The sequence below is a fragment of the Pelodiscus sinensis genome, chromosome 7, assembly GCF_049634645.1.
Source record: "Pelodiscus sinensis isolate JC-2024 chromosome 7, ASM4963464v1, whole genome shotgun sequence".
Classification (NCBI taxonomy): domain Eukaryota; kingdom Metazoa; phylum Chordata; order Testudines; family Trionychidae; genus Pelodiscus; species Pelodiscus sinensis.
In genome coordinates this window covers 19394693-19683050 of record NC_134717.1, presented here as the reverse complement: position 1 = coordinate 19683050, position 288358 = coordinate 19394693, and the positions used below count along the sequence as shown (strand labels likewise).

Sequence of the window (288358 nt, the reverse complement as noted above, 5' to 3'; positions counted from 1 at the left end):
TTTAAAGTATTAACATTTTAGTTTTTTATGTCACTTTACTGATGATATCAACTGATGCACCAAACACTTTCCATTTCTCTCCTATTAGATCAAATGTTAAGGTCTTATGTGTCAGAACTACAAAAGATTCTTCTCCTAACTCAGAAGCCGCATTTCCCAACCAATCCCACTGGACAAAAGTCTCATTCCAGTGTCCCCCAGTCTAACTCACAAACCCCACCTTTTTGTTCTAAGTCCTTCTCAGAATTCCCTCAGATAAGATTCTTTCTTGTAAGATAGGATCAGGACAAACTGCAATTGCCAGCCCTTCTTACACCCGGATATGCTTCCAACCCCTCCCTATAATCACAGACCAGAATACTGGTTTGGAGACCCCCATCCAAAATCTTCCCTTGATTTTCCACTCACATCAAGTTTGTGGCTGTGACTCCCCATGCAAGGCCAGTCTTAGGATATATGGTGCCCTAGGTGGTATAATTAAGCTGGTGCCCCTATGGCCAACATGCTCTTAGCCACACAGACATAAGCTTACAGTACTGGAAAACTTGCCACATTAAATAGCTCAGATCTGATAATAGTGTTATATTGCTAACAGCACATTTATGCTTAAAGCTCATCAATGACAACAACAGTTTACTGCTTTCATGCTTGGTTCATCCCTCTACTGCAGCTGGACCAGGAAGCCAGGGGATAGGTGGAAAATATACATCTTGGGTACAGAGTGACAAAAGCACCAGAAAACCCTCAGGTCAGGTCACTCCACTTGGCACTGCTGCCAGCACTACAGTGAAGTGAGGCCTCTGAGGGGTGGGGGACATACAGGGTTGTGGCTGTTCTTCCCGTTCTGTGCAATGAATGCGGAACAGGGGGACAAGTGGGGAGGCAGTAACGGATGCCACGGAAATAGGAAGACACTGAAAGGGGAAAATTGTGGAGGCAGGGATGGCACTGAGTGGGACTGATGGGAATGGGGGGAAGGGGATGCAGGAGAAGGAGCAGTGGGACTGGGGGAGGGAGGCTAAGCTAAGTTGTAAAGTACCATGCATCCACTTTGCTGACGGACTAAGAGGACATCTGTCATCCACCATAGAAGAGCAGTTTGGCAGGCAAAAGGATGTTATTCCCCTCATCATGGGGAGCCCATGGCCACTGCGTTAAGGGAATCAGCTGAGACTGAGCCCAGGTGGGCATGTGTGATAAGCCAGCAGGGGTGGATGTCACATGATCACTCTCTTTCCCCCCTCCACCCTACTCCTTCCCAGTCTAATACAGACCTATCCTGCATTCAGCTCCCCAGCTTTCTCTTACCTACTGTGCCTGTGTGCCTGCAGGGGGTGTGTGATGGCTCTAATGTTGTGGGGCTCTATGCAGCTGCACACTTTGCGTATTGGTAGGGATGGATACAGATAGACTCATACTATGGTTTGGGGACAATCCAAGTCTATCAGGCCAGATACCATCTGTCAGTCGTAGCCACACACAGGCTAGTGTTCTTCATAAAATGCACTTTCAAGTTCTCCTCCTCAACTATCATCTCCAGGGAACCTTTAATATATTTCTTCACCAGCAACGAGACTAATGTTCAGGGCCACCTTTCTTATTCCTCCAGGACTGTGGAACAGAATATAGAAATTTCACCATCTACTTGAACAGCTATTCAGAGTGCTGCTTTTGATAGGAAATGTCTTCTCAAAGATTCTGTTCCAGTCTAGGATGCCTTATTTCTCCTCAGAGGTTAAAATTCTTGGCCAAATCTTAGTTCACACTCATATAGGCTATCTGTTTCAGGCACAAAGCAACTCCCCATAGACTCCTACGGCAGTCCTGTCAGAGACTGCCAAATATACCTCAATATTATAATATCAAGTTGGCTCTAACTTCCAAACTGGCCAGTATATTTAGCTTTGTGATTGACCAGAAATAGCAAACTGTTTTATGAGCTGCTCCAGCAACTGCTCAAGGGCCTCTTGTTGCACTCTCATAAATTGTTGCTACTGTTCTTGCTTAGCCAACTGTGTCACTGCTTCTGTTCTTGATTACTCTTGTTGAACTAGATATTTTAGAATCTCCTCCCCATTTTCTTTTACTTAACAAAGGTTTAAGCTAAATTGTGTTGACTGTGCCTGCTGTGGCAGACCAAACCAAATGCCCACACCTGTGGAGTTCCTTTCCAAAGCAAACAAAACACTTCCCCTATGAGGGCTTTCTTGCCCTCAGTCTTTGTGAAAGTCTTGCTCTCGGTTTTGCCTACCCTCTCTCCAGATAGGTCAGCCTCAAAGACTTTTCAAATAAAAGATCAGCATCTGCAAAATGAAAAACAAACAAAAAAAGGGTACTTACCCCCCTCTTCTTGAAGAGGCTTCTTAGCTTCTCAGCTCCTTCCATATCCCTTCCTCCTGTGAAAGACACAACCCCTTTCCTAAAAAGTCTTGACAGTACCCTGGAATGTAGTCCTAAGGGTCTTGGGAACTGAATTACCCAACTTTCCCTCCTTCATTCAGAGAGAGAGAAAGAGGCTGGCTGGAAGCTCATTTGACTCCTGGTTGTTCCAAAAAATTGAAAAATATTTTTGGTTCAACGGATTTGAAAGATGTGAAAAGATTTCATCAATATGTTTGACCCAAACTGGAAGGTTTTATCATTTTTAGAGAGCTAGATTCACAAAACAGCTAGAGGACAAGGTAGTTACCACACTTGCGTGGGCAATTTGTAAATTGCTATGGCAATTCAGAGTCATTCATAATGACAACAAATAGGCATTGGCCCAAAGTAATGGCATCAGAGCTGTTCTACAGCATGGTGGATTAGACAGTTACCTGGTGTGTAGGAGTGCCAAGTTCAAATCACCTGGTCTAATGAATATCTATTTATACAAAATGGAACAGTTTTAAGAGAAAAGATTGAAAGTCATTGACCTGTGACTATCTTATGGTGCAGTGACTGTGCTACTCTCTAGTCCTGTAGGGGAATCAAGTTCACATCTTTTCTTTGTATCCGGCAGAGGAAGGAATTTAACTATGGTCTACCACCACCCAAGTGAGGTCACTAGTGTTCACACTTCACTTTCTGTCAGTACACTTCCTGTCACTTCCTGTCACACTTCACTTCCTGTCGGCCCAAACCTGGGGAAGCTAATGATCCAACCAGTGGACCAAATTTGATGATGATGAAATTCGTCATGTGCCATCTGAGGCCAGTTGTGCATATGCTAAAAGGCTATGTTTACACAGAAGGGCTATGTCTACACTGGCCCCTTCTTCGGAAGGGGCATGCTAATTTTGAACTTGGGAATAGGGAAATCCGCGGGGGATTTAAATATCCCCCGCAGGATTTAAATAAACATGGCCGCCGCTTTTTTTCCGGCTTGGGGAAAAGCCGGAAAAAAGCGTCTAGACTGGCGCGATCCTCCGGAATAAAGCCCTTTTCCGGAGGATCTCTTATTCCTACTCTATTCAAAGTAGGAATAAGAGATCCTCCAGAAAAGGGCTTTATTCCGGAGGATCGGGCCAGTCTAGATGCTTTTTTCTGGCTTTTCCCCAAGCCGGAAAAAAAGCGGCGGCCATGTTTATTTAAATCCCGCGGGGGATATTTAAATCCCCCGCGGATTTCCCTATTCCCAAGTTCAAAATTAGCATGCCCCTTCCGAAGAAGGGGCCAGTGTAGACGTAGCATAGGGTTATTTTGGAATAACATCAGTTATTCCAAAATAATGTCAATTATTCCATAGATACACAACAAACTCGTTAGTTTGAAATAAATTCGAAATAACAGGTTTCTTGCTCTGACTTATGAAAACCTCATTTTATGAGGAGTACAGGAAATCAGAGGAAGAGTGCTCTATTTTGAAATAATTGCTGTGTAACCAGCACCAAAAGTGAAATACGCTATTTCGACTTAAGCTATGCAATTTGTGTAGCTCAAGTTGTGTAGCTTATTTTGAGTTTAGTTCTGCTGTGTAGAGGTGCCCAATGTTAGCTAAAAGTTACAAGGAGGTCTCCTCTTCTATTTTCTGAATAGTAGCAAAGCCCTGGAAAAGAAAAACAAAAGTGGAGAAGGAAAAAGTATTTGACAAATTTGTAAACAGTTCTGGACCCACTAAAACTGCATTATACTGTGAATAAGCTATTTTTTCAAAAAAAAATTCACTCAGCTCTACTTTTCATAATCACAAATTAATCTTATTAACACTGTTAAGGATTTTAATATATCTTACTTGTAACCTGACTGTATTTCTTTAAATTGTAAAACAGAGTTACCACAAAAGAAAATCTTTGATCTATGAAGTAAAATAAATCAATTTTAAAAGTTGACACTTGTGAGTGACTAACTACAATCCTTAATGGCCTACAACAGCTATACCAAATTTAGCAGCTGCAAGGTTGCATTATTGACTATAATTCTTTCATCTTATAATGGTAGCATTGAACTAGGAAATCAGTAGACCATATTATGCTGACTATCTAGCTCATCTTTCTCATGACAAGCCTACAGACAATATCTGTAAAACAAAGAATCTTTTATAGTACAATGTAAATTGTCATTAATAGCTCATGGAACTAATGAAAGACTTAGAGAGAGTCCATGTTTTCTCACATATAAAATAAACCCAGTAAATAATTCTTTTGGTAGGGTACGGAATTCTGTTCTCTTTAGAGGGAAGACCAAGTGTTATTAAATACATACCAAGCAGTTAATCTACATACAACGGATGGACTAATACAATCTGACAATTGATGAGATTGCAGAAAATGAACAATTTGAAAACAGATACATAATACAAGTACCTAAATCTGTGACTCCAGTCACCACTTATATTGTAAAACAAAGGTTCATACAAAAGTTTCTGCTCTTGCCAACTTTTCATTACTATATTATCCTTGGTCAAGAAATAGTGTCTGTTATAAAACAACTTGTTGGTTTCTTATATTCTGTAAATTATAATTATACTAAATTTACTAAACTATATTTCTGACAAAGTCTGTGTACCTTATTTTATTCATCTATTATACTCCTGACCAACGTGCAAGAATAAAAGAAAATGTTACATTTGTATTGCTATTCATAACCATTCTAGACGCTGATCTTTTTACCCCTCACTATTCTGTATTCAAATACAACCCGTTCATGTGAGTTTCAGATTTCTTTATTGCTGCTAATGTCTGATCATTCACAATACAAAAATCATATTTGTTTTATCTGATCAACATGTGAGTGATTCATTCTCAGCTGAGCTGGAAGAGAAGCCATTAGTGGACTCTTTAGATTTTATTGTATGTATTTATTAGAAGATTTACCTAGCATTGCATGTGTCCTTAACTCAAATAGTTTTGCTTTTCTTCATTTAAATAATTGTTCTGGGGTGGAGATGGGGAGTTCAGTATGCAGGCTGCCTCAGAGAGAGAGAGGATAACCCCAGCTTTCTCTCCCCAGAGCTGCTTGGGACTAGGTCAGAAGCATCTGTCCATGGTTGCTGCAGCTGAAGCAGGCACAGATGGGGGAGCGGTGAATTTCCCTCAACTGGGGGACAGACACATAAACAGACACCCAAATAAATAAGCTTTCTGAATGTTATAGTAAAGCTCTCCCTTTCTCGACCCCTATTCCCTACTGACCAAAGAGGGTTATAAATGTCCTCATCCCTATCTCTGACCTCTTGCTGCCCGACTGTGGTCATTCTGTAGTATAATTGTACCCCTGCCAGACCTCTCCCTTTCCATTTTATAAGAAACAACTGAATTCCAGGCACATCCCATTGTCCTGGCACAACCAAACCCTTACTTTGCTTTAAGTTACGATAAGAGGAAGCTACATACCAAACTTGGTGGTCCTAGCTATTACCATTTAGGAGTTCTTGGACAAATGGACTCACGGTTGGACAGACAGACTGACCCACATTTCTAAAATATATAGTAAGATTTATATATTTATTTTTAAGCACTGGCTGAATGCAATATTATTCTGATGTTGGCCCCTCAGACCATTACTAAGGACTGCTTTGGCACAATGTGATGATGTGAAATAGAAATGTATTAAAATATTTTCAGATCTTGCTCCTATTAGGCACCTTAGTGTACTTCTTCTTGGTGAGGCTGGTTTGCACATGGTTTCTCCCAGTGAGAACAGGAGCCATGGGCTATGAGCATATTGATTTTCATAATGGTGTATGTACTTTATGTGGAAACACTAGTAAAACTATTTTAAAACTTTTAAAATAGATCTCTTCAAAAAACAACTTTAGAACTTTCTTCTTTCAGTTTCTTCATCCTCTCTTCTTTCTAATTTCATTTGCCAGTTCCTTTTTTAACATTCCTTTTCTGAACTGGAGGCAGATGGCCTGTCCATATGACCCTCTGAACTGAAATGGTTTAGAATTGGACTCTGTCCAGCACTAGCTTGCATGGCCTTCAGCTTTTGTTTCAAGCTGCATATTGCTTCCAGGACCCTTGTCTATAAGACTTCTATTGACATCTACATTTAAAGAAGCAGGGACTGATTATTTGTTAGCTTGTGGGATTTTTTAGACATTTTTACCCATGCAGAATATAAAATGCTACTACTTCATAATGACAGATTTTACAGACATAAGGGCTGTGCCTAGACTGGCAAGTTTTTCCACAAAAGCAGCTGCTTTTGCGGAAAAACTTGCCAGTTGTCTACACTGGCCGCTTGAATTTCCACAAGAACATTGATGATCTCATGTAAGATTGTCAGTGTTCTTGCAGAAATGCAATGCTGCTCCCGTTTGGGCAAAAGCCCTTTTCTGGAAATGCTTTTGTGCAAAGGGGCCAGTGTAGACAGCTGAAAACTGTTTTGTGCAAAAAATCCCCGATTGCGAAAATGGTGATCGGGGATTTCTTGCGCAAAACCGCGTGTAGATTGGCACGGACGCTTTTCCACAAAAAGTGCTTTTGCGGAATAGCATCTGTGCCAATCTAGATGCTCTTTTCCGCAAATGCTTTTAATGGAAAAACTTTTCCGTTAAAAGCATTTGCGGAAAATCTTGCCAGTCTAGACGTAGCCAAGGAGTGTAGCAAATAAAAACCAGCCCACAGTGTTTTATTTCAACTTAGAACTTTTAGACCTGTGAAGGAACTTCATTTTGAGTCAATGAAAGCATCTCCAAAATATTTTACAAAATTGAAGTGGTCATGCTAAAACTTTTATAGATACTCAGGCAATTAAAGTCTCTCTTACAGTATGTGTTATAGAGTTATCATATATGCTATGAGACTAGCCCATTAAGGGTACCCAGCACAAGTATTCATATAATATCAAAGTACATAAAATAAACAGGTACAAATACAGAATTAAATGTATATGACCCCATTAATATACAAAAGTACTCAAGGATCAAACCAATGCAATAGTTGAAAAGATCTGTTTTCAGCTGAAGTAAAAATATATGTAAATATAAGAGACACATACATACCTCATAATGAAATGCATGCTACCTGGGAAGGAGAATTGTGGAAAGAGATCTAGGGGGGCATAACAGACCACAAGCTAAATATGAGTCAACAGTGCAACACTGTTGCAAAAAAAGCAGACATCATTCTGGGATGCATTAGCAAGAGTGTTGTAAGCAAGACTCAAGAAATAATTCTTCCGCTCTTCTTCACTCTGATTAGGCCTCAGCTAGAATATTGTGTCCAATTCTGTCACATTCAGGAAAGATGCGGGCAAATTGGAGAAAGTCTAGAAAAGAGCAACAAAAATGATTAAAGGTCTAGAAAATATGACCACTTGAGGGAAGACTGAAAGAACTGAGTTTATTTAGTTTGGAAAAGAGAAGACTGAGGATGTGTCCAGACTCAAGGGTTTTTTTCGAAAAAAGTAGCCTTTTTTAAAAAAAAACTTCACCTGCGTCTAGACTACAGCCGAGTTCTTTCGAAATTAAATCGAAAGAACGTGGCTTTTCTTTCGACAGCGGAAAACCTCATTTCACGAGGAAGAACACCTTTTTTCGAAAGTGCTCTTTCGAAAAAAGGCATCCTTGAATGCAAACAGGGCTTTTTCGAAAGAGAGCATCCAGACTGCCTGGGTGCTTTCTTTCGAAAAAGCGGCTTGCTTTTTCGAAAGTACTGCTTGCCGTCAAGACGCTCTTTTTCAAAAGAGGCCTTTTCGAAAGTATCTTTTGAAAAAACCTCTTTCGAAAGAGGCTTGCAGTCTAGACGTAGCCTGAGTGGGAACATGATAACAGTTTTCAAGTATCTAAAAGGCTATTACAAGGAGGACAGCAAAAAAATTATTCTCCTTAATCTCTGAGTATAATATAAGAAGCAATGGTTTTAAACAGCAGCAAAGCAGTTTTAGGTTGGACATTAGGAAAAACTTCCTAACTGTGAGGGTGTGTGTCTAGACTACAGGGTTTCGTCAACAAAAATGGCCTTTTGTCGACAAAACTATACCTGCAGCATCTACACTACTGCCGCATTCTGTTGACAGTAAGTCGACAGAACATGGCAGTTTTGTCGACAGCAGTAAACCTCATTTTACAAGGCATAACGCCTTTTTTGATAGTGCTCTTTCGAAAAAAGGCGCTATTGCATGCAAACTGTGCTTTTTCGAAAGAGAGCATCTACACTCTCTTTCAAAAAAGCAGCTTCCTTTTTTGATAGAACTGGTTATAGTCTAGATGCTCTTTTTCGACAAAGACGTGCAATCTAGACGTAGCCTGGGTGGCTAAGCACGGAAATAAATTAACTAGGGAGGTTGTGAAATCTCTATCACTGGAGATTTTTAAGAGTGGGCTAGAAAAACACCTGTCAGGGATGGTCTAGATAGTTTTTCTCAAAGTGGACCATGGGCCTGGGCCACATTGCTTCCCGCAGCTCCCCGTGGCTGGAAATTGCAAACTGGAGCCAAAGTGGGCCCTCAGTCCACTTTGAGAAACACTCGTCTAGATGGTTCTTAGTCCTGCCATGAATGCAAGAGACTGGTCTTGGTGTCCTCTAGAGGTCCCTTCCAGTTCCATGATTCTATGGAGAGGGGATCATTTCAAATCTAAGTAATAAAAGAACTGTGTAAGCTCTCCAGAGATTAAAAAAGGGGAGCTAACAGAGATAAGCAGAACCAAGCAGAGGGGTACTACTGCCCCTTATCAAGGAGGTGGATAAGCTATCTGGCCCATAAAAGGATTCCTCACTGGAAATAAGGAAAGCAAATTGCATGCTTGGTCACACCTGAAAAGGAGACAGGATGCTAAGGAAGGGCAGCAGATCAGAAGTTCAAAAATCCCCTCAGAATTTCATAGCTAAAAGATAGGGGGTAGAGTAAGGACTTTGTGTAGGAAAGGCCATGTTGAGACCTCCCCACTATTATGAGCCTCATAGTGGTCATAGAGGTAAATTAATGTTTACACAGGGAAGGACTTGTGTCAATCAAACTAGCTTTTTTATGCCTATACTGTCATTCTACTCTGTTATTCTACTCTGAGGTCTCCCTCCCTGCTTTCTCTTTCACTACATATGATAGTCAGTTAACAAAGAGTAACTGGAACTATCTTCTGAGTTTCCTATAATCCTGGTGAAAAGGCGATAGTAAACCAAATTAACTAGTAATATCAGTGCAAACTTTAACCCTTGATCCACACTGGGATGAAACGTAAACATCTGGCAAAGTTCTCTTCCTTCTTTCCCTTCCCTCATTTCTTGTCCTGGACCTTATACGTAGAGTTCTGTAGTTCAGAGATCCATTCAAAAGGAGGCAGGGTGTGAAAGACTTGGCATGGAACCACTGGGAATATACATTATTTCTTCTACTTCCCTCCTAAGGCTTTTTATTTGAGTCTACACCATGGGCATTCTGGAATCAGCTTCACTCACATAAGACTTTCACAGCATTGCTCCTGTTCGCTCCCACAGACACCAAAGGGACTGCTTGTTCATGTAAGCAAGGCAAGCTGGATTTGGCCTTTAGCACCCTGCCTTTAGCATCTCTATGCGTCTCTTCCAGTTCTATGGTTCTATGATTCTATGAGAGTTACCATGAGTTTGAGTAAGAAGTCCTCCAGCTCGACAGTATTTCAAAATAAAAGCTTGTATATGAACTGTTATTTCGGAATAATGATAGTTATTCTGAAATAACACTGCTGTGTAGACACACTCCCTGAGACCTGCATAAACACAAGGAGCCATGTTCTGCTATCTGTTATACCACTATAAATCATTGACTTCTGATAACTCTGGACATATATTGGTGTTACTGAGGTTGTAACATAGCACAAGCTATATTGCCCCAGTAGACTATTCCAGAACACAAACTTCTAAAATAAACAAATACTTACAAGGTCTTTGAATCAATGTGAGTCATTATGGGTTTTTACTTCCACTGCAGAAAATTTGTACTTAAATAATGAATGATATTGTGACAGCAATTCACACAAAAGTACAAAACTCCAAAGAGCTAATTCTTCTTCTTTAATTCAGATGGATGATGTGCCTTTTTTCCTTAAATGTGTGAATTAACAGTAGGGTATCAGTCAGCTTTAATGTTTAGTTTCCTCACTTTTGTCAGTTTGTGTTAAGTTTCATCCTATTTCAATATATGTATTTCTGAATTTAGTGTATCACAGCACTTAACTGGGTTTGATGAGTCCTAAAGATGTATGTTACAGGGAAGGTGTAAGCTCAGCAGGAATCAGTAAAGACTTTGTCATTTTAAGATATCTTCTTCATTTCTGTAGCCAAACCTCGTTGGTAATTTGTTACATCCCCTGCTGGTAAAATACATCTTGTAAACTTGCATGCTCCCATGGTGAATGAAAGCTTAATTGACTCGCAGTATGCCAGCTAAAGGAGGAACAAGATGAAGGCTTTGTCTCTTATGATGAAAAAGGAACACCTTAACTTGGCATGCCAGACAAAGCTGTACAGATTAACTGAAAATGAGAGTGCAAGAAACAAGGCATCCTCCATGGTGCAATAACAGTTGTTCCAAAACTATCCCACAAAGAAATGTCATCTGATGTCATGCCACCTATGAACTGAATCAGAGAAAAGAGGAAGAATGCTTGTGTACAATAAGTTCCTTAACTCTCCAGCAAAACAAAGAAAACATGAATAGGAGAAAAAAGACAAAGTATAAATTGGGTAGCTGAAGCATAACAAGGATTTATATGAGGGATCCATTTTAGATGATAAAATTCACCTTTTCTAAGTAACTAACTGATGAAGAAATCCTTCCCTTATAATTTATGTCTATGAATAAGTGTATGCTGAAGAGGAACTCTGTGCAGACATGCCAATTCCCATGAATTGATGGCAAAAGATGAGATTTCTGGGTAAAATTAAGCCTCATCTTGCAACAGAACTTCAAATGTCAGGATTTAGTTGAGGGGAAAAAACCTTGACATTTGAGAGTTCCAAAAAGTGAGGCTTAGTATACATGGAAAGTCTGTCAGCCTCAATACATGGAATATCCCTGATGTTAAAACCCCATTTAACTGTGTGCTAAATCAGTCTGATATCTAATTTGTATTACTATTGCATGCAGAAACAACATGAAAATAACATTACTGGGGTTGTAAAGTCAAGCACTTGAAAGTTAGAAAATGCCAGATTTGAGGATGCCTTTCCAACCTTAATTCTGCCCCACTTGTGCAGTTGTCCTGTGCACTACATGAGACTGATGTCTCTTGGGGAAAGGTGCATGATCACATAATTTAAGACTATTATAATGCATATGCACAAGCATAGAATTAAGATTTCAAAGGCAACTATAGATCTGGCATTTCCTAACTTTTGAGTGTTTGGCTTCACAACCTAAATAACATTTCTTCATCTTAGTTTTATATTAGTGTAATTTTAATGGGATTATTTTTTCTTCTTTTTTAAAAAAATAAAATGATAAAAAATAAGTTTATTTGTGCACAGCTTCAACAAATCACCACTCCTCCAGCATGAGCAGCACTTGAACCTTCAACACTGCAACACAGACTCTATCATTTGAGCCATAGGACTGTCTATACTAAGAGACAGCATGAGATTGGTGCTTATTCCAGAAGGAGGGGAGATGACAGGGAGTAGGAGAGAATAAGTCATTAGGATCACATGCTTGGTCTGGATAGAGGTCATGAGAAGCCTGGTTTGTCTCCCTCCTCCTTACCCTGAGAACATGTTTCTTGTCCCACATCATGCTTCCCCACTCCTGAGTTACCTGTTGTCTATTTTATAACATCTCTACACAGTATTCTTAATGTGGCTTTACAAAAGCTGTAAAAGGTATGCATACATTACCCCCCTAGTTCGAACTAGGGGGGTAGTGTAGACATACCCTAAGAGAAGAATTATTATTTCCTTTATATAAATCCCCCTATAGCCTATTTTATTTCTTTCAACATCATATTATGAGATTACCCTTACTTTGGCATCCATTATCATTTCAAAACCTTCTCAGCATGATTGCTATCAATTACAACAATCTTAGTTTTTATATATTTTTTCTCTAAAATAAATGAATATTTTTCTAATCTCTCTAAATCATTATGGAATGTCTTTCTCTCCACCATTGTTTATTTATTCCCTCCAATGAGGTATTGCTTGCAAATTTGATTGATGACCAATATTCAATATTCAGATAATTTATGAAGTTGAGAAATAGTAGTGATCCCATTACTGAAGCCATGGTGTTTTGATATTTCTATACTATCTGATGCTTTCCCTAGATTCTCAGTTGCTGGTCTCTCAGCCAATTTTGTACCCACACTGGAGTATTTTATTCTAATAATACTATCACAAGGTTTAAGAGCTGGTTTACACATGGTTTTTGTACCAACAGTACAAAACTATGTAGACTAGCCAGTAGCTTTGGATACATGGCTACATGCTATGTTACAATCAGAATACTAAATTAGAAAGATCATTGTTATGACTTCGTGTTTATTCCTAAGTCCCTTATTCAGTAAGGCATCCATATTCAGGTAGGTATTTAAATATATGCTTAAAGTATACATATTCCCTACTGAAATCAATGAAGATAAGCACATAGTTAAGTGTCTTCTTGAATATGAAGGGACTTAAACACATGCTTAAATGCCTTCTTGAATTGGAGACTAAATTATTCAAATCCAAATACATGACAGCCACTACTAAAATACAGATAATACATACTAAGTTCTATATGCCTGCCAATCCTTCCTCATATGAATAACCCCATATATGCAATAGCACTACTAAAGTGAATGAAGATCACTCACATAAATAGGGCTTTCAGGACTAGACTTGTCAAACTGTATTTGTAACAAAGAAAACTATGAGACTCATCTGGCATGGTCTGCTCTTTATTGAACTAGGCTGCATATTGGTCATTAAATTGTCTTTTAAGATTTTACAGATCGATTCCTTTATTATTTGCTCAAGTGTTTTACCTGGTACTAAGCTTTGACTAACTGATCACTAATTTCTTTGTTCTCCCTTTTTATTTTTCTTTCATGTTCATAAAAAGGCTTTAAATGTATTGATTACCATTATTGCAGGCATCCCACTTTTAATTAGCAAACTATTCTTAGCACCCCACTTAATGCTGGGTCAGCACATCTATTATAAAGCCTGCTTTTTCAAAGGTTTTTATTTGCCCATTAAAATTGAACGAGGTTGAATATTTTATTTACTTATCGATCTTACCTCATAGGTAAGTTTGATTTACTTACTTTAATTTTTTTTCTTTGAACATATAAAAATTGTAGGGACACAGAGGAGATAGAGATTTATATTTTATTTAAAGTATTTCTCAACTTCAGAGTTTAAAATGTATACAAATTAAAAGCTAAAGGGGCTAAGCACCCTCATCTCATACTGAGTAAAAGGGAGCAAAGGTCATTTAATACCCTCCAGGTGCCACTCAATACCTCAAGCTTTAAATGTGTAAGTGTAATGAACACCTGCATTGGTCATCAGCTGGGTATGAACCTAGGATCAACACTGTTGCAACACTGTTGCAACACCAGCCTGTACCACCTGAGCCAAAAGAGTGATTCTATAAGCTCAGTGGCTCTCACATACTATTGGAGATACACCAAGGTCTTCCAAGGGGTAATCAAATAATATAGATATTTGCTTACTGTTTACAATGAGCTACATAAAAAAAGCACTAGTGAAGTAAATACAAACTAAAATGTGTACTTGTTTATACAATGTGGATCTCTGTTGTCCAGCACCCTTAGGTCCTGACCAGTCTTGAATGAGGAATTTTGCAAGACCAGTGGAGGTCACTTCTGGTCCCCCTGCCACCAGCCACCAGCCTTTCTACCAGCTCTGTCCTGCTGCTTGCCCCACCAGGGCCCTGCCAGGATCCCAGCCCTGCCAGCATCCTACTGGCATGCTGGCTTTTGGACCTGTCAGCCCTGCCACAGCAGCACAGGGCTCTTGCCTCCAGCCCTTCACTGGGACTCTCTGATAGATGAATATCTGTGATTCTGCCAGACTACAGATGTTACTGGACCAGAGAATCCTGGTTTAGAGAGGTTTAACCTGTACTGCTCTATATACTATGCACTGAAATGTAAGTAAAATATTTATATTCCATTTGAGTTTTTTTATAATTATATGATAAAAATGAGAAAGTAAACAATTTTTAAGCAAGTGTCCCATGACACTATGTACATTGGACAAACTTCTCAGACACTTCGCCAAAGAATCAATGCACATAAAACAGACATCAGGCTCTCTCACGGAGAGAAAGCTGTTGCTTGCCATTTCAGCCAGCCTGACCATTCTTTCAATGACCTTAAAACATGCATATTGCTTCAGGAGATTTTAACTCCAGACTTCAAAGAGAAGCTTCAGAATTGTCATTCATGCTTAAATTTGATACTTTATGTATGGTTCTCAACAAAGATGCTCACCCATTACAAAGATAGCTTCCCCAATTATCACCCCTAATGTCATTACCTCACAGACACTAACCTTCCCCCCTCATCTCCACTCTGTTCTAAAATTTGATTTGTCAATTTTATATGTGTTCACTTTTTTTTATTGTATCACTTTGGTATATATGGTCGTGCCAATGTTCTTCCACAAATTGATCTGAGGAAGTGGGTCTGGCCCACGAAAGCTCATGACCTAATAAACCATCTTGTTAGTCTTTAAAGTGCTACATAGTTCTGTCTTTTGTTTTACCATGACACTTTTGTATTTGTATGTCTGATTTTGCAAGCAAGTAGTTTTTAAGTGAGGTGAAATATGGGGATTTGAAAGACAAATCAGACTCCTGAAAGGGATACAATAATCTGGAAATGTTGAGAGCCACTTCATTACCTGATAGCAATAGTAGACTGTTATTCTCTATTTGGACTGGCCACTAGAAGGAAACAGCACACACTGGCTGAATTTTTGCTAGCTAAGAAAGAACTGTGTTCTTAACTCAAGTAAGCTAACTGAAAGGAAAATCCTAGGGAATATAAGGCATGAGTTAGTACACTGAACTAAGGACAGACTACTCTTTCGTTTGACCCACTAACACTTGTGACAATTACAAACTTATCTTCACCAGGATTTTATCTAAAGTAAACTAATTTGAGTTAAGCATACACTGTTTTATTCCAATGCAGAGAAAGCCATGTTGTAACTGAGTTACATAAACACTTGAGATTTAAATCAGTAAACAAATGAGTCCAATCCAGTACCCATTAAAATCAATGGCAAAACTCCCACAAATTTCAAATAATGAGGCTCACGTGTCCCATTTTTATCTCCTACAGAACCTCATGCAAGTTGTTGGAAGCCCAGGTGTGAGACATTCAAACCTAGGAACCTACAGGAAGAGTCCTACAGCAGTTCTTAGCTATCATTCTGGAGTATAGGATGAGAGGTCAGGTGATCCCCAGGTACTTATGTCCCCAAACAATACAGAGATTTAAAGACCAACCTCAAAATCTTTAATTTTCCTTGGATGAAGCTTAGAGTATAATATCATTGTTTTTGTTTCTCTTTGAAGTTTCTAGTAAACTACCTATGAACCATTTGAATGTTTAATTGCCTTATGCTAATGAAGAAAACTAGTTACCAGTTAAATAGAGATTTATTTCAAAGCAATTCTTCATCTAAGGAATGCCTGCTCTGATTGCCTGCTGCCAAGAGGTTTAACAGTTGAGCTTTAACTATGTGTTTACACAGCAGTGCTTAAGTGGAATTAGGCTACACAACTTCAGCTACGTCAATTGTGTACCTTAAGTCAAAATAGCTTAATCTGGCTTTTGGCGCTGTCTACACACTCTTCCTTTGACTTCCCTTACTCCTTGGGCTCGTCTACACTGGCCCCTTTTCCGAAAGGGGCATGTTAATTTCACAGGTCGTAATAGGGAAATCCGTGGGGGATTTAAATATCCCCCGCGGCATTTAAATAAAAATGTCCGCCGCTTTTTTCCGGCTTTTAAAAAAGCTGGAAAAGAGCGTCTACACTGGCCCCGATCCTCTGGAAAAAAGCCCTTTTCCGGAGGATCTCTTATTCCTACTTCAAAAAAAAGTGGCGGACATTTTTATTTAAATGCCACGGGGGATATTTAAATCCCCCGCGGATTTCCCTATTACGACCTGTGAAATTAACATGCCCCTTTCGGAAAAGGGGCCAGTGTAGACGTAGCCCTTGTGAAATGAGGGTTACTATGAGTTGTAGTAAGAAGTCCTCTAGATCAACATTATTTTGAAATAAAGGCTTGTAGTATAGATGCACCCTGTTATTTCGGAATAATGTCCGTTATTCCAAAATAACGCTGCTATGTAGACATACCCTAAGAACTTTGGGACCCAGTTTTTATTTCAGTAGAACCTCGGTGTTATGAACACTAGAGCTGTCAACCATATATCTCATGTTGAACTAGAAGTATGCAGTCAGGGAGAAGCAGAGCTAAAAAAAAAAGAGCAAATACACTAAAATACCGTTAAACATAAACTACTAAAATATAATGGGAAAGTTAAAAGCATGTTTTAAATTTAAGGATTAAGTTCTCCAGGATTTAAGGATTAAATTAGACCCTAGATTTTTCCTTGCAAAGTCTCATGGAAGAATCAACAAACTCCACACATGGATTGCCTGTTGCTGATTCAAAAAGGACTGTTCCAAATCAGCAGCCTCACCATCTTTACTATGAAACTGACCTAAGAATTTCATTCATATCTGTATGTATAATGATCTTTAACCACAGTAACTCTTTTCCTTTCTAATAAATCTTAGATATAGTTAATAAGAATTGGCTCTGAGCATTTATTTGAGTAAGATCTGAAATATTCATTCATCTGGTAAATAATGTATCCAATCTCTTGGGATTGGTAGAACTTTATATATGGTGAATAAGATTCTAAATAACCCTCACTATATCGACTTGGTGGTCTGGGTGAGAGCCAAGCGCTAGATTGCTTGAATGATAACCAGTAAGGTATTATAGAACCTGTTCTATTACTGGCATGGTAAAACTAAATATAAAACTAAATCATCATCTTCCCTATTCTTTGCAGTTTACCCTGACTGAGAATTCTTAGTATAGACCCACCAGTGACCACAATCTCAGCAATGCAAAGTCTCAACATCTCCTTTAATTACAGTTTATAATAATGAATATGAGGGGTGAGAAGATGGCTGCTGAGCAGGAGCAGCTCGAGGAGAGCTGCCAGCAACTGGCGCCCTAGGCGGAATGCACGATTGGCGCCCCCGCCTCCATAGCCCTCAATGGTGTGACGTCATCATTGGGCACTGCATTAAATGTGGTGCCTTGGGCAAATGCTGAGGTTGCCTACATCCACGGGCCACCCCTGCTGCTGAGCCCCACATATAAGGGCCTTTGCCCAGAACTGTTCTCAGGAACTTCTTGGAGAAGAAAGAGTGAACCTATTCAACCACCACTCCATTTGTTATTATTTCTTTTGTTCCTCATTTGGCCCCAAGACAACAGTTCTTCCCTCTACCTTTTGTAGTGACCCTTGACATGTTTGGTGTTAGCTACGCACCTACTTTATTCCTTCTTTTTATTTGCTCTATGAAAATTAGAGGACAGAATGGGGAGAAGGCTGGGTTGGAGGATACATTTGATGATTATTCAAAAGAGTTTGATCCATGACTTGATAAAGAGTGAGAATGAAAGCTACACTGGCTTAGGGACAAATAAAAGTCCTGTTCGATTGTGCTTATATATTATTTGCTAGAGGAATGAAGTTGCTGTTGACTGGATTCACTAGCATTAAAAATCTGCGAGGCAGACATGATTAGGGATTATATCTAGCCCTGAGGCCATTCTGTGGGCAACCCAAGATTGGATTATCTAGGCCATCCCCCAGCCAGGGCAACACTGCTCGTGCAGTTTATGGATTTTATTACCTTAGAGGAAAGATTGTTTCTTATTGCAGTTATTTTAAATTAGATCAGAAATTTAACACACCCATAGCGGCTTTCAGAGTGGTTCATTCTGGTTTGTTAGAAGGCTGGTGGAGGGGGAGAAGCATGGCACGTCTTTGATCCTGCTTCAGTGCTCTGTGGTTCATCACTTTGCATCCCAGCAACTCCTGTGCTTCCACTTGCATTTGGTGCCATCTTTTAGTGGCTTCTGTGCTGCATGCTTTGCCTCCTCAGTCTGCAGGAATGGATCTCCAGCTGTTGAAAAAAATGCTGATAGGTCTCACTAACATGTCATGAATGGCTGCATTCTGAAGCTGCAAAGTGAGATTGAGGAGCCCATGCATCGTACGTATGACAGGAAATTTCTTGTGGCGTTCATGGAGGTGATGAGCACATTGGAATGTCACTTTTGGGCTTGGAAAACAAGCACTAAGTGGAGGGGTCACATTGTTATGTAAGCTTGGGATGATAAGCAGTGGCAGCAGAACTTTCAGATGAGGAAAACCACTTCCATGGGACTGTGTGATGAGCTCGCTCTGCCCTGCAGTGCAAGGACATGAGAAAGAGTGCTACCTTAAGGTAAAGTGTATGGTGATTGCACTACCTCAGACAGCTTCCGCTTGGCTGCAAATCAATTTGGAGTGGGAAAGTCAAACCTGGGACTCATGTTGATGGAAGTGTGCAGGGCCTTCAATCACATTATTCTCTGAAAGACTGCATGCCTGAAATTGTGGTTGGCTTTGCACAGACTGTGATAGCCAGCACACATATTCCAATTCTGGTACTAAACTACCTACCCACCAAGTATATTAACCACAAGGAGCATTTCCCCCGGTTCTAGAGGTGGATGTGGATCATTGTGGGTGTTTCATGGACATTAAAGCAGGCTGGTCTGGAAAGGCGCATAACACATGCATCTTTAGTTCAGCAAGCGGCAAATGTGGACTGTCTTCCCAGACAGGTGGATCACTGTGGTGAAAGTGAAAATGCCCATTGTGATCCTGGAAGGCCCTGCCTACCCCAAAATGCCATGGATCATGAAGCCATGCACTGGGAGACTTGATAGTAGCAAGGGAGTGGTTCAATAACAGACTGAGCAGGTGCAGAATGATTGTGATATGTACTTTTGAAGGCCAGCTGGTGACGTTTGTATGGGAAGCTGGATCTGGCTGATCCCGTTTTTTACAGCTGTGTGATGTACCCTCCATAATATTTGTGAAGGGATGGATGAACGCTTCCCTCAGAGCTGGATCACTGAGGCACAGTGCCATGAGGCCGAATATGAACATCCTGAGAACAGGGCTATTAGATGGACACAGTGCAGGGCCATAAGGCTCAAGAGTGCCCTGAGGCAGGAATCTGATGCTGAAAAGCAGCAGTATTTGTTGCCATGCACAGGAGTTCAGAGGCTGCATTGCTAGAGGATTACTCTGACTGGTCTATGTAACCATGGGTAGTGGGTATAAGAGGCAGGGGAAAGCATTACCTTCCCAAACTGCCAGGCATGACCCCACCCACACTTTACCCCTGGCTTCATCATGACTCCCGGGCTGCCCCTGGGCTTCTGCCACAGAGAGTCTAGGACCATATACTGCGTGCCCTCGCCATACTCCGGGGTTGGGGAGACTGGGACTGTGCACTGCCCCTCCTCCCAGTGCTCCAGGGCCAGTAAGGCTGGGACCATGCACCCCTTACCCTCCCCATGCTCTGGTGTCAGGGAAGCTGGGACCACGTGCCTTAACCCTTCCAATTACTCTGTGCTTGGGAGGCTGGGACTGTCTTGCCCATGCTTTGGGGTTGGGGAGGCACATGTGGACAGCTGGAGACCTGCCCTGTGGTGAGAGGGAAGGAGAGAGCTAGAGCCCTGCCCCTGAGGGAGGTCTTGGCTCCTGCAGGGGATGGGACCTTGGGTGAAAGAGGTGGGGCTGAGAAGTTGCCTCCTCCAGCCCTAGGTTTACTCACTGACCATGCATGTGATGCATTTAGTGCAAAAGTGACCATTGCTTTGCTGCAGTTTGCATGCTTGCTTACATGTCACGGAATAAAGACTGATTTGAAACACAAGAATGTAATTTATTAAAGACAACAAACAGCACACACATGAAGCATGACACACCAGCACTTGGTGGGAGGGAACAAGGGGGAGGAGAAGGCAGGAGGTAAGGCAGACCCTGAGAGTTTCATAGATTTGGATATTTCCAGGTTTCATATGCACAGGGCCAGCTTTAGGAAGTGCGGGGCCCAATTTGAACAGTTTCAACAGGGCCCTGGCAGCCAGGAATTTTTGTGAACAAAACACAAAAACAAAAAAACCCCACCGCACACAAAAAAAGAGTCACAGCCCCTTTAAATCCCCAGCTACGGGCAGAGTCATGTCCCGCCTTCCCGCCCCCCCACCCAGCTCTGCCAGGCATGCAAGTGCTGCCATTTTGTCTGGGCTTTGCACAAGTCATGCAAAGGAAGGGAAGAACTCCTCCCCCATAAAGGCCAATGAGACTAAATGTCTGAGCTAATAAACGACTGCGCCCCACGCTATACAAAGCTACTGTATAAGTTTTTGTTGTATTGAGTCAATGGTTTTTTTAAGCAGATAACCTGTGCTGAAAGTTGTAGCAACTAAGCATAGCTTGTAAATGTCCTTTTGAGTTTTCGTGTAAGGCCAATCTTGTATGAATATTAGACCAGTTATTAAAACTGATAAACAAGATGCTAATGAACTTGTCACATTATAGCAAAAAATCTTACAGTAATAACAAAAGATCTTGTCAGCTGGCACGGAGTATATCACCCATGGACGAGCTACAATCCTTTTGCAGTGAAACTTTGAAAAGTGTTTCCTAATCTTATTTTTAGGGAAATCTTCTACAATAACAACTTTAGGCGGCCCTTGTTTTACTAAATACTCCCTGATATGCTGGCTAATGTATTCCGGCCAAGTTGCAGGATCATCAGATATTTCTATCTGGTCAGCAGAGTTGAAGTTGCCTTTCTGCTCTGGATCTAAAACACTCGCATCTTTATTATCAGAAAATCATTCTTGACCCTCAGTACCTTCAGCATCAGTTAAAACCCTTTTTGTAGTCTTCTCTTCACCTTGAATGTCTTGAGTGTCTTCTTCAGACTGATTTCGCTCTTCAAATTCTTCGTCACTGCTGTTGTTCTCTGTGTCGTATGTCCTACTGGAGAATTTTCAACCATATCTGCATCTTCACTGAGCTCTTCTGGCTCAACAGTAGAATCAGGTCTGCTAAAATACTTGTTTAAAACACTTTTTTGATTCTGTCTTTCAACTGCCTTTGCCTTGTATATGATTCTTTTCTTACTCCCACTTGGGTACTTTCTACCAATGTCTCTTGATCTCTTACCCATATTGATAGAAGTCAACACATTCTAAAAGAATATTAATTATAGATTTTCACTTCATATTAGGAAAATAATTTATGTTTTGATAGCTGTACAACTGATTTTCTTCAATAATGTTTATTTTATTAAAATTTATAAAATATTTCCTTATTTTTATATTAGATGAAATTAAGACAATAGGCCTAATTAGTTTTAAGATTTATATTTGCAACAGTAATGAACTTAAGTCTTAAAGCAGCAAGTGAATAGCATAGTTAATTTATGATACCTCCATGTGCGCGCCTGCCCCGGGGCCAAACCCCCGCGTGTGCCTGCCCCGGGGCCAACCCGCATGTGCGCCTGCACAGGGGCCAAATCCCCCTCCCACGGCGCAGCCAAACCCCCACGCGCACCTGCCCCAGGGCCAAACACCCTTGCGTCCTGCCCCGGGGCCAAAACCCCCTCCCATGGCACAGCCAAACCACCGCACATGCCTGCCCCAGGGCAAAACTCCCCTCCTGCAGCCAAACCCCCATGTGTGCCTGCCCCGGGGCCAAACCCCGGGGCCAACCCCTCCCCACAGTGCAGCCAAATCCCTGCGCTCGACTCCAGGGGGGAAGCTGTTCTAGATTTGATCTTAACAAATAGGGAGGAACTGGTTGAGAATTTGAAAGTGGAAGGCAGCTTGGGTGAAAGTGATCATGAAATCATCGAGTTCACAATTCTAAGGAAGAGTAGAAGGGAGAACAGCAAAATAGAGACAATGGATTTCAGGAAGGCAGATTTTGTTAAGCTCAGAGAACTGATAGGTAAGGTCCCATGGGAATCAAGACTGAGGGGAAAAACAGCTGAGGAGAGTTGGCAGTTTTTCAAAGGGACATTGTTAAGGGCCCAAAAATAAGCTATTCTGCTGCATTGGAAAGATAGAAAATATGGAAAAAGACCGCCTTGGCTTAACCACAAGATCTTTCATGATCTAAAAATAAAAAGGAGTCCTATAAAAAATGGAAAGTAGGACAAATTACAAAGGATGAATATAGGCAAACAACACAGGAATGCGGGGGCAACATTAGAAAGGAAAAGGCACAAAATGAGCTCAAACTAACTACGGGAACCAAGAGAAACAAGAAGACTTTTTATAAATACTTTAGAAGCAAGAGGAAGACCAAGGACAGGGTAGGCCCACTGGTCAGTGAGGAGGAAGAAACAGTAACAGGAAACTTGGAAATGGCAGAGATGCTTAATGACTTCTTTGTTTCGGTCTTCACCAAGAAGTCTGAAGGAATGACTAACATAGGGAATGCTAGTGGGAAGGGGGTAGGTTTAGAAGATAAATTTAAAAAAGAACAAGTTAAAAATCACCTTGAAAAGTTAGATGCCTGCAAGTCACCAGGACCTGATGAACTGCATCCTAGAATACTCAAGGAGCTGATAGAGGAAGTATCTGAACCTCTAACTATCATCTTTGGAAAATCATGGGAGACAGGAGAGATTCCAGAAGCCTGGAAAAGGGCAAAGATAGTGACCATTTATAAAAAGGGAAATAAGAACATCCTAGGAAACTACAGACCAGTTAGTTTAACTTCTGTGCCAGGGAAAATAATAGAGCAAGTAATTAAAGAAATCATCTGTAAACACTTGGAAGGTGACAAGGTGATAGGGAACAGCCAGCCCGGGCTCTGCGCGTCCCTCACAGCAAGAGGGGTTGGGACTTGGCGTGGACAATTGCTCCCTATTGGCCAATGCGTTCTTATCCTATTGGCTAGCTCTCTCATGAGGTCACTAGTGGGCTGGGCTCTATTTTGGTATCCAGGAAACAATTTCACCATTCACACTAATACAGGTGTTCATGTGTAGTGTATCAATGTGTTATTAAATAATAACTGAATAAAATAATATTAAATAAATAATTAAAAACAACATCCATGTTTTGATTGTTTTTTATTTGGACCTCAAGTGTGTAGTCGGCCCCCGAACTGCTGTTTGATAGTTAATGAGGCCCTTGGGCAGAAAAGTTTGGAGACCCCTGAACTAGGCAAATACAACTTAGATGGGGTTTCAATAAGGTGGGTACATAATTGACTGGATAATGATACTCAGAGAGTAGTTATTAATGGTTCACAATCCTGCTGGAAAGGTATAACTAGTGGGGTTCCGCAGGGGTCTGTTTTGGGACCAGCTCTGTTCAATATCTTCATCAACGATTTAGATATTGGCATAGAAAGTACGCTTATTAAGTTTGCAGATGATACCAACCTGGGAGGGGTTGTGAATGCTCTGGAGGATAGGAACATAATTCAAAATGATCTGGACAAATTGGAAAAATGGTCTGAGATAAATGAGATGAAGTTTAATAAAGACAAATGTAAAGTGTTCTGCTTAGGAAGGAACAATCAGTTTCACATCTACAGAATGGAAAGCGACTGTCTAGGAAGGAGTACGGCAGAAAGGGATCTAGGGGTTATAGTGGACCACAAGTTGAATATGAGTCAGCAGCATGATTCTGTTGCAAAGAAAGCAAACATGATTCTGGGATCCATTAACAGATATCTAAAAGGGTGTCATAAGGAGGAAGGAGAAAACTTGTCCATCTTGGCCTCTGAGGCTAGAACAAGAAGCAATGGGCTTAAACTGCAGCAAGGGAGGTTTAGGTTGGACATTAGGAAAAAGTTCATAACTGTCAGGGTAGTCAAACACTGGAATAAATTGCCCAGGGAGGTTGTGGAATCCCCATCTCTGGAGATATTTAAGAGTAGGCTAGATAAATGTCTATCAGAGATGGTCTAGACAGTCTTTGGCCCTGTCATGAGGGCAGGGGACTGGACTCGATGACATCTCAAGGTCCCTTCCAGTCCTAGTATTCTATGATTCTATGACTCACCCCTCCTGTGGCGCAGGAAAGCTGCCGTGCTCCTCCTCCGGGGCCGATACCCCCTCCAGCAGCGTTCCGGGCACACCACAGAGCTGTGCGAGGGGAGCAGCCAGCACACTTTTGGAACCCCCGCAAGTGGGTGCGAAGCTTCAGGCAGGACTTCTGTCCACCCCGCGGAAAGCCGGCACTACGCTGGAGGTAGGTAGTGGGGTTTCTCAGGGGTGGGGGGAAAAATAGCAGTTTTGGGACACTGGCGGCAGTGAGGGCTGGTCACGCAGCTGGTGCATCTGAAGTGCTTGCAGTGCGTGGAGAGTATCTGCTTGGCACTCCATAATGTATAGAGGACACACCATGTACTCCTTCCTCTCCCTGTCCCTTCAATTCTACTTCCAATTCTTTCTTTTCAGCAGCCTGATTCATGTCACCCAAAAACTTGGCCTCTTTGAGGCTGTTTCCTTGCCTGCGTAGCCTCTCAGTAGGTGAGATCAATGCTGACTGCCAAGGTTAAGTCGGTGAAGGAAAACAGCAATCCCATTGTTAACACTAGATGCAGCACTGCCCCAGCCCTATTTAAGCACAAGCACTGTTCATACTGACTAGCTGCTCTTGGGTGAGCGCACATAAGATACAAGCCCCCCACAATGGTGAGTTAGCCACTGAAACAGGGGAGTTCATTAGTGCAGAGGGGCCAGGGAATTCAGTGGTGCAGAGCCACACTGTATTCTGGGCAAGTGTGATCTTAGGGAGAACACTCTAGGGAGCCCTATAGTTAATAATGGCCACTCCATTTCCACAGGCTGTGTTTATCCTGGAAGACATTTGCTGTTTAGGGTGAGCAGGGAAGCAAAGGAGAGTCTTTTAGTCAACTGTGGGTCCCATCTGGGCCCATATATGGCATGTCTTTGTGCAATGCTGCCCCCCCCCCCCCCCACTGACAGCACAGTGGTGAGCGAATGTTACCCTTAATGGGACATGGAACACAGAAAGCCTTGCCAGAAATTTTACGCAGCCAAATGGCTCAGCAGCTGTAAGACACTTTCAATGAGATCTGTGAGGCAGATTACCATGAAGTGAGAGATTGCACCAACTGCCTGTTCTGCATCTGAGTAGACCTGTGTTGGTAGCAGCAAAACACAGACCCAAGCCTGCTTTCTGCAACTTTCCCACTCCTGGGAACTTTTGAGTGCTTCCAGAAATAAAACCCACTTAGCGGGCGCATCCTCCATAGCCTCCAACTGCTGTGACCGGTTTGCCTCCTTGGCGAGATGGGGAGTGTGGGGGACAAAACAGGTCCTGATTGCATGCATCTGTGGATGCTGAGTTGTCTTTTGGGTCTGGGTTCCCCTCCTGCTCAGCCCACTCATCCTCCTCCTGGCTTGATCCACTGTGGGATGGCGCTTGATGCCCTGAAGTATTCACAGGGTTCTTTGGAGTGGATGTGGAGTCACACCCAAGAATGTCATCCAGCTCTTTGTAGAACTGGCAGATCAAGGCTGCCACACTGGAGCAGTGGTTTGCTTCCTGTGTCTTGTGGCAGGCATTTCACAACTCCTTCACTTTGACCCTGCACTGCCGTGCATCCTGGTCATGGCCCCCTTTGGTCATGCATTTTGAGATCTGCCTGTACGTATCATAATTCCTACAGCTTCCTCTCCCCGAGTGCTGATTGGGTCCAGCACCTCAGCATGGCTCCAAGCAGGGGACCTCCTGGGGCATGGCACTGGCATGGTCAGCTGGAAAGATGTGCTGAGAACTCACCATGTGTTACCGAGCAAACAAGAAGGGAACTTTTAAATTTCCAAAGCAATGTGAAGGGCAGGTCTGATGTTTGGTCATGTGACAGCAGGCAGTAGAGTTCAAATGGATGACCAGAGGCAAGAACAGGAATTGTGGGAAGGGCACCAGAGGCCAGTGAGAATGCAATACACCACTAAGGTCTCCACACTGGCATTCAAGTGCTGTATCCAGAGCATAGTACACTCAGTACTTCTCATCAAGATGGTTTATCAAGGCCAAGTCTACACTGGCAAGTTACTGTACTGTAAATCAACTGCCAGAATTAGAACTCCCGAGGTATCCACACTGGCAAGGCATGTAGTGCACACTAACTCTACAGTTGCTGTGTTCTACGTTGGCCACCTCAAAAAGAAGTGTAAAGATTGTCATGCTCTCGATACAGTGCTGGGGGGGCCAGTGTGGACACTTCTATTGTTTGCTACATTCTGACTGGCTTGTGGAAATGGCCCATAATCCCTAAAGTCCTCTCTCTGCTCTGTTTTAAACTTGCCTGACTGCCCTGCAAGCATGCTCATATTCCCTATCAGAGTTCCCTTTCAGACAGACTGCATGTGGTACGGATTTGCTCTGGGACACAGAGCAAACTATTCTGGTAGAATACTCATGTTGTTGAGCACAGAGGCGGATGTTTGTGTTTGTGAAAGAGAGAAAGAGAGATTGCTATGCAAAGAGGTGAGGAGCAAGGCAAGGGATGAAATGAGGGGGGTTCGCCCCTTTCCCTGCCTCAGGACAGGTTGTTTCCTGACGCTGTCTAAACTTACAAAACAGCATGCTGACATTTCCCAAAACAGTCTCTCCCCTTCCCCTATACACACACTCCCTGTCACACTCTCCCGGTTCCTCTGGACTTCTGTTGAACAGCAGCTGTTAATGTAGTAGGATGACCATGGAGCAATGGGATTGGGAAACCTGCATCATGTGATGCTGACTGCCCCATGTGGCATTGCAAATCCTTCCCAAAGCACCCTGCAGCCGGTTGCACAGTGGGATAGCTATCCCAATGCACTGCTCTTGGTGGCATTGCAAAAAGTGCTACTGAGTGATGAACCAGAGGTTCAAAAGATTGTCTAGGGGTGGCTTTTTGTAGCAAGGGACTGGGGCTGTGAAGGAGGAAAGCCCGAGACTTAAATGTACTTAACCAATTACAAACTTTATTGACTACAATCTGATTATATTAAATTACTGTCTTTGATTTGTTTAAGAAAACGTAGCATGCAAATAAAACATACATTAAAGAATATTAGTTTGTCTATTCACTTAACAACCCCTCAATTCTTCTCCTACTTCTTATTTAGACCTAGGTGTGGTACCATTATGCAATATGGTTAATACAATACAACTAACTATTGTTAATCTGATAAATAATATATTAAGCAATACTTACAAACCCAGTGATAATTACGATACACAGACAAAAAACAACGCGTAGCATGCTCCGGATTAGTACACCTTTTCGTGATTCGGTGGGTGGGAGGCGGCCTTGGGTGATCAACCCCTCAGCCAGGCTGGATGATATGTGCCTTCTATTTTGATACGGAACTTCTCTGAGCTTAGGGTTTAGGGTGCTTTATACTATAATTTTGACATCCGGTACCATATTAGGATTATTTGATATCTGGTACCATATTAGGGTTCCTTTCTCGTGACATGACGTCTGCCTCGGGGCATTGTGGTCAGTGCCTGATGCAGACATGACTGGCACACGTGAAAGCTAGCTATGTTTTTGCTTCCCTGCTCCAGGTGCTTGTTAACTGCTGTATATGACAGCTTATTTCTCATATTCCTATCTTGTCCTGTTTTTTAGTGTTTGTTAACTTAGTGTATGGGACAGCTTGTGTCCCTGCTCTTATCTTTTTGGCCCCGGTGCTTGCGAAGTTAAGTTCTGTTTACTGAGGCTTGAATGCCTCTGGCCCAAGTGCTTGCCAAATTAAGTTCCATTTACTGAGAACTGTGCTGAGCACCCGAGGGACTTCAAGCTCTGTCTCTGGATCCGACTCAGTGGCTTGTGTTTTTCTTGTGAGGGGCTTTTGTGTGGCAGTGTGGGCAATACGCGCAAGGCCGTGGTCAAAAGGACCTTCTACACGACATTGAGGACGTATTCCACCATCAGAAGGAGCACAGTGTGGACACAGAAAAGCTGTTTCCCTGTATCACTCTGCAAGTGGCACTGTATCTGCCAGCACTTTACAACTGCCAGTGTGGACACCTCCGAAGTTACAGCACTGGGAGCTGATTTATTGTGCAATAACTTACCAGTAAAGACTTGGTGTTTGTTCTTAACTAACAGCACTGTGAATTCGGTAGGATGGAATACAAATAAGAATACTTACCCATTACTGTGCATAGTGCTTTTCATATTCAAAGTGCTTTACAAACGTTTACTCTTAGTTAATCTGGGAAAAGTATGATTTAAGGGCAGCTTTGGATAGTTTGTGTGACAAAGTTAATGTAGTTTAAATTGGATCTGTTTGTATTTAATAGGATAGAACTACAGTACTTTAGTTTAAACACTATTGTTCCATTAAAAGCCAATTATAGAGATTCAGCTTTCCTTAAATTTATAGCATACAGCTTTTCATTTTAGAAAGATCCATCTAAATACTGCATCCAAATTCAGTCTTTATAATTCTGACTAATTGCATAACATTCTTTTCAGCCTACTGCATAATGTAGCCTTCAAATTTGGAAATAAAATCTTTGCAGTGAGCTTGCATACGATATCTGTATGTTGGCAGTACTGCCTTTGTACAGCAGATAGCGCCCAAGATGTTTCCATTTATTAGAGGAAAGAGACTGTATTTATTGCCACTCTGCTAGATTACAGTATTGGACAAATGAGTCCTATCTATCTCAACAGAGAATAAGATGCTGTCTAGATGTCACTACTTTGATAGAAATGGGCACTCTCTCATTGTTAATTAATACATTAGTTGACTTAATAATTGTTTAACTTATGCATGGACAAATATAATTTCCTTTCATTGAAATTAGCATACTTAGTACCCAAATAATTATGTTTGTAGAAGGCATCATTTATTTTTAACCCAGAATGTAGAAATGACATTTAGACTCAAAATCTGATAGGTAAGTGTGACCCCCATGAGCCATTTAAATGATTATTCTCTATTTAAAAAAAAAATTGCAGCACTACACAGATCTAAAATAAACATACAACTGGGGGACTTTCAAAATGTTGCTATGTTTAAATATTATATACAATATTAATAAATATTCAATTAGCTGAATATGTGCCAATTGAATTTTAATGGTCTCAGTGAGCATGTGTGTTTGCTCGGGATATTTTTGTATATTCTGATTGTGATGAAAATGAACTTATTTTAGAATTTGACCCGTAGAATTTTGTTTTTGTTATGGATCAAGTGTAATTTTTCAGATCCAAATGATTACCTAAGATCTGAAGCTATATCCCATGCACAGAATATGATTCCATATATGACACATACAGAAGAGGACCCTGGAAGGAAAATGAATGGATACAACTAAATTATTGCAATCATCTTGTAAAATCATGCCAGTTTTCCTGGACAATAAAGGGATTTTTTCAACCTATTTTTAACGAGTGGTGCTTTTAGAAGTTTAAAATATAAGGGCAGTCAGAATGAAATTGGAACATCAAGTTAGTAATGAGATGAGACATGGCAAGACAAAATTAAAGGGAAACTAATCTGCAAATGACAGGCAGGATTTTGAAAAATGAAACTACTGTTGTTATCCCAATTTCAGCCTGGCAGTAGAGATGTTGCATATCACATCATATGCAAATTACAGATTAGAAAAATGTGGCCCTGCCAAGCTTGGTACAGTAGCATCAATTAAAAATAAAAGCACTACCACTTCGCTTCCACACAAAGCAGTAGGTGTGTGTGTTCAATGCAGCTATCTGTTTTATATGCACATTGCAACTTCAGCTGAAAAATGTGTCTCATGAACACACATTTTCAAAACATTACTTCTCCTTTTTCAGCGTTTAACTAATCATCTGGCACTTGGGAGGGGGCACAGACTGAAAAGTATCAAACTTCTTGCCATTTTCTCAGAAATTGGCCCAGGTGTTTTGGTGCTGGGGTTTTGTGTATGTTTTGTAGCCACTAAAAGAAAAACCATTTAATTCTGGTTTCTTTTTCCTTAGACTCACCCCTCCTTTCCTGTTCTTTTTTTCAAACATGTGGATCAACTGAGTTGCCATGTCAGTATCTCATTACCTGTGTGCCAGATTCTACTCGCTTCTGTAACTTGAGCGGTAACACTCTTTCTCTGGAATGTGAAAACAATCTGCCCTGAGCTAAGAACTTTCTCTCCCGTTGTAGATTCTCTTCTAGCTCAGAGGGGTGAGTTAACGAATCCTGCTTTTGTGCTCTGATCCACTGGAGAAAGTTGCAAGGCTCTCCAGAGTTATGGTGGTGGGGATGGAGCCGAGCTGTGATGGAAGAATTGGTGCAACCACTTGCATTCAGGCTCCCCCCTCCGATGGAGCAATGGCCCTTGCTAAGGTATGTAGCATGGGAAAGTGCCGTGTATAAAGGCTATTCAGTCCTCCTGGCAACATTCTCCGCTCACACTGGAGGAGAGTGAAATCCCGTTGGAGTGATCTCTAAAGACCTAGTTCTAACTGCCTAACCCTTGACAAAAAGGGACCTTTTCAAGTCCTGCAGCTGGGTAGCCCGGCTTGTGCACGGTGTCATTCTCCTGCAGAGCAACGCAGCAAGCAGAAGGCGCCGCTTTCCCATGCGCGCCCGGCTCCCCAGCACTGCATCCGAGTTGCCAACAGAGATTTACAACTTGGAAAAGAGGCCGGCGCGGGATGTCCTAAAAGTCAGGACAAAATGCGCAAGGTCAGTCAACCCCTGCTCCCTTCCCTTTCGGAGGGAAAAGCGGGGAGAATCGCGGGGGGCAATGCGGGGGGGGGGGGGTTAAATAACTGCTCGTGTGTAATACTTGGCGCTCGCCACCTCCGTCCCTGTTTTAAAACGTCCCCGGGCTGAGTCCCAGTGAGCAGCGGGGCGAAGGGGTGTTTCTGGCTGAACTCGCTTTGCTCGGGCGGTCCCGATCCTGCGGCGGAGCCGAGTGGGCCAGGCGCGGCTGGGGAGGGGGGGGGGAGCAGTAAATACCAGCCCCTCCCGCAATGACCCCGTCCCTCCAGCGCAGGAGGGTTGGAGGCTGTTGGGGGGCAGGGGCAGCGCTGCCTGCCCCCCGGACACCTCCCCCTCCCCCGGCCCGCGGGACCCACTGCTCCCCGGGCACGCCCCGGCCCCCGCACTGCACTTACCTCCCCTCCCCTCGCGCACCCCGGCGGCTCCTCCCTGCCGCCCCCTGGCAGCTCCTCCCCGCCTGCCTCGCGCCGCGGGGCTGCTGCTGCTGCCGCCCCCGGGGGGAGGGGGTGGCTCGGGGAGGGTGGGGCGCCCCCCTCGGAGCTCCCGCGCGCAGGGGCTCGCTCGGGGCCAGTCCTCCAGCGGCGCGGCCGGCGCAGGTGTCCCCGCTGCCTGGGAAGCGGAGCGCTGAGGATGTGCCGGGGCGTTGATGCTTCCCCATCTGTGCTTTGCTTAAGGTGAGCGCAGTGGTATGTCCCTGTACTCAGTCCTGCCCCCCAAAGTGGAGATGTGCAAGATCCAAGTAAGGAGACTCATCTCCTAGACGCCAAGCCAGGATGAGGTACCTGCAGCCCCTGCCGCTGATGGTGGTACAGAGCTTCCTTCAGCTTGTGAGTCTGCTTTTTCTTTACTCTTTATGCTAGAAGGGACTGCAGAGCCGAGGAGCTTCGGAAAGGGGTTGACATCGCTGTGCGTGTCAAAGCAGGCAGCATTCCTTTGCAGGTTGCGAAGTAGGCTAGAAAGACCTGAACCCAGACCTTTGCAGAGGGCTTTTTCATTATCTGGCAGGAGTTAGCTTTTTGTAACCAGTCTGAGGTAGCCAAGTAAATGGAGCACATGCCCCTTGATCAAACATTTGTAGTAGATGCTGATGGTGCTACACGGTAGTGCCTTTTTGCTGGGAGCATGGCATTTAACACCCTCTTTTCTAGCTGCTTGTTTCCTGCAACTTTAAGAGCAGCTATGTAAGAGTTCTTCACACTGGATGGGTATATTCTTTCCTATTCAACCCCTGTCTTGTTACTTGGGAAAGGTAATCAATGTGGTCTCCCCGCCTACTGTTTTTTGGAGATAAAAAAGGGAAATAGACTTTAATGTAATAAAAGCACACACAACTTGCACTAAAGCAATTGACTGTTAGTCCCATAAATTAAGATTCTCTTTTAAAAGTGCCAGAGTTGTCTTTGTATTTTTTGTAATTCTATTCAGTAAGTTGAGCTGAGATTTCAAATTTCTGAGGCCTGTATTTTAAATAATACTCTAAAAATAGAAGCCTGTGGGGCATAGGTGACTGGGGACATGTTGAATATACTGAGCTACATGATGCTTCAAAGTACCACAATTCCACTTCTTAGCTTTTACTTCAGATTCACAGTTAGAATTGCTCACTACCAATTTAATCAAGTATTTTATGGAAGTAGATGAAAAACGCTGCATTGAAATTATTTGTCCTGATTTTCTGTTTTCCTCCCAGAATATTAAACAGTTATTGTAGAGTTTATAATTCTTTGTTGGACTACTCACAAGGATTTCTGTCCATTTCGATTAGATACAGGAAGATGTGCCAGTGTCATAATGTGTAATTGTAAGAATTGGAGTGAGTAAAGTAGTATGTCTAGGCAATATAAATTTAAAAAGCTGAAGCTACAAAGTATAATTAAAATTAGATACTTCATTTGAAATAGATGTGTAAATAGTATGATCTGTACCACACCCCTTCTAAAGATAAAATAAAAGTCTTTTTATTGGTATTTAAGTGAAAAATAAACTCAATTTAAGGGGGGAAAAACCCTTAAAATTAGTTTGCCAGACTTCCTCTGAAAGCAAAGGAATCACTATTGTAATTTTATTTCAAAATGCTTGTTTTCAGGATCATGCTAATTATGCGAGTAGTTATTTCTGATTTATGCTGCAAAAGTTCTGTCTCTCTTCCTAGCTGTCTTGTATCTGAAAGTTTGTCACCATAGTCAATAGGGAATGTGTAATAAACCTTGAAGGGATTAAACACCCTCCTTAAGAACTGGATTCTAATATTACAGCATGAGTTGATTGATTAGTTTTTGAGGAAGCTTATGTCAAATTCTAATCCGTTTTTGGATTGTGCTTGTCTTGTAATGTTTTTTGCTTCAGCACTTTATCATGGCAATGAAGTACGGAGCTGCAGTCTTGCGATAAGGCACACATTTCTTTCACACTGTATCCTTTTGGACAATAAAAGACTGTTTACATTCTTACAGCACAGTTTCTAACTAACCAACACACAGGGGTTAGGGATGTGAATGGAAAGCAGTAAATGGATTACAAAGTTGCTGAGGAGGAGAGAACTAAATTGAAATACTTTCTTTTTCTTTTTTTATTACCAGATATCAAAGGGACTGATTAAAACTTGTCCCAACAGGCATCAGTTGTGTTCCACTTTTTTTATGGATGATGATGTAAACTTACTTGCTGTGGACTTAAACTGTTTAGTGTGAATGCTAGTCATTTCGAAGAGTCAAAATATACTTTCTTTCATGCTACAAAGAGGCACTTTCAGTCAACACCTGTTCTCAGATGATACTGGCTGCATAATTTGCTGGGGGAGTTATTCCCCCCCCCCCTTTTTTTTAGTATTTACATCACAAATGAGTAAAGCTTTGGAGGTACTTAGTCCTGCAATACTCATCATAAATTTAATAAAAAATAATTTGAAGCAAAGCAAGAATGTCTTCAATTTTAGAGGTAGCTTAGAGGTATCTAGTAATGCTAATATTTAAAAAAAAAACATGTTTATACTTTTGTTGTATACTGGATTATATCAGGATATTTATTTAGCCTTTGCCTTCTGTTAACTACAATTAAGCAGAGAGAATACTAAACTGAATTTTTGAACACTTGGTATATAGGTTTTTCAAATGAATAATGGCTTCTCAAAATCTAACTAGTAGAATTTTAGCAAGATGGTATTAATGATATTTAAACAACAGTTCCTGTCTTATCTTTATAAACCATCAACGATCAACAAAGAAAATCTTAATATACTTCCACGGATTCCACATTTCAAGAAATGAAGAGAAAATTAAAATTTTTAGTCTTGATAGACCAAAATGCTTGTAACCCAGCAAACTTTGTATAATCAGCAAGTCTTTGCCTCAACATTTCTTACAGGATTTGGGACGATGATTTTTTAGGTTACATTTCTACTTAAGTATGTATTCTTCATATTTAATGGGAAAAGATGCTAAAGCGCAAGAAGTTCATACATCAGTGAAGGTGTAATAGTCTTAAAGCAATTTAAATAAAAGAAAAATACTGATTTTGAACACAAACTAGATGTACTTTTCAAATATAAATGGAAGTCTGTATACACATACACACCTTTTTACACTACTTTATATATTCAAGTACATTAAACAATGAGAATGCATATTAGATTACAAAGGTGTGTTAACTCACTTCTTTAGGAGTATCTTCAATTTACATCAGAATGATAATTTGCTGTGCATAGTAAATATCCAACGAGGCTGTTATTAGCCAAATGGCAACAAAACCAAATAAAAAGCTGCTACAGTCTTATGACCAATAATTACAGTTGCTTTATCCTTAGTAATAATATTAAGATGTTCAATTGTCACTTAATTACTTGGTGCTGCATTAGTAATTATATTTATGAAAAATGGAATCACACCAATTATAGAAGTAGAAAAGAACGCAAGGGTCATCTACTACAGGTTTATTTTTTAAAGTACACTTGTCAGTGTTTTGTCAGATTTGAAGAGATAGGGCTTTCTCTGCTTTCCTTGGGAGTTTTCCCCCATTCTAATAAATCTTACACATTTGGCAAGTTTTCCTGATATTTAGCTTGCTTTTTTGGTAGCTTCATTATATGTCCCCCATTTATATTTTTCTGATTAAAAATGTATTTCACAACAGCATTTTAAAATTATTTACATAGATCCCTAGTTTAAAATGTGTGGAACTATTTAATTTTTCACCTTCTTCTAAAATGTGTGGAACTATTTAATTTTTCACCTTCTTCTTAACTAATATTAATTAATGGCCATATATTGCATTTGAAACATGTAAGTAAGTCTGATTTTCCTTTATCTCTTTAAGAACATGGCATGTCAATGTTTTACATTTGTAGACAAACTAGTACACTTACCTGGCTTTGCACTGATTCTTAAGGAGCAACTCAGAGCAGGGATCTGTGAGTGTGCGGGAGTCAGGGTTGCTCTGGGCAGGGGATTGTAGGTTGGTAAGTCGGGGGGAGGCTGCTTGCTCTTCCACTTCCTGTCCCCATCAGGGGGAGAGAGCAAAGTTCACAGTTCGTCTGCCCCCTGCGCTCCTCTGCCAAAACAAGGAATGCAGCAAACCGTATACTTTCCTGTCACTCCCTGACAAAGGAGAACAGCCAACAGTGTCCCCATACAAATCAGGGAGTCAGGCGCTTCAGTACCCCCACACCCTCCCTGTAGGGCACCTGGGGGTTGGAGTCTTGGGGCTGGGGCAGTTTTGGATGAGGGGGAGACACCCCCAGCCAGCCCCTTTCACCTGCCTGGTGATTTTGACTTTTTTCTGTATGGTTTTATGGGAAGCAATTCCATTCCAGGTACATCCCATTTTCCTGGCACTACCAACCTGTTATGTTGCTTTAAATTATGATAAGAGGAAGCTGTATACCAAATGTGGTGGCCTTAGCTCTTATTGTTTAGGAAGAGTTCTTGAACAGACAGACACTCTCAAATAGAGAGTAGATGCTAGTGCAGTGCATTTTAATAGTTCTGTAACATGGTAGTTTACCTGAAAATTTTACTTCCTGAAGTTTTGTAGCATGAGATATGAAATGAACATATGCCACACTTTCTATTGCTGGTAGTTCAAGTTAATGTCAGCATTCTCATTTCTAACATTGCCATAAACATTCTCACTTGGCAAAGTTGTCAAACATGGTGTTCATCTGCAAGCTAATTGTTTTGTAAATACTTTTTAAAAACACATGAGTTATATTCAAGTTGTTTGAGTGAGCAAACAGTGGAGAAGTTTGTTTGCTTTTACAATGGTTCTCTTAGTAAAACTGGTTAGTGTAGCTTTGATTTAAGGAAATTTAGTAAAAAAATTAGTCCCTCTGTGTATTTTTTAAAGTAGCGACCTTTATTAAAAAATTAGATTTGGCAAACAACAATCCAAAATTCTCAGACACAATCTTTGTTAAAATAGAAGTAAGTCATTAATAAGAAAGAACAGCCTTAAGGGGGAAAGAACCTTACTGTAACTCTGTAATATTAGAAGACACACAAACATCTTAATAATTAGTACTGTATATTCAAAGTTTGCAATTAATAGATGTGTGTGTTGGAAAGTATGAAATGCAGTGTTACGGTCTCCTTAAACCTTATTATGCCTCCTTATCCTTGCTAACCTGCAGCCATTCTATGCAAAGGGTTATTGCGCCTGCAATAATTACAGCTGGTTGACATGGCAAACCCATGGATATTTTGCCATTTCAGACAGAAAACCAAGACTTTCCTTGCCTTAAATTCTATGGATGAAATCCAGTTCTTATTGAATTTAGTAGGAGATGAATTGTTGACTTTAATAGGGCCAAGATTTCACCTTGTTTGTTTTGGTGTTTCGCTTGACGTTGCAGAAACCCCCATCTATCATGGCTTAATGCAGTAGAGTATAGGTAGTTTAAGTAGGATGGAAAGAGAATGAAGTTTAAAATAAACCAATTGTGGGTAGTAGGATTAACAACACTGTGAAATTTCCATGGCATGGCATGAAGGATGTATATTAAGGAGGTGAAATGTGAATTCTATTTCAGTCGGTATTAATGAAATATAATACTGATTATAACTTGCACTTAAGTTGCCTTCCACAATAGGATCTAAACATGATTTTAAAACATGGGTTGATCTAGCCCTGTGAGGTAGGTAAATATTAGTTGTGTTTTACATATAGGAAAACTGAGATACAAAGAAGTTGAGGATCTTGTTTTTTAAAAATCACACAGTAAGACCATGTAGAAACTAACAGCTGGGTCTCTGGATGGTGATGCTCATGCCGCCTGCACTAAATCACAACCCATTTTTCATCTTCCCCAGCAAGATGGGAATCTCAGTTTCCCCATTTGTAGAATGGGGATGATAAAGTTTGCTTCACATTCCCAGCTGAAATACACAATATGTGCAATAGTTTTTTCTTAATACTAGTTACCTAATTTAACAGACGGAAAAATGAAAATAGAGGATAATAGAGACAAGGTCCCATTTTCAGAAGCGACTAGGCGTATATCTGCAATGCAGTGAGAGACCTGTGGCTGGCTCGGGCTTGCAGGACTCGGGCTGCAGGTCTATCAAATTGCAGCATAGAAGTTTGGGCTTGGCCTGGAGCCTGAATGTCTACACTAATTTATAGCTTCTCAGCCTGAATCACCTGACCTGGGCCAGTTGTAGCTGTGCTGCAAGTCTCTTAGGGTATGTCTACACTACAAAGTTAATTCGAACTAACAGCCGTTAGTTCGAATTAACTTGGATAGATGCTACACATGCAAACCGCTGGTTTGAATTTAATTCGAACTAGCGGAGCGTTTAATTCGAACTAGGTAAACCTCATTCTACGAGGACTAACGCCTAGTTCGAATTAAGGGCTGTGTAGCCACTTAATTCGAACTAGTGGGAGGCTAGCCCTCCCCAGCTTTCCCTGGTGGCCACTCTGGGCACCACCAAGGAAACTTGTCTGCCCCCCTCCCAGCCCCGGAGCCCTTAAAGGGGCACCGTCTGGCTACGGTGCCCTTGCCAGGTGCAAGCCTGCCAGCACCCAGCCAGCAGACCCTGCACCTGGCACGGCACGAACCAGCCACCCGCTGCCACCCAGCCCTCCGCCTCTTCCTGGGACCAGGCTGGCGGCTCCCGGGAGCCTGCCCAGGTCCGCAAGAGGCAGGCACCCACCTGGTCTAGTGCGGAGATCGTGGACCTCATCCACGACCTCCGCACTAGGCACAGGAAAGTGGCCGTCTAGGGCAGGAGAGCTGCCAGCCTGGCCACCCAGGAGCAGGTCTGCATGAAAATCAGGGTGGCCAATGAGACCCCTGACCCTGAGCCCTGAGCTTAGAATGGCCGTACTGGGTCAGACCAAAGGTCCATGTAGCCCAGTAGCCTGTCTGCCGACAGCGGCCAACACTAGGGACCCTGGAGGGGATGGACCGAAGACAATGACCAAGCCATTTGTCTTGTGCCATCCATCTCCAGCCTTCCACAAACAGAGGCCAGGGACACCATTTCTACCCCCCTGACTAATACCACTCCATGGACCCAACCTTCATGACTTTATCTAACTTCTCTTTAAACTCTGTTCTAGTTCTAGCCTTCACAGCCTCCTGCAGCAAGGAGTTCCACAGGTTGACTATTTGCTTTGTGAAGAAGAACTTTCTGTTATTAGTTTGAAGCCTGCTACCCATTCATTTCATTTGGTGTCCTCTAGTCCTTCTATTATGGGAACTAATGAAGAACTTTTCTTTATGCACCCTCTCCACACCACTCGTGTTTTTATAGACCTCTATCATATCCCCCCTCAGTCTCCTCTTTTCTAAGCTGAAAAGTCCCAGTCTCTTTAGCCTCTCTTCATATGGGACCTGTTCCAAACCCCTGATCATTTTAGTTGCCCTCCCCTCTCCCACTTCCCCTCTCCCACCCTCTCTCTTCCCCTCTCCCACCTCCTTTTCCCAGTCTCCCCGAGTTTTGTTCAATAAAGAGAGTTTCTATTTTTGAACACACGTGTCCTTTATTTTGTACATCAGGAAGGGGGGGCTAGGGAGGAGTAAGTGGTAGGAGGTGAGGGAGGAATGGGATACGAGCCCCCAATGGGGAGGACTGGGGTGGCTCTGCGGGCTCCTCGGGGTGGAAGCTCTCCTGCAGCCTCCCGATTGACCCCCCCCGGATGGTAGCCTGCGGCAAGTGCAGCTGGGCTGATGACCAAGTGCTGTGATGTGCCGAGTGTGAGCACTCAGGGCACTCCAAGCCAGGACTGTTTTGCAAGCAGGGTACCCCTGAGAACTGTCTATCCGGGGTGGGGGTCGGGTCCCTTTAAGCACAGCCCTCGGCTAGCCTGAGATAGCAGCTCCACGCTCTAAGTCCTACCCTGATGCCCTGCCAGCACTGCTTCCGGCCAGCCTTAACCTCAGTTCAGAGTCCACTCAATGTGGACATGCTAATTCAAATTAGCAAAATGCTAATTCGAACTAGTTTTTAGGTCTAGATGCACTAGTTCGAATTAGCTTAGTTCGAGTTAACTAATTCGAATTAAGTTAGTTCGAATTAGTGCTGTAGTGTAGACATACCCTTATTGCTGTGTAGATGTACCCTTAGGCACATAGATGCCTACGTTTTGTTGAAAAAAATCAATGAAGTCTAAGATGTAAGGCCAGCTTTTTAAATGTAGTTTGATTCCCTCCAGGTGCAGACAGGTAGCCAGGGAGAATTTCAAAAGTACCTTATAGGTGCCTAACTATGGAGTTGTTTAAAGCTCTATCTGCACCTCTCTGTATCTTCAGGCACCAAATACCTTTGAAAATCTGACCTAAGCAGGTAGTTATAACTGATTTTCTCCTAAGTCACTTAAGTGCTCTTGAAAATTTTAGTCTAAATTTTTGGCAAGAGTTTGGGAGCAGTAGATGTTGTGGTCTGGTGGTTTGGATGTGGGCCTAGAACTCATGAGATTCAGGCATTATTTCTGGTAACCTTTATTCATTCATCACAATCTCTTTGGACGTAATGGGAAATTGGTGCCTACAGATTTTGAAAGTGTCTAAACAGCTATATATACTGAACATCAAGCCATAAAAGTGCCAAATAAATCAATACATCTACTAGTTGAATAACAGACTTTTAAAAAAGTTATCATTATTTTTATTAATACTGTACTACGTGCTGACAAGATAAACTTTTATGGCTCCAGTTCAGCTACCATACATATTTTAAATAACTCCTCATGTGTATGCATTTACAATATAGATCTTAATGTCTCAAGAATTACGTGGATACAGTGAGTCATTCAACTACATTTTACATTTCCTTAACTTTATTTTCATAAACAATTTTTTTTTTAAAGTAATAAATATGTATTTAAATAATAGATGGGACTATTAAAGTCTATTGTACCGATTCATTATTGGGTACTTGGGAGAAGCATTGCCCTTTTCTTTTTTGCCAAACCAAGTGGCATGATTTTAAGTAATAGTAAAACAAAAGCACTTTTACAGCACAGATATGGGGCTGTTTTTTTCAGTTTCAAAGGATTTTTACATATCTGTTTATTTCTCTCTCTCAAATTGCCACGTTGCCAAATTCTGCTACAAGGCTAAAGTGCTCACCTGAGACTTTCTAGCGGACTAACAATTGGAGACTGAAAAAAGAGGGGAAGTTATCGTTTTAACATGGCCAACATCAGTCAACCCAAGGTTTGACTCCAAAATGTCACATTTTCTTTCAACTCTTCTTCTGAGTTCAAAGCTAAAATGACCTATTTATACTTTAGAATATTTCCAAAAATTCCTAAATTTTGTCCTTAAGTTGTCTTGACATTTAATTTATACATTTTTTACTTCCAATCAAGTCTAGTAGCTTAAATTACTATAAAGCCTCTATAGAAAGTTTATAGAATCATGCATCTTAAAGAAAAAAAACCTGTTAGGTTACGTAACCTAAGCTATACCTCTGCCAGCACAGAATTGCTCCCTATCGTATTTTCTCTCATGCTGTCTTGTCTAGTTTTAAATAACTCATGCAATATCACTTCCACCTCTTTCATTAGAAAATTATCCACAATTTAGTACATTATACCATTTTCGTAATATTTAGTCTACCTTCTCCTAACTTCATCTCATTACTTTGTGCTATCCTGGATCACACAAACAATGTGTCTCACTCTTTATTCAAAGAATTATTGTCATGAGTGTTGTAATAGCACCCAAAATACACTGGCTGTGTCTAGACTCACCAGTTTTTCCGGAAAATCAGCTGCTTTTCCAGAAAAACTTGCCAGCTGTCTACACTGGCCGCTTGAATTTCCGCAAAAGCACTGACTTCCTACTGTAAGAAATCAGTGCTTCTTGTGGAAATACTATTCTGCTCCCGTTCAGGCAAAAGTCCCTTTTGCGCAAAGCTTTTGCGCAAAAGGGCCAGTGTAGACAGCTCAGATTTATTTTCCGCAAAAAAGCCCCGATCGCGAAAATGGTGATCGGGGCTTTTCTTCCGAAAAGCGCGTCTAGATTGGCATGGACGCTTTTCCGCAAAAAGTGCTTTTGCGGAAAAGCGTCTGTGCCAATCTAGACGCTCTGTTCCGAAAATGCTTTTAACAGAAAACTTTTCCATTAAAAGCATTTTCGGAAAATCATGCCAGTCTAGATGCAGCCACTAGGTTCTATGCAGATATAACTCTTCTTCCAAGTAGAGTTGGCAGCAACAAGAGCCAGGATCATTACCTAGGAGTTTCTCTACACAGTGAAAAACAGACCCTGCTCAAGCCCCACCCTTGACAGGTCCTGGGTACTCTTAAAGGCAATAGTTCCCCACTCCCGAACATGGAGTCTGTGCATAAGAAAAGAAAACTTTGAACAGAGAATGGAAACCAAGTATTAATTTGTGAAAACATGGCCACGATTCAAAAGCTTATACCTACAAGCAAACACCCAACTCATAGCACAGATGGAATAATTGCCTCTAAGGTGCACATGTGAGTGGTTGCTCATGAGGGAAGGAAGGGCTCACCTAATTAGTGGAGCCGTGCAGTTGTTACTCCACCAATTAGGTGCCTGGATTCTGGAGAAGATGCAGGTGTAAGGTGAAGTGGTGGCATTCAGGGAAATAGGAGCTAGATGGTAGGGATGTAAAATTCCGTTCAATTGGTGAACTGGTTAAACATGTTAAACATGGGGAGCAGTCTCTTCCTGCAGCCAGGAGGCCAGGCTGGGCCCAACATGAACAGGGACTGCTCCAGCCTGCCAGTTGGAGCAGTCCCTGCCTGCAGTGGCCCTGCAGGGCTGGAGTAGCTCCTAACCATGGTGAGCAGAGAGCTGCTCCAGCCCTTACTGGTTAACCACAGCCAGTAAGCCTCAGCCTTTAAGGTTACTGGTTAACCATTCACATCCCTGCTAGGTGGTGGTGCTGTGGAGTGAGATGAGAGTGGGGGGAACTTTGGACATGCTGGGCTGCAGTGGCTGGAAAGAGACACGACACTGCCCAGCTCTAGGGCTGCAGTTGCCAGGGAGAAACTGCCCTCCTTTCTAGCCCAAGTCTGGTGGCTACTATGGTTGAGGAGACACTTCCCTCTCCTTCCCAGATCTTTGCTATCTAATATAGTTCTATCTTTTCAGAGTACTCTCATTGACTCATAAGTAGCAAGCAACACTAGGTTTGGTGGGGTTACTAGGTATTCTGTCGGATATAGACCATATTTACAAGCTGTTTGAAGCAGAGATCTGTCTGCAAAAGGTGCACAACAGAGTGAGCTCTAACACAATGGCAATCTTCTTTGCCTCAGTGTCCCATCTTGAAGTGCAAAAATCCAACCAATGAATGTGCCTTTGATACACCACTCCCTCCCCCCCCCCCACTGCACTCCATAAGCAGTTGGTTGTCAGCAAAGACCAGAGCTCAGAGGTGCGCTCTCAGGCTCATCTTCCACCCCTGAAGCAGGCAGGTTTGGGGAGGCTTAGATAATGTTTTTGTTGTTGCTGAGCCATCTCTGCAACTGTTCACACACCATGCCAAAGGCTTAGCTCTTAAGCCTGCTGTCAGTGATTCAGCTCAGATAATAACTGAACAGAATCATTGGACTCTCAGCTGCGTCTAATCAGCTCTGTCATTAAACATTGGGAAGGGAAGGGTCAGATGGTGTCTAGGAATGTTTAAGCAGAGTTCAACAACTGTCTCTGCTTCCTGTTGCCTTAACTGAAAGTTGGCATCCCTACCTCTGCAAGTGAGATTTCATTTAGTCTGACACCCCCTCTGAGTCAGAACATACCAAGTACAGTCTTGCGGTCCTTTACTCATATAATAAGGATAATATTTCTGTACTCCCATATTAAATGCAAAAATTAATTGTAACCCACGCCAGCCATAACTGATCACTGAACAATCTAGGTAGAGTAGGTATGATGGAAATACTGCTCCTGAAGTCTTTTTTCCTCCACGGTTCATCAATAGATACCAGAGGAGGGCTCATTCAGACCTTGCTTACAAAGATATAGTCATGTCCTGACAAGCTTGCCATCAAAGGCTCTGATCCTGCAACGAGTTCTGAGTGGGTAAATATTCTATACCTATATACAGTCAATTGCAATAAACACAGAACTTTGTGGAGGATTTGGGGCCTAAAAGATTTAAAAATCCAAAACAAATGAAGGGAGGGGGAGAGAACATTATGAAGTGTTGTTACTCATAGAATCATAGTTAAAAATGAATTGGAGTCTTGCACTTAAAGCAGCATTTGGGAAAGCTGATGATAGACTGTTTTGGTTTGTTTATCTAAAGCAGGGCTATTCAACATGCGGCCTGCCGGCCACATGCAGCCTGCAGCCCGTTTGAGGCCTGTGGTGCAGTTTGGGTTTATGCAGGGCTCAATGCACGGCCTGCAGGTGAGATCCTTTGAACATGGCCTCCACTGGGAACACGTTCCACAGCAGCGAGTCAATATAATAGACTTCTATTGATATGTTTCTTAGGGTATGTCTACACTGCCACCCTAGTTCGAACTAGGGTGGCTAATGTAGGCATTCGAAGTTGCAAATGAAGCTCGGGATTTAAATATCCCGGGCTTCATTTGCATCTTGCCAGATGCCGCCTTTTTTAAATCCCCGTTAGTGCGGACTCCGTGCCTGTGGCTACACGCGGCACGGAGTAGGTAGTCCGAATTAGGCTCTCTAATTCGAACTACCAGTACACCACGTGGTAGTGTAGACATACCCTTAGTAGTTAAATTTGTGGACTGTCATTGCTCATTAAAAGTGCTGTCATATGGATGGAAATCAGGTAAATATTGCATTTTATGAATATCAGCAGAACTGATTTAAGTGGGGCGTGTGTGTTGTGTAGTCTTGCCTTTATCTTTGGATTCATGCCCATCAGTGTGAAAGACTCTATTTGCAATACATATGCAACCACACTTAAGTTGCAGCCCTCGGCATGTACTGTGAATATCATTGTGGCCCCCAAGGCTTCCAAAGCCCTGATCTAAAGGCTCCATAGCCAGAGAGCCTCATGCTTCCTTGCAGCTCCCCTTGGCCGGAAATGGTGAACCAGAGCCAGTAGGAGCCACAAAGCTCGTGGCTACAAAGCCTTAAATAAACCAATCAGAGTTGCCCTTGAGCAGATTTCTCAGAGTGGGCCACACGCCCACTCACTTAATGCAGGGGGTTAAAGTACTTTTATGTACAAAGATATCTCCCATAAATCCTCCCCAGCATTACAGCATTCTTGAGCACAGAATACACGTTGAGGCCTTTTTTGACCCAAAGGGTTTTAACAACCAATCATTCATTGAAGCTATAGTGGCACAAGAAGGTGGGGACTTTTTTTTCTCTAAAATCAGTTTTATTTAATCTGGGATAACACACACAAAACTGATTTATTTACATAGGTATATCACCAGAGGACAGGGTTCATGTTTCTTGGGATGCCTTAAACTCTGCATTTCCCTGCCTAGCAGATGGGTTCTGTTTAAATTTAACATTGAATTTAAATTACCCAGTGTTTTTAGGGGTTTTTGGGAGAGGATGACAACATCTCATATACATTTCCCATAAACTATTGGGAAGTTCTGTCAAATTGATCTCCATTTTAACATAGTTTTTGTTTGGAAATATAAACAAAGTGGTCCAGATAAAGGCTAGTCATTTGTTCATTTCTGTTTGTATTTTTATAATTAGTTATGTTATAAACCTTTAGTTGGAGGGAGGAATTGGGTGCACTTTGGGTTGAAGTAAAGACGAAGAATGTTGGGAAAGGATTGTGGGAATAAGAGGGAAATGAAAAGGGAGATAAGAATGGGAAAGGAAGGAGGACAAATAAGAAATGAGAAGCTGGGAGAAAGTGGGGCTGCGCAGCTGTGGGACAGGAGGGGGGCAAGACGAAGGTGGAACCAGTAGCTAGTAGCAGTACAGCAAACAACACATGCCAGATTTCTGAGCTAAGTGGATGATGGTGTCAGGAATGGAGATGACTGAGTAAGTGTGGTGTTTCTCTCCCCCCCCCCCCCCCCCCCCCATTTCTGTTTAAACAGCAAAAAAAAAAAGCCTTTTTTGTTGTTGTTGTTTGAGCAATCCAGCATGGAAAATTTACATTTTTTCTTGCCTAACAACAATGAAAAGAAAAAACACAAAACCTGTGTTTTGGATTGGCCTGAAATGTTTTGAATTAAATGTTTTCTTTAGTTTTGGGTTAGTTTTTACTTTGAAATCTAGCTACATTTCTTAAAACATTTTGAAACAAAATGGGAAGTTTCATTTTGAAAATGTCAAAACAAAATGTTTGACTTTTCAAATGCTTTCTCTCTGTATTTTATTTTGTCTGAAACTATTCAGTGAAATGGATGGGAACTGGTAAATAGTTTAGTCAATCCAAAACTGCATTTTTCAGTGAATGAACTGAAAAATTTCATCTGGTGCTCAACGTGACGGTCTGAAGATTCCTCTCAGTTGCTGCTGCTGCCCCCAGTGTAGATGGTAGGTTACTGAACAGCCTGGTGTCCCAGACAGATGCCTCTTTCAGTCTGGTGAAAAAAAAAAGGAGGGCTTGGTGACTTAAAAGCCATGTCTTACTGTCAGTACCCTTAGCTGTACAGCTGGTGCTTGCTGTAGGCTTCAAGCCCCAAGATTGAGATGACCTGTTCTGGATGCTGCTTTTTCTCCTTTGTGGAAGGGTTGAGAGGAGACCAGTAGGCTTGATGCTTCAGGCAGGCCCCTCTAGTTCTGATGCAGGGAAGACAGCAGGCCTAGAAAGCCCTTATTTTCTGTGCTTTGGACTGTCTGGCTACTTCAAGGAAAAAATCCCCTAAAATCTAGGGCTGTGTCTATTCCGTTTTTCTGGAAAAGGAGCGTCTACATTGGCAGGCTGCTTTTCCAGAAAAGCCCTTTTTCCAGAAAAGCGTCTGTGGCCAATGTAGACGCGCTTTTAAAGAAAAGAGCCCAGATCGTCATTTTCGTGATCGGGGCTTTTTTCCGGGAAAGACTACTGGGCTGTCTACACTGGCCCTTTTCCGGAACAGTGTTCTGGAATAAGGACTTATGCCCGAGCGGGAGCAGCGTAGCTTTTCCGGAATAGCGGCTGATTTTGTACAGTAGAGCGTTGTTGCTTTTCCAGAAATTCAAGGGCCAGTGTAGACAGCTTGCAGCTTATTCCAGAAAAGCGGCTGATTTTCCGGAATAAGTGGCCCAGTGTAGACACAGCCTAGGGGTTTACATAGTCTGCTCCCTGCAACCTGCTCCTGATAGCTGCTGCTGTTCTCCATATGGAGAAAGGAGAGGTCAGTCCACTGGTTGCAGTCCTTCTGGGTCCTGAGAGCCCAGACTGGTTCCCTGGGTCCTTTGCTATGATTGCTACTAGAGTGTAGTGAGTTATAGTCCTGCTTTGTCAGAATTTAGCAACGTAAGCAAAACTGGGCCCGCTTGAACCCAGGAAATCATTTTGCCAATCCATTAGAGGACCACCACCTGTGTCTGCAGTGATAGACACTTTGCTATTATAAAGAGACAGATGTCCATGAAAATAATACATCAAATAGACATTTTTAGTTCAAGTAGTTTTTAGTTCAAGTAGTTTTGGCCACCGCTACACCTCTGGGAGACTTCGAGAGCAAAGGGAAGCCACAGAAAAAAGAAAACACAGCTGATTTAATGTTCTGCTTCACCTCTACAAGGCCAGAGTGATGGTTCTGAGTATTCCATACAGCCATGCTGCTCCTCCCACTGACCAGTCCATTCTGTATCCGCTCTTGCAATGTAGACCCTGGATTTGTGACATGCTATGTGTAGGTGGGTGGAGCCTAAATGCCATGGAGGTGGCTGATTTCCCCACTACATCTGGATCTGTAGTGTGGGGAAGTTACCAAGGCCAGTAAATGCTGTGCCATCCCCTCTACACACATGTCCATTAACTCAATATGCTAAGCTCATGCAATCTTGATTCTGCTATGTAGTGATATCGTAAAGAGAATGCTATGAAAAAAACAGATCTTTAAATATACATTTAATTTTATCTGGGACCACAGATACTAAAATGTCATCATTACACAGTTGTATATAGCATCATGGCAGGGCAGAATTAAGGTTGTTTGAGTGTTTTAAATGTGCATTTCCATACCTCAGACAGATTTTTTTACGTGTAACCTAACTGAATATTCTGGCTTTCTATTGGTTGGTTTGGGGATAATTACAACAGTTTTGTAATTATCTTACTTTAAATTTCTGATCTTAATTTTCCCCTCCCCCTTACAATGCCCTTAGTTTAAGAAAATTGTTAAAAAATACACTAAAGCTCAAAGACAGTAGTGCTGTGTGATATTTCTGAGTTGAAGTTATCACATAGCAACCTTAAAAACCAAAAATGTTTAAGAGCTGATAGTCCAGAACATCAGAGCAGCTCAAAGTGGCTGAAATGTACTAAAGAATGTGGCCACTAGTTTGCAATTTACTTACTAGATTAAAGGGCTATGCTATGGAGACTGGCACAATAGAAATAGGATCAGTACAAAAAGCCCAGTTCATTTATTTCGGTGCTTCTAAACTTTAAAATCATCCTGCCATAGTTTCCCCAGCAATGCTCCTACAGTGCACAGTAGAACCAATGTAGCAGAGCCAGAGAGAGCATTTCAGCATGTGGTCAAACACACTTAGGTTATAGCGAGAGGCTTTTTGTCTGTGGATTCTAGGTACACTTGTATATTGCTTTCATTTGCCGAGTTTGTTAATCAGCAATAGGCAAAAAAAAAAAAAAAAAAACCAAACACACACACACACACACACACACACCACACTAGCTTTGTCTTCTACACAGAAGATTTTTTTTTTGTAAGAAAACACTGTGTGTCTGTCCCTTAGAGGCAAAAGTCCCATTGGAACTAAATGTGGAGGTTTGGGTTGGCTTTTGTTGTTTTTATTTTGGGGTTTTGTTAATCACTCAGCCAAGCATTACAATAACTGTGGATACCACAGAGACTGCACTATTTGTATATACACGCTATTTTTTTTCTTCTGATACCCTCTTCCTGTCAAGGTCTCCTTGCTATAGCAATGAGCTCTGGTGTGTAAAATTCACATCAAGATTGAGCAATACAGCAAGCTGTGATTCCACTGCAGTGCACACATTAGCATTTGGGGGACAGAGAAAGCTGGTTTTTCCTCCTCTAAAAATCCAGCTTTAGTTACAGCAAAAGTGGTAAAACTACTGCTAACAGATTTTTCCACTAACAGTGAAATCCATTTTCATGTAATTCTTACCCAATCTTTGTTTTTTCCCCTAGATCAACTTTGAGAACTGAATGCACAGTTGAAAGTGCACAAGTCAAAAATCAGCCAATACTACTCATACATTTTGATGTGTAAATATTTTAGCTTTCAAAAGCAAAATCTATGTCCCCCATTAAGACAGGAAAGCAAAGTCACCTATGTACATCAATCTCCCAGTCCATTCTATTTAAAATAAAACATTTTAGAAATAAAAGCCAGTAAATATATGGGGAAAAGAAAAAATGGCATGTTTCATATTCAAATCCATATTATGACACTAGTTTCTGAAATCCTTTCTACAGATTTTCCATTATCTGTGTTTGAGAGCCTGAAACTGCCTGGATTAGGGAATTTTAACCTGGTATCTTATTTAGGGATACTCTGCTGTATTGGAAGGGGAGGACTCTGTTACTATATAGTTGCTTATTTCATTCAAGACTCATTTTATTGTTTTAATCATCACCAGGGCTCGACAAATAATGCAATTTACTCCCCCATGGCAAGTAGATTGCAACCCAGAAGAGTCAGGTTCGGGCAATCTGCACATGACCAGAACGATCAGCGCATGTGCAGATCGCCGGACAGTGCGGCTGGCGAGCGGGGCTCGCCGCAGTTTGGCGAGCCCTGATCATCACAATGTTCTACATTGTTAAACCATCAGAAAAAGAAAGATTGATAGAATTCTCGTTCATGATTGTGAGTTACATCTTACTGTTAAATTCAGTTTTTAATAGCATTTTCCTCCAATTCTAAATGAGCGTAATAGTTTAATTTCTTGGTAGAGTGAAAAATGATTAATGTGGCAAAAGCTATAGTTGTAATAGTCACTATCTTAGTTTGATGGATTAGGTTGCTCTGTCCAGTTCAGACTCGCTACTAGATTTTTAATCGGTGTTATTAAGCTGATAATTTAGAAGACGCGTTTAAAGGTATGTGAATTTTAATGATATAGACCCCAAGATACAAACCAAAACCCACTCTAACAGGATGATCTCAAACTTTCCTCTGATGCACCCAATGAAAATTAAAAAGAGTACAAGACATGGAGATAGGTCCACAACACAAACCTAGATTCAGAGAAGAACATCACCATTGTGTTGTGTGGTTATATTGAAGATTTTGGTTTATTTAATTAGAGAGAGGAGGGCCACATGCAAATGTTTAAATCTGGACCCAGACTTACCCAAGAAGTGGAATAGTCAGATCTGGGGGTTTGGTCAATGGTACCGCCACATCAACATAATATTCACTGGAAAGGGAATAGAGGAACCTCTAATCATAGCACAAACAAAATACACACATAAATGGGCAACATACCAAACAATTTACTGTTGATCTATTCAGTGATTAGTTCTTTCAGTTAAGGAATAACATCCTTCTACCACAGGTGCACATTCGAGAATTAAATACTAAGCCCAACTTTAGGTTGTATCTTTTATGCCTTGAGCCATGAAAGCATGACTGTTTTCATGATGAGCAAAGAATGTCACCCACACCTTATTGTGGCATAGAAGATGGTCTGACCAGAACGATCTCGTCTGGCTCCTGCTGCTGTTAGTGATTTGGTACCCTGGACAACTGGGTATAAAGTGGTGGCCACATTGATTTATGTTGAGGACTTTTATCCCTGAATCTTGGGCAGTGTGGATGCTGACACAGTTCAGGACCTGGGCTAAGAGATTTGTCATGTGCAGGACTTGTCTCTGAAGTGCGTGGCATGTTCACTTAGGACTGATTTGAGAGAGAGTAAGTCACTTAGCACCTAAAGAAATCGATCCCTGGAACTCAGACTGGCTTTGTAGATTTCTTTGTTGAAATGGTTTGGCTGCAGCATGCATGTATGATTAAAATTGTTCTTCTAAATGAGGGCTCTGGGGCTGCTGGCAGGCAGGGAAGCTTGCCTGAGAGTGCTGCTTGCCGGGAACTGCTTAGGTAAGCACTTCCTGGCCAGAACCTGCCTCTGGCACCTCAACTCACTACTAGACCCTGCACCCCCTCTTACATCCCTTACCCAGGCCAGAATCCTATCCTGTACCCATACCACCTCCTGGACTCTGCACCTCAATCCCCTACCCTGATCACAATCTCTTCCTTCACCCAAACTCCCTCTCAGAACCTACACTCTCTCCTGCACCCTAGTTCCTTACTCTGAGGTCTCTTCTGCACCCAAACTCTGTCCCACACCGCCTCCATAGAAAAGCATGGCCTTGATCATTTACCAAAAATTTAGAGGGCCCCCCCACATCCAAAATTGCCCATCCTGCTCTAAGTTAACTTTGTCTCAAATAGCCCAGTTCACCATACAAGGAACTGGAAGGCACACCACACCAGATACAGGATTGTTTCATAGGGCATGTGTACACAGCAGAGCTAAAGCCAAAATAAGCTATGCAATTTGAGCTACGACAATTGCATAGCTTAAGTCAAAATAGTTTATTTTGGCTTTTGGTGCAGTCTACACAGCAGGAAGTCAAAGAAAGAGTACTCTTCCTCCAATTTCCCTTATTCCTCATAAAATGAGGGTTACAGGAGTCAGAGTAGGAAGTCCTCCACCTCCACATTATTTTGAAATAATGGCTTGCTGTGTAGACTCAGACTACGTTATTTCAGAATAACAGCAGTTATTCCGAAATAACACTGCTGTGTGGATGTATCCATAGTTACCTCTAGGACATTGCTTTGCAAATTTTGAATGTACATTATATCAGAGACAGGTGAAAAGTCAATTCTGAAAAAGCAGTGAGAAAAGTCTACTTAAAAATAGATTTTATGTAGGCATTTCTTTTGCTTGCCCACACGTGTTCAGTTACCAACCCTTTGGTACATGCCTCTACAGTAAGATGTTGCAGCCAAAAACAAAGCAGCCACAGACCAGAGTATTAAGTTTAGTCTGAGGCCAAGCTTACCCTAAAAATTCAGTTGACCCAGCTATCATGTAATTAAGCAGACCTAACCTGTGTTAGCCAGTGCTTAGCCAAAGGAAGAATTGTCTGTTAACCTACCAACTCTCAAGGAGATGAATTAACTACAGTGACTGGAGAACCCCTCCAATCTCTGCAGTGAGTAGCTACACTGAAGTGCAACAGCAGGGCTGCAGCTATGTAGCTGTAGCAGTTTAATTGTAGACATAGCCTTACAGTATACTATTCTTAAATAGAGGCTTGCATATTGCTGGGATGCTATTCCACAGCTGAATATATCTAATTGTTAGTATGTTTTCTTTAATATTATGTCTAAAATTTCCCTTTCTTAGTTTCTTCCCATTACACTTAGCTTTCTCCATTTATATCACTCTTAAGACTGTTCTGCTTTAGTCTGGGGTTAATACACTGAATTCTTAGCCTGATTGTTGAAGACTTACTCCTCAAAGAGCTGGGACATGAACACCTGGAATCATGTCACACTTTCTACCTTCCTACTGATACCTGTAGTGAATACACACATTTTCAGCATGACTTACTCTTTCATTTGCTCTCCGTTGTTTTCACAGAACATCGTGATTCAAAGATATCCAAAATTCTGGCCAAATATAGTGTGATACATTGTGCCATTATAAAAGACCTCCACTGAACAGTTGGGATTGTCAGAGTATTTGACACATTGGCAAGTGAAGAGAATAGAGCCAGGTCTACACTTAAAGCTTTTGCTGGTTTGAGTCACGGACTCAGGAAGAAAGCAGTGGGAGACACTATCTTCCGTCAATACAGCCCACAATTCTGATTGCACAGAGGGCAGCTGCCAGGAGGACTTCTGCTGTCTGGATGCCATGGCTTATTGTGGGGAGAGCACTGTGTGGGAGTCACAGCTCAGTATGTCCCAACTCTTCCTACCCTACATGCAGTCCCCTGGCCGTGCAGAGAGCACAAGGTGAGGTACTGGGCAACTCTCTCCCACCCTCTAGCACATGGGTTCCCAAACTGAGGGGCATGAAGAAAGTCCGGGGGAGGGGGGGACACGAGGTGACCCAGCCCCAAGTTTTTCTGCTTTTTTTTTTGCTTGCTCAACAAGTTTTGCTGCTGTTTGGGGTGGGGGGGGGCATGCATGAGGGTTTCTCAATCAAAAAGAGGACATGATGCCAAAAAATTTGGGAACCACTGCTCTAGCACCTTACCTTCGGTGTGGCTCCTGTTCCCAGGCAGGTTTGCAGCACTTTAGCTCCAGCAGGCAGCACTCAGATTGTTTGAGCACCAGCTGCAGGTGAGTTTGCACAGCTACAGGTAAGGTAGGCAGGGCCCAGCAAGTCCTGGAATGGCCAGAGCCCCATATAACTGCCTGCAGGTGGTGCCCTTCTTTCAAAAATGCTGTGAGTAAGAGACATACTGATGCCAATATCTGAATCTCATTAACATTAAAGTCAATAGGATGGGATTGGTTCCAGCAACATGTTGCAATTAAACAGACATTGTTAATTTCTGGGTCTGTTAAGTGCAATCTACTATATAAGCTCTGTCTCCCCTGGGGGCAGGGAAGAGGGTTTGCTGATATAAACTATCACCATTATCAGGTATAATGTTAGTTTTGTTTCACCACAAAAGCAGTGGTAACTTAAAGGGTAGCATTCAGCACATCATTTCTTCATTCCTCTGAATGTAACTAGGGCTCAGCTTGTTACAAAAGGTATGCTTACATTCAGAGGAATGAAGAAATGATGTGCTGAATGCTACCCTTTAAGTTACCACTGCTTTTGTGGTGAAACAAAACTAACATTATACCTGATAATGGTGATAGTCGATATCTTCCACTTGCTTCACCATGCCCTGTGGCCAAGTGTCTTGGCTGTCCTAGTCTCATGCACCTTCACCATTCTAATCTGTCCCTTGCTTTCTTTAGGTACAGGCAGTCCCCGGGATACGTACAAGATAGGGACTGTAGGTTTGTTCTTAAGTTGAATCTGTTTGTAAGTCAGAACTGGCGTCAGCCGCTGCTGAAACTGATCAGTTTCAACCGCGGCTGAATCTGGATGCCAGTTCTGACTTACATACAGATTCAACTTAAGAAACCCAGGCGTCCCCAAGTCAGCTGCTGCTGAAACTGATCAGCGGCTGATTCCAGGAAGCCTGGGACAGAGCAACTCTGCCTCGGGCTTCCTGTAGTCAGCCGCTGGTCAGTTTCAGCAGCGTCTGACTTGGGGACGCCTGGGGCAGAGCAGCTGGGGTGCTGCTGGGTTGCTCCAGTAGCGTGGCTCCTCGGCGCTACTGGAGCAACCCAGCAGCACCCCAGCTGCTCTGCCCCAGGCGTCCTGATTCAGCCGCTGCTGAAACTGACCAGCAGCGGCTGAATCAGGACGCCTGGGGCAGAGCAGCTGGGGTGCTGCCGGGTTGGTCCGGAGCGGCGCTGCGGGACCAACCCGGCAGCCCCCAGCTGCTCTACCCCAGGGGTAGGCAAGAAAAGTCTGGTCTGCTGGGGGAGCACTAGCTGCACCCCTCCCCCCCCAGCAGACCAGGGAGACGGAGAGCAAAGCCGTGGAGCACACCCGCAGCGGGACAGCCCAAGCGCGCCTGGGCTGTCCCACTGCGGGCATGCTCCAAGGCTTTGCTCCCCGTCTCCCTGCAGACCGGGAGAAGCGTTTCTCGCCCCGGAGGACATGGGTGGCGACCCGCCGCCCGTGAGCTCCGGGGCGAGAAAAGCCCCGTTCGTAAGTGCGGCGTAAGTCAGGGACTGCCTGTATGTTTTCTCTATGCTCCCTATTAGTCTTAATTCACCCGTAAGTAGTGCTTCTGCCCAACAAGGCACTGTGCCACTGTTGTCTCTTATTTGTCTTCTTCAATCATGAGTCCTTCAGGGCAAAGCTGTCTTCTGCACCTGGCTCTGAGTAGGGTTGAGCACACAATCAGTGCTCGGAAGTGATTAAATACCATAATAAATTAAAATTACCTATCTAAAAAACCAATAGCAGCATGGGTTATTTACAGAAACCCTAGAACAGCTTCACTCACCACTTTGCTCACATCTTCAGCCATTTCTTTATTAAGAAGTATCGCTTCAGCTTGTGGGAGCTGCATTTCATTGGAAATAATGATGCCTCCGATCACTGGCAATCCCAAGGGATGTAAAAATCAATTAAAAGTCCTTTGAAGGATATTGGCTAGATATTACTCCAGATATCCGAGTGCTTCTCAAACTGTGGGTAGGGACCCCATTTCAGTGGGGTCACTGGGACTGGCATTAGACTATTTAGAACCTGAGACTGAAGCCGGAGCCTCAGCTCTTCTGGCAAGGGCCAAATACAAAGTCCCACTGCCCAGGGCTGGGGCCAAAGTCAGAGCCCCACTCCAGGGCTGAAACCAAAGCCTAAAGGCGTCAGTCCAAGGTGGTGGGGGCTCAAGTTATAAGCCCCCCATTTGTGGCTGATGCCCTTGGGATTTGGCCCTCTGCCTGGGATATTGGGGCCTGGATAGGCTCAGACTTCAGTCCCTCCCCTCTGGGGTCATGCAATTATTTTGGGTGTCAGAAGGGTGTCACAGGGCAATGAAGTTTGAGAACCGCAGAGAAATTCCATTAGTGAAGGAAATAAAGTCTGTAAAATAATCCTACTAGCTGCTGCTTCAACTAGCTGCCTTACAAATCATCACCCTTAAAAAAAAAGGCAAAGTTCCTATACCAAGCTAGGATGAAACTGTTCTTCTGGTGTTGCTGGTAGTAACTACAAATTAGAATAATAAATATGTATGAGAGAGTCATTGGTTTGGTTAGAAACATCAAATTTTATACCTGCCTGGGATATATGGATATGCACTTCAGTCTATGGGAGTGCAAATCCTTTCAAAGAAGAAAAAGCATAAAGATAAAATTACTAACCCTGGAGGAGAAAGTACAGTAGAACCAGGTAATGTGCACTTTAAGTACATGCTTTATAAAACTGACTGTTCCATCCTCTTTCCTAACAAAGATTTAATAGAAGATTCTGTAATGAGATCTAGGACTAAATTAGTTTTATAAAACATCTTTCAGTATATGACAGTTCATTTACTAACATACCACAAATTGTTACAATTAAAAACTAATCTACAATTGACGTAAATGATTAAAGTACGTTTAAGAATGCAACAATTTTTCTCCCCTTCCCCCTTTCTTTGCTCACTTTCTCACTATAACTCCAGTTCTGCAGCACCTAGAAGTGCGGATGCTTACGTCCATTCAGGGAAGTGCTACAGCCCTTGAAACCCACATAGGGCTGTGCAGACTGCACTAGTCAATCCCAGCACAGGATCACAGTCTAATTCAGGTTTCACAATGGGTGTCTCTCCATTTCCAACATGACAATGAAATTCTATAATATTTCTTCAAAAGCCACATTCTTCATGGCAAAGTATTCTTCCTTTTCCATGGGTCTTTCTATAGCTTTGAGTGTTTGCAGAGCTCCAAATATAGGCATTATGAGGTTTGCATGACAATCAGTCTTACAGAGAGGATTGATGAGGTTGTCTGGCCTGCAATGTGAAGGAGCTCAAACTAGATGATCATGATGGTTCCTTCTGACCTTAAAGTCTATGAGAAGGGCAAACTGGGGCACGGAAAGGTTCATTGAAAACTCAGGTGCTGCAGTAAGGCCCAGATCCTCAGAGATAGGTAGGTGCCTAATTCCCATAGCAATCATGAAAGCTAGGTGGCTAAATAGCTTTGTGAATTGGGGCTTAAGTCAGTAATGGAATCCATGACACTAGAGGCTTCAAATGAGTTGCACTTTCTTTTACAAGGACCAGATTCATACCAATGTTTTTATTACTTGTATCAGCAAGCTAGATGTTTGCCTCAGTATGTAACCTCAGTATTTGCCACAATGGCATGATTTATGATGGGTTAGGGAGGCAGTAGCCCCTCGCCCGAGTTTCAATCCCCTGGATTTCATACTTGAGGTCTACTTAAAGCCACATGTCTTACTGCAGAGGCAGTTCTTAAATGCAACCAAGTTTGAACTGCTTGCAGCTTTGTCTTTGGGGCAGGGAGTTTGTTATAAAAAGAGAAAGGCAAGATGATTAAGAATAACAAAAGGCTGGGCATTCCAGTAATTGAAGGATTGTTAGATCATCATGAAAACATTGCCAAGTACTCCACTTAAGAGAGAAAGAAGGAATGGTGTTGTGCTGCAGGGATCTGCATTTGGATTATGGTGTTAAAATTACAAAAGTTCTTGAAAAAAAGGCAAATGGGGACAACAAAGCTGACTGCAAAAAGGGACTTCACAAACTTGGGTGACTGGGCAACACAAAGGCAGATTGCATTCAATGTTGATAAATGCAAAGTAATGCACATGGAAAAAGATAATCCTAACTATAAATACGTGTCACAGAGTGGGGTGCCTCTTAGGCCCCATCTGCGTTACCTCACCAAGTAATCTGGACTCTGTCTATAGCATCTATCAGCAGGGCTGTTTGGCTCAGTGGCATAGTCCATGATGCCCCCAGTCAGCAGGGCCCAGCAGCCAAGTCTATAGTATCCCCAGTGAGTGGGGCAGTAAGGCATAGTGGTCAAGTCTAGAGTAACCTCCAGTCAGCAGGCAGTAAGGCCCAGCGGCCAAGTCTAGTATTGCAATTGATGCACACTCCCTTTTGGGGGTTAATGGGGGTGTGATAAGGGGAACCAGGCCCTCCCTCTCCACTGGGCCATAGCCCCAGGGCCCTGTCAGTGGTGGGCATGTCCCACCTCTAGTTCAGCAGGGAATCCGCTGCCAGATTCTTCCCCACCTGTGCCCTCTGGGCTAGTCACTCTCCCTCACGTCCACTTGCTTCAGTAGAAGCTGCTGTGATTGCTGCTCCTGTGCTCAGGCAGAAACTCCTTCCCCTCCCATGGTCAGCTCTAAGTGAGCTGCTCCCCTGGCTTTTATAGTAGGCCTGCAGTTTGAGCATGCCCAGCAGGGCCATGGAGGAGGTGCCCTCTCAGCCAAGCAGGCCTGGTTAACCCCTCCCAGGCCCGTGCAGGGTTGGTATACCCTGTCACAATATAAAATAACTGTTACCACACAATAAAGAGATCTTGAATCATTGTGGATATTTCCCTGAAAATATCTGTTCAATGTGCTATGGCAGTCTAAAAACTAAGAAGTTAACAGAATATTGGGAATCATTAGGAAAGGAATAGATAAAACAAAATACCACATTGCCTTTACATAAAATCATTGTATGCCCACATCTTGAATACTGTGTGCAGATCTGGTAAACCCAACTAAAAAAAGATATATTGAATTTGGAAAAGGTACAGAAAGAGCAACAGAAATTATTAGGGGTAAGGAACAGGTTCCATATAATGAGAGATTAACAAGACTGGAACTTTTCATCTTGGAAAAGAAATGACTAAAGGGTGGGGGATATGTTAGATGTCTAGAAAATCATGAATGATATGGAAAAATAGAATAAGGAAATGTTATTTCTTCCTTCACTAACATAACACCAGAAGCTGACCCAATTAAATGTATGGGCCGCAAATTTAAAACAAACAAAATAGATTACTTTTCGCAATCAACTTGTGGAACTCTTTGCCAGGAGATGGTGGAAAAGGCCCAAACTATAACAGGGCTCCAATAACAACAACATAAGTTCAAGGAGGATAGGTCCATCAATGGCTACTAGTCAGAACAGGCAGGGGTGGTGTCCCTAGCTTCTGTTTGCCAGAAGCTGGGAATGGGCTACAGGGGATGGATCATGATGATTGCTATTCTGTTTATTCCTTTTGAAGCACCTGGCACTGGTCACTGTCAGAAGACAGGATACTGAGCTAGAAGGACCTTTGATCTGACCCAGTATGGCCATTCTGATGTTCTTATATAGAACTGAAGTGTATCTGTCCCCTCGCTGTAACCTACTAGACCCCACTCTCCTTCCAGAGCTGAGATGGGGTCTCTCTCTCCACAGAGTTAGTAACAACATAAGTATATACATTAACATTTTAAGGCTAACCAGTGTCCCTTATGTGACTTGCCACAAGATGTCAGAACATGTTAGTGTTAGAGCTGAATGGTCCCAATTTTTAATTATCTTTCTTTTATATAGGAATTGGATACAGTGCTCCTGTCAGCTAGCTGCTAAGTTGTCTGCCCAAAAAATAGTTTTCCAGTGCCTTAGTAGCCCCTGGATAGAGATGATACGTGCGGGGAGGGCAGATGAGGTTGGTTTCCCCTTCCCAATTTGGTGCTTGGCTTGTCCTGAGCACGTTTAGTAATACTGCTGAAGCCTCTGTCCTCAGTCTGCCTCCCCTTGCTCTACCCTCCCCACCTCCCCCATCATGGCATGTATAAGTCAGCCTCCCCTATTGAAATCTGAAATGGCACCCCTGATTTGCCAAGCTAATTGTAAAGCCAAAATTAACCTAGCCTGCTGCATAATGAAAAGTCAGTATCTGAGATCTTGCTCTAAATGAGTTCAAAGTGCACATTGATCCACAAAAAGTGGATCTGTAATAAGGTCTGGAGCCTTTGCTGATGCACTCTAAAAAGAGACGCTAATCTATCTCTCAGTGTTAGGTCTTAAGTTTGGTCATCTAATGTTGATGCAGAACAGTCCCAAATAGTGCTGGTGTATTTATACACTCTGCTTGGTGCCGTGAGTCAGAAGGATTGGTTATGTAGCTGGAGCACAAAGGACATTATTCCCTAAGTGGTACTTCTGGAAGTAAGGCATGTGGTGTGGTTTGCAATACAGTGCTGGCCCTATAAGTATTGTTTCACTCTCACTTCTCTCCAACTCAGCATGTACATGTCACCAGTCACCTTTCCAGTGGGATACCAACCTGTAAGATCATCTCAGAAATTTCACAAAGTAGCATGAATATGAGTTTGTTACAAAAATGAACTAAAATATTAAAACAAAAAACAATTTTACTTATAGTCTTTATCTACAATGATTCTAGATATAGTGATGTAAACTTACTGAGTGCTTAGACCAACTATAGGAAAAATGTTTTGAAATTCTGACTATTCGGACAATGGACAGATTCATCTCAACAGTTGAAAATTGATCAAGTGTTATAATGTTTGGAGATTTGAAAGAAAACTGTGAGTAGCTATGTTTTCCTACTTAGCTTGACCCACAGTTCATTAATGTTTTTAGAAAGAGGACATCTTTCCCAAAAGATCTGGAGTTTGGATACCTGTGAGATTATGTGCATTTAAAAACAGAATGTTCTAGCAAAATGTACTGCCCTCATCTGTCCAAACTTAAACCACAAATACTTTCTAGTGGCTACTGTACCAAAAGATGCCCCTCGATCATAGTTCAGAATAAATATATAAAGTGAACATTATAAAATCAAGTAAGGCCTTATTCACCCTGCCTGTAGCGATACAAGAAGAAATTTCTTCTTCTTTCTTTGACTCCAGTACTTCTTCTCTCTTTCTGTCTCCTCCAACTTAGTCCCTGATGGTCTGAATCCCTGAAGGATGAAGGATATTAGTGTTTACTGCCAATTTCTGTAAAAAAACCACTTGCCTACCCATCCATGCTGTTTAACAGAGTGCAGAGCTGATTGTCTGAGGAAGGTTTTTAATTCCATCCCTCTCAGCCCTTGTGTAGTGCCTTTCCTATAGATCCAAGCCCCAGTAGTACTGCATTAGGATTTGCTAGCCCAAATCTTTATGCCACAGTTTATGAGCGGATCTTGATTAAATACCAAGCCCATTTCTGTTACAGTTGAAGTGTATTGCAATGAAACAAATGCCTGAATCCGCAAAGGTTTCTTGTTCTAAGTTTTAAAACACTTCTTATTCAACTCCACTGTGACATATACTTATATAAGGACTATGCAAGCTAGATAAGATCTTTATTATGATGTATTACTTCTTATAGTATCATAAAACTGGAATTACCTAACTTCAAATTCTTAATTACCTAGGACAAGTGGACTGACAGTAATTGGAAAGCTTCATATGGCTGTACAAAGTCCAGAAAATATGTATTTCTCAGCTGTGCCTGCAAACTTAATTTAAAAAAAAAATAGTAATTTTTTACATTAGGGATCAAACAACTTATTTTTCCTAATCTCAAACATCCTGAAAGTTTGACAATAGCTTTAATAATGTTGAATTTTTATTCTGGTTCAGATAGTTTAGAAAAAACAGGGAAACAATGGAATTATGGAGTAAAAGATGAGCAGAGTGTGGCAAAGTAAAAACTTAATAGAGAAACACTGGAAAAAGGAGAAAAATAGTGCAGTGAAATTCTAATGAGTACTCAGTGTGTACCAAATAATATATAGACTTTGTCCCCTTTAGTTATCTTATCCTTTGATATCAAGGAATGATTCAGATCCTGAAATACATATCACAAAATTTCTTCATGTAAAAACCAGGCTTGTTTTAATTTAAATCATGCACACGCAATCTTACCAAAAAAAGCTGCAAATTGCAATTTTGCAAACCTCAAAACAATGAGACTTGCAAAACTGGCTTTCTTCATGGTTCACTTACCACTTTTATAAAACTCTTCATCAACACTTATCTTTTATTGTACAATCTTTACTATGGTAGATAAAAGATAAAAGCCGGGATCAAAAAAGGTAAAACAACCCTACTAGATTGCTGTTTGTGTGTTATATTTTCCACATTACAGACCTCAACTTTAAATCTCCTCCTGTACCCTGTAGGACCTGAGCCTGAACTGCAGAACTGTTGTGCTAAAGCAGAGGCGGAGAACCTTTTTTGGGTTGAGGGCCACTGACCCACAGAAAAATCACTTGGGGGCCGGGAGGGCTGGACTGCCAGCACAGGCTCCCCAATGCGGAGAGAGGCCCTAAGCGTCGGGGACCAGATCCAGGCAACTCAGGGGCCATATCCGGAACTAGGTGGAGATTTCATCCCAGCTTCTAAATGCCAATGCTTATTCAGCCAGAGAAGTCACAGCCCTCTAGGGTTGTGTACAACTCCTTGATAGCTCAAATGAACCTAGGTCAAGCACCATGCACCAGTATGTAGCACTAACCTCTTTCTAGCATTAGGTCTTTCGTGAAATACATTTGTTTTCATGTCTTGCATGTTGTGCCTTTATACTCGGTGTGGTTAATTAGACGTTATTTTACCTCTATTCATATTTGTTTCAATTTTTAATCACAGATTTAAAAAAGATTCTGGCAAAGCCCCTGAATCAAATTCAGTTTTTCATGGCACTATTTATAGGGGGAGGGATAGCTTGGTGATTTGAGCATCTGCTTGCTAACTCTGGGGTTGTGAGCGCAATCCTTGAGGGGGCCATTTAGGGATCTGAGGCAAATCTGTCAGGGATGGTACTTGGTCTTACCAAGAGGGCAGCGGACTGTACTTGGTGATCTCTCAAGATCCCTTCCAGCTCCATAGGTATATCTCCATAGATTATTATTAATTTGGTTTAGGGTATGTCTACACTACAAAGAAGATCCAAGTTGCCGCTGTCGATCTTCCAGGGTTTGAATTAGCATGTCTAATGAAGACACACTAGTTTGAACTGAGAATGGCAGTCCAGTCTGGTAGTCCTGCTTCCACAAGGAATAAGGGAAGTCAAAGGGAGAGTGTTCTCTGTTTGACTTCCTACAGTGTGGACAGCACCAAAAGTTGAGTTAAGGTATTTGGACTTCAGCTACGCAGTTAACGAAGCTGAAATTGCATATCTTAATTCAATCTTAGCCCATAATGTAGACAAACCCTTAATGTGTCGTAGGGAGCAGAATGGGAGGCACATTTCAGCTCTTCTGCAACTTTTTCCTCCAGTGGCTTCATTCCTATATATGAGAAAGACAGAAAGTTACTTGACATTGAGATAAGAATTAATATTTTAGGTGATAAAAGATACTACACATGGGTGGGTTGCTTCTTGAAATCAATGAAATAAATTAGGCTCCCTGCTTAGGAGCATCTGGCACCCTTATAACCTAGTTCATGTAATTATAACTCTGTTTCTTAAAAGAATTATGTAACAATATGGTTGATTTATTCTGATGTGATTGACTTAGCAACTTAATTGGACTATGCTACATACCAGAGCAAAAATGTAATTTAATTAACTGATTCATTTGAGGATGACTGGAAGTACTACATATTATGCTTCATTTGTTTAAAGGTGTGCAATGGTTTGATCCTGCAAGGTGCTGAGCTTCCTTGACTTACAGAGAAGTGTACCCAGCATCTCACAAAGGGTGCTTAACACTATGCAGAACCAAGCTCTTGGGTTCTGATCCAAAGATCACTGAAGCTAATGAGACTCTCTTCATTGACTTCAAAGTGCATTGAACCAATCCCCAAACCAACGAAGGGTCAAAAGAAAATAGATACGTCATGGATTCTTGCAATAATGGGACAAAACATAGGGAATACTTAGACAGAAACCAAGAAAAATATTTAGGTGTTTCTCTTCTGAACTAGCAATGGTGCTCCATAATATTTCCCTCTTTCAAATATGCCTTCCCTCCCAACATGCCAGAAAAGTAGCATGTTTCATCCACAATCTAATTTGGGACAGCACTGATTTAAATGAAAGTTAGGAACCTAAATCTAAGTCCAGGCCTACGTTAAAGGGGAAGGTCAATTCAAGATATAGAACTCCAGCTACATAATTGATGTAGCTGGAGTCAACATACCTTGATTCAAGTTTTCCTGCCTTCTTCACAGTGGGTGGCTGATGGGAGCATACACTCCTGATGACTTCTTTTACTCTTCACAGAAGTAGAAGTACCAGCCACCAAAAGGGGCACCCTCTGAGTTTGATTTAGCAAATCTTATCTAGACCTAAATTGAACTCTGGAAGATAATTGCAGCAGCATTGATCTGCTGAGTGAAGATGTGGCCTAAGTATCTGTGCCTTAGTTCCTGTTGGAGAGGCACATACTGGTTCACTCTTCATTACCCTTGAACATTTACTTTCTGACTAAAAAGATGTGTAAACTCCCTCATGCCTGATCATAGTTGCTGTATTTGGCAGTGGCTTGTATGACCTTTTTGGGTCTTTTCACTTTATAGGCCAACTCAAAAGTCCTTTTATGATACAGGCAAGAGACTGTAAACTGCTGGCCATATTCTTATACCTGCATAAACAGCATAACTAATTTAATTGAAGTTGGTTTTGTACTCTGAATACATACCACTTTAAAAGAGATCAGAATCTGGCAGCTATTTCCCAAACTTTGCTGAATTACACTGGTGGTACCATCTCCACTTCTCTAATTAAATCAAAGGGAAAAACTAAATTAAAGTCACTTTCGGATCCAACTTAAATCACAAATACAAAAATAAGTCTGAAACTCCAAATTTATTATACCTAGTTATTGCAGCACATCTGGTATGAGAGATAATGTCCTGTTTTGCAGCATCAGTGACAAGGCAGAGAAAGGGAAATGAAGAACAGAGTTTCAAGTCTCAGTGTTATATTACTTTACTGCTGGGAGCAAACTCAGTCCCCATTTATCACTTTGTAGGTTTTGTGGTTTGATTTTCCTTTTTATAAGAATTATATAATAATATACAGGAGATAAAATAAGAGTGGCTGCGTAATAAATATTTTACAACTGTCAGTCTCAGCTGTGCTTCACAAACTCCTGGTATGTGTCCTCAGTGTCTGATCATAGAATCATGCAATACTAGAGCTGAAAGGAACCTTGAGAAATCATCAAGTCCAGGTCCCAGCTCTTGTGGCAGGATCAAGCACTGTTTACATCATTCCTGATAGATGTTTATTTAATCTTGGGGTACGTCTACACTGTTTCGAGATACTTCCGGTACCCCAAAATAACTATTCCGCATCTTTGAAACAAGCCCATTATTTCAAAATATAATGGGCTCACTATTCTGATGTCCCTGTAAACCTCGTTCCACAAGGATTAATGGACATTTTGGAATATCAGTTTATTTCAAAATTAACTCGAAATAAGCTTCGCAATTTGCATAACACAAAATATGTAGCTTATTTTGAGCTAAGGGTGCAGTGTAGATGCATCCTTGCTTTTAAATATCTCCAGTGATGGAGATTCCACAACCTTCCTAGGCAACTTATTCCAGTGTTTAAACACCCTGATAGAAAGGAAGTTGCTGCAATTTAAGACCTTGCTGCAGTTTAAGCCCTTTGCTTCTTGTCCTATCATCAGAAGCCAAGGAGAACAATTTTTCTCCTTGCTCCTTGTGATACCCTTTTAGATACTTGAAAACCACTATCATGTCCCCTCTCAGTCTTCTCCTTTCCAAACTAAACAAGCCCAATTCTTTCAGTTTTCCCTCATGTTCTCTAGACCTTTAATCATTCTTGTTGCTCTTCTCTGGAAATTCTCCAATTTCTCCACATCATCCTTGAAATGTGGTGCCCAGAACTGCCTCCAATACTCCAACTGAGGCCTAATCAGCACAGAGTAGAGCAGAAGAATGAATTCTCATGTCTTGCTCACAACACTCCTGTTAATGCATCCCAGAATCAAGTTTGATTTTTTTTGCAAAAGTGTCACACTCTTGACTCATATTTAGCGTGTGGTCCACTATGACCCCTAGGTCCCAGGCTTCATTTGCATAAATTCATTTGAATTTCCCGGGCTTCATTTGCATAAAGCCGGCCGGTGCCATTTTTAAATGCCGGCTAGTTCGGACCCCGTGCCGCGGACTAGCTAGTTCGGATTAAGCTTCCTAATCTGAACTAGCTGTACACCTCGTTCCACAGAACAGTGCACGGAGCAGCAGGGACATGGCCATGGCAGCAGTGAGTCCTTAGTGGGCAAGATGGCGGCCAGGTCTGCTTCTGTGCTTGTGGTGCTCTCAGGCTTCCTGACCCAGTCATGGCTTCCCACTGCTCCATTGGCTGCTTTGTTCCTCCAGCCTGGGAGAGGGGGGAGAAGGGGAGCATGCGCACTGAGTCATTTGTGGCTCCAGCTTCTTCCCCGATCGCACAGGGGAGGCTCGGGGCTTTCTCCACCACCACCACGCCGCAGGAAGCCAGCGCTGGCTCCAATCTTGCAAGGGGCACGAGGCTGGATCACCAGCACAGGCTCTCATTTTGCAAGCCATATTTAGCTCCTAAGTGAGCCATAGGTTGCCAGCCCCTGCTCTATAAGCTCCTTAGAGCTTCAGTCCTAACCCGGGGCTCATTCTTCAATCAATCCAGTAGGACTAATCACATTATCCTGGTCCAAATAGTCTCTCATCTTGTTCTAGTCTCTCTCAAATTATCTCTCCTCTTTAAGCAGGCCTGCCCCAGTGTGGGTCTATGGCCTCTAGGCTCCTTCCCTGGAAACTCTTCACCTCTCTGGGCCTTTTTGGCCACAACTCTTCAGTGGGGCCACTGTCCCCATTCTGTCTTCATTCTAGGGTGCATCAAATCCAGGCCACTTTCCCAGTGGCTGGAGGGGAGGATCTAGGGCCATCCCTTAGTCTGGATCCCAGTCCAGCCATCCTCCATGTCCTTTTAAATAAACTGTTTTGCTGCTATAATTCCTTGGACCACTTTCCTGTGGTTCCAGCACATGCTTCCTTACCTCAGGGCTTTGTCCTGGTGGAGTCCCAGCAGGCAGTCCAGAGGACCATCCACTCTTTTGCAGCTCTCCTGATGGGCCCTGATTAGCTGCTTTTCATACAGCTATGCTAGACAGCATGGAGGATATGTATGCTTCTTTCTGGGGCAGGGCCACACAGCCTCCAGCAGTGGTCTCTGGACCTAGTATACCTCATCATACTTATCAGTTCTCCCCATGCCCACCAAATCTCTCATATGTCCTTCCTCCAAAGTAACGCCTTTCTCATTCATTCACAAGCCAGGGTTTGTTTGGGTTTTTGTTGGTTTCAAACAAACATAAACCCAAAGATATTTCATGCCACTTCCTATCTGTATTGGTGCTGAGTCTCTTGTTATAAATTCAGTCCACTCCATTGCATGTGATGCTTGTGTGATCACACCAGAAGTGTAGATAATCCCATCTGAAGAACAGTGCAGAACCTGAGGATCAAGATACAGAGCTAGACCTCCGGAAGAGCATAACAAAATTCCTATCCAGAAGTGATCCAAACATTTTATGTCAATACATATTTTCACCTATGAGCCTGAGCAGTGTGTGTATCCAAAGGAGGAAGCAGAATGTGGTAGAATGTTGAAGGCCAAGATTATAAAAGGGTTCAAAAAAGAACTAGGTAAATTCATGGAGTATAGGTCCATCAATGGAGATTAGTCAGGCTGGGCAGGGATGACTGGTGTCCTTAACCTCTTTGGCAGAAGCTGTGTGGGTGGCAGGTGATGGATCACTTTATCTGTTCTGTTAATTCCCTCTGGGGCACCTGGCATTGGTCACTGTTAGAAGACAGAACACTGGGCTTGATGTTTGTCTGACTTAGGATGCGTCTAGACTACATGGCTCCGTCGACGAAGTAGTTTACTTGGCATAGTCAATGAAGTGGGGATTTAAATAATCCCCGCTTCATTAAAATAAAAATGGCCGTTGCGCTGTGCTGACAATCAGCTGATCCGGCGCAGCGCGACAGTCTAGACGTGGCACAGTCAACAAGGGAAGCCTTTGTCGACTGCTCCAGTATGCCTCGTCCTTCATGGGTTTAAGGGAAAACATGCATGAACAGACTGCACTCCTAAAACTTCTGAGATAACAAGGAAAATAAAAAGAATCAACTTTTTAATAATTATGTTTAGACCTGATTTAATATGTTTAAACTCAAAATGTTTGAATCGTTATAATAAAATATTAATTTTAAGAGAGACATTTTTTTGATACTACGATATATTGGGTATTTATATAACAGTGTTTCAAGTTCAACAATATCATATGGAAGCAATTCAATGGTTCTGAATTGAAATGTTCAGAATTTTTATTGTGCTGGAAATTTCTAAAATTTATGTTGTCCTTCTGATTTGGAGTGAAAACACATTTTGAAATATAGGACTCGCCTATGGAATAGAAATGTCATTGTCTGATCTGCTCTAATAGAAAGACTTTCATCTCTTATGTAGGGTGCCAAGGAGGTCATCTCCACTGCTCATCAGAGAGGGGAAGAAAATCAGGGCTAGGCATTTGGCCAGTGGCCTCATAAGGGTATTTGGCGGGAGGGGGGGGAGTGGGGGAGGGAGGACAAAGGAATAGGACTTAATCAAGGCCAACCCCAGACCAAATGGTGCCCCTAGTGAGGGACATCTTCGGTGCCTTCCCCTCCATGTGTTACACTTTTGAATACCTTATTTTTATTACATTTGTTTCCCATTTCACAATTTTGATGCATAATCTGCATCAAATATTTTATCCCTGTCATGTAATGTTACCTGCACAAATTTCTCTATCCCTTCCACACTGTAGGGACACACACCTTTACCCAGTTCCTAGGGCTCAAGGTGCAACCCTGTGAATTTACACACACCCTTTACCCAATTCCTAGGGCTCAGGGTGTAACAATCCGCGGGTTGGCAGGATCTTTAGACACTGAAAGAGTCTCATACAATAATGTCCTTATCCTCTAATTATTGGCAATTCCCAAACAAGCAGAATGCACATGCTAAGCACACAGTGTCATGCTCACCAATCCTGATAAAGGCAGGCAGACTTCCCCTGTTGGCCAGGAAATATCAGTCTCTCTGGTCTTAGCCTGTGTCTCAGAGGTGAGTTCTTCTTTTCCAGGTCTTCCCCCCTCCTCCTGGTCCTCTTCAGCCTTTTCTTCCTTCTGTTACTTCTGATCTTCTTTCTCTTCTCCTCCTTATATAATGAAACCTGAGTCTTGCTTAGCTATACCTTAACCAATTATTTTAGTATAATTTTACTAACCAATCATACCTCACCACCTTAATTGATTTACACCTAGCAACATTAATTATACAGCAGACAGGAACAATTACAAACCAGAGAGAGATCACACAGTCAAACAATAGGAAAGTGTAGTGAAAATGATCATAGGATAAGGATTCCACAATATTCTCTATTGATAAGCAGTTTCTTGCCAGACAGAATGGTGTTACTTAAGTTTTCTTTACCCATCTTGAGATCTGGTGACAGTGGGGGAGCTATCAGGACAAAGTCCCCTCCTCACAGCCTGGTGTGACACTTATTAATACAATTTAGATGGAACTGTGAGTATGTGACTCCAGGCCTTACAGTAATGGCTTCTACTCTTCAGTCTGGCTAGAGAAGGTGACTTTGGTTCAGGCCTAGCATAAGCCTTCCAACATGGCTACAGAAAAGCCATATTGTTACAGTAAGACAATAAATATGCATGCTTGGATCTGTACATCTATTTGTTCATACCATGTAGGAAACTAAAAAATTGTTTCCTCTAGGCTCATAGAAATTTTAATTGTAAGATTAACTGAAATATACTAACATCAAGACATTGAACTGTGCACTGACATTGGATGATCTGGTATTAAATATTGGTACTGAAGGTGACAGCCTTAGAATGTTAACCCTAGTTTAGAAGGTTACTTTTCTCATCTTTGCCCTTGCAAAATGAAGCCTGGTATCAGGGGTATCCAAAGACTGGCTAATGATATTTTCAAGCAATAAAATAACAATTGATGTCAGTCTCTCATCAGCCATCATTGATAAGAGATACATTTTAATGAACCTGAGCTTCCAAAAGCTGCACTCCCCTCTTGCAGCTGAAACTAACAACACGAGCAGACTCCTCAAAGCTATCCACATATTAGGACACGTCCTTCAGCTCTACATCATGACTAAATTCGAGAACTTGGAGTGGAAAGTGCTTCCTGTGCTGTGTAACCTGACAGATGTTGTCTAATTCAACATAGAGGTCTCTATCATTGATGTTCGAATATTTCCCATGTAAAAACTTAAAACGCAACAAATAGACTAGTAGCACTTTAAAGACTAACAAAATATGTAGATAGTATCATGAGCTTTTGTGGGCGCAACCCGCTTTCCCATGTGTCAGCATCCAGTGAAGTTCCATACAATTGTTCAGTATTTTCCCATCTGCCCGCTAAAAACAGAATATATCTCCTTTGCAGTGCTCTGAAGAGAGATACTGAATCTAAAGATGACACTGCATCTGACACAATCAGGCTGAGAGATTGACAACCATGAGGCATGAAGGAAGCTCTTGGATTCAGCACAAAGATTCTTTCCTGGATACCAACCACTGTTTCTTTCCCTCATGTTCAAACCATCATTGTAGCCTTGGCTATAGCAGTTCTGAAACTTTATTTTATTTCCATTCAAAGTGTTTGTGAACAATTCCATTGGGCCTTGGCCAGTAGAGTTGCCCACAGACTGGAAACAGATAAAATCTTACTTTGCTTGGATTCAGCCATCCTCGGTGCAGGAAAACTTACTGTAACTGACATCTTTTCTCTAATGTGACTAATGTTGGGAGTGCAGTCCATTATTATGATAGAGTGCTTTGCTTTCCCAACTTGCATCAATGTGGGATCAGGCTCTTTCCTTGCCATAGGGTCAATCAATTCATTTTGAATTTTTTGCTGCAGTCATGGCCATAACTTCTTTATGAACTACTTGATGTATTTCCCAAGGAGCTCTACCAAATCAAGGGAAGTGCTATTATGTTCAGTGAACAACTTATCCCACAAGCCCCAGAAAGCCAGAGTATTCTTTGCAATGAAGAGGGTAATTGAGATAAGACTTTCATATTCATTTCTCCAATGCTGGATTTTTACATTAACAATGCACTGGTTTTCTGTGTCCGTGCATTTATTCAGTTTGGCTATGTCTAGACTGCAAGCCTCTTTCGAAAGAGGCTCTTTCGAAAGATACTTTCGAAAGAGCCTCTTTCGAAAGAGAGCGTCTAGACTGCACGTTGAACTTTCGAAAAAGCGGCTTGCTTTTTCGAAAGAAAGCATCCAGTGAGTCTGGATGCTCTCTTTCGAAGAAGCCCTATTTACATTGAAGAACGCCTTCTTTCGAAAGCTCCTCTTTCGAAAGAAGGCGTTCTTCCTCGTGAAATGAGGTTTACCGCCATCGAAAGAAAAGCCGTGTTCTTTCAATTTAATTTCGAAAGAACGCGGCTTGAGTCTGGACGCAGGTGAGGTTTTTTCGAAAAAAGGCTACTTTTTTCGAAAAAACCCCTGAGTCTGGACACAGCCATTGAGCCTGGACTCATCCTCCATCCATTTGGAATAGACCATGACTTTTCATGTTGCTTCAGAACATCTGTGAAGTTATGCCAGTAATTGTGAGTTCAAGCAAGATTTTAGCATTTTTGTCAACTATTTTGCAACAAAAACAGAACACTGAGTAGCTTGTTCAGTTTTTCAGCATTCTTAAGCACTCTTTCACAGTGCTACTTTGAGAAGTGTCACTTCTGTTCATATCCTCAATTTCTGTCCAACCGATTCAAAATTGCACAACCAATGTCAGAATTTAGGACCACCAGCCATAAAGTACATTCTGATTTATCTATTTGTGGTGTGCAGGTTTTGTCACTGCTGTTTCTTGTCATCATGTGAGGCTTATCATTTCTTTATCATTTCTTTCCTTTTTATGTAAACCAGATTTTTCTTCATCCTTTATGTTGCCAGGAAAACTTGATGATTCTCCATGACTTTTCTCACATTTCCATTCCTTATCTTCAGGTGAATCTAATTCCTTAGTAATGGGAGTTCCATTATGTATGCTTCACTCTTCAGTTTCTTCTGCACTGGAATAATTGCTACTGCCTAAAACCATCTTGTTCTGTTTCAGATATTTTCCCATCAAATTTGCCATTTGTTGCAAATTAGATTGCAGTAGATTGTAGCTCCTGAAAGCTTCTTTGGGGCATCTTTTATTTTCTTCAGGGGAAAACAGACAGTATTAGGGACAGCAAAAATCAATGTTCCGCAATCTTTAAAAGTCATCAAATATTACGTGTTAAGCATGGCAAAAGAAGCTTATATGCTTACATTGTTGCATTGATAGCCATGTGATAGACATCTTGGGGAATCATTAAATATATGTCCTTTATTAGTCACTGCTTACATTCTTCAAGTCTTAAAACACAAGTACACTTTCCCAATTACATAATGAAACAGGGTTCACACTATCACAGCATGGCTCTCACTTCACTTTGTTCTTATATATCACTGACAGACTGGCGATGCCCTGCCTCATATTCCTGTGAGGTGATAGTTGACAACATTCTAGGAGGTTCAAAGAAAATGTACTTCTCAGAAAATATCGAAGGTTCTATGAAATTCTATAAACATCTAGAACATTCTAGGAGGTTTGTGAAAAATGAATCCACATACAGAATACCTGAAACATTGTACTTCCAACTATTTTTCCCTTTTGTCTCTAAACAATAAAAACAGCAACTTGGGTGCCCTCCCAAGCCTAGCACCACAGCAATAGCCTGCACTGCCTGCTCCCACTACAGTATTCCTCATGTCCAATGATTGTAGTAATGACCCTGCAGCACATGTGGCTTAGACCCTACTTTTGAATGGGAACTGAAGATTCTTTCTCCCCTAGCTCCTTGTAGGAACTATTTTACTTTGGTTTGGCTTATGGGCTCAGGAAAAGAAAGCACTTTCTCCACACATTGGCCTAGTGGTAGTGACTGGCATGTTCTGTAGGTGGGCCATTAAACAGTGAAATATAATCATGCCTGCAGAGATAGATTCCTCCAAAGTGGTTCAATCTGTTTTTAAATACACAAAACTAATTACTGAATAAGTACAGTGGCTACATCTCAGATTAGCAAACTCCATGTCTGAAACATGCAGTATGTGCAAGAGAGCTCTACACAATGTTTGATAGAAAAAAAAATCCAAAAGATTATATGAACCTCCCATCACTAGAGACATCGAACTCCTTTTGTCCTCAGAAAGCTGAACTAGAATCTGTGTTAAAGGAGAATTTAGATCATAGAATTCTAGGGCTGGAAGAGACCTCAGGAGTCATTGAGTCCAGTCCCCTGCACAAAGCAGGACCAACCCCAACTAAATCATCCTAGCCAGGGCTTTGTCAAGCCAGGATTTAAAAACCTCTAAGGATGGAGGTTCCACCCCCTCCCTAAGTAACCCATTCCAGTGCTTCACCACCCTCCTAGTAAAATAGTTTTTCCTAATATTCAACATAGACCTCCCCCACTGTAATTTGAGACCTTTGCTCGTTGTTCTGACATCCATCACTACTGAGAACAACCTCTCTCCATCTTCTTTGGAACCTCCCTTCAGGAAGTTGAAGGCTGCTATCAAATTCCCCCTCACTCTTCTCTTTTGCAGACTAAATAAGCCCAAATCCCTCAGCCTCTCTTTGTAGGTCATGTGCTCCAGCCCCCTAATCATTTTGGTTTCCCTCCGCTGGACCCTCTTCAATGCATCCACATCCTTTCTATAGTATGTGGGGCCCAGAACTAGACACAATACTCCAAATGTGGCCTCACCAGAGCTGAATGAAGGGGAATAATAACTTGTCTAGAACTGTTGGAAATGCTCCTCTCAATGCACTCTAATATGCCATTAGCCTTCTTTGGCTACCAGGGAACAGTTGACTCATATCCATCTTTTCATCCACTGTAATCCCCAGGTCCTTTTCAGCTGAACTACTACTTAGCCAGTTGGTCCCCAGCCTGTAACAATGCTTGGCATTCTTCTGCCCCAAGTGCAGGACTCTGCACTTGTCCTTGTTGAAACTCATCAGATTTCTTTTGGTCCAATTGTCTAATGTGTTTAGGTCACTCTGGACCCTATCCCTGCCCTCCAATGCATCTACCTCTCCCCCAGCTTAGTGTCATCCACAAACTTGCTAAAGGTGCAATCCATCCTCTTATCCAGGTCATTAATAAAGATGTTGAATAAAAACAGCCCTAGAACCGATCCTTGGGGCACGCCACTTGATACCGACCACCAACCAAATACTTCAGACAAGCATCTAAACTTTTGGGATGAAAACCTGACCCCAGTGAAGTCAATGGCAAAACTCCCATTCACTTCACTGGAACCAGGATTTTATTATTTATGCCTGGGGTTGGCAAACTTTTCAAACCAAAGAACCAAACTACATCAAAATTCAGAACAAAGAGCTGTATAAGAATGCCCATTTTCATGACTGAAAATATTCAACTTAATATTATTGACATAATGATTAATAATAATAATAATAATTTGTAGTGCCCTAGCAGAGGGACAGCGTGCATTTTTTCCTTTTTTAGCCTTTTCTTTACTACAAAATCCCTAAAGCCTGCTTCCTATATTCTTGGCTGTGTCTAGACTAAATGGCTCCATCAACGGAGCCATGTAGATTAGGGTTGAAGGCAAAGGGAAATGAAGCAGCGATTTAAATAATCGCAGCTTCATTTAAATTTAAATGGCTGCCACGCTGAGCCGACAAACAGCTGATCAGCTGTTTGTCGGCTCAGCACGCTAGTCTGGACGCTCCGCGGTCGACATCAAATCCCTTTGTCGACCACCCCGTTATTCCTCGTGGGATGAGGTTTACCGGGGCGGTCGACAAAGGGCTTTGATGTCAACCGCGGAGTGTCCAGATTAGAGCACTGAGCTGACAAACAGCTGATAAGTGAAGCTGATCAGTGAAGCACTCAGCGCGGCAGCCATTTAAATTTAAATGAAGTGGTGATTATTTAAATCGCCGCTTCATTTCCCTTTGCCCAATAAACAAATCTATATGGCTCCGTCGACGGTGCCATGTAGTGTAGACATACCCCCTGTGTCCAGGATTATGCAATTTCCTACTTTAACATGAATTTTAGTTCCCTCTGGCTATGTCTACTCTGCCCCCGTTTTGTGCAAAAGATATGCAAATGAGATGAAGCTGAGTAATATCGCTGTGCCTCATTTGCATAATTAATTAGGCTCTGTTTTTGCACAAGAGGCTTTTGCGCAAAATCCCCCTCTTGTGCAAGAGCAGTTCTTCCTGAAAAAAATGTGGAAGAACGACTCTGTGCAAAAGCCTCTTGCGCAAAAACGGAGCCTCATTGATTATGCAAATGATGTGCGGCAATATTCCACGCTTCACCTCATTTGCATATTTTTTGCACAGAACGGGGGCAGTGTAGACATAGGCTGTGAGTTTAAAGCAACATGAGGGAGGGTCTCTTTTCTGATGGTTGTTTCACAAACTATAAACATTGTTAATGTGTTTTTTCCACAATTTGAATGTGTTGTGCTGAATTTAGAAATAATCCAGTAAAAGCTTGTCAATAGATACAGAAATGAGTCCCAGGAAGAGATCAAATCAGTATCTGGGGAGTTAACAGTAATTCACACTAAAAATAGGAAGGAATGATAATAAACCCACTGGAGTCCCTTTTCTAGTTTGAGGCAGTTTAAGCAGAGCAACTAGATTTGAAATTATCGTCATGTAGTACAGTGCTGACAGTTTGTCTTTGAATCCACTTGCAAGTTGTAAGTTATTCAAAGTGATTGCAATTTAAGTTTGGAGTTCACCACTTTGAAAATGACTTACTTTGTAGTTTGGCAATTAGCTCTGTCTGGTAGTGGCCCTAAGCAAAAATTATCACCAATTTATGAACTTGCCTAAATTAAAGATTGGGTTTATGCACTAGTTTTCAGTGGGAGTAAGTGTTTGTAACGTTTGGGGTTCTTTTTTAAATCCAAAATCGGAGTTGTGTTTAAATTGATAAGTGGATCCAAAGATGTTTCTTTTAATTTTAGGAAACTATTCTAATTTGAAAATGCCTTAACTAGTTTATCCCTAACCCACCTTTCCAGGGCTACTGGATATAAGACTACAACATTTCAGGTTAAAGGGAAGGAAGGATGCTCCCTCCCCTTTCAGTGGTGATATGGGAGTGGGTTAACAAATTAAAGGGGACTGAAATTGGGTTTCTAAGAGGCTCTGTACTTAAGTATGTAAGGCAGTGGTCCCCAACCTTTCGGGGCTGCCAGGCGACGGGGGCAGAACTGCACATGTGCTGTACGCCCAGGGCTGGCACCACATGAGTTGTGCACCTGCGACCAGCACTGGGTATGTGCCATGTGCCCAGGGGTAGGGCTGCCCATGGGCCATGCGCCCGGGGCCGGCACCATGCATGCGTTGCATGCCAGGGGCGGGGCCAGCCCAGATCATTTGGCGGGCGCACATAAATGCCCTGGCGGGTGCTGCTATGGCACTCACAGGCACCACGTTGGGGACCACAGCTGTAAGGGTATATCTACACAGCAAAGTTATTTTGAAATAACTTTGCTAGCGTCTTCACAGCCAAACTGCTATTTCGAAATTAATTTGAAATAGCATAGCTCTTATTTCAAATTTGGTAAACCTCTTTCCACGAGGAATAAGAGCAAATTCAAAATAACACTTATTTCGTAATAAGGGGGCCTCCAGCCTTCCCAAGGTGCTCTGGTGGCCTCTCCAGCCTCAACCAAGAACATTCTACTCCCTTCCCCCATCCCCAGAGCCCTTAAAGGGGTAGACTCTGGCCACAGTGCCTGTGCCAGCTCCAAGCCTTCCAGCCCAGAGCCAACAGTCACTGCCCCTGACCCAGTGGCCCCAAAACATGAGCCAACAAACCACTGGCAGCCAGCCCTCCACCGCTCCCCAGGAGCAGTCTGCCAGCTACCAGGAGCCTGCCAGGGCCTGGAGAAAGTGGGTGTCTTCCTGGTCCAGGGCAGAGATCATGGACCTTATTGAGGTTTGGAGGGGATGCCCCCAATGTCTATGATCTCCACACTACACAGAGGAACATGGCCGTCTCTGGCAGGATAGTTGCCAGACTGGCCACCAAAGGTCACATGTGAACCCAGGAGCAGGTTTGCATAAAAATCAAGTTGGTCCGGCAAAACCCCCAACCCTGGGCCCTGAGCTTCCCCTCCCCCTTCCTCCCCTTGTTTCCCCCTTCCAGCTCCCTCCTCCCAGGTGTCCCCCTCCCCTCTCCCAAACTTTTTCTTTCCCTCTCCCCCCTCCTTTCCTCAGTCTCACCAGAGTTTCATTCCCCCTCCCTCCCGGTTTGTTAAATAAAGAGAGTTTGTGTTCATTAAAATACGTGTATTTTATTTGACATCAAATGGGGGCTAGGAAGGGGTAAGTGGAAGGACATGAGGGAGGAATGAGGTAAAGCCCCCAGTGGGGCAGACCAGGGAGGATCTTAGTGCTTCTCAGGGTGGAAGCTCTCCCACAGGGCCTCCCAGATACTGACAGCCCCCTGATAGACCTCCCGGATGGCAGGCTGCAAAAAGTGCAGCCAGGCTTGCAGCAACGCATCCAAGAAAAGAACCAGTCTGCCCTTGGGGCTGTCTGGCTCCATGTTGCAGAGTGCTGTGGTGTCCCTAGTGAGAGCACCCAGAGCAAGCAGAGACAAAATACTTGCTGTTCCTCATCGAGGTACATGAGCAAGCAGGGAAACCTGAGAACTGGGTGTCCCGGGGGGATCCCTTTAAGCACAGGCCTCAGATAGCCTCAGGGAGCAGCCACACAAAGTAACTCCTGACCTGATGCCCTGCTGGACCTGGTTCTGGCCGGCCTTAAATGTGATTCAGTGTCCACTCATTGTGGACGCACTATTTCAAAATAGCAAAATGCTATTTCGAAATGCATTTTGTGTGTAGCCGCATTATTTTGAAATAACTATTTCGAAATAAGATATTTAGAAATAACACTAATGTAGACATACCCTAAGAGAGCTTCTCTCTCACAGGGTCACTGCTACTCTCCATAACTCAGATGAGAAAGATCAGCACATTGAGCAGTGCACAGTAGGTGCCAATGTGACTGGCTGCTCCTAGTCACAGGGTAATAGAGTGTTGCCTTTAAAAATTAATAATACGACAGCCTCTCAATGAGTTACTTTTCTCTTTAAAAAAAAGAGGAATTTTTGCATATATGTAGGCGGCCAGTAAGACAGCAAGAAGTGTCCCAGCATGCTACTTTATGCTAGATGGCTTGAACAGAAAATGATTTAAATTTAATTTTGAAAACTGTTAATCTTTCATGCATAACATGAGAAAAATAGTACTGTCCAATCTACACTGGGGCTACGTCCAGACTGCAAGCTTCTTTCGGAAGAAGCTTTTCCAGAAGAGATCTTCCACAAAAACTTCTTCCAAAAGAGAGCGTTCACTCTGCCAAAGCGCATTGAAAAGTAATCTGCTTTATCAAAAGATAGTGTCCACATTGAATGGATGCTATCTCACATTTAAGCTGTGATTGCTATGGACGGAGTGGCCACAAGGGCACTTGTGCTTTTTCCTCTTTCCTCTTCTTTCGAAAGAACTCCCTCCTCCCCATCCACACATGCCTTTTTCCGAAAGAGTTCTTTTGGGAAAAAGCTTCTTCCTCATAGAAAGAGGTTTACCAATGTGGGAAAATTCCCTCCGTTCTTTCTTTTTTTTCCGAAAAAACTCTGTAGTGTAGACATAGCCTGGAACAGATGAGAAAGGAGGGAAACAGAACTGTGATTCTATGTGCCTAAGGCAAAAAGAAGTGTGTATGACCATACAAATGTAGGGCTGAAAGGGACCTTGAGCTGTCAAGTCCAGCCGCCTTTGCTGACATAGGATCACAAACTTAAACCACCCCTGACAAATGTTTGTTCAACCTGTTCATAAGAATAGGGATTCCACAACCTTTCTTTGAAGCCTACTCCAGAAGTTAATTCTTCATATAGTTATAAAGCTTTTCCTAATGTCTAATCTAAATCGCACTTGCTGCAGAGTGAGCCTATTACTTCTTGTATTACCTTCATTGGACAAGGAGAACTGTCGATCACTGTCCTTTATAACAGCCCTCAACCTATCTGAAGGTTGTTATCAAGTACACTCTCAGTCTTCTGTTCTCAAAATTAAATGTGCACTTTTTCATCCTTTCCTGTGAGGTCAGGTTTTCTAAACGTTCATCATTTTAGTTGCTCTACTCTGGACACTTTCCAGTATACTCATGTCGTTCCCAAAGTGTGGTACCCAGAATTAGACATGTGACTCCAGCAGATGCCTCATGAGTGCCAAGTAGAGCAGGATAGTTGCCTCCCTGGTCTTACATAACACACTCCTGTTATTACCAGGGATGTTAAAAGGCATTTATTAAGGTAAACATAACCACTGAAAATTTCAGAGGCAGCGGAGAGGGGAGTTACTCTGATACTCAGGCAGCCCAGGTGTCTCCCCAGAAGCACCAGCTCTCCCCGTCCTCCATGCTACTACCTCTGTATCTGGGGCAGCAGCATGGGGGGGGGGGGGAAACAGGTGACTCCATGGGAGCTGGTACGCATGGGGAACCATCTTAAAAGCTGTCTTCCCACATATACCGCCTATCCCCCCATGTTGCTGCCTTAGATACGGAGGCAGCAGTGCAGGGGGAGGAGTCTGTGCTTGACCATAGGAGTTAACTGATTAGCACAGGCTCACTGGTTAACCGTGTACATGGGTACACATTCACCTCTCTAGTTAATACACCCCAGAATACACAGCTGCATCACATAGTTAAATTGATTTCAATCTGTGATCTACTTTCCCATTTTGTAGTTGAGTTGTGCACTTCATTTTTCCTTCCTAAGTATAATACTTTGTATTTGGGTTTATTGAGTTTCATCTTGTTTTGTTGTTCATCTAATTTTGTCAAAGTCATTGTGAATTTTCAGTCTTGCCTCCAAAAGATTTGCAATCCCTCTCAGCTTGGTGTCCTCAACAAATTTTATAAGCATTCAGAGAGTTGGCACTAAAGGTTGAAAAACGGGAGTAATTCAGTATTGAGTAGTCCTAGTTAACTGATCCTCAGTTGGTGTAAATTGACTTGGTCCCAGCTGCTTGGGTGACCAGTGTGGCTCCTGGATTAAATGCAGAAGATGCTAATGACAGGTCAGATCAAGATAAGCATTATGTGCTAGGTTCTGTAGTGTTCCTGGCATATCATTGCCACTTATTCCATTACCTTAAGTTAATGAACAAGAGTGATACACTGTTCTGCCATGGACACCATAGGGCTCAGCATATTCCACCTGGATTCGTTTTTCAAGCTGGATTCTAGAAATGGGAGATGAAGACACTTAGTACCTCATAGGATCAGCTCCCCAAACATTGTGTTTGATGGCTTTGAAGGTGTATCCTGTAAACATCTGCATTTTTATTTCATGAGCGTACATAATACTTATCCCCATGCTCAACAATAAAGATTATCATCTACCTAGCAAGATGCATTAATGCAACTTGAAACAAAGTGCTTTGAAGTCTATATTTCATGTCTCTCTTCTCACCATCCTGATTGGCCACTGAAGGCAAGAGAGTCTGAGATCACATGGTGCTTCATAGGAATGGGCTCTTGATTATTTTTCTCACTTCAGTAATGTGTTATAAGGCTCAGCCATCAATGAAGCAGCAAAAAAAAAGTGTATGGCTTAGTTAAATAATGGTGTTTGAAGCCTATTAAAATAACTGCTTGTCTTAAAATAGAATTAATTAAAATGTACAAGAAAAATACAATTCATTTACATTTTATACATCATCCCACTGTGGACTTTTCAAAACACATTCCCAAGAAGTAATATTTTGGGCAGTGTGGTGTTCTCAATACTGACATTAAAAGCAAGGATGAATATTAAACTCTTTCAAATTTTGGCTCTGGAACTATTGTTAGATATTTCATAATCTATAACTCTGGTCATTGCTGTTTTGGAAGGTAATTGCATCAGAGATCTAACTTTTGACAGTATCCAAAGTGTCTGGAAATAGTTTGCTCCAGCACCTTTGTCTTTTAAAAACCATTTGGGGCTTGTTATTTTAATCCTTGTGCAGACTGATTTATCACTTCAAACATCTGTCAGCTGTGCTTTGTCTTGAAACTGATAGTGATAGTGCTGCTGATTTTTCAACAGCAGCTGTTAGAGGTTCATTAGTTAGACTCTCAAAGGGTACAGATAACTGTAATATTTTTCTTTGTTAATGATCTCTTACGTGTTATAATAATACAAATTCTGGAATCCACTCAAAATGTGCAGCATTTCTTTGTATTTCTAGCTTGCTAAAACTCTTAGGGCTTTTTATATTATTACAATTTTTATTTTAACTACTTCATGGGAGAAAAGAGGTGTTGTGTTGCAGCGTTAAATACGCATTCAAAGCAATATTTGCTATTATGTATTTATAGGCGAAGTGGGCCAAACCAGGGGCCAAACATTCTGATCCAAACAGGTTCCAAGTTCTAGGGGGTTAAGTTTGGAGCTATGTATATTCAAGGCCCATTTCTAGTTAAAATTTTGTAAGCCATAGAGAGTATAGGTGACTTCACTAATATCAGGAGATTTATTTCTAGTAGGTGCTACTGATTTCCTTGAAAGTATCCCATGCACCCACCCTATAAACTATTCTTAATTATTAGCTTTGCTGTTATTCTGAAAATATATTCCCTAAATCTCTTCCAAGGTTGCTTCTATTTAAGTGCTATAGTAACTCGGGCAAGAAGCTCCTGGGGACTGGAACATCTGTGAACTCTTCTGAAGTTCGGAGCATATCAGCACTACTGCTGGTGCAACCAGCAATGCTAACCAACAGATAATTACAGCTTGAAATTAGTATTTTAATGAACTGATCTTAGCAAATGTAAAGTGAAATCTCCCAGGCATTAAAGAAAGCAGCAAGAGAGAAAATTATTAACTATAAAGTTCAACAGACGGATGGCCAGCAGGTGATAGTTTGGCAAAGAGTATGAAGTGTTCCCATTTGCAATCCCTACTTTTAGGGCCTAGATCTATGAGGTGCTGAGCAGCTTCTGCCAGTGGCATTGTGACTTCAGTGTGGGATAAAGGCAACTCAGCATCTTGCAGGATTAAAAAGGGGAGTTGAAACATTTTCTAATTCAGCTAAATGCATTTAAGAAGCTGGTTTAGATCCCAAGCTTCTTCTGAAGCCATCAGTTCTGCCATCTGAACCACATGGGCAGATATGCAGAAGTCCCATGCAGAACAGGTTGCAGGATCATGACATATATATGTAACTGAGGCAGATGTTGACTCAGTAACAATATCTGAAAATCAGTTCGGCTATGTCTACACTCGTGGCTTCTTGCGCAAGTAATATGCAAATGAGGCTAAGCGTGGAATATCGCTGAGCCTCATTTGCATACCTAATGAGCCACCATTTTTTTCAGAAGAGGCTCTTGCGCAAGAAGGAGCGTCTATACTGCCCCTTCTTGTTCAAGAAAAACCCTCTTGCACAACGCTGTTCTTCCTGAAAAGTAATAGGTGTAATGGCGTTGCGCAAGAGGGTTTTTCTTGCAGAAGAAGAGGCAGTGTAGATGCTCCTTCTTGCGCAAGAGCCTCTTCTGAAAAAAATGGTGCCTCATTAGGTACGCAAATGAGGCTCAACGATATTCCACGCTTAGCCTCATTTGCATATTACTTGCGCAAGAAGCCGTGAGTGTAGACATAGCCTGCCTGTTTACATGTCTTCCAAAGTTCCAGGCCTGGGGTTTTTCTTTGCATTAGCTGATGACACAACTAAAACCAAACTGTGGTAATTTGAGTCTTTGGAGAAGGAAATTTAAGACAGGAAGGTTATAGCACTTCATTATTTCCCTTTTAAAATGTATTTATGAGTAATCTTAAGCCTACATGGTTCAGGAATCCTAAAACAGGAGTTTCGTCAGGAAAGGCCCAAGTTATAGGGAGAAAATGTAAAGAGCACAGCTTTGGAACATATGTGAACATTCAAACTTCTGGGCACATACCAGCAGCCTGTTTCTAACAATTGAATCTCAACAGGAAACACTTGCTGGAACCAGGGCTGAATTGAGGCAAACCTGTACCATGGGCAGATGCTCCCTTCCTTCCACAAGAGGCAAGAGGAGTGGTGTGAAGTCTTCTTTTGACCTTGGAAGTAAGAGTAGAGGCTCCCAGCTCTTCCCTGAGCAGCCAGGGTACAATGATTGGCTGGCAAACTGAAGATTTCTCTTCTTACCACACAGTTCTCTGTTTGTATGGCCCTCCACAGTAATGGGCCCTGGAGATAGCACCCCATTGGCTTGTTTGGTGCAGTTGATAAGAGGCCAGAAGGGATTATGGTGATAATATAGTCAGACCTTCTTTATATCACAGGCCAAAACACATCCCTAACATAACTCCAAGAGCAGATCTTTTAGTAAATATCCAGTCTTAATTTGAAAATGGGCAGTGAGAGAATCCACCATGACTCTTAGTAAGTTTTCCTCATGGTTAATTATTTTCAAAATTTACACTTTATTTCCATCTGGATTTTTCTAGATTTAATTTTCAGCAATTGCATCATGTCATACCTTTCTCTCCTGCACAGAAGTGCCCATTTTTTAAACATTTGTTCCCCATGTAGGTACTTACAGAGGATAATCACATCACTCAAACCTCTCTTTAAATTTTAGAAATTTAAGAAAATGTTAAACTAAAGAAGTTGACTCTTTCTAGAACTATTGTTCCGGGCTCTCTGAAGGATCAGATGAATATTGCTGCATCTGTTACAGTCATATATTTTTAAGCTTTTCTTTGTAGTTAAGAGGGCTGGAAACTCACTTAAAAAGCAACCTGGGGCCCAAGATCTCAGCCTTTCCCTGGCCTTTGGGCAGGTTACTCCAGGACTACCTAATAGAGGATTTCTCTCTTTGAAGTAGCTGGTACTGGACTTTGCTGCAGACAGATTGCCAGAGTAGACAGATTGCTGGTCTGATCTAGTATGCTAGGTCCGATCTCAAATTGATTTTTTAAAATTATATTTCAATTGTCATTCCAGTTGATATTTAAGGTTAATTTTTTGAAAAATAAGATTTTACTGAACTAAAATTTCTATACCGGCCACTAATTGCAAGAAAGAGTATATAAAAAACAGTGATTATCCAACCAAACATTTTCATTGCATTTTTATCCAGCAAAAAAATCACAGGATATTTTATAACAATATCAACATTTCTTTCTCTATCTCTGGAAAGTAACCTAGAAGGAAACATGGGATCTGTTTTGCAGTGCACAGCAACAAAACATGAGAGTTTAGGGCAAGGATGTGAAGAGCTGTTTTCATATTGGCAAATGATTGAAGCATATTTTAAATCCAAAGAGATTAAGGAAAATAATAACAAAAGTAAAGTCTTCCTGAGTAATTACAGCATGTGTTTTCTTTGAGAACAGGTGGGAAGCAGTTCAGAAAACAAAATGGCTGTTATTTCAGGAAACAAATAGATTCATTCAAAATACAGATCATACTATAAGTGCTATGAACCCTGCAAGCATTTTATTTAACATTTAGGATACGCAAAATGAAATGACTAGAGCTGATCGGGAAACAGCATTTTTCAAAAACAAATTTGGAAAGGAATCCGTTTTTATTTTTTCACAGAAATTTTGGGATTTTTTTTAAGAAAAATGTTTGTATTTGAAAAATCCATTTTCCCATCAAAACAACAGACAATTTTAAACAAAAGTTAGCCTTTTCTGCAAAAAGAAATGTTCATTTAGAGAAAAAAGCCATATTTTACTAAAAAAGAGTTTGTTGCAAAAATGTTGGCCATCTGCAATAATTACTCAAATAGGGATCTGGGTTGAACATTATCTAGAGGTAATAGGTCCAATATTGTGAAAGCTGCCATTAAACCTTTAATGACCCCTGACACTAGGATCTTGGGTTTTCTTCACATCTAAAAGGCAGTACTTCCAACAGAAGCATCCCTTATGCAACAGTGAGTCACTAATGACCCATAAGAGGAAAGAATGCTCTATACTAAAAACCAACCCAGCTTCCTGAAGCAAACTGCACTTCATTTGAGATCTCTCATCTACGCACTGAACAGTCTCACATCTGCTTAGTTTAGACGCTATAGTGAGCTCACAGCCTAAACTGGAACATCTGCAAACACTGAGCTGGTATATTTTTAGTATATTTTTTTTTTTACCTTTTTTTAATGTTACTTTGTGCGTTCATCAAAAATGAAAAAAGCCTCTGATTCCTTAACCCTTAGCTATATATTTTATATATATCAAAACAAAGCAAAAAATGGCAACGTGTCTTTCAATAGTGCTCAGAGCTCCTGCATTACTGGCACCAACTTAAAGGAAGAATTTGCCATATTAAATATGAGGAGAAAAAAAACAATACTGAGACCAGAGATTTTCTTGTATATTTCCAATTTATATTTTCTGTGTTATCTTCTGTGCAACTTGTAAAAGGTATCTGAGAAAGGCTAAAAGTTAAATAAAGCTTCAGGCAACTGAGGAAAGTTTGCAACTGTTTTCCTGCCTTCCTTCATATGGTTGAGTTCCTATTGGTACTTATCAGTATTAATAGCTTTTCAGACAATGATGTATTATGTCAGGAAATATTAATATCCACAATTAATATACTGATATATAGTTTGTGTCTGTCATTTCTCATTCCCTTTCTGTCACTTTCCTATTATACTGCTCTGACAATTCCCTAAAGATTCAGAAGAGAGATGGCTTTGGGGAAGTCATACCACTAATCATTAATAGCAATATGTTGTGCAGCAGAGATTGTTTTGGGGTTTGTCAGCAGGGATGATACTATCCTGTGTCTTCTCTACAGGGAAGGAAGTTCTTTGTAAGATTCATTTACAAGCAGAAAATTTAATGGGCTGCAAAGTTCGATCATGAGGGGGTTTTTCTGCTGAAGCAGCTTGTCATTTTAGTGTTAACTACGGGAGACAGGACAGACTTGTTAAAGCAATCCAATTATATAACCTATTGAACAGGGGATTTCTGGCCACCTTTCATTAGTGCAGCAAAGTTGCAATGGCTGTAGCTGCTTTTAAATTCCCCAGCTGCAAAACAACGTGCAAATCCCAAATATAGGAAAGAACTGATTTTTAGAGGTGCTGTGCACCCACAGACTTTGCATGGTATGTAGGGTGCTCATGGCTTCTGAACACTCATGGCCTTTATTGCAAGGCTTTCCTTACAAATAGATTACCTTTGCTGAAATATGCTAAAATATATTAATTCATTTTAGGATATTGTCTCTTAAAATTTGACTAATTATCAAGCAAACGAATACCATATTAGTGACTGCTACTGTTTTTTAACTAGGCAAGAGCAAATAGCTCAAAGATTCCATGATCTCTTAATGGAGGTGGAAGGGAAACCATGGGGACTGGCTGTTATTTACGATTTAAGAGGAGTGAACTGTCTGCCCTCTTTCCCATACCTTGCTTTGATTAGCATGCAAAGGTGAAAGTAAGGGGGTGTGCCCCAGTGCAAAGCTGAGCAAGAACTGGCTGAACTACAGCAAAAGCCAGCAGGGAGCTATATAAAGAACTGACAGGAACCTGGGTTGTGATAAGACAGTACCTGTAAGACAGGGCTACTCAATACGCAGCCCGTGGCCTGTTTGCAGTCCACAGTGAAGTTTGGGTTTATGGAGGGCTCAGCACATGGCCTGCAGGTGGGATCCTTTGAACATGGCCTCCACTGGGAACACACTTCGTAATGGTTAGTCAATATAATGGTCCTCTGTTGATATGTATTTTAGTAGTTAAATTCCTGAACTGTCATTGTTCATTAAAAGTGCTGTCATATGGGTGGAAATCGGGTAAATACTGAATTTTAGTAATAGCAGCAGAACTGAGGGTATGTCTACACTACAAACTTAATTCGAACTAACGTCCGTTAGTTCTAAATAACTTTGATAGGCGCTACACTAGCGCTCCGCTAGTTCGAACTTAATTCGAACTAGCGGAGCGCTTAGTTCGAACTAGGTAAACCTCATTGTATGAGGACTAAGCCTAGTTCGAACTTACCAGTTCGAATTAAGGGCTGTGTAGCCCCTTAATTCGAACTAGTGGGAGGCTAGCCCTCCCCAGCTTGCCCTGGTGGCCACTCTGGCCAACACCAGGGAAACTCTATTGCCCCCCTCCCAGCCCCGGACCCCTTAAAGGGGCACGGACTGGCTACGGTGCCTGTGCCAGGTGCAAGCCTGCCAGCACCCAGCCAACAGACCCTGCACCTGGCACGGCTCGAGCCAGCCACCTAATGCCCCCCAGCCCTCCCCCTCTTCCCGGGACCAGGCTGGCGGCTCCCGGGAGCTTGCCCAGGACTGCAAGAGGCAGGCACCCACCTGGTCCAGTGCAGACATCGTGGACCTCATCCACGACCTCCGCACTAGGCACAGGAAAGTGGCCGTCTAGAGCAGGAGAGCTGCCAGCCTGGCCACCCAGGACCAGGTGTGTATGAAAATCAAGGTGGTCCACTGAGACCCCCGACCCTGAGCCCTGAGCTTAGAATGGCCGTACTGGGTCAGACCAAAGGTCCATCTAGTCCAGTAGCCAGTCTGCCGACAGCGGCCAACCCTAGGGACCCTGGAGGGGATGGACCAAAGACAGGGTATGTCTACACTACCCCGCTAGTACGAACTAGCGGGGTAATGTATGCATACCGAACGTGCAAATGAAGCCCGGGATTTGCATAAGCCACGAGGCATACAGATAGTTCGGAGTAGCTTGCTAGTCCGAACTATCTAGCCCGTGCCGCGTGTAGCCGCGCGGTACAGGGTTCGAACAAGCCGGCATTTAAAAATGGCGCCGGCCGGCTTATGCAAATAAAGCCCGGGAAATTCAAATCCCGGGCTTCATTTGCACGTTCGGTATGCATACATTACCCCGCTAGTTCGCACTAGCGGGGTAGTGTAGACATACCCCCAGTGACCAAGCCATTTGTCTCGTGCCATCCCTCTCCAGCCTTCCACAAACTTCGGGCAGGGACACCACTCCTACCCCTGGCTAATACCACTCCATGGACCCAATCTCCATGACTTTATCTCACTTCTCTTTAAACTCTGTTCTAGTTCTAGGCTTCACAGCCTCCTGCAGCAAGGAGTTCCACAGGTTGACTATTTGCTTTGTGAAGAAGAACTTTCTGTTATTAGTTTGAAGCCTGCTATCCATTCCTTTCCTTTGGTGTCCTCTAGTCCTTCTATTATGGGAACTAATGAAGAACTTTTCTGTATGCACTCTCTCTACCCCACTCGTGCTTTTATAGACCTCTATCATATCCCCCCTCCATTTCCCCTTTTCTAAGCTGAAAAGTCCCAGTCTCTTTAGCCTCTCTTCATATGGGACCTGTTCCAAACCCCTGATCATTTTAGTTGCCCTCCCCTCTCCCACCCTCTCTCTTTCCCTCTCCCACCTCCTTTTCCCAGTCTCCCCCAGTTTTGTTCAATAAAGAGAGATTCTATTTTTGAGCACAATTGTCCTTTATTTTGTACATCAGGAAGGGGGGCTAGGGAGGGGTAAGTGGAAGGGGGTGAGGGAGGAATGGGGTACGAGCCCCCGATGGGGAGGACTGGGCTGGTTCTGTGGGCTTCTGGGGGTGGAACCTCTCCTGCAGCCCCCCAATTGCCACCTCTCCCCAGATGGCAGCCTGTGGCAAGGACAGCTGAGCTGATGGCCAAGTGCTGTGATGTGCCCAGTGTGGGTACTCTGGGCAATCCATACCAGGACTGCTTTGCAAGCGGGGCACCTCTGAGAACTGTCTGTCCGGGGTGGGGGTCGGGTCCCTTTAAGCACAGCCCTCGGCTAGCCTGAGACAGCAGCTCCACGCTCTAAGTCCTCATCTGATGCCCTGCCAGCACTGCTTCTGGCCATCCTTAACCCCAGTTCAGGGTCCACTCTGTGGACATGCTAGCTCGAATTACCAAAACGCTAATTCAAACTAGTTTTTTAGTCTGGATGCGTTAGTTCAAATTAGCTTAGTTCAAATTAACTAATTCCAACTAAGTTAGTTCGAATTAGCGCTGTAGTGTAGACATACCCTGAGTTAAAAGGGGCCTGAATGTTGTGTAGTCTTGCCTTTATCTTTGTGTTCATGCCCATCAGTGTGAAAGAATCTATTTGCATATATATTTACATGTACATGCAACCATACTTAAGTTGCAGCCCTCTGCATGTGCAGCATTGTTGTGGCCCCCAGAGCTTCCAAAGTTGAGTAGTCCTACTGTAAGAAATTTAAGTTCCTTTCACCCGTTAGCATGGTTGACATTGTGGCAGCAATTTTTGTGGGATTTTTGCATTTCCACTGAGAAATAATTACTTCAAATGGACAAATGCAAAACAAAACTCAGATTGCTCTGCTAACCAAAGTAAAGAGGGAGGGTCTTTAGTACTACTTGGCTGCATCTAGACTGGCATGATTTTGCACAAATACTTTTAATGTAAAAGTTTTTCCGTTAAAAGTATTTGCGCAAGAGAGTATCTATACTGGCATGTGCCTTTGCGCAAAAGATTTGCTTTTGCGCAAAAGCATCAGTGCCAGTGTAGACGCTGTCTTGTGCAAGCAAGGTCTGATGGCCATTTTAGATATCAGGCTTTCTTGCACAAGAAATTAACTTGGCTGTCTACACTGGCCCACTTGTGTAAGAGGGCTTATCCCTGAGTGGGAGCGTCGGAGTATTTGTGCAAGAACCACTGATTTTGTACAGTACAAAGTCAGTGTTCTTGAGCAAATACTCGCGGCCAGTGTAGACAGGTGGCAAGATTTTGCCAGTCTAGATGCACCCCTTGAGTCTTTCTGTTATCCATAGTTTTAACCACAATTCTTTTCTCTTTAGTCTAATTCTAGCAAATATAGGGCCTAACCCTGACATTAAAAATTGTGTATTTGACCCCCATTTTAATGCTAACCTACATTCCCCCATTCAAAACAGATGTTTTGCTTTTTACAGTGAAAACCTTCTCTCACTATGAATGGTAAGATACTAGGAAAGGGTATGTCTACACTACAGCGCTAATTCGAACTAACTTAGTTCGAATTCGTTAATTCGAACTAAGCTAATTCAAATTAGCGCATCCAGACTTAAAAACTAGTTCGAATTAGCGTTTTGCTAATTCGAACTAGCATGTCCACACTGAGTGGACCCTGAACCGAGGTTAAGGATGGCCGGAAGCAGTGCCGGCAGGGCATCAGAGTAGGACTTAGAGTGTGGAGCTCCTGTCTCAGGCTAGCCGAGGGCTGTGCTAAAAGGGACCCGACCCCCCACCCCGGACAGACAGTTTTCACGGGTTTCCCTGCTTGCAAAGCAGTCCTGGCTTGGAGTACCCTGAATGCCCACACTCAGCACATCACAGCACTCGGCCATCAGCCCGGCTGCACTTGCCGCAGGCTGCCATCCGGGGGGGGTGTCAATCGGGAGGCTGCAGGAGAGCTTCTACCCCGAGGAGCCCGCAGACCCACCCCAGTCCTCCCCATTGGGTGCTCGTACCCCATTCCTCCCTCACCCTCTTCCACTTACCCCTCCCTAACCCCCCTTCCTGATGTACAAAATAAAGGACACGTGTGTTCAAAAATAGAAACTCTCTTTATTGAACAAAACTCGGGGAAACTGGGAAAAGGAAGTGGGAGAGGGAAAGAGAGAGGGTGGGAGAGGGGAGGGCAGCTAAAATGATCAGGGGTTTGGAACAGGTCCCATATGAAGAGAGGCTAAAGAGACTGGGACTTTTCAGCTTAGAAAAGAGGAGACTGAGGGGAGATATGATAGAGGTCTATAAAAGCACGAGCTGTGTGGAGAGGGTGCATAAAGAAAAGTTCTTCATTAGTTCCCATAATAGAAGGACTAGAGGACACCAAAGGAAATGAATGGGTAGCAGGCTTCAAACTAATAACAGAAAGTTCTTCTTCACAAAGCAAATAGTCAACCTGTGGAACTCCTTGATGAAGGAGGCTGTGAAGGCTAGAACTAGAACAGAGTTTAAAGAGAAGTGAGATAAAGTCATGGAGGTTGGGTCCATGGAGTGGTATTAGCCAGGGGGTAGGAGTGGTGTCCCTGCCCAAAGTTTGTGGAAGGCTGGAGAGGGATGGCACGAGACAAATGGCTTGGTCACTGTCTTTGGTCCATCCCCTCCAGGGTCCCTAGGGTTGGCCGCTGTCGGCAGACTGGCTACTGGACTAGATGGACCTTTGGTCTGACCCAGTACGGCCATTCTAAGCTCAGGGCCGGGGGTCTCAGTGGACCACCCTGATTTTTATGCACACCTGGTCCTGGGTGGCCAGGCTGGCAGCTATCCTGCCCTAGATGGCCACTTTCCTGTCCCTAGTGTGGAGGTCATGGATGAGGTCCACGATGTCTGCACTAGACCAGGCGGGCGCCTGCCTCTTGTGGACCTGTGTAGGCTACCGGGAGCCGCCAGCCTGGTCCCGGGAAGAGGCGGAGGGCTGGGTGGCAGCGGGTGGCTGGCTCGTGCCGTGCCAGGTGCAGGGTCTGCTGGCTGTGTGCTAGCAGGCTTGCACCTGGCACGGGCACCGTAGCCAGCCCGTGCCCCTTTAAGGGCTCTGGGGCCGGGAGGGGGGCAGAAGAGTTTCCCTGGTGTTGGCCAGAGTGGCCACCAGGGCAAGCTGGGGAGGGCTAGCCTCCCGCTAGTTCGAATTAAGTGGCTACACAGCCCTTAATTCGAACTAGTTAATTCAAACTAGGTGTTAGTCCTCCTGGAATGAGGTTTACCTAGTTCGAATTAAGTGCACCGCTAGTTCGAATTAATTTCAAACTAGCGGTTTGCATGTGTAGCACCTATCAAAGGGTATGTCTACACTACCCCCCTAGTTCGAACTAGGGGGGGTAATGTAGTCATACAGAGTTGCAAATGAAGCCCGGGATTTGAATTTCCACGAGGCGTACAGCTAGTTCGGATAGGAAGCCTAATTCAAACTAGCTAGTTCGTGCCGCGTGTAGCTGCGCGGCACGCAGTCCGAACTAGCCGGCATTTAAAAATGGCGCCGACCAGCTTCATGCAAATGAAGCCCGGGAAAGTCAAATCCCGGGCTTCATTTGCAACTTCGTATGACTACATACCCCCCCTAGTTTGAACTAGGGGGGTAGTGTAGACATACCCAAAGTTAATTCGAACTAACGTGTGTTAGTTCGAATTAACTTTGTAGTGTAGACATACCCAAACAGAGTGGCAGAAAATAAGTGGCTGTGGCTCACATTTTTTTGGTCAGATCTAGGACAGGTCTGGCTAAATGGGGAATAATAGCTACTGAGCAGTACATCTGAGTTTGTCTAAGCAGGAGAGCCTGAAACAACTACATATGCAATTATAAAGACTGGTATAGTGCGCAAAAAAATGCTGAAAGGTGGACGCAGTGAATGAGGGTGCTCAGTGAAACTTCAGTACTTGTCCTGGCCACAGAACCAAACCTTATTCGCCATTCAGAGTACCAGGAAAGCTCCCCTCCCTCTGCCCAGACCTCCATGAGTACCCTGCCTCTCCTACCCAGACCCCAAATACCCTGCCTCCCTACCCCACTGCCCAGACCTCTACAAGTATCCTGCCCAGTGCCCCACCAGCAACCTGCCCCCTACCTCAGCCCCCACCAGCACCTTGCCCTCTGGCCAGACTCCCACCTACACCCTGCTCAAGGCCCCACTAGCAACCTGCCTTAGCCCCAGCCCCCACCTGCACCCTGCTCCTGTCCCTGGCCAGGTCCCATACTGCACCCTGCCCAGACACTTCCAGCACCCTGCCCTGGTCCCCAATAGCACCCTGCCCTTGCCCCCAATAGCACCCTGCCTCCTGCCCAAACCCCCACCAGCACCCTGCCCCCAGGCCAGACATGATACATTACCCTGCTCCTGACCAGGGCCCCACCTGCCACAGCCTCCACCTGCACCCTGCCTCCTGCCCAAACCCCCACCAGCACCCTGCTCCTTCCCAGGACCCCACCTCCTCCCTGCCCCAGCCCCCACCAGCACACTTCTTCTGCCCCCTGCCAGACCCAATCCAGCATCCTACCCAGAGACCACCAGCACCTTGCCTCTGCCTCATGGCCAGACACCCACCAGCATTCTGCCCCTGCCTCCTAGCCAGACACTCACCAGCACCCTGCTCCTGCCCTCTCCCTCCTAGCCAGACATCTACCCCCAGCTTGCTCCTGTACCCTATTTTCCACCCAGATTCTGCACTCCATCCCTATCCCACTCACTGGAACCCTCATTTTTGGCCCCACCTCAGAGTGTAGAAGGGCCCACAAATTCCACTAACCATGTAAACCCAGACAAATTAATCTGCCTGAGGCCTTTTACCTCTATCCTACCTACCTTCCCCACATGCGGCTGGGGTGCCAGGGGAGGGAGGTGTCTCAGTTGGGGCCACATCAGTGAGGCTTGGTGACGGGGGATTGGAGGGGTAGTTCTTTTGCATCTCACTTGTGTGGCCCCGACTGATTTTTCTATGGGTCAGTGACTCCTGACCCAAAACAGGCTCCCCGCCCCTCCCATAAATAAAGACGATGCTGAAACGTTTGTGTTGGACATAATATTTTATTTAAAAACTAGCTGGACTTACCCAGTGTTGCCCGGGAAACCGGAGGAATAAAATTTAGAAAAACAGAAGCTGGTCCTGACAGCCTCCAGCCACACCACAGCTGCCAGTGCCTGACATCTGGCCATTAGGGCAGACCCCCATGTTTTTCTACTACTGCATAAAGCAAAATCTCTGACTCAAAAAAGAGGCATTTCAATGTTGAGAATCAGAGCTATTAGACTTGGCAAACTTAGATACAAAAGTCACAGTAGAAACTATGCCTCTGTTTTCTTCCCATGTGATGTGTCTTGGAGCCATTAAAAGCTCCAGTGGAAGGGAGAGCCCCCAAATCACCATGGCTTGTTTCGCCACCATTGCTGGAAGCATATGGAGGCCCCTTTTCAATAGTGAAAAGTTTTGCTTCCTATCAGATGGTATTTTTGCTAAATTATCCTTGTAGAAGCTAATGGTTTTTTGGTAGGGGATAGGCATGATGGGTCTACAAATTCTCATCCAAGAGCTGAGTATAGGGATGCCTCAATCAATGGGGCTGGCCCAACTGAATCGGAGAGATTTCAAGGTGACACCTCAAACTCTTCTCCCCCCTTTTTTGATGCAACTATGAGTCAACTACCTGAGCCTGCTGGCACCTCTATAGCCCCTCCTCCAGCACCACCCCCTTGACCAGCTGCACCTCCTATGGACTGCATCTCTCCCCCCCCCCCCCAATCATTCAGTATCAAACCCAGGACCAGTGTCCAGATTTGAGGGATCCCCCCCCCCAGCCTTGGATTAATTTCTCACCCACCCAGCATCATCCAGTGCTGCCCTTTGGGCCAGTGCCCCTCAAAGGAGACCCTCCACCCCACCATGGGCTTCATTTCTCACTCACTCCCTGCAGGATTGTCCACAGCCCCACTTCCTTCATCCCTCTGCAATCCTGCCCTCCCCCCACTCACTCCCAATGGTCCAGCCCCCCTGGAGCAGTCCACACCCCAGTGATCCAGCCTCCCCAAATCTTTCCCTCCCCCCTACACATACCCCCCAATGGTCCAGACCCCCAATCCTGCCCTCCCCCCTCTTGCTCCCAATGGTCCAGCCCCCCCGGACCAGCCTGCCCCCCAATGATCCAACCCCCCAATCCCGCACTACTCCCCACTCTCCCCCAATGGTACAGCCCCCCCCAGACCAGCCTCCAGGACCCCCCCCCCCCCGACTACAATCCTGCCCTATCCCCCCATTGGCTTCCTTCCCCCCCCCCCCCCCCGCTCTCACCTCCGGGTCCCCGATGCGCCTCCTTCCAGACATTTTTTCAAAGTGGCAGCTGAGCGGTAACACCAGCCCCGCCCCCTCCACCTAGAGCGAGCCCCAGCAGCAACCCGCCTACCTGTTGGTCGGCCGCTGGGCCCTGAGCCAATCGCAGTATTGAAGAGGGGCCTCCATATGCTTCCAGCAATGGCAGGGAAGCTGCTTCTCCTCGCACTGCCAAGCTCCATGCAGACCCGGGGAGAGGAGTCGGTCTCTCATCTCTTCCCTCCCACGGTACCTTAAAACCTTCTCCTGGAGGACAGCTTATCCCATGGAAAGTTTGGTTGCAGTAGGTCTTATAATGTCCAAGTTATTAGAGCACAAACATACAAACATTCTCCTTTATATATTAGATGAAGCCTGGCCAACAAGCCCCCAATTGGGGCCAAGCCTCCAGATGGCCACCGCATCATAACACCCCTGCATCCCCACACAAACCCCAACCCTGAGTCTATCATACACTGAAACTCCGTCCTGAGCCTCTCACATCCCCAGTCTTCTGCCACGACACTACTGCACCATCCACACACTGCAAATTTGCATCCTGAGCCCATCATACTCCCAACCCCCCTGCCCTGAGCTCCCATACACCCCAGCCTGAACTCCTGCACCCTCATATCCACAAGCTTGTGGTTTGCTAACACCCAAACACTCCACCTGACCCCAACACTCTCCAGCCTGGAACCCTCTCCCTGAGCCAGCAGCCCATTCTCCACCTGCTTCTGCACCCAAATTCCCTCCCAGAGCTTGCACCTCTCACCCCTTGCCACACCCAAATCCCTCATTCCCACCCCAGAGCCCACACATCCTGGCTCAACCCAGTGAGAGTGAGTAAGGGCTGGGGACAGCAAGTGATGGAGAGGGTAGCAACAGAGAGGGCGGGGCCTCAAGAAAGGGGTGGGATCCTGGGGAAGGGATGGGGTAGATCTTGGCTTGCCCTGACATTTAAAAAGTGATCTTGGGTGTAAAAAGGTTGGAGACCACTGCCTTTATGCATCAGTTATGCATTTTATGGGTCACATTTAGTAAAGTGCTAAATCTCTCCTTAAGTAGCATTTTTTAAACTGGACTACACAGAAGAGCTGTTATTGAGTTCACTCAGTCACTGGACATGTTCAACGGTTTAGGTCTTGATTCATAAAAGCATGTAATACATATTCACATGCTTTGCAGAGTAGGGATGGTCATGAACTTGACTTAAGTGCTTTGCTGAATCAGGGCCTTCATTCCCAGCCATTAATGCCCCTGGAATTAAATAGTCTTCATCATGATGAAAGCTTATGGGTGCACTACAAATCCTGAAAAACATTTCTATAGCTAGACAGCTTCAAATATGGCTCTTCTGTATAGTCTGGTTAAAAGAAGATGATGCTTAATTCCTAAATTCCTTACAGCATTCCTGACAGCAATCACATCTGCTACCATAAAACCCATCACAGCCTCTGCCTTTGGGAGAAACGCATGTAATTATCAGTAAAGTTCAAGCTCAGCTTGTTATGATGAATTATTAGAATCTGTCATCATTTTCCTACAGAAAAGGCTGCAATGGAATAAAATTTTATATTTTTCCATTTAATTGATGAAGGTCTGAGTTTTTATTAATCTTGCCAAGCTAAAGTGTAAGATGCTGAAAAAGCTAATATGATATCATTGTATCTAGCTAATGTGTGTGCTTTGCAAAATTGATAAGCCCTGTCAAGGCATAAATTATTTAAAATTTGATAAATGTGTTGAAATCATTGAATGTTCAAACAGATAATGCAGAGCAATTTTTCTTTTCCCCCTTTACAGACCCAGGTTTTTGTTCCACCAGTGCCAGTTTTTGCATTATTATTGCAATACATGATATAAAAGACTACAGATTTATTGAAATTAGCATGAAGAAGCTAGAGAAGTACCATAAGAAGTTATAATGTGGACATGAATATATATTTTTCCAGATAAAACCATGGTATTAGTACAGAATTTGGAACCTAAATTCATTCAGCTGGACCATGTCACTCAGGGATTGTGAAAAAAAGTTACACCAACAAAAGCATCAGTGTGACCAGTGCTATGTTGGCAGGAGAGCATTTCCTGCCAACACAGCTACTGCCTGTTATGGGGGGGGGGGGGGAGGGATTTAATTATGCAAGTAGGAGAGAGCTCTCCTACCAGCATAGTGCAGGTACAAAGGAGATTTTACCATGGTGCAGCTGCAGCAGGACAGCTGTGCTGCTGTAAAGTCTTTAGTATAGTCATAGCCTAAGTAGCGCCTACACGTCTTCCAGAGGTGCAACCACAGTGGTGTTGCTGTAGCATTTCAAATGTATTCAAGTCCTGAGCCTGTTAGGAGCTACTTCCAGACTAGCTCCTAGGTGAGTGGAGCTGTGATAAGAGTGTATCTTCTGGAAGAGACTGAGAACTACCTATGGTCTCTAAGCACCTCCACTAGCCCAGTGATGGGCTAGAAAAATCACAGCAGCATCACTGTTGGATGGGACAAAGTTGCAGAACCATTTTCTTTTTCTCAGTATTTGCCCTTTACCCCTAGCTCATCTGCACCAATTTCTGAGAGACTTAAAATGACTCCCAGAAAGGATGAAGTTGGTACCTCTGACACTGATCATCTATAAACACAATATCACAAGGCTGACTGAGAGCTTGGAATAAAATCCCAGAAATAGCACAATTATGCCCTTACCAGGATACATATTCTTAGTATCTTCTGTTTATTTAATATAGGTTGCACCTCCATAAACTGGGACTCTCTGGTCTAGTAACATCCATGGTCTGGGCTCCAGGATCAAAGAGTCCTGATGCACTGTTGGGGGTGGGCAGTCCGGTGCATGTGACCCAGATGGGCTGCCAGGAAAGCCAGGAAATATGATGGGGCCGCAGGGGGCCAAAAATGACCTCCTCTGGTCCAGGAAAACCCCTCATCTGGGACCAGTCAGGTCCCAAGAGTGCCAGACCAGGGAGGTCCAACCCGTAGGCTATTTTAAAATGTCATCCATAGCAGAAGATCTGGTGGCTGGGAGCATGTACCAAACAAATGATATACAAATATAAATAGGACCAATGTCCAAAATATGGAATCTGCTTTAAACTCACCCAAACTAAGGTATTCTTCAATACCACCTTCTTTCTCAGACAAAGCCTGGGGAGGGGGAACCATGAGTCAGGGTTGAGCTTCATGGGGAGCTGTATAAGTGAGATTAAGCACTTATATAATTAGCTCTGCTAAAGTCAGTGTCAAAACCCCCATTCACTTGAATGGTGTCAGAATTTTATCCCATGTCTCTACTCAAGTAAACTTGATTGTGATGTGTAAGGGTCTAAGGGTATGTCTACACTACATCGCTAATTCGAACTAACTTAGTTCAAATTAGTTAATTCAAACTAAGCTAATTCGAATTAGCACATCCAGACTTAAAAACTAGTTCGAATTAGCGTTTTGCTAATTCGAACTAGCATGTCCACACTGAGTGGACCCTGAACAGAGGTTAAGGATGGCCGGAAGCAGTGCTGGCAGGGCATCAGATTAGGAATTTCAGCATGGAGCTGCTGTCTCAGGCTAGCCGAGGGCTGTGCTTAAAGGGACCCGATCCCCCACCCCGGACAGACAGTTCTCAGGGGTTCCCCGCTCGCTTGTCTAACTCGATGAGGGACACCAAAGCATTCCTGGCTTGGAGTGCCCTGAGTGCCCACACTCGGCACATCACAGCACTTGGCCATCAGCCCGGCTGCACTTGCTGCAGGCTGCCATCCTTGGGGAGTCAACCGGGGGGCTGCAGGAGAGCTTCCACCCCGAGGAGCCCGCAGAGCCACCCCAGTCCTCCCCATCGGGGGCTCGTACTCCATTCCTCCCTCACCCCCTTCCACTTACCCTTCCCTAGCCCCCCTTCCTGATGTACAAAATAAAGGACACGTGTGTTCAAAAATAGAAACTCTCTTTATTGAACAAAACTCGGGGAGACTGGGAAAAGGAGGTGGGAGAGGGAAAGAGAGAGGGTGGGAGAGAGGAGGGCAACTAAAATGATCAGGGGTTTGGAACAGGACCCATATGAAAAGAGGCTAAAGAGACTGGGACTTCTCAGCTTAGAAAAGAGGAGACCGAGGGGGGATATGATTGAGGTCTATAAAAGCATGACTGGTGTGGAGAGGGTGCATAAAGAAAAGTTCTTCATTAGTTCCCATAATAGAAGGACTAGAGGACACCAAAGGAAATGAATGGGTAGCAGGCTTCAAACTAATAACAGAAAGTTCTTCTTCACAAAGCAAATAGTCAACCTGTGGAACTCCTTGCTGCAGGAGGCTGTGAAAGCTAGAACTAGAACAGAATTTAAAGAGAAGTGAGATAAAGTCATGGAGGTTGGGTCCATGAAGTGCTATTAGCCAGGGGGTAGAAATGGTGTCCCTGGCCTCTGTTTGTGGAAAGCTGGAGATAGATGGCACGAGACAAATGGCTTGGTCATTGTTTCGGTCCATCCCCTCCAGGGTCCCTACGGATGGCCGCTGTCGGCAGACAGGCTACTGGGCTAAATGGACCTTTGGTCTGACCCAGTACGGCCATTCTTATGTTCTTATGTTCTAAGTTCATGGCTCAGGGTCGGGGGTCTCACTGGACCACCTTGCTTTTCATGCAAACCTGCTCCTGGGTGGCCAGGCTGGCAGCTATCCTGCCCTAGACGGCCACTTTCCTGTGCCTAGTGCGGAGGTTGTGGATGTTGGAGGCTTCCCCCCAAACCTGGATGAGGTCCACGATCTCCGCCCTAGACCAGGTGGGCGCCTGCCTCCTGTGGCCCCGGGCAGGCTCCTGGGAGCCGCCAGCCTGGTCCCGGGAAAAGGTGGAGGGCTGGGTGGCAGCGGGTGGCTGGCTCGTGCCGTGCCAGGTGCAGGGTCTGCTGGCTGGGTGCTGGCAGGCTTGCACCTGGCACGGGCACAGTAGCCAGACCGTGCCCCTTTAAGGGCTCTGGGGCCAGGAGGGGGGCAGACAAGTTTCCCTGGTGGTGCCCAGAGTGGCCACCAGGGCAAGCTGGGGAGGGCTAGCCTCCCACTAGTTCGAATTAAGTGGCTACACAACCCTTAATTCCAACTAATTAAGTTCGAACTAGCGGTTTGTGTGTGTAGCGCCTATCAAAGTTAATTTGAACTAATGTCTGTTAGTTCGAATTAACTTTGTAGTGTAGACATACCCTAAGTGTGTAAGGGTGTAACATTGATAGACCATGGTTATCTGTGGGCAGACTCCAACCTGGTACCTCTGGAGCTATGTCCATGAGTATTTACCACATGCTAAAAGCCAGCTGGTTAGTAAAAAAGGCTGTAGGGCAGACTCATTCTCTCTGTAAGTGGTCTCCATGCTACTAGATGTACCCGTATACCACACCTAGAAGGCATGTGGAATATACTTTCATGGGGAGAAAATAGCACATAGAAAAGGAATCTTCAATCCAGTGTAGAAAGCCTGATATAGTGGAAATCAATGACTAGAAGTTAAAGACACACAAATTCAAATTAGAAATAAATCACATATGGAACAAACTACCAAGAAGTAGTAGTGGATTTTCCATCTCTTGATATTTTCAGATCTAGACAAGCAGCTTTTCCGGAGACAATGCTGTAGTTAAACAAACATATGGGCTTAAAAGAGAGGGAACAGTGAATTGTATGGTCTGTGTAACACAGGTCAGACTAGAATAAGCTGATTGTCCTTTCTGGCCTCAAAAATCTATGACTCTGTGGCTTTAAGGGAATGAGCAAAAGCAAGTACAACAAGAGACCTTTTGCAAAAGGAATGGAACAAGTTAACTTTTCAATAAACAAGGGTTTTCAACTATTCAAACAATGCTCTTCACTACAGGGGAAAGGGTAAGATGCTGAGGAAGTCAGTTTTCCAGCATTCTTTTAATGCCATTTTTTAATTTCCTGTAAATTGCTAACCAAAGTGAATAAACAGCTTTACAAAAGGTACTGGGCTGTGCTCACTAATAACAAAAAGCTGCCATCAAATAAGGAGTCTTTGCTATGTATAGAGGAAAATGAAGCCTTTGAGAATTCAGTTCACCTATGTTGTAAAAACCTTTTGACTTTTAAATAAAAGAATCTGCACAAATAAAATAAAGGCATAGAGGTTTCTAACAATCTCACCATATTCCTGCTCACAGGTGCCTGTGGTGTTTGCACTGTGCATTGCCCTGCTAAGTCCTAAGTCAAGTTGTTCTTTGTTAGCAACATTTTTAAATAAACATTTTCAAAACAAAGCATTTCCCGAGTAAGAGCCAGTGTAGTACTCGCCTTTCAAGCACTGCACCTTTCAACTCCCCGCTTCGCTTTCTCAATGGAATTAGTGAGACAAGCTAACAGTAGGAGTGGAGTCCATTCTTTAGGGCTTTATTGACCACTTTCAGCAATGTTTATTTCTTCCTCTTCCCCCTGAGTAAGCCATACCTGACACCAGAATATTCATTCCTATAGCTCAATGATTTGTATAATCTCCTTTTTGGATATTGTGCAAAATAGACAGAAAATTGTCAGATGTAGTCATCTCTGTCGCTTTTGCTACACGAACATCTCTGAATATCTTATGTGAATACCATCTGGGGGAGTTGATATGCTGTAGGATCTTATGTAATGTGATTTGATATTACTGATTTAACACAAGACAGTGTTATAATCCCACTACCTTGATTAGTGATCACTTACCTTCTAAAGTTCCACTGATGCTGCAAAAAAAGTTGTTTTTGTCGCTAATTTGTGACACATTTAACTGTCACAGCACAAAGCTGAGTTGGGTCTATACAGATACATTTTTCATATCACAATCATGCAATCCACACTCATCATGCTGTAGAAGTGACTCCTGCGACAATGCAGTCAGCAGCCTTATACTGTCTCATTGTGAGATAGAGCACTTTCATGAGATTTACAGAGTATCACCAGCAGTGTGTTAGACAACCCCTCTGGGCTTTCTTACTACAAAGTGAACTGGGAGAACACACAACAAAGGCACAGATAGATATTCCAAAATAAAGTGGGGAAAAAAAGTTTTGAATAAAGCAGAGAAAAACAAGCCTGTGCAAAATGCGATAAGCTTCCATATTACCCTCACTTTTTAAACATAGACACAAAACATGTTAATACCAACCACATCAATTTCTATTCTGTGCTTTCTTTCTTACTTTCCTCCATTGCTCTGACCAGTGTAGCTGCCATTAATGTTGGCAAAAGTAGGGGCATAAATGCAGACTGGCAACCAGCATTTTAACCAGGGCATCATCTAACCTTGCTCAGAGCAGGCCCAGGGAGGAGTTTCTGGAAGCTGTCCTCTTTCCAGGAAGGCAGGAAATGTGGGTTTAACAGCTAGCACCATGGTATTTCAACATTGCTACTTTAGGGCTCCAGTTAGAATGGGTAGATGCAGCAGAATAGCTATCTGCCTTCATTTTTCAGAACGGCTTCATGGCAGGTTTTGGTTTGAGGGCAGGGAGAAAATTGTGGATCCATTCCAAGCAATACAGTGTTTCAGTAATGAGGCAGCCTATAGTTATTTTCTTAGCCGTGGTTATGGCAAGCTGTGTTGGGAAAATTCTGTTCTCAAAACCATTGTGCTGCATTTGAGCCTTTTGAAACTTTGCTTGCAAGGTAAAGAGCCATACATAACCATGCCACTTCTTCACCCAGGCCCTTTCATCACATTGACACATTTCCATAATATCATTAATGCCGTCCTTTCCATGCTGCTATAGATAAGCATGTCATTGTTTCTCTTAGAATCCCCTATTTTTATGAGTTGGTAACTCAGCCATAAAAAATTAGTCCAGAGGCAGAAACTTGACATACGAGGTCTCTGCCTATGAGTAATCTTGCTTTTTTCTCCTGTCTGAGCTGGAGCCTTAAAGAAGAACGCTTATTCATTTTTTAAGTAGAGATGGGGCCTGGCTGCTGACTTTAGATATAGATTTCAAAGATGGCAAGTTCTGAGTTCATATATTACGCAGCAAGGGAGTCCACTATACATTTGATGTAGGTGCAGATTCATATCCTGAACCTACTTTAATATTCAACTGAGGGTTCTGATTGAGATCCATCTCAATCTTTACATTATAAAAAGATAAAAAGTAACTAAGTTCAGATGCTATTTTAGAGTTGTCTTAGTAGAAAACACGAGTGCTTGTAAAGAGAACATAATATAGACAAAGGCCTTTTAGTTTTTTGTGTTTTGCAAGGAGAGGGGAGAAATATTGAGGACTGTGGATTTAATTATATATTCAAGAAACTGGATCCTGATAAGTGCTAAAGACATGGCATGCTTACACAGTATCACTAAAGAATAACATTTTTGTCTATTCTAATTTATACTGAGGCCTTGCCCGATTTATACAAAAATAACAAAGATTTCTATATTCATGAATGATCTAAGCTATTCTGAGGAATCACATGTCGAGGCGGTTCCCCACTCTGGCACTTCGAGTGCAGAAGATGGAGGCCCACAAGAGACTTGAAAATACCCTGCTACTAAAGGCTTCTGCTTAAGATCTCCCCAAGGTCACAGATTTCCTGGCCTTTGATTGGTATTGCTGCTTCCACTCAAATGCAAAAACCCGTTTGAGAACCCAGGAAGACGCGCTTGGAAATTTCTTCCTGTGGGGTACTTTAACGTACCCTCTGGAGAGAGCTTGAAAACAAACTGTAATTTCTTAATAGCCGATCTCTCAGTGTCGGGCATGTGCACACAGAACCTCCTGCCTTGTAGGACACAGAAATCAGATCATTGTCTTTAAAAAAGGTGATTTTGTTTTGTTTATAAAGAAGGCATCCTTGGTAAAGCATATTTGTTTGGTAGGTGTCACAGAGCAACTGAAAAAAGGCAGATTACAAACACAGATAATTGCTTCCCTGGGATTCAGTTTAAAAATTACAATGTATGGGGGAGGGAGGCTCAGCCCATAGGAGTTCAGCAAATGCCAAAATAAAGAAAATAACCTGATCACATCTGACTAAATATTCCCTGTTCTATTTACAAATCTGTTGTTCTAAAGTTCTTAGGCATGGATATCACTGGAAATTCCATGCCTTGCTCCTGGCTTGACTTAGATTTCCAACTCTTGCTCTGGCACACACAAAAGGTATGTCTAGACTACATCCCTCTGTGACCAGAGGGATGTAAATTAGACACACCAAAATTGCTAATGAAACAGGGATTTAAATATCCCGTGCTCCATTAGATTAAAAATGGCCACCGCTTTTTGTCAACATGGCACTTTGCCGGCAACAAGCGGCAGTCTAGATGGGGATCGGTCGACAAGGAAAGCCTTTTCCGACCGATCCTGTAAACCTTGTTGCATGAGGCATAAGGGATCGATCGGAAAAGGCTTTCCTTGTTGACCGATCCCTGTCTAAACTGCCGCTTGTTGCCGGCAAAGTGCCACGTCGGCAAAAAGCGGCAGCCATTTTTATTCTAATGAAGCGTGGGATATTTAAATCCCCGTTTCATTAGCAATTTTGGTGCGTCTAATTTACATCCCTCTGGCAACAGAGGGATGTAGTCTAGACATACCCAAAGACTGCAGTAGGGAGGTCCTGCTTTTCAATTCAAATACTCACACTTATCATTGGCTCTCCTGGCTCCCTGCAAACATTTCCTGGAGACTCTCTAGGACCCACTGTCTCTGGATTTAACCTTTACAGGCAATTTAGTTAACTGAATAACTGGGATGTCCAGAAAAAGGTGTACCCCTACTATTCATCTCACACCCACACCCACCATATTTCATCCATCTCACATCAAGGAGATTCACAAAGCCTGAGTTCTTCACCTGCAATTCCTATACAGTGAACGAGAAAGAAATACCTCAGAATGAGATTCACAAAAGCCAGCACAAGGGGATCCAAACTGAGGGGTATGTCCCTGCAGGGAACTTGGTATCTAAATTCAGGATAGAGGGAGGTGCTTCCCTCTGCCTGGTGCTCTCAGCTGCAAATTGTTTCTTGGAGGTAGACCCCCAATGTCATTTTTGCAGGCAGCAGCAGTGTGGAGAACATCTCTCAGCACTTTTATCCCCAGGATTACAGTGTTCACGTAGGATGTGGGAGACTGCCCATCTATGTCACCCTCTCCGTGAGGGATTTGAACAAGGATTTACCAGCCCTCAGGCCAGAGTCCTAGCCCTTTGGGCTCTGGAACATTCTGGTAGCACTCCCCTGGGTTTGTCTACATATGTGATATTGCATTGTCTGGGGGAGTCTGATTTCTGAAGCTCACCAACGTGCCCACTAGTGATTTCCTCATGCACTTTAATATAGCACTATTTTAAACAGCACTACCCTGAAGCACACCAGTAGGGTTTACACAGACCAAGCTATGCCCTACACATTAAGATATCATACTCCACCCCTCCATAGATACATTCCCCCACCATGCAGAAAAGCCATTAGTCTTTCCTGTTGAAGCTGTGGCACCATGGATAAATATGGAGGAAGCAATGGGCCAGAGAGAGAAAGCTTGAGCACACTCTCAAACAGACCTCAGAATGGTTCTGTAGACTGATTGCTAGAGCACATACCAGGGAGAGACAGAATCCAGCACCCATACTCCAATAATTTTTTTTAATTTATCTATGTATACTGAACAGTTTCAACAGGAGAGACTGAGGAAGCCCTACATCAAAATACCCCATAGTCTATACCCTATGCAAAGATACAACATGACAATGGCCTTACTGGGTTAGACCAAAGGTTGATCTACCCAGCATCCTGTCTTCCAATAGTGACAAATGCCGGATGTCTCAGAGGGAATGAACAGGACACGTAATCATCAAGAGATCTATCTCCAGTTGCCCATTCCCAGCTTCTGTTAAAACTGAGGATAGATACACTATTATCCCTGATGAGTTTATATCATAGCCATTGCTGGACCTATCCTCTATTAATGTGCTTATGTCTTTTTTGAGCCCTAACTCTCAGATCCCTTGCTGAAATCCCTCCTCCCCCTTAAGTGAAGGGGATGTCTCCCACATCCCAGATGAGTACCATAGCCACTGGCCTAACAGTTATGGAAGATGTGGCCCTCCTCCTTCATACCCAACTGTTTTGTGTGAGCTCACTTCGATCTGGTAGGCAAGGTTTAAGTATATTTACTGGATTGAGCCCTGCTGGTAAGTTAAGCAGAGGAACACACATCTTCTGCTTTGTACATCACTTTAGGCCACAGCATCCAGAAGCCAAGAGTGAGGCAGCACCATGCATGCACAGAGGCAGAAATGTAGGTGCCTTGAGTGAGGTCAGCAGTAGCAGTGTGGGTTTTGTGAATCACTTGGCCTCATTCAGGGATTAGATAGCTAAATGGAACCTAGATACCCAAGTCTTTCGTGAATCTAGTGCTAACGTTATGTGATGTTTTGCACAAAATAAGATACTAGATCCAGAACCAACATGGAAGGCATTAACAGGTACAGCACAACTAAAAGAAAAGTTCTATATAGACATATAAACAGTCTTCAGAGAACAGGATCTGAAGGGAAAGGTGGGGAAGAGATAATAGGCACAGATTAGCTAGGAGGCTGTTCTAAGTGCAAATGGTAGCAAATTCTGCTTCACCATTTCATTCTTCCTTTAAGAAACTAATCCCTTTAGCCATAGAAACAAACAAACACATACAATAATCTTTTCCCTGTAAATTCCAGTCCTGGAAACTCTTATTCATAACAATGGTAATTAATCATGAGACTAGTCCTTTTGAATGGGACCACATGTAAAGGCTAGGACCCTAATTAATATTAAAAACCTCCCCATTATCTTCACGTTTTCATTTTCACTTTTTCTCTTTTGAAACAGATATTTTGTGACACTAAACAAATAGTCCATGCTGCAGAAGTGCTGGATTGGGAAGACAAAGATGCTGCAGAGACATTGGTCAACAATGTTGTTAATTCCAGGATCATCAATCCTTTACGACTATTTGTTAAGCCATCTACAGTGTTGAAACATGGCCAGATGTCATACTCAGACAGCATAGAAAACTTTTGGGATTGGTTAGCCAACATCACTGAAGTTCAAGAATCTCTTGCACGGACTAAGCGCAGACCGATAGTAAAAACTGGGAAATTCAAGAAAATGTTTGGGTGGGGTGACTTCCATTCCAACATCAAAACTGTAAAACTAAACCTCCTCATAACAGGGAAAATTGTTGATCATGGCAATGGAACCTTCAGTGTTTATTTCCGACATAACTCAACAGGACTGGGAAATGTTTCTGTAAGTCTGGTGCCACCTTCCAAGGTGGTGGAATTTGAATCATCTCCTCAGTCAACACTGGAGACCAAGGAATCCAAGTCCTTCAACTGCCGAATTGAGTATGAAAAAACAGATCGGGCTAAGAAAACTGCCTTGTGCAATTTTGATCCTTCAAAGATCTGCTACCAAGAGCAGACACAAAGCCATGTTTCTTGGTTGTGTTCCAAACCATTTAAAGTTATCTGCATTTACATTGCTTTTTACAGTGTAGATTACAAACTGGTGCAAAAGGTCTGCCCTGATTATAATTACCATAGTGAGACGCCCTACTTGTCCTCTGGCTGATGTAATTCATATTCTGAGTAACTGTAGAAATCCGGCATTGGTCATAAATATGAGTTTCCTTTAATCTTCCTCAAAAGACAGTGCTCCCCTATCAGGTTAAATATGTCTTAACAAAAATTGTAGTTGTTTGTGCTGTTTCATAGATATTCAACCTGTTTATGTAACAATCATTTTCATCTAACACAATTCTAGCTTTGTTGTTAATAATAAGGGAAATATCAGACATTAGCAACATGTGACAAGGAGGAACAAGATAATGCATGTGCTCAACACTGATCTTGAATCGAAGCAGGTTTAAGGGCTGATTAAGATAGCAGATATAAAAAGGTCTTTTAGTTGGTATGTTGCACCTTGCACGCTGTAGGTGCTAACAAAACAAACAACAAACAACAAAAGACAGACAGCTAGGCCAGGCCTGCAAGCTATCCACATACAAAACTCAATTTCAACAACTCTTCAGCTGATGTCAACAGGACTGTTGTACACATAGGATTTGATAAATTGAGTCATAATATTGAAATAAAATGCTTATGCTGTTTTAAAAAAAATTAAGAATTGAATTTCTAACTCTGGGTTTTGGCAGTTACGCACAGTCACTGGAATGGAAGAGCAGTTTCTTCAAATTCTTAACCAGTGAAAATTCAATGATGTAATCAAACATTGCTCATCCTTAGTCTGTTAGATCCACTAAGTGCACAGGTTTAGTGTATATTTCTCCCTATTGTTGTCAATGTTGTTTTGATTTATACTCAGATTTTTACATTTATAACAGTGCTAGTTTTACAGTGGCATTAGAATAGAAGTGTTCCTTGGAAAACGTGGTCCGTGTTCAATGGGTCCCAGAATAAATTTCAGAGAGTGGTTTCCATTTAAAGAAAAGCATTTACCTTAACATCTTGCTGTCCAGCACATCTTGATTTATTACCTTCCTGGAAATGGAAAAGATAAGACTAATACCCTAATAAAACATGCCTTTTCATGAATCCTAGTTAAACTAGTAGTATAGTGATGCAACTTTAAAGATATGAAGATCACAATCCCTGAAAAAGAAAAGCTCAACAAAATCTAGATATTACCCCTCATGTAAGATTACAAACTCCATCAGTACAGCACATTTCAACATATGTCTACATCCTCAGCTGGTATAAATTTACACCACCAGAGAATCTTGCACTATATGCTGATTATGTAGGAACTGATACTACTCCCCCTGCAGTCAATGGCAAAATCAACTCCAACTGCTCAGGATCAAGGAAAAATGACATAGGTTTGTTTTTTTGTTATTACTTTTAACAATGTTGCTGATTACCAAGATGTGTGCATAAAAAGAAGCCAGCTCATGTTCCTCTTTTCTGATGTCACAGTTTAAGTGACTGATGTCACTGCTCTTTGCCAAGGTTTGAAAGGGGATTGACTGGCAAGGAGAGAGCTGTTTGTTACATACAAACTGATGAGCACTGCCAGAAAGGTACGTGAAGCTAATACATTTTGCTAAAGTGGCGGTGCTTCTTGACCAACATGTCATTAGAAAGGCTGTCACTCACTCGATTTCTCTTTTCTTACTTATTGCAAAGCCTCATGCTGAAAAATCCTTTGTTCAAGAAAATGTTTAATCTGTTTTTGTCTTAATGAGTTTCAGATGGGTTTCAGTTTTTACTTTACTGCTACTGATACCTACATAATGTTCTGTTTTGTGTTCTGTATAGGGTGTCTTAGATTTAGCTGTATATATGCTAGCATTTATTACTATATTCTATGCATTCAATATTTGGTGCTTTTGTATCTTAGTAGTAAGCCATGATTTTATTGCCATGTAGTTTTGCCCATCTCTATAAACTATCTAAACTATAAAGTATGTATTGTAGAGTATGTGGAAATCATATATGTATATATATTTAAATCCATATGTACATATACAGAATATATGTGTACATGTATTCCAATGTAAATAAAGAGAGTTTGCTAAATCTGTCATTTGTTTGTGGCATATTTAATTTTTCAAAAAAGGGTTTTTTTGCTCTTTTTACATATTTACTAGCATAACGTTTCACTTGTATGAAAGGTTTTTTCCTATTCAGTACTGATTCTAATTCCAGGTGTATGGTTGCACATCAGAATTCAGTATGCTGTATCACTCAGCAGAACAGAGCACTGTAAGATGCTATAATGTTTAAATGTATTGGACACAGATGACTGAGAAAGGAAATTTAAGTTTTGCCTGAGAGGCAACTGAATTCTTACAAAGGGCTTTGGTGACTTTGCTACTGAATAAGGATTCTAAAAAAATAGAATTTAAGGTAATTTTGAAAAGGTGTTTAAAAAGGGGGAACCAAATCCTAAAGAGATCATTCAGACCACAATCCTGGAACGAGATCCTTACAGGTAGACTTCCCTAGCATAACTCATTGAAGGATAAGGGGCCTCAGATTCGTCTTTGTGGGATGGTCCTTATTGTACTCCACTGAAGTTACATGCATGTCATGGACCCAGAGCTGGAATTTTTCAAAGTAGTAATGTCCATCTTTCCATGTGTAAGCAGAATCTGAAGGAAAGCTTCCAATACAGCTGCCTGGAATGGGAGTGAAATCCTGTGTGTGTCTATGTAAATGCAGTTTTCTCCTGCTTTGCTTAGATTTGTTAGATATTTAGCAGATGGAGTGGTATTTTGCTCATTGTAGAGCAAATTCATTACCCAGCTCCAGCTATGTTTATATTAAATGCAGGGATAGCTATAATATGGTTACCAGTGTTTGTAATTTTGTGGGAATACAGAAAAGTAGGAGTGTGCTAAATTGTCCCAAATGCAAAGGCTCAGTTAGAGAGAATCTTGCAAATGCAGAAGTTTGACTTTTCAGAGCTCTTTGGAGAATAAGGGATAATCTGGTCTGGAGGTTCCTCTACCTGGACTGGTTTGACATGTTTCCCCCCACCACTATCACCACTGTTCAAAGAACAGAGCTCAATAGGCATCATTAGGTACCTCTTATGTTAATTGTGTTGGAGCTGTGTTTCTTATCCTGCTTGCTAGGAGTTGAAATCACTGGGAGCTGAAATCATTTGAGCCTGATGGGCAGAAGTTACAGACAAGTGGATGGAGGCAGATGGTGACAAAGCCAGCAGGGTGGCAGCAGAGGGATGTGACATGTGGCCAGCAGAACAGCACACCAAGCGGTCGGCAGGGTGGCAGCAAAGAGGTGAGATGAATGGCCAGCAGGGCAGTAGCAGAGTCAGATGACTCTTTTTCTTGCCCCACTCAGGATGGGAGGTGAACTCTGGGCCTGCTCTGGCCAAAGGCAGCAACTGTGAGTGGGGTGCAGAGAAGGGTTGGGCATGTGAAGGGGACACTTACACTGCTGGACTTAAGAACCTGAGAGGGAAAGGACATTGCCCAACCTACTTGGGGTGGGACTTTTACTCATGGTTTTTGTTCATGAAGTTTGTGAACTTCCTCTATACTAAGTTACTTTCCTTTCCTTTATTAAAAGTTTATTTTCTATACTCAGACTCTGTGCTTGAGAATGGGGAAGCATTGCCTCTCAGAGGTGCCTAGGTGTGTTGTGTGAATTTCCCAGGTTACTGAGTGGGAGCTCAAGCCAATTCTGTGTTGGATGGGTGGAGACAAACCCCTAGATATTGAACCTGGCCCTGGCCACTGCTGGATCCACAGGGCAGAAGGGTTACACATGCATGCACCCTTGCATTGACTTGTCATTTATTCTAAAGCAATAAATGGTGGAACGGACTGACCATGTCTTCAGGTCCTTTTCATAGCCACATGGTCCAAGTTAGAGCTTTTGCTGTCCTCTTGTTCTTGATGATGCATTTTCCAAACTTTTCAGAAAAACTATATTTTTATACATAAGATTCTTGCTGTTTTATAGAAATTTTGTTCGTAGAAAATTTGTAGGTTTAAGGGCTGGGGACACACTTGGATGGTTTCTTGCTAAATAGTCCTGAATTCCACTTCTCTCCCTCCCCTCAGCACCCAGGTCAGTCTACAGTCAATATTTTGGGGGACAGGGAGTTGTAATTATTTTGTTTCTAGATGTTTTTTCTTCATTTAAGGACTTGGAATTCCTCTTCTGCACTTTCCCACCAAAAAGAGCCCCCTCTCTCCAACACAGTGGTCTGGGTATTGGATTATGCAAAAGAGACCAGAATTAAAAGTATGTGCTTCTTGCCCTTACTTATTTTTCCTCAGCAATGAGCACCAATGCTATATGTACTGTTTGGGCAAAGTCCACACCATGTCCAGGTGCTATATCTACCTCTCTTTCTTTGCTCATATACAGGAAGGCAGAGACTTCAATCTCAAGAAGCACCTCACTGAGGTTGCTTTGGGGCTGACCTCGGATCCTGGACAGGTAGGCCCTGACCCCCACCCCCAAACAGTTCAAGAGTGACTTTCCTACTGTGGAGCCAGTACTAAGACTACAGATTCTAGCACACCAGAGCCTAGCCATAAGTCACAGAAGCATGCATATAAGCATAACAGTGAGTCTTCCTCCAGGTCTAAGAAAGTCACTGTACCATCCATGAGTTCCAGCCATAGAGCAATGCTGCATCCCAAGGCCTACAAGAGACAAAAGAAGTTACATCATTCACTGAATCTGCTGGTCCCACTTCTGGACATTCATACCCCTTCTGCATTGGCACTGCTGATGTCCCAAGAACCATCAGTTCAGAAATGGATCCCCTGACCAGCCCTGGTTCTATTGACTCTGAGGAGATGTAAAAGTGCCCCTGGATCTCATGAACTGTTTGCCCAGGAAAGAATGAGGTCTCCATGTATTCCAATACTTTCGTCTACAAAGTGCCTCATTCACTGTCTTGGAAATGCCACCTTTTATCCTAGTGTCTTTCATTGCAGAGCCTTTGGCCACTATCTTTGAAAACTCGTGGAGATCGGGAGATGTCCCAGATGATTGGAAAAAGGCAAATGTAGTGCCCATCTTTGAAAAAGGGAAGATGACAATCCAGGGAACTACAGATAAGTCAGCCTTACCTCATGGAGGGGATCCTCAAAGAATCCATTCTAAAGCACTTGGAAGAGGGGAAGTGATCAGGAATAGTCAACATGAATTCACCAAGAGCAAGTCGTGCCTGACCAACCGATTAGCTTCTACAATGAAGTAACTGGCTCTGTGGACACGGGGAAGTCAGTGGATGTGGTATACCTTTAGCAAAGCTTTTGATACCATTTCCCACAATATTCTTGCCAGCAAGTTAAGGGAATACGGATTGGATAAATGGACTGTAAGATGAATGGAAAGCTGGCTAGACTGTCGGGCCCAACGGGTAGTGATCAATGGCTCAATGTCAGGTTGGTGGTCAGTTTCTAGCGGAGTGCCCCAAGAATCTTTTCTAGAACCAGTTTTTGTTCAACATCTTTATTAATGACTTGGATGAGGGGATGGATTGCACCATCAGCAAGTTTGCAGATCATACTAAGCTAGGGGGAGAGAGAGATACATTGGAGGGCAGGGATAGGGTCCAAAGTGACCTAAACACATTAGACAATTGGGGCAAAAGAAATCTGATAAGGTTCAACAAGGACAAGTGCAGAGTTCTGCACTTGGGATGGAATAATCCCAAAGCATTGTTATAGGCTGGGGACTGACTGGCTAAGTAGCAGTTCAGCAAAAAAGGACTTGGGGATTACAGTGAATGAAAAGATGGATATCAGCCAACAGTGTGCCCTTGCAGCCAAGAAGGCTAATGGCATATTAGGTTGCATTAAGAGGAGCATTGCCAGCAGATCTAGAGACGTTATTATTCCCCTTAATTCGGCACTGGTGAGGCCACATATGGAGTACTGCATCCAGTTCTGGGGCCCCCACTATAGAAAGGATGTGGACGCACTGGAGAGGGTCCAGCGGAGGGAAACCAAAATGATTAGGGAGTTGGACCACATGACCGATGAGGAGAGGCTGAGGGATTTGGGCTTATTTAGCCTGCAGAAGAGAAGAGTGAGGTTCCAAAGAGGATGGAGAGAGTAGTAACGGATGGCAAAACAAGAAACAATGGGCTCAATTTACAATGAGGGAGGTCTGGGCTGGATATTAGAAAAAAAACTATTTCACTAGGATGGTGGTGAAGTACCGGAATGTGTTACCTAGGGAGGTGGTGGAATCTCCATCTCTAGAGGTTTTTAAATCTTGGCTTGACAAAGCCCTGGCTGGGTTGATTTAGTTGGGATTTCTCCTGTTTTGGGCAGGGGCTGGACTCGATAACCTCCTGAGGTCTCTTCCAGCCCTAGGATTCTAGGATTCTATTATTCTATGATATATCCCGTTCCATCAGCAATACCACTTGGACTCCGATTCTTCTGAACCTGAGGATATGGATGGTACACTGCTTCCATTCCAAAGATATGACTATCAGGTTATGGCAGTATTGTGGAGATATTCTTACTTTACTTGACTCTTTGGGAACCAGCAATGCAACAGCAGGATCAACCAGGTTGGTCATATAATATTTAGTCTTGAGTATTTATGTAATTTTCCTATGGCTTCAAATGCAGGAATTGTAGATTTTCTCCAGGACTATATATTGGTCCTCGTGGCCCAAATATTTGCCTTCAGAACTGTCCCACTCAATGCGAGAGAACTCCCCTGTGTCAGAACCACATCCTTTGCCTAGTAGATGTTCAGAACCATACCAAATGATGCACTTATCAGTCTGACCCCAACAGATCTAGAGAGATTATCTTCGTTGCCTTCAGATATGGCTGTATCCATGACACCTTTCTCTCCCCCAGATAGTTCATGAAAATGACAACAGTTATGAAGGGCAACATATGCTCTCCAGTATTGAACAAGGTGTAAGCACCAATTACTAGACATTTTACCTGCTGGGAGGCCTTACCAATCAACAATGCCATTCTCCAACTGGTTCACACTGTGTGGTATACACTGGCCACACAGGGGCAAAAAGAGGCAATTTGACCCCCCACAAGGGGCCTGAGTTTCTGTTTTCCTCATCCTCTGCCCAATTCCCTAGTGATCCGGGCTGCTATGGAACAGGCTAATCAAGAGCATCCACTCTCCACTCTCACTGACAAGCAGCACAAGAGATTAGACCTTATGAATCAAAAGATCTTCTCTGACAGCCTCCAGCTCTGGACTTTGAACTGCTTGGCACTTATAGAACTACTTGGCACAACTTTTTTAAGAAAGAGTTGGCAGAATTTGCAGATAAGCTGCCTTAACAATATCATGCCCGTTTCCAAGCTATTTTAGAGGAAAGTAAGTTGGTTGCTAGGTCCATACTTCAGGCAGTGTTTGATTAAGCTGTGCCCCCTGGTGACTGGAATTGTTGTAAGGAGCAAATTTTGGTTACATCCTTCATGTTTCCTTAAGGAGGCACAGACCAGCTGAGGTCTTCTCTTTAGATTAAACATACTTTTTCAGTCAGAAGATGGAGGATTCCTTGCCCTCACTGCAAAACATTAGTGCCACTTTGCAATTCTTTGGCATGTATACATCAGTGTCAAAGCAAAAATGTTAATGCCCACTACCTATGCAATGCTTCAGAACTCCCTGATTCCTACAAGTGTCCACAGAAATGCCCAAAGGTCCACAGATACTGTCTGCCTGGTTCAGTGGTACAGTTCTCTGCACAACATACTGAATCTTTCCATAAGCAGTATTTCTTAGTGCAACTATACAACTAGTGACTTTGCACCCCGTGCTCTTGCCAGCCAACCTTTTTGGGGACCATCTCAAAGTCAGACCATCTCAAAGTGATAAAAGTGGTCAAGTGCATCTTGGAAAGCATTCAAAACAACTTTACCATTAAGTTTGTGATGATACCTTCTCCACATCCCCCATCCTGATCCCATCACTCTCACAACACTATCCTTATGCTAGAGGTGGATTAGCTCCTGCAGAGAGGAGCAGTGGAGCCAATCTCTACAGCAGAGGTTCTCAAACTGAGGGTCATGACCCTTCAAGGGGGGTGCAAGCTGGTTAAATAGGGTCATGAGCCGTCAACTCTGTAGGACTGACAGTCCTAAACCTTCATTACATTGTCTCCCTCCTCCCATTATTTTATAAGGGGGCATCACACAGAGGCGTGCTGTGTGAAAGTGGTCCCCACTGCAAAATACTGGAAACCACTGCCCTACAGCCTTTTAGAGCACAGGATTCTATTCTAATTATTTTATCATACCTAGGAAGAAGGGGGAGATGGAGACCAATCTTGGATCTACAACCCCTTAACCATTCTATTTGCAGGCCAAAGTTTAGCTGCAGGCATGACCAAACTATGATTCTCTCACTAAAAAAAAGGCATGTGGTTCATGGCTCTTGATATGCAAGATGCCTACTTCTATATCAACATTTATATGACCTATAGACGATTCCTGAGATCCATGATGGGTACTCAGCACTTCTAATACAGGATTCTCCTATATGGACCCATGACTGCCCTACGTGTCTTCACAAAGATTTTCTCCCTGGTTGCGAATTCATTTCCAATGACAAGGAGTCCTTGTTTTCTCTTGTTTTGGCAGTATAGTCCAAAAAGGAAATGTTAGAGTTGACATCCCAGCTCCTTCTACTCCTCCCTAAGAGCAAGTGTCAACATTGAAAAATCAACGTTGCAAATTACACAGTCCCTGGGATTCATAGAAGCTCACTTAAACACTTCCTCCATGTGCACTTAACTGCCAAAAGACAAGTTGCATAGCTTCCTGGACCCGATTGTCTTTTTGACACCTAGTCACTAAGACCCCACCAGAACTTGCATTTCCCTCCTTAATCACTTGACAGTGTGCATGTATGTCACAACCTTTGCTCATCTGCACTTTCATTGCCTGTTGCTATGGCTGCAGGGAGTCTATTTCCCTATGCGCTAAAACCCATGGACACCATTCTACCAGAACTCATCTCTTCCCTTTGATGGTGAACAGATCCACACCAAGTTTGCTCCACAATGTCCGCCCTTCGTTATCCCACAGCATGACAATCATAATGGATGTGCCAGTTGATGGCTGGGACACTCACATGGGAGATCACAGAACACAAGGTACTTGGATTGCTTGAGAAGACAGACTGCATGTCAACATCCTAGAACTTCAGGTGGTACACAAGACATGCCATACATTTTTATTAGGTATCCATTCTTACCATGTTGGATACCACCGTGCTTGTACATCTCTACAAACAGTGCAGCAAACATCTCCTTTTGTTGGCAGCCTACCCATCAGATAGGGATTTAAAAGGTTTAATCAGTTAACCGGTAAGCATTCCCTTACCAGCATGCTTACTGGGGAAACTGGTTAACTGGCACCTGCCGGCCAAAGCAGCCCTCCACCACAGCATGCCACAGGCCGGGTGTTGCTCCAGCCCAGCAGGGCCCTCTGTCTCCAGCTCAGTTGGGACCAGCCTGGCCAGCCCCACCATACCTAGCCACAGGCAGGGGGTAACTCCAGCCTGGCCAGGCAGGAATAGATCCTCACCCATGATATGATATGGTGGATCCTGCCCCAGCCCTGCCAGGCCCACTACGCTGCAGGGTGTGCTTCGGCCCACCTGGGCCAGAGCAGTCCCGTAGCACAGTGCAGAGGACCCTGGCCAGAGCTGTTGAGGAGGCTGCTCCAGCAGGCATTTAAACAGGCTAAACGTGTAATTTATCCAGTTAATTTATACAGGTTTTTACATCCCTACTATCAGGAACCCAGAATGTGATTGCCAATGTTCTCTGCAGACATTTTGCACTCAGCCACAAATGAGAGTTGCACAACACAGTGATCAGAGTCATTTTTGGTCCCTGGTGAACTCTGATCAGTGACCACTTTGCATCTCATACCAGACTTAGCAAAGAGGCAGACCTCTCCACCCAGAGAATATCAAAATGGGCTTCAGGGTGCATTATACTCTGTCAACTATCAGGATGGTGCCCACCAGGTGGGATACAGGTCCATTCCATGATAGCACAAGCATCAGCTATAGCTGCACTCCAGGATATGCCTATTTCAGACATATGTCAGGCAGCCCTGTGGAATTAAGTACCAACCTTTTCTTTATATTATGCTCTAGTGCATGATTGTGCAACAGACAACTCATTCAGTGAAGCAATCTTCTGTTCCACAATTCCATCATCTTCCGCACGTCCCCCTCCTAGCTAGGTACTTCATGTTATTCACTATCAGTAGAATACAATAGGGACCCTCATGTGAAGGAGAGGTCACTTACCTATAACTGAAGGTTGAGATGTGTGGTCTCTATCTGTAGTTTACTCCCATCCTTCTTTCCCTCTGTTGCAGATCTAGTAGAAGGAATCAAAGACACAGTAGGTACACCCACTCTTTATAACTTAAGATGAAGTCACAAGGGAGTGCAAGGATGCATGTGAAGACCGATGGACATTACAACTTTGAAAAGTTCAAGCTCTGGGCACTTGTGCATAACTCGCAGTGGAATACAGATAGGGACCATACATATTGAACTTCCAGGTATAGAGAACTAACTTCCCTTATTCAGTTCTTTCCTAGGTATTCTCCCATTTAAACACTAATGGTTGGATCACCCTCTCACACAAACATCAAAACTGCCCTCAAATCTGTGGATTCGAAATGGCATAGAAGAAACTAGAGAAGCTGAGTTTTGCTACAGAGGCAGCTAAGAGTCTTTCAAACACTGGCTACGGGCATGTGAGGACCCACAAAGAAGGTTCCTTCCATGCAGATAATATTAGCCAGATTCTTTGGTTAAGACCTCAGTATCTGGCCCACTTTAAAAAAAAATATCTCCCATGAATTGGACTAGATTGTGACTTTCTATATCTAGAGGATGCTTTGTATGACACAGCATATTTAGCACTGTGGAAATGCTATTACTTTCTTTCAAATGTTTAAATTATTTACTGCCAGAGACATGTTAGGTTAGCCTGCTCTGGCTTTATCTTTTTCCCTTGAGAAGCCAAGTTTTCAGCCACTGAAAATGGATTCTGCTACACAAAGAAAATAAAGTACATGTGCTTGCAAAGATAAGATTCCAAGCAGCACAGTAATGGATAACTTAGTAAGTAGAAATCCAGAAAAAGGTGTCCAACCAACATTAGCTGCACAAGAGCTTTTGCTTTTGATGATAGAGATTAACAATGATGAGAACAATAGTAAAGTATGTGTTTTGTTAACAAAACACATTCTGAAAGAATATTGGATTTTTAAAAGGTTTGTTACAACTATAAAAACAATCAACTGAAAGAAAAATTTAGCATCATTATAATCATTGCTCCCCATTACTGTGGCCTAGTGCTATTTGCCTTATTTGAGAAATCGGACGTCTGTGGGAACATTCATGGAAAGTGAGCAGGATTTGACACATGGCTTATTTTCCAATTAGTTCATTTTTATTCCTCCTTCCATTAGTGATGCATTATCATTCATAAAACATTTCTTATTTCTGTTTAAACAATCTATAAGTCAATTGCCTATGCCTTACAGGCTAGTCTACATAGGAAAATTGACTGGATTCACTATTTCAGAATAGCTCTCTGAATAGACACACTTAGTCAGGGAGCTATTCCAGAATGGCCCATAGAAGAATTCTAGTTATTTCCCTATGTAGACAAACCCTAAGGATTGCTAGAACTGAACTACAACTCCTGTTTACTAACTATATTCCAACAGCCTGTTAAGCTAAGATGCAGATTATTTTGGCATTTCTGGTATCTGCAGGACAAGCATTTGACCTGTATAGTGTGGAGCAAAAACTCTGAGCATGGCACTCGCTACCGTTTGGATCGAGACAATCCATTTGTTGAATATTGGAAACTGGACTAAACACACTGCACATCTGCATTGACAGACGAAGTCAGCTATATATGCTGCACAATTCAGAGAGATGTGTTTGGCCTGTGGTGGATTGGTTGGCCATCATGCTTTCAGATCTATTAAATTATTTTTTAATGTAAAGAAAACAAATACTTTAATCATTGTAAAAATATTTTACAATGAAATTAGAAGAAACATGTCTTACTCAAACCTAGAAATGAAGACTGACTGCTGAGCCCCTGCTGATACCTATTTACCAGGGCAGCTCAATGACAGTGTATCAAGCTTAACTCTGTATTTTCAGGCTACCAGTGTAAACAATAGGTTTTAATTCAATATAATTATGCACTGTATCTGATAATTACATAGGCTCAAATATACTGGTCACTTGCTACACTAGCAGATGTTTTTAAATTAATTTTGAGACACGTTAGGACTAATAATTGTTGCTATGTGTGAATATGAATTAGAATTATATTTAGAAATTAAAAGTAATTTACACCTTCAGTTAAAATATTAACATATAACATGTGGTAACAACAAAATAAGCAAGCAGTAAGTTGGAAATTGTTGTAGCAAACAGTTTTTACATTAAACTTTTATTTTAAAAGACTCCTAAAATATATGCTTATTTTAACCAAAAACGTTTCATTACTTTTCTAATTATAGCATTACAAGATTTTTTGGCATAATCATCTTTGTTCTTCCTTTCAAATTCATCAGTACAAATTCTACCTTTAGATACATGAAAAAAAAAAAAAGATGGATCATTGAAAAAAAATCAGGAACCCAAAGTGTGCATATGAAGACTGAATTAGCTAAATCTTATTTATTTATATATAACAGAAAATCCTTTTGCTCTAAAAAGTAGTTTGTTCACTGGGTTGGCTGAGTTGTTTTTGCTTTTCCTCTGTAAGAATTGTTATAATTTGGAGCCATCAAATTCTGTTATATATTGGTAGATATAACCAGCCCAATCCTGTGGAATGTTAATTGTTGAAAAGGGGCTCAGAAGCTGGCAGAGTCACAACCGCAATGTTGAAGATAAGAAAGAATAGCTTAATATTGAAGGTATTAGGGTAGGACTCAGAAGGTCAAGGCTCTGCAGCAGACTTCTACTGTGACCTTGAGTAAGTTGCTTACTATCTATGCCTCAATTCCCTATTTGTAAAATTAAGGTATCAGAGTGATGTGAGAAGAGTTAGGCTGGTGGTGTACAGAGATCCGCATGTGTGTATATGAGAGAGAGAGAGAGAGAGAGAGAGAGAGAGAGTGTGTGTGTGTGTGTGTGTGTGTGTGTGTGAGAGAGAGAATGTGTGTGCTTCCACATTTGTCTATATCGCTCTGTCGTCTTCTACTTCAGTTATAAACTCCTGGAGCAAAGACAATCTTGCTCCCATGTTTGTACAACCTCTAACACAATAAGGTCCTGGTCCATACCAAGGACTCCCAAGTGCTATGATAATACAAATAATTAATAAGGTGCTTAGCGTGACAAGGGGTTCCATATGCTTTATGAAAATAGGTTTGTAAATATGGCATATCTTGAATATGCTTTGTGAAATACTTATTGTGTCATATCATTGGGAAGCTTGTCATCTATTGAATATGATTATCCTATTTATATGCCTGTATCATTCCTGTATTTATTTACTAAAGTAGTCATTCTAAGTGAGGGCAATTAGTAATATTCAAGAAACTTAATGGCCCACTACTCAGGACAATGATCTATTAATAGACTTTTGTTTTCCTCTGTAAGCCTGGGATGAGGGGCTATGATAGCTCCTGCTGAGAGATGTGGCCATGTCACCTGGAGTCCATCTTGGACATTGTATTTTTCCACAAGAGGAGAGGAAAGTTAAGACTGAACACAAAAGATTCCCACCTTATGCAAAACCTATTTAAGGATGGGGATTGAGGCAATCTAGATCATAAGTTTTCTCTGGCTCCTCCACCCAAGGTGACTGCTAGAAACATCTAAGACTGAACCTCAAGAAGCTTATTAGAACAATTTGAGGGTGAGAATTGAATGTAACTAGTCTCTTTAGTGTATTAAGCTTAGCTTGTATTCTATTTTGTATAGTAATGTACATTGTTCTGTCTGCTCTTGTGACCACTTAAATCCTACCTTTTATACTCAGTGATAGTTCTAAGGTGGTCTCAGAGACTGAATTCATCACACTTAGGCACTCAAGAGGTGAGAAAAATCTGAGACTAACAATTTGTGAGCTTATTGGCTTTGGTAGGAATGAACACTCATATTTAAAATGTGAATTAAGGCAGAGTGTTAGAAAGTGAACCCAAAAACTTAACTTCTATTGCAACTGTAAGAGCTGCCATAGCACCTGAGTGAAAATATTCAGCATGGTATCCATGGGCCATTTTTTTTTTTTTACTATGAATGTAATATTTTTATTTGTGCCATGCAAGAATGTTAGAATTCTGATCAATGATATGCTGTTTCATTTAGTAGGTTTTCAGTAGATCAGTATAATCTGACTAATTTCTTATGCAACAACAACAATGTGGTTCCCCACCATTACTCTCCATATTCAGATATACAAAAAGATCTGCAGCAACAAGTAATAGATATCCCAAAGAGCTCAATGACAAGCACATCGTCAAATGAGTTTTTAGCTGTGGGATGCCTCATTCAAAATAAACTAGATTGTCATTCCTGTCTCTATGCCTTCAGTGATAATCATCTCTTACATATATTTAGTATAAGTAGTTTCCATTCCATATTACATAAAATGACATTTATATGAAATATTGGCAAACTTGCTTTGAATTATAATTGAAGAACATTGCCTGCACTGTACTTGTCTCTGATAAAAATCTAGGAATTAATGTAATACATTCATGGGTTTATGGAAACAGTCATTCAAGGAATGCCATAAATTCAAATAATGCCCCCGAGTGCTGGATTTAGGTCTCTGGCATTAGTTAAAATGTGTTAAATCACATATCACCAGACAGCTCCTTATTGATTGTGAATCTGAAGCTGTACAAATACATGGAATACAGAGCATACAAAACATGCTTCTGATGCAATTTACATTATTCTATCTAAAACTAGTGTATGTGGCTAACACATCTCAGGGAAAGATGGGCTCCGCCTAAACCAGCGGTTCCCAACCTTTTCCAGATAGGGACCCATTTTGACAATTCAGAAAGACTTGGTGACCCAAGGCAATTCAAAAAAAATGTGTGAATGGCTCCTTAAGAGCCACCTGGTGACCCTTTTGAAATGTTGGGAAACCCTGACCTAAACCAAAATAGAACCAGACTGCTGGCACTTACCATTAAAAAGGTTGTAGAGCAAGTTTTAAACTAAGGGCTGGAGGAAAGCTGACAAGTACGGAAAAGCACATGGATTGAACAGAGACATCTCTTAGAGGAGCATCTATTAATAGAGATTCTCTCTGTTTTAGTTAGGAAGAAAGGATGGAAGTATGGGTCAGATCATCTAAAACACAATTAAATGAAGAGACTAACATATCAGGAAATGGCAGGCAGATAAATAGTGACACATTTTAAGTGCTTTTACACAATGGTAGAAGTCTAAATAATAAGATGGGTGAACTAGAGTGCCTCATATTAAAGGAGTATATTGATATAATAGGCATCACAGAAACTTGGTGGAATGAGGACAATCAATGGGACACAGTCATACCAAGGTACAAAATATATCAGAAGGACAGAACAAGTCATGCTGGTGGGGGAGTGGCACTATACATGAAAGAAAATGTAGAATAAAATGTCCTTTAAATCAGCTTTTGTACCCAATAACTGGAAGATAGCTAACATGACTCCTGGCAATTACAGACCAGTAAGTCTAATGTCAGTACCAAGTAAATTAGTTGAAACTTCAGTAAAGAATAAAATCATGCCTTACTACTCTACTAGAGTCCTTTGAGGGGGATCAACAAACATGTGGACAAGGAGAATCCAATGGATATAGTGTACTTAAATTTCCAGAAAGCCTTTCACAAGGTCCCTCACCAAAGGCTCATAAGTATATTAAGTTATCATGTGATAAGAGGGAAGGTCCACCCATGGATTGATTAAAAGACAGGAAATAAAGGGTAGGAATAAATGGTAAGTTTTCAGAGTACAGAGAGTTAACTAGCAGGGTCCCCAAGGGTCTGTCCTGGAACCAATCCTATTCAACTTATTTATAAATGGGCTAGAAAAAGGTGTACACAGTGAGGCGGCAAAATTTACAGATAATACCAAACTGCTCAAGATAGTTAAGACCAAAGCAGACTGTGAAGAGTTTCAAAAAGATCTTACCAGACAAAGTGATTGGGCAACAAAATGGCAAATGAAATTTAATTTTGATAAATGTCAAGCAACGCACATACACACACACAAATTGCCAACTATACATACAATATAATGGGGACTAATTTAGCTTCAACTACTCCAAAGAGATCTTGGAGTTAATGTGGATAGTTCTCTGAAAACATCCACTCAGTGTACAGCATCAGTCAAAAAAGCAAACAGAATGTTAGAAATCATTAAAAAGGGATAGAGAATAAGACAGAAAATATCATATTGCCTCTATATAAAACCATGGTACGCCCACATCTTGAATACTGCATACAGATTGTATCCTTTGGTATATATGTTTGTGCCAATTTTCTTCCACTATTTGATCTGAGGAAGTGGGTCTGGCCCACGAAAGCTCATCACCTAATAAACCATCTTGTTAGTCTTTAAAGTGCTACATAGTCCTGTTTTTTGCATACAGATGTGGTCGCCTCATCTCAAAAAAGATGTATTAGTATTAGAAAAGGTTCAGAAAAGGGCAATAAAAATAATTAAGGGTTTGGAACGGGTCCCATATGAAGACAGATTAAAAAGACTTGGACTTTTCAGCTGAGAAAAAAAGGAGACTGGGGTGGGGGGATATGATAGAGATCTATAAAATCATGACTGGTGTGGAAAAAGTGAAAAAGGAAATGTTATTTACTTATTACCACAAAATAAGAGCTAGGGGTCATCAAATGAAATTAATAGGCAGCAGGTTTAAAACCAAAAAAAAAAAAAAAGTTTTTCTTTACTCAGTTCTCAGTCAACCAGTGGAACTCCTTGCCAGAGGATGTTGTGAAGACTAGGACTTTAACAGGGTTCAAAAAAAGAGGTAGATAGATTCATGGAGGTTAGGTCCATCAATGGCTATTAGCCAGGATGGGTAGGAATGGTGTCCCTAGCCTCTGTCTGGAAATGGCTGACAGGAGAGGGATCAAATGATGACTACCTGTTGTGTTCACTCCCTCTGAAGCATTTGGTATTGGCCACTGTTGGCAGACAGGATACTGGGCCAGATGGACCTTTCATGTGACCTAGTATGGCCGTTCTTATGTTACCTCACCTCACTTTTGGTCAAACCACGCTGCATTTTGAAAAATATTCCAACACAGGCCCACTAGACGTGACTTGAAGACTTACATCAGCCCGAACATGCCCTTTTGCAGGCTGGCAGCTGCATGGCATAGCAACAACTTAATGCAGAGAGACTATTCCTAGCTTCTCAGTCACACAGATTTTTAATCTCCATATTTGAAATTTATTTGTACATTTAAAAAAAATCAGGATTAACCCCCAAATTCTAGCACCTCTAGTTGAGTCCTAATGTAACCAGTACTCAATATAAAAACTTCAGAGGACAAGCCAACAAGAATCAACTATGCAAAGACACAAAGTGGTCATTAATTTGGTACAAATCCAGCACCAGCTACAGCCCACTTAAAAACAATATTTACAGGAAAATGCTGTTTACATGGAACAAATCTACTTACTTTTCATTTGGAGGAATTTGACAAAAGGGCCTACTTGTATAACTATTTTTGAAAGGTAGAGGGTCTTAAAGTTATGTGACATAAGCTTCTTCGCACATTATTGAAACAACAGCAACAGTCAAATAGGTCAAGTGGAATAATTTCAGAAAATTAAATACATTTTTATGTAGAAGAGGGTATATAACTAGGAAAGATGTTTAAGAAGTTGACTAGTGATATTTTATTTTCTGCAATATTGAAAGTCTTTATCCATGACTGCAAGTGCTTTTACGATAGTTTAAATGTGCAATAAGATACAAAATAAGTGTGCATGAAGTGGCCAGATAGAACTATCCAATCTAGATCATCATATTTATCTAATGACTGAATAAGTAAGCATATGTGCAGATAAACTGTCAGTACCATGTTTAAAACCTTTAGTCCAGATATACTGCTGAGATGCTCTGGGAGCAGAAGCAGAAAATTTGGGGGCATGTGAGACTAGAAATGCCAGCTGCATCTGGACTGTGCATGAAACAGGGGCACCCTTTTGTAGGGTTAATGGATACTGCTGAGGTGAGAAAGCATTTGGGTCTCATGTTGGTGAAAGCAAACAGTGGCCTTAGTACCAATCATTCTGATGTTGTGTTAAATAGGGACCCTGAAGAACAACTACTTAAAGTAAATTAATCAGACCTAACCTATTAAAAATCTTTCAGATGATTTGAAATCAAGATTTGAATTCAACAGTTTACCCTTTTCAATCCTATCATCTAGTCTTTGAGGCTCATCCTGTCTCTTCCTGTTGTTGCCACACATCTTATTTCAAGTTATGTTGTAAACTTATCTGGAGTAGGTTTCTGTACAGAGACCAGGAAGAAGAGGCCCATGCTCAGAAATGGGACTTTGAATGAACGAAGATAAGTAATGCCTAAGGCTGCTCTTTCTGTTATTTCTGGTGTGGGTTTTTTCAGACATTCCATTATTTCCCTTACACGTTAATGTCAGCTGGCTGAGAAAGCTGCGATAGATGCCTGTGTGTTATCATCCTGATCTGAACCCATTCCACCGCACCCTTCAATTTGTCAACAGACCCTTCAGTTCATGGACAATGATGTTTCAGTCAACATCTTTGTGTCTGTATCTGACAGGTTTAACTACATCAGATGCAAATTCAATTTCTGTTTCTTTCTATTTCCTTGCTTGGTTCCCAGAGGGAAGGTAGTTTGTGCTCTTTCATCACTGTGCAGTCAATTAAGTTTCAAGTTGCCTTATCTTAACAGCTCCAAATAAGCTGGTGATCTCCTGAAAGGTGATATGCTGTAATTGGTTCCAAATTGGAAATAAAGAGAAAAGTGAAATATGAGATGGGGAGGCCATTGGCAGTTAGCCCTAGATTTAAAAATAGGCACAGAAGAAGTTAACAGGTTATATGCCAAGATTTCCGTATTAGCCAGTTTGGATAGAACAAATTAGCACATTAATTACTTACCAGAGATCTTTTCTTTTTGAGATTTCATTAGTAGGACAGAAGCTGTCCATTTCCAAAGAAGATAACTTGAAACCAGAAGCTGTGAATAACAGTTAAGTTATTCAGAATTTGGCCCAAGAACTTGTTTTCATGATTGTGGGACTAGTGTCAATAACTACTGGGTTATGTCTACACTGCAGGCTTTTTGCCCAAGAACTGTTTTGCACAAGAGCGCATCCACACTGCCATGTGCTTTTGTGCAAGAGCGTCCATGGCAGTGTGGATGCTCTCTTGCGCAAGAAAGCTCTGATGGCCATTTTAGCCAAAGGGGTTTCTTGCGCAAGAAATCCCTGTTGCCCATCCACACTGCCTCCTTGCGCAAGAGGGCTTATTCCTCGTGGGGAGAGGAATAACTCTTGTGCAAGAAGCCCTCTGTTCCGACGCCTTACTGTAAATTTACTTGTGCAAGAACGCGTGTGCAGTATAGACGCTCCGCAAGTTTTTGTGCAAGAACAGCCATTCTTGAGCAAAAAGCCTGCAGTGTAGACGTAGCCCTGTAGTTTTGATTGCATAATAATTTTCCTCCCTAATCTTCTTTTCTTTTCAGTCACTTCTGGATTTTGTAAAGTTTTTCAAACTTGGTCTCTGGAGCAATCCTGGGGTTCATTCAATAACAAACCAGTGAATGAGAAAACAAAACCTGAATAAAACAAACTGGAGAGTGTCTCTGGTGAACCCCAGCATATAGCCATACTGTGCTCCCAAACCCTGCCTCCAGCGCACACTTCTCTGAACTTCAATGCTCTCAACACAATCCCTTTCGGGAGCGTCAATCTTCATAAATATATCATGATATCTTCCTTGTTAAAGAAATGTGTATGTATATATATAAAAAAAATCAACAGTCTAATAATGCATACATTAGAAGGCTATCAGCCCATCATGTACATTTCTATAAGTGTGCCAGAGGAGAGGGTTACCAGCACATCATTCACAGTGAGTCTTTTCTACTCGCTTTCCTCAAATAATCATCCAGGCATGTGAGAGAGTCCCTCTGAGTCTTTCAGGATGTTTCATCTACAACTCGGATCTTCTTAGTATCAGCCTTTTATTACAATAGTGATGAGATTTCAAAAAAATTATCAGTAATTGGTAAATAAGATCAGATCCTTTTCCCCACTAAACAGCTGGAAAGAAGCCATTCTCCAACAGTGTACTTCAGTAAATAAGTAAATCTTTATATTAATCATGTCCACTGTCAAAAGTCTTTTAATAAGGTTCTTTACTATCTATATAGACTTTTCACAAATCCATTGGGAATAATTTGGACTTCATGTTTTCTGAGGACAATCTCAATCTATGTCCAATGGCCTAAAATCTGCTCTGGAAAATTGAGGCCCATTATTGATATCATCTGGAATTCTATGTCTGGAAAACATTCCTTTCATGCCAACTATCACTGACTTCTTAGTAGTATTGTTTAGTATACACGTTTCTAAATACAGAGAATAATAATGTATTAAATAATCCTTTGATTGGCAGGTAAATAAATTAGTGCTGATCTTCTCATAAGGTCTTTGAGAAACTGGATAAGGACTCAGTCTTCTGCTTGTTGGCACGGCTTGTATTTCAAGCAAGAAAAGCATTTTCCTATGACACTGGTGATTTGACTGATGTATGGCCAGTATGGCACCTAGTCTGCCCATTCTTTGCATTTCTCAAATCTTAAATGGCCCTCATAGAAATACTATGGAAAATGCCTTTGAAGGCTTATTGGTGTTACAAACTTACTGTCCTTGAAAAAAAGTCACTCATCTATCGGTCAATTCATGTCGGCAGTTCCAAAAGTGTCTTATACTTCAATAGCAAATGCTTATTTCTTCAGGCAACTCTTTAAGGATTTCCAACAACTCAGCTTTCTCCAATATCCTCCCTTATTTGTGGTAGTCCTGTTAGCTATGGGAACTGACTTTACAATCAGATTCACATAGGCTTGCATCTCTGTCTATAAAGTCTTATCTGGTTTCATAGAAGCCACTGCTCTGGAAAATGAACCCGCAATGAACATTAGTTTACAAGGCACACAGGTCACAATTGAATCATACTTCTGCAACTTTATCATCATTCTTTGTATCCTTCGGTTATAGTCATTTAGCAGTTTGCTAAAAACAGAGCCTTGTGGTTCATTTCAATTTCAATTATCTCTCCATAAATATACTAGAGAAATGGTCTGAGGTAAATAGGGTGAAATTTAATAAGGACAAATGCAAAGTACTCCACTTAGGAAGGAGCAATTGGTTTCACACATAGGGTATGTCTACACAGCAAAGTTATTTAGAAATAACAGCCGTTATTTTGAAATAACTTTACTAGCATATACACAGCCAAACCACTATTTTGAAATTAATTCGAAATAGCAAAGCACTTATTATGAATTTGGTAAACCTTATTCCATGAGGAATAATGCCAAATTCGAAATAGCTATTTTGAAATAAATGCTGTGTGGACACATATCAAAATAGGGGGCCTCCAGCCTTCCCAGGGTGTCCTGGTGGCCACTATAGCCTGAACCAAGAAAACTCCTCTCCCTCTCTCTTCCCTAGAGCCCTTAAAGGGGTTGATTCTGGCCACAGTGCCTGTGCCAGCTCCAAGCCTGCAAGCCCAGAGCCAGCAGTCACTGCCCCTGACCCAGTGGCCCCAAAACATGAGCCAGCAAGCCACTGGCAGCCAGCCCTCCACCACTCCCCAGGAGCAGTCTGCCAGCTCCCAGGAGCCTGCCATGGCCCGGAGAAGGCAGGTGCCTTCCTGGTCCAGGGCGGAGATCACGGACCTTATTGAGGTTTGGGGGGGATGCCGCCAACATCCATTGTCTCCACACTACACAGAGGAATGCGGCCATCTATGGCAGGATAGCTGCCAGCCTGGCCACCAAAGGCCACATGTGAACCCAGGAGCAGGTTTGCATGACAATCAAGTTGGCCCACTGAGCCCTGAGCTTCCCCTCCCCCTTCTTCCCCTTGTTTCCCCCTTCCCTCTCCCACCCTCTCTTCTCCCCTCTCCTGCCTCCTTTCCCCAGACGCATCAGAGTTTCATTCCCCCCTGCCCCAGTTTTGTTAAATCAAGAGAATTTGTGTTCATGAAAATACGTGTATTTTATTTGACATAAAATGGGTGTTAGGAAGGGGTAAGTGGAAGGACGTGAGGGAGGAATGAGGCACAAGCCCCCAGTGGGGCAGACCAGGGAGGCTCTTAGTGCTCCTCAGGGTGGAAGCTCTCCTGCAGGGCCTCCTGGATACTGACAGCCCCCCGATGGACCTCTCGGATGGCAGTCTGCAGAAAGTGCAGCCAGGCTCACAGCAACACATCCACGAGAAGCACCAGAGTGCCCAGGGGCAGCTCTGGCTCCATGTTGCAGAGTGCTGTGGTGTCCCAAGTGAGGGAAACCAGAGTATGCAGAGAAAAAAATATTTTTCTGTCCATCATTGAGGTAGGCAAGCAAGCAGGGAAAGCTGAGAATTGGCTGTCGGGGGGGGGGGGTCCCTTTAAGCAAAGGCCTTAGATAGCCTCAGGCAGCAGCCACGCAAAGTAACTCCTGACCTGATGCTCTGCTGGACCTGGCTCTGGCTGACCTGAAGTGCGATTCAGCATCCACTCAGTGTGGATGCTCTATTTCAAAACAACAAAACGCTATTTCAAAATGCATTTTGTGTGTAGATGCGTTATTTCAAAATAGCTTATTTCGAATTAACTATTTTGAAATAAAATATTTTGAAATAACGCTGTAGTGTAGACATACCCATACAGAAAAAGAGGGTATGTCTACACTACAGCGCTAGTTCGAACTAACTTAGTTCGAATTAGTTAATTCGAACTAAGCTAGTTCGAACTAACGCGTCTAGAACTAAAAACTAGTTCGAACTAGCGTTTTGCTAGTTCGAACTAGCAAGTCCACATTGAGTGGACTCTGAACAGGGCTTAAGGATGGCCGGAAGCAGTGCTGGCAGGGCATAAAAGGAGGACTTAGAGCATGGAGATGCTGTCTCAGGCTAGCCGAGGGCTGCGCTTAAAGGGTCCCGACCCCCACCCCGGACACACAGTTCTAAGGGGTGCCCCGCTTGCAAAGAAGTTCTGGCTTGGAGTGCCCTGAGTGCCCACACTGGGCACATCACACCACTCGGCCATCAGCCCAGCTGCACTTGCCGCAGGCTGCCATCTGGGGAGAGGGAGTAATTGGGGGGCTGCAGGAGAGCTTCCACCCCCAGAAGCCCGCAGAGCCAGCCCAGTCCTCCCCATCGGGGGCTCGTACCCCATTCCTCCCTCACCTCCTTCCACTTACCCTTCCTTAGCCCCCCTTCTTATTGATGTACAAAATAAAGATAACGTTTCTTCCAACATTGACTCTGTCTTTATTGAAAAAAAACTGGGGGAGACTGGGAAAAGGAGGTGGGAGAGGGGAAGAGAAAGGCTGGGAGAGGGGAGGGCAACTAACATGATCAGGGGTTGGGAACAGGTCCCAGATGAAGAGAGGCTACAGAGACTGGGACTGTTCAACTTAGAAAAGAGGAGACGGAGGGGGACAGGATAGAGGTCTCTAAAAGCAGGGGTTGGGTGGAGAGGGTGCATTCAGAAAAGTTCTTCCTGAGTTCCCATCAAGAAGGACTAGAGGACACCAAAGGAAAGGAATGGGTAGCAGGCTTGAAACTAGTAAGAGAAAGTTGTTGTTGTTGTTGACAAAGCAAATAGTTAACCTGTGGAACTCCTTGCTGCAGGAGGCTGTGAAGGCTACAACTAGAACAGAGTTTAAAGGGAAGTGAGATAAAGTGATGGAGGTTGGGTCCATGGAGTGCTATTAGCCAGAGGGTAGGAGTGGTGTCCCTGCCCAAAGTTTGTGGAAGGCTGGAGAGGGATGGCACGAGACAAATGGCTTGGTCACTGTCTTCGGTCCATCCCCTCCAGGGTGCCTAGGGTTGGCCGCTGTTGGCAGACAGGCTACTGGGCTAGATGGACCTTTGGTCTGACCCAGGACGGCCATTGTAAGCTCAGGGCTCAGTGTCGGGGGTCTCAGTGGACCCCCCTGATTTTCATGCACACCTGGTCCTGGGTGGCCAGGCTGGCAGCTCTCCTGCCCTAGACGGCCACTTTCCTGTGCCTAGTGCGGAGATCGTGGACGAGGTCCACGATGTCCGCACTAGCCCAGGAAGGTGCCCGCCTCTTGCGGTCCAGGGCAAACTCCTGGGAGCCGCCAGCCTGGTCCCGGCAAGAGGGGGTGGGCTGGGGGGCATCGGGTGGGTGGCTCTGTGCCGTGCCAGGTGCAGGGTCTGCTAGCTGGGTGCTGGCAGGCTTGCACCTGGCACGGGCACCGTAGCCAGCCCGTGCCCCTTTAAGGGGTCCGGGGCCGGGAGGGGGGCATAGAGTTTCCCTGGTGTTGGCCAGAGTGGCCACCAGGGAAACCTGGGGAGGGCTAGCCTCCCACTAGTTCGAACTAAAGGGCTACACAGCCCTTAGTTCGAACTAGCTAGTTCGAACTAGGCGTTAGTCCTCGTAAAATGAGGTTTTCCTAGTTCGAACTAAGCGCTCCGCTAGTTCGATTCAAATTCGAACTAGCGGAGCGCTAGTGTAGCACCTATTAAAGTTAGTTCGAACTAACGTCCGTTAGTTCGAACTAACTTTGTAGTGTAGACATACCCAGAAAGAGTATAGGAAAGAGTACTGCAGAAGGGGATCTAGGGGCCGTAGTGGACCACGAGCTAAATATGAGTCAACAGTGTGATGCTGTTGCAAAAAGATGAAACTTGATTCTGGGATGCATTAACAGGAGTGTTGTGAGCAAGACACAAGAAGTCATTCTTCTGTTCTACTCTGCACTGATTAGGCCTCAATTGGAGTATTGTGTTCAGTTCTGGGCACCGCATTTCAAGACAGATGTGGAGAGATTGGAGAAGTTCAGGAGAAGAGCAACAAGAATGATTCAAGGTCTATAGAACATGAGCTATGAGGGAAGACTGAAAGAATTGGGCTTGTTTATTTTTGATGAGAGGACTGAGGGGGGAAATGATAATTGTTTTCAAGTATCTAAAAGGGTGTCACAAGGAGGGAGACTAATTGTTCTCCTGGGCCTCCGAGGATAGGACAAGAAGCAATGGGCATAAACTACAGCAAGAGAGGTTTAGGTTGGACATTAGGAAAAACTTTCTGTCAGGGTAGTTAAACACTGGAATAAGTTGCCTAGGGAGGTTGTGGAATCTCCATCTCTGGAGATATTTAAGAGAAGATTAGATAGACTTCTATCAGGGATGGTCTAGATCAGCGTTTCTCAACGTTTTTAGTAGTGCGGATCACCTATTGCCCCCCTAAACCATTCGCGGACCCCCATCAAAGCCAATTCTAGCCACTTCTACACTTCATTAAATGAACAATGAAACGTAAATAATTAACATTTAAAATGATGCAAACTCATTTCTTACATCACAAAAATTCGACTATACATCTCATCACAACAAATTACCATGACTGGGCCTGCATAGCAATAAATAATAAACTTTTGGCTTACCTAGTGAGATCCCTGATGTTTCATTGACTTCAAAGGCAGGTTCAAGGTCTCAGGCCAGGTTAACTCTTTGGGGGTTCCAGGGTTAGTGGAATTTGTGGGCCCCTCTGCAGTCTAAGGTGGGGGCAAAAATGAGGGATCCAGTGTGTGGGACAGGGGATCCAGTAAGTGGGATAGGGATGAGGGTCCAGAATCTGTGTGGAATATAGTGTACAGGAGCAAGGTGGGGATAGGTGTCTGGCCAGGAGGGCGAGGTGGACAGGAGCAAGATGCTGGTAGGGGCCTGGGCAGGGTGCTGGTGGGAATCTGATACCAGAACCAACGATGAAGTTTCTGCTTCAACCAGTGATTTTGTTGCATGTGCATCCAACAATCCTCATTCTTCCATAAAAATCACTGGACCTGACTCTTTCTGTGAAATATCTAATGAGATTTTAATAGGCATCATTGGTTCTGGTATCAGATATTTTAAACCTTCCTTTGGTTCCTCCTGTTCTACACGTCAATACCATTCATTTTTATTGAGGAGTTTTCTCACAGCTGAATGTATGAACTTTTCAAGATGATTAACCATTCCCTGGAACCACTGGATATTTTTCTTTTACTAGGGATGTGGAATCCTTTCAGGGGCTGCAGTCTTCCTCTGATCAAGTTTTACACCTTCATTGGAAATAATGTCTCCAAAAAAATTACTTCTCTAACCACTAACAAACATTTTGTCCTACATAGTTTGGGAGTTGCTTCCAGGACTTCCCAAAGTCACGTCCTTCTTCATTGCACCTGAGATGATGACATCAATTATAATGTTAACACCAGTAATATATTCATAGATCATTTGTATGGTTTTGTGGTACACTTCTGGTGCTGAAGCTATGTCAAAGGGTAAATATAAGAATCTAGATCTTCCAAATGGACAGATAATGGGAGGGACCTGCTTGTTTACCTATGTTCATCTGAAACCAATTCAACCCTTCAAACAGGTCATGATACTCCTGAAAAAGAGTGCCTAATAGCAAGCTTCAGTGTGATATTGTGGTACAGCACCTGTTCTACCAGAATTAGTTTCTCACATGCAGCCAACCTTCTTCCAGCACTACAATGAACAGGAGCTGGTACAAAGTGTTTTTATGACTGATGGTAGCAATACACCTACCCTTCACTGGTATCCTTGTTCCAGAATAACCAGACTGGGTCAGACCAAAAGTCCATCTAGCTTAGTATCCTGTTTTCCAACAGTGCCAAATGCCCCCGAGGGAGTGAACAGAACAGGGAATCATCAAGCAATACCTCTCCCATCACCCATTCCAGCCTCTGACAGAGGCTAGGGACACTATTCCTACTCATCCTGGCTAACAACCATTGATGGACCTAACCTCCATGAATTTATCTAGCTCTTTTTTGAACCCTGTTAAAGTTCTTGTCTTCACAACATCCTCTGGCAAGGAGTTCCACAGGCTGATCATGTGCTATGTGAAGAAAAACTTTTATTTTAAACCTGCTACCTATTTATTTCATTCAGTGTTCCCTAGTTCTTCTGTTATGGGAATAAGTAAATAACTTTTTCTTATTCACTTTTTCCACATCAGTCATAATTTTATAGACCTCTATCATATCCCCCCTTAGTCTTCTCTTTTCTAAGTTGAAAAGTCCCAATTTTTTTAATCTCTCTTCCTATGGGACCCGTTCCAACCTCATAGGGTTGCCTTTTTCGGAGAACCTTTTCCAATGCCAATATATCTTTTTTGAGATGAGGCAACCACATCCATAACCACTGTCTTAATAGAGGATTTTTAAAGTTATTTTAATGTAAAGTTAGTAACAGCAAGTTTTATAATTTCATCTTGAACTACTCTTTCTTTTTGACATTCAGCCATTACGTATCCAGTGAACCAGGGGAATAGAATGCCCTTCTCCTCGGAATTCTTTTAAAATAAAGAATATCTGAGGTTGAGGCTACCAACATCATCTTGTACATAATACAGTTAGATAAAATATTCTGTCATAAAACACAAAATACTCACATTAGCCCAATTATCCTATATTGCTCTTCACTGCTGGAAAACCTAGTTTGGTGCTCACTTCAAGGGCTTCCTGTTGACTATTCTACAGGGGTAATAGTCCCTGCCTCAAAGAAAGTTCTTTTAATCTGGCTTTAAGATGGTGGTGAGGGAGGAGTGGCCTCAACTGCAGAAATTGGAATATTTCAACCATAGCTTTGGGGACTCACCCAGGCACAACAACACTGTGCAGAAAATAAAAGTGTCATCAGATTAAAATGGAGTACCAGGCAGTCTAGACTGATAAAGTCAGAAAAGCTGGTTGATGCTGTCAGGAAATTCAGGGAGTGCTCACTTTGCTGCAAGAAGGAAATGGGGAGAAAATATATTTGGTTCCTAATGGTGCAAAGCACCTTTAAAAGCACACAACCCATTATTAAAATACAAGTACTGAATCATCTTGCCAAAAGTAGATTAATTGGAGCTTCCATCTTAGAAAGAACTCAGAGCTTATTTCATATCCACTTTTATTCCCACTTGCATTAAGTTTCTTATGCTACACCATCTCATTTGAATTTTTTGAATTGGTTTTACATAGTATCATTTACTGATGTACTATCTTTAATTACATAACACATATACACTCTCCAACTGCATTGTTAATGAAAGTGTTTTTAATTAAATGGGTCTCTGCATAATATTCAGTCATTAATTCCACATGCTTAGGGTGTTCAGATTCTATTCTTATGGTCTGGGAAAAGTTTTGTACTTTAGGTGAGGGATAATTCTAAAGTGATAGTTTTAAATTTCAAGTTGAATGTCATTATGAGTATTGAAATTACCCTCCTAGCAGCTGGCACTGCAGTTCCTTTCTACCGTGCATTATTAATTCTTCAGCTCTTCCATGTGTAATAGGGTGGCTTTTCCTTAACAGGCGAAGAGGCCTGGGGCCAGCCAACCCTGATTATTAAAGAGACACACCTGACAAGGAATCACCCAATTCCCCTTAGAACATCAGGAAGAAAAAGGCTGCTGGCCTTACAATCAAAAAGAAGAAATTGTTCTCACAGAGAAGAGAGCAGAATATAGATACTATTGGAGCAAATAGGCTCCAGCTGAGAAACCTGGAACTTGGGAGGGAGAGACAGGCAGGGAGGTCTGGAGAGTGACCTAATAAAGAGGCAAATCTGTGGGCTTGAGGAGAGACTTGAGAACTTTATTTTGAATATTTTGTTTATTTAATGATGTATGCCTGTTCCACAGCTAATCTGTGCTCATGTTCGTTAACTTTTAAGAACATGAATGCTTGGAAAATCCATGTGGAAGGACACCTCTGTATTAACAGCAGAACAGAACTAAGGACCTCTGGCTATAATAGCATGAACAGAGAAGGAGAAACTACTGTGTGGATCAGCAATGGCAGTCTGTTTCTGCTGTGTATTTATGAAAGCCTCTTTACAATATTACCACAGTATGTCAATTTTTTGGCTGTGAAAAGCAAGCTGAGCAAACACTGAGATAAGAAAACAATATTGTTTAAAAAATCCAACCACCTGAAAAAGATAACTGTTCAGAAATATCACAGGCCTCAAATACCACAGGCTTTTAATATGGATTTCATCAGAGAAGAAAAATAACTCTTGTATTTTTATACAACAAACCTAATTACAATATATGTCCATATTCCAAGCATTTAATGTCTATATAAAAAGATTTCATCATAATGAAGATAATTGGAAGTCTGACTTTCATCACTATTTAATTAGCATTTGGTGCTAACTCATTATTTCGGTACAATTAATTTGACATCTTGCTCTGTGTCCTGCACACATTTCATTTCAGAGGGCTGTTTTATTGATGGGACTTAAGTAAAGGAAGACACATGCCCTGTCCCTGAGGCTTCTAGAATATACACTATGAAATATGGATAATATGATTGACATTTGAATCTACCCCTGAATATTGAAAGAATTATATACTGAAGATTAATATAAGAGGGCATATTTGTTTAATCCATTTTTTCAAATACATATTTTTACTAAAATCACTCAGACAAAATTGATTAATTAAAATCCTGGATTTTATAGTGAAGGCTTATACAGGCTCATATAATGTAGTGAAGTACAACAAGCAAAGTTTTGGCAGCCCTCTCAAAAAATAGATTTAAATATTCCCTTTCAACTAGCAGTTTTAAGATGGCTGCCAATAACTTGACTCTTCCATGCCATAAAGTAAAGGAGAAAGAAAGACAATAGAACATCTCTAATTCAAAGTAATAATTGCAAGACTCAGTAACATAGTGAGCACGTAAAGAGGAAAAAATGCTAATCACAAAATATACTTTCCTCATTTTGTCAGTTGTAGTTTAGTTTTAATGATTCAGGGAAGTATTTTATTATTATTGGTGCTTTCTACAGACATAGGAAGCCAGCCCTTACTCCGAAGAGTTTGCATTTTGATAGTTAACATAGCAGTACAACAGTAGGGAAGAGACAGAGATATAGTTAGTGTGCAGATAATGCAGGTTTGATGAAAAAACTTGGAAAATGCATCCTTTAACTTTTCACATTCTAAGTAGAGTGGGGCATGATGAGAAGTAGGTGGAAGATTTCAGAAAACCCAGACTGTTGGACATTCTAACATCAGTAGCTGCACATCTACCTTCTGAGCTAATAGTGAGGTACTATCCCATTATATAAAGGGCACTATAAATGGAAGCATTGCTTTTTAGATAGGAGATAAAACTGAGGTTCTGAACATTTGCAGTAATTAGATATTCCAATGCATTTTTTTCAGCATTATGAGTCTATTATTCCCAGCAAATAAAATACACATTTGGGTAATTTCATTTTGTCTAAAATCCATGTACTTCTCAGTCTAAAGCAAATATATTATTCTTTGGTCCTTATCCGAAATTGTTGCATTATCCTTATCCTTGTGCTGTTAAGCTGCAATGAGCTCATTGGGGCATAGATTATCCCTTCTTGTCTGTGTTTATACAGTGCCTTGTTCAATGGGTTCTGCTCAACAACTGGTACCCCTAATGCTACTCTAATACAACCAAACAGTGTATGCGCCACTCTTCTAGGGCCTGGCTTCCGCTGGTGGGGGCATATGCTGAAGGCACACTAAGTACAATAGGCTTGTGATAAGCTTTTAAAATGATCCATCATTAAATTTAAGAGTATGCCCTTTTCTTCCATCATGCCCTGTGTTGATGTTGTCTGGGTTAGTCCATGTATTGCCCATTCTCCTTTAAAGCTCTTGCAGCAGTGCTGCTTCTTAAAATTGTTAAATAAAACTTGAGTTTAAAACTATACCCTCTCTGGGTAATTTCATGCTCTATTTAAAACAGACAAGTGTGCAGTGGAGTGTTCTATTTACAGCTCCCACAAAAGCACCACAAATACATTTGATTATAGCACTATTTGCAAGCATGAAGTCAGGTAGCAGTGGCACAGTTGTCAGCACTGCAATTCCCACTTGCAACATATGCAGGATACCAGCATGGGATATCCACAATTCTAGTTACACTCCGATTACTAGTAGCTCTTGACAAGTTCTGAACCAGAGGGCCCAATGCTGGGTAGTGAACCACTGCTGCCTCCTCTGCACTCTTCCTGGCAAATGTATTTTTGGGAGGGGTTTAGAGGGAGGGCAAGTGTTGTGCTCAATGTAACATTCTGAATTAATAAAGGTGAGATCAAGGGCAGACATTCCTCTTCAGAAAACACCTCCATCTCGCTTTGCACCTTTTGAAGATGCATGATCACCTTGCTACCGCTAAAACTGCAAATATTAAAAAATGGCAACATTCTGTATCAAATACTTTTCACCTGACTTCTGTAGATATCAAAGAACCTTGCAAACTTTAAAGTGCTGAAGTACACTACTACTGTGCTACAGCAGTGGCCAAAGTTCTCCCATCAGCATTAGGATCCCTTTGTGCTAGGCGTCACATGGGCACATAAAAAGACACTGTCTTTATCACCGAAAGGGTGCAGAGGGAAGGAGTATATACTACATACAGTTTTATAAAACATGTATTTGTCAACATACACATTGATCACATTTTTCAAGTGACGAGCAATTTTGAGTACTCAACCTGCAACATCCCGAAGTGATCTGATTATCTGAAATTGCTCGGCTCCCTCCATCTGAAAGTTAGAGCCCCTAAAAGTGGTCTCAAACTGAGTATCCAAAAATGGAGGCACATAAAATCAACAGACTTTTTGAAAGATTTGTCCATATACTTTTAGTAAACATTAGTAGAGTCAATAATTCTTATGCAACTTATGTGTTATGAACAGCACTCTAAACTGATATAAGCTGGATGTTTAAGATCTGCTATAAAAGATGGTTTATCTTTACTTTGTACACTTCACTTTTCCATAGCAGCTGACTGATTCTTGGAAATTTCCTCACTTCTAAGAACACTTTGAATCATGTATTATTGCAAAATTTAAGGAAAGAATATCTTTTGTTTCTTTTATGATTTTAAGAAAAGTCCAATAGCTAAAAGCACAGAATCTATAGCTTTCAAAAGTGACAGAAAAAAATTAAAAGGTTTCATTAAGTTTCAGTATAGCAGTATATCTAAAGAAAAAAAACAAAAATGTATTGAGCTAGTTCTCCTTAAAATAGTGAAAAACAAGTGCTGACTGAAATAAGCATGTTGCTTAAATGGCTATGGCCACCATCATTTTTAATACTACAGGCTCCTGAATAAATTTTTTCAAATCCCATTCCAGGAATCAAAAGGGCTGGATTTACATTGCAACAAAATATTATTCCTGTGTAAAGTCCAAAGAAAAATTGTTCTTCCTGTCCATAAACTCATCACTAATTAGATCCTCCAGATCCATCAAAGGACACTCCTCCCAATCCAAACCCAGAGAAAATAAAGGACCATATACACTTGTTCTCTCTCATTACATTTATGTACACAACTATTACTCCGTTGTCCCATTCAGTGCTTTAAATTTGCCAAGTTACAATGGAAGTTAAGTTGTCTATTCACTCTCTACCCTTGGTCTTTTTTGCCCTCAAAAGAAATACATGCACAGCCACATTCAAATTAACATCAGAATTAAAATACGGGCTTTCAACTCTATGGTACAGCTATAGGAACACCCATTTATACAATTCTTGCTTTGCATATAGCACAGCTTAGAGATATTAACTCAGTATTGGTGCACAAACCAACAAAAGGTTAAACTAGAACTTTAATGACTTTTTACACACTAATCCTTTCCTTTGGGTACACACCAAAGTGGTTTTTCTTACAGATTTTTAAAATTGTAAGCCAGTAATTTACTATTGATGAAAAGTGCCAAAAAGACAGTTTTGGAGACTGAAGACTTTTCCGGAAAAGTATTCTGCCAATGTAGATGCGCTTTTCTGGAAATACTTATAACGGAAAAACTGTTCCGTTTAAGCATTTCTGGAAAAGGGTGCCAGTATAGACGTAGCCATACAGAGGAAGAACACACACACACACAGACTAAAACATTAATAAAAGTATGAGTAAAAAGGGTGGCTTTACCCTGACACCAAAACAACGCTAGTGTTGGCGCCATGCGAATATCCTGAGGAAGAGAATTCCACAGCCTGGGAGCAAACGCTGAAAATGCCCTGTTCCGTGTAGATGTTAATCTTATCTCCACAAGTGGGGGAACACGAAGCAAAGCCTCCCCAGCTGACCCCAATCCCCAGGCAGGTTCATAAGGGAGAAGACAGTCCTTCAGATACCCTGGACCCAACTCATTTAAGGCTTTATAGGTCATAACTAAAACCTTAAATTGTTCCTGGAAACATACTGGAAGCCAGGGCAGCTGCCGAAACACTGGCATAATGTGCTCTGTATAAGTAGTGTTAGTTAAAACTCGAGCAGCCGCATTTTGGATCAGTTGACGTTTCCGAAGGCTCTTTAGAGGCAGCCCCACATAAAGTGCATTACAATAATCCAGTCAGGATGTAACAAGAGCACAGATCACTGTGGCCAAGTCATGCTTGTTCAGTAAGGGTCGCAGCTGGCGGATCAAACGAAGTTTGATTTCACATAAACCAATGTCCTAACTTCAGATAGCATTGAGTTTTAAGGTTAATGAGCTGCCGCAGACCTGGATAAGTTATTTTTATTTTTTAATGAGACAATTGAAAGAAAAAAATCAGTTTCTCTTAAGAACAGTTTACGTCCATATTTGTTAAATTCTGTTAAAAAGAACAAATGATCTTTTAAAAATAATTTCGGTGCCCTAAGATTTACCTCTGTAAACTTTTATGAAATGTCACAAGGGGGAAACAGGTAATCGAGAACTATGAAAACATGTAGACGGGCAAGATCACCATTTTGCTGGTAGCACCAACTTAAAGATAGAATATAAAGTATCCTAAGAGGAATCAGAATGCAGAGGCAATTATTTTTCCTCTAATTTACACAATACAAGCAACTGACTTGGATTCACACTTGGTCTCATCCCAAGTGAACAGCTTAAATAGCTGCTTGGTATACCGGTTTTCACAGCACCAACTCTAAAATTCTTATAAAGCATTCTGTAATATTTAAGCTAGCAGCAATTCCTAATCAAACAGTTATAAGGATGCTTCAATTTTGTCTCTTCATTTCTTTTCTTAAAACCCAAATATTACCTAACCATCAGTGCAAAATGGACAGTGGTCATGAAAGAATGGTTACTTACTATTCATAACGGTTGTTCTTCGAGATGTGTTCATTCCAATGTGTGTGATCATGCACTGTGTGCATGGTCCTTGGAAGATGTTTCCCTTGTGATACCCATAAGGTCAGCTGTGACACTCTGTGTGATGATGCCTCACAGCATCATATATACACCCCTGCCAACCCAATCCCTTGCTTCAGTTCCTTCTTATTGGAACAGTCCAACAGAAGTAGGCGGGTAGGTCTGGAATGGACATAAAGAATGCACATCTCAAAGAAGAGTTACAAAGGTAAGTAGCCATTCTTTCTTCAAGTGATTGCTCATATGCATCCCAATATACGATTTTACCAGTAATTTGTACAGAGGAGGGAGTTGGACCTCAATTTGTTGCCAAGTGAAGTACAACTCTGTCAAGTGCCACAGCATCCTGGGACTGCTGGGAGAGGTTGTAATGAGTGGTGAATGTGTATACTGAGGACCATGTAGCAGCCCTGCACTTGTCCTGAATCGGGACTTGTGCCAGAAAGGTTGATGATGAGGCTTGTGCCCAACTGTAATATGCTGTGATAGGTGGGGCTGGCATCTTGGCCAAATCATAGCACAGCTTGATGCACTTAGTGATCCAGGACAACAGGCACTGCAGCGTAATCAGGAGGCCCTTCATGCGGTCTATAATGGAGACAAAGCACCGTCTCGACTGACAGAATGGTTTAATGTGCTTGATATAAAAGGTAAGGGGGTGCTGGACATCCAGGGAGTGCAGCATCCTACCCTGTTTGTGTCATGTGGTTTAGGGAAGAAAGCAGGGAGAAAGACATCCTGATTGATGTAGAAAGGCAACAAAACCTTTGGAAGGATGGGGCCACAGCTACAACTTATCCTTATAAAAAATGTATATGAGGGCTCGGAGGTGAGGCCTCCCAACTCTGACATCCATCTAGTGGAAGTAACAGCTTCCAGGAAAACCACTTTGTAGGAGAGATAGGCTGAAGAACAGGTATCTAGGGGCTCAAACAGGGAGGCCATGAGCTGGGAAAGCACCACATTCAAGTCCCCTGGCAGCAGCGGCTGCCTCAGCTAAGGGTATAAGGGAGCCAGACCCTTGAGGAAACAGCCCACTACTGGATTCCCAAATATGAATTTCACCCCAAACCCAGGTGGAAAGCTGAGAGAGCCACCAGGTGTACTTTAATAGATGAGACAGCCAGACCTGGTGTTTGAGGTGAAGGAGGTGGTCCAGAAGAAGGGTAAACATGGCCTGCTGGAGGTTGGCACCCTTATTGAGGCACCACAGGAATAACCTCTTCCATTGGGTGAGCTAAGTAGCCCTAGTAGAAGGCTTGGGGCTGCCCAAACACTGGAGTTCAAGGTAGTTTAGCCACGGAGCTTCCATGCCATGAGCTGGACTCCAGATTTGGGTGGCACAGCTGGCCGAACTCCTGCACAAGCAAGTTGGGAACCAGTGGGAGCATTATGGGCCTGGCCATCAACAAGGACAGCAGAAGGGTGAACCAATGCTGCCTCAGCCATGCTGCTGCTATCACCGCCGCTTTGTCCTGTTGAATTTTGAGGACAACCCTGGGTGTTAATGGCACCGGAGGGGACGGGAAGCATACAGATACTGCTCAGTCCACAAGTGGAAAGCATCTGAGACCCTCCACCCCGGCTGTGGCCCTGAAAGGAGCAGAACTGTGGGCATGTCCTGTGTAGGCAGGTCACAAACTGGTCCACCCCGTGACAACCCCACTCTTGGAAGATGGAGCCACATCCACCCTGAAGGCCCACTCATAGGTCTGCAAAGACTAGCTGAAGTGCTCTACAAGGTTGTTTTGCATGTCTGGAAGGTACAGAGCATGCACATGAATGTAGAAGTCTTACAGAGCAACAGCCTCCCAGCAAAGAGAGAAACGAGCACCACTCCGTCGATATAACATCAGAATATTTTATCCATCACCACCCAGAGGTACTTGCCCTGCAGATGGGACAGACACACCTGGCAAGCTAGCTGGACTGCCCTGAATTCCTGGATTTTAATATGCAACATCATTTCTGTGTGAAAGCAAAGGCCTTATGTTAGTCAGTCAGTGCACACTCCGTCTCCCCCAACCTCACACAAAACTCGAGCTTTCATACGAACACGTTCAGTTTTCTGAGATACAGGTTTCTGAGCTTCTGGACAAATGGGACTCTGCAGTATACTCTGATGCTGACTATGGAGGGGCTGTCAACTACCATAGGGGTGTCAGTCCTTCCTCTAGCAGTCACTCTGGTTTGGCTGTCTCCCTCTCACCCTCCATCAGCCTATTTCCATTCTGCCCCTAGCCTGGCAGCAGCGGCTCTTCTCTCTCCTCCTCCTGCCCTTCACTTTCCCCACCAGAGGACGAGATTTAAGACCTCAGGCAGCCTTTAATTGGATTCAGGTGTTCATAATTGACCAGAGGTAATCACTTCTCAGCTTGTAGAAAAAAGGGCCTTTAACATTCCAGGGCTAATATATTGGCCTTCCAGGACTCTCTTGAAGCCATCAGGCTTGACTTTGTCACACCTATCAAGTCTTTTAAGAAAGCATCCAACTAGTGGATTGGAGAAGACTGGCCAGCCTGGCATAAGTGGGTGGAAGGCGGAAATGCCAGCCAAGTGGATTTTTATGAAGACATAGAAAGTGCTTGCTGTTTCAGGTACAGAAAGTAATCCAAGACAGAAGGTATTGTCGAGTGCATAGAAGATGTATTTTTGTGATAACCAAATTGTGATTCTCTTCCATTGGGTTAGGTAGGTGGCCTTGGTTTCCTACTGCTGAGGAGGGTTTCCCTAACTGAATCAGAGCAAGCAAGCTCTTTTGGGTTTAGCCATGGAGCTTCCAAGCCATGAGGTGAAGGGGTTTGAAGTTGGGGTGCTGAAGACCATTGTGGTACTGATTTATCAAGTCGGGGAGCAGTGGCAGAATGATCGGCGTTTCCACTGTCAGCTCCAGCAGAGATGTATAGCAATGCTGGTCAGGCTGGAGCAATCAATATCACTGAGAATTCATCACCCCAAACCTTGAGTAATAACTTGTGGACAAGTAGAAATGAGTGGAAATACGTAAAGGTGGTGGTCCTTTCAGGGAAGATGGAATGTTTCCATGACAGACTGGGTTGTGATTCAGGAAGAAACAGAACTCTGGCTAGTTCCTGTTGTGTCTTGTCAAGAACAAATCTATCTGGGAAATTCCCCACTGCTCGAAGAGTGTTTATGACACCCAGATGGATGGACCACTCATGGTTGTGAAAGGACTTACTGAGATGGTCTGCCTAGTCTTTCTGAGCCCCAGGTAAATAGCCAACTTGATACTCTTTGAAGCATCCTATGTCCCACAGTTTGAGGACTTCCTGACATTGGGAGAGGCGTATGCTCCCCCATCAGTTTACATATAACATCACTGGTGTATTGTCCATCATGACTGACACACACTTCCCCTTTCAAGTGAGCTTCCACACACAGCTTCTAGATTTAACCACCATAGGACAGATTCAAGAGCCAGCCAGGATGAGAAATTATCTCGTCCAGACTGTCCCAATTTGGTTGATACACCAAGGCTAGACATGTGTGAAGGGGTCAGAGCCTCATTCTGGCATACTGCTCTGTATTAGTACAGGCAGCCGTCTGGCCAGAAAGCTTCAGGAAATTCTACACCAGGGATGCTAGGGAATTCTCTGAGAGCTTGTATTATCTCTCAGAGTCTGAAACCAGGATTCTAATAGTCATGCTCTTACCTGTTTTGAGTCCAGTACTGCCCCTATGAACTCTATCCTCTGAACAGGGTAACGTCTGCATGTTCAGTAGAAGGCCAAATTAGTCAAAAGTTGCTCTTACCAGGTTTCCATGTGCCTCCACCTGTGTTTTGGAGTGGCCCTTTATCAGGTAGGGTATGTCTACACTTGCACCCTTTTTTTAAGAGAGGGATGAAAATTTAGACATTTGAAATTGCAAATGCAGCCGGGATTTAAATATCCTGCACTTCATTAGCATATCTGCATTATAGCGTTATTTCAAAATAGTGCTATTTCAAAATGACACTGTTAAGACACGATTATTTCGAGAGAAAACCCTTCTCTTGAAATAACCTTTATTACTCATACAATGAGGTTTACCAGTTATTTTGAGAGAAGGGCTCTCTCAAAATAACCGTGTCTTAACAGTGTGTTATTTTGAAATAGCGCCATAACGTGAATATGCAAATGAAGCATGGGATTTTTAAATTCCGGCTTCATTTGCAATTTTGACTGTCTACATTTGCATCCTTCTCTCAAAAGAGGGTGCAAGTATAGGCATATCACCAGTCATTGAGTATGGAATCACCTGAACCAGCACTTCTGTAAGAAAGCAGCCATGATTATCATGCACTTGGTGAGTACCCAAGTTTCTGCTGAGTTCAGGATTCCAAGCTAAGGATAAAGACTGAACTGATGATTGTGCTTTACTGGAACCTTCTACGAGATGGGGTTATAAATATGTGAAAATATGCATCCTGCAAGTCAAGGATGGCTTATTCACATTCTGGATCTAGGGGGCCCATGTGGAACTTCAATTTCTTCAAGAACTTGTTAAGGTTTTGGCTTTGGAGATTAGGAAATGATGAGAGAAATAACCCTTGCCCCTTAGCTATCAAGGAACTCTTCCATCACTCCCACACTGATGAATAGCTGGACCTCTTGCATTAGGAGATGTTGTAAAGGGTCTCTGAAGAGGGAAGGGGAATGGGAGTGGTAGGAAGAGGGGGAACTGAACTGGAGAGTGAGTATCACAGTTCTACTGGGCAGTGCACCCAGCGATCTGATGTGCTCTGGGCCCATGCATGGTAGGGTATCAGTTGGCATCAGAAGTATGGAATAGTTTGATCTGGAGTTTCAAAGGGTGTGTCATCCTTGGGTGAACCTTCAAAAGGCTTGTTTTTAACCAGAGGGCTGATGGAAGAAGCCTCCTCCTGTTGTTTCTATTATACCTCCTAGAAAAGGCCTGTCTGTTCTGCGGTTGGGAGAATTGAAGCAGGGGCTGAGGTTTATAATACTGCCACAGCAGAGCATCAAAGCCCATGCCTACTCGCATTTCATTGCCCATTTGGCAAACTTTCATCTTGCGTTGCTCATTATCTCTTTTTGGCAATTCCCTGCATTAGTGGAAGCATCTCCTTTCCATTGAATCTGTGTCTGTGCATGGTTCTGCCAAACATTTAAATTATATTCAACTTGGAAAAATAATTTTATTTCCTGTCCATTACACTCTCCCAATTTTCAAGTTGTCAACCTGGTCTTTTTTGCTACACACTTTAACAGATTGCAGTTTTGATTAGAGTTGAGTTTAGCTACAAATATACTTGTGTCAGTGGCAGAGAAGGCTCTACTGCTGGCCATATTAATAGAGATGGCAAGATGATGGTATGGGGAACCCAAGGCCTGGGGCTGGATACAGCCCCCAGCTTGCTTAGATCCGGCCTGAGGCTCTGAGCTCCTGCCCCTGCCTTGAGGAGTTTGCACTGGTGCTTAAGCTCCCTCCTTTCTCCCCACCGCCGCCAGCTCCCGTGGGGCTGAAGCACACAAAATCTACTAGCCTGGGTCCCCGGGGCTCTGGTGTGCAAAGGGAATGTGGTGGGTGTCACTTAGTTGGGGCCTCGTCAGTGAGGGGGTTTGTTTGTGTTTGTTTTGTTTCTTGCTTCTCACTTGTGTGTGGCCCCCAACTGATTTTTCTGTGGGTCAGTAGCCCCCGACCCAAAAAAGGTTCCCCACCCCTGGATTAGACACACAAACCAGACTACTGAACCTCATGGGAACTTTCATACCTGTGCTCATGCTGACTTTGCAGTATTTTATATGGACAGTGTTCTTCTGAATGTTGAACAAACAATATTTTTAAACGCTAAATTTGGCGTCCCTTTGTGGCTGCAGTAAATAGCAATTTGTTAAAAGGAGCCCTTCTGCTCTTCCAATCAAAGCAAAGGACAGCCCCTAAGAGACAACAGATGCTTTACAAACCAAAAAACCGCACGCAAACACACAAATAGATCCACGGCCTAGTCTATGCACAATGTTTCTTTGGGAAAAACAGGTTAAACTCATTCAAATCAAACCACTAGTTTCTTGTTCATCTGAAAAAATACTGCAATAGTGCATTCAAAGCCTTTTAATCTCACAAGAAAATACTTGGCTTGTCCTCACAACAAATCTGCATTTTTCAGAAATACTGGAGCCTGAATATGCAAATAAGAAGAATGTATTAATTATCATTAGTCATTCCTTCACAAAGACTAGAAGTAATTGGAGAAATAATTTGAGAAAATTGAAGTACGTGACAGAACACATTAAGATTCATCAAGTTTCAATTCTCTTCTTCTGTCAGTTTGTCAAAAGTAGATATCTGCTATTCCAGCATTACTGGTTTAAACATTTCATTCCTCCCTCCCCCAAACTGGTGCACCATTTAGCACTTAAATTTTGCTCTGAAATTAAGTAGATCTGACGTGGTACATTTTCTATTTAATGGACAATATTACAAACAAGATTAAGAGAAATGATTCTAAAGTGTTTTCAATAGGCTCAATTAGGAGTGATCCTCACTATTAGTGAGCTTAGAAGGAGAAGGACAAGCAAAACGATACCTATATTGGTGAGAGAAACTTTCAAGCTCTCTTACCAACAGATGGTCCAATGAAAGATTTGCCCCTCTAATATCCTGGGATCACACTCTACAAATGCTGCATAGTAGTTAATTTACAAGTTTGCTAGATGAAGTATCCTATATTGTCACAAGTGACTTGGAAGGTGCCAACATATAAACATGCCAGTTATGCAAGTGGAATAAATTTACCCTTATGGTCCATAACAAAGCATTCATAGAATCTCAGAACACTAGAGCTGAAAGAGACCTCAAGAGGTCATTGAGTCTAGTCCTCTGCTCTCATGGGGCATTTACTCAGACATCTAGTAGAATTTGTATAACATCACTTCAGTATTTAAAAATATAGAAAAAAGATTAGTTTACAAGTCTTTCCCTGCATATCATTATTAAAGAGTTCTGATAACTTCTCAATATAGGACTTCAAAATCAGCATTATCCCTTCGTCAGGCCAAGAATTATTACACACACCACCTAAATGGAGTGCAAGGATGTAATCACTGAAGCAGCTCATTTGGCAATTTATAACTGTTCCAAATATCATTATGGTCTTTTGGAGCCTCTCAGCCTTTTGCTTGAATTGGCAGGGACTGTAATCGGCAAAGGCAGCATACTTATTTCCTGGCATGGGATCCGAGTGTCTTATTAAACGATGATTAAGGACTGGTGACTGATCTGTTACGAGTCTCAACCATTACTACTCCTATAGTGTATGGGTGGAAGAGATGTTATGAAAGCTTTTCTATAGCAGAATACTTGGAGGGGAAAGCAGAGTTATCTATTTTATACTGTCTTCACAGCAGTTCAGACTGGCAATACTTGTTTATGTTGAGCCTAGAATCTTCTACTTATGTATGTTTGAACCACCCAAAGATGTCTCTTACATATACCAGCGGGTATCTTACAGATTAGCCAAGCTCTACACACATTTACATGTAGATCACTGCGCAGGCCAAGAAACACTTGCCAGGTACTGCTGAAGTATGTATGCTGTCCCCTCTTCTCTCAACTGTGGGCTCAGTTGTAGCAAAGGAATAAGATGAGCCATAACTGCAGCCATATGTCACTGAAAGAGCCCCCCAAGAACTTGGGTGAGCCTCTTATGATTAGCTATCCTGGTTTTAAGGGCCAGTTTGAGCCATGGAAATGCATAGCAGGCCAAATGCAGGAAAGAATAGAGCCTCAGTACTTTTCATTTCTTCTCACAGGTTATTTCCTTCAGGCTTTTATTGGTGTGTGAAGACATACAGAAAAGACAGCAGCATTAGATTAGTACAATTTAATGTGCATCTTACTTTCGCCAGCCCTTTGCATGGTGCGTCTGGATATCACTGGAGCATGACTTTGGTAGGGATAGAGTGGTGGCGGTGGCAGTGTGATGCTACAGAGTTCTTCTTGTCTGCTGTGGGGAGGCACTTAAATTGCATGATTCAGTAGCAGGTAATTTGTTTTGGAATGTCAAGGCCCAATAAATATAACTGTATAGGACTGGAAAACAATATGCACCCAATACAAATTAACCATAAACCTTTCAGAGTTACCATTTTAAAAGTCAAAATGATTTACTTGGGAAAAAGGTTAAAATATCCTGGTTCCCAACAATTTATTTGTCAATGCAGTTTGGCATCTTAAACATACCATTTTTTGCAAATATTTGTAATATGTGCTTTGAGGTATGAACAATAATCTGTTCACTACCATGATACTGTATTGCTAAACATTGAGCAATAAAGTTACAAAATATCTGCATATGTAAATACATGCAAAGAAAGAATTTTGAGCTCCAGGCATGGGTGCTACTGACATCTCTGCCACTGACTTTCTATAGGACCTTGGGAAAGTTTTTAGATGTCAGGAGGAAACTTGTACAGTAGTTACCTGTTCTATTATAGTCTAGACACAACTATCCTATGATAATTTTAAACTTGTCTTGCGTTATAGTTACCCTTTGCAAAATGACTAAAAATTGTAGATTCATATTCTGCAGAATTATGTATTTGCTTAAATTTATGAACTGTGAGCAGACCTATTAATTTCCCTGGGACTGCTTCTGGTGCATAAATTAAACGTGCATTTTTTTCTTTTGGTGGGATGAAGGCTACTGCCACCACTATGTGCGTCTTTCAAAGACTTCCACAAAATATGCTTCTCTAATTGCTAGGACAGCAAATAGGAAATCAAGTTGCTTTCTTTTGGCTTGTGCATCACTAGTAGTAAGTAAATTTTGATAGAAAAATTTAACAATTTTAATGATTCACAAGCCATAACAGAATCCATCTCACAAACTTGTACCAATGTTGACTTGCAAAGCCAGAAGTTAGAAAGAGTAATAACATACCTGATTTAACTGACTGCCACCATTCTGATCAGTTGGTGCCATATTAGAAGTGATCATTTTATCGCTGGGTTCCAAAAGTTGACCCAGAACCCAAAATAAATACCAGTGTCAGGCCATGACACCTAATTTTGGAATAGAATCTTTCCAAACAAGTTAAATCCTCTTTACTTCACAGGATTTATTTGTGTATTTTGAAGGACATGAACCTAATTAGCACTGGAATCTTTTAGTACCTACTCAAAATCAAAAAGTCTATAAAGAGTAGTCATGCTAAATTCTACAATCTTGTTTTCTCTCCCAGGAGTTTCAAATGGCAAAGTAACTTATCTGTCACATATATTTAAACAATGAAAAATTCAATGGCATATTGTGCATTTCATTATTAGCACTCTAGTACTGTCCTGGAGTCTCCAGGAATTAATCTTTAATTAAAAATTTTTTGTGTCATGTGAGTAAACTTCCAGGAGTCTGTCCAACCAAAATTGGCAACCCTAATTGAATACATGGCTTCATATAAAACTGTCAACATATAATACTGGATTGAGATAACTTGTTTGCCTGTAGTTGGGATGCCATGAATACTGTCAGCATTAACTATCGGTTGTGGTAGTAGTAAAGTCTCTTGCCCCATAGATCTGAAGTGCTTGCTTCCATTTCTGTGCTTGTATTTCTTCCAGCTTTCCCTAGCAGAATGACTCTTCAAAATAAATGATACAACAATAAAATAAGCTACTCAAGGTAGACAATGGAAAATTACAAGAGAGCCTACAGCAAGACAAGCCATCTAAGAAATCTGGTACACTGAGTAGTCTGCTCAATTTCTGTACCATTATAATTTTAAATGCAATGTCAGTTATGTCTTTCATAAAATCTTTTAAAAAAACTCATCCAGTAATATTTGCATTGGAATTTAACTGTGCAGTAAGTTAGTGACACACACTACAAACAACACCATTTTTAATGGAAGTTCAGACAAACAGAAAAGCTCAAATTTTGGAATGTTTTCAATAACTCATTGCACTGTATACTTGATTTAAAATAAAGACTACAATAAATTACATTAAGATCTAAAAATAAATCAACATTTTAGATCGAAATTAACTTTAACTAAAACCAGTGTAGCTTATCATGGCTATTAAATATGTACAAGCTACAAAATTCAGGGGAGTAGCACTAAAATATACGTTGTATGAACTGCTCACCTCTTAATCAAAGGTCTGCTCTTGCATTCTTTGCATTATGTGCAGTTGTTAAAAATCTTTTTAATGGCCTACATAGTATAAGGTAAATTTTATATTAGGGTTTGTTTTCTGTGCTAGACCAATATTGCTTGCTTTGAAATTAACTGAGTGAGGACATTGTTATTAACTGTTGGCATGGACCTCAGAAAGATGGAAGTTAACTGAGTTCACTAGACTGACTCCAAGTGAGGTAACTGCTTAAGACCCTAGTAATAGGCAATGGGAATGAAAAGGCAGCTTTGATGTTTTGACCAATGTCAGGAAAACAAGTTGCCTAGGCATTGCTGCACTGGTATTTCTTTATCGCAACAGTCAATATTACCTTTTGATCACTTATTTGATATAATAACCTACCTTGATAGTGTCCATTTCTCAAAATCTGTCTTCTCAAAGCGTTATGCTTTCTTCCAAATCCAACATGATTCATTTTCTTTAAATCAGCAACACATATGGTTCTATGCATTTTTGCAAATATTGAAAGAGTCAGGATACAAAATATCTGCATTAAATAAATGAGCTATCAATACAGCTCAAACCCAAATATTTTCTGATTAATAATGCCATCAGCCCATCTGCTCATCATATGCCTATAGCCAGTCATTTATCAAAGCTCAAGAAAATTATTTTTGAAGGACTCTTGTAAGGTCTTGGTTCTGTGTGAATGTGGTGGATATGGAAGACACATAAGAATATTTTATAGAGCTTCTACTTTCCCTAATTGTTAAACCAAAGGATTTTAGGTTGGGTATCAACCCCATAATCTTCATTTTGGAGATACTGCATGGGCAGGTATTGTCTCAGGTAGGCAGGTCTCAAAGTATTTAGAGCTTTATAGGTTAAAACATTTAAGACATCAGTCTGAAAACAAATCAAAAGCCAGTGAAGAATGTGGATTTTAGTTGTGATATGCTCTCTACTACAAGAGCTACATCTTATGGGGGCAAAGAGATTCTACACTATTTAAAATTTCTCAACTGTCTTCTGTATATGTGTTTATTAAAATACCCTTCTCTCAAGAGAAGATACATAGATAATTACAGTGGCGCCCAAATCCAAAGAAAATACAAGTTGCAGAGAAGAATTCTGTATAAGTAACAACTTTATTGTAACTTGATGTGCTGAAATGCAAAAATATTTTCAGCAACAAGATACAAAAAGTATTTCACCATTAACATCAGCTGATAAAAATTATGGATGGTTTGATGCAAGTGTTTACATATCTGAATTCTCTTAATCATTTCCACCTCAAAACAGGTCTAAATAATTTCATTAGTTTCATTTCTAATATAGGATTCATTTATGTTAACCCTCCTCTCTGAAGTCTCAAAAGCCAGAATTAGCTAGGTTACAGAGAGTAATTAAATCTACCAATGCAAATACTTTAAAAAATGCATTCCCTTTCCAAACTAAATCCATTTACTGCAAACAAAAGCCAAGCTGAGAGACTAAACTATATTAGAAACTAAATAACAATCATGAGATCAATGCCAGTTTAGAAAAAAGTCAAGTCAATTTTAGTGTCAATTCAAAATTAAAAGTATTGGGTAAAGTGTAGATTTTAACATTAATACCGATAGCTATTAGTTGTATCTCAGTTTTCACTCTGGTATCTTCGATAACAGTCTTCGTCTATGAGAGTGAATTATTCTATGAGGGTAGGTAGTACATAGGCCTTATGCAGTCCCTAAACACAGCAATGAGTTTCATTCTAAATATTTAATGCACTGTGAGAATCAAATACTTGAAGAGTAAGAACAAAATCTGTATTCAGTAAAACTGAATTTAAGAACCAAGTAAAAAATGGATTCAAATCAACATTCCATACCTCGTATCTATGTCAATTTAGTTATTTTGTACCAAACAACATTCCCCTTAAGATTTTGTAAAATACTTTTTTAAAGATTTAATATCTTACTAATCTTGTATTCATTGCAAAGATATACTAGAAAAGGCACTCTGTGTTCATACTTCAGAATGCAGTAAATGAACTTCAAGACAAGGATTTTTTAAGCTTCATCCATTCTAAATATCTCCCTAGAAAAGGTTCAAATGGAAAAATGATGCAATCACTTCTACCATCATTCCAAGAGTGAATTGAGTACTTATTTTAAGAAATTTGTTAAAAAAAAGACTACCATGCAGAAATCATACACACACACAAGACATGCAGGGTTCTCCACAGAAAAATAAGAAAATGGTGGCTCATTTCCGAGAATAGTGTAAGAAAGTCAAAACAAGACAGTCACACTTTGTGCTTCAAATCCTTTAAAGAGACTAAATACATTTTCAGGATTTCTCTATGATGGCCTGAAAAACTATACTTTTGTATTATAGAGTTTTACATCTGCTGAAACTGAAACTGATCATTCTTGAGATGTGGGGAATAAAAATGGAGAATCTAAAGAAGGAAGTTGTTCTTACGGACTATATTCTTGGGTCCAGTGAGAACACTGCAGGCGGTTCAACCAAGAATGAGAAGGTAAATAATCAGGGCACACTTGAGAATACAGCAATTATTTTACCTTTTTTCTTAAGAGCGACAAAACTTAAATGTATACATAATAAATAAAACAAAATATAAGCAGATCAATGACATGATTTTCCATTTCTGTAATGTATAGTGTGCACTGCCTAACCAGAAAAATGGACATTTCTACCAATGTAGATATTCCTACAGCACAGTGTTTGACTTTTTTGGTACAAAGTGTGCTATTAAGCTTTTTTTTTTTTTTTTTTTTTAATCATCAGAACAAAATCCTTAAGCTTCACATTAGATTACTGTATTTTGTAATTTAGAACAGGCTGAACTGGACAATCATAATTATGGTATTAAATATTCAAGTCACTTTGTATATTAGAGCTGCAAGTTTCAACAGCGAGCTTGTTCATGATGAGTTTGAATATATTCATTCTAATTTGTTACACACTGCAGCAAAAACGTCACTATTTTGGAGGGAGCAGGTATCCTAATAAACCCTAACATGAAGAATGCTTAAATGCCAAAATCTTAATTTAGATAAATATTTAAAGAACAATGTGATAAAGGTTAAATTACTTCATAGAGTCTAGTGGGGTGTGGCCTGTAGCATTTAGACACTTGTCTAAGAATGCTTCTTATTTTATATTTAAGCCACAAAGATTTAGTTCAAACACAGTGTATACAAGCATTCAGAGGTTTATTTTTTAAAAACTGGACTGGGCACTTATTTGCTAAAGGTTTACTTGGTAACAAAATATAAAAGCATATATACTTTACCCTACTAAAACTTCACTGGGATTAATTCTGAGAAATCGTAAATAAATTAGGGAGGAGATTTACCTTTTCAGAAGGTAAATCTTAAAATTTCATTGTTCATGTAAGCTTAAAGGCAAACTGAAGTGTTTTATCTTAATAGTATGTTTATAAATTCAATGAGATTTCTTCCCATATCTCACTGTTAAATGAAAATCTTGACAAACAACAAATATAGCATATTATCACCCTTATAGCAAATTCAATGTTATAACTCAGAAAACATTTAGAATGTGCATTACTGCAGCCTCTCCCTCTCCCACATTGTAAACAAAGCTATCAAACACTGAAAACGTTGATATTAAAGCTAAGGTTCATATAATAAAGAACTGGCCCATGATAAGCAGTTTACAAATGTTTCATCCTTTCACATTATGCAGAATTTCAATACCATCCACAATGCTAGTACAATAACTGAAATGCTAGAAAAAGTAAGCTTGTACTTGCAAATACTATCTGACATTTCAGGGATCTATTCCTCCTCCTCGATGTTACTACCACTAATGTGAATGGAAATTGTGCACACATGTTAAGTGGAGAACAGATCCTCTTCCAAAGTTTTGTTTGTCATTCACATGCCTTTCTCAAAAATGTGAAAATACTCAACAATATAGAACGAGAGCTTACAATATTCAGGTTCAATTAAGTCTTCAAAGACATGCTTTTCTTGTTCATAATAACAAAACTAAATCCCATGTGGCTGTGGGCATCTTAAAATGTATTTAAAAAGTTACGCCACAATTACCTGTACCTCATTAATTCATCAAAAGCAAAATATATATGTACCACACAACATACAAAAGTTACGCATTAAAAGTGCATATTCAGAATCCATTTGGCCCATTTCTTAAATTTACATTTGGTCATTCTATGCATCCTTTACTTTTCTATGTACCATAACACGTGAGATATAAATAATTTTTCTTCAAATACAATACCATTCTCTCTTCACAGCAAAACCTTTACCTCTTACCTTATTTTCCATTAAATGTAAACTAGTGATGGACCATAAAGAAACACAGGCAAAAGATTTATTATGTGTTTCTTTTTTTAACGTTTGTTGGACAGCTTTGACATACACACAATAGGCATTACAAACTATATTGAAAATACATTTTTGGGCCAAACCATTGCATATTTGCCCCCACAATGAAAAATAAATTACGTTCAAAGCAGTATATTGCCATTAACAGCCTGTTGGCATCCTCTGAAAGTAAACTGGTTCTTCCTATGCTTTGTACTTGAACTAAGGGCACATTATGTGCCCTTAGCTCAAGTGCTTTTAAATGAGAGTCTAGTTGAAACCTTCCAGTTAGCACAGAACCAAACTATAATCTTCATTCTTTAAAAAAAAATAAAAAAATGGAAGATCCCTTTCAAAAGTTAATCTTCAGTTATGAACTTTACTGCATTATGGAGCTAGTGCAATCCTGCATAGCCTAGTCAAAAAGACAAGGCACAATAAAAAAAAAAATCAAGATACATTAGACTACATGGACTAGAGTCATTGAAGATAATTTAAGGCCTTTCAGTGAACTAGAGAGTAATCAGTCTAATTTAAAGCTGAGGATTAAACCATAAATTATCCAACTGAAAAGCAAACAATAGGCTTTTTCAGCTTCTGTTCTGTGGACAAGGATAACAAAAATTCTTGTATGGTTTGTGAAAACACCTCTGGACAAGGAAGAGTAGAGTCATTTCAGTTTCTCTAAAGTTCGTGGAAGATTTCATGACTGCTTTAGCCGTTTGCGTGGAATGCCAAACTGTGGACACTGTGCAGACGCTAATGCTCGAAAGGCCTCTGCTACCAAGTGAGGATGAGAGTGGATCATTGACTTCCAGCCTGCTGTTTCCATTATGTCTGTTGCTTGGCTGAAAAGAAAAGGTTTAAGAATTATCAGTTAAAATGTATTGTGTCCACATAATGCTGAATCTGGAAAATATTTAGAATGATTTGACATGTGAAATATTATAATTGACTACAGCTGTATGTTATTTGTAACCTACAATGTATTCACTTACAGTTTAGTGAAATTACAGGTCAATGAAAAGAAATACATTTAACATTGTTCTAGAACTGGAATTTTCCCCAGAATGAAGTTATCTACATCATGCCTTCAGCTAAGACTATACTCTAATTGAGTAGGAGTCTTTAAAAAGAGTATCAATGTATTTTATATGTCAGTTATAATTCTTCACTGCTGAACTCACTGACACTATGGCAGCACATGGAATATCCTGGGACACGTAGATATAAAAACTTTTTGTTGAAGGTCAGTAAAGGAAATGTACCCTTAGAAACTGTTCATCAGTTCTAGCTCAGCTCCTCTGCACATTTGGAAGAATGCAAAAATTGACAGGCCATGCCAACTCAACCACCTCCTCAAGACCCACTTCATTTACAACATTTACAGGAAAGTGAGGTAGTAAGCAGCATAGGATAGTTGATTATGTCTTTCTTTCTAAAGTTCCCTTTCTGAATGATTTGGAACAGTCAAAACTGTGTACCAGCTAACCTATGCAACTCTGTGAACTTATCTCTCTAAGGGCATGACTACACTATAGTGTTATTTTGAAATAACAGGCTTCTTATTCTGGAATAAATAATCCCTTAAAAGGAATAATGGCTATTTCGACATTGCTATTTCAAAATAGCTCCTTCCCAAGGCCATTCAAAGTAATTACTCCCCAGTGCTTCCTGGGGCTCTAAATTGAGGTACTGTGTTCACATTAGGAGAACCTGTTTCTCTGTAGTGTGGATGTGCTATTTCGAAATAGTTATTTTGGGCATTGTTATTCTGAAATAACTTATTTCAAAATACCCTTGTAGTGTAGACATACCTTAGGTTCTTATACCGTGCCCAGCATTGGGAATACATTCGCCCCCTTATTTCTCCCTCTCCTTTCTGCTTATTTCACTTATTTGTTGTCTCTTCTTTCACATCAGACTGAGCTCTTTGTGTCTGCCTATATATTTGCAGAGTGCCTAACACAATCGATTCTGGATCCTGGGTGAAGCCTTTGTGCACTGTCATAACACAAAATAGCAGCCCTAGTCTCCCTACCTAAGCTTCATTCTGCCCTAGCTTCTCTCAACTTCATCTGCTCTGGAATAGGGCCTCTTACTTTTCTGCAGCCTCCATGGGCAAAAAAAGAAACTTGATAGGTCTCTATTTAAAAAGTGGACAGGTCGCATGCTGCCATTTCACTACTCCTCACAGCATTTCGGGTTAAGGGGGCAGTAGGGGCAGATGGGAGCCCTAAACCAATGGCAACATGGGCCAGGAGGGGAGGGACCTCCCCTGGTCTGACAAATCCCCTTGTTCTGGACCCTCAGGTCCTGAGGGTGCTGGACCAGGGAGGTCCAACCTGTACTAGGTAACTTGGGAAGTTCTTCTGACAGGAAAAGGTAACTTTATATTTTGGGAATCATTTTACTTACTTGCTATTCCAGTTTTTCCCATCTTTACACCCAAGTTGTCTAAGAACACTGCACCTATGACAGGGAAAATTATACAAAATATTTAGAAGGAAGACATATTTAAGTACGGATATTTAAAGCATTATTTCAAGTGTAATAAAGGAACATTACTTGCCTGTTAATAAAATCTATTGCTTGTGCTTTCAACTGTTCTGCGCTGTGCAAATCTGCGAGGATAAGAATGTCAGCAACGTTTTCAACTGAGAGGTTACTACAGAGTGCCTCCTCACACATGACCTTCAGCCGTTCCAGTGCATACTAATGAAAGAAAAAAACTATACTAATCATTCTTCACACTTATTCTTTCTGCTGTAATCTGTAAGTACAATAGTTCAAAAGAACAATTTCCCCCAATCCTGTGAAATGCTTAGCACCATTCCTTAGGATTGACTAGTGTCCCTCACAGGAGAATTAATAAAATGGCTAAATTACAATTAATTTCAGATTTTAAATTCCCTCCCCTTTTACCAACATGAAGAAAAGCTAAAGAGAAGCCATAAATATTATTTAAATGGGAAGTGCAATATTAAATCAAATCACTGGCTCAATAATCCAGTAAGATATTTCTAGTCCCAGAAATTCAAATGGAAATAAGAGAGATCTCAGAGGAAAATTAAGTAAAATTCCACTCTAAGGGAAGGATCCTTCTAACTTCTCTCAGTGACTGACTTATTCCCTGGCCAGAACATTTAAACTTCTCCTAACTTCTTATCGTCAATGGTATACAGTGACAATGAATTTCAATGATATACATGAGTCCAAAGAACCCTCTCATCAGTTAAATTAGTTGTATTTCATTAAAAGTTCAATAATTATTCCACTAAGAAGGGATGAATAAGGAGTATCCAATTTTTCTCTCTCTCTCTCTCTTTCTGCAAATCCTCCACTCTCCTCTTTCAGGGAGAAATTGTCATTAGGTACTATGCAAACAAATGTATCAATCTGTCATTTCGTTTTTCCACTTATGAACTCTCATATCTGCCATATTTTTGAGATAGCTGGGTTCAGTTCTGGTCACCCTATCTAAGCAAAGGTATAATACTGACATGTAAAAAGAATTCTCTTGTGCATTCTCTTTCTGATTGTATGTGTCTTAACATTGTTTACAGTTTGACCACTGCTTCATGTTGAGCAGGTTCTCATTAAACAGTACATAAACACTACCCACATCTTTTTTCTGTGTGGCTACTTCATTTAGAATCCATCAATTGTACAATTCCAAAGTCTCTAACAAATTTAGAAATAATCTGAATAAAAATAGTGAAGGTGCCACATGTATGTTACTTATTAATATAAATAAAATCAAAATAAAATGTATCTGCGTAAAACAAAGGAAAGCTGCATTGCTCTATATCTTAGTCAAATTTCTCTTTTCAAAGTTATATTTATTTTAGATTTATGGTTGTACTGTTCTCTAAGGTGCTTCTCTTCAGAGCATATACATTAAAGCCAGTTACTCTAAAGACATTTGTAGCAGACTACACAAAAGTTGAATACAGCTGTCTTGTAACATTGCAGAACTACTTTTTATAATACTTTTCATTCATGAGAAAGGCAGAGCAAGAACCATTTCGCAGTTTCTAGTTATTACATTCACTTTATTTAGCAATCATGCCTTGGAGAAAAGTCTTTAATCATAAAGGAACACTACTTCTCTAGTTCTCTCCACTCTGGAGTGCCTTTATCATCTGTCTCAGACTCAATGAGATCTTGAAGATGAGGCACTGTGACAGAGAGGTATGAGAAGAGGACTAAATTACTGTGTCATCAAAGCCTGATAGTACCAATAGAGTAGTTCAGAGGGAATTTAAGAATGGAGTGTTTGACAAAGTTAGCCACTAAGGGGCAGTCAATGCTGTATGTATGTTAAAGAAGGTGGTAGGGTTGATCATGAGAGATACAAATGTTACTTCAGTAACAGGAATATTACTTCAAGATACAATTCCAGGTGAGTATAAAATAATAAACAAATTAGTACAGCTTTCGTACAAGAAAAATCTGTTTCTCTAATCTAGTAAGGGTCGGTGCAAATTCAATTACACAGTTTGGTGAAAAACCTCAAATGAATAAAATGTAGACAAAGTCTAAGGTAATGCATCTTGAAAGGAACAAAGTTAACACTTCATATATGGCTGGCTTTTAAATTAGCTGCACCCACTTTGAAGAAGGTAACTAAGACTTCACAATGAACAGCCAGATGAAATTTGGCTTCTTGTACAATAATAGTGGTATGTTAAATATGAAATGGTATGAGATCATCTTGAATACTGTGGTGTTATTTGTTTCCCATATGAAGAAGGGCAAAAGGAGTAATATTTCATAGGAAAAGTGAAAATATTTAAAGGGTGGGTTTAAAGGATAAATATTTAAAAGGCAAGAATTAAGTAAAAGGACAGATTACAACTATTTAGAGTAATGAAAAAACAAAAAGTTATAGAAGTATTGATAGTTTACAGGTGGTCACTAAAGTACTGTTATTTATCATGTCACAACAGAAAGATCAAGGAGACACTTTTATCAATACTGATTTTCTACCATATACTTCTAGCAGCCAGAGAAGGTTTTATTTATTTTTAACCTTCCCACCACTCAAAAATCTGTTTCTCTCTCCCTTTTCTTGTATCTGTTGGTCCACTGGTTTATTTTTCTTAGACATCAACTGTGGTAGTATTTAAGCTATTCAAATATACATTTTAGAAACAGTTGTTTCTGAAATAATAATTATGAGGACTTTAAAATTACTTACTTTGTCTGCAGCTGCCAACAAGTTGTCAGCCATTTTGTCAAGGTTTGGTGCTTTCCCTGTGTAAATGAATCTCATCATTTCTTTAAAAACCTCAGGGTCCACATCATTTATTTCTACACGATTCTGTTGAACAAACATAAAAAAGGAAAACCATAACATCTAAAAATTTTGTAGTACAAATTTAAGATCACCACCTACTTTGCTTGTTACAAGTTTTTATATCATGTCCTTCATATAGAAGCCTTAAAAATTTATATTGACACATCTAGATTCAATTATCGGCCTCTCATCAACCTCCTCTTTTGCCAGTGGCTTTACCAGTTAGACAGATGGACATCCCAGCTCTTCTTAGGAGTGGCTCGATTTGTACAGAATCTGCTGTGCAAAAATTATCTTAAAGTACATACAGAGAATCCTAAATATGGCCTGTGGAATTTTTAAAAATACATCCTGGCCTGGATTTAAATCCATAAGCATTCCTTGGAATAGCAGAGTCTACAATATTGGAGAGAACAAAAAGTTATTCAGCTGCAAAGAGGAAAACAAGACTTAATTTGCTCAGTTTAATATGGCCAACTTGTCCTGGAAGACCTGGCAAAAACTACATTTTTACCACACCTAAATCCCACAGTTTACGGCTCTTCCTTAAGAAAGCCTCGGCCCTGGTCTTTTCAAGTTAGAACCCGAATTTTATCAACATCCCTGAATACAGCTGTTGCAGAAGAATAAGGTGTGGAGACATAAGCTGTAAGAGGCAAGGACAAAGACCTTAAAATGAATACAGAATTGGAAAGGTATTAATGCAGTAGTATTTAGGAGTATAGAGTCCTCACCTATGGGAGTCACTTATGAGAGGAAGCATCATTGTGCCCTGCAAGACTCCAAGGAGAGCCAAAAATTCAGTGAAAATGAGAGCTGCCCATTAAAAATCCTTTGGGATCTAACCAAGAGCAAAATGTGAATCCATGATAATGAAATTCCAGCTACTGCTACTGCACCATTCAAGCTCTTAACAGCACAATGTTAAAAATAGAGGTAATACAAACATAAGCATATATGTTTGAGCTGTGCATAACCCCACAACCACAGACTCAGGTACAGCGAGGCTCAATGAGATGAAATTCTTTTGCAAGCAACCCTAATATTGCCATAGAACTTAACTCATATTCCATAACCTCATGAATATTGAAATTAGTCTGTGATATTCAACCATGGATTTTTTCCCTAGATTCTGCAGGTGATCCAGCTCCATGAGCTTTTTTGCAGTTGCATTGCTATCTAGAAGGCTTGGCTCAAACTCTTGCTTCCTATGTCTGCTTGTAACCAACTACACCAGCTCAGCTCCACAAACTTGAGCTGTTGCAGTGTTCTCTAAACAGTCCAGCCAGCTAGCCAACATTTATGGTCAGAATAATAGAACCATAGAGCTGGAAGAGACCTCAGGAGGTCATCAAGTCCAGCCCCCTGCTCCAGGCAGCACCAATCCCAACTAAATCAACCCAGTCAGGGCTTTGTCAAGCAGAGACTTAAAAAACCTCTAGAGATGGAGACTCCACCACCTCCCTATGTAACCCATTCCAGTACTTCACCACCATTCTCTTGAAATAGTTTTTCCTAATGTCCAAACCCAAATCCCTCAGTCTCTCCTCATAGGTCATGATCTCCAGTCCCTTAATAATCTTGGTCGCCCTCTGCTGGACCCTCTCCAATGCGTCCACATCCTTTCTATAGTGGGGGACCCAGAACTGGACGTAATACTCCAGGTGTGGCCTCACCAGAACTGAATAAAGGGGAATAATCACTTCTCTAGATCTGCTGGCAATGTTCCTCCTAATGTACCCTAATATGCCATTAGCCTTCTTGACTACAAGGGCACACTGTTGACTCATATCCAGCTTCTCATCCACTGTAATCCCCAGGTCCTTTTCTGCAGAACAGTTACTTAGCCATTCGGTCCCCAACCTGTAACAATGCTTGGGATTCTTCTATCCCAAGTGCAGGACTCTACACTTGTCCTTGTTGAACCCCCATCAGTTTTCTTTTGGCCCAATCCTCTAATCTGTCTAGGTCACTGTGGACCCTATCCCTGCCCTCCAATGTGTTTACCTCTCCCCCTAACTTAGTGTCATCTGCAAACTTGTTGATGGTGCAGTCCAGCCCCTCATCCAGGTCATTAATAAAAATGTTGAACAAAACTGGTTCTAGAACAGATCCTTGGGGTACTCCGCTAGAAACTGACCACCAACCTGACATTGAGCCATTGATCACTACCCATTGGGCCCGACAGTCCAGCCAGCTTTCTATCCATCTTACAGCCCATTTATCCAATCCATACGCCCTTAACTTGCTGGCAAGAATATTGTGGGAGACAGAATCAAAAACTTTGCTAAAGTCAAGGTATATCACATCCACTGACTTTCCCATATCCACAGAGCCAGTTAACTCATCATAGAAGCTAATCAGATTGGTCAGGCACAACTTGCTCTTCATGAATCCATGTTGACTATTCCTCATCACCTTCCCCTCTTCCAAGTGCCTCAAAATGGATTCCTGGAGGATCCACTCCACAATTTTTCTGGGAACTGAGGCAAGGCTGACCGGTCTGTAGTTCCCTGGATTGTCCTTATTCCCTTTTTTAAAGATGAGCACTACATTTGCTTTTTTCCAATCATCTGGGATCTCTCCCAATCACCACGAGTTTTCAAAGATAATGGCAAAAGGCCTATGCTCATTGACTGCAAGCTAGAGCCTATCTTGTTCTTTGTCTTCCTACCAGGAAAGGGATAGAGAGCATGCCCTGTAATCCAATTAATGCCCTCTTGTAGTGAAAACTGGAGAGCTGCAGACAGTTGTGGGAAATTCCAACAGAAACAAAAAACCTGAGTGCAGTAAAATGGTGAATTCCAGGTCATCTTGGAAAAATACCAAATTTTGGGTCATGAAATCCATCACTAACTGTGAGGAAGTGGTACATTCACACCTCTTAGAGGTGCTGTTTCAAGTTCCAGACAAACCCAGGAAGAAAAAAACTGCATCATTTTATGCTTTGTCCATATTTCCAAACGTATTTTCACACACAAAGGCTACAATGAAAACTGAAATTCTAGAACATAATTCTACTCCAAGGGCTGAAATCCATAGCAAATTCTATATTTGCAGAACCCATGGAATACACAGAGTCCAGCCTATAACGGGTTAGATGAGTGTCATCTCCAGAGCTAATAGACCAGGAGGGTTCTAAGATTATGTTACATCCAAGGTTCTACTAGAATAGGATAGCCACTAACTACAGATAGCCTTACCCAAGGAGGAGATATTAGAGTTTGAAGTAACTAGCATGTGATTGTTTCACGATTTTTTAAATTTGTTAGGTTGCCCTGCAATGTTCCCTCTACTTTTTTCCAATACATGTGCAGAATAAACTTTGTTATGTGCACCATGAATAGAAACAAATGCTGATGGCTGCGGAAGCTTTGTTCATCCAGTTGGGTAGACAGTATTTGAATTTATTCTGGGTGGCCACCTAAGCACATAGCTTACTGGGAACACTGATGCCATCTCTCTGTTAACATTTACATAGTGACCCCAAACATTCAGAGCTAGCTTTCACTAAATAAGAAGAGAAAAGGTCCAGTTTGCATGAAGTAGCATGGATTTACTTTAGTGTTTTTAGACGGTGCTTGGAAAGCTAGCTCAAACCCAGCCAAAATATGCAGTACAGTTACCTATTCTGCACTAGCTCCCCAATTCTATGGTGCTTCACTATGAAGTTAATTTGAGTTACAACTAACCATAACTCTAGTCGCATACATATATACATTCCCTTTATTCAAATGTGGTGGTGCTTTTCACTCTAGTTGGCTGATTTATAAGTCACAAGCTCCAGCTGGAGTAAGCACAATTTATCAGCTGCTAATACAATCTCTATAGTGTGTGTGCAGACTAGCTTTACTTGAATGCCACTAGTTTTGCAATAACTTCCCACAATTCTCCTTGTGTGCTCAGAAATGTCAGAAAAATTTTCCCAATTAATTCGGAAACAATTCAGAGTGGCTCATCTTACTGCAGCAGAAAGAATTATGGAATATGGCCCCCGAAGTGCTACAAAAAAAATATGAGTGCAACACCAGCAGAGACAGAGAAACACAAATGTAATTTCACAAAGTGGCCACTCATTTGAGCTATGCTAGAGTTACTGACATTTGATGGCATCAGTTCAATGATACCTTGAGATATCTACCTGACTGACCCATGCCTATTAAGTATTTACTTTTATCTTTATCAATCCATGAAGTACAATATTTTCTATCATTCTTTTTCTTTGTTAACAGAACGGGAGTGGTATCTTAAACTTCGAGTCATGCTTACCTTTTTGCTTTCCTCCATTTCATGTTCAAACATTGCATTAAAAACTGGTGAACGAGCTGTAGCAAAAGAATTAAACATAAAATACAATTAAAGAGAAGGATTTTAACAGCTTTATTAATAAAATAAAAATGTTAGAATACAAAAGTAAAACGTACCTGCAAGGACAGACTTATGAGCTTTGAATTCTTGTCCTCCTACATAAAAACTGCAATCTGTAAATCTTGTGGTTTCCCAGAGATTCCCTAAATCTTCTGCTAGTCGACATTCAGGTACCTTCAAAGTGTTTGTGTTGGACTGTCCTGATATATTTACTGAATCTTGGACCACACTTACCTAGCAAAAAATTACAGCAAGACAGAAACTCCTTTATAACTGAAGGCCAATAATCATTACATTATAGCACCTACACTAGAATTCTTAAAGTAAGAATGTTTGATGCTTTTGTTTCTCATTTACAACTCTAAACCAGTCAAAATGCAATATTAGGAAGGAATAAAAATTTCAAACAGAGTCTTGGTGTTATGAAACAATACTGGAGCCAAAGAAATGTATCTTTTCAATTATAGAAATAATTAATCATTTAGCTTAGTTACCCTAACCAAGACAAAAATTAAGACCACAATGCCAGAAACAGCATAATAAAAAGGTCAGAGATTAAATCAATGCAGACATTATTCTTTGGAGAGAAATTGAATCTCTAATTAAAATTATTGCTATTTCAGAAACAAAAGGAAAAAATTAGACCATTCATGCACTTGAGAGACAGAGCACATATTAGTAAACCAAAAATGCATAAAAGTTCTCTCTTTACTGAATACAAATTGATTATGTGAGCACATGATCAGAGTTTCATAAAAGTGATCTTGGGTAGTTCGTATTAGTAAGTTAACTCTGATTAATCAAAATGAATTTGTACATCTTTATTTGAAGGGATGGAGTGAAAGCAAATGAACTAGATACAAGTAAAATACATCCTCTTCACTATTGTTTGCCTTTGCCCTACTGGGGCACAAATCAAATGTAGATATGTTCCTCTTAGAGAGATTAAAATTGGCTCTTCTAAAAAAGTGAGTCTATAGGTGGAGTATAAAGGCACTATGTAAACTCAAGTAGTGAAATGTTTGTTCATAAGATGTGAAATTTGGTTTTAAACTAAATTAAAATAAGATGATTGCGAAACGTGCATCTGACTTTTCTGCATATTTTGTTTGTTTTTTTTGTCTTTGGGAAGGAAAAGAAAGGTGCTAGTGGAGTTGTTCTGATGTGGTTTTGAGGGTTTGTCTACACTACAATTAAAAACCTGCTGCTGACCAGTGGCAGCTGACACTCTTGGGCAGGCATGTCCAAAGTCCGGCCCGTGTTCCGGTTTAATACGGCCCCCGCTTCCTCCCCCTCCCCTGGCTCCCCGGCGCTCTTTTGAACTGGCGCGCCCAGCACGCTGCTTCCGGCCGCGCCGCCGCCGCCCATGGCCTCCGCGGTCCTAGAGCCTGCCCTGTAGGGCACGTCCGCAGCCCCGCTCCCCCACTCGGCTGCGGGTTCGCCCTGCCCACGGGCCACCGTGAGGCCGGCGTGCCCTGCGCTCTCCGCTCGCCTCCGACCCCGCGGGCCCTCCGCCTTGGGGCTGAGAGTGCGGGGACGGACTCCACAGCTGCAGAGATCGGGAAATGTCTCAGTACCTGTGACTGGCGCTGTGCACTGTTAGCTTCCTGGCGGGCTCGGGCACGTGGAGCTGTGAACACGCCCGAGCTCATCCTTAGACTCTTCACCACACACAGCCACAAAGGCAAGAGAATTCTTGTTGGGCAGTGTATTAGTGCAGTGTATTACTTAGGCAGTGTATTACTTAGACCAAAACCTCTGGCACTGCGCTCACATGATCCCTTCCCCTTCTGGTCAATTTCAAAAATGGCGACTGTAAATAAGAGAAGGAAAGTTGACAGTGAGGGCCGCCGCTTTCAGGACAGGTGGAAAGTGGAATATTTCTTCACTGAAATATGGAATCACTGTGTTTGTCTGATATGCCAAGAGACTGTGGCTGTTTAAAAGGAATTTAATGTCAAGGGACACTACCAGTCAAGACATAGCACATACGACAAGCTCACAGGGCGCGACCGCAGTGAAAAGTTGAAGCAACTTGAAGCTGTTTTAATGTCACAACAGCGATTTTTCATAAGAGCCCGTGAGTCAAATGAAAATGCCACAAGGGCGAGCTATGAGGTGGCAACGTTAATTGCTAAAAATTGCAAATCTTTTGCTGAGGGTGACTTTATCAAAGAATGCGTTATGAAAATGGTTGAGAATATCTGTCCCAAGAAGAAGCAAGAGTTTGCCAACATTTGCCTGGCTCGTAACACTGTAGCATGGAGAACTGAAGAGATTTCATCAGATATTAAGAGACAGTTGACGTCCAAAGGAGTGGATTTTGACTTCTTTTCAATAGCCTGTGATGAAAGCACGGACCTATCTGACACAGCTCAGTTGCTGATTTTTATGAGAGGGGTGGACGATGAAATGAATGTGACTGAAGAGCTACTTGACCTCCAGAGCCTTACGGACCAAACAAGAGGAAAAGATTTATTTGTTTCTGTTAGTTCCGCCATAGATGATATGAAACTGCCTTGGAACAAAGTTACTGGGATTATTACTGATGGGGCACCTGCCATGGTTGGTGAACGAAGTGGATTATCAACCCTAATCTGTAACAAGGTGATCGAAGAAGGAGGCAAAGCTATTAAACTTCATTGTATCATTCATCAACAAGTTCTCTGTGCTAAACATCTCAAATATGATCATGTTATGAAACCGGTGCTAAAGACTATTAATTTTATTCGCTCTAAAGCCCTGTGCCACCGCCAGTTTAAACAGTTTCTACTGGACATCCAGGCTGAATACGAAGATGTTTTATATCACAACGATGTAAGATGGCTCAGTCGGGGGTCTGCACTGCAGCGTTTCTACTCTCTCAGAAAGGAAATCGGAGAATTCTTGGAAACAAAGGGACAACCAATGCGAGAACTATCTGATCCTATTTGGCTGGCTGATTTGGGGTTTCTAGTTGACATAACAAAGCATCTGAATATACTGAACACGAGTCTTCAGGGGAAAGATGCAGCGGTGAACCAGCTTTATTCACACCTTAAAGCCTTTGGGACAAAGCCGCAACTTTTCATAAGGCAGTTGTCACAAACACAGCCCAATACCATACATTTTTCAGCGTTGCAGGAAATAATGAACAGTTTTCCACAGGACAATATCAGTGCTCAAACGAGTAGGTATGCAGCAGACATCGCATCTCTGGCTGGGGAGTTTAAATGGCGCTTTCAGGATTTTGCAGCTATTGAAAAGGAGATCAGCCTTTTCTCCTCTCCATTCTCTGTTGACCCCGATGATGCTCCAGATCAGCTGCAGCTCGAGCTCATTGAGCTGCATTGTGACAGCGAGTTACGCAGTCATCACCAACAGCTCTCTCTTGTGAACTTTTACCGCCAACTGGATAAGAGCCGGTTTCAAGAGATTCGAACATTGGCTAAGAAAATGCTGAGCTTGTTTGGCTCAACATATATGTGTGATAAGACATTCTCTGCTATGAACTTTAACAAGAACCGCGTGAGGACAAGACTAAGTGACTCTGACCTGCGTGACATTTTGCGCATCAAAACCACTGCCTTTGAACCAGACCTAGCCTATGTGCTGCAGTCCAGATCTCAGTTTCACCCTTCACATTAGTGCAGGCAAGTTTTTTTTTCCAATTGAGATGAATACATTGTAAAATCTTAGTTAATGTCAGTTGGTCTAAATCAGTTATAAATATATTTGGACACAAAATGTATAGTTGGTGTTATGTTCCCGTTCATATTTTTTGAACTTAAAGGTTGACAGACAACCTTTATTACCAATAATATGTAATGTACTTTACAATGTTCCTGACATATATTTCAGCTTCCTGGATTTTTTTTTCATCTGGCCTTCAGATATGAAAGGCAGAGTGATTTAACACCTGTTTAGATTTGTCATCCATGTGATGAAATGAAAAGTATGCCGTTTGCAATAAACTTTGCATAAAATAGTTAATTTGCATTTAATTTTAATAGTTCAAAGAATGTCAGGCAAAATGGTCGGCCCTCATGCATGTTCACTTCTTCAAATCTGGCCCTCTTTGAAAAAAGTTTGGACACCCCTGCTCTTGGGGGTCTTCATGCAGTCCAGGCTTTAGGACTCTGCAAGATGAGAGTCCTAGAGCCCAGGCTGAAGCCTGAGCCTCAACACCACCACTGAGTCAGCTGGCACAGAGCAACCACAAGTTTCTAACTGCAGTGGAGACATACCTTGAGAGCCTGCTAACAGACTGAACACCATCTTTTTATTTTGTGGCGATGGGGAAACAAATAGGAAACAGTTCAGCAGTGGGTCTGATTTGGTGACAAATGCTTGGAAATTAAGCTTCCTAAAAGAGAGTAGTGAGCAAAAGAGGTGCTTAGAAACACTGGATGGATGCCAGTCCCCAAGGTCTCCTTGACACCATTTAGGAAGGTAGCAAGTTGGCCACTAATACCAAAAAAAGTTAAGAAAAACAGTTTATAGGATCTTCATTGGTAATTCCTCAAACCAAGCTAAAGGAATTTAGGAGTGGACTAGGTAAGGTGAGAGGTCCTTACTGAGCTCTTGTTTTGGATTTCCAAAGTCATAGAATGTGTGTGACAAGCCCCATGAATGCATCTGAGTTCATCAACTTCATCTGAAAAGTACAAACATCAGATAAGGAAAGGAAGTATGGGCCAATGGTTAAAGCACTTCTTGGGTTCTATGCCCTGTTTCGTAACAGACTTTGGGCAATTCACTGAGGCCTGGGTCTATACTACAAAATTTTGCCAGTTTAGCTAGGACAGGCTACAGTGTGGAAAGGGAATGAACCTCCTTTAATTGATATGGAATGATAACACAAACCTATAGAGGGACACTTTAACCTATCTGGACACTTAATTAGCTTCATTAACATAGGTCGAACAATTGCTAAGATTGTATATGATTCTGTTACTTCCACCCCAAGTCATCCGATGAAGTGGGTTTTACCCACAAAAGCTCATGATACTATATACATGTGTTAGTCTCTAAGGTGCCATAATATCACTTGTTTTTAAATTTACAGACTAACATGGTTACCCATCTGAGAATTATTAACTGATATGGTTATTCTGCCCACCTTGCTATTCCCATTATAGATGCAACTATACTACCATAAGTGTGTTTTTCCTGACATAGTTAACGTTATTCAGGAGGTGATGTAGGTATGCTAGCAGAACTCCTTCTTCTGGCTTATACTGTAACTGCATAAGGGGGCTCTGTCCATACAGGCATACCAACAAAGGCTCTGAAGTGTATTCAAGACCTGAGTGTGTCCCTATGCTTCAGTTCCCTCTCTGTAAAATGGGGTACAAGAGTACTTTCCTGTCTCACGGGTATGTTGAGATGACAAACATTAAAGATTGTTATTTTTATCATAATATGAGAGTAAGGACACACAAATACCTAGGTGATATAGATAAATATCCAGAAAAAGTCTACAACACTGGCTTAACTTAACAAGATATTATCTATTTTTTTCATATCCACAATTTTAACGTTAGACTACACATTTTATTACAATAAGGGATAATGAACTAGCTATTTAAACAGTACATATGACTCTAAAATCTGAGTTTCACAATCTCTGCTCTAGCCATAATAATTAGTGCCAGTTTTTGGATGTCTGTTATAGGCATTTTTCTATGGCTGTTTAAAACAACCCTGAACTATGTTTTTTGCCCCTATAAATCCTTACCACCATGAGTTAATAACACAACAATTAAAAACTTCTCAGGGAACAAATATGCAATTACCACACATTTTCATAGTGAAAATACAGCAAATGGGGCTTTAGTAAAACTTAAAAGACCACAATGGCACCACCAGAAAGTGGAGGGTCACAGCTCATCTGCATGTTAATATGTACACAATTCCAAACAGAGTAGGAAGGGGAAATAGTTAAAAGACTACCTTGCTATGCATTCCTTTCTCCCTGTCACTGACAACCACTTCATCCCTACAATCCCCGTCATTTCTTCTGTTAGGAAAAGGGGATGGGAGGATGAGAATGGGAGAAGATAAAGATAAACCTTAGTCCTTTCTTTATGAGTCTATAAGAACAGAAAAAGTTTAAGGCCAGAAGGGATCATTATTATGATAATTTACTGCCCCAGGCCACAGAAGAACTGGGACAACCCCCTTTACAGGCTGCGCCTCTCTCCGCCTCTGCTCCACTCTCATCCCACCTTTTTCTCATGATCTCTGCCAATCTTGTACATGGGAGACCAGAATTGCACACACTGCCATGGCCCCTGGAAGGTAGGGCTCCGCACCCTGGAAGGGGTGGAATCAAGGGCGGAAGGGGGTGAGGGCAAGGACAGTCAGCCCTTAGCACAGCCCGGACTGTGGTATTGGGCCACCTGCAGCCCTTAAAAGTTACGCAGAGAAGAACCCTGGTACTCCTCTTGCAGTTCAAAGGGGCTCAGGGCTACAGCCACCAGACCCCAGGGCAATTGCCCTCTTCGCCCCCACCTGCACACAGTATTCCACATGAGGTGTTCCCAGTGCTTTGTGTAAACGTACTAATACTTCTCTATCTCTACTGGAAATACCTCATCTGATGCATTCTCAGATTACATAAGCCTTCTTTATGACAGCACTGCATTGGCAGCTCATAGCTATCCTGTAGTCAACTAATATCTACAAACATTTCTCCTTTTCTGCCGCTTCAGAGATTGGTGTTGGCTACACATCTAGCACAGGCTATTTGTTGTGTTTGCATTTTTGTTCTTCCTTCAAGATGGGTGTTAATGAGGCCCCGGATTTGCCTCTTTCATAACAGAACACACAATTAAAATTCTAACTGCCTCAGATTAAAACTATTCAAATTTTTAAATCTATTACTAGATAAAGAAGTACAATACATGTACATTATAATGCAAAAAAGAGCTTAAATGTAAATGAAATTATTAAATTTTTAAAAACATTACTGAAAATGGATTAACAATTACGTTTTTACCCACCCTCCTACTATTCATTGGTGACTCAGCTTGGTAAGCAGCTGCACTCTGCTTGGCTGTTTGAACACTACATTCTTTGCTGCCACTGAAATTATTACCATATCCTGTTGGGTCACAGGAATAACTCTATAGCATATTACAAAAGGAATTATATATTCACTAACAGACTGAATAAACCACCTCCCGCCTGCACAGAAAGAATTGTGTGAAGTTGTCCCTCCTTTACTATGAGTGCTGGAACTCCATGCAGTGACTTCCTGTGAAATCCATATCTAAATGTATCTACTACTTTGTTTTCAAACTGTACATACAGTAGATTCACATATTAGTATTATCCTTGTTGCCAGCAAAGTTATCATTGTCCAATGGTTTGTTAATAAGCAGCAGGCAGGTTGGTGGGGCTCTATCCATGGAAGGAAATGCTGAGAACATGGCTTCTCTGGCTGAAGATCTGTAAAGGGAAATCACGCCTCACCAAAGTCATGCTGACATTTCTCCAACATATTGTTTTTAGCTATGTGTCTGGTAATTCTGTTCTTTTCTATAGTTCCAACTAATTTGCCAGGCACTGAAGTTATGTTTACTGGCCTGTAATTGCCAGGCTCACCTCTGGAGAAAAACTGGCATTGCATTAGCTATCCTCCAGTAATTTGGTATAGAGGCTGATTTAAGTGATAGCTTACATACCACACTTAACACTTCCGCAGTATCATGCCTGAGTTCCTTCATAACTCTTGGGTGAACACCTTGTGACTCAGTGACTGCTTAATGTTCCAAAACCTATTCTACTGACTCTTCAATCTATGACAGTTCCTCAGATTTGTCACCTCTCCCTGTGGTGGAAGGAGAGGATAAAAGAGGCAGTAGCAGGAGAGGTGGGCACTGGAACCCTGCAAAGCTGAATATGACTTTTCTTCCTGACAGCTGTGGAGGTAGCAGCAGGGAAGCATGAGGTCCATGGATCCACACAGTATCTTTGGCCCTGTGAGTTGAGTGGAAGGCTTTAGGGAGAGCAAGAGGGGAGAGAAACACGCAGCTCTGCAGACTGCGAGACACAATCGTGTCCCTGAGGAAAGCCCTGGTACTTGTGGTGCAGCCTTCCTCCCCAATGCTGCTCTGCTCACAGCCTTCCCAACAGGTCTCCAGAAGAGGATCTCTCATTGAGCAGGGATGAGGACTGCCCAGCCCAATCACCAGGCTCAAGAAGGTTTGTGGGGCTGCAGCCAGGAAAAAAAGTACTAGGATGTACCAAGCACTAGCCCTTCTTTCCTTGACTGCAGCCCCACAAACCTGCCTGTAGCCAGGATGTTCCTGGCTACTTTGTAATTACAGATTTGTAGTTAGCAACAGTCTCCAGGCCTGTGTATAAGTGATGCAAAAACAGGGATTCAGAATTAAAGCTGAAAACAAAAAAATTTGTCATAGGACCTTAAAATAGTGTAAAGTCTTTCATGCAGCAGCCTAAAAACTACAAATGAATAGGGGAGCAAGTGCAGTTTTAGCAGAATTTCAACCTTAATATAGCCTTTGCTTGGTGATAAGCCAGAAGTTATTTTAACACATCTATTGTATACTTCTTAATGTGATGCATCTGTCTGCCTTTAGAGGCAGAATATCTACAACACTTAATATTAACCATATTAATATTGATATTTTGAAAATATGGAGAACTTTATTAGGGAAGAAATAAATATGTTTTGAGATTAAATAATATGTTTGAATTTACTGTTAGGAATATAATTTCTTAATAGAACAGATTATCTATATCTATCTATATAAATAAAATTTCATCCTTTAAAATTATATACTGCAAATCATTTTCAAATATAAATGCCATCAGGTAAAATAATTTGATACGAGACAGGATGTAAAAAGAACTCATAAGACTCCTCACATAACCATGAAGTATTTGCTTTTATTAACCAAATAATTGTATTCAGAATATATTCATCATGTAACTAATTTAACTTGTCTGTCTAAGTGAAAATAAGATGCACTATATTTGCACCATCTAGTCTCAGGGGTCACATTTCAATTATTCTTCCAACACAGCATAATGACATATAATTAAGTTGTAATCTTGCCAAGACAATTTTACACATTTCCTGTAAATACGGAAATCAAAGTAAACTTATTAGTGGTTAAAGCATCTATCATCCCCCTAAGCCGCTAATCAGTCCATGACAGCAGCAATAACCTGCCAATGTATATTTAATACCAGATGCACTAAGATCACAACCCTTTTTTAAAAGTTATAAACTATCTTACTGGATTTTAAAAAGACAATTTAGGTTACTGGCATAATTCATTATGATTTAAATTTTATGTAATTGTATATTTATTCATAAGGCTAAAATTAACTCAATGATATACACTAAGTTTTCAGGTATTTATTCTGTTCTGCTTTAACTGCCATATGTGTACAAGAAATATTATATAAATTTAAATGGTCTCATGAACAGAAGTTGCTGAAATTAAGACAACTATTAATCAAATAACTGATGTCCACTTTACTTGAGAAACTTTGTTCATTTGCTAAAATACACTAGTCATGAACATAGTACTGTTTCCTTTTGACATATAGCTTGTTTTATAACAATAATCAGGATCCAAAAGTATTCCTGATGTCCCTCAGGAAAGAGAGAGAAAGGGAAAGAGAGAAGAAAGAAGTAATCAACACACCATATTCACATTTATGGTTTTAAACTTACTAATTTACCATATTGACAAGGAAGTGTATAATATTGTTAAATAGAACCTTTTTGCTTAGATATGAAAAGCTATGTTAATTAGTTAAAAACCCTTACCTCACAAAATAATGTAAGCTTGTCATCTGGTAACAAACCATTAGCTTCATCAAGTAAAAAATCTCTTCTGATAAACTTTTTAAAACCCCAATCTTTGCCTTGCACAAATCGATATGCTCTTTGGCTTTCTGGTAAAAGATAAAAGACAAACAGAACAAGCATGGTCAAACAAAGCATTCTGTATAACAGAAAGATAACCAGGGTACGCTGAGCTTTTAAAAAAAACAATTAATGAAAAAGCTTAAGAGTTAAATGTATTTAGCTATGGTTAGTTTGACATAGTTCAGATGTGTCATTTGTTAGAAAAATCCATTACTGAGCATGATCCTACATTTCTCTAAACAAGATCTACTTTGTTTTTAAAATATTTGTCTAGAATAATTTTTTCTAGATTATTCTAGGTGACAAACTTATTTGTACCAAACTGAGGACTATTGATTTAGATATCTCCTCTATAGTTACTAGCTAATTTGTGTAATAACCCAAACTGGCTGGGAAAATTTTTTTCCAACAAACAACTCTGAATATTCAAAAGCAAAATTGTTTGAGAGGAAGGACTGGCTTTGATGACTTTAAAAAACAAAAAAACCCAGAAAAACCCTCTAGCTTTTCAAGTCAAAATGACCTTTTCATTTAGACATTTTAAAATTATTTTATGATAATATAAATATAAATGAAAGCAGCTGTTTTAATTTTGATCTCTCAACTAACGTAATTTGAATTCTTTAGATTTTTGGTTAGTGAATTTCTCAAGATTTCAACTCAAGATACAAGCTTAGGTTACTGTTTTCAACAGTTATAAATCTTGTAATGTCAAAAATTGCACAGGTGGAACTGAGTTAATGAAGGCACAATATGGGGTGCAGAACCTTTATTACAGGGAATAATGTGCAAGAGAGAACTCAGCTTGCCTATCAATTAGGATTGCAAAACCTCCCAGACTGGCCAGGAGTCTACCCGTATTGGCATTGATCTGTAGGTGATAACTGGAAAAAAAACAAAAACAAAAAACTGGAGAGATTTTAAGAAGCCACTAAAATTCCATTTGGCAGTGCAGCAAGACTAAGGCAGATTCTTCCTGCCTGCCCTTGCTCTGCACTGTGCACAGAAACAAGTGGCACATTCCTGTGTCTCCGAGGTGCAGGGGTAGCCAGGGGATCTCTGGACACTGCCCCCCATCCCAAGTGACAACTCTGCAGCTTACACTGTCCAGACCTGCAGCCAATGGGAACTGCAGCATGCAGAGCTGCCTGGCCATCCCCGAGACTAGAAACCAGACATGTTGGTCACTTACGGAAGCTTCCTGAGGTAAGTGCCTCTTGGCCAGAGACCACACCACTCATCCCCTCTCATACTCCAGCTTCCTGCCCCAGCCCCGAGCCCCCTCCCTTATTTGCTCTCACCCAGTAAAAGTGAGTGATGATGGGAGAGAGCAAGCAAGCGAGGCTGTTTGGCCTTGGATAAGGGGCACAGCAGGAATGTTTGGGTTTGTGTAATTAGAAAGTTGGCAACCCTGCTCTCAACAGCTAAATTGAGCTTGTACGACTGACAGTTTGATAAACAATCTTTTACTTGCACAATGATCTTGAGACTTGAAGTCAGATATAAATATGGAAACCTCCACCCCACCTCCACATCACCAAATGCCACTTTTCATTTTACCCTGGTATTAGTTCAGTGTACATATAAGCCAATATTATGGCCATAAAATTTTTCCTGGATCTTATATTTACATGTAGGTATAAGACATCCTAAATGTTTTAATAATCAAGCCTTTTTCGTAAAATGACAAACCAAAAAATCCTAAATTATGTAGAATGCCCATGAACTTTTATTTATGGCATTTCCCTCACATTCAAGTGCCTGGCTTTGCGATCTGAATTCTCCGCTCTTGAGCATTATTATACAGTTTTAAGTTCCACAATCATATTTTACTTTTCCCACACCATAGTATCTTTTCTCATTCAGTGCATAAAGTAGTTTTTCAATTGCCCAATACCTTGCTTACTGCAACACTGAAATCCTGTACTGTACTGAATACAAAGTTAATCATTTTTTCATGGTCTTTTCTAGTGTCCTCATTATGGCAGTATCTGAAAAGTTTCACAAACATTTATCTATCTTCACATTTTCTCTAGCATCTCCATTTCAGATGTGGAGAAACAGGCAAACCAAATGACTATCTAGCACAATGGTTCCCAAACTTTTGGGCATCACACCCCCTTTTTTATTTTTGACCCCCCCCCCCCCCCAACAGCAAAACTTGAGCAAAAAAAAGAAAAACAAAAATAGCAGCAAAACTTGGGGGGGGGGGGATTTAAACGGGGGGGGGGGGGGGCTGGGTCACCTCGCGCCCCCCCTGGAATCCATGCCCCCCAGTTTGGTAACCCATGATCTAGCGAATCAGCAGGTAGGAGAATGGAACCCAAACTGGTCTCAAGTGCTGAGTGGAGCAAAACAATTACTTTTGATATCTTATGTACAACATTCCTCTTAACACAAGACAGAATGATATGGACTCTACCTTGGGTGCACAGCGACGATGACGCACTATCAGAGATTTGCATTAGCAGTGCCCCTGGCTGGCAGCGCATATGAAGTGCCAGCCATGAGCGGTTTGAGTGCAATACTCCGCATGTGCAGCCGGTTGTTTTCTGTTCCTTCTTGACCCGGATACCTGTGAGTCCGAAGTCGAGGGGAGGAAGGGTGGGTGGTGGAGCACCCACGGGGATAACCATCTCAAAGAACTTCATTTACTGCACAGGTGAGTAACCTTCCCTTTTTCTTTGAAGGTCCCTGAGGGTGCTTCACCTTAAGTGATTATGAAGCAGTGGTCATGTTAATAGGTGGGAGCTCAGGAGTGCATGACTATGATGGCGAGTATTGTTTAGCCAAATTTCGTTACAGAGTCTGCGAATGTCCAGATGGCATAGCGCTGGGTGAATGTGTGTGGACACCCATGTGGCGGCCTTGCATATCTGTTCCATTGGAAGGCCTTGTAGGAACGTGGTTGTGGCCACCATGGCTCTTGTGGAGTGAGCTCTTATGTTATGAGGTGATTCCTTTTGTGCTAATGTGTACGCAAGTTATATGCAGCTAGATACCCATTTCGATAATCTTTGTTTTGATATAGCTAAGCCTTGTGATCTCTGTGTCATTGATATAAATAATTGTGGAGATTTTCGAAAGGGTTGTGTGTGCTATCCGTAAAAGGCTAGTGCCCTGCGGATGTCCAAGGCATGGAGCACCTCCTCCCTTTGGTCTTTATGCGGTTTTGGGTAGAAGACAGGTAAGCATATTGGTTCGTTACAGTGAAAGAAGGCAAGTACATTTGGTGTGAATTTTCAGTGTGTTCGCAGAACTACTTTATCTGTGTGGAATATTGTGTATGATGGGTCCGACATGAGGGCCCCCAATTCACCTATACGTCTTGCAGAAGTAATTGTGACAAGTAATGCTACCTTCATCGATAGGTGTAATAAAGAGCATGTAGCTAACGGCTCGAAGGGTCTGCCCATGAGCCTTGTGAGTACTAGATTTAAGTCCCATGATGGTATTGGATCCTTAGTTGGCACATAAATGTTTTGTAGGCCATACAGGAACCTTTTGACCGCTGGATGGGTAAAGACCGAGTGTGATTGTAGTGGGGGGTGGATGGCTGACATGGAAGTGAGGTGTACTCTATATGTCAGGATGATGAATGTGACCGTTGCATTGAGTGAGCAGAGCTCGAACTGGTGGGAAACAGCGTGGTGGACGGATGCTCATCTGTATGGATATGACGTTTGCCTGGGCCAGTTGGGTGTTACGAGAATCATTCTGGCCCAGTCCTTTTTGACCTTGAGAATTATTGCATCAGAGGGAACAGAGGGAATGCATAGTATGGATTAAGGATGTTAAGTATCAATTAATTTACTAGTCGAGTAGTTGATGAAATTTCCATTGTTAAGGAAGGGCACTTTGTACTCACTTCTGGCTCAGGCTGCATTTGAGCAGAACTCCAAGCTGCCCCTCCGCACTTTTAAAAGGGATACAGCAGCAGCAGTTGCTGCACCCCCTCCCCCAAACACCCTCACGCTGCCCCTCTGCATTTTTTAAAGGGACGCAGCAGCGACAACTGACTTGTGCTGAGACAGACAAGTGGACAGGCTTCTGCTGCTGCGCCCCGTTTAAAAGTGCAGATGGACAGCATGAGGAGGATCAGGGAGCTGGCTGCCTCTGCTGCGTCCCTTTAAAAATGCAGAGGGGCAGCATGAGGGTTGTCCTGAGACCCTGCAGGGGACCAGAGAATGAGCCAGTGTCTTTGCATGCTGGCTCCTCTGTCCCTCTAAGAGTGCGGGGGGTGTGGGGGGTGGAGGAGAGGGGGAGTGATCAAGTAGTCGATAGTGCTACCCGATAAGCTCCTGCTTATTGGGTGGTTGACTACTCGACTAGTCCTTCACATCCCTAGTACAGATGTGTTTTTCACTGTATGGCGAAGGTACCTCCTAGTGAGTTGTGTCCTATGCCCACTCTGGAGCAATACCGTGGGCAATGGGAGTTGTGTTGTGTGGCAAATAGGTCTATCGATGAGAACCCCCACTTCTTGAAGAGGAAGGTTAACACTGATGGGTTTATTTCCCATTCATAGTTTTGCAGGAACTGACTGCTTAGGCTGTCTGCAAGAGTGTTGTCCTTGCCTGAACTTAAGTTGCGACCAGATGCATCATCCTTGGAATGTACCACTCCCATAAATGGGTTGCTTCTTGGCAGAGCTCGTATGATCTGGCCCCTCCATGTCAGTTGATAAAGTACATTGTAAAAGCGGCGAGGAGTCCTGTCGCACCTTATAGACTAACTGAAGTGTAGAAGAATAAGCTTTCGTGGGCAAATACCCACGTCGTCAGATCTGACGAAGTAGGTCTTTGCCCACGAAAGCTTATTCTTCTAAACTTCAGTTAGTCTATAAGGTGTCTCAGGACTCCTCGCCGCTTTTTCAGATTCAGACTAACACGGCTACCCCTCTGATATAGTACATTGTCAGGATCTGTACAGTTCTGTTCTGAATGAAGGAAAGGAAGCGTGCGCATGTGTGTCTTACTGCCCTGAGTTCGAGCACTTTGTGTTTCTCTATGTCTTGCTAGGTCCACTGAGCCAGTGTTACGTGGTGACCCAGGTGAGTGCCCCATCCCATCAGTGAGGCATTCGTAGTGATGGTGGAGTTCTTTGGAAAGAGACTCCGGTAAATATGTTGTCGTGTATGGTCGACTACGTGAGGCAGGCCTTTATCTTGTTTGGTATGGCGATTTGTTTGGTTTTGTGATGGATGCGTAGCTTGTACACCATGCGGAGCCATGCTTGTAGAGATCTCACGTGGAGACGGGTGTGTGGCACTACAAACGTTGCCGTGGCCCTGTGGCCTAGAATTTGCAGGCAGTGTCTGTCTTATCACTGGGCTGGGCTGCACCGTTGAAATCATTGCTTTATTGCTGTGAATCTATGTTCCAGTAGAGAGGCTATGGCTATTGTGCAGTCCAACTGTGCCCCTATGAACTCTAGTATTTGAGTTGGTGTCAGTGTGCACTTGACTATGTTTATCTGGAGCCCTAGATTGTTAAATAATTCAATGATGGTATTGACCACCTGAGATGTATGGCTCTGTATAGTGCCTGTTAAGAGGCAATCGTCTAGATGGGGTATTGATGCCCCCTCTTTCGTAAGTGTGCAGTTACAACTGCCATGACCTTCAAGAACACTCATGGGGCTGTTGACAGTCTGAAAGGCAGCACTCTGTACTGAAAATGTCTGTCTTTTATCCTGAAGGGCAGAAAGCGTCTGTGCGTCAGGTGGATTGATATATGAAAATAGGCGTCCTGGAGGCAGAGGGTGGACAACCACGCTCCTTTTTCCAAGGTAGGGATACATTGTGGCAAGGGTCACCATTTTGAACCATTGGTATCTTACGAAACAGTTGAGTTTCCGGAGGTCCAATATGGGTCTCCACCCTCCTGATTTTTTTGTGGTCAGGAAATAATGGGAGTAGAACCTCTTGCCTTTGTACTTTTGTGGAACCTCTTCTATGGCTCTTAGCATGAGGAGGCATTATGCTTCTTGTAGGAGCAGCAGCTCATGAGAGGGATCCCTGAAGAGGGGCAGGCAAGGAGGAGAGGACGAGGGGATAACTTAAAACAAGATACAGTAACCAGTTTTTAATGATTTCCAGTACCCACCTGTTGATGGTGATGGACCTCCAGGCTAGATAAAATGGGGCTAATCTGTTTTGGAGGGTTCGAATTGCTGCCTTGGAAATGCTGGGGTTGTCTGACCCTCCACCAGTGCTTCAAAATGCTTGTCGAGATGTAGATGGCTGTTGAGATGTTGACTGTTCGGAAGGTTGCCTGCGCCTGTTTGGCGTGGTCTCCATCTGTTGTCATAATGATGTTGCTGATTAAAGCATGTGGATCTATACCTTTGTGTAAATGGTCTACCCTGCTTTCTCTTTGTGACAGGTGCATGGATGTCCAGAGTCCTTAATGTTGCTCTAGAGTCCTTGAGAGTATGTAAGGAGGTGTTTGTGGACTCAGCGAAGAAGTTGACCCCATCAAACAGCAGATCCTCTACCCATCAAACAGCAGATTGCACTTCTCTGGGGAATCCTGACAACTGAAGCCAAGATGCTCGCCTCATCACTACTACAGAGGCCAGGGATTTGGCAACTGAATCTGCAGAATCTAACCGCCTGTAAAGCTGTTCTAGATATTAATGTTCCTTCCTGTAAGCTAGCCTTGAATTGATCCCTTTTGTTATCTGGAAGCAATTCAATAAAATTTGCCAGTTGATCGAAGGCATGATGTGTATATTTTGCTAGTAATGCTATGTAATTGGCTATTCGGAGCTGGAGGTTTGCCGATGAGTATGCCTTTCTGCCCATCGTGTCCAGTCCTTGTCGTAGGGGACAGTTCGGGTAGCCTGTTTGCTCCTGTGCTTAACTGAATCCACCACTAATAAATTCGGAGGTGGGTGGGAGAAGAGAATTCTGCTTCTTTTGGGGTGACCAGATGTTCCTGGCCAGCTCCATGAGCCTCATTCATTGGGCGTGCTATGTTCATGAGTGTGTGTTGCATTTCAGGCATGTCTGTCAGGGAGAGCTCAACTGAGTCAACAACACTCTTGAGGAGTTCCTAGAATGACCTGAAGTCATCTGCAACATTGGTGGCTGATGCATAATCGTATCAGCAATGGAAGCTGATGCCATATTTATAGAAGTAAGTGTGTGTGTGTGAGAGAGAGAGAGAGAGAACAAACACCACATGTACTGTCCTCCCCGTCCTTCACCATATCTGAACTGTGTCTGTCTGGGGAGCGTTCGATTGTAGCACTTGGCTTTTGTGCTGGAGAAAGGTACTGTGGTAGCTGCATCTGTTAAATATACTGTGTTCTAAATGATACCCATTGGTCCCAGTAAGGTCAGTTTGCTGTGATAGGAAGTGGGAGCCATTGATGCGAGTGCCAGTACTGGTTGGGCTTGCGTGAGTATTACTGTATGTGTTGGTGTGAGTATGTGTTGCCGTTTAGTTCATCCTCACTAAACACCGGTACTATTGATGTGGCAGGGGTGAATGCCTTGATGTATGTGAGGTCCCATTGGTGCCGAAAAGGGGTGAGCCTGGTACCGATGTGACTAGGAGATACCCAGCGGTAGTGAACTGCGGCATTGGTGCTTGGTTTTTATGTTTTGTCAGCACCAAGTGTTTATCGGGTGCCGATAACACTGCTGTGGAGTTCCTTACCACTTCTACAAGTGGCTTTGTTGGTGCTGACAGCGCTTTAGCGCTCACTGCTTTGTTCTCGGCATGGCTTTGTTGTGGTGTCTATTGCCACTTCCCAGCACGGTTTTATCTTTGCCGTGGCCAGTGCCGACAGTTTTGTGCTTGGTGCCAGCTCGGAAGGCTTGCCTTTCGCCTCTGTCTGTGCCTTAGTTGTAGTGTGAGTACTTAGCTTGGGGTCATGGCCCTTTTCGGTGCCGTCCCCATCAGCTTACTGCTGCTCTGACCCCTTTATTGTCTGGGTTTTGGAGGCAGTGCTGCTACGTAGGGAGCACTTTCTCGAGGGAGAATCTGTCCCCGAGGAGGAAAGAGACCTCTTCTTGGGCTGTTGCACCCTGTCACGGTCTCTTCCACTGGGCATAGTAGTAGGTACTCTGTCCGATGCCACCCCCAGTGATGGTGCGTCAGGTAAGGAGGGTAGTATGCTCTGGGTCTGAAGCAGGATGAGTCATCTTCTCCAAATGAAGAATTTTTAATTGTATTTTCTGGACCTTCTCTTTCTGGATGTTAGTTTATTGCAGCGAGGGCACTATTCACTAAGGTGCTCCTCCCCCAAACAGCGAACGCACAGGTCGTGTCCGTCAGAGACTGATATGGATAGCTTACAGACTGTGCACCTTTTAAAGCCAGGTGATCCTGGCATGACCAAGATAGAGTATGTTTCTGCATGTTATCGCCGAGAGTTCAATGTTCTGTAATCTACTATACTAATTAAAATGGAGTAACTAATAAAGGAAAATATATTCATTTAAATTTTAAGGTAACGAGCTAACAAATATCTACTACTACTATACCTTTTGTGGTAACTGTTGATCTAACTATGTACAAGAAAAAGATTAGTCGTGAGGTGAAGCGGGCAACAGCTAGGCTGCGACCGGCGGCGGTTAAGAAGGAACTGAAGCAGTGCCTGCGCATAGGGGCACCCCGCGTGCGCCGCTGACCAGGGGCACTGCTATTACAAACCTCCGATCGGAGTGCAGTGAAGTTGACCCATCTAAGGTGAAGCATCCACGGGATCCCTTGAAGAATTACCTTTTTTGCAACTGTGATGAGAAGTCCTTTGGCACCTTATAGACTAACAGATTTATTGGAGCATAAGCTTTCATGGGCAAAGACTCACTTTGTCAGACTAACAGGGCTACCCCCTGATACTTTTTTGCAACTGTATCACATTAACAACTCATTCCATATGTGATTCAGTTTAACCCCAGACCTTTTTCAGCAGTACTATTGCTTGCCTAGCAATTCCCCATTTTGTGTTTATGCATTTGAGATTTTTCCTTCCTATGCAAAGTACTTTATCAACAAGATGGAACTGAAGTGTATCTGATCAATTTTATAACAAAAAAAGTATCAAGAATCTAAATGAGAATATGTCAAGCTATAAAATTGCTTAAATAAATATGCATAAATATCATGTATCCTCCTAATTAGCAAAAAGTGCCAAGTTTAGTTTAATATCTATATTTAGTTGCAAGTTAGCTCTTTTAAAAAAAAGGTTATCAACCAATGAAACTCAACCTCTCTTTAGGGAAATAAAAAAAGTACAGATGAAAAACAAGATTCAAGTCATTTAAATAAAGTTTTCCTGCTTTCTAATTTAAATCTATGGCATTAAACTGATTTAATCAATGTCAATCCACTCAAATTCAAGGTACCCAGGGGCATGCTTTTGATTCTTCTGACCAATATCTCATAACACCTACTGTAAAACTTCAATCACAAAAAAATTTCCAGAAAGAAGATAACAAAACATAAGTATCTTTAGAATTCGCCTAGCAATAATTTCCAATTTCGTGAGTTAAAATTAGCTATCTATATAAAATCACCAACGAAAATTTAACTGAACACACAGCCGTTTGTAAGTAGGGTGAGATACATAAGGCCCATAGGCTAGATCCAACCCCTGGCTTACATGAATCAGGTCTATGGTGGACTGATTTAAATCACAATTTAAATCACCAAAAAAAATTTACTTAAGTTTCCCCACTGTAATGTCTTCACAATTCTTCAAACAATGGCGCAAATCTGATCACTAAAACATGTTAATTTGCAGCTCAGTACAGTATTTTACAACTTTTTTTAGATAAAAATCAAGTTATTGATTTAGAAAATAGTGCAAAATACTCACTACCTGTGTCAAGCTGCAGATGTAGCAACAGGGTATTAGGACTAAACCATACACACAAACACAACAGCACTTACATTTTATTAATATAGGGAGTCTGTCTAAAAAGCCAAAGACACTGCCCATGGTCTTCAGGTGCACTCAATTTCCAATTCAGAGATCTGTGGAGGTAGCTGTGACGCGTCAGGACCCGCTTGGGATTGTTACCTGATGTGCTGAGAACCCACTGAGCCTGCTTTCCCTGACAGCCTGAATATCTTGTAATCTTGTCTTGGTGTGCCAGACACACCAGCCTGCTGCAACACAGAAAAGGACCACATTCTCCAGGATGCAGACACACACTGAAAGCAGAGCAGCATGAGACCTCTTCCTAGCGCCATCTTATGTTGTATAGAGATCTGTACTAGGGATGTACGGGAGCGAGGCAGCAGGGGAGGGGAGGGGAAAACATGAGCCAGTGCTGTGCACTACCCCCATAACCAGTTTTCATAGACCAGGAACTAAGGGTATGTGCCATATCACCCTCAAAGTTGCTCTAAGAAGCTTCTTTCACAGTTCTTCCCGCAGTTCAGTCTGAGATGTTTACAGTCATTCTGAGAGGAGTTCCAGGGGAGAACTGATGGCAAAGATTACCTCATTCCTATTGCTTAAATAAGTTTTGCAAAAAGCAGGAATCCTTTATTTTCAGTCTAAACGTTCCATCTACTCCTGTGGGAAAAACACAGCATTCAAGATGGATCTCTGCCTCAGGTGATATGGCCACATGTCTTAGTAGAACCTACCATAAGCCATTCCTCCCATTCTCAAAGGAAAAACATTCTATTCACTGATCACTGTCCTGAGTACTGGGCCATTAAGTTTCTTGAGTATTATTAATGGCTCTTATTTAGCAAAACTACATTAGTAACACAGGTTTTGTACTTCATATTTCTAACATAAAATACAGGAATGGTATATGCACACAAATAAAGAGATACACATTCAACAGACTGTAACCTTAATACGTCACATGAAATATTTTGCATAAAGCATATTCCAGTTACATTATATTGATACGCATATTCTCAAAGAATATGTCACAGCAGCATTTTGAGTATCTGAACTTTTAAATAGTTAAATAAATGCATTGCTGCAGCCTCTCACTGTATTTGATATTTTTCTTAAACACTCCAGCTCATTGAATCATATAGTTATAGAAATATCTGAGCTGTCTTGTAAAAAAAAAACAAAAAACAAAACAAAAACAAGAAACCCAAAACCAAACACCTCTACCTCACCCTGAGAGAGAAAAGTTGGAAAATAAAAACCAAAGAGACAAAAGCAGGATGTCTTATAAAAAGAATGCCAACGTGTTTTATTTCTTTACATCTCATGGTCTTTTGAGGCTCTGGCTTATGATTTTTGAACGCTTGGAATCATCCACACCCCAGGTGAGCAGAAGTAAACTAAAGTCCGTAACCTCTGTTTGGAAGGAATGACAAGGAATGGATCACTTGATGGTTACCTAGTCTGTTCTTTCTCTCTGGGGCACTTGGCACTGGCTACCATCAGAAGACAGGATACAGAGCTCAACGGACCTTTGGTTGGAGTACGGCTATTCTGAGTTTTCTACACTTGTTTAAAAAGATGCCAATATAAAGAGTATTTCAGTTTAATGTAATTAATATGGAAATCAATCAGCAAACGTCAGCATATGTCACTGCAATTATCCACAAATATAGAAATCCTTTATTAAAAGGAAACAAAATTAAGGTAACATAAAACAGAATCCACTACAAGAGCCACATAACAGAATAACGGCTGAATTTGAAATGACCGTGGTTAGCAATGTATAATAATTTACAAAGTTTAAGAAGATTAGCTCATTGTTCCTACAGATGGAAAAGAAGAAATAAAATTGTTTTTAAATCAAATGAAGATCCTATGAGGACCTTAAACATTAGATACTTTAAAGTTTGCCTCGGTGTTAAATTCTGTTTTACTAGTGAAAGTGAGTTAATTTCAGAGTTATTTCATGGGGATTTCCTTACAAGCCTGCATTACACAATTTGCAATTCCACTTACCCATTGCTTTTGTTTCTTCTCGTTTAGCATTCAGAAGGGAAAATTTGAATTTTGCTCTGACTTCACTTTTTGGACAACTGACTAAAAGCAAATATAATGACAGGTAGTCTTTGCTTTCATCATCTAAACCCTTTGGGTTTACTCTCAGGCACCTGAAACAAATGTAAAGGACTAAATTTTAAAGTGGACAGAATCAATTTAGAAGCATTTTGATAATATATCATGATGATGTACACCAACAAGTTAATGTTTCCCTTGTACTGCCCTCCCACTTCATGACTGCTGTAACAATGACTTTATCTCACAAACACTAGATACTTAATAATACAAATCTCTCAGAAACTTCTCTTAATTCACTAATACATTACTTAACTTTCCAAACCCTTACGTGAGAAAGGCCACAAGCAACTGACAAATATAAGAGATCTTACCACTTCATTTTGTCATTTGGCCCTGATGAAAATGTAGAACTCTTTAAAACTTCACCCATTTCTTCTCGGCAAAAACTGAAGTTATTAATGGTCCACATGTAGGAAAATTTTACTACTTTAACCTGAACAAAAGATGTAGAAAATTACTTCAGTTTTTAAATTCACTTGTCAAATGAGTAACTGCTACCAATGAGAACTATCTGAACTGTCAGCACTGTTCACATGTTTATAAGAAAACTATTTGCCTAGATTGAGCTTGCGAAAAGAAAAGCCCAATCACTGAAGTTTGTATGAGTTACCTGTGTGTAACACCAGCTTTCAGCTACAGGTCCACTGGACATCTCTCCAGGTGGTGGAGGGGTGGGAACTCTCGACATTGCCACCTTTATTGCAGATTTACAAAATCAAGGCAGCAGTCTACACTTCAGCAATTTTCCTATATAAATAAAGAGTACTTTATTTAATTAACTGGTTAACCATTTGCATCCTGATTTTAGGTAGTATTAAAGACAGAGCATAAATTTAATTAAAAAAAACGAAGGGAGCTGTATTACTAGCAATAAGCTATGAGTACCTCCATAAGCAACTGCCACGTCCACTCCCATACCCCAACTGGGGGAGCAGCAGTGCACGAGCTGCTCGCTCTGTTGCTCTCTGCAAGCTAGGTCTGGCGGGGAAGGTCGGGGCTTTCTTCACCTCCCTGCCCCCCACACCATGCCCTCTGAGCTGGAAGCCAGAGCTGGTGCTCCAGCTATGGCTTCGCGGGCTCCCAACTGCGTGGGGGATGGAGGCCCAAGCGATCTCCCGCACCCCACCCCACTGGGGAAACAGCAGAACAGTGACACACTGTCTGGGGGCACTCCCTGTTGCAAGGGGGGCATAAAGCCAGGTAAGCATGCCTTCTCCCCCCGCCCCCATGCCTAGACCCCCGCACTCCAAACCTCTTAACTCACTTTCCTCCCCCCGCCAAGACCCCATGCACGCAGCTTACTCCTACATTCTCCTTTTCTCCTCCTGGCCAGATACCCTACTCCCAGCCCGCTGCAGTCTCCCTCCTGCATTCTCCCGCTGCATTCTCCCTCATACCATACTCCCAGTGCATTCTCCCTCCTGACCATACACCTTACCCCCAGCCTGTCCTGCACTCTCACTTGCTCCTGTACTCTCTCCCCTGGCCAGACATCAACCCCCACTCTGCTCCTGCATCCACCATTGCTCCTGCACCTTTCCTCCTGGCCATACACTGCACACTCCCTTGCTCCTGCTCCCTCCACCTGGCCAGACAACTTACTCCCAGCCTGCTTCTGTACTCCACCTCACCTCCAGATCCTGTACCTCATCCTTATCCCATTTACTGGCAGTTTTCTCCCATATACTGATCCCTCATTTTTGTCTCCATGCCAGAGCCTAAGAGGGTCCATAAAATCCACTAACTCTGGAACCCCAGAAATGTAAATCTGGCTTATGAAAAGCCCTGAACCTCAGTCCTTGTCCCTTTCCCTCGCCCCGTGGGACTGGAGCGCCAGAGGAGTAAGGTGTCTCAGCTGGGGGCCATATCAGTAACGGTTGGAAGTTTCTGGAGTTTTTTTGCTTCTCACTTGTGTGATCTCCAAATAATTTTAATATGAGTCAATGGCCCCTAACCCAAAAAAGGTTCCCCACGCCTGCCATAAATAAAGAAAACATTGATACCTTCTGTGGTGGACAAAAATTAATACTTTACTTTATTTAAAATGAAGTTTAATAAACTAACATGAGACAGATAAAACACTCAATCTGTTTAATAATTTAAATTAACCCATTCTCCCTAGCTGCAGCACTAGCAAAATGGCGTGGGTGTAATTATGCAATTAATGGTAAGTTTCCATTAGCAACTGGTGGTCCACAGAAAGGTTTACATTGACCTTGCTCTGATTTTGGTTTATTATCTTTGCCAGAAATGCCATGAACAGAGGCCCCACCTACTCCTCACCCCTATTATTCTTTGCAACAGAGACAATGCAGCATCCCTAAACAATCCTCTATAGGAAACTGGAGCCCCATTACAATGTGTGTGGGGAAAGAATATCTTCCGTAGACACTCCTAAATTTAAGATTCCAAGAAAAGTGCTACTACCATGCCGTCAAGAGAGGAAAGTCAGGAAGTGCTTCACAACCATATTTTTTTTTATCCAAAGTAACTAGCTTCCTCCTTGAATCAGTTCTGGTTCAACAGTTTAACCTCAAAAGCAGAAGAAAGTAAATGGTCTGTGCTTTCCTGCAGCATCATAATCTTCACCTCCTTATCACTCAGTCAGACTTTCAGTTAGCCTTTTCCAAATCGATGTGCTAATGAGATTTTTTTTAAAGTTGTACATGCAGCATACAATCTCAGTTTTACTGCAGTACATTTTTACTTGCGCTTTCTTTTTCCTGCTGGTTACAGTTCAGCTGTCAGAGGATCAGCTACATCTGTCACTCACTTTAAAAGTCTCAAAACAAGTCTAGTTAGCATTTATAAGAGTCTAAAAGCTAAAGTATAAGATGTTAACTACCTTAAAAGGAGCTATAGCACACATGAAATCTTTATGGAAAAGAGTTTTACTATACATAGCTCTGTGTGTGATTACATGCTAAAGCCTTCTAAAGTGGTATTGTAATCATATAACATTTTAAAATATATGCATTTAAATAATGGGCCACCAATAGTTTATTCTTTAGCTATTCAGATCATGCTCTACTCCTAAGTAGAGAATAAAATTTATTGAATACCTTTGATATGAAGTTTATTCACATTTTTCTCCCCAAAAGTTAAGCAGTGAAGAATGACTTAGGAAACCTGTTAAGATTTGTAACACTGGTCCTCATCTACAATAACCCTGCCATAAATCTAATTTACATAACCTCAACTAAACCAATAGTCAACATACTACAGTAGTGCCTTGCTAACCAGGTGGATACAGTGGAACAATTATTTTAGGCAATTATATAGCTTTACTTTTTACTAGATGGTAACTCATTTTTTTACTTGTGATTTGTGTCAAGCTGTGTTTGGACAGAAATTCAAATACAGTTAAAATGCATCCTTTTTATTAAATAAAACTTTCTTCAATGTGCTATATATGGAAGAAAATGTATCAAGTCATGTTTTCCATTTAGAACTAAATAATTTATTAAACAAAAGAAGTTTATAATTAGTTAATTTAACTGATTGTTACTTATGGCTGGTTAAAATGGCTTTAACGTCATTTTGTCAAGGCAACCATTTTCCTTCCCAAGTCCTACAGATACTTTAAAAAAAAAATCTCATTCATGAGAAGCCTTATTTACTACATTGCTCTGTTGAATTAGTCTTGTAAACTGACTGACTGTTCTTAAAAAAAAATTAACTACATGTTATTGGAAAGAAATTCTGAATCTGAGGACAAAACAGGACAGTCAAAAAACTAATTAAAAGGACCACTTTTGTTTCAAATGTCAAACTGCATTTCCTGCATACCAAACTATACTAGACAATTTCCTGCTGGAGGACACAGCATTTACTCAATATGTATTTACCAAGTAAAGGCTATGCAGTTTGCCAATCTGATCATTTGTTACTTTGAAGAGGATGCTGAAAGTCAGAGGTAACTCTAAAAAGCCCATACAAAATACTATTTACCTAATATTTACTAATTCTTACTACACTCGCTATTCTGGCACTACCATCTAAGCACCTAATATATGCTAATTTAATTACTTTCCTTCAATTACTAAGCATTCTAATTTATATTGAGTATGTCACATTTTCATGTAATTATAAATATTCCTTGGACTATGTATGTATTTAAATTAGATTATGTTTATATCTTAAAAATATTAGTAATAAAGTCTTGCTTTCTTGACTACTTTTTGGAGAACTTGTTGGTTAATTTGTATGAGGAGCAAGAATGTCAACTTCAAGGCAGATTCTTTCATAGCACTTTAAAAACACACGCTGACAAGGACAATTTTCTAGTCTCTGCTTTAACATCACTCAAGTCCTGCTCTCTGTCTTAGCTACTTTTGCCTCCTTTCCATCTTTGTAGTTTATTTTCTAGCAGATTTAGAGCTACATACGCCATACCACATTGAACACCCAGATGTGTTCAATGACCCAGATCTTGATCAGAGCACCCACTGAAGCAGCAAGAAATTGACAAGATGGTTCACTTTCACTCCTACCTTAAAATCAAAGCAGCAGAACATGAGTTTTGTTAAATATCTATGCACTTTAAATGTGAAACTGCTTTAGTCAAAACTCGGTTTATCCAGCAAAAACATACAACATCCCGAGCTTTAATTGGTTGGTCTTCAAGGCAGTATGATTCTTGATCTAAGTCTCCTATCTTAGCTGCCTGGGGTTTCCAATAGGATTGTGTCAAGAATGAGTACCCAGGTAGTAAAAACAGGGTAAAGCAAGCAAACGCATATTAAGTTTTTATACTTTAGAATAAGTACATGTAAGCTAAACAAAGGGGTTACCAGAAACTGAGAGGGAGCATATTGCTTCTAAAGATCCTTTCCACTGGAACCAGAAATGCATACAGGAGTTTTAACACCACTTCATAATTATATTTACCCTCCATTTCAAACCAACACTTCACAGTCATTATTTTAGTGACACTGGATCTGTATCTTACCCATGAATACAAGAAGCATTAAGCATGTAAGTTCACTGTAATAATTCTAATATTCCATTTCTAAACCAGTATATTCCTATTTTTAATATGAAGGTAGATTAAAAACAGGAGAACTGTTGATAGAGATGCAGTCTTTATAATTGGTTGATCATAAGTTTCCCATTTTATAAAATGTCATCTTCTCCGTGTCTCTCTTGTAGGGATAACATATCAATGTATTAAAAATGTGATTCCCACAAATGGAAGTGACTCCCCATAATTTGTTCCCCACAACTTAAAGTGTTTAGATTTATTATTAATTCTTCTTATTATTATTATTTGTTAAGATTGTTAAATGTTTAGATTTATTATTATTATTGCCCCTTTAGAATATAATGTATTAGGTCATGTAACTTAGAACTGTTAAGAATATAATCCTATGTAGCCAGAAACAGCCCCCCCTCTGTGCTCCAGGGCATGCTCAAGCTTGTGCAAGGGGCTGCTTGAAATTGACATTGCAGAGCTACATTGTAACAATGCATTGTCAAGCCACTAACTCCGCTATGGGAGCCAAGCCCTGTAATTGACTAAGGGCATTGTTACTTAAATGATGCCTGTTCTCTTTAAAACATTGTAACTTTATTCAGCACTCAGAGAATGTTTTAAGCAATACCACCCAGAAACTTTTTGTAACTACAACTCTGAGATATGTAAAATTATTATTATACAAAAATATTGTATGGGAAACATTAATTAAGGAATGTATGTACGAGAGAGAGTGCATGGATGATGAGTGAATGGTTCTGAGAGGTGCCAGCCTGAGAATACAGCAACAAAGGACTGAAGAAAGCGTCAGGTGCCAGTGCAACCAAAAGGTGTCAAGTGGAGAAAACCCAGTACTGGAGGTCCACCCGATGAGATCACTGACGAGCACCTGGCAGCAACCCTGGAGACATCAGCATGATGCAGCAATTTCCATAGACTGGCATGGGAAGAAATTCCTATAAGAACTGGACTAAAAAACTATGGAATCGGGAGTCCAAGGTTCTGCTGCCAGCCTACCAGGAGCTTCAGATGCGCATCTGATCAGGACTTTGCTCCCCACTACCATCACTTGTGTACAGAGTACCTGGCCAGTATTCTGTCACAAGCAACTTCCAGGCTGGTAACTATACACAGAACTTGAATGAATGGATGTATGAATGAATGGTTATATATAAGTGTATAAGGGTTAAGTAGTGATAGGAATAAGTAGTTAAACAACGTTGTTTGCTTCTATCTTTTCTTTATTTTTTTATTATTATCTTTACAATAAATGTGGCTTTTTGCCTTATCCCCCTCATAAGATCCTGCTTGCTTTTATTTGGTATAACACTCTCTGATGCTAATAGAGAAACAAACACGAACTCCTGGGAGGGGGAGAAGTTTAAACACGCAATAACTCAGTTTTATGCTCCTATAACATGCATCATCAAACAGACTTTGAGAATGATCTCATCTATCCACTTAAGTCAATGACAAAGAAAAATGGGGAGGAGTCAGATAAATTCTGTAATATTATTTATTTTAGATCTGAGATATATTGAGTGATTGCTAGAGGACAGGGAAACTTTAGCACTTTCCTCCAACCATGTATGCATCTCAGGTAAAGACTGGAAACCCAATATCCTAGTTATCTTAACCTATGTTTTCAGTTCTTATTTTCCAATTATCATTTGTGTTCTACTCTCAAAGTTTGCTTTTTTTAATGTTATTTTGAGGTGTTCAAAACTAGACTCTGTACTTCTCTGAATTCATTGCTGTGAAAAGTATAATAGTATTCTTTCTTGGCTCATATATATTAGAAAAACTCAGTTATCCTTGCATCAATTATTTTACAACACAACGGATAAAAATTTAATTAAATATAGACTTATTTAAATTCAATAGAGAAAAATGCACCTACAGGCAGTCCCCGAGTTATGCGGATCCGATTTATGTCGGATCTGCAGTTACGAACGGGGCTTTTCTCGCCCCGGAGGACGCGAGCGGCAGGACGCCCAGATGCGCCGCGGTCCTGTCGACCGCGGCCTCCGGAGCGACAAAAGCTGCTCCGAGTCTCCCTGGTCTGCTGGGGGGGGGGGGGGGGGGACTCCCCCAGCAGACCAGGGAGACGCGGAGCAAAGCCGCGGAGGACGCGGGCAGCATCTGGGCTGTCCCGCTGCCCGCATGCTCCGCGGCTTTGCTCCGCATCTCCCTGGTCTACTGGGGGGAGCCCCCCCCCCCAGCAGACCAGGGAGACGTGGAGCAAAGCCGCGGAGGACGCGGGCGGGACCGCGGCGCGTCTCGGCGGTCCCGCCACCCGCATCTCCCTGGTCTGCTGGGGGAGGGGGCCACAGCTAGTGTGCCCCCCCCCCCCCCCCGCCAGCAGACCAGGCTTTTCTCGCCGAGACGCCTGGGGTAGAGCAGCTGGGGTGCTGCCGGGTTGGTCCCGCAGCGCCGCTCCTCGGTGCTACTGGACCAACCCGGCAGCACCCCAGCTGCTCTGCCCCAGGCGTCCCCAAGTCAACCGCTGCTGAAACTGACCAGCGGCTGACTACAGGAAGCCCGAGGCAGAGTTGCTCTGCCCCGGGCTTCCTGGAATCAGCCACTGATCAGTTTCAGCAGCGGCTACTTGGGGACACCTGGGGTAGAGCAGCTGGGGTGCTGCCAGGTGCGGCGCTGCGGGGACCTACCCAGCAGCGCCCCAGCTGCTCTGTCCCAGGCGTCCAAATTCAGCCGCTGTTGAAACTCATCAGTGGCTGATTCCAGGAAGCCCAGGGCAGAGCAACTCTGCCTCGGGCTTCCTGTAGTCAGCCGCTGGTCAGTTTCAGCAGCGGCTGAATCTGGGCGCCCGTTCCGACTTACATACAAATTCAACTTAAGAACAAACCTACAGTCCCTATCTTGTACGTAACCCGGGGACTGCCTGTATTTAAAATTAAACGTGAAACTGACAACCTATGTTAAGGTCTAAACTTATTACAATAATTTAAATGAAATAAAATATATCAAGCTGTACATATTTACTGCCAATTTTTAAAGAGTCACTGAACAGGTGGCAGTCACTAGCTATGTACTAGGAATCAAAGTTTGCTGAAGTGCTAAACCCATGCTGAAGTGCTAAGTCAATAGATGCAAAAAGAATACCTTAAGTTCACTTTGTTCAGCCAATGCAGCTCAATGACTAGTTTATTCACAATTAAGAAATCAAATGGAGTTGAAAAAGCAAATAAATTGGTTTTCCTCTTCCACACTACAAATAAAACTAGGTGTGAACATGAGAGGATGAGGTCTACCAGTTCCAAAATCCTGAAGTAATGAGGACAAGAAACAATTAGTTCAATTTTCCAGTTAGATTCTTCTTTTGCTTAATAAATTACTTAAGCTTAAATAAAAACCACGTTAATTTCTGATAATTTATGTAGCCAACATACTGATGAACATTATTTCATAAAGCTAAAATACTGTTTTGTGCATTTTTAATTCAAGTTCCCATCCAAATATATCTTGACAAACCACAAGTAAAAAAAAAAGTGATCAGGAAAATATAATTAATTCTTTTCCTAACATAATAGAAAAGAAATGATAATCTCAATAAATGTAATTAAAAAGTTATATAACTGCATAAATATGTGTACAGATATAATAATGTATCTTTCCGGTTAACCAAAAGGTGTTTCAAATTTAGTGTAAAAAAGGCTATATGTAGTTGCAAAATAATATATTTTAATGGTTACCAAGCACATCTGAATCTAACTTCCTTAAACAAAACAACTAGAGTACAAATGTAAAATATAGTTAAAATCGGTTACTTAAATCAAGTTTTCCTACTTGCCAACTTAAATCATAATTTAAAATCTGCAACTTAAATTGTTTTGATTTAAATCAATTCACCCTGCATAATATTACAGGAAACTGCAGAAAATAGTGATTAGGTCTTCTAGCCCATTGTCCCTAGGAAGAGACATCTAGTCCAATTCCCTGAGAATTAAATGCAAGATTGCTTCCTACAGTATATTTCTTCTGCATTACCCAATCTACTTTTATTTGACACAAATGATGGTTTTCCACTTGTACTCCTCTTGGGAGACTATCCCATTCTAATAGTTTATTGCCATTAGGATTTTTCTTGGTACACAAACAAATGTTCCTTTCCCTGCTTAGATTACCAACCCTACTCCTCTCCTTATACAAGCTGTTTGCATGTGACACTACCTTACAATGAACAAAATCTCTTTTCAAACAATTTCTAAATTAAATTTAAAATGTGTAAGACTTGACATTTTTCATATTAAAACAAAAGAGGTCTGAATAAGTTGAAAGGGTTTTTTTTATTTGTTTTTGTTTTTTATTTGTTTTTGCAACTGTCATATGGATGCATAAACTATTTCTTTAGCAATCTTGCAAAAAGCATCTCTCTCTTAACTTGTAGGATTGGGAAGGGCACTGGATTGTCCTCTCTGTAGACAGTAGAATCATAGGACACTAGAACTGGAAGGGACCTCAAGGGGTCATTGAGTCCAGCCCCTTGCCCTCACAGGAGAAGCAAGCACTCTTTAAATTATCCCTGATAGATATCTACCTAACCTGCTCTTAAATATCTCCAGAGATGGAGACTCCTCAACAGGCATGTCAAACTATCATCTGGAAGGGTGCACCCAGCCCCATCAAAGTTTTTTGCAACCTGCCAGTACATTTTCAGAAAGACTGAAGTGCAGCCCACTAGCCACTTGGAGCACAAGACTGAGTGCAGGTCATGCCGGCCAGGAGCAACTACTCAACGCCGGTTGGCTGAGCAGCTCTCTGCATGGTCCTCAGTATGTGCTTACAGCTAGCCAGCCACTCTGCGCACTGTCACCAGCACGTGGTCACAGCTGGCCAGCCACTCTGCGCATGGCCCCCAGGACATGGTCACAGACAGCTGGCCGCTTTACTCCCTCCACCCCAGCACCTAAGGAAGTGTGGCGGTGGCAGCAACGTGATGGCAGCGGCTCTGGAACCCAGGCATTAGTTGTGGGGGAGGAGGCAGTCATTAGGTTAGAGGGGGAGCTGGAGGGTGCCTGCCTCTGGGGTAACGGGCAGGCATTAGATCGTAAGGGCTGGAAGTCCTTGTGTAGGGATAACATATTAATGTATTGAAAATGATTGCTCCAAATGGAAGTGACTCCCCATAATTTGTTCCCCACAACTTAAAGTGTTTAGATTTATTATTAATTCTTCTTATTATTATTATTTGTTAAGATTGTTAAATGTTTAGATTTATTATTATTATTGCCCCTTTAGAATATAATGTATTAGGTCATGTAACTTAGAACTGTTAAGAATATAATCAAGGGGCTGCTTGAAATTGACATTACAGAGATACATTGTAACAATGCATTGTCAAGCCACTAACTCTGCTATGGGAGCCAAGCCCTGTAATTGACTAAGGGCATTATTACTTAATTGACGCCTGTTCTCTTTAAAACATTGTAACTTTATTCAGCACTCAGAGAATGTTTTAAGCAATACCACCCAGAAACTTTTTGTAACTACAACTCTGAGATATGTGAAGTTATTATTATACAAAAATATTGTATGGGAAACATTAATTAAGGGATGTATGTGAGAGAGAGATTGCATGGATGATAAGTGAATGGTTCTGAGAGGTGCCAGCCTGAGAATACAGCAACAAAGAGCTGAAGAAGGCGTCAGGTGCCAGTGCAACCAAAAGGTGTCAAGTGGAGAAAACCAAGTACTGGAGGTCCACCCGATGAGATCACTGACGAGCACCTGGCAGCCACCCTGGAGACATCAGCATGATGCAGCAATTTCCATAGACTGGCATGGGAAGAAATTCCTATAAGAACTGGACTAAAAAACTATGGAATCGGAGTCCAAGGTTCTGCTGCCAGCCTACCAGGAGCTTCAGATGTGCATCTTATCAGGACTTCGCTCCCCACTACCATCACTTATGTACAGAGTACCTGGCCAGTATTCTGTCACAAGCAACTTCCAGGCTGATAACTGTAACAAATACACAGAACCTGAATGAATGAATGGATGAATGAATGTTTGTGTGTATAAGGGTTAAGTAGTTAAACAATGTTGTTTGCTTCTATCTTTTCTTTATTTTTTTATTATTATCTTTACAATAAATGTGGCTTTTTGCCTTATCCCCCTCATAAGATCCTGCTTGCTTTTATTTGGTACAACATTTGGCTCTGGGGAAGGGGAGAGGTATTAGGTTAGGAGGGGGCTGGAAGTCCTTGGCTCTGGGGAGGGGCTGGAAGTGTCTGCCTCTGGCGGGAGGGGAGGCATTGGACCACAGCTCTTTAGCTCTTCCCCTTGTACAAACATGCAATTAAGTGTTATCTGCATGATCTCACATACTGTTTCTCAATTAGTATGACAACATTCAGGTTTTTTTCCGCCAAATGGAATGGAATCAAGAGTACAGTAATATATAAAAACGCAAGGGTCTGATTTGTGGTTTCCAATTTAATTCTCAAATGTTAAGTACCTAACTATACTACTGTGTTAATATTTGTCATATGATTTCCTTCAAATGTAGGCATTGCCAAATCAGCCAATGGGACCCTCTAGTCTAGTCCAGTATTCTAGCTACACAAATGGCCAATACAAGATGTCACATGATGGGGCTGTGAATGTGTTTGCATATGTCCACAAAAAACTATAGTGGACAGTTATCCCCAGATAGGGAATGTTTCTTCTTCACTCTCATCAGTTTGTAGCTGGCTTATGACCTGAAACATAAGTGGGGTTTAATCTGTTTTTTATCCTATCTATGGTATTTTAGATGTTTTCATCATATATATAGTAGCCCAGTGTCTGTACGTATGTAACGTTGACGTACACGGTCACGGCCCCCGGCTGTGTACGTCATTGCCCCGCTCCCCTTCCCCCGTGGTGCTCTGCGCCGCTCAGCCGAGCCCTGGCGGGGGAGCAATTGGTGGCAAGCAGCCATTTGGGGTCCGCGGTCCCCATCCACTGCGGGAGGGGAAGGGGGGGGGGCGGTGACGTATACGGCCACGCCCCTTGGCCATGTATGTCAGCGCCTCCCCTTTCCCTGCCGGGGCCTGGCTGAGGGGCACAGCACTCAGCCCAGCTGCCATTGCGGGAGGGAAAGGGGGCGAAGTGGCGACGTACACAGCCAGGGGTGAGGCCATGTACATCACCGCCGCCCCTTCCCCTTCCGCTGTGGTGCTCAACTGAGTGCTGCGCCCCTCCGCTGGGCGAGCAAGCAGCGCAAGAGGTCGTTTGGGTTCCCCCACAGCGGGAAGGGAAGGCGGGGAGGTGACGTACACGGCCCCGCCCCCTGGCTGTGTATGTCACTGCCCCACCCCCCTTCCTCATGGCAGCCTGGCGGGGAAGGGTGGCAGGGAAAGATGGAGGGGAGAGAGCGAGAGAGAGCACGCTCAGGAGAGAAGACCTGAAAATCCCGTCATAGGCTAATTGGCTAATTATAAATAAGCCTTCATCCTGCTATTTCATGGCAGAGAGTTCCACAGATGAACTGGGTAAAAAAAAAAGTTTCCTTTTATCAATTTTAAATTTGTTGTCATTTAAGTAAACGTAAAAAGATATTCAGTCAAGACAGGTAAGGGCGCACCATCGATCTTTGTAATGGCATTACAATATTTTCAGTGTTATAGATTTCACCCAATCACATTAATAATTATATGTTTATGCCAAATCTCAGACTTACAAAGTATCTCAAATTTTCACAGAAGCCTGTTCTATGTGATTAACCACTGTCTATATTTGTTTTTATTTCAACCAAACAACTTATGTATCATGTAAAAAAATTAAAAAGTACCTTAAATTTATACTATGAGCAAATAATTTTACGCATCAAATTACTACATTATATTCAAACAAGACCTGAAAAAATATTATAAAATATACCTAAAACAAACTATAACAATAAATAAGACTTTCTGATAGAAGTACATTTTCTTTGGTGGCCCTGAAAGCTATCAGTTTTCATTTGTGTGGACCTCAGTAGGCTTTGAGTTTGATATGCCTGCTCCACAACCTCCGTAGGCAACGTATTCCAGTGTTTAACCACCCTGACAGTTCAGAAGTTTTTCCTATCCAATCTAAACCTCCCTTAACGCAGTTTAAGCCCATTGCTTCTTGTCCTTTCCTCAGAGGCCAAGGAGAACAATTTGTCTCCCTTCTCCTTGTAACACCCTCTTAGATACCTGAAAACTGCTATCATGTCCCCTCTCAGTCCTCTCTTTTCTAAACTAAACAAGCCCAGTTCTTTCAGTCTTCTCTCATACCTCATGTTCTCTAGACCTTTAATCATTCTTGTTGCTCTTCTCTGGACCGTCTCCAATTTCTCCACATCTGTCTTGAAATGTGGTGCCCAGAACTGCATACAAAACTCCAATTGAGGCCTAATCAGCTCAGAGTAGAGCAGAAGAATAACTGTGTGTGTCTTGCTTGCAACACTGTTAATGCACCCCAGAATCATGTTTGCTTTCTTTGCAACCGCATCACGCCACTGACTCATATTCAACTTGTGGTCCACTATAACCCCTAGATCTCTTTCTGCCGTGCTCCTTCCCAGGCCATCGCTTCCCATTCTGTATGTATGATACTGATTGTTCCTTCCTAAGTGGAGCACTTTGCATTTGTCTTTATTAAACTTCATCCTATTTACTTCAGACCATTTCTCCAATTTGTCCAGGTCATTTTGAATTATGACCCTATCCTAATTAGGGTCACAACCCCTCCCAGCTTGCTATCATCTGCAAACTTAATAAGCCTACCTTCTATACCAATATCTAAATCGTTGATGAAGATATTGAACAGAGCCGGTCCCAAAACAGACCCCTGCAGAACCCCACTTGTTATGCCTTTCCAGCAGGATTATGAACCATTAATAACTACTCTGAGTACCATTATCCAGTCAGTTATGCACCCACCTTATTGAAGCCCCATCTAAGTTGTATTTGCCTAGTTTATCGATAAGAATATTATGCGAGACCGTGTCAAACGCCTTCCTAAGTCTAGGTATACCACATCCACCACTTCTCCCTTATCCACAAGACTCTTTATCCTACCAAAGAAAGCTATCAGATTGGTTTGACATAAATTTATTCTTACAAATCCATGCTGGCTGTTCCCTATCACCTTGCCACTTTCCAAGTGTTTACAGATGATTTCCTTAATTACTTGCTCCATTATCTTCCCTAGCACAGAAGTTAAACTAACTGGTCTGTAGTTTCCTGGGTTGTTCTTATTTCCCTTTTTATAGATAGGCACTATATTTGCCCTTTTCCAGTCCTCTGGAATCTCTCCTGTCTCCCATGATTTTCCAAAGATGATAGCTAGAGGCTCAGATACCTCCTCTATCAGCTCCTTGAGTATTCTAGGATGCATTTATTTCATCAGGCCCTGGTGACTGGCAGGCATCTAACTTTTAACTGGTTTAAAAAAAAGCTACCACATATACTCGATCATAAATCCGTTCATTCATAAACCAACTCCACCTCCTCCAAGTTAACATAAAATTGTGAAAATCACAATAACCCATTCATAAGATGACTCTATATCAGTGGTTTGCAAACTTCCAGTCCTAGCTTGCCAGAGAAAGGTGCTGGCACATCAGGACATTTTATATACCTGGAGCAACTGCAGCCACAAAGCTTCTCAGCTCCCAATGGCTGCTGTTCACCATTCTCAGTCAATGGGAGCTGAGAGAAGCAACAAAAGCTAAGGGACATTCTGGCTGCCACTTTCTGCCACTCCTGTTGACCCGGAAAGATGAACAGTGGCCACCAGGAGCTGAGGAGCTCAATGCATACAGACACTCCAGGTACATAAAATGTTCAAATGCGTCAGTGGTTTGCCATGCTGGGCTGGGCATTGAAGTTTGCTGATTCCCTGCCCCCCCCTTTAAAAAACATTGGTAAAATGCAATGACCTGTTCATAAGCTGACTCCCACTTTTTGCTACATCGTTTTTTACCAAAAAAATTAGGTTTATGATCGAGTATATATGGTAATTATGGAACAGATCCAGATTCAACTATAAGTTAAATCAGATTTGCAAAACTGACCTAGGTGCAAGTTTATTTGGTCACTGTTTGCCATGTCATTTGTCTGGAGAATGGAGTTTGGATGATAGAGGGAGGAGAAATGACTTTTCCTAGACAGGGATTCTCTATTGTTTCCCAAATTTATTTGGCCACAGAACCCTTTTAAACTCGGAAGAATTTCGAGGAACCTCTAGGGAAAATCTGTCAAGCAAATCATGAGATCAACATTTAGGGTACATCTAGACTACATGCCTCTGTCGCCAGAGGCATGTAGATTAGGCTTCCAGACATAGTAAAATGAAGCGGCGATTTAAATAATCGCTGCTTCATTTAAATTTACATGGCTGCCGCGCTGAGCCGACAAACAGCTGATCAGCTGTTTGTCGGCTCAGCGCAATTGTCTGGACGCGCGGGTGTCGACATCAAAGGTATTTGTCGACCACCCTGGTAAACCTCATCCTAGGAGGCATACCTGGGTGGTCGACAAATACCTTTGATGTCGACATCCGCGCGTCCAGACTATTGTGCTGAGCCGACAAACAGCTGATCAGCTGTTTGTCGGCTCAGCGCGGCAGCCATGTAAATTTAAATGAAGCGGCGATTATTTAAATCGCCGCTTCATTTTACTATGTCTGGTAGCCTAATCTACATGCCTCTGGTGACAGAGGCATGTAGTCTAGATGTACCATTAGTTTAATTGCACATATTTAAAAACAAAAATATTTCTGGGCAAATTCTTTTTATATTTTGTTTAATACTAAAAGTTGGATTTGCATATCTGGTGCTGCATTCAGTCAATTTCTGCATTTTGTTTTTGTTACTGCATAATTCAAGAACCCAGTTTCGCACAAGTATGTGCTGGTGAAGGTTAACAACAGACAAATTGCACGTCTTGATAAAGCTGAATATTCTTGACATAGGCTGTCCCAAAACAATCAGAGAAACTTCTTTAAATTTTTGTATTAATTGGCCATCTGAAGTGATTTCAATTAGGTTTTCATAATCTTGCATAGAAAAACTGACTAGCTTTCCAGTTATACTTAATGGATTTCAAATCCAGTTATTGCTGTCATTTATGGTTGGAAAATACTTCATTATGTTTGTGTATAAATCACAAAGATGATCTGCAATGTCCTGGCCAGGAAGAAGAGTACAGGAAAAAGCTTGAGGCAGAGTTGTCTGGCCAGGAGGGAGGGTACAGGAGGGTCTTGGGGCAGGGTGTCTGGCCCGGAGGGAGGATACAGGAGGGGACTTGGGACAGGGCGTCAGAGCAAGCTGGGAATGCGGGCTCTTGGCGGGGGGGAGGGCAGTGAGGGGGATATGGGTGCGGGATCTGGGCATGGGGGGAGGGGAGACGCTTATCTGGCTTGGCACCCTGCTGCAGTAGGGAAAGCCTCCAGGCAGCATGGTCTTGTTCCTGGGGGCGGGGGTGAGAGAGAGGAGGATGCATGTCATCCAGGAGTTGACACCTTCATCAGAACAGTCACCTTTCCACTGTGTCTTGACATGGCTTTAATATTAACTGAGGGATTTTTAAGTTATCCAGGAATATTCTTTGTAAAAGTAGAGGAGCTGCAGCACCAGGTCATGCTTCCTGCTGGCGGGGTGGGGCGGGGCGAGAGTTGTAGAAACCCTGACCTTCCCTGCCAGATCAAATTCTGCCACTTCCCCAGCAGGGTGGGGAGGGGTGCAGGGGAGAGATAGCAGAAGTACATGGGGGGCAGTGAGCCCGAGCACACCCCGGGGGAGAGGAGAGGGGGCGGAAGGCAGCAGAGCTGGAGCTGGGTTCCATGCAGGCAGCAGTTTAAAAACGCCGAGGTCAGAGAGCGTCTCCTCTGCTCTAGCCACACCTCCCCCTCCGAGCAGCAGCAGCAGCAGCAGCAGCAGCAGCAGCAGCACCCGCCGCCGTAAAAGCTGCCGTCTGCACATGAGGCGGCGGCGGCTGCGGCTGCAAGGCACTGGGACAGGGCAGTCCTGCAGGGTGAAGAGGGGCCACACCATGCGGGGGGGAGGGGCCGCCCTTGCACCCCACACCCTGCTCCCCCTGATCTCTGCCCCCCCAGCTCTGTGCTGCCCATTCCCTGCACTGCCCATAGACCCCAATCCCTCTCCGCCTCCCGTTCCCTGCGTCCCATTCCCCGTGTCTCCACCGCACCCTGCTACCCCCGATCCCTGCACCCCTCTGGCTCTGTGCTGTCCCTGCACCCTGCTCTTCCTGTGGGTCGGGAGTGAAGGTTGCTTGCCCATAGGGAGGGGCTGGACAGGGCAGGAAAAGGCTGCTGTAACCCAGCAGCGAGTGAAAGGGGGAGTTCACTTGAAGCGCCTTTGCCTTTATGGGAAAAAAAATAAAAATGCTATGTGTTATTTATAGGGCTAAAATGCCAGGACAAAAAAGAAAAACAAAAAAAAAACCCATTGCAAAATGCAAGCGTGTAAAAGACAACAACAAGGGGGGGGAGGGGGAGAGAGAATGCTTTGCTTGGGGCAGCAAAAAACCTACAGCTGGCCCTTGGGGAGGGGAAGGGGCTGGGCTGGGAAAAATATGAGGAAGGGGCTTGTGCTGAGGGAAGGAGGTCAGGCGAAGAAGAAGGGGAAAGCACCAAGGGACAGGGGTGCAGGAGAGACAAATGCCAGGGGGCCAAGTGCAGACAACGAAGAAAAGGGCAGGAGGGGAGGTGTCAGTGGGGGGGGCAGGGTGATGCTGGGAGAGGAGAGGGTAAGGGCACTGGGGGTTAGAGGGGAAGGGGGAGGTGCTAGGAGAAGGCTTGAAAGAAGGGGTGTGCATGAGGAAGGCGGGGATGAAGCAAGGCATTTGTGAGGGCACAGGGGCATGAGGGGAACTGGGGCAGAGGATGGTGAGGGGGTGGGTAACAGGGAAAAAGAGTAAAGGGGGCAGGGGCAGTGAGGGAAGGGGGAGGCACGAGGAGGGTGCAAGTGCCAAGGGATTCTGGGGGTGAGGCAGAAGGGCAGACACCTTAAGGGGAGGGACCAGCCTCAGAGGAGAGAGGCAGGGCAGGTGTGTAGAGGGAGGTTTTAGGAGAGGGGAAGAGGAGGGGTAGCTTACACGATCAGAGTGGGGCTACTGGAGGAGTGGGCACAGGACGGAGAGAAGGGCTGGCGGAGGTGGGCAGGTCTCAGGAAGGCTGAGGGCAGGAGTCAGGATAGCAGAGGATGAGGGGTTGGGGGGCAGCAGGCACCAGGGGATCTGATGGAGCAAGGGGAGGAGATGTGGCAGCAGAAAGAAAAGGTAGAAGATATTTATTAATAACTTATTAGTAATTACTGTTCTTATTTTTATTAGGAATTTATGCCATTTAAAAAAAAACACTTTTTGTGGGGGAGGGTGGCGAGTCTCTTTTTTCTCTGGCGAGTAGGGTTTTGTGGACCCCCGTTGAGGATATATTTCAGTCTGCATAGTCTGTTTCTCAATTGGTTAGAAGAAAAAGAGAATATCAGTCTTGATATGGGCTTTGAATTTAAGTCTATGTGCAATTAAGACTAGCCATTTCTTCTAAGATTCATTTTTTCTAACATAGTATTGATGTGATGTGGAGATTTCCTGCCTATTTGGGGAGCAGCACAGAGTCATCCTGTACACATGCCTGCTTAAAGTACACATAGGATTTTCCTGACCAATCTCCTTTCTTCCTCATGCTAAGAGGAAGCATTCCTCATTTGGTCAGCTCACTCGATATCTTTCCTATAATTATCTAGATGGAAAAGTGCACCACGATAGTAGGGACTGTACTTCTTTTTGTGCTGCAGGTCTCCTTTGATTTTTTTGATTTGATTAATTTAAAAGCACTTCCTACTATGTTGCTATATATTGGCTCATTAGAGAGCCTACGTGAGAGGATATTTTAGAGGTACCCCTGTGGACTGACCTTCCATGGTCTTAGGTAAGCAGAGCTGGTATTGTTACACAGAATTAAGCATATCACACCACTCATATTGTAAATATCAGGCTTGTTGGGCTTGGAGTATCTACCACAACAGCCACGGTTAGAAAAATTTCACTTAAAATATATCTGCTAGTCCAGAGGATCCCTTGATTTTCAGTAATAGAGAGGTAGCTGTGTTAGTCTGATCTTGCTAAAACAAAAGGAAAAACTGTAGCACTTTAAAGACTAACAAGATGGTTTAATAGATGATGAGAAGTGGGTCTGGCCCATGAAAGCTCATCATCCATCTTGTTAGTCTTTAAAGTGCTACACAGTTTTTCCTTTTGATTTTCAGTGACATAGTGGGAAATAAGGCGTCTGACCATGCACACCATGTTCTAGCATCAGACTTGCAAGCAGCAAGTCTACTACCACCTATTTTTCTTTATAATAATTATTTTAAAGGAAACATTTGGGAATATCAATCAATCAGGATAAATGTACTTGTGGGCCCAAACACTCCTTTTCTAGGGGCTCATCCAGAGTTATACAAGAATCTGGAAAGTACAAACCCGCCTTTAAAAAGTTTCTAAATATTATCCTCCTCCCTGGGCTCCAGCTTGAAGTTCAAAAGATCTGTCCTTAATCCCAGGAAGATGAATATGAAAAGCATTCTTTGTGCTCTGTGGCCCCTTTCTTAGAATATGCACATATAAAGGATAAGACAGATTGAACCTCTTAAATCTGGGACTTTTTGGTCTGACAACATCCATGGTCCGGCAGGATCATGGATGTTGCTGGACCAGAGAGTTCTGGCGCCCACGAATGCAAGCTAGTCAGGCAGTCCAGTGGAGGAGAGCCCTACCATCAGATGGGTGAGCCCCATCCCCAGAGGGCCCTGGAAAAGCAAGGCAGCAGCGGGACCAGTGAGCCCCATCCCAGCGCAGCAACAGTAGGGCAGCCGCGGAGCCCTGTACCGGTGTGGCAGCAGCCATGGAGCCCCATTGAGGGGGAGCCCTGTTGGGGCACAGCAACAGCAAGACTGCCAGCAGCAGGGCAGCCACAGAGCTGAGACCCCAGGAAGCCCCGGGCGGGACAGAAGCGGGGCAGCTACAGAGCCCTGTCCCTGAGAAGACTTGGCCAGGTGGGGCAGAAGTGGGGCCACGGCAGCTGGGGAGCTCCATTCCTGGAGAGCCCCAGCTGGCTGGCAGCAGCATGCCGAGCTCAAGCCCTGTAGCAGCAGGGCTGGAGCAGAGCCAGCTAGAGGGAGGGGCAGTACCAGGGAGGTGGATGGCAGAGGACTTCCCCTGATGTGGCAAATTTCCTCGTTCAGGACTGTCAGGTCTCAAGGGTGCTGGACCCAAGAGATCCAACCTGTATTATGTTACTTTTGTTTTACAGGATCGAGCCACAGAAATTTTCCTCTGTAGAGAAGTGGTCAAAATCTTTCCAAATTTCTCAGATTTATTTGAGGAACAGAGAGAGAAATTAACCCCTCAGGATTCCAACAGTAAGTGCAACTTCTCTGTACTAGATATTTACCCCTTCTTTGTAGAGTGGAGGGAGAACAGCATATATGTCCTGAGATATAGAAACTGGAAGGGGAAACTACACCTGCCACTATGGTGTAGGAATGTGGAAGGTTCACTCAAGATGAACCCTAAGTGGCCTTGAATTTTACATATGTTCCCTAACCTTCTGCTCCAGGAAAGGGCTGGAACAAAGGGCTCCCTCCTTTGTTTTACATTTTCTCACAGTGAGCAAGGCAGAATTACATAAGCATGAGAAATGGGGCCCTTTACTGACTACACTTGTTCCTCCATGTGTAGGCTGCTCACTCTCTCGTCCCTTCAAGAGTGACTATTTGGAGGAGAGTAAGAAAGTTGTGTATGATCAAGGGATGGTTTGAAGGGGCTTGGGTTAGCACAGCAGTAGTATACGTAATGCACACCAAGCTGGATCCAGTTAGCACAGACTTTTTTGTGCTCTGATCTTCTCTATTTCTCTGGTTGTTTAAGAGATGTTCTTGCCAAAGAAGCCTTCACAGATAGATTACACTAAAACCTACTTCTGCCAGATACCTCAGTATCAGACAAGATGTTTCTAGCAAGCTGGCTACAGACTCACCAAGCCTCAACAGTCCAGTAATGCTTATAATCAAATAAGCCAACACTAAAAATAAAAAGGATCCTTCTGGGGTTATTTATCCTATTTTCTTGTTGCTCAGAGCTGGAGGTCTTATAAAGTCTTCCTGCAACTGCTGGAGGCAAAGGCAGAATGATATGGCTGGCTCTTCACAGGACTGACTGCTGCTTTCATTGATAGGTCTGGTTTTACCTCCCAAGGCTTTGCATGCTGGGATAAGGCCAAACATAAGGAATCTGCAAGCTTCCCCTGCAAAGTAGTATTAACAATTAAGAGCAAAGACGAAGGTCAATAGCATAGATAGACAAAGACACACAGCATGGACCATTCTTACAATGGAACACCTCCCTACTCACTGATGATCAGGTATGCTCCCTGTGACAACACAGCAAATTGCTTTAACAACAAATATATGGAAGTGTTTAATATAATTTAATAGTTGGAAATCAAGAGAGCCAACACAATATGATCAGCCTTGCTTTATGAAGACTATAATTTAAGAACTGCTAGACGACAGTGCATCATTATAAAAGTTTATCTATAAACCCTAACTGCAGTTATCAGGAATCTAATAAAGGTACATTTGATGATGCAGCTATCTGAAATAACTGTTACCTCACAAAATTCAGGTAACTGCAGTGAATAACTCATTTGGGGCTGCTACAATTTTTGCTGCGTTGTTTGCTTCAAATTCTTATTAATCTTTAAGGGTGCATCTACACAGCAACCTAAACTCAAAATTGAGCTATGCAAATTGCATATCTTATTTTGAATTTATTTCAAAAGAGTTTATTTTTAAATTTGGCACATCTAAACAGCACCAAATTTCAAAATAATGTACCCTATCACTCGTGCACAAGGTTTACCGGAATGGTGAAAAATATTTTGAAACAACAGGCAGCTTCTGTACACGCAGGGAAGCTACTTTGGGATAACTCCGGTATCCCAAAATAGCTGTGCAGTGTAGACGTACCCCAAGATCGGTTCTTTGAATAGCAACCCGATCCTGAATAAAGAATGTATGATGCATGTTAATATTATAAGTTTCCCTAAATCAAAAGATTTTTTTTTAAATGCCTAAAATTTAATGTAGTACCCAAACTAAGGACAACCAAGACTGAGCAATAATACAAGTTACCTTGCTTAAATCACACGATAATCCTATTAACATAACATTTGGCTCTTTGTAAAGCTAGACTGCTAGCTCATCAACTTTACTCACATTCTTCTGTAATGTTACTAATGTAGTTTTCCTCCCACCTCTTTTATTCATGCAATTCTTGCAGAGAGAACTCATCTCAATTAGTTACAGCCCCCAGGAGCAAGGGGTGTCTTTAGTAAGAATGAAGTGTAATTGTCCATGAAATTAGTAGCCATTTAGAATGTCCAATGCATTGACTGATTTCAAATGTCTTTATTGACTTTTTTCATTCTAGCCATTTCACCAATGTATTATTCCAAATGTTTTTAAAATTAACCTCCATTGCATTGCAGTCAATCCAGCTATGAATCAACCATAAATTTGATTACTATACATACAGCTTATTGCCACTATTACATTTTTCTCTAATTTTTTTGAAGGAAAATAGTATGTACTCAGACATCTAGCAGAACCATCTCGGAGATATTCTGCAGGAAAATGAAGAGTATGCAAGTACTATAAATTGAATTCTGTCCCTACTTCAATTATAACTACTATATGACAAATACTTCACAGTCCATCTTCTCTTGCTGACAGCCCACCAGACTGAAAGGCATCCCAGCCTCTTCTTCCATTAAGCATCTACAGAGCCCTGGTTCAGGAACTCTCACAGTTCTGGAGTCCTAGTCTCACTCTGAGAGTGCAAATATCTCAGTGTTTCTTAAACTTTTTAAGACCACGGACCACCGAACAATTTTTTTCATGAGGAACACCAAGGATTTGTTGTTGTTGTTGTTGGGGTGGGGGGGGGAGGGAAAGAGTCAGGGAAATGGCCTTTAATGGTAGACATTTTGAACTCTATTGTTCTCTGCAGCACATCTCCAACTGCCTTGTGACACACCGGTGTGCTGCAGAACACAGTTTAAGAAACACCGGTCTATCTAATACTGCCTCCTGAGGGCAGTTATGACATGCTCCAGATAACTAACCCATGAAACCAGTATGGACTCCTCAGACTTCCCTTAACTTCAATATTCCCTTTCTTAGAATTCCATTCAAATATGATCCTTCTGGTGCATCTCTTCAAAGGGCACATGGTTGGTGTAGAACAGTGGTTCCCAACCTAGGGTCTGGGGACCCTGGGAGTCCATGAAGGTATTGCAGGGGGTCCGTGGAAAAAAAAAAAAGATAAATAAAAATGATTATAGAAAATACGTTTTAAATAAATTACAAAGTTACAATCAATTAGTATTGGCTTTGATGGGAGTCCGCAAACGGTTTGGGAGAGTGATTGGGGGGGAGGGGGAGATCCACACTAGGGAAAAGGTTGGGAACCATTGTTGTAGAAAACAAGAGATTGCACGAGATTTATATAGTATTGCTCTTTAATAAGTATGAGAATTGTAGAGTTGAGGGATATAAACATTTGTTTGAAAATGTAACCTTGTACCCTCTAAAAATCAAAGCATTTACACTGTGCGCGCTGCAATATAAAGCTTAAAGCCATGGAGCCAGTCTGCAACCTGTGGTGAGGGGTGAGGGTGGGGGGGAAGAAGTGGTCCAGATGTGCAATAGACAAGGGCTGCTTTGGGGGGCCCCTCTGAGCTGGCGCAGACCTCTGCCTAGGCAGGGTAGGGAGCTGCTGCAGTCCCTACCGGTTAACTTGGAACTGATAAGCCTTACTCACTAAGGGTGAAGGATCCTGACTAACCAGCTAGCCATTTACATCCCTAATAGAGATCTATACAAGGGGGAAAAAAACCCATACTTTATACACATTGCTCTTCACTAGCTCACAATTCCCTTGGCAATTTTAGGGGACCTTGTATGTTCACATAAAGTACGTTTACCCTTCACCCTGGACTCATACAATTCCTGCAGTATCTTTCCTCATCTTAAGATACCGGAAAAAAAATTGCCAAAGAGAAAATAAAGAGAGCAAGCTTTTATAACCATCCTGTCCTCAGTCTCCTCCTTAGGGTGACTCCCTCCTTGATCAGCCTTAACAAGTGACCCTAAGTGATTTCATTATTGGGTAAACCTCTCCCCAAAGATCCTTTGGGAAGGGACCTGATAACCTAGCATGCTACTTTCTTTTTCTAATAAGAAACCATCAATGTTTAACAATTGTTAACTGTTACACCTTTGCCACTACCCTGTTGGACTTTTAGCCCATCACGCAGGTAAATAAAACAGTAAAGGCAACTGGCATGTAACTTGAAAGCAGAGTTTGCAACTTGGTAAAGATGCACAGAGTTCATAATCTAACAGTTCTTAAATTGTATAGATAGATTTGGCCAAATCATTACAAAATAAAATTGCAAATTTACTCTGACAGATGCATGCTTTTCTATAGTGAAAACAAATGATCTTTTTAGGTTACAATTAATTGCCAAAACAAGCCAACTACAGACAATTTATTTGGTTAAAAAAATATCAGTGACCTTATAAAAATATTTAAAGCCATACAAAAATGGAATTCAAAATTAAATATAGCCTTTGAACAGGGTGGATAAAAATTGAAGTTTGTTTTTACAAAAAATAAAAAATCAGATTTTTTAAACTTTAAATCAGTTTAACTTTAAACTTCCTTTTAAACCTACTGAAAATTAAATTTGAAATTGTTTGTATAATTCTTAGCACAAGAATGGGCAATAATTTTTGCCCAGGGACCACCCCAGGAGGGGCGGGGCCTAAACAGGAAGGGGCAGGGTATAAACAGGAAGGGGGCTATGCCACATCATGATTGGTCTGGGGTGGAGAAGCCCCTTTGCCCCCCCCTTCCAACTAGGCACCCATGCCGTGGAAGAGGCTTGGCACGCTCCCCCTCCCCCAGGCCAATCAGGGCCAGGGAGCACACGAAGCCTCTTCCCACCCTGCAAGGAGCACGTGACACTTAACTGGCCTGGGGGCGGGGGAGCACGCGGAGCCTTCTCTGCTCTGCCTCCATCACGTGCTACTCGCAGGACCTACTAATTTGCCTGGGGGTGAGGGAGCAGGAGGGCCTCCACGGGCCGGATCCACCCGCTTGGTGGCCTGGATCCAGCCCACAGAGGCCTTTTTGCCCACCCCTATTTTAGCACGACAGGGTTCTTAGGTTTATCTCACTAGAAAAGGAAAAAGTAGTGTACTACCAACATTGTCAAATTAACAATCTGCTTGCTCTGACAGCTGTCCATTCATACGGTGATAATCCCTTGCCTTGCCTGTTCCTTCAGTCCTTCTCCATCAGCACTGGTACTCTTTGCTGTTTCAAGGAGTAAGGAAAGTTGACGGGAGTGTTTCTCCTTTCAACCTCCTGCTATGGAGACGGTGCCCAAATTGGCTTATGGTACATCGACAGCAGCAATGTTATGTATGTAGCAGGAGTTATGTACCTTAAGCCTACCTTTCTCCCTTCGTGTAGACCCGGCCTAACTCAAGAAAGGCGATATACATGAGAGGGCATGGATCAAGAAGTAGAAAGTGCAATCACAATGAGATTCCTCTACAGAAAAACAGAGAGAAAAGGGAATATGGCAGCAGGAGTTCAGACACACGATTCTCAGCCAGTAAACTAACACCTACACAGCAAAAAAACCCAAATGTGCCACATGTCTCAGAACCTGGATCAACTGGCACAGGATTGTGCTATAGAGATACAAATAGCAGAACAGATTTCTGCTCAGGTTGGAGCCTAGGTCCTGAATCCCAGAGAGGTGGGTGGATCTCAGAACTCAATCTGAAGCACCAGGAATACCTACTCTGCTATTTATGGCCCCATATCCTGAGCCTGAATCAGTTGATCCAGGCTTGAAGACTCGCTGTTGCAGGATTTCGTGCTTTTTGTTTGTTTTTTGTAGTGTAGACATTCTCTATGGCAGGAGTGGGCAAAAGCCTCTCAGCGGGCCAGATGTGACCCGCCGTGGGCTTTGATGTGGCCCCCAAGGCAATTATAGGCCCCGCTCCCTAATTACAGGCCCTGTGGGCGGGGGGAAGAGGAAGGGAGAGCTCAGTTCTGCCCCTCCACCCCCCACACTGCCGCTACAGAGGAGGAAGCACTGGGTCTGAGGCTCCTCAACAGCCACATGCCTGCAGTGACTCCGGGGCAGGCTCCAAGCTGTGTGGCCACAGCTGAGACACCTCTGGGAGCGGCCCCGGATCACATGGCCACATCAGCAGTGTCTGCGGCCTCCAGGACTGCATGGCCGTGGCAACGGGGCCTCCCTCCAGGGTGACCGGGACCTTGTGGCTGCAGCTATTGCTGCAAGGGAGCACAAAGTCAGGTAAGGTTTGCCCTCATGTCCAGATTCCCCCACCCTCCAGACCCAGCATCCCCAGCTTGCTCCGACACCCACCTTTGTTCCTGCTCCCTTCACCTGGTCAGACATCCTACATCCAGCCTGCTTCTGCATCCCAGATCCTGTACCTCATCCCTATTCTAATTGCTGGCAGCCCTGTCTTGCACACTGTACCCCTCATTTTTGTCCCTACCCCAGAGCCTAAGAAGGTTCCATAAAATCCACTAACTCCAAAACCCCAGAAAAGTAAATCTGATATACGGAAAGCCCTGAACCTCCGTTTCCTCCTTCCTTTCCCCTCACCCCGTGAGGAGTAAGGTGTCTCATTTGGGGCCACATCAGTGAGCGTTCGGCGGGGGAAGGGTTGGAGAAGTTTTTACTTCTCACTTGTGTGGTCCCCAACTGACTTTTTGTGGGTCAGTGATCCCAAAAGGGTTCCCCACCCATCCCATAAAGAAAGAAAACTTTGAAACCTTTTGTGTTGGATGTAATATTTTACTTTATTTAAAATGAAGTTTGATAAACTAACATGAGAAAGTTAAAACTTTTAATCTGTTTCATAATTTAAATTAAACTGTTCTTACTAGCTGCAGCTGGTTCAGAAACTAAGGTCACTGTACCCAACAGGGTAGATCTCAGCCCCGCCCCTTCTGCCTGAGGCATCGCCCCTTCCAGGCCGGCTCACGGCCACTTCCGAAATGTGTGAAGTGGCCCCCTCTTCCAAAATTATAGCCCACTCCTACCCTATGGAGCTTTGCCAACTTACGTAGCAATTTGACCTATCAGAATTGACAGTCGCATGTGTGCCAGAGTGCTCCATAGTCAACTGAGCTGAGATCTTCTCTGTAAAAACATTGTGTTAACTCGTATACCAGATGACAACCCACATCTCAAATGATGTGGGACCACCTAAGCTTGGATGCAAAGGCAAATATATTACACGAGCTGATGATGGAAACGTTGTTGATACTTCAGCATATTTCAGTGGTCCCCAACCTTTTGGGGTGCCGGGCACCCATGGGCGGGGCCTCACATGCGCCATGTGCCCTGGGGTGTCGCCGTGCGCCCAGGGTCACACATGTGCCACGCGCCTGGGGGTGGCACCACACATGCACCACACACCCGGGGCGGGGACTGGGCAGTTGCCGGGGCGCAAAAATGGCTCGGGCTGGCCCTAGTCATTAGGTGGGTGCACATAAATGCCCCGGCGGGCGCCTTGGCACCCGAGGGCACCACGTTGGGGACCACTGGCATATATGATGCTATCAATGGAAACACAATTAACTGAGTGCTCCAGTGTAAACAAACAGTAAAAATAACAAAACCAAGTTTGGAGTAGCTCACTGTCAATGTCTGTTGAAAAGGATGCCATTTTAAAAGATTTAACATGTTCTAACCCTTCAAGAACTCACAATTGATATTCCCTAAAACTATCTACACTTCACTTACATCCCATAAGAAGTTCAACACCAAAATCAGGGAAGAACACTATGATTAATCTCAGTTTATCTGAAGTAACTCAGTTTGGCAATCCTTCTGTCCAGGTAACCTGAAATCAGCTGGCACAGAGTCACGTGTAATGAACACCTCCTCCCTCACCTGATGGAAAAACAGCACAGAAGGGAAGTCATTTGATAATTTGACCTATTTTAATTTCTCAAAACTGTATTTAGTTTAACCCATGTAAAGCATGTTCTTTGGTCATTCCCCAACAAAAAATATTACAGAAATATATAATTATAGCTGTTACTTCTTTATTTTGACAGGAAAATGTAAGTTACTTTGAGAGAAATAAGCCAGTACTAGTGATGTTGATAAGTAACTAAATTATCTAAGCTCATAAATTTCCTAAATTGACACACACATATATAAATTCAAACAACACTGGCAGTCAGTTAAGAGATTACATAACATCATGTACACTGTATCTGGTACATTTTTAAAATGAGGTTCTATCATTGACAAATAAAAATTTTCACCAGGTCGCTGAATCCAGGGTCCTTTGCTCTGTCAAATGGTCTCAAAACAGGCAAAGCAAGTTAAGATTTTAAAAATGTTTGTTCCGAAACCGAGCATAAATATACCTGCAAAACTGCAGATAAAAACCAAGCCAAAGTTACAAGCAACTGAAAATGATACCCTAAAAATGATATCTTTCATTACAAGCTTTCAAATTTACACAGACCTTGAAAAGCTCCTTTCTCTCACCAAAAGAAGTTGTTCCAATAAATGATCAGACCTAACCCTCCTTGTCCCTAAAACTGAAACATTTGTGCATCATACAGACATAGCCTCATACTCTTACATGCACATATACGCACCTCCACAAAAAGCTAAGCAACAGTGAGCAGTCATCTTTTCAAGATGAACAACAATTTCTATAGAATCTAAGCTTTCATTAAAAAAAAAAAATCTAGTCCTTATCGTTGCAAACATTACCTTCCAAACATAGATCAATGCAAATTAAAACATGTCTGTGCCAATGTGTACAAAAATAGCCGCAGCAGTGTGGTGACACTAGCTTTGCTGGATGGGACAACCACTGCACTGTAAGTAAGATGCCTTACAGGAATAATTCGGAAAACAAAGTATTCTGGGAAATGCAGCAATTTAACAATGGGATATATATGGTGGGGACACTGAAAAAGGAGATGAGAAAGGTTCTAATGACTCCACCATGCAGATGATTCTCCTTGAGTGGTAGCAAAAGGTTTCCACAAAAAGAACTTGTCACGGAACCATTCACTGGGTGAAAAAAATTATTTTTATTGCATCATAGCTTAAGGAGGACTCAAAGAACACAGAAGAGACTTTGATAGGCCTCTCACAAAGATATGGGGAAAAGAAAAATAGCAAACAAGCAGAACAATGGTCACACAGTAAAGCTGCCAAAGAAAAAGACTCAGTGCAAAAACTGGAGACACATTCAATTGCTGTCCATCCCTAATTAAGATATTTACAGAACTTGGTTCTAGACAGAACCAAGAAAGCTGTATATTCAAGGAGCTGACAACAATAGGCATGACTGAGACAGGAGAAATCATGCACAGCTCAAACAGTAGCCTTACACATCTCAGAACAGTTGATCGAATAGCAGTAACTTTCTAACCATTTCATTGATTTCCAAAAAGCCTTTGATACAGTGGATAGAAGTACTATGGCACTATGAAATTCCTGTAGAAAGGATTTTGATAATTCAGAGCTTCTGTGAAAGAGAGAGACATCAAATACATAACATCAAATTGATTAATTTGTTAGATATGACCACAAAAATCAAATAAGGATGTCTTATTTCGCCTAAGACCTTCATCTAATAGCAATGGATGGGGTACTGCGAAAGTTCGCTATATAGGTTATATGATCTATCTCAGAGAAACCATAAGAATTGTTTTTTGCTGATTACATCAATATGATGTCCATACAGAGATAGGTAAGCTAAAACAAATGGATATCCAGGCTTATGCACAACTAATAGGGCTGAATTAACACAAAGAAAACACAAACATCAGAATCAACACCAAAAATCACCAATAGCATTTACTGGAATTGACATAGATGAAGTCTGTTGTATTAAATGCGATAAAGTATGGGCTCCAAGAGTGACTGATCAAAGAGTTAGCATAATTCTTAAACTGAACTGTTTTAAAAAGGATTCAGTCTACTTGGAATCCACACCATTAATTTTTTAAATATTTTATTACAGATAGAGAACAAGGAAAAACAGTTAAAGTATTTGAAACAAAAAAAGTGAGGATTTCCTTTTAACAATGTCCCTTGTGCCCTATCTCTTTAGCTGGAGGGAGTTCCTCTGGTATACAAGTCTCTTACATTATATTGAAAATGATAAGAACAGTTGTAACAACTGCCCTTCTCTTTTCCCCAAAAAGAAGTTAGCTGACATGCTGAAGCTGATATTTTTGCTGCTGCTGTTCATGTATGATCTCATTTCCGAGACACAAAACCAGACAAACCATTATCTTAAAAACAATCCTTGATTTACATCTGAAGGCCCTTCCTCTTCTACTAATCCAGTCTTTCACCTTTTCCTCTCAATACTTATAATAGTTTCTGGTGTCATTTTATGAACTTCCACTTTTAACGGTGGAGCTCACACTTACTGGCTGTGTCTAGACTGGCAAGTTTTTCTGCAAAAGCACCTGCTTTTGTGGAAAAACTTGCCAGCTGTCTACGCTGGCCGCTTGAATTTCCGCAAGAACACTGACTTCCTACAGTCTGAAATCAGTGCTTCTTGCGGAAATACTATGCTGCTCCCGTTTGGGCAAAAGTCCTTTGGCGCAAAGGGGCCAGTGTAGACAGCTCAGATTTGTTTTGCGCAAAAAAGCCCCGATCGCGAAAATGGCCATCGGGGCATTTTTGCGGAAAAGTGTCCATGCCAATCTAGACGCTTTTTTCCGCAAATGCTTTTAACTGAAAACTTTTCCGTTAAAAGCATTTGCGGAAAATCATGCCAGTCTAGACGTAGCCACTATGATAACTGAGCCAACAATTTTACCCTAGGTCTAAAAACATTTTGACAGAACAGAAAGCAAAACATATGGAATGGATAAAAATATTAGAGGAATAATAGCAAAAGTCTTTGCAACCCTAAAGCTCATCTGGAGAAACAGAAATCACGCCCTCCAAATTGAAGTTGAATATTTAGTATCATTGTAAAATCTATTTTACTACACAGTACTGCAACCTGGAGACTTATCAAGATGCTAGGATCTATACACTCAATTTTTATAAACAGCTGACTTAACACAAACCTTAACATCACATCCTGCAAGAAAAATAATCACAAATTAAGAGCTTTGAAAGATAGTCAGAAACACCGGTAAGGCAGAAAATTATGGATCATAAATTGAGATAGCCAGGACGCACAGAGAGGAACAAATTAGGGATGTTAGATAGCAGGAAATAGAATAGTTGACTAACAGCATGACTTCTTAGCTAACTAGTCGACTACAGCCAGTGTGCTTCCAACTCCACTCCCAGGGATTCCCCCTGTCATGCCACTGCTGCTTCTGTGTCAGAGGCAGTAGCTCAGGGTGCCAGGCAGGAGCCAGTTCACAAGAGGAGCCAGTTTAAAAAACAGCTCCCGTTCAGACTGGCTGCTTGCTGCCCCACGCTACTGCCTCTGACACAGAGGCAGCAATGTGTAGTGGAAGCAGCCCCTCTTTGTGGGGGGGGGTCCAAGCTCCCCCATGAACAAAGGCTGCTGAAAGGGGAGGGGCCAAGGTCTGCCACAAAGCAGCTTCTGCCCACAATGGACCAGGCTAGCCACGGACAGACGCTGCTCCAGAAGCAGCCCCTGTCCACAAGGGGTCCAAACTCCCTGCGGACAGAGGCTGCTCCATCTCCCTCAAAGCAGCTTCCGGCAATGCTGAGGCTGGGAAGCCCCTGTCTGCAGGTGGTCCATGGAGATGTGAAGCAGCCTCTGTCTGTGAGGACTCAAACCTCCCATGGACAGGGCAGCCTCCCCTCCCCCGCATGCTACTGCCTCTAATAGAGGCAGCAGCGCGGGGTGGGGAGGCGGCACCACGGAGCTGGTACTGGGGGGAAATCAGCTTTTAAGCCAGATAGATTAACCAGTAAGTCTAGGACTAGAACTCCCAGACCTAGTACAATTTGGAATGGCACAACAGAAGTAGAACCAAACATCATTAAAATTGCAAGGGGAAAAGCCAGGACTGCATCAAGAAATTATGCAAAGCAATGGTGAAGGTTCTATGTTAGAATCATAGAACTGGAAGAGACCTCAGAAGGTGATCAAGTTCAGCCCCCTGCTCTAGACAGGACCAATCCCAACTAAATCAACCCGGCCAGGGCTTTGTCAAGCCGAGACTTAAACACCTCTAGGGATGGAGACTCCACTACTTCCCTAGGTAACCCATTCCAGTGCTTCACCACCCTCCTAGTGAAATAGTTTTTCCTAATATCCAACCTGGACCTCTCCCACCACAACTTGAGACCATAGCTCCTTGTTCTGCCATCTGTCACTACTGAGAACAGCCTCTCTCCACCTCTTTGGAACCACCCTTCAGAAAGTTGAAGGTTGCTATCAAATCCCCCCTCACTCTTTGCTTCTGCAGACTAAACAGACCCAAGTCCCTCAGCCTCTCCTCATAAGTCATATGCTCCAGCCCCCTAATCATTTTGGTTGCCCTCCGCTGGACCCTCTCCAATGCGTCCACATCCTTTTTGTAGTGGGGGGCCCAGAACTGGACACAATACTCCAGATGCGGCCTCACCAAAGCCGAATAAAGGGGAATGATGACATCTCTGGATCTGCTGGCAATGCTCCTCTTAATGCAACCTAATATGCCATTAGCCTTCTTGGCTACAAGGGCACACTGTTGCCTCATATCTAGCTTCTCATCCACTGTAACCCCCAGGTCCTTTTCTGCAGAACTACTACTTAACCGGTTGGCCCCCAGCTTGTAACTATGCTTGGGATTCTTCTGTCCCAAATGCAGGACTCCGCACTTGTCCTTGTTGAACCTCATCAGATTTCTTGTGGCCCAATCCTCCGATTTGTCTAAGTCATTCTGTATCCTATCTCTGCCCTTAAGGGTATCTAACTCTCCCCCCAGCTTAGTGTCATCCGCAAACTTGCTGAGGGTGCAATCCATCCCCTCATCCAGATCATTAATAAAGATATTAAACAAAACCGGTCCTAGAACCGAACCTTGGGGCACTCTGCTAGAAACCGACCGCCATCCTGACATCGAGCCATTGATCACTACCCGCTGGGCCCGGCCTTCTAGCCAGCTTTCTATCCATCTTACCGTCCATTTATCCAATCCACAATCCCTTAACTTGCTGGCAAGAATATTGTGGGAGACCGTATCAAAAGCCTTGCTAAAGTCAAGGTATATAACATCTACTGACTTCCCCATGTCCACCGAGCCAGTTACCTCATCATAGAAGCTAATCAAATTGGTCAGGCACAACTTGCCCTTTGTGAATCCATGCTGACTATTCCTAATCACTCTCCTCTCATCCAAGTGCCTCAATATGGATTCTGTAAGGATCCCTTCCATGATTTTTCCAGGAACTGAGGTAAGACTGACCGGCCTATAGTTCCCTGGATCATCCTTCTTCCCTTTCTCCCCCCCCCCCCCCAAGTAGACGAGGAATAAGTTAGTAAGTCAACTAGGGATGTTAAAAAGTGTGTTTTTTTCTAAACATGTAACCCGGGGTGGGGAACCTTGGGCCCAGAGGCAGTCTCTACCTTGCCATGATCTGGCCCTCAAGGCTTGAGGCTTCCCCTCAGCATTGGAGTGTGGGAGCTGCTGCTCTAGCCCTCCCTGCTGTCCCCCCACAGGGCTAGAGCACACAAGATCTACTAGCTTGAACCCACCTAGGCTATGATGTAACAGGATACTGTGGGGAATGTCTTTCTCCTTCTCAGTCGGAGGGCCACATCAGTGAATGTTTGGTTCCTTGCTTCTCATTTGTGTGCAGCCATCTGATTTTTCTGTGGGTCAGCAGCCCTTGTTCCAAAAACAGTTCCCCACCCCTGGTGTAATCGCTGAAATTTGAAGTGGTTACATGTTTACACACAGGGGAGGGGTGGTTATATTGAGAGTTACATATTATTGCACATGAGTGTTTGGTCAGGTGGTGCACAGGACAATATTAATGTGGCTCTTTTGGTTAATCATGATTGTAAATGTGGCTCTGATAACTGGGAGGTAATTTGTGAGAAAATATTAAATTTCTCAACAGCTTGTCATAAATAGAATCTCAGCAATGTAAAGCAAGTGTGTTTTTTAAATAAAGGTTTCACTATTTAAATTTAACCAGCAAATAAAAAGAGATGAGATGCCTATTATAACTAAGGCAGTACCAAATTCATGGCCATTAAAAACATGTCACGGACCATGACATCTGGTCTTCTCCCTGTGAAATCTGTTCTTTAGTAAGCTTTTACCCTATGCTATACAGAGTTCATGGAAGAGACCAGCATTTCTCAAATTGGAAATCCTGACCCAAAAACGGGTTGCAGGAGGTTACAAGATTATTTTAATGGGTCACTATACTGCCACTCTTACTTCAGTGTTTTCAGAGCTTGGGGGACAAGTGTCCAACTCTGAAGGCAGAGTCGCACCAGCAGCAGCACAGAAGCAAGGATGGCAATACTATTCGATGCCACCTTACTTCTGTGCTGGTAGCACCTCTGCCTTCAGAGATGGGCTGCTGGGCTACTGGCCAGCAGCCACCACTTTGCAGCTGCCCAGCTATGAAGGCAGTGCAGCAACTTGCAGTAGCACAAAAATAGGGGTAGCAGTACTGAAATCTACATTAGCTTTGCAACCTCCCTCCCCACACACACATACCATGACAGCTTCAGATTTAAACAGCTGAAATCATGAAATATTAGATTTTTAAAATTCTATGGCCATGAAATAGTCCAAAATGGACTGTGAATTTCATAAGGCCCTAATTATAACAGGAACTAAAATATTTTACATGGTTTAAGCAAAATTTGTTTTTCTTTTACTGGTAAAAATGTTTGAATTCTTTTTCTCTCTACATATATACAAAAGTTTTTTCCTGCGGAACAACAGAGCGGCATCATCATTCTGTCATCGTGTGTGTCTGTGTAACACTCACACTCACACACTCACTCTCCTCCCCGGGCCTGGTACTTTCTCTTCCTCCCCACCCCCACTATGTGGGTCCTGTTACTGGCGCAACAGAGCAGCTGCTTTTAAAACACCAGCAGCTACCTGCCACATGGTAGCTGCCAGTGCTTCAGCCAGCCACTATGCGGCAACTCAGGAGACCGGGGTGTACCTAAGTCCCGATCCCCCGCTCTTGGGTCTCGCCACCACCCACCCACTCACCACATGATCTGGTCCCCTGCTGTCCTTCCCCCAGAAGCCCAGCAGCAGCCTACCTTCAAGATGCAAGGAAGGTGAGTGCTGCTGTTGAGGAGTCGAAGAGCCATATTTAGATCTCTCACGAGCCATAGACTGCCAACCCCATTATGGGGTTAGCAGCAGTGAAGAGAGAGGGATGAAGATGGGTAGCTGAGGGAGGAAGGGCTGTGGGACACAGAGTGACGTGATGACGTCACAGAAATAATCTTATAGGTATAGTAAGATATACACACATATACAGTATTATATGCATTTGTGTCTTTCAATTTATATTTAGCTTCAAATAAAATTTAAAACAAATTAAGAAGATATCCAGAAAGCAAAGAACGATGGCTTAATTTTTTATTTTTTTTTAAACGACAATGATATTTAGAAATACAATACTCTGCAAACCAAGGTATTTTACAGAAGCCATACTTAAGTCTGATGTTGTTTGTAATCAATTACTTTAGTTTAATATTTAGTGGTCTCATTTAGAATACTTTATTCTGTCAGAAAAAACTTTATTTAAATTTTGCCTAAGATTTCCCTAAAATGATTCTCAACAGCATGATCCATCAGAAAACGTTACTAGAGGAAAAGTCATTGCAAGTCTACTTCTTAACAGTTTAGAGATAAAAACAGAATGTGAAAATGATGAGGAATCTTGGTACTACAAATTTTTGTTATTATATAGTGCCTATCACCGTAGCATCTGAGCACCTAGAAATCACTACGGTAACAAGAGAGAACAAAATTCAGTACAGGTGCAGCGTGTAAAGAGAAAAGTGAACTACAGTACAAAAATGCTGAATTTTATAAAACCCTTGTAGCTCAATGTGGAGACAAAAAAACCAAGCAAAAATCAGTAGGAAGAGAAATCATCAACTTAAACATTACTAAAATCTGAATACCTCTTACTACAAACAAAAGATAAGACTTTTTTCCCCCAAATGCTTTGTGAGTTTGACAATAACTGGTTTAACTATTTTCTCTGCATAAACAAACACCCTAATTTTCAGCTCAAAAAGTTCAGATTCTTATAAAAATCACAAAAATTGATGAAGGGATTTAGTAACTGAAATTACTTTTATTGAATTTTTGGAAAACAACTAGTCTTCAAGCTGATAGCTCTATGAATTGTAATCAGTATGCACTGACTGTTAAAAGACAAGTTTTTCCCCATTTTTAATTATTATTAGATTTTTGTCTTGTTTATCTTTTTCTGGACTATAAGTCTATGGATAGCTACTAACAGTTTTAATTTGCCATGGTCTTCTAGGGTCTCATGGATAATCATACATAAGAGACCCTATTTGAATTACCAGATGATTGTCAAAAAACTGCAGCTGAGTTGCGAACAAGTGATGGAAAATTGTGGAAAAGTAATCATGAACTTAATTATTTAGGGTAATATTATTGCATTTCTGCAATTTTTCTGCTATTGGAAGCCCAGAGCTGAAAGCAGGGGCCCCAGGACTACCACAGTCAGCCCCACATGGTTGGGCTCCCTCTATCAAAATTGCAGTGGAACCCTAATATTGCAGAATACACAATTCCTGCACTATTGCAAGTTAAATAAGCCCTTCATTATGTAACTAAAAATTCAACACATTACATACTTTGAAAACAATAAACTGTTAGTTGTTGAAATTAAAGTCTGATAGAAGCCTGTATAATGGCTATTCAGTGTAGCACAAAGACTCAAGCAAAATATTCCTGGATATTTTAAAAACATGTCAACTTGAGATCTAGTCAGTTTCAAACGACTCAGTTAGAAGTAGTTTTAGCTACTGCACTTAGCTTTGTGGTATTCTGTGGTTTTACAAATATTATTTTAAAATATTTCTCTTTACTGTATGGTTGTCAGAGATCCACACAAAGGGGAAAATGGCTATGTAGCAGAAACAGTGAACCTGGGATATAAACACACTCTTAAATTCAAAGAACCCAGAAATAGAGGGAAAAATGTGTTTCCGTGCTCTCAGGTGTAGGGACTTTTAAGGGTTGGTTGTTACAATGTTAGGTAAATTTCAGACTTAGGTGTACTTTCTAAATTCCCTGTGTCCCTTTACACATTCACCATGATTTATATTCGTTCAGAACAGTTAAGAAAAAAAGATTGCATAGCAAAATTATAAAACAGGAACAAATCAACCTCAGAACGTTTAGAAACAGACTTGGCTTTGTCTAAAAACTTTAAATAAAAAAGCCCCATGTTGTCCCACATGATTCCGCAACATCAATTCCAGAACCAGAAGAATTTCTTTGTACTGTTGAAACCACGTGATAAACAGCATGATTTATTCTGCAGAACTGTGATAAAGAGAGGGAAAGAACCCAGCTTGAATCTCAGATACCATACTGACTTTGAATGACTGACAGAAACTCCATCTTTTAATTCATGTAAACACATTTAATCTGAAAGCCTCTATTCTCAAACATGGAAAAAAAATTCTACAAAAAAAACCTAACTAACTCTGGTATCTGAGGATGAGTAACACCATACAAAGTTTGGGCATTATTAGTAGTAGTAATATTTATATTTCTACAGAACACTTTAAAAGTAAACTAAGCTATATGGTTCACAATATTTTCAAAAACTTTAAAAAAAACAACAAATACTCTAGTAACTCCTTAAAGACTAACAAAACATGTAGATGGTATCATAAGCTTTTGTGGGCACAATCTACTTCTTCAGATGACAGAAGAAGTGTGTGGTGCCCATGAAAGCTCATGATACCATCTACTGGTTTTGTTAGTCTTTAAGGTGCTACTAGAGCATTTTTTTTTAGTTTTTCCTATTACAGACTAACTCAGCTACCCTCTGAATATTTTCAAAGTTAATGCTTTGTTACAAGACAAAACATTTTCATGCTTAAGTCATACTTTTGAAATTGGAGTATTTTTGTTCTTATTAATTTTGTTTATTCATGTTCTTTTCCTTATTAAAATACTATCTTCCCTTTTAATCTGTCTTAAAATGCCTTGTCTACACAACTGAACTACCATATCAAGACACTAAAGGTGAACATAATCTTTTAACTGGATTTCATTGAATCACATAGCCAAGTGAAAGACTACTTGAGACAATTTCATTTTCTGTCCATACTCCACAATTGTAGCTACTTTTAGGCAAGAGACAACTGTGTGGTTCCCAACACATTGTGGTGCATGAATCAAGTGTGATACCAAAAATACTATCCATTGACACATTTAGAATCAAGTTACACAATCTTAAGAAGAACAACATAAATTTTTGTTGTTGTTCTGAGGAGGGAGATGTGGAATTTTCTTAGAAGGATACAGCCCACATCATCATATTGTGTCAAAAAATAAGTAGGAAAAGTCCAGGCAATATGCACAAGATAAACAAACAATGATAAAACAAGATTCTGGATAGTCACTTTCACAATTCCCTCAGCCAATGCCTGAACTGTTTAGTTCATACTGGAGCGTCTCTCTCTTTTTCTAAATATTATAAAGATGTATACACAGAAGAAATGGATCACAGGCTGACCTTTTTAGCTATGGTAGGTTAATGATTAGGTTCAGACAAGTTATTTTTGGGATAGGGAAGGATGGAGACCAGTGTTTCCTGTAATGATAGTTCATAGAGAAGTTTCCCCAAGTTTAGAATAGCACTCATCTAAAGTAGCTGCTGCAGCATTCAGATCCACAAGTATCAAGAGCTCAGCAAAAGGAAGCAAGTAGATCTCAACCTTTCTGCCCTGCTTCCAAGTTACTATCCAAGTGGGCTCCACGTTTAAAACAAGGAGCCTATGGTCATCAAAATCCTAGATAGAGGGGAAAGCCAGAAGAACCTCTCCCTCAGCTTCCCTTGAGAGCGCATAAAAGAGAAAGATGAAAAAAGTGGGGGGGGAAAGGGACACTGACCCTTCCCTGATTCTGCCCTGCTCTGCATCATCTCCCAGATGAGCCTGAACTCTGCGCACCTTCTTTGCACACGCACGCACACACACACACACACACACACACGTCTTGTGGGGCAGCTGCCAGGTGAAGGGAGGCCCTGCCTGTTCAGAGCCCCAGCAGGTGTGGGATTCTGGGGTGGGGAAAGGGGGAGGCCTCGCTCCCTACCCATCTGGGCTGCAGCGTGCTGGAGGGCAGGCCTCGCGAAGTGCGTTAGGAGAGAAGGTCCGAGATCGCGGCCCCCCCGCTGGGGCCCGGGGCGGGAAGAGGGAGGCTGCGCTGGCCGGGAGGGGGCGGCACGTAGTCCTGCCCCCGGGGGTCCCAGGCATGTCCAGGCGCAGGAGCGCGGGCCTCCCTATCGCGTGCGGGGCCCGTGTGCCCCGGCGGCCGAGCAGAGGCCAGGGGCGGAGACTCCCCCCAGCGGGGACAGGCTGAGGTGCCCTGGGGGCCCGGGGACTTACCGGAGCGCGGCGCTGGCTGGGCGGCTCGGCGGCGGGGCTCATGCTGGCGGGCGCTCACTGGTGCCCGGCGGGAGGCGGGAGCGGCCAGGAAGGGCTGTCGCGGAGCCACATTTCCGCCCCCTCCCAACCCTCCTCGCTGAGAGCGCCGGGGGCGAAGCCGAGACCCCCCCCTCCCCAACCCACCCCGACCCCTGCGCGATGCCTCCCGGCTCCCGTACAACCCCAGCTGCCTCACTTCCGGGCGGGAGGGGGGGCGGGTGACGCTGCGTGCAGGGATGATCTCACATCCGGCTTCTCGCGGGGTTGGGCGCTGCCACGTGCGGTCCAAACGAGGTCTCCAGCGGCAACGCCTGCAGGCTGAGCCGGACTGGGCCTTGGTCACGAGCCTGGGGCTCGCGTGGCCTGTCGGGACCGGGGCGCGCGGCTGGGTTCGCCCCTGCCCGCCTGGCTTCCTTGGCAACGCTGCTGGCTAGGAAGTCAAGCGAGGCCGCGTTGGTAAGCGGGCGGCAGGGGCCGGTTGGGGATTCTCCAGCCCCTGAGCTTTGTCACACGCCGCCCGTTAGCCCCCCCCCCCATTGCTGTGGCCACGCCCAGCCCCCCCGACCGCATCCTGAGCCTTGGCCGTGCTGCGTGCCTGGGCCAGTGTCCGTCTCCCTTAGGGCTGTGCGCCTTTGAGACTGGCTCGGGGTCATCTCAGCTGTGCCCAGTAGAGCGCTCACGGGCTAGGTTTAGTGTTTCTACTGGTGGTGCACATTCACATGTGCCTCCATGCACACAACACAATTTATTCCAGGCGTGGATGGGAAAAATATCCACACAGGGATGGAAAACATCAGAGCAGTGTTTCTTAAAGTGGTCTGCAACCTGAGAAACCTAACTGGGGTTCCAGGTTGTTTATGTCCTAGCTCCACAGACAAATGCATTGGGTCTGGTTCGCTTGAGCGTCTGTGGCTGCAGAGCCAGTAAATAAACACACCAGAGCGACCAGTTAGCAGGTTCTTTAGAGTGGTTTTGTGGACCACTTTGAGAAACTCTGGATTAGAGAGCACATTGGCCAGCATACCACTCATCTTCTAGCTGAGGAGTGAAGTTTAGTCCCTTGGGTTGTCCCTATGGCCTTAGCTGAGCCCTCTCATGCAGACAGCCTTGAATAATGAGCTCATATTCTGATTTTTTTGTCTGCATGAGTAACTAGATAATTTGAATGCAAGATCTTCAGCTCTAAAACACAGGCCTCTGGGGTTATGGCTACACTACAGAGGTTTTTTTGGAAAAATGGCCATTTTTCTGAAAAAACTTCACTTACATCCATACTGCAATTGCATTCTTTTGAAAAAAAAATCGAAAGAAGGGAGGGGGGTTTTCCGACACTGGTAAAACTTTCTACGAGCTCTTTTGGAAAAGGCATGTGTGAACAGAGAAGAGGGTGTTCTTTCAGAAGAAGAGGCAAAAGCTCAGGTGTCCTGATGGCCACTCCGTCCATAGTAATCACAGCTTAATAGCATTAATTCAGTGTGGAGGCTATCTTTCAAAAAAACAGATTGCTTTTTCAATGCACTTTGGCAGTGTGGATGCTCTTTTTTGGAAGATGTTTTTTAGGAAGATCCCTTCTAGAAAAGCTTCTTTCGAAAGACGCCTGCAGTCTAGATGTAGCCTGGTGGTTAGCCATTGGCAGATTTTCTATAACTGATCCAGTTCCTAGAGGGGAGTACAACATTTTGTCAGGAAATCAGACAGTTTTGTGAAATCAGTGCGATATTAGGATACCTGGCTCTAAGCATTTGTTCCAGTGGCTAGAAATGACTTAGCTGAGTGAGCTTTTGCATTTTCTGAAAGGCTATATTACTAAGAATTGAGTATAGGTACGTCTCTAAACTATGGATTTTTTTCGAAAGGAGCTATGCAAATTCAGTGCTAATTTGCATGTCTTTTTCCGATTGCTTTTTCAAAAGTGGGTTTTTCTAACGTGAAAATAGTCTGGATGTGTTTTTTTCAGGAAAAAAAAAACCCTTTTTTGAGAAAACCGTTCTTCCTAAAAAAAGGTTTACAGTTTTTCGATAAAGGGTTTTTATTTTCTGAAAACATGTCCAGGTTGCTTTCACTTTAGAAAAACCTGCCTTTGAAAAAGCGATCGGAAGAAGATATGCAAAATTTGCATATCTCCTTTTGAAAAAAAAAGTCATATTGACCTGTGTTCTAATCCCAGCTCTGCCTGTAATAAACCAGATTGAATAAATTTGAGCAGTTTATCATACCGTAATTGCCTAGGCTACAGTAAACCTTTAAAACACATTAGTTAACATCACCTTTATATTGAAATATTGTTATGTTGTGTCAGGATGATGCCAACCTACATCCGTACTATTTACATTATGGTATCACTTACAGGCCCTAGTCAAGATCACTGATCCTTCATTATAAGGTACAGAATACAGAAGACAATCCCTGTCTCAAAGACTTTATGGTCCAATTATATGAAACAGTTAAGTAGAAGGAGAGGAAATGGAGAGAGGAAATGATTTGCCTAGTGTCATTTTGCAGGTCAGTAGCAGAGTCATTAACAGAAACCAGGTCTCCTGCATGGCAGTCTAGTGTTCTAAACCAGAGGTTCCTAGAATTATTTTGTTGCATCCACCCTTTAAAGATTTATTCACATCCCCTTCTTTCTCCCTTCTGAAGCCCAGCACTGCCCTCAAACCAACTGCTTTGACTCCCCCCATACCCTTTTTTTCATTCTCCAAGGCTGCTGCCTCACCCCCCATCTGTAGCTCCAGCTAGCCCCTTTCTCTCTCTGCCCAGGCCACAGTCCTCATCAGGCTGCACCTGTCAACTTCGCTCACTAAGTCCAGATGCTGCCCAGACCCTGTTCTTATGGGCTCAGCATCTATGGCAGGGGTAGGCAACCTGTGGCTTGCAAGCCAAATATGGCTCTCTTGAAGCTCAAGCCCAGACCCCCTTTGCTTCCCCTGCAGCAGGGAGCCTGAGCTGGCGCTACAGCCTCGCAGCCCCCTGCAAGATTAGAGCGCCAGCGCCAGCTGCCTGCAGAGTGGGGAGAAGGGAACCCTGAGGTAGCCAGAAACGGAGTGCAGAAACGACTGCATGATGCTACTCCCTTCCCCTTCCCCTGGCCGGGGGCACAGCAGCTCACTGATGCACTTCCTGGAGGCTTTCCCCACTGTTCCAACTTCAGTGGGGAAAGCCTCCGGTGCCTGGGAGTGGCACGCAGTGCGAAAACAACTAAGTGCCTCCTCCCAGCCTCTCATGCCCAGTCCCTACATCCCCAGCCTGCACATGTATCCCCTCCAATGCTGAGACCCCACACCCTCAGCCTGCTCCTACACCCTCCCTCCTGGCCAGACACCATGCTCCCAGCCTGCTCCTGCCCCCTGGCCAGACACCTTCCCTCAGCCCGCCCCCGCCCACTCCCCCGTGGCCAGACACCCACCCACACACCCTACCCCAGCCTGCTCCTCCACCCTCCCTCCCACCTATCCAGATCTCACACTCTCATCCCCTCCTGCCCAGATCCTGCACCCCATTCCTATCCCACTCAATGACAGCCCTGTCTCGCACACTTAACCTCTCATTTTTGGTCCCACTCCAGAGGCTAAGGGGGCCCACAAATTCCACTAACCCTGGAATTCCAGAAGAGTAAATTTGGCCTGAGGCCTTGAACCTCAGTGCCACCTGCCTGCTGCTGTTCTCCTCACCATGGGGCTGGTGCACCAGGGGAGTGAAGTGTTTCTGTTGGGGACCACATCAGACATCATTACGTGTTGGACATACTACTTTACTTTATTTAAAAAGGAAGCCTGGCCAACAATCCCCCAACTGGGGCCCAGCCTCGATCTGGCTGCAGCGTCATAATATTCCTGCACCCCCCCCCCCCCCCCACACACACTCCAACCCTGAGCCCATTATACACTTGAACCTCCTGCCCTGAGCCCCTCATACCACCGCATCCCACAGACTCCAGCAGCTCCACATTACCAGTCCCTTGCCATAACACTCCTGTACCAACCACACGCCCCAATCCTGTGCCCTGAGCCCATCATATATGCAAACCCCCTTCTCTGAGCCTCTCACATACCCCAACCCAGGCTCCTGCACCCCACATCCCCAAATCCCTGCCGTAAGATTGACAGAAGATAGCCTGAATGTGTGCATAAAGTTGGATTTGACTAGTCATTATGTAAACTTCAAAGAAATGTGAAAAAGACGCAGTAGCAGAAGTCCCATTAAATAAAGTCTCTGAGTACAATGTTTCATTTATGCTATTGTTTATCGTTATGTAAATTATCAATAATATTAAGTTGTATATTTTCACTCATGCAAATGGGCATTCTTGAGCTAAGCTTCTGGATGGGGTTGGGAGTCCGGTGCGCCACAGCGGAGCTGCTTGGTGGGTCTGCTAAGTGGACACTGGAGTCTCAGCAGGCCCCGGAGTGCCCCAGTGGGGCTCCTCTGCATGCCCCAGCTAGGCTGTTCAGAGTGGCAGGAAAAGGAGGAGAGGCACCAGCAGGGCAGCTGGGCCTGCAGCAGTTCCAGGGCTGGGGGGCAGATATGACCACCTCTGGTCTGGCAAAATCCCTTATCCGGGACCATTCAGGTCCCGAGGATGCTAAACTAAGGAGATTAAACCTGTAATTATATATAGTAACATTCTTTACTGCTTAGGAGCTTGTTTAGTGAAAGGCATTATTTAAAAAGGTAATATTACCAGTATAAAAAGTTGTGGCTATAGCATTTTCCACAGTCTGTTGCTAGATTTTATAGACTATGATTTAAAAAAGACTCGGTCAGGTTTTAAAGCAGACATTTCATCTGCTTCTCAAGCAAATTATTTTTTAGCATTTTCTATAAATATCTGAGTAGTGAAAGTTATTGTGGAAAATCAATTAGTCGCTCAAGACACTGAAAATGACACACTGAACCCTTCCTCTTTGTTTTCCAAAAGAAGGTACTTCACAGAAGCACTGTGATAAGACCCAAATGTCTTATTTTGTTGCACCTTTTATGCTTTCAAGAGAGAAAATGAAGAATATATTTTGCACAGATAGATCTATGCACAGTTTTGTCTTGGTTGTGATTAATGACGAGACTGATCTATACAAAAAGGAGCAGACAAATCCTAACAAAGTTTCTTTGTCTTTTGAGCACTTTCAAAAGTAAGAAATTCCACTTGAACTACTTTCAGTTGTATATAATGATGCAGCTTTGCACTAGGAGTAGAGGAAATTTAAGATGCAAGGGTACCCTAATGATTTTTTCCAAATGTGTTAAATGTAGTATGTTTCTTTATAAGAAACTCACAAGCAAGGGAAATATATAGTTCAAATGCAGTCTTGAGAAAATGTAGAGTTGACATTAGTATATCAATAAAAACTATATAAATAAATATATAACTATATAAATAAAAGATACTAATGTTACTAATAACTAATAAAAGTTACTAATGTTGCAAAGACAAACACTGAAATTAAGCAATATTACCTTTATTCACTTTACTTTGGTGGCTGCATTATGACACTCTAAGTATATGATCTCATATGTTTCTACGGGATCTCTGACTTTTTTGTACAGGATACACAGTGACAGTGCTGAAGGCATGAGCGTGGAGACAGCTAGCTGTTCAATATATCTTTTTAACTTCATCACTCTGTGAGTAACCCTATAACTTATTTACTGAACACCATCTACACCATCTATTCATTTCTTTGAGAGGTTTTTTTGTGGCTTTTGTCACCATAGTGTGTCACAAATACTTTATCTCCCATTTACCAGAGTGGAAATGTGAAGAAATACTTCTTAACAGATGGGGAACTGAGGCACAGAGATAAAGGCCTAAGCTTGTGAAAGTGTTAACTAAGTTTAGGCACCCAAAGTGAAACACCTATGTCATTTTTCAGAATACTTAGTACTTTATATATTCAAGTCACTTTATAGACATTAAATAATTAACCCTTCCAGTATCTCAGGTAGTAGGTAGTTACATATTAGTACTATCATTTATAGATGGGAAAACAAAGGAAGAAGGGTAAAGTGATTTGCCTATGTCCGTCCGTTTCAGTGACAGAAACAGAATTAGAATTCTGGACCATCTGACTCCCAGTTTCACATCCATTTTTCCAGACCACTCAGCCTTACTACAAGAAGAGCCACTACTGCTTTCTATTGAATCTATCCAGGGACCACTGATTAAGGCATTTCCCTACTTTCCATTCTTGACTGTACAACTTGAACATTTTTTCTTTTAAAGAGCTTGTGTGTAATTTTCTATGGTTCTTTCTAAAAGGAAAAGGGAAAAAGTTCTGTTATAATGCATGAATTGTTAGTTTGCACATAAGTTGCAGTCAAATGCTTGAAGTACAGCACTATAGAGAAAAGTATCACAACAGCTAATATAGTGACCACATTAGCTAGCAGCAGGAACCAGAAGTCATTCTCTGTGGCCAAGAATGATTTCTGACACAGTGAAACAAAGGGTTACAAGACAATATCCCTCCAAAAATTTTTAAAAAAATGCAGGCTGTCTTTTTTCTCCCCATAAAACTCTTCTAATGGATATGTGGTTTGATGCCTCCCATCCCAAAATTAAACATAGTGTTTCCTTGAATCTCCCATACCTTTCTTTCCCGTGTCCTCTATACCCCATCAAGCAGATTTAAAAACACATGCAAGTACCCCCAGAATCCACTCATACCTCAGCCATCCACAAAGTATGCTCTGTCATCATCCTCCTGCTCATGCTCTCTCTTCTCTCCCACCCCTTTAGCCTCCTGCTGCTATTAGCCATTGGAGAATATGTTGCAGGACACTGCTGCTATATTTTGCATCCTCTTCCCTCTACTGGGTCTAAGCCAAGGTGGAAAAACAGAAAATGGTTTGGTTGAGGGAGCATTAAAGAAAAGCAGTAGGACAACCTGTTCTGAGGGACTGGAAAGACACCATTTTTCTAGAAAGAGGAGGTTGCAGTTGGGGAGCATTGGTAGAAAATGAGATTGGGGTGAGGCTCATTTCTCATCCCACCCCTCCTCTGTTTGGGGCTATGGTTCCATGTAGCTATTTAGGAAAATGCTGGGGGGAGTACTTAGCATGAGAAGTCTCCCTGGGGATGGAGCATGCTATGTGCAGTTGGAACATTCACAGTTTGTAGCATTATAATGCAGACTACAAATGGCAATATTTAGCATTGTAAAGTTATAATTCAGCCACGTCAGACTCAGAACAAATTCACAGGGATAGGCAAAGGCATTCCTTGATTGCACGGTTATCACACCACCAAATTTCAAATTGCTGCAACCCATAGAGGGATTAGAGGCATTTCAAAAACAAAGAAATAAATTTTATAATGAAAAGTAGAAGGAAGTCTAAATACTGGGGATCAGTGCCACTCCTCTCCCATCCCTCTGATACAATTAAAAGTAAGACTGCAAATCAGAACTGTCAGAAGAACAATAGCCTCTTGGTTTTTTTAGGAAGAAATCTCTAGGTGGAAGTCACCTGGGACAGAATAAATTCCTGCAGTCGATTTTCCACGATTGAATTAATGGGTCTAGTAAAGACACGCTAATTGGAACTGCAAGGGTGCTCCCATCTGCGCCAGTAATCCTGCTCTTATGAGGAGTAAAAGAAGTCAAAGGAAGAGTGTGCTCCTGTTGACCTCCCGCTGTGTGGATGGCACCAAAGTGCCATCCACCAAAATGTGTATGGCACCAAAATACGTAATTAATGTAGCTGGAATTGCATATCTTGACTCGAATTTATGCCCTAGTGTAGACCTAGCCATAGACTCACTTCATTTTCTCCTATAGTTAAAAAGCGAGTAAGTCATATTTCAGTTTTAAATGTATTGTAATAACTGTATCCCTCCAATCCCCCCCAAAAAAAGAAAAAAAAAAAGAAATCAAGAACTCATATTTTCACACACACACACACACACACACACACACACACACACACACACACACACACACACACACACACACACACAAATTTTTTGTTTCAGCCAACACTTAGGCAGACTTCCTACTCCAGGAAGGAACAGTAAAGAGTGGAAGCTTTGTTCTGTTTTCAGTTCTTCATTAAGACTTGACACTGAAGCCCAAGTAAATAGAGCACTTGCTCATATACTCTGCAAATGCAAACTTCATATTCATCACAGTGCAAGTGATAAGAGATATTGGGTATAAATACAAACAATCTATAAAGTCTGAGTCACATTCAGCCATGAAAGCAAATGCAAAATTACCACTACAAAGCCTGTGCCTTTTGTTGTGGGTACATAAGCTACATATCTAAAATTATGTTTAGACTTTCATCCTATGAATGGCTCAGTGGCACCACAAATAGTAATGATGACATCTCAGTTCATTCAACTGATCATGTTGTCAGTTTTCTTGTACTCCAAAGTTATGTATAGGGGAGACAAAGATCTCCCATATACCCTTTTCTCTGTGGTGAAAGGCATCTATTTCAGCACTAGGTTATTTTGGATGTTGTGATTTCTGTCATGCTGGCCCTTCAAATGGTTGTCTTGTTAGCCCTAAGCAATATACTTAAGTGCAGTTGTACTGAAGTTTCTGTTTCGGCATACCCAAAAGCTGGATGTAGCCTTGCATCATCTGTGCTTCCATTTCCCTGCTGTTCTTCAACCTGCACTAGCCATATGCAAGGTCTAACCTTTGGTCAAATCATCTTCAAGACTCTGACTCCTGCTATGGCCACACAGTCCTTTAATAAGCCAAACAAAATAGAAGGCCACTAAATCTTCAGCCCTTGTTGGGGTCAGGTGGCCAGCCCTCTCCCTAACAAGAAAATCCTCCTCTAATGTAGTGTTCTCATATCTCCCAAGTCCTCTGCCCTGAATCTGCTGACCATCCATCCTTTCAGGCAAGCCTCGGTTGCACCCCAATACTGTCATCTCTATCCTGTGGCACCTGTGCCTCAGTCTACACCACGGTCTTGAGCTTGTCCATTTTTCCACCTTGCCTGGGAGCCAGGAAACCCTTCTGTGGCTCTAATCTTTCCTCAGGCTTCAGGGTCGCCTAAGGAATAGACCTCTGCTTTTCTGCCCTTCCAGCCAGCCCCTTCATAGATAGCAGACACTCATTGCAGTAATTCCTCATTTAACACTATAGACGAGTTTCTGAAAATGTTCATGATAAGCGAAAATGTGCTCTGCGGAGTCAATTTTCCCATTAAAAATAATGGAAAAGGTGGGTGTTGCGTTTCAGGTGGTGGTGGCAAAGTCAATTTTTTGTTGGTGCTGGGTCATCAATGTCAGCATTAGATATCTAGCAACACAAGATATCTCGCAACACAAGTCACCGCAGTTTGTTAAAACACAAAGATAAACATGTGAGTGAGCGGAGGAGCGCTGTGACTATGTGTATTCATCCACTCATGTGTATTACCACTGTTTTCACCAACTTATACCGCCACACAAAGTAGTCCACCACTTGATTATTTTTGAGTTATTTTGGGGACGGTTGTGTTATTTGAAAAACATTCCCTAAAAAAAAATTGTGCTATTGCAAAACCGTGTTAAGCGGGCACATGTTAAACGAGTAATTACTGTACATCCTTTCCTATGTATCTGCTTCTCAACTGATCTGCTCTGTCCACTGTTAAATCCATTCTCCACTTGGCCACACCCTCCCTAAGTGCAATCAGTGAGGTGACTAGCACTTTCCAGCTCCCTTAGCTATTTCAATATTTGTGTGGGGTGAAAACACCCCCTCACAGCACTTCTTTCAGGAGGAATCCTTTTGACCCTCTCATGAATAAGATCTTCATTCACCTGATCTTAATTACTGTACCATGTCTTGAATAACTTTGGGCACAATCCTGAGAGACATGGTGTCTTCATCTTCCATTGATCTCAACATCAAACAGGGCTGGGCTCAAATTATAAGTTCTCTGAATCCAAAAATAATTACTTTGTAAAGTACAGAATAAAACGTTATACCCATGATTTTAATAAACTGTATAAATACTTAAAGTATTTCCCTTTAACAAAAGTCTAAATTGTGCAAGCCAAATATATCAGCAGATAACTGTATGTGCATTAGTTCGTCTGCAAATGTGTACAAAAATTGCAGTTATCACTTTTGTGTGAGGTACTTACACATGCAGTTACCTGTTTGTGTCCAATTCTGCATATTTTGCATAGAAAGAGCCCCCGTTTTTTGAAGTTTTTGCCCTTTAGTGCTTCTGTTCTATTCAGCACCTTCTCCTTCAACTCACTCCGATCTGTACTTCCTGTGTGAAATTTTTGCAGTAGATGTGGTTTGTGTTGCAAGTATTCTGAGTTCAGCAGAAAAGAACAATTAAATAGCATTTTGTTCTGCTGACCTATACATGATATACGTTTATTAATGAACAGAAACAAATCACTATAACCTGGGTACAATAAAAGGTGATATAGCAATGCCTTTGATGTTTCCCAGACTGCTTTTTGAGCTCTGTAGGGCCGATATGGTATTGCTACAGAAGTTTGCCCTTACATACAGAGAAGTATAGAGAATATCTGAAAAACTGGTATACAATATTTTGTACTGCATACAAAACTCTGTAATAGTACAGGTTCAGCGTCTATGGTCCATATTTCTATAGTTTGGCACTATCTATGGTTCTGTGTCGACTTGAGTGCTCCCAGGCTGGAGCATTTATGGGGAAAAGCTGGGCCCTGTGCTCAGCAACTCTTCCCCTAGCCTCCCAGAATATCTGGAGTGCCACAAATAGCTCGTTTGTGGTGCTCAAGCTCAGACAGAAATGGAGAGGAGTGGGGTCGGGGGAGGAGTAGGAATGGATGTGGGTGGATGAGGAACCCAACAGTCGGGGGCCAGGAGCACAGCTCAGCCAGGGTCAGCAGGAGGGGCCAGGAGTGCAGCTTGGATGCTGTGGTGCTCAGTGCATGCCCACAGGTCTGCACTCTCAGGGCTCTGTATCCACCCCGCCTCTTCCCCTAAGTGCTTCCCCCCACCATAGGCTCCGCTCAGTCCATATCAGCCCCTCTGTTACCATTGCAGCAGGCCCACAGCCAGTGGCAACAGAGGAGCTGGCATTGACCTACCCTGTTCCAGTTTTGTTAAGAGTGCCTCTGTGTTTTGATTTAGATGCCCGATAGAAGAATATGTTGTCACAGACTGAAATTACTACTTTAAGTAAGTGATAGAAATGCTATGCTTAATTTATGCTATCATGTGACAAAAGTGTCCATCTGCTATGTACATTGGACAAACGTCTCAGACACTTCGCCAAAGGATCAGTGCCCACAAAACAGATATTAGACAGGATCACAAAGAAAAAAAAAGTTTCTTGCCCTTTCAACCAGAAAGGACATTGTCTCAATGACTTGATTACCTGCATCCTGCTTCAAAGGCCTTTTAAGACTACACTTGAAAGAGAATCCTCTGAACTGTCATTCATGCTCAAATTCGACACTTTACACTTAAGTTTGAATAAAGACTCCAATTATCTTACCCATTACAAAGATAGCTTCCCCAATTATCACCTCTAATATCATTAGCTCACAGACATTTATCTCCCCCCTCATCCCCTTTCTGTTCTGAAATTTGATTTGTCCTTTTCATATGTGTTCATTTTTTTTAATTGTATCCTTTGGTATATATGTTTGTGACAATTTTCTTCCACTATTTGATCTGAGGAAGTGAGTCTGGCCCACGAAAGCTCATCGCCTAATAAACCATCTTGTTAGTCTTTAAAGTGCTACATAGTCCTGTTTTTTGTTTCAGTTACTTTAAGTAATAGAGACATAGGGTACATTTTTCAAAACACCAAAGTGATTTAGGAGCCTCATTGAAAGTCAGTTGGACCTAGGATCCTATGTTATTTAATCACTTTTGAAAGTTTTGTCTATAATTAAATAATTTATTTTGAGCCAAATTTTCAGAATTAAATTCACCCCATTTGGAAGCTCAGCACAAGTCCTACACATTAATTTAGTCCCACATGAGCCTTCAAATAATCTCACTTCCATGGAGAGGGTCTATTCCTTAAGAAATGTCTTTCGGGTTCTAAATATCTATTTTTAAATACATTCACTAATGTGTTATTGAAAGTAATTTTTAAATAGGGTTAAGATTTCAGGGATTCAATAAAACTGACATTGCATGTGGAAAATGTTAGAATGTTGCTACAAAGTCATTAAAAACAGTGGAGATCTCTCCCTAGTGTTTGTTGCATACCATAGACCGTTATTGCCACTGGATCAGATGTAATATCTTTTGTACAGCTCAATGTTGTTGTAAGTTCTATATTTCTTATTAAGAGAAGTATCCCATGACTGATATTTTCTTGTTTTTGTTTGTTTTCATTGTTGACAAGCATTTTAAATCTAATAACATATTGTGATGTGTAACCCTGATAGTTTCCTTTCACTCAGGGGTTTTCTAGCTCAGAATGTGAACATTCACATTCCTAGAGTAACAGCATTCATTGAAGTAGCTCAGAGGAATAATGTAATATGAGTAGAATGCATCATTCAATACTGCATATGCCATCTAGCTAGAAGGTTTAAAATAGTGGTCAGGAGAAATGGATTAAAACAGACACTGGCCTCTTGAGTTGGACCCTCCTCTCAGATATGAAGTGTAATGATCTGACAGTTCCTGTTTGCCCCAGGAATCATTTTGTAATACTATAATTGGATGTGTGGTATATTTGAGATTTTAGATATTTTATCTTCAACTGCAATACCAAATTTACATAACATACATGCTAATTGGAGAGGGAAATTAAACTATAAGCTCTTATTCATGCTATTCAGATAAGGCAAAACCACATTTTTGTCGAAGGTGAAAGTAATGAATATTTTTCTGAAATAATTTATTGACACTGTTGGGGGTTTTTTGGACAAAAGAAAACCATGACTGTAGTAGTTGCTTGGATGGTATTTTATCTTTTCACATGCAAATTTCTCCCTGTATTTATTTTTATTGTTAGAATTACTAAGATTCCCATATGTAAGTCCATAAAAACCCCTGGATCCTTAACATTCAAAGATAAATCATCTTGCTTGTTTTGACTGATTTCTGTCTCGATATTCTTGCCATGCTTTTTACTAAATACTGGGATTGTAGGGTCTAAACTTCTCTTGCTAGTTTTGCACCTGAGTTACTCCATTTTTTCCAAGTGACTTAGACCTGATGTACATCAGTATAAATGAAAGAAAAATCAGACATGCTGATTCTGCAATGGTCACATCTCCAAAAAAAAAAAAGAGTTAAATTATAGAACATTAATAGCTACACAGTATTCTGTTCAAATAAATTACTTATAGAGCGCTATGGGGTACAAAATTTTGTATCTGCATCTGTATCCACAATAATGAGCTATGGATATCTGCAGTCATATCTGTGGATATGGATACCCATAGATATAAAGCAGATATCTGAAAATTTGGAAGGTTTGTGGCAACTGCTGGAGCTGAAGGTTTGCAATAATGAATATGCAAACATGCAAATAAAATGTTACCAGTCTGCCAAAAGTTTGTAAATGGGTTTGGGGTATAAAAAAAGGTTGGGAACCACTGCCCTAGAGTACAACTGTGCATGTTCGTAAGGTGAACTCTAAAGAATGATTCTCATCTCAGTTGATGTTTGATTATTTACTGAGTTCATATCCCACAGATAACTAACACAGGCAGCAAGGGACCCAGCCATTGGGAGCCCTCAGCCCTAGTGCCCTTCCCATTCCCCACTGCCCCACTTCCCAGCAAGAGCCCAGAGCACCCCTGCTGTGACCTTAGCACCAAGTGCTGCTGCTGCATCACCCCCAGCCTGGAGTCTTAAGCATCTGGACCACACAGCAGCAGCCATCACAGTCCCAGAGCATCTTGTGGTGAGGCAGTTACACTCCCAGCTCCAGAGTACCAGGCAACCCAACGGCACAGTCCAAGCACCAGATGGGCAGCGCAGCCACAGCCTCAGCTGCCCTGTATCCCCATAGCAGCCTCACCAGTCCCAGTCCCTGGGCCAGGACAGAGCACCAGGAACTGCAGGAGGGGACCTACTATGGCAGGGCATGGGCAGGCTGTTTTGGGAAGCCTGTGAAACCACTCAGTGAAACTCCACTAGCCCTAATGGAGAATGTAAATTGAAGATTATGGCTCTACCCAGTACAATGAGACCTAGAGAAAGAGGGTCAGAAGTTTGGTGTGACATCAGAGGCATGGGACTGTAGGTGGGGACCCAGCTGCTCGCTCTCTCTAAATGTAGAGCCTCAGCATATAACACTGGCCACTCGATAGAAATCTCTTCTCTGCAACTCAGCCTGCTGTATTACTTACTACTAAGGAAACATCCCTACTTCCTCGCCCTAGCTAGGGGAGCCCTGCAATCACATATTCCCCCTCCTCCTTGGCTGATGAAGTGAAGACCCAAAGGGAAACTCAGGTGGGAGCAGCTGCAGGAGCTGATGTCTTGCTGAGTTGGTGGGAGAAGGGAGGGTCCAGTCATGAGTTCTGCATCCCCTTCTTTTTTAAAAACATGATCTGCCCTGCTGGTGCTGAATTCCCTCCGAGATGGAAAAGGAAGAGAGAAAGTCCCTTAAGTTGCTCCTTCTCTAGGACAATAGTGGAAGTCAGACTACACGGACACCCGCCCCCTCATGTCTCATTTGGGATGTGGAGACAGAAAAATGGTACAGAGCGGAGTGTGATGCAGTGGGAATTTTATGTAATATTTGGTATGAATACTATATGTGCCTCTGCTATATTATTTACTAGGTGCAGGGTAGAGGGCTGTTTACTCTTTGCAGAAACCATGAGAGGGTGATGCCTAGCTGTCTTGCAGTTGGAGCCCAGATCCACAAAGAAAATGACAAAGCCAAACAATGGGACATTTGCTACCTAGCAACTAATGACCAGGGTGGCCCTTCCGCTCTGCAGGAAGCCAGCTGTGTTTGACCAGCTGGTCAACAAAGGACTGAGGATGGTAATCAGAATGGCCCATGCTGTAACTTTCTTCAGTCTGTGTTAACAGAAGACTTTCTACTATGTGTTACAGACATCAAATACTTCCTATTGTTTTTAATGTTGGCTGAGAGTCATTTAAATGCTACAGGTGGGGATGCTTTGCTCCTTCTACCCATACAGGTTTCTCTCAGATGTTCAAATAAGGAGGACTTGCTGAAGGGAGCTCTTGGTGTGACACTGAGGTGCTGAAGGCTCCAAAGTTTGGTCCACAGTGAAGCCAAGTGGCTTACCCTTTTGAAAGATAAATTTAAAAACAATGAATAGTATGGTAGCACTTTAAAGACTAACAAAACATGTAGACGGTATCATGAGCTTTCGTGGGCATAGCCCACTTCTTCAGGTGACTGAGTGAGACCCTCTCTCCTTCCCTCTCTCTCTCTCTCTCTCTCTCTCTCTCTCTCTCTCTCTAACTGTAGAGCCTCAACACATAATACCTGCCACTCAACATACTTAACAAATACCCCAATTTTATAGGCATAATCCTAATATTTGGGAATTTGTTTTATATAGATGCCTATAACATCCCTCACCTATCCAGATTTCTCCCACTTGTTATCTGGGCATCCTATCCAATGAGGTCCCCCAAGGACTGTTCCAGTGCTGTTCCAGCACATCAAACCTGCAGATCTATGACACAGAATTTGTACAAAATCTCCTGAAAATGATCACTCTTCTAAGATGCAGACAATACCATCAGATAATGCAAAACTTTCTGGGAAAGGTCGCCTTGGATTTTTTTAAAGAGACATACATGTTCTCTAGCTTAGTTACTGGCAAGTGATAGTATTCATGGAAAAAGGAGTGGAAAATGTGCCGCTATGCAACTAGACAATCAACACATATATACCTACACTTTTGTTTGCCAGACAGTTAGCCTGCTTGGGAACACAAACTCTTTTTTGATACATTTTTTCTCTTCTCTCTCTAAGGCTACATCTACACTTCAGGGTTTTTGCACAAGAAGCTTTTTGCGGAAGAGATCTTCTGCAAAAACGTCTTGCGCAAAAGCACGTCCACGCTACAAAAGCACCTTGCAAAAGTGAGGCACTTTTGTGCAAGAGAGCTTTTACACTTCATGGACGCTCTTGCACAAGAAATCTCTCATTTCCATTAACAGAATGGCCATCAGAGCACCTATGCTTTTTCTGATAGGCTCTTTTTGCATAAGAAACCCCTGTTGAGTATCCACAGACACCTTTTTGCTCAAGAACTCTTGAGCAAAAAGGAGTTATTCCTTGTTGAAAGAGGTATACCTATACCGCAAAAAGCCCTCTGTTCTGCCATTCTACTGTAAATTTTCTTGCATAAAAATGTGCTTGAGGTGTGGACGCTCCGTGGGTTTTTGCGCAAAAATGGACTGTTTTGCACATAAATCCTATTGTGTAGTTGTAGCCTCAGAGTATGGATTCACAAGAATAAAAAGCCAGTGACTGGATGGGCTCAGCAGATTCAGCCTCATGGGGTCAGGCTCTGGGACTGAAAAATTGCTCTGTAGATTTTTGGGCTCAGGTCTAGCTCGAGCTCTGGAACCTTACAAGGGTGGTGGGTTCTAGAGCTGAGGCTTGGGTTGTACAGCAGTTTTTTCCCCCCAAGGCTCAAGTCCCATGATCCTGAGTCAGCTGACCTGGGCCAGCCACAGCCATGCCTCTGGTCTTTTATACCTATATAGATGTCCCTCTAGGTGCTCAGATACCTTGGTAATGGACTCCGACTGTCCACGTTCTCTTCCATTTTGTTGCCTATGTAACACAAGATGCCATTCCGCATCATCGACACCTGTGGAAACAAAATTGGCACCTTCCCCCTCCTCCTTTAACCACTTTCTTAGTCCATTTTATGGGTGCAGCACTTACAACTGAATATAAAGAGTTAATATTCCCACTAAACAAAGCTGCAGATTTACATTGCTTCAGGTCTACAATGTGTTTGGGGGTTTCAATTAAAAAAAGAACCTCATGCTTAGGTAAGTTGTTTTGCCTCCAAAAGGTATGGGACACATACTCTGCTATTTTTTTCTGCCTACACAGTGACTAAAAATGGCCATGCAGATTTTTTTTAACATTTGATTTTAAAAAATGCTCTCTGACAGAGACCTTCAGCCTCGAGTGAGTTTTTGTGATCGGTTCTAAAAATCTGAAACTAGGCATTTATATTAAAAAGACTGTCAGGTCCTTCACTGTCAGTGATAGCAGGTGCCATCACATTTTGCTGTCTCTAGGGGGAATTCTTCTCTTTGTTGCTGCTATGATTACATTGCCTGACCCAGGAATTTCATTTCAGCTATATGATCAGTTCAATATGTATCTCACACTTCACAAGTGCCAACTCATGAGGAGGGATTTTTAAATGAATTTTATAAAATAACTTTAAAATTAAAATATAGATTAATCTGCAGAGACAATGGTAGGCATTTTCTTATTGTAGTTTCTTATTGCTTGTGATATTCTTTTGTTATGTAATGAAAATGAATAATAGACTCTCAGGCTAGGTCTACACTGTAGCTTTTTCCAATTGCTTCTCCGGAAGCGGGGCCAAATGGTGGAAAAGCCTCTTTCAGAGGAGCCCTTATTCCTTGTAGAACGAAGTACACAGGGTTCCCCAAAAGAGCATGTTTGCTCTTCCACAAAAAAAAGCGGAAGAGCAAATGCGTTCCTTGGATGTGGCGGAGTTTTTCCGGGATACCCGCAGTGTAGATGTACACTAAATTAAAGTTGTTCGGTAACTTTGCATTTGATAAAAAATTATTTCTCTTTCTCTCAGAGATCCCAAAAAGTAGTTTAGACGTAACATTTGATTTTTATAATATGTTACTGTAAATAATAAATAGTACTGGAATGTAATTTCACGAAAAACAGTTTTGTTGGAATTTAAATCTTTCCCTGCAGTATTTGCAACCCAAACACTGATGCCTGGGGCTAGTCAGGATGTCAAGCTGACTAGTATATTTTTGTTGTATATAGGCCTAATGAAGTTTAAGAAGTAAATAAACAGCCAGCAAAAATAGCAAAGTGGAAATTGTGGTCCTGATCCTGCAATTGGAGCCGCATAGATGAATGCTTACTCTCATATGGAGGCCCAGTGAAGAGCTCCATGCAGGTCAAAGTTTCATCCATGCAGATCAAATTGTAGATTTAAGGTCCCAGACCAGCACAGACTAATTCATTTATTATTATTTTCTTGTTAAGCCCCATAAAGTGGCATTGCAATGAACAGTAAAACCAACACATGGGAGTCATTGGCCAGTCTTCACACTGGGCTGGAGAAGCATGTCATATTACATTCCATCCCGTCTGCCACTTTTGCTGAACCTTGCCCAATCCCTACAAAACTTGCTTCAGCAATCTTCCTCTGCTCATCTCACCCATCTGTCCTGAAAACTCAAGGTTTCTACATCTGATTGTCTTGATGATATGAGGTATCATGCTATGGTTATACTGAAAATTCTGGGGAGTGTTTCATCACTAGGTAACATCCTGCAATTACCTAAGTATTTCAGTGCGATAGCAGAAAGCTTCTTACTCTCCTGGTTTTTTGTGCCCACCTCTTGCAAGCATATGGCAAGATGCTGAAGACTAGAGGCTGCAGCAATTTAATTTGATGCTTCATAACAATATCTTTGCTTCTTCAAATGTGGCTGAGCATCACTAGAGCAAGAGTTGCAAGTCCAATTATCTGTCAGATCTGTAAGCAAAGATTTAGGCCTTGATAACACAAATACTTAAGCATTCTACAAATACATTAGAACAGCGATTCTCAAACAGTGAATTGGGACCCCAAAATGGATTGTGACCCCATGTTAATGGTATGACAAAGGCTGATTTAGACTTGCTGGAGCTCAAGGCAGAAGCCTTGGGTGGTGAGGCTTCAGTCCTCCCTCCTGGAGCAAGGTAGTCATTTTTATTGTCAGTAGGGGCTCATGGTGCAATGAAGTCTGAAAACATCTGCATTAAAAGCAAGAGGAAGAACAAGGACAGGGTATTCAGTGGTGGGGAAGAGGAAATAATAACAAAAATGTGGAAATGGAAGAGGTGCTTAAAGATTTCTTTGTTTTGGTTTTCACCAAGAAGTTTCATAGTAACTGGACATTTAACATAGTGATTGCCAGTGAAAATGAGGTCAATCAGAGGCTAAAATGGGAAAATAACAAGTTAAACTTTACTTAGACAAATTAAATGTCTGTAAGTCTCCAGGACTGATGAAATGCATTCTAGAATACTCAAGAAGCTGACTGAGAAGATATCTGAGTCATTAGCGATTATCTTTGAAAAATCATGGAATACAGAAGAGATTCCAGAACACTGGAAAAGAGAAAAGATAGTGTCCATCTATAAAGAGGTATATAAGGACAACCTGGAGAATTACAGACCAACTTCCGTACCTGGGTATCTGTCCGGGGGGAGTGGGCAGAAGTTGACTGGGCAGGATGTCTGGCCAGGGGAGAGGATGTAGGAGCAGGTTGGAGGTGTGGGATCTCAGCGGGGGATGGGATACATGAGAGGTTTGGGGGTGCAGAGTCTGGGAGGGGGTACTTACTTGTTTTTGCACTGCTCCCAGGTGCTGGAGGCTTTCTCCTCTGCTATTGGAGCAGCAGGGAAAACCTCCAGGAAGTACATCAGCATGCTGCTGTTCACCTGTCAGGGGGAAGGGAGAAACAATGTGCATCCATTTCTGACTTCCTCGGGGCTTTCCCCACTCTCCCTCACAGGAAGCCAGCGCAGATACTCTAATCTTGTAGGAGGCCATGAGGTGGTAGTTCCAGTGTGGACTATCTGCTTCAGTGGGAACAAGCGGGGGATTGGACTGGAGCTTCAAAAGAGCTATATCTCTCCAGTATGCCATATTTGGCTCGCAAACCATAGGTTGACGACACCTGGGCTAGATAGTACTGTACTTAGTCCTATGATTCTGTGCTTAACTTTATGGCAATGGAATTACTTAAATCATAATGGTTAGCATGTGCTTAAGTCTTTGCCTGATCAAGAGCTAACATATTATGTTATTTCAGGTACAATTCTCTAAGGGCATGTCTACACAGAAGGGCTAAAGTCGAAAAAGCAACTATGCAACTTGAGCTACATCAATTGTGTAACTTAAGTCAAAAAAGCTTATTTCGGCTTTCAGCGCTATCTGCACAGCAGGAAGTCCTAGTCAGAGCACTTTTCTTCTGACTTCCGTTACTCCTAGTAAAATCAGGGTTACAGGAGTCAACATTATGTTGAAATAACTGTTTGCTGTGTATATGCAGACTATGTTATTTTGGAATAATGTAAGTTATTCCAAAGTAATGCTGCGGTGTAGACATATGCTAAGGTGGTACGATTAACACAGTTAAGGAAGTTAGTTAAAAAAAATTGCTAATAGTCTCCTTTTAGAGAAAGTGAACTTTGAATGAATTTCCTTTAATCGTTAATGTTTTTCTCCCCCCCTCCTAAATTTAAGATGCTTATGCTACTATGTAAAGAACAGTATTATCAATTGATCCTGAAAGCAGTCTTGAAAAATAAAACATGTTATTTCAAAGTCATTGCCAGCCATAAATGAAACTTTTAAAAGATGCATTCAAACTGAACAATGAAAGACTAGGCTTGTAATCCAAAACATCTGTTTGGTATAACAAGGTATAAGATATTAGAAGACAATAACAGCAGGTCAAAAATAAAAAGAAGAAAAGGAAGCAAGAGGCACAGATACATAGAGTAGCTTGAGGCAATACAAGGTTCTTTGAGTCATGTCTCTAATGATAATTTTAAGGACATTACTGAATATGATCAGTGTGTTTTGATAGGCAAGGCATATATCAGCAATGATATCTGGCAGAAAAGAAACTGAGATAAATTGGCACACAAAAAAGCTTTAAGTTCAGTTAATCAAAGTGTCTGCCTAAAATACATTTGATTTGTGGCTTTGGTATCTGACTGTTGTAGACATCTGCTTTTATTTTTCAGCCAATAGTCTGTACAAGAATAAATAATTTGGTAGTGTCTGGAGCGACAGTCAAGATCACTGGTTTTAACACTTTGATGAGCCTCCCTTTGTTGGCCTGTTGGGCTTTATCAACCATTAGGGACATTAATTTCTCCAGTTTGTTTTCTTCAATATGGTTTCTCTGCAGATGCTCTCAAGGAGCTGAGGACAGGTGGTCAGACTGTATCAGTAGAAAAATCACACCAACCAGCCTATAATGTAAAGTTATGTCCCAATTTGCCTCTCTGCTTTTCTGGCAACTTGATCTATGGCTGTAAATTTTGATGGGTATGGTGAATCCCATAAAAAACATGTACCCATCCCCTGGCTCTTACTTCTGGCCTAGACAAAGTGCATTTTTGATGAATATGCATAGACTTTAGGACCAGAAGAGGCCGTGTGATCATCTAATCTGCCCTCCTGCATAACACAGTCCATAGAATTTCAGAGTAATAATACTTAAACTCTTATACAGTATTTTTCATTACTAGATTTCTAAGTGCTTCAGAATCTTTAGTGAGTTTATCTCCGCTATATCCTTATGATGTAGGACACTGCCATACCCATTTTATAGATGGAGAACTGCGGCACAGAGAGACTAAGTGACTTGCTTAAGATCACATAGAAAGTCTGTGGCAGAGCAGAATAGGGTTGCCAATTTTAGTTGAATAAATTCCTGGAGGCTTCATTCTAGGACATTATCTTTAATTAAAGATTAATCTTTAATTCTTGGGGACTCCAGGACAATCCTGCAGGCAGAGCTGTCTGGCAACCTTAGAGCACAGAAATAAATCTAAGTCTCCCAAGTGCTTAGCTAATGCTCTAACTACTGAACCAGTAATAGCTGCATCAAGCTGACTAACTTCTTTTAAAAGGTACTCCATTCTTGGTCTAGAGACTTCCAGTAATGGAAAAGCCTGTCTGATGAATGGCCAGCCCCAGGATTTCCTGTGAAGACATGCGTTCCAGAAGCCCTGTCTTCACCTTTGTAATAATCTCTCAACAGTGATGCTTTGCAACCACATTAATCTCTGGCTTTATCTGGGAATGTGAAATATTCATGGAACCTGAAGACCAAAGGCAGAGAGGCCTCATTGAAGCTACACTTCCCCATCAAACACATATTATATATCTTGACTAGAAATGTTCTCAGAGTTGTGAATGTGATCAGTTAAGGAATGCAAGCCTCTATGTCCTTTACACAGATTTAATTTTTTCCTTGCCTGGAAAAAATAACCTCCCACTTCTTAGATGGTGAACAGAAAGGTCAACAGAGTCCAATTTCAGTTTTATACACTATTATATCCAGAGGGTTATTTTTTGCCATTGGATTCTATAGCCTCTCCCAGTGGAAGTCCTAACCTCTCCATTTGCTAACCCAGGAAACATCTTTGATTCCCTTCCTACATTCCAGGGAAGGAGTCTAACCCTTGGCTTCCAAATACTGAAAGGGGTTGTAGAAGTTCCATCATACTGTCCACTAAATCTCATCCATAGAATGCCTGTTATTATAGGATAAAGTGCCATTTCTGCCCCAGTTCAAGCTGAACAAACTTCTAACAAGCAGGCTTTCTCTAAAGCCAACTTAAAATAATCATAGAATCATAGAATCATAGGACTGGAAGGGACCTCGAGAGGTCATCGAGTCCAGCCCCCCGCCCTCAAGGCAGGACCAAGCTCCGTCTACACCATCCCTGACAGATGTCTATCTAACCTGTTCTTAAATATCTCCAGAGAGGGAGATTCCACCACCTCCCTTGGCAATTTATTCCAATATTTGACCACCCTGACAGTTAGGAATTTTTTCCTAATGTCCAATCTAAACCTCCCTTGCTGCACTTTAAGCCCATTACTCCTTGTCCTGTCCTCAGAAACCAAGAGGAACAAATTTTCTCCTTCCTCCTTGTGACACCCTTTTAGATATTTGAAAACCGCTATCATATCCCCCCTTAATCTTCTTTTTTCCAAACTAAACAAGCCCAGTTCATGAAGCCTCGCTTCATAGGTCATGTTCTCTAGACCTTTAATCATTCTTGTCGCTCTTCTCTGTACCCTTTCCAATTTCTCCACATCTTTCTTGAAATGTGGCGCCCAGAACTGGACACAGTACTCCAGCTGAGGCCTAACTAGTGCAGAGTAGAGCGGCAGAATGACTTCACGAGTTTTGCTTACAACACACCTGTTGATACAACCTAGAATCATATTTTCTTTTTTTGCAACAGCATCACACTGTTGACTCATATTCAACTTGTGGTCCACTATGACTCCTAGATCCCTTTCCGCCATGCTCCTTCCTAGACAGTCGCTTCCCATCTTGTATGTATGGGTATGTCTACATTACCCCGCTAGTTCGAACTAGCGGGGTAATGTATGCATACCGCACTTGCTAATGAAGCCCGGGATTTGAATTTCCCGGGCTTCATTAGCATAAGCGGGGAGCCGCCATTTTTAAATCCCTGCTGCTTCGAACCCCGTGCAGCGCGGCTACACGGGGCTCGAACTAGGTAGTTCGGACTAGGGTCCTATTCCGAACTACCATTACTCCTCGTGAAACGAGGTGTACCGGTAGTTCGGAATAGGCACCCTAGTCCGAACTACCTAGTTCGAGCCCCGTGTAGCCGCGCTGCACGGGGTTCGAAGCAGCGGGGATTTAAAAATGGCGGCTCCCCGCTTATGCTAATGAAGCCCGGGAAATTCAAATCCCGGGCTTCATTAGCAAGTGCGGTATGCATACATTACCCTCGTAGTTCGAACTAGGAGGGTAGTGTAGACATACCCTATGGAACTAATTGTTCCTTCCTAAGTGGAGCACTCTGCATTTCTCTTTATTAAACTTCATCCTGTTTACCTCTGACCATTTCTCTAACTTGCTACGGTCATTTTGAATTATGTCCCTATCCTCCAAAGAAGTTGCAACCCCACCCAGTTTGGTATCATCTGCAAACTTAATAAGTGTACTCTCTATCCCAATATCTACATCATTGATGAAGCTATTGAACAGTACGGGTCCTAAAACAGTCCCTTGCGGAACTCCACTTGTTATCCCTTTCCAGCAGGATTTAGCACCGTTAACAACAACTCTCTGTCTACGGTTATCTAGCCAATTATGCACCCACCTTATCGTGGCCCTATCTAAGTTATATTTGCCTAGTTTATCAATAAGAATATCATGCGAGACCATATCAAATGCCTTACTAAAGTCTAGGTATATGACATCCACCGCTTCTCCCTTATCCACAAGGCTCGTTATCCTATCAAAGAAAGCTATCAGATTAGTTTGGCATGACTTGTTCTTCACAAACCCATGCTGGCTATTCCCTATCACTTTATTACCTTCCAAGTGTTTGCACATGATTTCCTTAATTACCTGCTCCATTATCTTCCCTGGGACAGACGTTAAACTGACCGGTCTGTAGTTTCCTGGGTTGTTCTTATTCCCCTTTTTATAGATGGGCACAATATTTGCCCTTTTCCAGTCTTCTGGAATCTCCCCTGTCTGCCATGATTTTTCAAAGATCATAGCTAAAGGCTCAGATACCTCCTCTATCAGCTCCTTGAGTATCCTGGGATGCATTTCATCAGGACCTGGTGACTTGCTGACATCTAACTTTCCTAAGTGATTTTTAACTTGTTCTTTGTGTATCCTATCTTCTAAACTTACCCTCTCTCTGCTTGTATTCACTACGTTAGGCACACCTCCAGACTTCTCGGTGAAGACCGAAACAAAGAAGTCATTGAGCATCTCCGCCATTTCATCATAGCCAATGCCTGTTTATATTAACCAGCCCCATCATTAACCAAGTGGTCTCCAACCTAAGCAAGAGAAAGAATTCTCAAATGGATTTTAAATCCTAATTAGCTATCCCACATTTCTCCTTTAGATGCCCTCCTGTCATCTGAGGAGCAAGGCTTCACAGGAACTATGATTGGGCCCAAAGAATAAGGGAGGTGTTACTGTGTATATAGGGGTTCCAGAAGGACATCAGTTGGAAACAAAGATATATAGGCTTTATCTCAGAAGTATACGCACCATGCTTCAGATCCTTTAAACTTCTTCTAATGTAAAAGCTTTGGCTATTTTTCATTCAAATGGACATGATCACACGATAACTAATGAAAAGCAATTAGCATGTGATGTTCTCTCAGCAGAGCAGATATTTCTGCCTGTGAAAAGACTGTGGTACAAGGGCATTGTGTTTTTGTTGATTTATTTAAGAAGATAATTCTATCAAAATATCTTCTTGAAATAATAAATATTATTAATCACAGAACTTTGCATGTACATAGTGCCTTTCATCAGAGAATCTCAGATAATTTTACAATCATTGAGACATATGCCATTCTCTGTGTTGGGAAATTTAGCAAAATATCCTGCAATGTAGCCATTTACCAGCCATTGACGGAGCCATGTAGATGAGTTTACTAGACATAGGAAAATGAAGCGTCGATTTAAATAATCGCCGCTTCATTAATATCAAAATGGCCTCCGTGCTGTGCCGATCAGCTGTTTGGCAGCACAGTGGGGCAGTCTAGACGCACTGCAGTTGACAAGGGAAGCCTTTGTCAACTGCTCCGGTATGCTTTGTTAAATGAGGTTTACCAGAGCGGTTGACAAAGGCTTCCCTTGTCGACTGCGGCACGTCCAGACTGCCCCGCTGTGCCTCCAAACAGTTGATCAGCACAGCTTGGCGGCCATTTTGATGTAAATGAAGCAGCGATTATTTAAATCTCCTCTTCATTTTCCTATGTCTAGTAAACTCATGTACATACCCTGAGTGCTAAGATTTGTGAAGCTCTTTTTGTATGAGGGACTTTCTAGAAGACTTGACCCATGCTATTAGAATACAAAGGGGCACTGAAAGGTTGCTTGGTGCAGCACAGGACAGATCTGGAAAGATCAGTTTGAAGGATCAGTGTAGCTCAGGGGTGGGGAACCTTTTTTGAGTCAGGGACCATTGACCCACAGAAAAATCAGTCAGGGGCCATAGACTAGTGACAAGCAACCCCCCCCCCCAATATATTCTCACTGAGGCAGCCCCCAATTGAGAAGGAGAAAGACACTCCCCATATTCCCCTCGCATCCCAGAGCCCGGGAGAGGGGGAACAGACTAGTAGATTTTGTGTACTACAGTCCTGTAGAGGGGTTGTGGGTGGCTGGAGCACTAGTGTGGGCTCCCCAAGCTTTGGGGGTGGGGAAGCCCTGAGCCTTGAGAGTCACATCCAGGCAGGCCTTAGGTTCCCCACTCCTGCTGTAGCTCATACTGTGATATTACAATATTGTGACCTGCTGGTTATTACCACCATGCTCATTACTATGCCTTGACTTCACTGCTAACCCCTCCTCCCCTCCCCCCGCGCCCACACACATTTTTTAACTTTGGCAGTAACCAGAGGTGAAAGTAAATGGTTGTGTCCTGGTGCACCTCTCCAGCAAGAGCTGGCTTAGATGCTGCAATATCATCAGGGAGCTATTTAAAGTGCTGGAAGGGACCTGGGTTGTAATAGGACAGTTCCTTTAAGAAATTTTAAGTTGTTTTCACTGCTGGCAGTAACTCATGCGCATGAGTTACCTTAAGCATCAAAACAGTGAAGAGAAGGCACTTTAGTCTTACTGTGAGGTAAATTTGGTGAGACCAGTTCTGTATCCCTGCCAGACCTGTAGTACTGACCTCACCAAGTTCTCCTCGTAGTAAGATTAAAGTGCCTCATATTCACTGTGATTTTTGATCTTTAGGTAGCTCATGAGTGTTAATTATCCCAAGGTTTAAAAAACTACATCTTCTTTATCAGTGAAGACAAGGCCTTACTCAGAACTAGTGCAATCACCAGAATTGGTCATGTTTGTGTGCTTCTGTAAACTTACATGTCTGGATGCATGATATGTTAGAAGCAAGCCAGGAGAAAGAATGGCGCTGGCAGTGCCACATTACTGTGTAGAGAAGGTTTAATCTGGCAGTGGAGGAGAGCAGCCGCTGTTCAGCATTTACTCTTCTTTACCTTATTCTCTGTGGGTATGTCTACACAGCAAAGTTATTTCAAAATAACAGCCGTTATTTTGAAATAACTTTCCTATTGTCTACACAGCCAAACTGCTATTTTGAAATTAATTTGAAATAGCGGAGCACTTATTTCGAAATTGGTAAACCTCATTCCACAGGGAATAACACCAAATTTGAAATAGCTATTTCAAAATAAGCGCTGTGCAGACACTTATTTCAAAATAGGGGGCCTCCAGCCCTTCCCAGGGTGCCCTGCTGGCCACTCTGGGCACAACCAGGAAAACTCCTCTCTCTTCCCCACGCCCCAGAGCCCTTAAAGGGGTGCCTGTGCCAGCTCCAAGCCTGCCAGCCCAGATCCAGCAGTCACTGCCCCTGACCCAGCGACCTCAAAACATGAGCCAGCAAGCCACTGGCAGCCAGCCCTCCACCGCTCCCCAAGAGCAATCTGCCAGCTTCCAGGAGCCTGCCAGGGCCCGGAGAAGGCGGGTGCCTTCCTGGTCCAGGGCGGAGATCATGGACCTTATTCAGGTTTGGGGGATGCCCCCAGCGTCCATGATCTCCACATTAGATGGGGGAACGCAGCTCTCTAAGGCAGTATAGCTGCCAGCCTGGCCACCAAAGGCCTCATGCGAACCCAGGAGCAGGTTTGCATGAAAATCAAGTTGGTCTGGTGAGACCCCCAACCCTGAGCCCTGAGCTTCCCCTCCCCCTTCGTCCCCTTCCTCCTCCTACGTTTCACCCTCTTTTCCCCAGTCTCACCAGAGTTTCATCCTCCTCCCTCTCCCTCACCCCCTCCCGTTTGGTAAATAAAGAGAGTTTGTGTTCATGAAAATACATGTATTTTATTTGACATCAGGAAGGGGGGTTAGGGAGGGGTAAGTGGAAGGACGTGAGAGAGGAATGAGGCACAAGCCCCCAGTGGGACAGACCAGGGAGGCTCTTAGTGCTCCTCAGGATGGAAGCTCTCTCACAGGGCCTCCTGGATACTAACAGCCCCCCGATGGACCTCCCAGATGGCAGCCTGTAGAAAGTGCAGCCAGGCTTGCAGCAACACGTGTACGAGAAGCACCAGAGTGCCCAGGGACAGGTCTGGTTCCATGTTGCAGAGTGCTATGGTGTCCTGAGTGAGGACAACGAGAGCACACAAAGACAATATGCTTTGTTGTCCCTCATTGAGGTAGGCAAGCAAGCAGGGAAACCTGAGAACCAGCTGTCCAGGGGGGAAGGGGAGGTGGTTCCTTTAAGCACAGGCCTCAGATAGTCTCAGGCAGCAGTCACATAAAGTAACTCCTGACTTGATGCCCTGCTGGAACTAGTTCCAACCAGCCTTAAATGCGATTCAACGTCCACTCAGTGTGGATGCGCTAATTCGAAATAGCAAAATGCTATTTCGAAATGCATTTTGTGTGTAGATGTGTTATTTCGAAATAAGCTATTTCAAAATAACACTTTAGTGTAGACATACTCTGTAGGAGTTGAAGAGGAAGCCAGAGATTAGCTGCTGGACATGGCATGCTCCTTTTGAGTGCTAGATGATTTCTGCATAGAATTTCAGCCAGGATTTAATGTTGGTTCAGCCAGCAGTAGTTCCCGCATGCAGGTTCACTCCAAAGATAAGTTCTGCAGCTACTACTGGAAGACACTAGAAAAGAAAAAAGTCCATGCAGTTGTGTGGAAGCACTTGGCCTTTGTGGTGATGATTCTGACTCCTGCAAATATTCTGAGATCCCTAGATCACAGGACACCTGCAAATTTAGAGACAGAGCACTTGCCACAAGGCTAGGGGAAAAATCCTAAATCCCAGATGGGAGAACTGCAGGAAGCTCATAGCTTCCAAGACCTTCCATGGGAGAACAGGTGATTGCTAACAGGGAGTTTTGAGAGGGAGTTCGGAAGGGGAGAGGGAAGGATGGGAGGTTCTCTTGCCTTTCTTTTTAAATCCCTTTTCCAGGACATCAGCGATGGTTGGTGATGGGTCTGCTGTTGTTACCTGCACAGCGTGTGCCATGTTTGTCTTCCTCCCGGAAGAGAGAACGGATTTCATCTGCACCAAGTGCAAGCTGGTCGACATTTTGGAAGAAAAAATTAGAGGACTGGAGGCCCAAGTGTCGACCCTACGCTTGATCAGAGAGGATGAAGACTTCCTCGATAGAAGGCAGCATTTAATCCTTCAAGCACGGCAGGCAGAAGAGCCAGAGAGGGCAGTACGTGACCAAGAAGAGAACTGGCAGCATGTAACTTCTAGAAGGGGAAAAAGGCCAGCACGGGAATCCCCTGATGCTATAGAGGTAAGCAATCGCTTTCAAGCTGTCTCCACAGGCTCTGCAGTGCTGAAAGCTCTGGAAGGGGCCTCACAAGGAAGAAATCAGAAGGGAACACCATCTACTGGAAGGCATGGGATGCGTAGTCCTACGGATGGGGGTTCCACGGCCACCACGCCCAAAAGGAAACGACGGGTGGTGGTGGTCGGGGACTCCCTTCTAAGAGGGACTGAGCCATCCCTCTGCCGTCCAGACCTGGAATCTCGAGAGGTGTGCTGCTTACCGGGAGCTCGCATTCAGGATGTCACTGAGAGGCTTACCAAGCTGATCAAACCTTTGGATCGCTACCCCTTCCTGCTTCTCCACGTGGGAACTAATGATATGGCCAAGAATGATCTTGAGCATGTTACTGCGGATTATGTAGTGCTGGGAAGAAGGATCCAAGAATTTGGAGCGCAAGTGGTATTCTCCTCCATCCTCCCTGTTGAAGGGAAAGGACTGGGCAGGGATCGTCGAATTGAGGACGTAAATGTGTAGTTGCGCAGATGGTGTCGCAGAGAGGGCTTTGGTTTCTTCGACCATGGGAGTCTGTTCCGGGCACAAGGATTGTTAGGAAGAGATGGGGTCCACCTAACGAAGAGAGGAAGGAGCATCTTCACGGGCAGGCTTGCAAACCTAGTGAGGAGGGCTTTAAACTAGGTTCCTTGGGGGACGGTGACCAAAACCCTCAGGGGAGTGGGAAAGTCGGATACCGGGAAGAAATGCAGAGAGGAAGGGGCAAGAAAAGAGGACCCATGTTTCGAATGGAGAAGCTAAGACGATCAACTGGTTACCTTAAGTGTTTGTACACTAATGCGAGAAGCCTGGGCAACAAACAGGAAGAACTGGAGGCCCTGGCCCAGACCAAGAAATATGATTTAATTGGGATAACAGAGACTTGGTGGGATGACTCGCATGACTGGAGCGCTGTCATGGAAGGGTATAGACTGTTCAGGAACAACAGGCAGGAGAGAAAAGGAGGAGGAGTTGCACTATATGTAAGAGAGCACTATGATTGCTCTGAACTCCAGTATAAAGAGGGAGAAAAACCTGTTGAGAGTCTATGGGTTACGTTTAAAGGAGCAAACAACAGCCTTGATCTTGTGGTTTGTGTTTGCTACTGGCCACCGAATCAGGTGGATGAGGTAGATGAGGCTTTCTTCGGACAACTGAGCGAAGCTTCCAGATCGCAGGCCCTGGTTCTCGTGGGGGACTTTAATCACCCTGACATCTGCTGGGAAATCTAAACGGCAATCCAGAAAGTTTTTGGAGAATGTTGGGGATAACTTCTTGACACAGGTGCTGAAGGATCCGACCAGGGGCCATGCGCAGCTTGACCTTCTGCTCACAAACAGGGAGGAACTAATAGGGGAAGTGGAGGTGGGTGACAACCTGGGAAGCAGTGATCATGAGATGGTAGATTTCAGGATCCTGACCAAAGGAAGAAAAGAGAGTAGTAAAGTACACACCTTGGACTTCAAAAAAGGAGATTTTGACTCCCTCTGAGATCTGATGGGCAGAATCCCCTGGGATGTTAACATGAAGGGGAAAGGAGTCCAGGACAGCTGGCAGTATTTTAAAGAAGCCTTGTTGAAGGCACAGAAAGAAACCATCCCGACGCGTAGCAAGAGAGGCAAACATGGTAGGAGACCGGACTGGCTTACAGGGGAAATCCTTGGTGAATTTGAGCACAAAAAGGAAGCTTACAAAGAGTGGAAACTTGGACAAATGACCAGGGAGGAGTTTAAAGGTATAGCTCGAGAATGCCGGGGGGTTATCAGGAAGGCGAAAGCGCAAATGGAATTGCGACTGGCTAAGGATGTGAAGGATAACAAGAAAGGTTTCTACAGGCATGTTAACAAGAAGAAGGTAATCAGAGAGGGTGTGCGACCCCTATTGGATGAAGGAGGTAACCTAGTGACAGATGATGTAGGGAAAGCTGAAGTACTCAATGCTTTCTTTGCCTCTGTATTCACGGACAAGGTCGGCTCCTGGACTTCTGCGCAAAGTGACGGAAGATGGGATGAAGATGGACAGCCCGTGGTGGGTAAAGAACAGGTTAGGAACTATGTAGAAAAGCTAAACATACACAAATCCATGGGTCCGGACTTAGTGCATCCGAGGGTACTGAGGGAGTTGGCAAATGTCATTGTGGAGCCCTTGGCTATTATCTTTGAAAAGTCGTGGAGATCGGGAGAAATCCCGGATGACTGGAAAAAGGCAAATGTAGTGCCCATCTTCAAAAAAGGGAAGAAGGATGATCCAGGGAACTATAGGCCGGTCAGTCTTACCTCGGTTCCTGGAAAAATCATGGAAGGGATCCTTAAGGAATCCATATTGAGGCACTTGGATGAGAGGAAAGTGATTAGGAATAGTCAGCATGGATTCACAAAGGGCAAGTCATGCCTGACCAATCTGATTAGCTTCTATGATGAAGTAACTGGCTCGGTGGACATGGGGAAGTCAGTGGATGTTATATACCTTGACTTTAGCAAGGCTTTTGATACGGTCTCCCACAATATTCTTGCCAGCAAGTTAAGGGATTGTGGATTGGATAAATGGATGGTAAGATGGATAGAAAGCTGGCTAGAAGGCCGGGCCCAGCGGGTAGTGATCAATGGCTCGATGTCAGGATGGCGGTCGGTTTCTAGCGGAGTGCCCCAAGGTTCGGTTCTAGGACCGGTTTTGTTCAATATCTTTATTAATGATCTGGATGAGGGGATGGATTGCACCTCAACAAGTTTGCGGATGACACTAAGCTGGGGGGAGAGTTAGATACCCTTAAGGACAGAGATAGGGTACAGAATGTCTTAGACAAATTGGAGGATTGGGCCACAATAAATCTGATGAGGTTCAACAAGGACAAGTGTAGAGTCCTGCACTTGGGACGGAAGAATCCCAAGCATAGTTACAAGCTGGGGACCAACCAGTTAAGTAGTAGTTCTGCAGAAAAGGACCTGGGGGTTACAGTGGATGAGAAGCTAGATATGAGTCAACAGTGTGCCCTTGTAGCCAAGAAGGCTAATGGCATATTAGGTTGCATTAAGAGGAGCATTGCCAGCAGATCCAGAGATGTCATCATTCCCCTTTATTCGGCTTTGGTGAGGCCGCATCTGGAGTATTGTGTCCAGTTCTGGGCCCCCCACTACAAAAAGGATGTGGACGCATTGGAGAGGGTCCAGCAGAGGGCAACCAAAATGATTAGGGGGCTGGAGCATATGACTTATGAGGAGAGGCTGAGGGACTTGGGTCTGTTTAGTCTGCAGAAGCGAAGAGTGAGGGGGGATTTGATAGCAGCCTTCAACTTCCTGAAGGGAGGTTCCAAAGAGGATGGAGAGAGGCTGTTCTCAGTAGTGACAGATGGCAGAACAAGGAGCAATGGTCTCAAGTTGTGGTGGGAGAGGTCCAGGTTGGATATTAGGAAAAACTATTTCACTAGGAGGGTGGTGAAGCACTGGAATGAGTTACCTAGGGAAGTAGTGGAGTCTCCATCCCTAGAGGTGTTTAAGTCTCAGCTTGACAAAGCTCAGGCTGGGTTGATTTAGTTGGAACTGGTCCTGCCTAGAGCAGGGGGCTGGACTTGATCACCTTCTGAGGTCTCTTCCAGTTCTATGATTCTATGAACTTACACAGAGATAGCTTGTGACCCATTCTTTCAATGATTACTGAAAGAAAATTCTCTTTATATTGCTGCAAATGGCATCCACGCATCACAGTTTTACAAACCAGTGTGGTTTTGCTCACACAAAATGTCACAAATGACACAATTATAAAAGTAGTCTCACAGCCATGAAAACTGACAGGATATACATTTTTCTCTGTGCTGTACCTTGGACGTAAACTGAAAGCTAAGAAGACAGCACACATTCCTGCACATGAAAAACATCCACCAGAATCTTCTTTCAGGGACAGCTTGAAAAGACAAATTGTACTGGAGTCTCTCAATATGTCATAGTAGGGAGCAGCTTCTAAGCTGTTGAGAGATGCTTTTGAATGAATCATATATCATTTTATCGTAGAATTTATAAATTCTGCTAGTTCAGGGTTTTTTCCTCCTCACAGTATCAGAAATACATCACCCAACTATGACCCAGTATATATTACCAAAGTAACGGAAGACGAGTACCTCAGTAATGCATTTATGTATATTACCATTTCTAGGGCTTAACAAACCCTGGCGAGAGCTACTCACCAGCCCTGCACCATGCATGTGCCAGACCAGCATTGCGCATGCGTGCAGCACCGGTGAATGGGGCGCACAGAGCGATTGGCTGAAATCTACTCTCCACGGGCAAGTATATTCAACAGTTTGTCGAGCCCTGGCCATTTCAACCATCTTTTATTTATATCTCTAAAACTGAAACATCCAGGATATGTCTACACAGTGCGCTCTGCCGGAAGAGGCAGTGCAAACAAAGTGCAGATTAGCATTTTCTTGCACTTCATTTGCATAATCTCTTCCGGTCCGTTTTTGCACAAGCAGTTTTTGTGCAAAAACACGCACTGTGGACGTTTCCTTTTTGTGCAACCCCTCCCTTTTTGTGCAAGATACTTATGCCTCCCCCAGGGTTTTTGCACAGAAAGGAAACATCCACACTGCTTATTTTTGTGCAAAAACTCGTTGCGCAAAAACAGACCAGAAGAGATTATGCAAATGAAGCTAGAGAAAATGTTAATCTGCACTTCATTTGCATTGCCTCTTCCGACATAGCATAGCATAGACATAGCCTGGGGTTTAAGTTCTCAGAGATTATTTCCTAGAACCACCTCATCCACACCTGTCTCTCATTTGGTGGTTGTAGGGGATTGACCCCCGGGGGGGGCTTATGTCTGCCCCCTCAGTCACCAAAGCGTTGTCTGCCACTTCACGCAACTCGCTCCGTGCGTGCCCCACGGCGGTTGGGGGAAGGGGGTCCGGGCCCGCCCTCGCTCCGGACCCCAGCCCAGGGCCCTAAGGTAAGGGGAAAGACTCCCCACCTAGCAGGGGGGGTCGAGCCCCCTAAACTCCCCTGCTCTCAGGGTCCGCGTCCCTGCCCTGGGCCACTTCTTCCCCCAGAACCAATAGGTTCACCTGGGTGTTCCCTCGGCCCCCACCCAGGGCCTCCAACACCCGCTTACGCTCGCTGGCCTTTGCGGGGAGAGCCTCTCCTCTGTGTCCTCCCCTCTTGTCTGGCTCCCGGCTGCTTTTGAATCAGCCGCCGGCCGCAGGCAGATGACGTCAGGGCCCTCGTCCGCCTGCGGCCCCTCCCAGGGGCGGGCGTCATGTGACGTCCCCCTGACGTCACTCCGCCCCCGTCCCCTTCCGGCGCTATTTGCCGGCCCCGGCTCGTCACCCGGCCGGGGTGCCGGCTCCCCCGTTCCTGCTCCGCCCTCGGCGGTCTGTACCGCCCCGGGGGGTGTGCCCCCCCGCCGTGCCTGCGGCGTCCCGGCGGCTTCTCTCGCCCCCGCCCGCCCCGGCTCGTTCCCCGGCCGGGGCGCCGGCTCCCTTGCGCTGGAGCCGCGGGCGGCGGGCTGTGCCGTCCCGGGGTTGAGTCCTCCCCCCCTCTCCGCGGCGTGCCGGCGGCTCCCGGGAGGGGCGGGGCTGCCCCGCCACAGTGGTATACTGGGCTTCAGCTCTTTGGGAGGTGCCAGGGCTCAGGGCTTCTGTCAAAATGGGAGAGGAAGCCCATGGGCCATGGGTTTGAAAATGTTTTCCAGAGCTCTGTTCCAGATGGCTCCTGCTGAATTTAAGCCCTGAAAATATCCCTGTTGAATAGAGTAGAGACATGTCTATGCTCTGGACTCAATTGTAGTTAACCCAGCCAGAATTTTTCTTAGGACTCTTGAGAGACATGCTGCGGTAGTAGAGCTTCAGGTGTAGCATACATTATACTGACTGCTGCACAAGGAGGGGTAACATCACCCCATCACCGGAGAGGAATATGATAGACAGACAACAGGAGTTTGAACAGAGAGAGACACAGGGCTATTCTGCTGACAGATGCAAGCCAAAAGGACACCCAGGCCGTGGTCCTGCCATGCTGCATCCTGCAACCCCAATCCTGCATACCACTCTTTTTCTGTGACCCAATCTTTTCATCTCTAGTGTGACTCTTCCCCTTAAGGTCCTGCCCTGGTTCCATCTCTTCTCATCCCCACTCCACCTTTTCTGCTAAGGCCCTTCCCACCCACCATTCATGGGTCAATGTGAGTTAAGTCCTGCTCAGGCAAGTGCTGGAGAACCAGCAGAGACAGGGGAAGACTCAGGTGTAACTGCAAAATTACTTGATACAACTTATTTAAGCTTCTACGGGAGGAAATTGGCAAAGGCTACAGAGACTGAGAAGGGATGAGAGGTAACTGAGCCAGGAGGACAGAGACCCAATGAAAGCAGAGTGCTATGCCTCTCGGTGACAGGGACATCTAAAAAGTGGGGGCAAGAAACCTAACCCAGAAAACAGGAAAAAAAGAAAGCCTGAAAGAGTCCAACCTTTGAGGAGTACAGGAAAAGGGGAGGGAGTGTTTTGCCCATGGTCAGTAGAGTCACCTACAAAGAGGGTGTTTCTGGGTGCCTCTATACTGCAGGACTTAACTCGAAATAAGCTACACAAATTGAGCTACGTTAATTATGTATCTTATTTTGAAATAGCTTATTTCAAAATAGGGAGCGTCTACACAGCACTCTTTGTCCGACTTCCCTTATTCCTCATAAAATGAGGCTACATCTAGACTGGCATGATTTTCCACAAATGCTGTTAACGGAAAAGTTTTCCGTTAAAAGCATTTGTGGAAAAGTGTGTCTAGATTGGCACGGACGCTTTTCCGCAAAAGCAATTTTTGCGGAAAAGCGTCTGTGCCAATTTAGACGCACTTTTGTGCAAAAAGGCCCCGATTGCCATTTTCGCGATCGGGGCTTTTTTGCGCAAAACAAATTTGAGCTGTCTACACTGGCCCTTTTGCGCAAAAGCTTTGCGCAAAACGACTTTTGCCAGAATGGGAGCAGCATAATATTTTTGCAAGAAGCACTGATTTCTTACAGTAGGAAATCAGTGTTCTTGCGGAAATTCAAGCGGCCAGTGTAGTCAGCTGGCAAGTTTTTCCGCAAAAGCATATGCTTTTGCGGAAAAACTTGCCAGTCTAGATGCAGCCTGAGGGTTACAGAAGTCAGGGTATGTCTACACTACCCTGCTAGTTCAAACTAGCGGGGTAATGTAGGCATACCACACTTGCAAATGAAGCCCAGGATTTGAATTTCCCGGGCTTCATTTGCATAAGCGGGGAGCCGCCATTTTTAAAACCCCGCTGGTTCGAACCCCGTGCAGCGCGGCTACACGGGGCACGAACTAGGTAGTTCGAACTAGGCTTCCTAGTTCGAACTACCATTACTCCTCGTGAAATGATGGGAGAAGACAACACCAGAGAGGGACGCAGGCTGGCAGAACTAATCCCCATCAAGAGGTGCCGCTCATGGTGAGTAGACCTCAAGATAGGGGGAAACAGAGGGAAGTGTGATAGTTTGCCATATTAGCCATGTGCTCGGAGATCTTAAAGAATGATATAATGGAATTACCCTAGAAACTAAGAATTCTAGTGTCAGACATATTTTCTCTGGTCATTGGCCTCTCTTTGCAAGTTTGGCATTCAGCTCCCATACATTAGGTGGTAGAAGGGTTTGTGTGAAAGAGCCTAGTCTACTTTGTGAACACTGAAGAAAAGAGAACTGCAAAACAGCAAGTGTCATGTTACACAAGCTCAACATATTAATTGAGGGGGGGGGGGGGAAAGGTCTGATCCCAGGTGTCCAAATTATCCATGTGCTGCTAAAGACACTGAAGTCAGCCTATGGTGATACAAGACACCATGGCTGCATCTAGACTGGCAAGTTTTTCTGCAAAAGCAACTGCTTTTGCGCAAAAGCTTGCCAGCTGTCTACACTGGCCGCTTGATTTTGTGCAAAAGCACTGACGTTCTACTGTCTGAAATCAGTGCTTCTTGTGCAAATGCTTTGACGTTCCCATTCGGGCAAAAGCCCTTTCCCGGAAATGTTTCTGCACAAGAGGGCCAGTGTAGACAGTTAAAAACTGTTTTGCGCAAAAAAGCCCTGATGGCGAAAATGGTGATCAGGGCTTTCTTGCACAAAACCGCGTCTAGATTGGCACGGACGCTTTTCTGCAAAAAGTGCTTTTGCGGAAAAATATCCATGCCAATCTAGACGCTCTTTTCCGCAAATGCTTTTAACGGAAAAACTGTTCCATTAAAAGCATTTTTGCAGAAAATCATGCCAGTCTAGACGTAGCCCATGTGAGTGTAGTTCAGTTTTAGATAAGCACCAGGATCTGATCTCTACCTCCTGCGGTAGTGGCCTGTGAAGTGAAAACTCTGTAAGTCTCCTCCCAGTTTTCTGTGGACTATTCCCTTTAATGTTAGAACTGTCAGAAAAACAGAATAGATGATATCTCAGGGAAATAGAATTATTTTGGTTCCTAGACTGGCTTATCAAGTGGCAGGGTTGTTTTATTTCATCATTGATGCTCCCATATTCTCAGTATACAAAGCTGCTGAATGTACTACAGTAAACAGAATTTTTTATTACATCACTGCAGGAGTACTTCTTGTTGCTGTACCTAAAGAAGCAGGACATTCAGTCAGGGAAAAGGCACTGTTGGCAGAAACAAGTGTGTGTGTGTGTGTGTGTGTGTGTATAGGCAGAAACAACAGTGTGTGGAATGTATGTGTGTGTATATATAAAAACAACCTGTGTGTGTGTGTGTGGGCAGAACAACAGTGTGTGGAATGTATATGTGTGTATATATAAAAACAACCAATCGGCAACTCACCAGAGGTTCTGTTTTGTTCCTGGATGTTCACATGCTCAAGGGAAGAGTTTTCAAAACCTCTGAAGAATGAATCTTTGTTTTTGAAGAGTTTGTGAACTATAGAAAGACAAAAATCTTCCCTAAATTAAACACAGATATATCTACAAACATCTTTTTCAGAACATCTAGAAGATAAATTAGTTCCTCTACTCCACCAACTATTATTTCTCTCAGACATGTCCTTGCCATAACTTCTCTAAATATGAGCGAGTTTCCCATTCAGAGGTCAGTTGCAGCAAAAATACAGAAGGCTTTATAATGGATTTTAAAACAAATGCAACTTCATAACTGCTAAAAGTTTGACCATAAAAAAAAGGGAACAATTCCTATTTTGTATTTTTATTTATTTATTTGGAGCTATGCCAGTAGCTATTGCTATAATTCAATTCCATTCAGTGACCTATGAAAAATGTTGGAGGTTTTCTGACCAGCTCCTATTGAACGGCACTAAAAACTTCACTCTGAAATCCAGATTATTAGTATCAGAAAAGAAGCTAAGAAGTGAAAAGGAATGAAAACGTATCCATTTCAGTTTCCATCATGTCATTGAACACAGTGGTGTAATAGCAATTTACACCAGCTGAAGATTTGGTGCCAAGAGAGCGGTGGGTTCTTCCAGGTAAGAACATTGTGGGGAGATGCTAGTACTGTCACCAGAGAGAGAGGCTGCATTTGGTTTGAGTTCTAGCCTCTTTAGTGTGCACTAAATCCTCTGATATTCTTTTCTTAAATGTTATTTATTCATTTGGATGCTAAAATGGAAAAGCACCAGCAACTTAAAGGTTAAGTTAACTAGAGCAATGTAAATACATCTTTGTAATTATTGGTAATGCTTATCTTTGTTTCTCATACAACATTCAGCCAATGAGGTAGCGCCTCCAGCATGAGAGGAAAAGTGGGTACCTGGATCTGTTTGAATGAGTGACATCTGACGGAGTTATCACACTAATGCAGAAATGAGTCACTTCAGAGCCATTAGACTCAAAATCAATCTTCGGGCAACTCACCTGGGAAAATTAGATGCCAGAATGCCAAGAACAAGCACACTAGGAAAAATGTATTCTTAAAAATGAGATAGCTCGAAAGCTTGTCTTTCTTTCTAGCAGAAGTTGGTCAAATAAAAGATATTACCTCATCCACCTTGTCTCTCTCCTGGGATCAACACAACTACAGCTGCATACCAAAGAAGAAGAATGAAATTCTAAAGCACATTCTTACCAGCTAAATTATAGGGAGGACACTCAGATGAGATGCTTGTGAACGTAAATGTTCAGAGGTAGCCAGGGCTTGGAAAATGCCCAAGGTACCTCCCACAACAGCTATAAAAGGCCACAAGCCAAATCTCTTTTGTATTGATTGACTGTGCTCTCCATGTGAATCTTTGAGCTGCAGAAGGTCCATAATGCAGTGGAACTGCAGTGTAATATTCTGTCTCTTGTCAAAGCACAGTAGGATGATATAGACGTTATAAGAATTCTTCTATTTCCATCCGTTCATTGGAGGGCTCATAGCATGCAAAAAGGTAAGTACACTTGGTGTGAGTTTTAACCAGGCTGCAACTTTACTAGTTAAATTAATCCAAGTTTGCAGTCAGGGGACAGCCCCCATTAGTCATTCACACCCCACTGATCCTTGGACTGCCAATCATCATAGTAGAAGATTCTTGGTGTGTGTCTACTCACCCACTAGCAACCTTCTCCCTTCCGGGGCATTGGGTTGAGAGGGGACTTCAACCTCTGCCAGCACCACCATAAACCACATCATCAGGGTGTTCCTCTACCCTCCTGGTAATGTCCCAGACCATGGTTTGCATTTGCATGGTTTCCCAAGAAATTAGGCACGTTGCTCCCATAAGGAGATGCCCTAGAGATGGCCATTATATTGTTACCTTTTTTTGGCTATGGAGTCTAATCGGTGAATTCCTGCACTGGGTACCTACTACAAGGAAACACGAGCATGAACGGGGCTATATGATAGATGCCGAACAGAGCTGTTCAGCATTCTCTGAACCTTCTGGCTTCCGGGCAAACTGGCAAACAGAAGTTGTCCTGAGTGCAGGGTTCCTGTTATGATTTCAAATCCTGAGAGATCTCTAGCCTGCCTCACATCTCTTATGGGGGCTGAAAACCTCACAGGGACATGGCCAACATGGGAGCCACCCAACTTACCCCTCACTTGCCTGGGTGCTCTTTTGACTCAGAACTGAAGTTTTTCACCAAAAGGATGTCACTCCCTTCCACCATCCCCCAGCATGGAACAATTTAAGTGGCCTTAGGGCACAGATGGGGAACCTACTGTGCTTAATTTTCATCTGGCTTCCTGCCCCCCAGCTAGAGCTGCAAATACTAGACTGACCCGCTATAGATAGGAAGCCCTGAGCTTCCATACCTCCTCACAGGGCTGGAGCCATGAGCGCCAGCACACCCCTCTGCAAGAGAAAGCCCTGAGTGTCCACACCCTTCCCCTGCTCACCCCGGGTGTGTGAGTTGAATATGTGTGGCCCATGATTGATTTTTACTAGGGGTCAATGGACTGTGATAGGAAAAAAAGTTTCCTACCCCGCCTTAGTGTAAACCAAGCTATGAGATTAACCCTACTACATTTTATTGTGTATTTTATTGTGTGGTTTTTCAGGGAATTGTGATATGAAAAGTTCCTAGTGGAGGAACTCAAAAGTCTTCACAAAGGGGTAGCCATGTTAGTCTGTAACTAAAAAAACTTAAAACAACGAATGGTCCTGAAAAAACTTAAAACAACGAATGGTCCTGCAGCATCTTAGAGAGACTAACAAAAATGTAGATAGTATCATGAGCTTTCATCATCTGAAGAAGTGGGTTGTGCCCATGAAAGCTCATGATACTATCTACATTTTTGTTAGTCTCTCTAAGGTGCTGCAGGACTACTCTTTGTTAAGTTTTTTGTTTTACCTATAGTCTTGTGTGACATAGATCCAGGCTCAATAGGTGTCAACTCTGCAGGAGCTTACAAGGGGAATTTATAAGTGGGTTGGGAGAGTGGTGACAGCCAGATGCACTGACTAAAATCCCTTTTGTGGAGTGAGTGCCATAAGCTATATAGCTGTAGTTGATATTGTGGTCATTAACACTTGTGTCTAAAAATAGTTACTTCTTGAACCAAATTCCTTGCATCCTAAGACCCCATCTGCATTACTGAAATGTGCATATGTACAAAGCCCTTATGTAGTGGGAAACTATACTAGGAAATTATTTGGAAATAACTCCTGAAATAATAATTTTGAAATAGCATGCCCACGCTATGGGGAAGCCTCAAAATTAGTCCAAGGCAGGCTCAGTTAATGTGAATGCACTACCTCGATTTAGAGCCCCAGGAAACACTGGAGAATAATTAGTTTGAATTACTCTGGAGAGTAATTATTTCAAAATAATGGCACTGGAGCATCCACACTACTGCTATTTCAAAATAACTCTTTTGAAATTAATATTATTCCTCATGGAAAGCAGGAGTTATTTTAAAATAACCAGCCCATTATTTCAAAACAACAGGCTTGGTAGTGTGGACACTCCTCTTGTTGTTTTGAAATAAGGGGAGTCCCTAATGTAGACCAGGGCCTACTTGGGCTGTAGAGGTAGCGGTTTCAAAAAGCAATGTCTCAAGATGCTGAGTCAATGCTTCCCTAAACACTATCCCAGTATGACACAGAATCAGGTTATGTATGGATTACAGAAGTCTATTATTGTGGCTTATTAGATTTACTTCTCTCCTTGATCTCACCATTACATACCCAATATGTATATTTTTTCCTGATCGTGAGCCAAAGGATATTTTGAATGTGAGCCTAATATATATTTTGTTAGCTAAAATTATTCAAGTACTTTTAAAAGTTTTTGCACTTTAAGTGGATAAAAACAAAATTTTCTGAAACTTCCATGAAATATTTTATTACAAACAAAAATACCAAACGCTCATGTAATTAAAATAATATTTTACAGTAATATTGACAACTAACTTTAAACATATTTAGTATTTTGTATGTATATATATCATATCTATACACCTATAAATACTCAGAGAACAGTTTATGTTTTTAAAACTGTTTTTGATCTTAACAAGCAAATAATTTTTAGTGTAACCAATGACTAATACATAATAATATGGTATTCAAGGACATTATTTCTTGAAAATAGTTAACCTCACATTCTATTTATCTGTGAGGCTAACTTACATCTGTGCCTTACATCATTCTGTGACATTCAGCCCTTGTGTGGATTTTCTTTGCTGCAATATGAGATTTCTAGCTACTTATTCTGAGCAAACATTGTTTCTTGGTTCAACAGATGTGCATAGATCTCATGACACACAGATTCTTAGGGCCTGCCTAAGCTTAAAATGCTACCATGGTGCTGCAGTAATGCTTCAGCGTAGACACGACCTATGCTGACACGATGGGTTCTCCTGTTGGTGTAGGTCAGTGGTCTCCAACCTTTTTAAGCACAAGATCACTTTTTTAATCTCAGTGCAGCATCTACCTCAAATTCAAATATCTCTGCCTTGCCCCACCCCTTTGCTGAGGCCCCACCCTCCTCACTCTGTGAAGATAGGTTACAAGGGAGGGGGACAGAGTGACTTCAGAGCCCCCTGCCTCTGTCTCCCCCACCCTGCACACAAGTGGGAGGCTCCCGGGGGTAGCTCTGAGGCTCTGGACAGGAGCAGCAGGGCAGTGGGGGGAGGGACAGCTGAAGTGCTGGCACTTGATAGCCTCCCAGCCAAATCAGTCAGGATCACCTGTCAGAGGCTCCAGAATCTATTGGTAGATGCCAATTTATTGGTTGGTGACCAGCAGTGTAGGTAATCCACCTCCTGAAAAGTGCTATCTAGCATTATCTATATGAGGACTTAGTTTGGCATAACAACACTGCTCAGGGATGTGGAGTTTTAATACCTCAGACTGAAGTAGTTAAACCTACCTAATTTTCTGGTGTGGACCAAAACTCGGACCACTATTCCAAGTCACGTGCAGAAGTTTGGTATTGGCTTTCCTTCCGTTCCAACATTTGCCATTTCTAATTTCTCATTTAAAATACAGCAGGAGCAGCAGCCATCTGGACAGTCAGTCATAATCACACAGCAGCCATATTTGAGATTCATACTATAATAATGCCTATGATAGGATGTAGCCCTCCAAACAGGAAAAACTTAAAAAACAACAAATAGTCGGGTAGCACTTTAAAGACTAACAAAACATGTAGATGGCATTGTCGCAGAGCAGGTCCTTTTGACCATGGTCTCGCGTGCGCATTGCCCATTCTGCCACACAAAGGCCCCTCACAGAAAATGTAGGCCGCTGATACACTCTGAGGAAGCATAACTTGTAAGCACACAATGCAGCTTTCTGTGAATGGAATTTAACCTTGTAGGCATCTAAGAACAGGGAGGTGAGCATGAAAAGATAGAGCACAGCTGCAAGAGATAAATAAGACTCTCTTGACTAGTCCTTGAAGGTAGGGAGGTAGACCCAGGGAGATAAGACACAACTGCCATGCACACTGACCATGCCCGCACCCAGCACTGTCCATGGGGCCATCAGGCGGGCATCATGAAAAATCCTATAGGGCAATATTGCACATTACCTCATTACCAGCCTATCAGGCCCGGCCAGGGAACAGACTCTAATAAGGTACCGGATATCAGGTTATGTTATAAAAGACCCTCGACCCCTTTGTTCAGGGAAGTTCCGTGTATTGAGGGCACATGTCTTTTTGCCCGGCTGAAGGATTGATCACCCTGAGGCTGCCTCCCCACCCTTCGAGTCAAAGATAGGGGTGTGCGAGTTCTGAGCATGCTTTGAGTTCTAGAGTGTCTTTACACTGTTATCGTTGCTGGATTTGTAAGTATTGCTTACATATATTAGTTATTAGTTTAGTTTATAGTTGAATTGTGTTATTTTCACTGTGTAATTCTGTAGAGTGTAACTGAGTTCTATTAACCACACTGTGTAAATTGTATAATCTTGTGTTGTGTAGTAGTGTTGTATTTAGGCCAAGTATAAGTGCTAGAAATAGAAACCCAGGAGTTGTTAAGTTGTAGAGGTAGATTAATAACTAACTCCACCAGCTGCCCTAAAATAACCACAGAGGGGCTGGCTGTGGACGGAGTTTTTATTATCATTATATTGGCTTTGTTTTTGTATTTTTTGCTTGTATGCTGTGCTGCTTTAAGCGAATTAGAGATAGTAATTTAATATAATCGAATTATAATGACTAAGTTTGTAATCAGTTAAGTGCAGTTTGGTTCAGTTTTCCCATCCTATAAAAGCATTAGGCAATTTCTTGTTTTCAAATTATTTTAAAAGTCACTTGATTTTTGATAAGAGAACCATTCTGATTAATAAAAAATCATTTGTTTTACTGTCATCCAGTAGTTTTCACTGAGTAGTCGGCTTTAACCCCTGGAAGCTCCCATCACATCACCGAACCAAGTTGTGACAGGTATCATGAGCTTTCGCGGGCGCAGCCCACTCCTTCAGATGACCCATCAGCTGCTGTTTGTCAAGTGCCAGCTACTCTATCATCACCTAATATTATAGTCTAAAGAAGCTAATCCTCTTGTGCCAGCCTATGGCATAGTTTTCTTTTTTGAGGAGAGAATGGGGTGAAGATGGGGGGGAAAACACACTTAATAAACATGGCACATTATTTACATTTTCTGACACTGGGCAACATTTGCCTTCATTTCTTTTGTATAATTACACATTGAAATCCCAATCCTGCAAATAGTCATGTGACATGAGCTATCCTGACTGATGTGAGAAGTTATTATTATTCATTATTTCCTTTAAGGTAGAGCCTAGAACAGGTATGTCAAACTGGTATTTTACGGGCGCCAGCCAGAACATTTTTATAAAAGAATGAAGTGAGGCCCACTGGCTGCTTGGAGCACGTGGCCAAATGCCTGCTCACAGCCGGCTGGGGGGCTCTGCACCGCAGCAACTGCCTACAGCCAGCAAGGCTGCTCTGTGCACACGCTCATGGCCGGCTGAGCGCTCTGTGCTTGGCTCTCCAGCGGGCGCTCTCGGCTGGCTGCTGTGCTTATGCCGCCCCAGCGCCTCAGGCAGCAACGTCGACTCCAGGACCCAGGTATTAGGTGGGGGGAGGGGTTATTTTGTTAATATTTTGTTTTTTATTTATTCCCAAATAAAATCAGAAAATGTATATTAATTTTATATCAATAAATGTCAATTTTTTGCAATTTTATGAATAATTATATTTCTATGCAAAATCTTAAACTTACAAAGTATCTGAAATTTTCATAGAAGCCTGTTATAGTTGATTAACTATGGTCTATATTTCTTTTTATTTCAACAAAACGAGTTATGTACCATATACAAAGTTTAAAAATACCATAAATTTATATTTAAATTAAAAATTATGTAAAATTAATTTTAAAATTATTTAATGTGAGCAAATAACAATTTTACACATCAAATTATTGAAATATTATAAAATATATCTAAAACATAATCTATAATAATAAATAACTATGACTTTCTGACAGAGTACATTTTCTTTGGTGGCCCTAGGGTAGTCAGGTGTCCGGTATTGGTGCCTTCTGCCTAGCACTTTGAAGAAAAAAAAGGCCTTTTTTTTTTTTTTTGCTTGACCTCAATTTTTTTCTTTTTTGGTCAAACCATCTGGGAACCTAGGTGACTCGGAAAGCTATCAGGTTTCATTTGTGCAGCCCTCAGTAGACTTTGAGTTTGCCATTCCTGGCCTAGAATATGCTAGGCCCTGTCTGCTTGTGTACTATTAGACTCATTCCTTTAACCCAAAGATGTTACAATCTATTGACCCAACCCTGCAAACATTTGGTGCTTGATCCTGAGAGGTGCAAGTTAAGACATGCAGGAGTTTAGGGCCCTCAGTAACTTTGAAGGTGCACTGAGCACTTCATAGGAGCAAGCCCTTAAGCTCTTCAATGGGTTTGTCACATGAGTAAAGTTATTTACATGCAGATTTGGTCTCTAAGAAGCCACACAACATATAAATATAGATGGTGGTATGAGGTTTTGTAGGCACAGCTCACTTCTTCAGATGACAGGAGTGTTAGAAAACTTCTAACACTCCTGTCATCTGAAGAAGTGGGCTGTGCCTACGAAAACTCATGATTCCATCTACATATTTTGTTGATCTTTAAGGTGCTACTTTAAGGATCTACTGGTAGATCTTGGAGCTTTTGACAGTTGATCTTGATTCGTTTGGCCAGGAAGCTATCAAGTGCAGGCACTTCAGCTGCCCCTCCCCCCACTGCTGTGCAACTCCTGCCCTTGGCCTTGGAACTGTTCCCCTCTCCCATCCTGTATTCTCTCTCCACAGAACAGAGGTAGGGGGTACAACTGGACTTGGGATGGAAGGAGTTTTCTGTGTGCTTTTGAGAGTGAGCCAGGGCCAAGGCAGGGGTGAGTCTGCCTTAGCCCCACTGCACCACCACACAGGGGCCACCTGTGGTAAGCAGTGTCTAGTTGGAGCCTGCATCCTGAATCTCTGTCCCAGTCATGTACCCTCTCCTGCACCCCAAGCTCCTGCCCTAGCCCTGAGGCCCCCCTCACCCAAACTCCCTTTCAGAGCCTTACTCTGAGCCACCTTCTGCACCCCCAGCCCCTGCCCCAGGCTCAACCCGGGGCCTTCTCACACTCCAAATCCCTTATCTGAAGACCAAAGCCTGCACTCCAACCCTCTGCTCCTACCTGATGCAAAAGAAGGAAGGATGAAGTGAGCAGGGGCAGGACCTTGGAGAAGGGGCATGAAGGAGGTGGGGAAAAGGTATCTGGCTTCAGGTAGATCCTAGATTGCACTTAAATTCAAAAAGTGATCTCATACGTCAAAAGGTTGGAGACCACTGTACTAGGCTATTTGTTGTTCTTTAAGTTTTTCCTATTACAGTAACTCGGCTAACTCTCTGAACCTTTTGAACATATAAATGATGTGAGGAAGAGAAGTCAATCATACAAAATCTTGTAAAAGTGATATTTTCCTAGGGGGGCTGTGCCCCCTGCTTACTGTACCAGCCCCAATTCTTCCTCCTTCCTCTCCCTAACCCCTCCCCTCCTCGCCCCGGGTTCCAGCTCTAACCCCTTCTCCCCCACACCTCAGCCTCAGCAGCCCGGCTCTTTCCCCCTGGCCACCAGGCAGTTGAGCTAGGCTGAGGCCATGGCACAGCAGGCCCAGCTCCTCTGCCCAGAGCACCAGAGAGCAGGGAGACAGGAGGTTGCATGGCACCAGCCCCCCAAGCACTGGGGAAAGGGGAGGAGGAAGGCTTCATGGCACTCATCCTCTGAGCACTGGGGAGGGAAGCAGGATGCAGGTGGGATGGAGAGTGACATGAAGATATCACTCTGCCATCCCACAGGCAATTTTTTTTGTATCTAGAGAGAACTATGAAATACTTGCCAGATGCCCTTCTGTTGAGCCATTATTAGTTGGCTCATATCTTATAGATATGGTAAATGTGGATCTTGAAGAGCAATTTCAAGAGCTGAGGTTGTAGCATTTCATATATAAGGAGTGGTATGGAAGAATTGGCAAATGGAAGTGATTGAGGTTGATGTCACTGAAGGAGTGTCAGGGAATGTGATAAGAGGCAAGAGCAGAGAATAGTGAGAACTCTCATTAGAAAGGGAGGAAGCTTGTTAGGTCAGGAGGAAGATAAATAGGCCTAAGACATCTTAGGAAAATTTAAATCTTTTCCTTGCCACTTTAGCAAATGAAAGTGAATTATGTTTAGCTGTGAATACATAGTTATGATTTTAAAATAACTGGGTTCTTCCTGACATTCATCCAGTTCAGTTTTTACTCTGAAATGCAAACGCGTTCTCATTATGAGATATAGATCCATGAAAAGACAATTCTTCCAGAGACTACATTATTATGACAGCAAAAATTGCTCCTGTGTATTATTTCAATGATCAGAATAATTTATATGGATTCTTAGAACACTCAACTAAGTTGGTCAATAGTGTGTTTAATGATACAGGATTTATAAAATGGCTGTGCTAAATCAAACACAGTATTAATGGGTGGAGGTGCAACCTATACATGCATACTGTGCTCTTGCGTCATTTAAAATGTTTGCTTTTTACAGGGTCAGATCTTCAGAATATGTTAAATAGCAATAGGTGGTTAAGACAAAAGAACTGATCTGAACCTTCAACAGAGACAGACCTAATCTGAATCAACCTGATCTTAAAGCAAAACAAACTGCAAACATTTTAGGACCTAATTGAATTTCATTATTTTCCATTCTTGAGTGCCTTTGTCCTGCTTGGTACTGACCTGAAACCAGGTCATTTTTTCTCCCGGTATTTGTATGCCAAGTAAAACCAGGAAGCATATGAAATCTCAAAATAAAATAGTCCTTTATTAGATCTGTGCCTCTGTTTTTAGATGCATGAAATTCTGACAGTTCAGCTGTTGTTTGGATAAGAATATGAACGTGTTTATCTGGACCACATTGATGCACTCAGATGCCAGTAAATCTTTCATGCCTTTAATTAGCTATAATGACTTTAATTGGCTCTGAATAACAACAAAAACTGGATCAAGTTAACACAGAGAGAGTCATTATTTATAAGCTACCTCCATCCACTTCATTCTTAGATTCAGTTTCCAACTGACTCCAGCTGCAACTCTTTCCTGTTATCAAGTCTTATTTTTTCTTTTTCTTTTTATCTTATTTTTTAACTCACCAGGCTATTTAAAAACAAATCACAGGCACCTTATCACCAGGCTGGATCTTAGTGTTTCCTTCCACAGTGTGTAATGTGTCTGCTGAACAGGAAACTGTCATTACCATCACTCCCTCCTTGGTGACCTAGGAGCTTTCAGTTTAGTTTATACAGGGCACAACCCTTTCTCATGACTTGCAGTGAAGAGGGGGTGGAAACTCAGATCTGGAGTTTGGGAAGTAAAGACTTAGATCTGGAGGCTGGGAACTAAAGTACTATCTTTCTGTGGAGTAAGGCTATGGCTGCATGGTGATGGGGAAGCTGCTGAGGAGCTATACGGGAACAGGCTGTGCTTGGACTTAGAGAGACATGTGTTCAGTAGGTAATGACTGGCAGACACTGAGTTGGTTCAGGTCTGTGAAGAACTTGTGGGCCCTGCAGCCAGAAGTCGGAGCAGGGAAGGACCTATGGGGGACTCTCAGCGGCCTTGGGCCAGCATGAGCCTGGAAAAGGCTGTTGAAGACAGTGTCAGCCATTTGGGAGTGGTCTGGGAAGAGAGAAATGGATTCTGACTAGGGATTGGACCCAAGAGAAGGGGCTACTGTCTTAGTGCAGGAGAAGTCTATATAGCCAGTGACTGTGCAGGGCCTTGATGTCTGCTGCTGTTGTGGTTGGAGCAGCCTGCTCTCAGGAACTCTGCAGGAATCTCTGCTGAAGCATTAGGGGAGCAGTACAGAGGGCACCACAGTGCAGACACACAAAAGGGACTTCTGATGGCCAGGAGACCTGTGAGTTCCCTATTTGCTAATAGAGGAATGAACTGGAACAGGCACCTCCAGAACTAGACATGAGGAGCCCTACCCTCTCTTGGATGCTTCCAGGGGACAAAGTATGAACAGCTACTGTCTTATCTTTAAGTTTAACTGCTGAAGCCACTGTATCCTGTGTTGTTTGCAACCTTTCTCTTTCTTGCCAGTCCTAGTAAAGTATCCCTTCGCTGTAGCTATGTGGTTACCAGGACCGACCCAAACTCGGACCTATAGCGTCTCGCCTCTAAAATGTCTTCAGCGCCTGCCTCTGAGTAATGGTACATTTGGCATGCTACAGAGTATCTTAAGAGGTTTGTAGCATCATAGCTCAGAGCCACGAGTAAGAGCAAGAGATAATCTTTAGCCATTTATAGAAGCTCCATTATAATTAATGTAACTACAGTCACAAGCAGCACTTGCTTTCACTGTATCAGACAGTTGTTTGGATCGTTATTTAAACCAAACTGGTACATTGGAAGAGGCTAGTCAACCCAATAGGACATCTAGGAAAGCCAAGATCAATGCCTGCTTTGACTATTTGACTGACTGGAGTCTTCTATTATTCAGGGTCAAGTAGGAGAGTTAAGAGCCCCTGGCTCTTTCTGCGAGTGAATTTGGCAGAATAAGAAGCAGCAGCAATATGTAGCAACCCCAGCCAAAGTCTGAAAACTGGCAACTTGAATTTTAGAAATGTTGTGTGGGATATTAAAACTACATGCCTGTCTTGGACTGTTCCAGGGAGATCAGGAGAGGGCTGGGCTTTGGAGTATTTAAAACAAACACAGGTAAGAGATAAAAATGTGACTTCTGCATCACAGTTTGGAGGCAGTGGAGAGACCATGCTTGTATGATAACTACAAGAGCCTACTTTAGAATCCATCTTCTAACACATTTATGGGAGTTGTCGTCATTAAGAACTCTACAGCATCAGGCCCCTGATGGTTTGGTTAGATTGAAATCCCTTTGAAGCCACAGAACCTGCTTTGCAGCTTTATTTCAGCTGTTTGCAAGCAATACATTGATATTTTGTACCTATTATGAAAGGTCTCATTTAAATTAGTGGTGGTGTAGGGGGAAAAAAGCAAGCCATTCACAGAATCAGACTGACTGAAATGAAGATCTTGGAAATGCACTCAATACATATTTAGTGCAGATATCGAAACATTGAGAAGAAGAAATAAAACATTTCATAGACACAAACTCAACTAATGGATATCTTAATGGCATTTAAAACAATGAACCATTTTTGTAGAGTGTTGTTGCAGCAATTGAATCACCCTACAAGTTTCAGATCAATAAACAATCATTTTCATTCTACCTGCATTTCCGCATAATTTACTTTAAGTTCCCAGTTCTTAAAGGTCCATGCTGCAAGACAATTTTAATGTTTTTAGCTAATAAATGGATATGTAATTTATATGCACAAACTTTTCATCCTAATGCCTTGTCAGAAGAGCAATAACGTAATAGGATTGCTGCTGCAATTGAACCAGTGTTTTTTTAATTGTTACTCTTCTAAGTAGGTACTTCAAAGAAAAGCTTAAACAGAGCTAGATAATCATTAAAATGGTCTGAACTAACATTCAGAGGTCAAACTATTAATCAGGCCAGACAAAAAGGGGGTGGGAGTGGAGATAGGAGACAGCTGCCCTGGGGCTCCTGACCACCATTACAGTGGCAATGGCAGTGGCCAGAGCACCAAGCCCTTTAAATCATTACCAGAGCCCTTGGTGGTATGTGCTGGACATTGCTGAAGGTCTGGCTGGGGAAGGCTAACCCTCAGCTTTTCCCCCAAGGCCCTTCCCCTTACAGGGACCGAGAACCACCCCTCTTCTTGCCCAGGGCCCAACAAAGTCTGTCAGCCTCCCTGCTGCTAATAACAAAGAAGAAAAAGAGGTCTGCTTTTGCCCCCCTACCAGAGCAATCTGGCTTCATCTACACTGCGAGATCTTCTGGCAAAAAATATGCTAATAAGGGACTCATTTGCATGAGCCGTGATCTCATTAGCATGTTTCTGTTTCTTTTTCTGCACGCGTTTTTTGCATAAAAAGAAGCAGTGTGGTCGGGGTTTTTTTGCCCATTTTGCGCAAGATCCTTATGCCTCTCCCGGAGTTCTTTTTGTACCTATTGCCATGGCAGATGACCACCCACTACTCTGTCTTTCCTTGATTGCAAGCTGGATGCCAACTTCAGCTCTGCAACTGCCTTGTCCTGTGGCTCAGTGGAACAATGTTGGGAGTATGTAGTCTATATTTCAATGAATTTTACCTTGTTAGGAAGCTGAAGAAAAAGGGCTAAGAAGAAGAAAAAAATGCTGGGTGCGTAACTACTGCAACATGTCAAATGGGAAACAAAGTGCTGAATTGTATAGTTCTTCAGCCACAGCATCTCAGAGGGCATGTTGTGCCAATTGAGATGAATGGGAGTTCACGCAACTTCCAAGACATTATTTCAGGCTCCTTGTAGGCTTAGCAGTGGGCATTACTGCATCAGTTGACTCTGGATTAGTGTTTTCTTCATTACCATAAGGCCTAGACAGAGGCTTATTTATTGTAATAAGTTAAAGCGGAGATTCCAGGGGAGAATTCTGAAGCAAGGGGTAATTACTATGGCAAATCCTGCAGCTATATAATAGGTGGCACTTTGCTGCTCACTGTCAGCCCAGGACTGGTACTCAAGCTGGCTCAATATGCATGGAAATTAATTGTACTACTGCACAGGCCTGCTTACCATGGGTGGTGGGTGAATGGCTGGCAAGCCCCCACTCCTTCCATGCCCACCTGGTCACTGGCCAATGACCTCAGACCACCCCTGAAAGGCTGCTGCCTCTATCCAAGGCTAGTGCTACTCCTCAATACCAGGCAGCTACGCAGTCCCAGCTTACTGCTCCTGGTCCCCAGAACACCTGGCAGCCCCAGCTCTCCACCCACCCCTGCCCCTGGAGCAGCCAGGCAGTACCAACTCCCTCCTCCCCCAGAACAGCTAAGCAGCAAGAAATAGGAATAAAATGACTAGATCAATTGCTAATACTATGGTAGAAGACAAATAACTCCCGTGCTACTTATAGATTTGAGGGGTCAGGTACTTTATTATAGCAAGGAGGGAGACTATGCTATAAAAATTGGATCAAGGTGGTAGTACTCAGAGAGTTGCTCTTTAATAGAATGGTTGGCTATGTAATGGAAATCTTTTGTCACTTTCTTTTTGATAGGACTACTGCAAATATTGGTCCCCTGTCTCTTTCTTCCTTTATCCAACATAATCAATCATCATCTCTTTACACTAACGTACTTGTACCATAATAGGGTAAATTTTCCAAACAAGCTAGTATGTGTTTTGCTATTGATTTCTTTTAAAAACCATCTGGCATTGAAAGGTTGGGATGGTAGGTCATCATATCACATTTGGGGATGTCAGGTTTTATTTGCAAATGATGCGGGGAGTGTCTGGTTTTGATTTGACTGTATATAAACTGCACAAACTTTATCAAGATCAAAGTCTACACCATCATCCATACCAGAAGCAGCATCTTTTGGGTGAAATGTCTCTGGGTTGTTGTAATCCTTTTAGAGGTCAGTTGCATGGATCCTGTGAACATTCCCAGCTACAGAGAAAGTGAGTTTTGAATAAATGCTGGAAAAACAACTTATGTACTATAGGAACAGGTATAATCAATACAGGCCTTACATTTTACTTTAAAAACCCACATGCAAGTGCATTGTCCAATATTGATTAGCTAGGTGTATGTGATTGTATAGTATCAAGTGCAATGTGGCTGCACATGGCTGGGAATCTGGACATTAATGTAACAGTAAAAGACAAAGTATTTACTAATGCAACCATCACCAGAGGATTTTTCCCTACCTTGGTTCTCAGATATTGCAGCTCCCTATAAAGCCTTAGACAGAACTGTGGATGCTAGTATGTAGGAGTCCCAAGCAGTATTCTCTGTAAGCTGTGCACGACCATGGCCACTCAGAGATTCAAATGTCACGGAGCTGATTGGCAGAGTGCCCACAGTTAGGTTTTTTTATTTCTACTGGGGGTACACAGATGCCTCGGTGACATAAAACATAATTCCTCACAGGGATGGAAAAAAATCCACATGGGATGGAAATGTTTAGAGAAAACATTGGTCTCAACTTGTACAGAGGAAGAGTTGTGGGTAGTACCTAAAGAAGCAGCAGCAGCAAAATGAGGACTTTTGATATTCCCTCTCACTTTATTTTCTGGAGCATCTGACTTGCATCACTGTTGTTTGATATTTTAGATGTTGGCACCAATAAGGAAAGAGGTTGCTGCTTTCTCAGATTGAGCACTGGGCTTAATAACAAGATTTTCTAGCATTTTAAGTTGTAATGCAATCATCAAACTAAGTACAATGAAATCCAGCCACCTAGCTCACAGCAGAAGCAGCACCAATTCTTGTCAGCCACCTTTCTGTGTAAGCTCAAATGCTTGTCTTTTTAATCAGCACCAGCTTTCAGTATGTTTACCATCTTCTCTAATTGTTCCATCCTAGCTCCAAAGATTCAAAAACTCCTATTACTTTATATGGAAGCAGGAATCGATGAAAGACCTACATCAAAGGGAAGGGTGTGATTTTTGCTTTGTTTCAAGTTTAAGGATATTAAGCTCCAATAACATGCTTAACAAAGAAGAAAAGCTAGAGTGCACACTATTCAGGATGAAGACTAACAACAGACAGATAAAAGTGCCCTGGGAATGTAGGGGAAAGGTCTCCTTTAGAGAGGTTCTCTTTTTAATAATGGGTAGAGGCCTCACAACATTTATAATAATGTGAGGGCTTCATGGGAGAAGGAAGTTTGGAGACAGAATTTGACATTTCATTGTAGATTTCCTCCTGCCACGTGCAGAGGCGTCAGATTATGCTGCCACTGATGCTGTGGTCCTAGGATCCCCTTCCTTTTCGTTTGTGGCATTTGGGATACATTGTTGATGTGTATTCTGGATTTTGTACAGTGACTAACAGGTATGTTGAAACTCATCACCGCAGCGCCTCCTCCTGTTCACAATAGGAAGTCGCTTAGTCCTCAGGGTGCCCCCTTCAGGCAGACGTCTCACCCATTATTGCTCCGTACTCTCCCCGTGCTCTGTTCTCGACCTGTATTGCTGCCCAGATCACGGCGTCCTCTTCAGGACACTGCCCCCAGCAATGCCCACCACACTGGTCTCTCACCTCCCATTCCAGGGGAATGTCAGCAGTCTTTAGTTTCACACCTGCCACTGGGGCCAACTGCAGCCTTGGTCTAGCCCCTCATGTCAGGGACACACCACAGTCCAAATGACCACTTCTCAGTGTGGCTAGGTGGAAAGGGGGGACCTAGGCCCACCCACTATTCTGGGTCCTGGTCCTAGGACCCTCTGGCAACAGCCTTCTCCTGCCCTCCTCTCCCCCTCTACTGCCTCCTGGGTCACTGCCCCTGTTGCCCTTGCACCTCCCATCAGTGCCTGCAGCCTGGCAGGTGTCAGGCTGGAGCCTACCGTTTATTCTAGTACTTGTCTTCCTTTTTCTGTTTAAAATTAAAATGTCTTTTTAAAAAGTAGTCAGATTTGTTATTACTCTGAACACCGAAAACAATGCATTTTTAAATACTGTGTGTTTAACTCAAAATGCTGACCATGGTACAAAAAGGTAAATTACTTTGGCCTCAGTTCAGGAGAGCGTCCCCTCTAGGAAATCACTTGTGCATGGGCTTATCTTTAAGCATGTCATTCAGTCCCACAATTTTCAGTGAGACTGAACCCTACAATTTAGGTATGTGCCCAAGTATTTTCTGGAGTGAGATGGATTTAAATATGTGCTTGCTGCTGTACTGAGTCAGGGCCACATAGCAGAAGCAAGCATGTTTGAATAAAACCCTATCCATTTTCTGTTAAAATTAATGGGAGCCTTTACACAGACTTTTAATGAGACTTGGATCAGGTTTGAAGAGAATTCAGGATAATATTGCTATTTTCTGAGCAGAGGATTGGTTCATCAGCCCCCGTTGTGTGCCCTAATTCTGCCACTGGCACCAGAGAGAAGTAGCTAGCTGCCCTGCCCTGGTCTACTGAGGTCAGAAAGCTGCCTGCTACTTCGGTTTGCAGATTAATTTAATCCAAGTAGAAATGAAGGCAAAAAAGGAGCCTTTGTTTTGAGTAGCAATGACAATCCTTTTTTAACTTAATAGGGCACATCCAACAACTTTTTAAAATGTATTTGTTAATGTTCCTAAAGTGGTAACTACGGTTTTTCATTTATTTCTTAAATTGTAGTAATGCCCTTGCATATATTTTAATGTTGCCATAGTTTGATCATGATTACTTTATGGGAATATTAATCACCCTTGTTTTCTCACCAGTCCATTAGCTGATAAACTAGGCATTAAGTGATGATAATGATCAATTTCTCATGGATTGTTGCACAGCGTTACTCTCTCTTTTTAATTTTATGGCTCCATATGTCTCTTAGATAGTGAACTCACTGTTATACAAATATCCGGCTTGTTTAAATATGTCTTCAATTAGAAAACTAACGTTCAGTTCTAATGTTGGTGGGCATCCCGATTTCATTTAGCACCCAGGACATTATGAATTTGGTACTTGTTTTCATTTCCTTCATGAGCCCTCCTTTCAAAAGGGGAATGGTTCTTAACTAGCTGCTTTATTTCTCTTATACCTTCAGGTGTCTTCTGCTGAAAAAGCAAGTTCAGGAATCAGGAATCAGTTAGTCCCAGAGGTTTGTGTTGTAACTATTGAGTTCTGGAAGCAGGTGATCAGATGTAATTAAAGATAAAGATAAACACAGTATGATAAGGCACTGAATGAAGCTCCACTAGCAACATACCAGAAACCCAAGGGCAGTACGTAATTTGCATGAAATGTAGCTGATTAGAGTCCCACACATGTCTAATATGGTGGTCTGATCTGCTAAGAAAACAGGTCCCAAGCATGGTTTGGCATCATCTAATCAATATCAATTTGGCATTCTGCAGGCTGGTCAGCTACAAGAGCTGCAGTCCATGTTAACTAAAGCAGCGGGCTACTATGGAGGAAGCTCTGTAGGCTACATTTGTCTCAGGGACCGCACCTTGATCAACATTACAGCCTGACTCCTCTGTGAGTGGAAGACCCTTGGCAAAAATCAATGAACTTTGTGAACAGCTAAGTGCCATGCAAAAAATACCAACAAAATATTCAGGGTCTGGGCCAGAGCTCAGCTGTGGTGTTGTGCATCAGCAACTCAAGATCAGCCCTTCATTCTCAGGTTGGCAGGGGCTGCAACTGGAGAAAACCTATTCAGCTGCTGGGAGAAGAAAAAGTCTCCTTTTAGTTTATATCTGCTCTCTTTGGCTGGCCCATTTGCAGTGCTCTTGCTATTCAGAATGAACCACATCCAACCTCCCTTAGCAAGGCAAGTGATGGGGGAGGGAGGAGAGATGAGAGGAAAAGGAGCGAGGATCTTCAGTTTTTGTATGAGGGGTTTGGAAAAATAGTAGAGGAAACAGAGAAGTCATGTAAAATATTCTAGATACCTGCTCCCTTTTTTGTAATGGAAAAAATGCTTTATCTGAGTCAGCCATGTTTGATTAAGAGCCCAGCTCTTCCTGTTTCAAAAGCTAAAGTAAATTCCTAGTTAACAGTTTCTACTGTTGTGTTAATTACAGGTTAGTGTAAAGTCATAATATCAGATTATCTTTTATTTTTTACAAACCCCTATTTTATAAAGATACTGTCAAAATTTATGGCAACTGCAACATCATCTTCCTTGGTGCACTGACATCAGCTTTGGGGAAGAGTGGTTTTTCTGAAGAGCTAGCAGGGGAAGTGCAGAACTCTGATTTTTCACAACAATATTTATTTTTTTTAAATTTCTAAATAATAGTTTATCAGAGAGCTTATTTGTATTTTAACCTAGGTCCCCATCCTGCAAACATTTGCGTACACACTTAACAAAATGCAGAAATAGTTCTGTTGACTTAATGATTCTCGTGAGTGAAACTAAGTATGTGCACAACTTCAACAGGGCCTATGAATTTAGAATCAAAAGAATTTTTAATATAAAATTATAAACTAGAACTCCACTTGCTTTTGCATTTCCTGATGGCCTGATTCTGCAACACATTACCTGTGAACAGTAATTATGTGATTAATCTCACTGAGATGGCTTCTGGGTGGTGGAGCAGTAGAGTTAAGGCAGGCTTACTCCTTCCCTGGCCCTGCATCACTCCTGAAAGCAGCTGGCATGGACAGCAATGGCTCCCTGACACCACATGCTGTCCCTCATCTACAGGCACTGAGCCCACAACTTCTACTGGCCACAGTTTCTTGTTATTGATCAATGGGAGCTACAGGAGTGGTGTCTGCAGGCAAGGACAGCATGTAGAGACCCCCTGTTTAAATCCCCCGCGGATTTCCCTATTACGATCTGAAAAATTAGCATGCCCCTTCCGGAAAAGGGGCCAATGTAGACGAGCCCCGTGTGTTTGTGAGAATAACAGATACGCACACAGTGTGTGAGAGTGACAGAAATTTGCATTGCCAAACTCCCTCCATTCTCTTCTCTCTATGTGGAGATGGGGTTCAGAAGTGGGGGAGGAGGGACACCCTGATATCAGTACCACTCCTCTTCTCCCTCACACACTCTGCACAGAAAGCAGGAGGATCCCATGGGGGCAGCTCCAAGGCAGAGGGCAGGAGCAGCATGACAGTGGAGGGAGGTGCAATTGATGTGCCAGTGCTTGATAGCTTCCTGGCCAAACCAGTCAGAATCATCTGTCAAAGGCTCCAAGATCTACCAGTAGATCCCAATCTACTGGCTGGTGACCAATATAGTAAGTGGAATGGAACAAAATAAAGCAAATCATGCATTATTTATTAGGGGCTTAATCCCACAAAGTAGTCATACCTTGTTCGCCCATAGTTGTCAGTGTGAGTTGAGTGGAGAGCACATTGCAGGATTAAGCCCTATAAGAGCAAATGTATTTTATTTAGCAGTACAGGTTTTCTTTTAAACACTGTAGGCTGTGTCTACACTGCACCCCTTTTCCGGAAAAGGGATGCAGATGAGACAAGTCAGAATTGCAAATGAAGCGGGGGATTTAAATATCCCCCGCTTCATTTGTATAAACATGGCTGCTGCTTTTTTCCGGCTTGGGGTTTTGCCGGAGAAAAGCGCCAGACTAGACGGGATCTTTCGGAAAATAAAGCCTTTTCCGAAAGGTCCCTTATTCCTGATTCCGGAAAAGGGGTGCAGTGTAGAGACAGCCTGTATTGTCTACATGGAATCAGAACGTGAAATCTCAATGGATTTCTCCATCAGACCATAATGTAAAAGGGGAAGGTTCTACTTTCTTTTTAGCAATGACCATACATAGGAAATTGTTCTCCAAATTGGAGATGTTGATAGAGTTAATTTACTCAGACAGTTGTTTTTAGAATTGTTTGAAACCAAAAATTTAAAATGTATATCTAATAGGGCTATCAATTAATGCCTGTGATTAACAAAGGGAGAATTAACACGTTAATTTTTTAAACACACATTAATCGCAGGAGTTTCCGTGGTGCTGTCCCTTTGAAATGCTGCCGAGGCATTTCAAAGGGGCAGACCAAAGCGGAGCCAGGGTCAACTGGAGTCCCCAGCTGACCCTGGGCTCTGTGTAGCTTTGCCCCTTTGAAACACTGCTGCGATGTTTCAAAGGGGCAGGGCTGAGCCAAGCGGAGCCCGGAATCAGCTGTGTGGTGCTGCCCCTTTGAAACGTTGCCACAGGGTTTCAAAAAGGAAGTGCTGCACAGAGCCTGGGGTCAGCTGGGGACTCCAGCCGATCCTGGGCTCCCACGGCGCTGCCCTTTTGAAACACTGCAGCAGCATTTCAAAGAGGCAGTGCTATGTGGAGCACGGGGTTAGCTATCTTATTATTGTTTAACAGCACGATTAATCAAGATTATTTTTTTTAATTGCTTGACAGCCCTAATAACTAATATACTTAATTTTATTGGAAAATACACTCTGACACACTACTGTAGCCCTTCTCTGTTCTTGGCAGCAACAAAGGTGGGGTTCAGTTAGCTAGAGAGGACCCTCATAAAAATAACACACACCACTGCCTCAAGCCCCACCTATAATTTCTGGGATCATACTAAATACTTTTCCTGGGCATGCTAGTAGCAATATTACCCTATGATGGGGTGTAGTTACAGAAGATCCCTTGGTTGCAGCCATTGACACTCACCTCTTTGCTCTCTGGGGCTTCTCATCACTTTGTCCTTCTGGGTCAGATTTCCTGGTCTCCCCCAGCCAAGGCACAGAGCTGAGATCACAATTGCTCCCCAACTCCTGAGAAGTACAGACACTGAAACTCTTCAGGTCCAAGGAAAATGCAGCTTTGAGCCCAGCTTCCAGGGATACCACTCCCCAAATGATCAGAACTCCAAATAAATTATACAAGTAAGCCCCCTTTATGAGTGAAAGGAGGGTGTAAATGCTGATGAGAGCAGAGAACTCTTTATTTTCTAGAACAGGGGTTGGTAAACTTTTTGGCTTGAGGGTCACATCAGGGTATGAAAATTGTATGAAGGCTCATGAATATTCAGGAAGACGTGAGAGAGCTCTGGCTGGGGGTGTCAGCTCTGGAATGGGGCTGGGATCAGGGGTTTGGGGTATGGGAGTAAGCTCCAGGCTGGAACTGAGGGGTTTAAAGGATGCAAGGGGGCTCTGGCACATCTTTGAGGGTTCTGGCTGGCTGTGGGGGGGGGTCTGAGGAGGAACCAGAAATGAGGGATTTGGGGTATAGGAGGGTGCTCTGGGATGAGACCAAGGAGTTTGGAGGGTGGGAGGGAGATCAGGGCTGGAGCAGGGGGTTGGGGCATGTGTGTGTGGGGGAGAGAGAGGGGATTGGGATGCAAGCTTTGGCCTGCACTTATTTCCTCAAGCAGCTCCTGGAAGCAGAGGTATGTCCTCCTTCGTGCCAGTTCCTATGAGGAGGCATGGTCAGGTGGTTGTCTGTTGCCCACCCCCATCCATAGGCACCACCCATGCAGCTCTCATTGGTTGCCGTTACCAGCCAATGGGAGCTTCAGGAGACAGTTCTTGTGGTGGGGGCAATGCACGGAGCTCTCTGGCTTCCCCTACCCATCATTACCAGCCAGAAGGGGGACATGCCACTTCCAGGAGTCGCATGCAGCAAGGCATGCCCTAGATCTCACTCTCCTGCAGATGCTTGAGGGCTGGATTTAAACAGCTGGTGGGCCAGAGGCAGCCCACACTTAATCCCCTCTACACTAGTGTTTCTGACAAAAGGGCTTACATTATTTTAAAATCAATGCTTGTAAATAAGCACTTTAGCTGTAACCTTGTTGCTATCCTTTCATCTATGAGAGAGGGTGGAAATTGGAGCCTATAGTGTAGATCATTTGCAATGTCTCATGTGCCTGACTGGCCCAATCCAAGATGTGCATGACCTTTGGCAGGTGTTGCAAATGTACATCTCTTGGTTGGAGCTGCTTGCTTCCTATGGGCTCTCTTCTGTTCAAGCTGTAGGAGCCAGCTTTTGTCATGGACTTTGATATCCTGATGGAGAGGATGGTGCCGCTTGTTAGGAACACCTGCCAGAATTTCCTGTTGGTCAGGACCAATTCCAAATTCCTTCATATCTCGCTTGCATGTGTAGTGAAGCCTGGGACGGCCTGTTGTTCTTGTTCCATCTGACAGCTCCCTATATAGCATGTCCTTGGGTATGCATCTGTCTTCCTATCTACTCAGATGGCCCCATCTTGCTCAAGCAGGGCTA

The 288358-nt window shown here is 42.5% G+C and overlaps 2 protein-coding genes and 2 long non-coding RNA genes across 7 annotated transcripts; 2 read left to right on the top strand and 2 right to left on the bottom strand.

The window, feature by feature from the left end:
- The first annotated feature begins 31707 nt into the window (after positions 1-31707).
- NXPH2 (neurexophilin 2) lies at positions 31708-108807 on the top strand. The gene is made up of 2 exons (XM_006117039.4): positions 31708-32054; positions 106097-108807. The coding sequence occupies exons 1-2, from the start codon at positions 32001-32003 to the stop codon at positions 106838-106840; spliced, it is 798 nt and encodes a 265-aa protein (XP_006117101.1). The 5' UTR covers positions 31708-32000; the 3' UTR covers positions 106841-108807.
- Positions 45739-53158, bottom strand: LOC142830288 (uncharacterized). Its single transcript, XR_012905439.1, has 3 exons — positions 53037-53158; positions 50109-50174; positions 45739-46191 (listed from the first exon to the last, which is right to left on the bottom strand). It is a non-coding gene; the product is annotated as an uncharacterized LOC142830288 (long non-coding RNA).
- Positions 108808-152414: 43607 nt separating the features above from the next.
- On the bottom strand, positions 152415-227079 carry SPOPL (speckle type BTB/POZ protein like). 2 transcript variants are annotated; one of them, XM_075933309.1, is made up of 12 exons: positions 226940-227079; positions 221042-221212; positions 187837-187973; positions 187538-187659; positions 187107-187258; positions 175110-175237; positions 165376-165553; positions 165221-165276; positions 160853-160975; positions 158222-158364; positions 158068-158121; positions 152415-156497 (listed from the first exon to the last, which is right to left on the bottom strand). In XM_075933309.1, the coding sequence occupies exons 3-12, from the start codon at positions 187912-187914 to the stop codon at positions 156353-156355; spliced, it is 1179 nt and encodes a 392-aa protein (XP_075789424.1). In that variant the 5' UTR covers positions 187915-187973; positions 221042-221212; positions 226940-227079; the 3' UTR covers positions 152415-156352. The 2 variants fall into 2 exon arrangements, with proteins under 2 accessions (XP_075789424.1, XP_006117102.1); XM_006117040.4 differs by lacking the exon at positions 221042-221212 and having other exon boundaries at positions 226940-227078.
- Positions 227080-227255: 176 nt separating this feature from the next.
- Positions 227256-266213, top strand: LOC142830157 (uncharacterized). 3 transcript variants are annotated; one of them, XR_012905142.1, is made up of 5 exons: positions 227256-227434; positions 229328-229480; positions 232523-232600; positions 238060-238107; positions 265920-266213. It is a non-coding gene; the product is annotated as an uncharacterized LOC142830157 (long non-coding RNA). The 3 variants fall into 3 exon arrangements; XR_012905143.1 differs by lacking the exon at positions 238060-238107; XR_012905144.1 differs by lacking the exons at positions 238060-238107; positions 265920-266213 and adding an exon at positions 234418-234816.
- The last annotated feature ends 22145 nt before the right edge of the window (positions 266214-288358 follow it).

Excerpts from the sequence above, each read along its gene's own strand:
- NXPH2 (XM_006117039.4), top strand. The coding sequence starts at position 32,001 with ATGAGGTACCTGCAGCCCCTGCCGCTGATGGTGGTACAGAGCTTCCTT. Across the intron at positions 32,055-106,096 it reads TACAGAGCTTCCTTCAGCTT|ATATTTTGTGACACTAAACA; the intron begins GTGAGTCTGCTT and ends CTTTTGAAACAG.
- SPOPL (XM_075933309.1), bottom strand. The coding sequence starts at position 187,914 with ATGTCGAGAGTTCCCACCCCTCCACCACCTGGAGAGATGTCCAGTGGA. Across the intron at positions 165,277-165,375 it reads TCATAAGTCTGTCCTTGCAG|CTCGTTCACCAGTTTTTAAT; the intron begins GTACGTTTTACT and ends CTTTTGCTACAG. Across the intron at positions 158,365-160,852 it reads TGTTGGCAGCTGCAGACAAA|TATGCACTGGAACGGCTGAA; the intron begins GTAAGTAATTTT and ends TTCTTTCATTAG.